This window comes from Carcharhinus amblyrhynchos, chromosome 1, assembly GCF_965287045.1.
Source record: "Carcharhinus amblyrhynchos chromosome 1, sCarAmb.v2.hapA, whole genome shotgun sequence".
Lineage (NCBI taxonomy): Eukaryota > Metazoa > Chordata > Chondrichthyes > Carcharhiniformes > Carcharhinidae > Carcharhinus > Carcharhinus amblyrhynchos.
This window is the reverse complement of record NC_137324.1, coordinates 52,969,708-53,258,065: the sequence shown is the minus strand read 5'-3', so window position 1 is coordinate 53,258,065 and position 288,358 is coordinate 52,969,708. Positions and strand designations below refer to the sequence as shown.

General features: G+C 44.1%; 2 protein-coding genes across 6 annotated transcripts; one reads left to right on the top strand and one right to left on the bottom strand.

Annotated features, from left to right (window-relative positions):
- Positions 1-46,284: 46,284 nt before the first annotated feature.
- rab27b (RAB27B, member RAS oncogene family) lies at positions 46,285-198,515 on the top strand. Of its 4 annotated transcripts, none has more exons than XM_080197869.1 (7): positions 134,585-134,667; positions 154,437-154,538; positions 157,001-157,172; positions 164,989-165,068; positions 176,444-176,547; positions 191,090-191,213; positions 197,654-198,515. In XM_080197869.1, exons 3-7 carry the CDS (start codon positions 157,020-157,022, stop codon positions 197,841-197,843), a joined length of 651 nt encoding a protein of 216 aa, XP_080053995.1. In that variant the 5' UTR covers positions 134,585-134,667; positions 154,437-154,538; positions 157,001-157,019; the 3' UTR covers positions 197,844-198,515. The 4 variants fall into 4 exon arrangements, with proteins under 4 accessions (XP_080053969.1, XP_080053979.1, XP_080053995.1 ...); XM_080197862.1 differs by having other exon boundaries at positions 154,437-154,556; XM_080197843.1 differs by lacking the exons at positions 134,585-134,667; positions 154,437-154,538 and adding an exon at positions 46,285-46,399.
- Positions 198,516-217,691: 19,176 nt separating this feature from the next.
- On the bottom strand, positions 217,692-276,124 carry LOC145338894 (coiled-coil domain-containing protein 68-like). 2 transcript variants are annotated; one of them, XM_080183320.1, is made up of 11 exons: positions 275,872-276,124; positions 264,484-264,622; positions 263,301-263,387; positions 257,895-258,044; positions 244,269-244,394; positions 242,928-243,056; positions 240,490-240,584; positions 224,902-225,007; positions 222,982-223,065; positions 220,981-221,057; positions 217,692-219,803 (listed from the first exon to the last, which is right to left on the bottom strand). In XM_080183320.1, the coding sequence occupies exons 2-11, from the start codon at positions 264,598-264,600 to the stop codon at positions 219,740-219,742; spliced, it is 1,035 nt and encodes a 344-aa protein (XP_080039446.1). In that variant the 5' UTR covers positions 264,601-264,622; positions 275,872-276,124; the 3' UTR covers positions 217,692-219,739. The 2 variants fall into 2 exon arrangements, with proteins under 2 accessions (XP_080039446.1, XP_080039523.1); XM_080183397.1 differs by lacking the exon at positions 275,872-276,124 and having other exon boundaries at positions 263,301-263,389; positions 264,485-264,574.
- Positions 276,125-288,358: the final 12,234 nt, after the last annotated feature.

Below are 288,358 nucleotides of genomic sequence, written 5' to 3'. Positions count from 1 at the left end.
TATATAAATTGTATGCATTAATATTTGACCCTTTTGACATAGTGATCACTTTTGAAGGTCATTATCGAATATTGTCTGTAATCCACACGAGTTGCCTGGGCTTACAAAATCTCACTACCTGTCCTGCCTGGAGACAATACACGTCCCTTTAACCTGTGCTTAACCCTCTCTCCACTCACATTGTCTGTACCTTTAAGACTTGATTACCTGTAAAGACTCGCATTCCAACCATTATTCAGTAAATTGAGTCTGTATCTTTATATGTCCTGTTTGTGATTAGAATTCCCACTCACCTGACAAAGGAGCAGCACTCCAAAAGCTTGTGGCATTTGCTACCAAGTAAACCTGTTGGACTTTAACCTGATGTTGTGAGACTTCTTACTGTGTTTACCCCAGTCCAACACTGGCATCGTCACATCTTTCCTCTGGGTGACCAGGTTTCCTCCCACAGTCTAAAGATGTGTGGGCTATGTTGATTAACCATGATAAATTGCCTGTTAGTGTCAGGGTATTAGAAGAGTTAATATGTGGGGTTATCGTGGTAGGACCTGGATCAGGGGCCTCCTTCTGCACTGTAGATTTTATGATTCTATACTCGTAGAGGACACAATTTTACATGCGCAGATCTCCCTGTTCTTAGCGACAGTCACCTCTCCCTGCTGCATATCACACACCTCCCCTACCCACCACAGGATCGCTGGCTTCACCGGCCAATTGCTCCTCCCCCTCACCTCCATGGATATTGTCCCCCCCACCTACCACCAGTTGATTGTACCCCTTCCCAGCCCAGTCGATCACGCTCCATCCCATCGGCTCAGTCGATTGGCAGTTGCAAAGTGCGCAGCTTCCCCCTATCCACTGCCAATTCCCATTAGAGAGTGTGCAGCTCCCCCCTACGCCCACCTGCCCTTAGTCGCCACTCTTAATCATGTCCCCACCTCTTAGGCCCTGTCCCCACAGGCCCTGCCGTCTTGGCATTCCCCCCTCCCCCTGACCATTCAGGGGGCCTCAATGGCCTCTGGTCCTACCAGCGAGGCCATCACGTCAAGTCTCCTTGCCAGTGAGGACCCGTCACCAGGGAAGCCGCCAAGGCAAGTGAACCTGGGCGATAGCATCCCGGGCTCACTAATAATACTTAAATCCGTATTGAGATCAGCCTCACACCCGGGAAAGGCATGAGACTGATCTTGCTGGATATCGAGGACCAGTAACTTTGTAAGAGGCAAGAAATCCGGCAGAAACCCAATTTTCCACCTCACGCGCGATCGTACCGGTTCACCCTACCCATCGACCAGCAGTAAAGAAGGTAAGATCACCCCCCCGAGACTAAAAAATAGCGAAGGCTCACACAACATCACACTGGTGGGTGGTCTCTGAATGAGCCCAGCCCAAATGGGTATCCCAATGTACAGAAGATAAAAATAGAAAAGAGGAACTCCTCCACACCCCTGACTACCTTGCCCACGCCCCCCAGAGCTACCCCCTGTGCTACCACAGAATCCCAAATGCTCCACCCAAGGAATTCCCCTCCACTAACATGGAATCCACCCCTCCATGGACATGGACCCCTCCTGAACCCCCAGCACCTCCCGCACATACCCGCCACGCTGGCATTGTCCCCCATTATGCATTCATCTAATTTTAAAAGTTATTGGGGATCATAACACAACTCAGAAGAGAAAATTTGTATTTATACAGTATCTACCATCTCCTCTGGGCTCCCTACAATGTTTTACAGCTAACAATATACTAGTAAACAAACTTATTTGTCTAACATAACGCAGGAATGCTTTGCAGGCAGCAAAGTTCCACAAACAGCAATAAGGATGAACAGATGATCCTTTTGAAGGTATAAATGTTCATCAGGACACTAGAAATACTGACTTGGGATTTATGTCATTGAAAGGGGGCAGTTTCTGGTGTGGAGCTCGAAGACGTAACCTTCAACCCCAGGGACAGGAATGCTCAGACACTCCTGAAAGAAGAATAATTTTCAAATTCCTGCCCAGCAGAACAGCCACAGAAACTGGGAGAAAAATGATGTTTTGTTTACAATCATCACTTCTTTGTTCTCATTAACTACTTGGAAGAACTGTTTCCCAGCCAATAAAATACTTACATTTCAACAGACTTAAAAAAAGACCAGACAAATACGTTTGTCTACAATACTAGATTTTAAAGTGGTGCAAACAAAAAAAATGCTTCTCATAAAAGTGGATTCCAGGTGGGCAATAGATAAAGGAAAAAAATCTTTCTTAACAAAGATAATCTCCACAAGACTCAAGCCTCAATAAATGACATGGTACTAATGATTTAATCACCAGCGGTGTTAATGCAAAAGGTAGTACTATACCCTGCACATTCTCTTATTGGATTATTACAAATGATTTTTTTCACTTCCATCTATTATTTAATCCACATAAATAATTTAACAGTTTAAGAATCAGAGTACCATCAAAGCAAGTACTCAACAGGTGAAATCAAAACTGTACATCGACAATTAGTTTACCAGCACAGAAATCTTCGTCAATTTTTTTTTATTACTGTATTAATATTACTCTAGTTTCCCTGCCTTTTGACAGTTGTCATATTAATACTAATTGGTGTCACTTTTCCAGAGATCCAAAGTAATTTAGTTGTTATACATTATCATTAACTGCTACTTTGAAGCTGGAATATCATTATTGGTACAGACTATGTCAATTATCTGGTACTCTTTCAAATGTCTATTCTGCATGTCCCTGATTTGAACAATAAAACTGTGGCTACAACAGCAGATCTGAGCTGTGAATTTTACAGAGAATAACTCAACTCTTGTCTCTCCAAACTCTGTCTACCATCTACAAGGCAGAAGCCGTGAGTGTAATGGAATACTTTCCACTTGCCTGAATGGGTACAGATCCAACAACAGTCAAGAAGCTCAACATCTTCCAGGACAAAGCAGCCCACTTGACAGGCACCCCATCCACCATCTTCAACATTTACTTCCTCCAATACTGACTTCAAAAAACACTCCTGGACGCACCTAGCAAATTCCACACCACCCCCCCTCTCCCCATCCAAGCCCCTGACACTAAGGGAGCTCCAGTCAATATAGGGGAAGTTAAAATCACCCACCACAACAACCCTGTTGTTTTCACATTATTCCATAATCTGTCCACATACTGCTCATCTATCTCTGGCTGGCTGTTGGGATGCCTGTAGTACAGCTCCTCCAAAGGGCTCTACCCCGTATAAACTTGTTGGTACAGCTGTGATATTCTCCCTAATCGGTAATGCAACTCCCCCACCTCTTTTACATCCCTTCCTATCACGCCTGAAATATCTAAATCCCAGAAAGTTATGCTGCGAGACATTTCTATCTCTCATCCAAGTCTCTGTCATAGATACAGCATCATAGTTATTTGCACTAATCCAAACTCGAAGTTTATCTGTCTTAGGTGTCAAACTCCTCATATTTATGGGTGGCACAGTGGCACAGTGGTTAGCACTGTTGCCTCACAGTGTCAGTGGCCCAGTTTCAATACCTGCTTCAGTGTGGGGTCAGCACATTCTCTCCATGTCTGCGTGAGTTTTCTCCAGATACTCCAGTTTACTCCCACAGTCCAAAGATGTGTGGGTTAGGTTGGTTGGCCATGCTAATTTGTCCCTTAGTGTCAGGGTTATTAGCAGAGTAAATAAGTGAGGTTATAGGCATAGGCCCTGGATGGGGTTGTTGTCAGTGCAGGCTCAAAGAGCTGAGTGACCTCCTTCTGCATGTAGGGATTCTATGAAAACAAGTACACTTAAGACTGCCAGTCTTGCAGCATTCAGTAACCTCTCCCTGTCTGTTCTTTCTCGTAGCCTTCCTGGCCTTAATCTCTAATTTCTCCTTGGTCATTCACTTGCTGACTTACTACTCTGCTTCCCACTCTTCCAGCCACATGAACTAGTTTAAACCATCTCGAGTGACACCAGCAAACATTCCTGCCAGGATATTCGTTCTCCAGTTTAGGTGCAACCCTTTCTTCTTGTACAGATCCCACCTGCCCTAGAAGATATCCTAATGATCCACATATCTTAAACCTACCCTCCTACACCAATTCTTTAGCAACGTATTTAACTGTACTACCTTCCTATTCCTAGCCTCACAGGCTCATGGCACGGGGAGTAATCCCAAGTTTACTACCTTAGAGGTCCTACTTTTCAACTTGCTACCCAATTCCCTGAATTACATTTGCAAGATTTTGTCACTCTGCCTGCCTATGTCATTAGTTCCAATGTGTACCACAACCTCTGGCTGTTCGCCCTCCCTTTTGAAATGAAGGGGGCAATGATGCATTTGATGGTCTTGCTACTTTGCATAGTTATAAGCAAAGAGATAGTTTTTTTCCAAATGATGCTTTATGAAAGGTAGTGCCCCTCTAATTTAAAGTTTGGACACAAAGCTGCAATTTCCGAACATAACTACAAGCCTCAAAAATACCTCAATGTCGCAAGATCTTTTTTACAACTAGACAGAAGAAAAGGAATAAAGTATTCAGTGCTCTGTGACCAATGCAGAATGCTAACATCCTGAGTGCTGGTTTTAAAATGAATTAGTGCTCCCCAGCACTAAGGTTAATACAAGGGGAATTAAATTCAGCTCTTGGTATCTCAAAAGAAAATGACTAATATGGCCATACCCGTCCACAGCCACTTATCATATGTTCCATTTCAGGTGCATTAAAATGAAAATGGGACTGTCGCAGTCTTTTGCTGTATATCCTTAGTGTTGCTTAGGTGAAGCTGGCTGCATCCTGAAGAAAACAGATAGAAAGCTGTCTGTTTATTAATTCTGTGAGAATTAGCTGAGATGGGCAGTCTGGGAGGTTTCCAATTACAATTTAATCGATTATATAATAGATAGGCTCTGGGGCTAAAGATTACAAGACATTTCTCTCCACAAATGGGTGATGTAGAATGACCGCTGATTAAATTTCATTCACACTGAGTCACTGAAATGCCGATGCACCATGCTAATATCTTTCCCTATAACACGACAGATAGCAGGAGTGAGAATGTGAGAGTATGCAAAAAGGTAAAAAGTAGAAGGACATAATAGCAGTTGGTTGACCTGAAGAAAGACGGCAACAGGCGAGGATGCTCATTGCATGTTCAGACTGGTGCTTATGCTATATGCATGCAGTCTTCCCCAACCCAATTTTCTCCTTGGTGCCGTGGACAAACAATATGGCACCTTTAAAATAATTGCATTTACAAAGTTCCTTTCAGGACCTCAGGAAGTACCAAAGCACTTTACAGCCAGTACAGTATGGTAACAAGAACAATTTATATCAAAAACAGAAAATGCTGGAAAAGCTCTGCATCTGTGGAGGGAGAATAGAGGCAAAATTTCATATGTACCCCCTTTAATCTGGTCTATTGCAGTCACTGCTCACAATGCAGTCTACTCTACATCGGAGTAAACACCTTCGGTCTGTCCGCAAGCAGAACCCAGACCTTCCTGTCGCTTACAACTTCAACACACCACCCTGCAGTCCTGTCCACATGTCCGTCCTTGGCCTTTTGTGATGTTCAAGTGAAGCAAATGCAGACGCAATGCAAACTGAAGGAACAGCACCTCACCTTCTGACTGGGCAATTTCCAACCTCCCGGTCTGAATATTGAGTTCAACAACTTCAGATCATGAACTCTCCTCTCCACCTTCACCACACTTCCATTTATTTTACTTAATCACTTCAACTCGTTCATCCATTTTTATCACTTTTTATTCTTAGTTTTATTTTTCCACTTCTAATCTTGCTCTCCATCTTATCTCTAAACAAAAAGTCACAAGTAGGCTTACAGCAAACTGACCCATTCCTCAGGCAGTCCCTAACAATCTTTATCTTTTCCATTTACACATTCTGATCACTTAATGGATGCTTTTCGCAAATTTCTCAGCCTTTAAGACCTTTGACCTATAACAGTTGCCCCTCCTCCCCGCCCTCATTATATAAATCTTATCTTTTTTTTGCCTTCAGCTTTGATGAAGGATCATTCAGACTCAAAACATTTGCTCTACTCTTTCTCCACAGATGCTGTCAGACCTGCTGAGTTTCTCCAGCATTTTTGCTCCCATCAGTTTCTATGTTCCCTGAAATTTTCTTCTGATACTTTATTCCCCCTCTTGATCAATCTTTTCTGTTCCCTTTGGCTAAATTATAAAATGCTTCCAATCTTCAGACTTGCTGCTTTTTCTGGCAATTTTATATGTCTCCTCTTTGGATTTAATATTATTCCTAAATTCTTTTGTAAGCCACGGTTGAGCCATTGTTCCTCTTTTAGTTTTGCACCAAACAGGAATGAGTAATTGTCATAATTCATGCACACGTTCTTTAATTGTGAACTTGTGCCTATCCATCGTCAATCCCTTTAGTAAGGTTCCCCAATCTATCCTTGCCAATGTACGACTCATGTCCTCATAGTTCTTTCTATTTAGATTCAGGATCATAGTTTCTGATTTGACTGCTTCACGCTCCATCTTAATGAAGCCAAGTGTGACTCATGCTTTCTTGACGAAGAGGTGTCGTGGCAAAAGAGAAGCCACCTCTTTTCTGATCTTACCTCTGACAAATGTAAAACTATCAGGATCGTTGCATGTCAGGGATAAATTGTTCTCAGCTCAGTCAGTTCAGCCATGGAACACCTACTGATAATTCGCCACATGACAAATTACTGATGCCAGTTTGCGAACCAAACATTGGTCCAGGTGTTGTGAAATGTCTAGCCATTACTGCTAAAGAAAAAGAATAACAAAATTGAACATTTAATGTCTCACTGATTTCTGTAAACAGCAGGCACCCTGTCATATGAGGAATGGTTGAGGACTCTGGGTCTGTGCTCGTTGGAATTTGGAAGGATGGGGGGGGGCGGATCTTACTGAAACTTACAAGATTCTACAAGGCCTGGATAGAGTGGACTTGGAGAGGATGTTTCCACTCATAGGAAAAGCTAGAACCAGAGGGCACAACCTCAGGCTAAAGGGATGATCTTTTAAATAGAGATGAAGAGAAATTTCTTCAGCCAGAGGGAGGTAAATCTATGAAACTCTTTGCCACAGAAGACAGTGGAGGCCAGGTTATTGAGTGTCTTAAAGGCAGAGATAGATAGGTTCTTGATTAATAAGGTGATCAGGGGTTATGGGGAAAAGGCAGAAGAATGGAGGTGAGAAAAATATCAGCCATGATTGAATGGCAGAGCAGACTTGATGGGCCTAGTATTGTTCCTATGTCTTATGGTCTTATGGACACAAAGTATTTTTCAAAATCATTTCCATTTTGATTCAAACAGGCTAGAATGTGTAACACATGGAGCAAATAGGTCCCAAATCATTGTTATACTTTCGACTCTTAATTATTGGCTGGGATAATGAAGTATTTTTTAAACTGTATAATTATCACAAGTAGCAGCAATTTTATTTTATTCATGGGCTGTTGGTATTACTGGCTGGGCCAGCATTCAATGCCCATTTCCAATTGCCTTTGAACTGAGTTGCTGGCTAGGCCATTTCAGAGGGCAGTTAAGAGTCAGCCTGTGAGTCTGGAGTCACATGTAGACCAGACCAGATAAGGACAGATTTCCTTCCTTAAAGGGCATTAGTCCGGGGCAGCATGGTGGTACAGTGGTTAGCCCTGCTGCCTCACAGTGCCAGGGACCCAGGTTTGGGTCACTGTCTGTGCGGAGTCTGCACATTCTCCCTGCGTCTGTGTGGGTTTCCTGCCACAGTCCAAAGATGTGCAGGTTAGGTGAATTGGCCATGCTAAATTCTCCCTCAGTGCACCCGAACAGGCTCCACAATGTGGCGACTAAGGGATTTTCACAGTAACTTCATTGCAGTATGAACGTAGGCCTACTTGTGAAATGAATAAATAAATGAACTGAGTGAACTGGTCAGCTTTTATGACAATCAACTATGGTTTCATGGTTATCATTAGACTCATTAATTCAAGATTTTATAGAATTCAAATTCCATCATCTGCCATTTTGAGATTCAAACTTGGGTGTCTAAAGTGTAACTCTGGGTCTCTGGATTACTGGTCCAGGAACAATACCACTACATTACTGCCTCCCTGATAAACTTAAATTACTAACAATCACCCTGGTTATCTAAAATGATCCCAAGCCTTCATTGATCCCACTCATTTGTTAGTGTTAAGAACTGGGAGAGACGTTCCCGAAAAATGACAAAGTGTCATAACAGAGTGAAAACTGGAGTGAGAGACTGGTGTGGACTAGACCATAATCGTTCCATACTTTTGGGGAGATTGGAGAATTGCGCACCCATTTGGGGAGAGGTGGAATCTAATTACACTGGTGAGCCTGACTGCAAAGCAATCAGAGGTTGTTTTGGAAGAGTGCCCTGATCTCACAGTGCATTGGGGTTTCACCGTCCCTCCCCTGATGGCTATCAGGACACCCTCCCCTCATTGATGGCATGTTTCCCCACCTCCACCCTGACACAGATCACCAGAATCAGGACATTGACCAATGGGTCCTCTTTCGTCACCCCGATATGCCCTCATTTGTGACTACATTCATAGCCCACCCTCTGCATAGGATCTCCTGCATAGCCTTCACTTAAGCTCACCCCTCCTTGGCACTGTCTGTGGGCGGAACTGCCAGGTGGGCACTGCAGATAGGCACTACCCAGCCATCTTCCTGACCACCGGGGGCTTCAGTTGCCCATGAGCCCTCCAGTGTGGCCATCACATCTGGTCTCCACAAAGTGAAGAGCAGTAGTGATTCTTGCTGGACTTGTGCCACCTAAGATTGAAAGATCCTGGGAACTGGAAGAATCTGGCATCAAATGGGCTAAGCATATTTAAATGCTGCTTTAAAATGCTGATCAGCCTCATGCTTTTTCTGGGCAAGATTCAGTTTGTGCCAGTAGCAAGGATCCAAGGCAATTGCAAACTGTTTGGTGCTGGGCGCAAAATCCATTTTTAGGCTCCTACAAAATTTTGATTTGATTTGATTTATTATTGTCACATGCATTAGTGTGCAGTGAAAAGTATTGTTTCTTGCACTTACACAGACAAAGCATACCGTGCATAGAGAAGGAAGGAGAGAGTGCAGAATGTAGTATTACAGTCATAGCCAGAGTAGACAGAAAGATCAACCTAATGTGAGGGCACATTAAACCTTAAAAGCATAATGGCAGCAGAGAAGAGGCTGTTCTTGAATCAGTTGGTATGTGGCCTCAGACTTTTGTATCTTTGTCCCAACAGAAGAAGGTGGAAGAGAGAATGTCCGGGGTGCATGGGATCCTTAATTATGCTGACTGCTTCTCTGAGGCAGCGGGAAGTGTGGACAGAGTCAATTGGTGGGATGCTGGTTTGTGTGATGGATTAGGCTTTGTTCACAACCCTTCATAGTTTCTTCCGGTCTTACATAGAGCAAGAGTCATACCAAGCTGTGATACAACCAGAAGGAATGCTTTCTATGGTGCATTTGCAAATATTGATGAGAGTCATGGCCAAATTTCCTTTGTCTTCTGAGAAAGTAGAGGCATTGGTGAGCTTTCCTAACTATAGTGTCGGCATGGGGAGATCAGAACATAAGAACATAAGAAATAGGAGCAGGAGTAGGCCATCTAGCCCTTTGAACCTGCCCCGCCATTCAACAAGATCATGGCTGATCTGTAATTGGGACACCTAAAAACTTGAAGCTTTCGACCATTTTTCCAGGGTTGACGCAAACTATGCCACTTACGAAGGCTTCGGAAAATTGCCCCCATTGGGAAGCGACTGGTCCATTATCCGTTACTCCCGAAGGAAAGTGCCTTACTGTCCTTGGGACCTTGATTCATCATGAGATTAGTGGGGCCAGAAACTCACGATGTGGAAATTATAGAACATAGAGCAGTACAGGCCCTTCGGCCCTCAATGTTGCGCCGACCAGTGGAACCAATCTAATGACCCTCTAACTAAACTATTCCAATGTTATCCATATGCCTATCCACAGACCATTTGAATGCCCTTAAAGTTGGTGAGTCCACTACTGCTGCAGGCAAGGCATTCCATGCCCTTACTACCCTCTGAGTAAAGAACCTACCTCTGATATCCGTCCTATATTTATCACCCCTCAATTTAAAGCTATGTCCCCTTGTGTTAGCCATCACCATCCGAGGAAAAAGGCTCTACTGTCCACCCTACCTAACCCTCTGATCATCTTGTATGCCTCAATTAAGTCACCTCTTAACCTTCTTCTCTATAATGAAAACAACCTCAAGTCCCTCAGCCTTTCCTCATAAGACCTTCCCACCATACCAGGCAACATCCTGGTAAACCTCCTCTGTACCCTTTCCAATGCTTCCACATCTTATAATGCAGCGACCAGAACTGTATGCAATATTCCAAGTGCGGCCGCACCAGAGTTTTGTACAGCTGCAACATGATCTCACGGCTCCGAAACTCAATCCCTCTACCAATAAAAGCTAATACACCGTATGCCTTCTTAAGAACCCTACCAACCTGGGTGCCAACTTTCTGGGATCTATGCACATGTACGCCAAGATCTCTCTGCTCATCCACACTACCAAGAGTCTTTCCATTAGCCCAATACTCTGCAATCCTGTTACTCCTTCCAAAGTGAATCACCTCACACTTTTCCGCATTAAACTCCATTTGCCACCTCTCAGCCCAGCTCTGCAGCTTATCTATGTCCCTCTGCAAACTGTAACATCCACCCGCACTGTCTACAACGTCTCCGACTTTAGTGTCATCTGCAAGTTCACTAACCGATCCTTCTACACCCTCATCAAGGTCATTTATAAAAATGACAAACAGCAGTGGCCCCAAAAATAGATCCCTGCGGTACACCACTGGTAACTGAACTACACCACTGGTAACTGAACTACTAATAACTGAAATTGGTTATTAAATGTCCAATCTTACCAGACATTCATGCCACGCTTCTGCTGCAGCAAGGTCGGAGAATTCTGGCAGCTAGCCAAATCACCGTTCATTGCAGCAGGATGAGAAAATCCCATTGGCATAGACGGTGACAAAATTCCGGCCAGTGTCTTTAATAACTTGAGGAAGTGCCTGCCAGGCACCTCGTCACCATCTCTTCCCTGATTGGGAAATCTGGCTTCAGAAATTGTTCCATTGCATTCTCCAGAAAGCTCAAATGACTGATTTCCGGCTCCTAATACAATTTTCAAGATCTTGATAAAGCATATTTGTATTAAAACATCAAAGCTACTGAAAAGATTTTTTTTGTTACGGCCAAATATTGGCTGCAAAAGCAGACTTGGTAGAAGGTGCTGTTTGAAATGAGCTATCTCTGTCCAATTTTGAATCTGTTTTATAGGCAAAATACAGGAAGGCGAAGTTTACATTCCTATAATCATTCAAGGCCATATAATTTTATGACGGCAGTAATTTGTGTAAGATTTCATCTCGGCACATAATCCAATGAGATCATATTTCTACTCACTGATGAACAAGTCATGGCACGTTGGATTGGCTCCACCTCATTTATTTTACCTATTGATACTGAATATCAATCCAAGAGCCGGTATTATCCATAAGGATGTATAGAACCATTCTCCTGAAATGAAATAACCATGTTTAACTGATGATTATTTTTACACTTGGCGCACAGGAGTCCTGTGAAATTCAGAATCCAATTTTTGGTATGTTTCCCTTTAATTAATCGACTTAGAAATAGGCTCACACTATTTTTAGTCTGAATGCAGTAATCTGATGGTGCAAACTTTTTCACCTTCTGAAGCAGATGGAAAAACTTGAGCTGTCAACATCTGATTCATCACATCATGGTAGAAGGGAATTGTACATCTTGTAATACATTCTCCATTAATGCCAAACATGGGGCTGCCACTTCCAATTCACAGGAGATATGGGCCCGCTTGTGAAAGCTGCCATTTTGCCATAACTGTCTGTATAAAGTTGGGAAAAAAATCTGAACTGTAACATTCCCATGAAGGTTCTGCCACTCAAATTACACCACAGCTCAGTCCACAATGAATTGACTGAGACATCCAGCTTGCTGCAATATGATTTGGAGCTTGAAGACATGGCCCAGACTTTCAGTATGATTTTTACTTAGGTTGCAGCAGACCTGAGACAGAATGAAATGAAATAGCTTGAAAAAAAAATGGAGTGTTATGCTCATAACTACTTCAAGCTGGATTATCCAGTGTATATTGGTTCAAAAATCCATTTACTTGAAGCATCGCATCTCACTCCACCCCCTAAAACTGATCATTTCCTCAAAGGATGTAAAGGTATGTTTTTGCTGATTGGGTGTTCAACACACTGAACTCCAAATTGTGCACACAGCTATCTAGATCAAATCTTCATGTGTGGAGTTTGCACGTTCTCACTGTATCTGTGTGGGTTTCCTCCGCCTGCTCTAGTTTCCTCCCAAAGTCTGAAAGACGTACTGGTTAGGTGCATTGACCCGAGCAGGTGCTGGAGTGTGGCGATTAGGGGAATTTCACAGTAACTTCATTGCAGTGTTAATATAAACCATACTTGTGAGTAGTACATCAACTTTGCTTCATAAAAATAATTGGTTGTCCTGTTTCTTCAGTTGCAGCGACAACTTGAACAAATGCTCAGTTCAAATTTGCTCAATTCAGTGATTGTGAGATTCAATTGACTATGTTTCATCAATAATTGATTCTGATCAGTAAGATTGCATTGACCCCTGTGATATTTTTACATTCTGCTTTATACTAATACTGTCAAGATAGTGGAGAAAAAAGGAAATTCAAGTCTTGAGTAAAATCAAGATTAAAAATAACATTGGGGCAAAATGAAATAAATAATTGGGTATTACAGATTGGTATAGCTCCTGCTCTCTCCAAGACCAACAAGAAACTACAAAGGGTTGTGAATGTAGCCCAATTCATCACACAAACTAGCCTTCCATCTATTGACTCCGTCTACACATCCCACTATCTCGGAAAAGTAGCCTGCATAATCAAGAACCCCCACATACCCCAGACATTCTCTCTTCCACCTTTGTCCATTGGGAAAAAGATACAAAAGTTTGAGATCACCTGCCAACTGACTCAAAAACAACTTCCTTCCTGCTGCATCAGACGTTTGAGTGGACCTACCTTATATTAACTTGATCTTTCTCTACACCATAACTATGACAGTAACACTACATTCTGCACTTTCTCCTTTCCTTCCCTATGAATGGTATGCTTTGTCTTTATAGCACCCAAGAAAGATATTCTTTCACTGAATCACAAGAAATGTGACAATAATGAAACAAACCAAACCAAATCAAGTGGAACCAATCTGTTGGCGAGTCTTTGAAATGTGAATTAGCTTAGCTGCAGGAAAACAAGTGTTTACCAAAGTGACTTGGGAGATGGGGAGGGCCGGGGGATGGGGGTGTTGGTGGTGAACAATGGTGTATAGAAATAGGTTTTGGAACAGTAAAAGATGCAAATGGAAAAATAATTCACAGCTTTATGCTGGTCCAAGGTGTTATTAAGTTGAATAGCATTAAAGGCAAGAAACAGTTTAACCATAGCAGGGTAATATAGTACAATAGGAGGGAAGAAAGAAAGTTTGGCTAGTAAGCAATAGTCACCACAGCCACACTCAGCTGGAGAGGGCAGTTTGACTCCCAGCAAACAAGTTGGTGTTGAAAGCTGCCCTCAGAGAGAATAAACATGATGATGAACTGGAGAAGTTTTCTCAAACTGGAAGAAAGCTTACGGGTGGTAACTATTATGCTGGATTTAGCTCATAGAATTAAATGATGTTGGATGTTGTTTGGAAAAGGGGCATTTGTCAGAGTTCAGAAATGTAGATTAATGGGACCAGCGGTTATTAACTTCCTGAGATATTCTGTGTATAGCCATTAGTGTACTAAGTGTACTGCTGTAATGGATTGTATTCTTTCTTGTGTGTTTCTTTAAATTAATTTTTTTTATTTATTTATTGCAACAAGACCCACTATTCCTCACTGGTTGAAAATTGAAAATATACACCACCAATTTTCCAAGTTACTCTTCTGGCTTTTGGGATGCCCTTGCATTTAACATCAACCAGATTCTAGCGAAAAACTGCAGCAGGCGACGGTGCAGAGGGACCTCGGGGTCCTTGTGCATGAGTCGCAAAAACCCAGCTTGCAGGTGCAGCAGGTGGTCAGGAAGGTGAATGGGATGCTGGCCTTCATAGCGAGGGGGATTGAATATAAAAGTAGGGAGGTCTTGCTGCAGCTGTATAGGGCATTGGTGAGGTCGCAGCTGGAGTACTATGTGCAGTTTTGGGCGCCGTACTTACGCAAGGATATTTTGGCCTTGGAGGGAGTGCAGAGGAGGTTTACTAGGCTGATGCCGGAGTTGAGGGGGTTGAGCTATGAGGAGAGGCTGAATAAACTAGGCTTGTACTTGTTAGAGTTTAGAAGAATGAGGGGAGATCTCATTGAGACGTATAAGATGAATGGGATGGATAGGATAGAAGTGGAGAGACTCTTCCCGCTCAGAAAGGATAGTAGGACTAGGGGGCACAGCCTCAAGATAAAGGGGGGGGCGGTTTAGAACGGAGTTGAGGAGGAACTTCTTCACTCAAAGGGTGGTGAATCTCTGGAATTCTCTGCCCGTTGAAGTGGTGGAGGCTGCCTCGCTAAATATTTTTAAGACGCGGGTTGATGGGTTTTTGATAAGAGAGGGGATTAAGGGTTATGGGGAGAGGGCGGGAATGTGGAACTGAGCCACGACAGATCAGCCATGATCTTATTGAATGGCGGGGCAGGCTCGAAGGGCTGGATGGCCTACTCCTGCTCCTATTTCTTATGTTCTTATGTTCTTATGAGAATGGGTCATTCTTAAGCAAAAGAGCAATAACAATCTCCAGACACCACAGTAGTATAGCAGCCTGTGTGGGGATGAGGAATGAGATGATCTGACTTTAAGGGCTTCAGCATTCAAGTCAGCAATAGGATAATAATTGCTTCTGTGTGATTATTCTCAGAGCTATCACTGAAAGCCTCAAAATCTCCCCATTGTGTCTGGATTCATGACCTCTGTCATGGGTGGCAGCATTCTGTAGTTCATTAGGCCACAGTGGCACAATTATTAGCACCACTCTCTCACAGTGTCTGGGGCCCAGATTCGATTCCTGGCTTGACCACTATCTGTGTGGAGTTTGCATATTCTCCTCATGTCTGTGCGGGCTCCCCTGAGTGCTCCAGTTTCCTCCCATGGTCCAAAACATGCACTAGTTAGGTGCACTAGTCATGATAAATTCTCCCTCAGTGTACTCGAACAGGTGCCGGAGTGTGGTGACTAGGGGATTTTCACATAACTCCGCCGCTGTACTAATGTAAATCCACTTGTGACACTAATAAACAAACTTTAAAAAACTTGCACTTAACATGGAGTTCTCTATGGTTTTCTCTAGGATTTGCATAATCTTGTGGGCAAAATGCACTGAAAATTGCTGCCAAATTAATGTCTTATCTGAACCTCCTGAATGAAAGGGGTAATGATACGAACTTTGGGAGCTTCTATTTCAGCACCGTGAGTGCAAAAGATCTCTCACACTTAGCAATGCTTTTCAATCAGATGGCCAGTGTTAGGCTTCTTGAGTTTGATTAAGAGGCCATGTTTGTTAAATGGATGAAATGTACTGGGAGAGACCTGCAGACAGCAAGTTTATTGTATGTTGCGCAGGGACATGATTTAAGTTTGATTAAAGGAACAGTCTTCAGCAATAAACCCAGGGAAAGAATCTATTGCAACATTTTAATGTTCCAGTAAACCAAATTTTGCAACTGGTGAGTAAGTATGGGATGGAATTTTCCAAAAAAAGGGACAAATTGTCAAGTTCTAACTGAAAACCAGCACGTTTCTCACTAGAAACACAGCCAGGTTTACTCACCAGATCTTCTGACGCTGTCAAACAAAATTGGAGGCCTCTCCCACCCCCCCACAGCCATGGAGGACATCTCTACAAGCTTCAGAGTTGCCCCCCACCATGGAATTATGGGGGATACTCTCCCTCCTCTTCCCTCCCAGCCCCACACCATCGTTGGCGAAGATCCTCTCTTCCCACCTCCCACCACTCATAAGGAAACCACCCCTCCTTCCCCTGTGGAGAAGGACAACCTCTGGCAGTGTACACCACAGTGCCCACCTCAGTGCTCCTTGTGGCACTGTTCCTGGCACTGCCCAGCCTTGGCCATGAACAGGGCCTCCAGGAAGCTCCACATGCTGGCGGGATCATTACAGCTGGTTTTCATTATCACAAACTAGTAGCCAAGCGTGCCTGTGTGCCATTACGCTTTCAAGGCATGAATCTGATTATGTCGTCGGCAAGAGGGGGGAAACATCTCAAACTGACGCAAATCCCATTATGGCCCTCTTGTGAGACTTAGCAGCCATTACAGGATTTGTGCCTTCAGCGGACGGGCCTGTTAAATCTTGCCCTTTTCTTGAGTGAAAAAGATACATTCTGAGATATTGATTAAAAAGTAAAGGAATCTCTGCTGTGGAAATATATCACTCCAAATATAGACACTCCACAGCAGAGAAAACGGGAAAGTGGAACTGATCCACTTCAGATCAGCCATGATCTTATTGAATGGCGGGGCAGGCTCGAAGGGCTATGTTCTTATGTTCTTAAATGGCCAATATCTACACATTGGGACAGTTTATCACAAAACTTGCAATTAAAATGAAGGAATTTGCTTTGTAAATCTGACGTGTAAAAGGAAACCATATTCAAAGTTCGTCAAGTCACCTCTATTTCCTCACAGATTAAAGTGGAGAGCTGGTTCTGGAAATTTGAGGAACCTTGAGAAATGTTAGAGGGAGGCAAAAGACTGAAAAAAACAATACTTTTCACTGTATATTAATACATGTGACAATAATAAATCAAATCAAATCTCCATTAGCCCTTAAGCAAAATTAGGCACAAAAAGTGAACAGGCATTGGAAGAAGGAATGTTATAAAGCCAAGATTTATGGACTGATACACCAGCAAAAAGGAATATAGCCAACGCTACCATACTGATTTTAAAAGCCATTTTACATAATGCCTGAAAAGATTTATTAAAGTTAAGCACATATCAGCCAAGTGTTGACAATGTAGTCAATAGGCTCCTAATTCATGCTTGTTCACCTAAACAGTCTGACATTGCTAACTCTATCAACGAGCTCAATATTAATTTCCATGTGGAAAGCTGAGTGAGCGATACACTGGAACTGCTTTTGTAATCTCAGATGTTAATTCAGTCAGCCACTATTACTCAGCATCATCTTATTATTCTTGCTGTTCAAGATTAAGATATTACTAATTGTATTATGCCAATTGTATCCTAAGTGTTAATAAAAATATTCTTTATGCTTTAATGGTCTAACTTCACTTTTGATGACTGAAAAGGAAGTTAATATTCATTCAGTGGTTAATAAGTGCTATAATAAGAGATTGATGTTATAATCATTATTAAATCTTAGCTGGCTGATTAAATCGTTCATGCAATTCCAACTCAATAACTGAGTCCTTCCCTGGGCGGCGAGGATGGTAGGGTCTAAATTTCCAGCTGACACAAAAAGTTACGGATTAATTTGTTGCCCCTTAATTAACATCCCTTACAATGTTTATTAAGATCATCACTCTTATAGTGGTAGCTGCAATACATCATTGGAGACAGAAGATCCTTCACCAAAATCCCTTTATTTACAATTCCAACAGCAGTAACTGAATGCGATCAGTCACCTTCAGGAGTGCTGACGAATTGACACTCCCACTTAAATGCAAGGAAAAGACTCCCTGACTGGCCCATCAATTGACTCCTTAATCAGGGAACTTTTTCCCCAACCAAATAAGCTAAATCAAATTAACTTAGGGATTCCTTAATCAGGGAACTCTTTTTTTCTTTTTTAATTAGGGTATTTTTAATACTCCAATAGGCCAGCTTCAATAGCTGTTTCTGAGTCGGAAAGTTGTGGGTTCAAACTCCCCAATAGAGATTTGAACAGAAAATCTCAGCTGAAACTTCAGAGCTGCACAGTTGGATAAAATATCAAACTGTTTGTTTCCTACTTGGGTGGATGTTAACAATCAGTAGAGGTATTCGAAGGAGAGTAGGGAAGCCTGCTTGTGCCCCAACCAATATGTTTAATCAGTCATTTTCCATTGCTGTGGGGCCTTGTTGTGCCCAAACTGCCAGTCATGTTTCCCTGCATTACAAAGGTGCTTACACTTCAAATTCTTTGGAAGGCCTTGCGGACATAAATGGTGCTATATAAAGAACAGGTTCCTTCTTTACTTGGAATTTTATAAAATGGCTGCATGAAACATTGGTGTTTAGTTATCAACTTCTCTTGAAAGGCCTCAATCGGTCCCCAGGCCTGGGCTCAGTATCTGCAGCAGGGCTGTGGGTTACTCTCTGGCCTGTAGATGTTTGCTCTGCTACTGTCACCTCTTCTTACTCCTTCTCATTGACTCTGGTTTAGTCTGCACTCTCCTGCAACTCAATAACTAACTCTCTTTAGTATATCTGTGTTGGGGCAAGTGATTTAGAGGGTTGTAAAATGCTGAGCAGGGTAGCTACTCCCCAGTGCTGCTTAACAATGAGATGAAGAAGATGCTTTAGAGCAATAACATCCCTCAAGTCAGAACCATCTATTCTCACATTATAACATGAGTTCTAGAAAATTCTGTTTGGTATATAACCCCAGAAAGTAATTTGGGCAGCCAGCTTAAACATCTGAATGGATTCATCCCTCTCTTGGTGCCATTCCTCATGTGTAAATAATTCTGTCAGAAATATTGGTTAGTCAATCAGCCTGAGTTGGCTGTTATATTAGCAGTCCTGATCCCAGTGGGCTCTTTTTGGCTGTCATACTTAGGAGCCTGCGTATTTATTTCCCATTGCCTGCATCGGAAAATTCTGTGGTTGATATCAATTACAATCAACTCTTTGTTTTATTTAATAATTCTAGATACCTGTACGAAAGGGTGATATTGATACACAGCTGTCAATTCCAACGTCAAACGCACAGATTGAACACTAATCCGGTCTCCCATCTTCAATCCCCAGTACAGACAGGACTTGTCATAAATATTCAATCACAGTTTCAGGCCTGGTTGAACGTCACCTCGTTTCACTTGCAGCTTCCTACTCAGTTGTTGCTGGGCTATAATGAAGAACACTCCTTTGGTACTGCCTGCCTGCCTGTTGAGAGTACCCTAGATTGGGTCTAACTGTTGTTAATTGATTTTTGAATGTATAGAATACAAACCAAAGAGAAATGGCAGAGCCCCAAGATCACAGTACCAATAAGAGAACAGATGCTGCATATATTTCATGGGAGCATTCATTAAACAATGAGAAGCCAGAAATCCTACCCAGCAATCAATTTTACCATCAATTTAGTCACCCTGGAGACTAGACTGGAATGTTATTCTCAACTGTGTTTGATGCTCACAGGCAACTCTACTCTGCGGCGTTTGAGATCCGGCAATCACCTACTAAATATCTGCCATGAAACGAATGTTTACACTTGCACAGCCTTCATTCCCCTGTTACAAATGGGCTTGGGGCATGATGGATCACTAAAAGAAAAAAGACCTTCTTAAACCAGGTCTCTGGCCCATTTATGGACAAAGCTAATTTCTGTTGACATTTAACATGGCAGCAGCAGCTCCCAACTGAAATAGTTTCTTTAAAATTACAGAATGAGGGGAATAAGGTGCAATTTCATTCTGCCAATATCTTCTGACATTCAAATGTACAAAACTCCAATAGTTAGTATATACAATGTGTGTCAATGGGTGTTAGGGATTTGTGGTCGATGGAAGTTAATTTAAAGGGGATAGTAAGAAGATTGATTTAGCAGAGTGTTTAGGGAGGCGGTGGAGACAGAGAAATTGAAAACTTAAGGAGGATAGCACAGGTATATGTAAGGCATAATGGCTTTGGGACCAGATTAGTTGCAGCCAAATTTCTAATTGTAAACTTCCTTTTATATGATAACAAGATCAACTTATATTTATATTGCATCTTTAATATCACGAAAATTCCCAAGATGTTTTACAGGAGCATTACAAACAAGTACGATAAAGAACCTCATAGGAGATATAGGGTCAGATAACCAAAAACTTGGTTAAAAAGAGATAAATTTTAAGGGATGTCGTATAGAAGGAAGAGTAAAAAGCCTCACAACACCGAATTAAAATTCAACAAGTTTATTTGGAATCACAGACTTTTGGAGCACTGCTTCTTTATCAGGCGAGTGGGGGTAAGTTCACAAACATGGCATATATAGGCAAAGACACAGTTGCAAGATGATTACAGATTGGAATGTGCAGAATGGTTGGAATGGGAGTCTTTGCAGATAATCAAGTCTTTACAGGCACAGACAGTGCGAGTGGAGAGAGGGATAATCCAGGACAGTTAGTAGGACTTTGCAAATCCAGGCAGTGTGGTGGGGGTTACAATGAGTGTGACATGAACCCAAGACCCTGGTTGAGGCTGTCCTCATGCGTGCGGAACTTGACGCTCAGAGATTCTACATTGTCATGTGTCTTGAAAGCCACCTTGAAAGGTGCTTACCTGAAGATTGGAGGCTGAATGCCTTTGACTGCTGAAGTGCTCCTTGACTGGAAGGGAACACTCCTGCCTGGTGGGATCCAAACAAGAGTGAAAAAGATATTTGACATCATCCTCACAAACCTGCCGGCATCTGTCCATGACAGTGTTAGTGGGAGTTTCCACAACACAGCCCTTGTGGAGACGAAGTCTCATCTTCACATTGAGGATACCCTCTAATGTGTCATGTGGCACTATCAGTGTGCTCAATGCGACAGACTTCGAACCAATCCAGCAACTCAACACTGGGCATCCGCGATGTGGTGCGGGCCACCCTAGAGACAGTGATCCAAGGCTGGAATTGAACCCAGGTCCCTGGCGCTGTGAGGCAGCAGTGCTAACCACTATGCCACTGTACCGCCCTAAGTGCAACCGGTATTCTCCCTCCAAACTGACCTGGGCCCTCAAACCCATCACATCACCCTTCCCTACCTCTCTCATCCCACCACCATAACCCCCAGAAACATCCAAACCTGTTAATGGGCCTGGGCTGGCAGTGGTTGTGAGTCTTGATTGAAGGCTGGAGGGTGATGATGACTTGCTGTTGTGCACACTGGGATCCTGCCCTTGGTGACACTCAATTCTGACTCCTACCTGTACTCCAAATGTCTGCTGCCACCCTGGCTCATATAGCTGTAAGGGTTTGGGGGCACATATTTGTTGGCCATTCAGGGGTGGGGGAGGGGCACACTTACACCAAGTGTTGGCGAAGGTAGGATAGGCATTCTGTAACATGTGGCTTAGTCTCACAAGGCACAACAGACAGCACTGCTATGCATAAGAATAGGGACCAGTCAGTTCTGTGGAGAGACTGTGGGGGGTGAATCAGAGACACATTAATCACAGCTGTGAGGTGCAAATAAAAATTTATTGTGCTCTTAACATTATTGATGAATAAACCCTGACTACTGGTGACCTTCACCAGTGCCCACTTAGTCAACTACCATTTTCTAACTTTATGTGGTCTACTGCTTCTTCTCGGTGCTATCCCAGGATGCACATTGCCAATGTGCAGCTGTGATGCATGCCCCATTGCCTGCAATGCTCTCGGTGGACATTCCCTGGGTAGCCGGGACCTGGAGGGCCCCGGCTGACTTGCGGATGGCACTGTTTCGGTGCCACCTATTCATCTAGCTGGCCCTGAGATGCCCTGATGTGAGGAAGAGGATAATTGGAAGGTGTTGGGGTTGGGTGGAAGGCACCAGCATGGCTCGAACCCTTCCTCCTCTCTTGGGGTGCCTAGAGGCCTTGGGGACACTCTATGGGGCACCAGATAGCTGGACTGAGTTCCAGAAGCTCCAGCGTCACCTGGCTCTGCCAGTCCTGGAGGCCCAGGTGCGTCTGCCCCATGATCTGTGATCCCTCAGCCCTGGCCCTCTGAGACCGGGCCAAGCTCTGGAGTTCCTCCGCTACAGCATTCCGTGAGTGAGCCAGGCTCTGGAGCCCTTCAGCAGTAACCCTTTGAGATAGCTGTCAAGGGCCAGCGAGAGTTCCAGCCATGGCCAGCAGTGTCTCCCACATGTCCCCGACACCCATGGCCATGAATGCTGTGCCTTCTGGATGCCAGAGACACACTTCCCATGGCCCATTGTATCTCCAGGGTAGCCTAGCCCTTGTCACCCATGAGGAGAGATGCCTGAGCAGACTTTCCACTGCGGTTGCCACCCTTGCAGTGTTGACCTAGTTCGCACTCTGTATCGACACCACCTCCAGCATCAGCACTCTGTTGGACTCCCCTGAACAGCATTGCAGTCGCAGCATGATTGCTGACAGCCCTTCCACAACTCCCCGGGTCTCCTGATACATCTCCTTGGGGTGAACGAACCCCAAGGCATGGCATTTGGCTTGGTGACAGCTGAATCCTCATCTCTGGCAGGCCTCCATGCGCCTGAGCCCTTAGATGTGGTCAGCTCCACCCAATGTGCATCAGTGTCTGTGATGTGCACATCAGTTTGTGACCCAGAAGCGTCCATACCAAAGGCACCCACCACGGTGATGGTTTCCATCTTGGTGGGTTGTGTGGTAGATGCTGGTGTCACTTCACTGGTGCTGCCCTCAGAGGATTCATCAGTGCCCCCCTCCGAGGTGTCGTCCAGGGGATCGCGAACAATTTTCCCTAGAGCAGCGGGGCGGATTGGAGGCATCAACATCTGAAGGGCCGGATTCCTCTAGTCCAGAGCTGCAATAAGGAACACACATTAGGAGAAGGGAGGTACATCATTCTACAAAGCATCACTCTTATTTCAAGGGGGAATGAGATTGAGGGCTATGCTTATGCTCACTTGCATGCTACACACCAATCTGGCTGTCTGTCACCCTTTGAATGACCCATCATTCTCAGTCAGCTCCATGGCATGCTGTTCAAGGCTGGTCAGCTGCCGCAGGTCAGGCACACCACCACCAGTTTGTGCTGTCTCACACTGGTTATGTATGCTTTTCTCCTGTGGGAACATCATGTGGATAACAAGTGTTAATGTATTGCAGTGCATGGTGTGCAGTGTGGATCTGTGTCTTGGTCGTTGTGCTGGCAGTTTTGGGGAAATGGGTCACTACAAATGGATGAGGGGAAGGGGTTGGCTTGTGTTTTTGGGGAAGGGTCACTTGTCGCATGCCCTTCAGGTATCTAAGCAGAGTTTGAGGTCCGTGCCAAGCATGTGTTGGGTTCCAAGTGGGATGCTCACTCACCCTTGCTTGCTTGAAGAACGTCATACAATTTTTCCAACACTGCTGACCAGAGCAGAGGTGGGGCGACAGCGATGTCTGTACGGGGGAGGCGGGGGCGGGAGGGGGCAGTGGTGTCTGTGTGGGGAAAGAGGAGGCAATGATGTTTGTGTGGAGGGGGCAGCGATGTCTATGTGGTGGAGGGGCAGTGTTGTGGTCAGCGATGTCTGTGTAGGGGAGGGGAGGCAACAATGTCTGTGGCAGCGGGGGTGGGGGGGAGGTGGGGGATGGCAGCGATGTCTGTGGGGAGTGGATGTCAGTGATTTGGATGCTGGAAGGTCTTTTCAGTGATCTCCCAGAGATATGCGCATACGTGGGTTCCCACTTATCCCGCTGATTTCAGGCTCCTTGATGTGAATAGGTCTCGCCCCCGAGCGTTTAATGATATTCACGACCTCTGCAGTGCACAGAGTGGGGAGATTAGGGTCTGAGATTGCACCAAAAAAACAGTTGTGATTTACACCTGTTTTCTCACCAATTCAGCATTTTTGGGAAAATCGCAGCCCCCACCCCACCCTCCCACCTCAAATCCCCCTTCCAGATCTTCGAAAGTTCCCAATGGCCAGACCAACTTACTCCTCACCAGATTACCAGTGCGTCTCTGATAGGAGCGGTACCAGAGAAGGATTCACTTCCTGAGGGGTCTCTAGCTCCAACTGTGATGGTACACTTACCAATCACTGTGCACACACAGTAACTTCCAGCCAGCATGCCAGAACCACGTTGCAGCCTCTCGCCGTTAACAGAAAAACAGAGGTGAGCTTGCTCCTCAATCTTCTGTCCACAGGGATGCTCCTTCTTAGCCTCAGTGAATTTCCTGATGGCCAAACAGAAAAAGAAAGAAAGGTACCACAAAGCAAATGAATACCATTTTCATCCACCCTGCAAGAAACAATCAAGAGTAACAATGACCATGCACTGCTAAACCAGCCAGACATGATTCAATATCAAGCAATGGAAGAGACAGATACCCAAATTTCAGCCCAATCTCCCAGCCACTAACAAGAAGCAGAACCACCAGAGCCTACCACTGTCCCAATAGGATGTGGAAGGGTTGTAAGGTCTCCAGACTCCCTGAACCTCTAATATTAAAGGACTTTAATATGGGGGGAGATGGGGTTAGTGAGAAGGTTGTTAATGTTCCTACTGTAATGACAATAATACTGGAATAGTATTAAGTTTGTAACAATAGGTAAATGCCCAAAATTTATAATAGTGTAAGACTTGAAGTAAACTAAAGTAATTATATGTCCATGGGATAAAGATTTAGGGGTAAAGATTTGGGTCTGGTACATTGTTAATAAGAGTACAGTACTGCCAATACAATGACGTACTTAGGCACGAGTCAGAGCCCAGGGTCAGTCTCGAGATGGACAGAGATGTGTAATGATCTAGGCTGGAGTCAACTCCATGCCTGTACCCTCTACTATATATATATATTTACATAGGTACGAGTTATTAATAAAGAACTATTGTTAATATACTCAAAACTACAAAGCCTGCTTCACTGTGTCTGAAGCAGGATTCATACATATCATTTTAAAAATTACTTAGAAGATAAGAATTGTTTTATTGACATGAACATCAGAAGATTTAGGGTTCAAGTTCCACCCCAGGACTTGAGCACAAAATTCAAAGCTGGTACTCAGTCCAGCACTGAGGGACTGCACTGTCTTTAGGGACCTGAAACTGAGGCCGTGACTGCCCTCTCAGATGGATGTAAAAGGTTTCAGAGTGCTGTTTGAAGATAAGCAGAGCAGTTATCTCCACTGCCCTTAATACAAATGTAAGGACATTGAAAATATAAGCAGGAATAGGCCATTGAGCCCTTTGAGCCTGCTCCACCATTCATCATGATCATGGCTGAACATTAGATTCAATATCCTGATCCTGCCTTCTCCCCATAAGCTTTGATCCCTTTAGACCCAAGAGCTGGGCAGCACTGTGGCACAGTGGTTAGTGCTGCTACCTCACAGTGCCAGGGGCCTGTGTTTGATTCCCAGCTTGCGCCACTGTCTGTGCGGAGTTTGCGTATTCTCCCTATGTCTGTGTGGATTTCCTCCGGGTGCTCTGGTTTCCTCCCACAGTCCTAGGACTTGGTAGTTAGGTGGATTGGTTATGCTAAATTCACCCTCAGTGTACCTGAGCATGTGCCGGAGTCTGGTGACTAGGGAATTTTCACTGTTACTTCATTGCAATGTTAATGTAAGCCTACTTGTGAATAATAAATAAATAAATATTTTTTTTTAAATCACACAATGTTTAGGCCTCAACTACTTTCTGTGATAGCGAATTCCACGCATTCACCACTCTCAGGGTGAAGAAATTTCTCCTCACCTTGATACTGAAAATAATAGAGCAAAAATAATTTACCTCTTACCCTGAAAGTATGGCCCTTAGTTCTCAGCCACCAACGGGAACATTCTTTCTGAATCTGTCCTGTCTAATCACAAAACAGATTATCTGATCAATATCACAATGCTTTTTGTGGGAGCTTGCTGAATTCAAATTGATTGACACACTTCCTATATTAAACCAATGCAAAAATGCTTAATTGAATGTAGAGTGCTTTGAGACATCCAGTAGTCATGAAGGGTGCTATATAAATGGAAGTCTTTCTTTTTGTGAAAATGTAATGGGTTTCAATTGTTTTCGACACCCAATCATCAACACATTAGCAATCAGTGAATGCCTATAAAATGAATCAGACAGGTTGCTGTCTGGCCACCAGCTCCATTACTTTTCAGTCTTAAGTGGCAGAGGCAAGTAAGTTGATGTAAGTGCAAGAAAATTGTGATCATCATTGACTTTAATGGAAAAGAACTTACGTTCTAAATAGCTGAATTGATGATGCGCTAAACCACAACATCATGATTTCCTACTTCTGTCCACCAATTAAAGACCCCTTGTATTGCAAAATCTCAGGACAATCTGGGCCAAAGGCTCTCAATGTCCTTGCTGAATTAGCCTAGCTCAGCTGGAGCGACAGGAAGAGTGCTACAAATGGTTAATATTCCAGCACGGACGAGAGGAAACTTCACTCAATATTCTACTCCAGGGACCAAATTTCTATTTGTGAGCAGAGATCATTCTGCTGTTTGAATGGCCACACATAATTTATTGTGGAGAAAATCCGATTTTCTTCTGCGTTCCTGGCCCTTACCCATTTTCCACTCGCCTTTTTTGTAGGTTGGGAATTGTCTAGTGTGCAAAATACATACCCGGCCCCATTGAAGTAAAGATTTTTAAAAATTCTTTAATGGGATATGGATATACCTGGAAAGGTCAGGTTTGCCCATCACTAATTGCCTTTAGTAAAATAGTAGTGAGTTTGAGCCATTGCAGTCCTTGTGGTGCAGACATACTCACAGCGTTACTAGGTTGGGAATTCCAGGAGGTTGACCAAGTGACAGTGAGGGTATAGAATATAATTACAAGTCAGGATGGTGAATGGGTTGGAAAGGAGCATACAGTTGATGATATCCCCATTTGTCTGCTGCTTTGTCCTAGATCACAAAGTTTACAGGTTTGGATGGTGATGTTGAAGGAACTTTGGTGAGCTGCTCTGGTGTATCTTGCAAAAGTTACACACCACAGCCTCTGTGCACCAGCGATGGAGACCTGGAGCTTCTTCAGTATTGTTGGAGCTGCACTTATCAAGGCAAATGGAGAATATTCCACCACACTTTTGATTTATGCCTTGAAGATTATGGACAGGCTTTGGGGAGTCAGGAGGTGAGTTCGTCATGCTTTGCTCTTCAACACGCAGAATCCTCTTCCTCTCATTGAGGTGGTATTTCTGGGTTGGTGATTGTGAATGAGACATGCAATGATGCCGGTTAACAAGGATTGGGTGATTCTGAGACAGGGACTAGTTTCCATTGTTGATCTTCTGGGCAGGGTCAAAGCAATGGGCAGAAAAGAGGGAAGAGCTCAGCTCTGCAGATAGAAAGATGGTCAGGGGAATACCCAGAGGAATTATATAAGAATTCATTTGCTGTTCCCTCTGCTAACACTGAGGAATGAACAGATGTTTTAAAAAGGTGAAGGCAGCACGGTGGCACAGTAGCACAGTGGTTAACAATGCTGCTTCACAGCGCCACAGACGCAGGTTCGATTCCTGGCTTGGGTCACTGTCTCTGTGGGGTCATAGAATCATAGAGGTTTACAGCATGGAAATAGGGCCTTTAGCCCAACTTGTCCATGCCGCCCCTTTTTTTAACCCCTAAGTTAGTTCCAATTGCCTGCGTTTGGCCCAAATCCCTCAATAGCCATCTGACCCGTGTAATTGTCTAAACACTTTTTAAAAGTCAAAATTGAACCAGCCTCTACTATTACATTGATAGTTTGTTCCAGACACACCTTCTGTGTGGAAAAATTGCCCCTCTGGACACTTTTGTATCTCTCCCCTCTCCCTTAAATCTATGTTTTAGACTCCCCTACCTTTGGAAAAAGATATTGACTATCTAGCTGATCTATGGCCCTTATTATTTTATAGACCTCTATAAGATCACCCCTCAGCCTCCTGTGGTCCAGAGGAAAAAGTCCCAGTATATCCAGCCTCTCTTTATAACTCAAACCAAACTCAGTCCCGGTAGCATCCTAGTAAATTTTTTCTGCCCTCTTTCTAGTTTAATAATATCCTTTCTATAATAGGGTGACCAGAACTGTACACAGTATTCTCAGTATGGCCTTACCAATATCTTGTACAAATTCAACAAGACTCCCAACTCCTGTATTCAATGTTCTGACTGATGAAACCAAGCATGTTGAATGTCTTCTTCACCGGTCTGTCCTCCTGTGACTCTACTTTCAAGGAGCTATGAATGTGTATCCCTAGATCTCTTTGTTCTGTAACTCTCCCCAAAGCCGTATCATTAACTGAGTAAGTCAAACACTGGATCGCTTGACCAAAATGCATCACCTCACATTTATCTAAATTAAACTCCATCTGCCATTTGTCAGCCCACTGGCCAAATCAATTTAGATCCCGTTGCAATCCAAGATAACCTTCTTCACTGTCCACTATGCCACCAATCTTGGTGTCATCTGCATACTTACTAACCATGCCTACTAATTTCTCATCCAAATCATTAATAAAAATGACAAATAAGAGTGGATCCAGCACTGATCCCTGAGTCACACCGCTGGTCACAGACCTCCAGTTTGAAATACAACTCTCTACAACTACTTTCTGTCTCCTGTCATCAAGCCAATTTTGTATCCATTTGGCTACCTCACTCTGGATTCTGTGAGGTTTAACCTTGTGTCTTTAAATGCCTGTGTATCCTGCTTCTCAAAATACCTTCTGAATCTGCTAATATTCATGACTGAATATGATAAGCACAGAATCCCAACAGTGTAGAAGGAGGCCATTTGGCTTATCCAGTCTGTACTGACCGCAATCCCACCCAGGTCTTATTCATGTAACCCCATACATTTAACCCTGCTAATCTTCCTGATACTCCGGTCAATTTAGCATGGCCAATCAACTGTGGGAGGACACGAGAGCACCCAGAGGATACCCACGCAAACAAGTGGAGAATGTGCAGACTCTGCGCAGACAGTAATCCAAGCTGGGGATCGAACCCAGGCCTGTGGCGCTGTGAGGCAGCAATGCTAATGACTATTATGCTGTACTGTGTGTTATGGAAGCATTTCATACCCCTGGGCGGGCTTTGGTACAGGAGCTATAAGTATGAACCTGGTGTGCTGGACCCGAGTGGGGTTAAGAAGGTAAGTGCTCTCCCAGCTGCCTTGCTGCCATTGCCAGGCTGCAGACAGAGGATGGTGGTTGTGGGGTATTGGCTTGTGTAAAGGGGTTGGCCCCAAGAGACTCTCCCAGGATGGCAGTCTCATGACTGGATTGCTCCTTCTAGCCCTGGGAAACCTGAAGGTCACTCTTGGCATGGTGATTTCAGGCAGCTCTCTGATCAAAATCTTTATTCTTGTCTGTGTACTATGTAAAATTAGAAGTGACCTGCATAATGTAATCTATGCCCCTCATTCTTCCTAACCACAATGTGTGACCATGAGACCCCCATCTCTGAAAAGAGTCCCAAGGTTAATGCCTTGCCTCCAGCCCATGCCCCCACAACCCCCAACCACCAAGTCTCATGTGGGACCCTCCTGGAGCCTGGCAGTGGCAGAGGGACACCAGAGCAGAACAGTTAACTCCTTGATCCTCTTGGAATCCATTGCACCAGATCAGGGTGTCAGTGTGGAGCCTGAGGAGACCCTCTATTTGAGTCCTTGTCTGGTGTGGGGGTTCAGTTCAGTCTCATTCCTGTGTGCTGAGGGTGCGATCCATTCTCTTGGTGGTGAAAGGTGGTTTCCCTTCAGTGCTGAAGGGTTAGGCTGCTCTCCTGGTCAGTGGAGGGAAGGGTGCCTTTTCCACTGTGTGCAGGGAAAGGGAGAGAAGAAGGTGGTTGTCTCAGAAAAGCCCTGTTAACCTGAATATAATTGTTTAGCATTTGTACTAGTGTAGTTTCCTGGATAAGCTGTAAAGTATACTCAAGTATTGATTTTAAGAAAAAAATCTATTTTTTTGGGAGACCAGGTGATTACCTGGACCTGGGTCCCAGAGTCCAGCCTTTGTCTCCTTCCTATGCCCCCTGCTCCACTCCGAATTTCCCCACTATGGGATTCACAGCTGCCATCTGGTGGCCTGATGCACCCTGTTTCCCTAGCGTACTGTTTGTGACCTTATGCCTGTTTCAGTGAGAGCTGAGGAAATGGGAACTCCTGATTGACGGAATTCCCCTTCCATTCCCTGAGAGAGCAGTCATCACATCTCATGTTCCAGTGTATCATCCAGTGCATGGGAAGGACCTGATATTTCTCTATCTTCAAGAGATATAGAATCCTACGGGGCAGAATGAGGCCATTTGGCCCATTAAGCCTATACCATGCACAATCCCACTCAAGCCCTATCCCTGTAACCCTATGTATTTGGCCAGGTCATTGAGTGTCTTTAAGACAGAGATAGACAGGTTCTTGATTGATAAGGGGATTGGGGTTATGGAGAAAAGACAGGAGAATGGGGATGAGAAAAAAATCAGCCATGATTGAATGGCAGAGCAGACTTGATGGGCCAAGTGGCCTAATTCTGCTCCAATGTTTTATGGTATTTGCACTAGGTAGTCCCCCTGACATGAAGGAACAATTTAGCATGACCAATCAACATAACTTTTGCATTTTTGGACTGTGGCAGGAAACCAGAGCACCTAGAGGAAACCCATGCAGACATGGGGAGAACATGCAAACTCCACACAGTGACCCTAACTGGGAATCAAACCTGGGCCTCTGGCATTGTGAGGCAGCAGTGCTAACCACTGTGCCATCAGGCCACCACACCCTTCCATGCATTAGAAACAGAAGATGAGTCAGGTTATTCCATGTAATACCTGCTATGCTTGGAGGAGGCACAAGGCATCAATATGAAGTCTAGGGCAGTGTTCCCACATGAAGCAGCAGCTAAGATGCAATCATGGTTGTTATAAATATTCAAGCAGTTCTATTCTCTGGCCACCAGGTAGCTCTGCAGCAATGTTCATGCTTCCAATGAATATCTGAATGTACAATTGGAAAAGCAGGACAATTTCAAATGTAATGATGCAAATAAACCTGTAAGTACAACATTTTAAAACCAGAATGAATAGATTTTAAAACTGCTAGAAAATCAATTCTGGAATACATCTTCACAACATTTATCCTAAAGGCACTTCACACTCTGTGCTTCAACATTCTCGATGTTTTAATTTGATTTGATGTGTTATTGTCACATATATTGAGATGCAGTGAAAAGCATTGTTTCTCGTGTGCTGTACAGACAAAACATACCATTCATAGAGTGCATAGGGGAGAAGGAAAGGAGAGGGTGCAGAATAAAATGTTGCAGTTACAGATAGGGTGAAGAGAAAGATCAGCTTAATATGTGGTAGGATCATTCAAAAGCCCGACGGCCACAGGGAAGAAGCTGTTCTTGTGTTGGTTGATATGTGTCCTTCTTCCCGAAGGAAGAAGGTGCATGAAAGCATGTTTGGGGTATGTGGGATCCTTCATTATGCTGGCTGCTTTTCCCAGGCAGCGGGAAGTGTAGGCGGGGTCAATGGATGAGAGGTTGGCTTGCGCAATGGACTAGGATACGTTCACATCGCTTTGTAATTTCTTGCAGTCTTGGTCAGAGCAGGAGCCATACCAAGCTGTGACACAGGAAAGGATTCTTTCTATGGTGCATCTGTAAAAATTGGTGAGGGTTGTAGTTGGCATGCTGAATTTCCTTAGCTTTCTGAGAAAATAGAGGCACTGAGTAAGCTTTCTTAACTATAGTGTTGGCATGGGGGGACTAGGATTGGTTGTTAGTGATCTAAAGACCTAGAAACTTGAAGCTCTCGACCATCTGCACTTCACTGCTGTTGATGTGGACAGGGACATGCTCCCCACTATGTTTGCTGAAGACTTGACCATTCTACATTTCAATACCAAGATCTGGACTTAGCTGGTTATCTTACAAATTGGACCTGACTGGTCTCTTGAGCTGTTTTGCATCTGATGGCCATGCCACAGACCTCGGATGGTTCCAACCCAATCATTCCTGACCCAACAATAACCCTTGATAGTTCACTACCCTCCATTCCACACTGTTTGAAGCTTTAGCCTCCACAACCTCCCTTCCGGATTGTTACATTTTTCTTCTCTTCAACATAGACATATCAATCATAAATAAGCGTTGGTGAAACAATAATGTGAGTTATTTATTTACAGATAAGACTTTATACAGATAAATTTAACCGGGATATTATTGCATACAAATCCGCCTCCTAGTCCTGCAGCTCTTAAACATGCCTACAGTCATGGGACGAATACATTAAATCAGTTGAATTGTGTAATTGATAGTATTTTACGATACGATGCCACAACAAGGTCCAGCTATTTCTTTATTTGCTCCTTGCTTTATGTTGCATTTGGTAAGGACAACATATGCTCAGCCGCAGACAATCATTGGGGAACTAAATTTATTTACATACAGAGAGGGCAAGAGAAGGGCAATACACCAAAATGTTTAGATCTTACAATATACTACACTCCCCCCCCATTTAAAAATCATCATATAAATTAATACGTGAAATGGTACCTGTGCATTAATTCTCAAGATACAATGTGGTGAAACCAACATCAACAGTAACTGATGGTTGGGTTGCATGTTGCTTTACTACAAATTGCCACAACACATGCATGAGCGATACTGCCAAAGTATTTTACGTGTAATTTTTTTTTCTTGAACATCAGTATACGTTTAATGGAAATATTATGTGACAAATGAAAAAACAAGCAGCTTTTTTCTTCTTCCTACATACCTTCAAATGACATATCTGACTTCTTCCTCTTACTGTCTGAGTATCTCCTTCCAATTCCGTTATCTTGACACTGCTTTCTCAACATTGTCAAATCTCAACTTTGACTTTTGCTACCAAGACCAGACATGTACAGGTTAGGTTGACTGGCTATTGGTAAACTGCTTCTTAGTGTGTCCCAATATATATAGGTTAGGGTAAACACTGAGGGATACATGGTAAGCCTGTGTAGGAGTCAGTGCAGACTTGACGATCCAAAGGCCTCCTTCTGCGCTGTAGGGATTCTATGATTATATGAATTCTTATTAATGGTTGAAAGATGTGACATTGATTGATTAGTCTTAATAAAAGACCCTGACTCATGTTACTCTACTGGTGGCTTCTGTAATATATCAAACTTGAGTTTCTGTTTGACTTTCACTTTCTTTTTGATTTCCATTCTGGGCTGCAAGAGAAATTGGGAAACAAATGATCACCGTGACACTAGTGAAGTCTCTTTCCATTCTTCATCAGATACATGAATGCACCGAATGTGTTTACAACAATCCAATCACACACTCCTGCTTTTCACTTCAGTGGTTTTCCCCATGATCCTCTGACCACCATTAAAACTTCTAGGTTTCATGTCTGGTATTGAATGACTCATCTTCACTTTGTCTTGCTTTTCTTTTACTTTGCTGTTGACATCAAAGTTAAGCAAACTAAATCTCGTCCGAGGCATGTGTTTTAAATAGTAATTCATAAGGTCAGCAACTTGTATTATTGTCTGTGGTGTTATTCTGTAGGAGAACAGAAAATTGTCTAGCCTGTGTCAAGGGAAACATGGAAAATACTGGCTGGCTTGTCATCTGGAGAATACCTGTGTAAAGAATCACAATCTACAGCAGCACTACTTGATACAGTTGTCATCGACTTGGATACAATCAACACAATAGCACCAAGAGTACTCAAACTTACAATCTTTATTACTTGTGACAAGCAGAACACATACAGCAGGACACACTGCTAGCTATTCTCCCGATTCATACAGATGATTTGCACTTATAGTTCATTACAGCAAATGAGGAACATGCAATGTTCTAATCCTTGATTTACATACATAGCCCACCAATCATAGTATATCTTATTGTCCTTAGCATGGCCAATGCACGTAATCAGCATGTCTTTTAGACTGTGAGAGGAAATCAGAGCACCTGAGGGAAATCCACGCAGAAACAGGGAGAACGTGCAAACTCCACACAGACAGTGACCCAAGCCAGAAATTGAACTCAGGCCCCTGGTGTGTGAGGCAACAGTGCCGGAAGATTGGAAAACGGCTAATGTTACGCCGTTGTTTAAGAAGGGTGGCAGGCAAAAGGCGGGGAATTATAGGCCGGTTAGTTTAACGTCTGTGGTAGGTAAAATGTTAGAATCCGTCATTAAGGAGGAAATTGCGAGGCATCTTGAAGGGAATTGCTTGATAGGGCAGACGCAACACGGTTTCATTAAAGGGAAGTCGTGTCTGACAAATTTACTGGAGTTCTATGAGGATGTGTCTAGGGCGGTGGATAGAGGAGAGCCGGTGGATGTGGTCTTTCTGGATTTTCAGAAGGCATTTGACAAGGTACCTCACAAGAGGTTATTGCAGAAGGTCAGGGGACATGGAGTTGGGGGTAGGGTGTTAGCGTGGATAGAGGATTGGTTGTCAAATAGGAGGCAGAGAGTGGGGGTCAATGGGTGCTATTCGGATTGGCGGTTGGTGACTAGTGGGGTGCCCCAGGGGTCAGTGCTGGGGCCTCAGCTATTTACCATTTATATAGATGATCTGGAGGAGGGAACCGAGTGCAGGGTGTCGAAATTTGTTGATGACACCAAGATTGGGGGAAAGGCAAATTGTGCGGAGGGTGTGGAGAGTCTGCAGAAGGATCTAGATAGGCTGGGCGAATGGGCCAGGAAATGGCAAATGGAATTTAATGTTGGCAAGTGTGAGGTGGTCCACTTTGGTAGGAAGAATGGTAGGAAGGACTATTACTTACGTGGCGAAAAACTGCAGCAGGCGACGGTGCAGAGGGACCTCGGGGTCCTTGTGCATGAGTCGCAAAAACCCAGCTTGCAGGTGCAGCAGGTGGTCAGGAAGGCGAATGGGATGCTGGCCTTCATAGCGAGGGGGATTGAATATAAAAGTAGGGAGGTCTTGCTGCAGCTGTATAGGGCATTGGTGAGGCCGCAGCTGGAGTACTGTGTGCATTTTTGGGCGCCGCACCTGCGCAAGGATATTTTGGCCCTGGAGGGAGTGCAGAGGAGGTTTACTAGGCTGATACTGGAGTTGAGGGGATTGAGCTATGAGGAGAGGCTGAATAAACTAGGCTTGTACTCGTTAGAGTTTAGAAGAATGAGGGGAGATCTCATTGAGACGTATAAGATGATGAATAGGATGGATAGGATAGAGGTGGAGAGACTCTTCCCGCTCAAAAAAGACAGTAGGACTAGGGGGCACAGCCTCAAGAAAAAGGGGAGGCGGTTTAGAACGGAGTTGAGGAGGAACTTCTTCACTCAAAGGGTGGTGAATCTCTGGAATTCTCTGCCCGTTGAAGTGATGGAGGCTGCCTCGCTAAATATTTTTAAGAAGCGGGTTGATGGGTTCTTGATAAGAGAGGGGATTAAGGGTTATGGGGAGAGGGCGGGAAAGTGGAACTGAGCCACGACAGATCAGCCATGATCTTATTGAATGGCGGGGCAGGCTCGAAGGGCTAGATGGCCTACTCCTGCTCCTATTTCTTATGTTCTTATGTTCTAACCACTGTGCCACCCTAATGGTTGGGCAGGGTTTCAACTAATAAGACAGGGTGATGGTAACCTATGTAAGGATTCAGAGCAGGGGGAATTACGAACATGAGAAAAAGACAGCAAGAAGATAGACAGAGATATCAAGGGACAGAATCGAATAAGGACACGGTAAACAATAGTAGAATCAGACAAAGGTCCATTTGTGCCAACTCTTTGCTTCCTATCTGCTAACCAATGTTCTATCCATCTCAAGACATTGCCTGCAATCCCATGTGAAAAGAATTGCAAAGTAGTCTGTTATGTGAGACCTTGTTGTAAGCCCTTAAAGTCTCAATAAACCGCATCGCCTTGGTCAACTCTACATGTTACACGCTGAAAGAATTCCAATTAATTCATAAGGCATGCTTTCCCCTTTGTAAATCCATGTTGACTGATAGAAAGATGGTTAGCAGATAAGAGGCAATAATTTGGAATAAATGGGTCTTTTTCCAATTGGCAGGCAGTGACTCGTGGAATACTGCAAAGATCTGTGCGAGGGCCACAACTGTTCACTTTATGTATTAACAATTTAGACAAGGGAACTAAATATATTATCTCCAAATTTGCAGATGACATAAAGTTGGGTGGAAGGATGAGCTGTGAGGAGGATGCAGAGATGCTTCAATGTGATTTTGTCAGGCTGATTGGGCATACGCATGGCAGATGCAGTATAATGTGGATAAATGTGAGGTAATCCACTTTGGTAGCAACAATAGAAAAGTAGATTATTAGTTAAATGGGTGTAAATTGAGGGAAGTAGATATTCAACGAGGCCTTAGTTTCTTTGTGCATCACACTCTGAGAATAAATGTGCAAGTATAGCAGGTAATAAAGAAGGCAAATGGTATGTTTGCCTTCATAGCAGGAGGATTTGAGTATAGGGATAGGGATATTTTATTGCAATTGTACAGGGAATTGGTGAGGCCATACCTGGAATATTGTGCAGAGTTTACATGTTCTTATCTGAAGAAGGATGCTTTTGCTATAGAGGGAGTACACCAAAGGTTTATCAGGTTGATTCCTGGGATGGCAGGTCTGTCATATGAGGAGACACTAAGTCAGTTACTGGAGTTTAGAAGAGTGAGAGAGGATCTCACTGAAACTTATAAAATTCTAACAGGATTAGACAGGGTAGATTTCAGACAGAGTGTTCCCGATGGTGGGGGAGTCCAGAGGTAGGGGTCATAGTTTAAGGATAAGGAGGTGACTGAGGTGAGGAGAAATTACTTCACCCAAAGGGTGGTGAATGTGTGGAATTCATTACCACAGAAAGTAGTTGAAGCTAAAAGGGTTGTGTGATTTCAGGAAGGAATTAAGTATGGCTCTAGGGGCTAAAGGGGTCAAGGGGATGAGGAAGGGGGCATCAGGGTATTGCATCTGATGATCAATCAAGATCATAATGAATGGCAGAGCATGGCTGATCTGTAACCTAAACCCATATACCTGCCTTTGGCCCATATCCCTTAATACAGGGGGAAGGTGGGATCTGTAAAAGCAGGACGGTTTACATCTGAACCAGAGTGGGATTAACATCCTTGCTGGTGGGTTTGCCAGTGCTGTTGGGAAGAGTTTAAACTAGTTTGGCAGGGGGAGAGACCCAGACTGTTATCAGAATAGGGACACAGTATAACACAGAAACACAATCAGATCAGAAGGAATACAGCGTAGTAAGTTTCAAGGGAATAAGACAAGGCTGGACGGCCTCTATTTTAATGGCAGGAGAATTAAAGATAAAATGGATGAGTTAGGGGCGAGGATTGACACATGTAATTATGATACAATAGCCATTACAGAGACATGGCTGAGTCATGAGCAGGATTGGCGGCTCAACGTCCTGGCATGTAGAATCTTCAGGCGAGACAGAGGAGGGGATAAAAGAGGAGGAGGTATTGCATTATTAGTTAAGGAGGTAATTACTGCAGTGAGGAGAAATGATATCTTGGAAGGGGCATCAAATCTGTGGGTAGAGCTTAAGATTAAAAAAGAGACAGCTATATTTATTATAGACCCCCAGATAGTTAGCAGAAAATTGAAAAGCAAATATGTGCACAATTCGCTGTGGGTGTAAAAATAATAAGAGGGTAATTATATTAGGTGATTTTAACTTTCCCATCATGTTAAGGGCTTAAATGGAGTAGAATTCTTAAAATGTATATAGGAAAACTTCTTAGGTCAATATGTAAAGGATCAGACAAGGAAAGGAGCTATGCTGGACCTAATTCTGGAGAATGAAGCTAGACAGGTTGTTGATGTGTTGTTGGGGGAGCATTTTGGTGATAGCGCCCACAACATGGTTCAATTAAAATTAGTTATGGAAAAAGAAATTGACAAGTTGCAGAAAAAAAAATTGGATTGGGGGAAAGTAGATTTTAACAGAATTAAGGCAGGATCTGGCCAAGATAGACTAGAACGAGTTACTTGAGGGGAAATCTACAGAACAGCAGTGAGAGATGTTCAAAGATGAAATGGGGACGGTACAGGCCCAACATGTTCCTTTTAGGGTAATAGGAAGGTGTGACAAACCCAGAGAACCATGGGTGACCAGAGATATTCAGGATACAATGAGAAGGAAAAGAGAGGCTTTTAACAAGTATAAGGGGAGTAAGTCTGAAGAGGCATTGTGAAGTACAGAAAGTGTAAGATGCATCTGAAGAAATCTATTAGGAGAGCAGAGAGGGCTGGTAAAAGTAAGGAAGATCCTAAAATATTGTCTAAGTATATCAACGGGAAGAGGATAACCAGGGAAAGAGTAAGGCCCATTAGGGACCAAGAGGGAAGACTGAGGGTGGAGGCAGAGGACATTCATAGGGTGTGAAATGAATATTTTACAGCAGTCTCCACCCATGAGAATGAGGAGGTAGTTATGGAACTCGGAGGGAGAGACTGTGAGGCTCTAGAGAAAATTATCATAGGGAGTGACAAGGTATTGGAGGTATTAGCAGGCTTAAAAGTGGACAAATTCTCCAGATCCGGATGAATTGTGTCCCAGGTGGCTACGGGAGGCAAGGGAGGAAATTGCAGGGGTTCAGACCCAAATTTTTAATTCTTCTCTGGCCACCTGGGAGGTGCCAGAGGATTGGAGAACAGCTAATGTGGTGCTACTGTTTAAGAAAAGTTCCAGAGACAAGCTAGGGGACTACAGATCAGTGAGTCTCATGTCTATGGTTGATAAACTAATGGAGAAGATTCTGAAGGAGAGAACCTTCTTCTTCTTATTCTTTAACTTTCTCAGTTTTGCCTTGTATTGAGATTCTTCACTTAGATAATAATTTGCCCTAATCAGCTTTATCACATCTCATTTGGAATCCACCTAAAATCTGAGAACAAAGCACCCAGTCTCCTTAATCTATCCTCTCAACTTAAATTCCTTTCATCAGAGAAAAAGTAGATCCTGCTGTTCTAAAATATAAAAATTGTGTCACAATGTAATTTCCTAGACAAGTTTCACATTTCCCTGCTAATGGCTAATGTGGAGGCATAATGGGACAGATTACAGTGCCCTTCCTTTTCTGTTTATATTGCTGGCAAGATTTATAGAGTCCCTAGTTGGAGTAGAATCATGTGTAGAAAGGTTCTATGCCATTCTGCCATTGCTTTTGAAGCAATCTGGCAGTGTTCACATAAGAAAACTTATTCCTGTCTTGCTGCAAGTTGAGATTCTGTAATTAGAGGAAAAGTCCCTATTCAATACGTCAATACTCAAAATGTCATTATGTCAAAAAACCTTCAGGTTATACTCCAATGATGCCCATAGCTAATTCTGATTCTCCCTGCCTGACAAATTCACTTTCATCTTCCACTCCCTGCCACCCCAGCATTGAACAATAGGATGATTAATCTCACAATGTGGCATGAGCACATTTCTGTGCAGAACTTATATTTCAAATGTAACTCCCTCAGTTGCAAGCTTGGTTTCATCTCAGGTATTTATTTCTTTCAACGATTCTTAATTTTGTGTATAGGCCAAATTCATTCAAGGCCCTGTTTAATACACCTGCCATACCTGGCTGAATCATAGAATTCCTACAGTGCAGAAGGAGACCACTTGGCCCACTGAGTCTCACCAACTCACTGACAGAGTATCATGCCCAGGCCTCCTTCCCCGCTCTAACTCCATAACCCCATATGCTTAGCATGGCTAATCATAGAATCATGGAATCCTACAGTGTAGAAGGAGGCCATTCAGCCCATCGAGGCTGCACCATCCACAATCCCACCCAGATCCTATCCCTGTAACCCTATGTATTTACTCTAGGTAATCCCACGACATAATGGGGCAATTTAGCATGCCAATCAACCTAACCCGTACACCTTTCAATTGTGGCAGGAAACCAAAGCATTCGGAGGAAACCCACACAGACATGGGGAGAATGCCAGACAGCGACCCAAGCCAGGAATCGAATCTGGGTCCCTGGCGCTGTAAGGCAGCACTGCTAACCAATGTGCTGCCCCATCTATAATCCATCTAATGTGTACACCCTAGGACACTAAGGGGCAATTTTGCATGGCCAATCCACCTAACTTGCACATCTTTGAATTGTGGGAAAAAACCGGAGCACCCTGAGGAAACTCACACAGACACATGGGGAGAATGTGCAAACTGCATGCAGACAAGTCACCCGAGGCTAAACACAGAATAGATATCTGATCCCACTTCCACATCACATCTTTGTCCATTAAAACCTCTCCTCCTTCTGTTATTTCTACTCTCAGTGAGCCCTCTCTGTTTGCCCATATCTTTTTTTGAAACCTAAAGTGCGATTAGTAGATATTCCCTCTTCTCACACCCTCACTTCGATGAAATCAGATCACATCACACGGTGCTCAGCTCTCTGAGTGGTCAGGAATATTGTGCAACACTTTGCTCCAACCTGGCATCTTCCTGCTTCCACACTCTGGGAATTGGCAAGATATTCTTTTCAGATAGAGGTGGTTCATTAGGTGAGGCAAGTCAGGCACTAACACCTCGAGAACTGTCAGACGTGCTCTGACTGCAGAATGACACAAACATGTGAAATAAATTATTTCAGAATTTTCCGTGTGCAGACCCATGACTTGGAGTGGAAAACCCTTTCGCACAAACTGCATTATTTTCAGGGTGCCAGCCCATTCCACCATGCCTCCCGCACCCCCACACCCCTCCCTCCCCCCCACCCCTTCTCAAGTCGCTGAGTCTCAGTTCCTGCTTTGCAACGTGTGCATCCAAAGACATTGCAAGTGCTTGAAGGGCCTGGTCGCCATGGTGACAAGCTAGCTTGGTGATATAGCGTGTGCCTCACTTACCAAAAAGAACACCAGCCGCTACGGTTTTCTGAATTACTTTATCTCTTATTAATTTCAGTGCCCTGCAGCATGAGTCATGTCCCTTCCCTGCACAGCTTGTATTGCTTGCTCGTTGGAGGCATTTTGTTGCATGACATGTCTGAAGAACATCCTCTCTAAGTGTATAGTTTGAAAGATCTGTCTGATTTATATTAAGAGGGGTTAGCACTGAGGTAACGCTGAGCAATAGGGGTGTGATTGAAATAATAACAGAATTATGTATCGGGATCACATGCATCAGATGATAGCAGTCACTAGTTGGAGGCTGATCAATCTGATACAGTAAATGGATTTACCAGGGAAAGTGTTCATACTTAAAAGAAGAAGTTTAAAAGCTTAACAATAAAATTCTGCAATCCCTGGAAGTGGTCAAATTTCTTCCCAAGAATACCGTATGAGTGATGGCTGCCTTTCTTGATGTGATCCTTCTAAAGTTTAAGTTTTTAAGTTCATTTATTAATGTCACAAACAGGCTTACATTAACACTGCAATGAAGTTACAGCGAAAATCCCTAGTCGCCACACTCCAGCAGCTGTTTGGGTACACCAAGGGAGAATTTAGCATGGCTAATCCATTTAACCAGCACGTCTTTCAGATTGTGGATGAATTGACAATCACCAGGCAAGAGTGTTCTTTTTGGGCGCCGTACTTACGCAAGGATATTTTGGCCCTGGAGGGAGTGCAAAGGAGGTTTACTAGGCTGATACCGGAGTTGAGGGGATTGAGCTATGAGGAGAGGCTGAATAAACTAGGCTTGTACTCGTTAGAGTTTAGAAGAATGAGGGGAGATCTCATTGAGACGTATAAGATGATGAATGGGATGGATAGGATAGAGGTGGAGAGACTCTTCCCGCTCAAAAAAGACAGTAGGACTAGGGGGCACAGCCTCAAGATAAAGGGGAGGCGGTTTAGAACGGAGTTGAGGAGGAACTTCTTCACTCAAAGGGTGGTGAATCTCTGGAATTCTCTGCCCGTTGAAGTGGTGGAGGCTGCCTCGCTAAATATTTTTAAGAAGCGGGTTGATGGGTTCTTGATAAGAGAGGGGATTAAGGGTTATGGGGAGAGGGCGGGAAAGTGGAACTGAGCCACGACAGATCAGCCATGATCTTATTGAATGGCGGGGCAGGCTCGAAGGGCTAGATGGCCTACTCCTGCTCCTATTTCTTATGTTCTTATGTTCTTATGTTCTTATGTTCCAGTCAGGGAACACTTCAAAAGTTACAGGCGTTCGGCCTCTGATCTTTGAGTAGATGTTCTCCAAGGTGGCCTTTACGACACATGACAACACAAAGTCGCTGAGCAGAGACTGATTGCCAAGTTTTGCAGACATGAGGATGGCCTCAATCAGGATCTTGGGTTCATGTCACACTATCTGTAACTCCCACAACTTGCCTGGACTTGCAAAGTCTTGCTAACTGTCCTGTCTGGAGACAATGTACATCTCTTTAACCTGCGCTTAACCCTCTCTCCACTCACATTGTCTTTACCTTTAAGACTTGATTACCGGTAAAGACTCACATTCCAACCATTATTTTGTAAATTGAGTTTGTGTCTTTATATGCCTTGCTTGTGAACTGAACTCCCACTCACCTGATGAAGGAACAGTGGTCCGAAAGCTAGTGGCTTCTGCTACCAAAGAAACCTGTTGGACTTTAACCTGGCATTTTGAAACTTCTTATTGTGTTTACCCCAGTCCAATGCCAGCATCTCCACATCATGTGGTCTAAACACAGAAAGCCCATCGTGCTGCAGCGTCATGTGCTTCAAGGAAATCAGTGCTGTTGTTTGCAACCCTGAAATTCCCTTAGACCAAATGCTGTCACAAAGGAAACACATTCTGAACTTTGACTTCTTCAACTCTGGAAATCACGTGAACTAACATTCATTTGTGTGGTTCTTTTACAGCTGTTGCCCATAGTTGCAAATCTTCCTCTTTTCTATCTCCTGCATAATGTATATGGCTGTGTGAGGTTGCAAACAGTTCTCTGCCCATGGGTATGAATGTGAATAAACTAACCTTCTAGTTAAACATAATGTGAGTTTGCTGCAAGTCATTATTAAACTGGAATCACACAAACAGAGAGTTTGGGAAAACATGCTACAGCCTACTTTAAAAATAACTCAAAAGCACCTCTTAAGGACAGATGGAGAAAGCATAAAGAAGTTTAGTTTCCCCACCTCCTGTCTGTAACATTAGATATCTATGATTTTCATCCAATAATTGGGATACAGTTGTGCTGCAGTTTTCACTATATGAAGCAGACATTCAGCTGAGACTTTGGAGAACATTTAAATGCTCCAGTCAGCTCAGTTCAATAAATGGAATGGTCCTGGGTCTGAAATAAGTTGTTGTTGTTAGATGAGTCAAACCGGAGCATTCAAACAATGGCAAAACTGAAACATGATTGCAACAAATCTAGCGCCAACTGTTCACTCTAATCTCTTCACTGGTATGTTTTGTGCACCATGATGAATCATCCTTGGAGATTTCTCTCAAACCCTTTCATTATTAAAGCAAAAAGTCCAGTGAGACTTGTGAAAGAAGACTTGCATTTTTTAAGTTAAAACAAAGGCATTTGAAAAGAGACAAGAATTGCTGTGAGCTATTTTGATCAAGGTGACAAATAAAATTTAATGGCGTGCCTCTGCATAGATTACATTATAGTCTTGACTATTTTCAGGATTTGCAAGTACTTTTATTTCATAGGGAATGAAACCATCTGCTTGCTTCTTTAATGTAACGCGAGATTCAAAGGCATAAAGATTATAAAAAAGGGATTCATTATTCCACTGGCATCAAATATTTACAGCCATTAATGGAAAAGCATAACTTAGAGGAACAAACATTTTGCAATGAATACTCAGGGATCAACTCAAGCAGTCAGTCAAGAGTTCAATTCATTAACCTCAGCTAATGTTCTGGGGACACGGGCTTGAAACCTGCTGCGGCAGATGGTGGAATTTGAATTCAATAAAAAATATCTGGAATTAGGAACCTATTGATGATCATGAAACCAATGTCGATTGTCAGAAAAACCCATCTGGTTCACTAATGTGGAAGGAAATCTGCTGTCCTTACCTGGTCTGGCCTACATATGACACAGTAAGAAGCCTCACAACACCAGGTTGAAGTCCAACAGGTTTATTTGGTAGCAAAAGCCACTAGCTTTTGGAGCACTGCTCTTTTGTCAGGTAATGTAATAATAAATAATAAATAATAATAATAAATAATAGACTTACCTGATGAAGGAGCAGCTACCAAATAAACCTGTTGGACTTTAACCTGGTGTTGTGAGACTTCTTACTGTGTTTACCCCAGTCCAACGCCGGCATCTTCACATCATGACCACATTTGATTCCAGAGCCACAGCAACGTGGTTGACTCTCAACTGCCCTTGGGCAACTAGGGACAGGCAACAAATGCTGGCCAGCCAGTGGCGCCTATGTCACACAAATGAATGAGAAAAAAAGAATGAAACCAGGACTCGAGGGTTAAGTTACAAGAAGAGATTATCCAAACTAGGATTGCATTCCTTGGAATTGAAAAACCTACGAGTGACTTGATCAAATTTTTCAAGCAATTACAATGAATAAATAGGGTAGAGAGGAAGAAACTATTTCCACTGGTCAGGAACTCCTAGGACTAAAACAAAAGTGTAAAAATAAGAGGCAGACTTTTCAGGATTGGAGTTGGGAAATACTCCTATATGGAAAGGATGGTAGATGTTTGGAACTCGCCTCCATAAAAGGCATTTAATTCTAGATTAACTGTTAATTTGAAAGCTGAGATTGATAGTTTTTAGTTGTCAAGATATTAAGGAACATTTGGCTATGGCAAGCATTTGGAGTTAGGTAGTAAATCAGCCATGCTTCTATATGGTGGCTGTGATGTGGATATGCCGACGTAAGCACAGCCAGAAGTATGATGGACCACGTTCATGGTACTAAAAAGCCTGTTCTTATGCTCCTATTCTAAAAAGCAGCTTGGAGTGAATGTGGTGTTGGTAGTTTGAGGACAGTGTGGTATTGGGATAGAACTGCAGAGCTGTATGCTAGAGTGAGTTATAATGCATTACAGCAACCCTTCAGCCGATCACGTATGCGTCAGCCACCAAAGCACCCATCTGTTCTACTCATTTTCCAGTGATTGATCCATAGACTTATGGTGCTTCATGTGCTCATCTAAGTGCTTCTTAAATGTTGTGCGGGTTCCTGCCTCTACCACTCTTTCAGGTACTGAGTTCCAGATCCCCACCACCCTCTGGATTTCAGGTGATGCAACAGTAAAACTGAAACCGGTTTGATTATGGTGTGAGAGCCATTTGATCACATTGGCTCTTGGTTGAGTGATCACACTTTGAGGGATATTGGTGAAGGGTGATAAGGGTGAATGGACAATATTACACTGTTGACATTATCCAAAAGTCCAATTAGCACATGAATTAAACAGGGTTGCAAGCAAAGCAAAGACAATAATTAGTGCTGAAATTGGTGAGCCTAGACACAGGGCAATCAAACAGAACAGCAGAAGGAGGGAGAAAGATAGAATCCATGATAGAAAGTAAGAGGAACAATGCAGAGAAGGGGCCAAGGGGCTCTATCCAGAGAATTGGGCAATACCTTTTCCCTGATTCCTCTGTGCCATTGCTGAGTGAATTTAGAGACCTTATTTGCCTCATATCCATGAAACCACCGGTCAATAAGGAACCTCCATCCAATTGCATACAAGCTTAGTGCAAAGATTAGATTCTTCAAAGGAAACGTTATTTGCTCTTTGGATGGGCACCTTGGCACAATGGTTAGTACTGCTGTCTCACAATATCAGCGACCCAGGTTCGGTTCCTGGCTTGGGTCAATGTCTGTGCAGAATCTGCATGTTCTCCCAGTGTCTGCTCGGGGCTCCTCTGGTTTCTTCCCACAGTCTGAAAGACGTGCTGTTTAGGTACATTGTCCAGGCTAAATTCTCCCTCAGTGTACCGGAACAGGTGTTGGAGTGTGGCCATTTGAGGATTTTCACAGTACCTTCATTGCAGTGTTAGTGTAAGCCTACTTGTGACATCACTAAATAAACTTTAAAATCATTGCGTTTATTTTTTTGTTGATCTTCCATTTTCCAGTTTGAAGAATTGCTAAAGGGAGATATTTGGGCGGGTGAAGGTTGTTCTGTTGCTGCTGCTGGAAGTGCAGTAGCGTTAGGACCTGAGGGTCCCGGAGTTTGCTCCATCTCCAGGATGGAGGAGCTCAGCACCAGCACTGAGCTGCTGCCGCTGCGATCAGTCCTCAGGACACTGGGAGGAGGAGAAGGAGGGTTTCTGGCAATTGCACAGCAGTCAGCTCGCCCTCTGCCTCTCCTGTTCCGTGTGGAGATTTCCCGAGTGGACTGGACCCGGGCGAACAGATTGTGAAGCCTATCTCCCATCCCCCCTCCCCTGTATCTCTCCCGCTGTCGTAGCAAATCTTGCGAAAACTGGATGAAAATCTCAGTTGTGTGCGATCAGATCTGTGCTGAAGACCAGCAAAGGAATGGACTAGTTATTTGCATTTTTTGTTGTTGAAGAAGGTTAACCTGCCAGCCGTATGAAGTAAGTAGATATCTGTATGCATTATTTTCCTTTATGGGCTTTGCTTTTGGGGCTTTTTTCTAAAAAAAAATCATTTTAGTTCTTTTCCCCACAGACTTTCTTTGCATTTTAGTGTACCAGTAAATAGATTGCTGGACATGCCTTTGCCTCCCAGATTTATTGAGATTCTCCTTCTTCATGTTTTATATCAGGACTCTTTTTTTGCACATTCGAGCCCGCTGTAAGAGAAGGAAGTGTTGTATCTGTCTGTCTAACTGCTGAGCTACAGTCCAATTCTGGGTGCACCCTCTGTAAACTTGTGTTCCCTTGCCTTAATCTTCACGGTTCCAGGCTGCGGTGTGTCACTTTTTAATGAGCTGTCGCAGAGGGAATCAGTGTCATTATCGAGATGCCGAAAGAAGCTAGCGAGGAGAAAGTTCCACACACTGACGGGTAATGAACATCTATCTATCTGTACGCTCACCCTAGTCCAGAGAGGTGAACGAGAAAGCTCACATTTATATAGCGCCTTTCTGGATCCCCTCTGAGCACTTTACAGATTTACATTAAAGTACTTCTGAATTGTAGTCATTGATGTAATTCAGGCAATAATGTTGACAACTGCTAATCATTAAGAATTTTGAGTGTATATATAAGGGTTGCTGAAATTCTTTTACTCCCAGGATGTCACTGGCTAAGTCATCATTTTTCTGCACATTCCCAATTACCTCTGCCCTTCTTGAACCGTTGCAGTCCATATGGTGTAGGTGCACCCACTGTGCTGTTAGTAAGGGAGTTCCAGAGGTTCGATTCAGTGACAGTGGTGATTTAGTTCCAAGTCACAATGATCAGTGGCCCAGCAAGCAGCTTGCAGGCAGTGGTGTTCGCATGTTTCTGCTGTACTTGCCTTTCTAGACGGTAGAGTTTGCAGGTTCTGAAGATCCTGTTGAGGAAATCTTGGTGAGTTGCAGTGTACCTTGTCAAGAGTACACACTGTTGCCACAATGCATTGATGGTGGAAGGTGTAAACGTTGAAGCTGGTGGTTGGCTGCCAATCAAGCGGACTGCTTTGTCTTGGATGGTGTTGAGTTTCTTGAGTGTTGTTGGAGCAGAACTCATCCAGGCAATTGGAGACTATGCCATCACATGCCTGACTTGCGTCTTGTAAATGTTGTTTAGGCTTTGGGAATCAAGAGGTGAGTTACTCACCGCAGAATTCCTAGCCTTTACCCTGCTCTGGCAGCCACAGTATTTATATAACTTGCCCAGTTCAGTTCCTGGTCAATGGTAACCCCAGGGATTTTGATAGTGGGGGATTCAGCAATGGTAATGTCATTGTGTCATTGGGCGATGATGAGATTCTCTCTTGTTGGAGATGGTCATTGCCTGGCACTTGTGTGGCATAAGTGTTACTTGCCACTTATCATCTCAAGCCTGGATATTGTCTAGATTTTGCTGCATATGAGCATGGACTGCTTCAACATCTGTGAATTGTGAATAGCGCTGAACATTGTGCGGTCATCAGCGGACATCCCACTTCTGACATTATGATGGAAGGAAGGGCATTGAGGAAGCAGCTGAAGATGGCTGTGCCTAGGGCATTATTTTGAAATTCCTGTAGCGATGTCCTTGGATTGGGATGATTGACCCCCACCAACCACCACCACTTTCTTGCACTTGGTATGATTCTAACGAGCGGAAAGCTTTATCCTTATTTAGATCGACTTCAATTTTTCTAGGGCTGCTTGATAAAAGAAAGGCCTTCAGTTATATAGTGTTTTTCATGTTCACCGGATCTCTCAAATACATTTACTGCCAATGAACTACTTTATGCAGTGTAGTTTACTGCTGTAAAGTAGGAAACGTGGCTTTCAATCTGCATACCTCTACAAACAGCAATGTGGTAATGAACAAATAATCTGTTTCCTGATGTTGATTGATGGACAGATATTGACCAGGACACCAGGGCTAACTCTCCTACTTTTCTTCAAAATAGTGCCATTGGAATTTTTTATATCCACCCCAAGAGGGCAGTTGGAGCTTCAGTTTAACATTTCACTTGGAACATGGCATCTCCAGCAGTGCAGTGCTCCCTCAGTACTGCACTGGAATGGAATGTCAGCTTTGATTTTTACCCTGAACCCCTGAGGTGGAACTTGAATCTAGAGCCTTGCAAGTCAAAGGTGAGCCACAGCTGGTACTCACTACATCAGGTCAAACTCCGCCATGGTCCCCAGCCCAGTTACTCTCATCCCAACTCTGGAATTCATTTCTATTCTACCAAACTTCCACACAATTTTCTAGTCTCTGCACATTAGCAAAGACCCTCATCTTTGGTATTTATGCTGCCAAATGTTTTTGCATTCCCTGCAAGGCTTTCAAATCATTCCTAAAGAATCATAAAGTTAAGGAAGCCCACTAATGCCTCTACCTTCTCAGGAATCTAAGGAAATTCAGCATGTCCGCCACAACTCTCATGAATTTTTACAGATGCACTATAGAAAGCAAGCTTTCCGGATGTTTCACAGATTGATATGGCTCCAACTCTGACCAAGACTGCAAAAAACTACAAAGAGTTGTGAACATAGCTCTGACCATCATGCAAACTGGCCTCCCATCCATTGGATGGAACTTTATAAGTGTCCAGCTCGTGTGAAAATGGGAGTGTGTTCCTGATCCATTTTTTGGTCAAGCTTTCACACCCAATCTTACAGACTTAGACATTGAAAATACGGGCTAGACCATTTCTAGCAACTGCAGGCAGTGGGCTGGGCTTAATTCACCAGTCACACTGCAGACAGAGCTATGGTGCATGTACAGACCTCAGTTTCGGCAGACACCCCCCCTTCAAATCTGATCACAGGCAGAACACAGCAGCCCTCCCCCTCCCTCCCCAGTTGGGCTGCCATTTCAGGCCCTGCCCCCCTATAAATCCTGCCCTTGGCACTACCCATTGGGCATTGCCAAATGCCAGGCTGACAGTTTGTCCAAGGGGCACCCCTTCCCCCATGTCCTTGGTTCACTGAGGGGCCTCAATGGCCTCTGGCTCCACCAACGAGGGCAACATGACTGTTCCCGTTCATGGGGAGCAGTTGTTTCCTTTGTTGAAGAGATCGTCATCCAGTGAGGCCGCAAAGGCAAGAGAGCCTGAACGATTGGGCACCGGGCTCACTAAATACAAGCAAATGAAGATTAGAATATATTTAAATAATTTATTCATTATTAAGCCTCTCACCCATTTCTGGTGAGAGACTGACCTTGCCGGAAATCCGGCTCTTGTAAGGTTGCGAGATCCGCAAAATAGGCCATGATCCTGACTTCTTGGCTCTCGCGCGATTTTACCAGCTCACTCTGCTCATCGATGGGTGGAGCGAGCCGGTCGAATCCCAGCTTTTGACTGTCTACACTTCCCACTCCTTTGGAAAAGCAGTCAGCATAATCAAGGACCCACGCACCCCGGACATTCTCTCTTCCACCTTTTCCATCAGGTAAAAGATACAAAAGACATACCAACTGACTCAAGAACAGCTTCTTCCCTGCAGCCATCAGACTTTTGGATGGATCTACCCCGCATTGACTGTAACACTATATTCTGCATCCTCTCCTTTCCTTCTTCCCTATGTACTCTATGAATGGTATGCTTTGCCTGTATAGTGCTCAAGAAACATAATTTTTCACTGTATCCCAATACGTGTGACAATAATAAAGCGAATCAAATTGAACACATAACTCTAGCGAGGCCTAACCAACAATGTCCGGATATTAAGCTTAACTTTGCTTTTGTACTCTTCTGTTTATAAAGCCTGTGCCTTTTTGAACAGCCTTTTCAACTTGTTTTGTCATCTTGAAAGATGTTTCTGTAACCACTATAATCTCTTCCCCAGGGCCCCTCTTGTACCATTTAGTTTACCGTTTCATCATGTTTTTTCCTTTCAGAATGTATCACTTCACATTTATGTGCATTACATTTAGTCAGCCATGTGTGTGCCCAGTTCACCAGTCTGTCTATGTCCACTTGTAGTCTGCTACTACCTTCCTCTGTGTTAGGGTATGAATTACTGCCCTTCTTCCAGCAAGGGTATGGTCAGCAGTGTATTCTCAAGGACTTGCCACTGGAAAACCAGAGAGCCCACCTGAGTCAAGTTGCAGGTGCTGTTAAATAGGGCACATTAGGGATAATAGGGATGCTGTGACATATATAGGTGCCCATTTGCTGTTTTAGTATTTATGTAGATGTTTCTTATTGGTGACCAAGCCAACAACAAGCCCAGAAAGTAAAATTTGATTTATTTGCCTGGGACTTGGAAGCACTAGAGTTCTCATCAGTCAGTCTGCAGTTCAACAGCTGACTGGCATCACGCGTGGAATCTTTTCTTCTAAGCATATTTTGGTGTTAGGTCCATTTCTGGGTAAAGATCCCACACAGATCACAGGGATGAGGACACAAGCTATAATCCTGAAGTGGCCAATTGAGAATCTGTCTCTGCCTTCGCTGATGGTGGGTGGGTTTGTTGAGATGGGAGTGTGGATTAACACAGCCCACTCCAATGGAAAATCCCCACTATGGGAGTGCTGCCGAGCACCAGGCTGATGGAACAGCAGAGAGGCATCTAAACCACCATTAGGGTCTGCGGAGCAGCTGAAAAGCTACATACGTAGGTTCATTGGACATCTTTTTTAATGTATGCACTAATCACCAAGCCAGGCAATAGGTTCCGCAATGGCTAAATAGAGCTCTCTGAGCCTTCAGCTGAATGATGCTGGCGGGCATTCTTCAAGGATGTGATTTATTGATTGGGGTGCAGCACAGCTCCAGTTCGGGTTCCCTGCAAGGCCCCACTTGCTCCAATTTGCTGCACAAAGGCCATAGCCAGCGCGGAAATAGTTGTGAAGTGCCCAATCTTGGCATGGCAGGTTGAAGCTGGGTGGGTGGGCTGTGGCATCTGTGGTGAGGAAATGGTTTTTACTGGTGGCAGGTTGGTTCCATTCCTGCTGCCACAGGGCCTTTGCTGTTAGGCTCACTGGTCTTAGCCATTCTGGCTGGCATGATGGGAGACGAGTAGCGGGTGGATTAGTAAGGTCCTTGTGTAATGGCAGGCAGTAACCCTGGGAGAAGTGAGAGAGAGACAGGGAAAAGTGAAAAAAAAGGCAAGAAGACTGGGAGAAGTTATAACAAAGTTCCTGGTAAGGAAAGAAGACAGAGAAAATAGGAGGTGTGCTTCAATATCCTTTTATATAGAGGTGTGTCTTGACATATAAAAGGTTGAGAACCACTGGCCTAGGGATCTGAAGTCAGAACTGATTGCAACCTTCCCTCAAATTCAAGATGTTATTGTTTGCACCCATATCGCCTTGTAGTCTGCTACAGATGATCCAACTGCTTTTGAATGGCAAGGCCTTTCATTTCCTTATAATGGTGTGTGATCAACAGAGCATTCGCAGATCTGCGCCTGTCTTCCTGGTAGCTGCAGGGACTTTGTCTGGAGCTACAATTGAATGAAGACCTTCATCATCATGAGGTAGATGATGCTGATGACATAGAGGGTAAAAAGTCTGACAACACCAGGTTTTAGTCCAACCTATTTATTTGATAATATTATCAAATTAATTTATTTGATAATATTATCAAATTAATATATTATCAAATAAATACGTTGGACTAAAACCTGGTGTTGTCAGACTTTTTACTGTGTTTACGCCAGTCCAACGCCGGCATACCCACAACATGACATAGAGGGTGACAGAGAAGGAGGAGATTCCATCAACTACTTTTGGTCAAAGGTCTTCATTAGGAGCTGATTGAAGAATGATTCTGTGAAACACTCTCTTGAATTCATGGTCATGTCTACCAGTTGTCCTAGTGCTTAGACCCTCCGTAAAATTCCATCCAGTCCAAGGCCAATATTAATATTCACATTACCTGTCATTGCTATTACAGGAATAGCCTGCACACTAAAATCTCAACATAGTTGATCAACTCATTGCATTACAAGAACTGTGCAAGAGAACTTAGTGTGCCCTTCTGTCTATATTGGTGCTGCCAAGATGTACTTCCCCATTGGCTATAGCATTGGAGGTGGGAAGGATATGTGCTTAGTCCACTGCTCTCAGCTGAGGAGGTTGTCTTTCTGATACCACGATGGCCATTGTTTGAAGGGGTGGAGAAGTGTCCAGATACTGTCATCCTGGGAGAGGGCAGATGGTCCACACCATTGTCCACACAACTGCCTCAGCAAATTGTCAAAAGGACATAGATAAAGGAGAGGATGGACAAGGATAACACATACTCATACTGGTAAACCTTGATAGATGAATGGCAGTGCCATGCCACATTGGTTATCTTGTGCGTGTGTGAGAGAAAGTTGAGTGAAAAGAGAAGAGGAAAAGAAAAGTGTATGGCTGTCGGCCTGGCTATCCATAATGTGTATGCTCTCTCTGCAATGGTGATTGGTGTCAGAGTTTGCATTGTGCCAAGATTCTCCTGTTAGGACTATAGAATTGATAGAATCCTTACGATGCAGGAAGAGGCCATTTGGCCCATCATGTTTGCAGTGACTCTCTGAAAAAGCATTCCACTCTGGCCCTCTCCTTCACCCTATCCCTGTAACTCCACGTATTTACCATGGCCAATCTACCTAACCTACACATCTTTGGACTGTGGGAGGAAACTTGTGCACCCGAAAGAAAACCACGCAGGCACAGGGAAAATGCGTACACTCTAAATAGGCAGTCACCCAAGGCTGGAATCGAACCTAGGTCCCTGTTGCTGGGCTAACCACTGTGCCACAGTGTGGTTCCTAAGGTCTTTCTTCAATGTTTGCCAGAAACTTCTGTAAAATGAGTTAAAGTGGATGAATGTGTGGCTGTTTGAAAGACTTTGAAGACATGTAAGACAGCTTAATGTAGTGTGCACGCTGAGAGGAAGAAGAAGAAGCACATGTAGGCAAGTGGAGGAGGTCACTTTGAGGGCAGATATTGAAATGTAGCAGAAGGTTTTTCCAGATCCATCAGGCTGCTGTAAATCAGTTCTTGTAAAATGAGCTTGCCCCAAGGAATAAATTGTATACCTATGGATTTTAGTAAGGCGTTCGATAAGGTTCACCATGGTAGGCTTCTGCAGAAAATGCAGATGTATGGGATTGTGGGTAATCTAGGAAGTTGGATCAGGAATTGGCTATCAGATAGGAGACAGAGGGTGGTGGTGGATGGTAAATATTCATCATGGAGTGCAGTTACGAGTGGTGTGCCTCAGGGATCTGTTTTGGGGCCACTGTTGTTTGTAATTTTTATTAATGATCTGGATGAGGGTATAGTTGGGTGGATTAGTAAATTTGCTGATGACACCAAAGTTGGAGGTGTGGTAGATTGTGAGGAAGGGTGTCATAGTCTGCAGGGAGACTTAGATAGGTTGCAGAGCTGGGCCGAGAGGTGGCGGATGGAATTTAATGCGGAGAAGTGTGAGGTAATTCACTTTGGTAGGAGCAACAGATGTGTCGAGTATAGGGCTAACGGGAGGACTTTGAATAGTGTGGATGAACAGAGGGATCTAGGTGTGTGTGTACATAGATCCCTGAAAGTTGGGAATCAAGTAGATAAGGTTGTCAAGAAGGCGTACGGTGTCTTGGCGTTTATTGGTAGGGGGATTGAATTTAGGAGTCGCAGTGTAATGTTGCAACTGTACACTACTCTAGTGCGGCCGCACTTGGAGTACTGTGTGCAGTTCTGGTCCCCGCATTACAAGAAGGATGTGGAGGCGTTGGAGAGGGTGCAGAGGAGGTTTACTAGGATGTTGCCTGGTATGGTGGGGAGGTCCTATGAGGAGAGACTGAGGGATCTAGGGTTGTTTTCGTTGGGAAGAAGGCGGCTAAGAGGGGATCTTATTGAAACATATAAGATGATTAGGGGTTTAGATAGGGTGGATAGTGATAGCCTTTTTCCTCGGATGGAGAAAGCTAGCACGAGGGGGCATGACTTTAAATTAAGGGGGGGTAGCTACAGGACGGATGTCAGGGGTAGGTTCTTTACCCAGCGGGTGGTGAGGGATTGGAATGCCCTGCCTGCTGCAGTTGTAGATGCGTCTAGTTTGGGGGCGTTTAAGAGATCTCTGGATAGGTTTATGGACGAAAAGGGATTGGTATAGGCTAGTGGGTCATTGTTTTTGTAACTGGTCGGCGCAACATCGTGGGCCGAAGGGCCTGTTCTGCGCTGTAATGTTCTATGTTCTATGTTCTATGTTCTATGTTCTATTTGCATGTACCATAGCTCCAGGATTTGAGCACATAATCTAGATGGGTGAAGCGCATCACTGAGGGAATGTTGCTTTAGTAGAGGTGGTTTCTTTCAATGTAATTTTAAACTGAGACCTTGACTACTCCAGTGACTTACATAGACATTAAGAATCCGTCGATAGGGAGTTCACTCAAGTATTTTGGCTAGCTTTCAGACAACACCATGGAAAAATATCAAATAGTCATTCATCTCACCAGTGGTAGTAAGACTTTTCTGCGTTTAGAATGGCTGCTGTGTTTATCATCGGGGGTACCTGCACTTCAGAGTGATTCATTATATGTAAATTGTGCTGCTGTGTTTAGTAATCCCCAAAACCGGAGCTCAAATCTCTTGGAGATTTCAAAATGTGATATCAGTTTAATAACAGAAATCTGTAATGACATTAGTAAAAAGTCCATAAGCTGCTGGATTGTCATAAAATACAACTGATTCACTAAGTTTCTTAAGCTGAGGAAACCTATTGGCTTTACCTCACCTGGCCTATGTATTACTCCTGTCCTGCTTCAACATGATACAATTTAATTACTGTAATGACATAGCGTGCCATTCAGTGGTATCACTTAAATCCTAGAGGTCTCCAGATAACATTGTGAGTGGAACCTTATAGAAGCAGGTTTGGAGATAGGGATGGAAATTTGGAAATGCTACATTAATCTTTTGGGGCTAACAGGATCAAGGGGTATGGGGAAGACAGGATCAGGATATTGAATTTGATGATCAGCTGTGATCAAAATAAATGGTGGAAGAGGCTCAAAGGGCCGAATGGCCTGCGCCTGCTTCTATTTTCTATGTTTCTATATTAATGCACCACAGCACTAGGGAGAGCTGTTCCTGCATATATGCAGATACAGTCAGTGACATCATAGTGCCATCTGGTTGGTTGGTTCCCAAATTCTTGGAAGAGTAAATGAAAATTAGAAGTGGCACCACTGGGAGAAACACACCCCTGAGACAGATTGGAAGTCTTATAAACAGAAGTAAAAGGCGAAACACATGATATCAGAGAAGACAAAAATGTGAGAAGGAGGAAAAAAATGAAATAAGAGCAAGGAGCAGACCAAAGATTTTATTCATTGAAGGAAGCACATTAATAGATTTCAATCTTAAACATCATCAGCATTCATTGCAAGAAGATTCAAAATCATAAAGATGGCAAACCCCAGTCAGGCAAAGCAAAGGTTCTCAAACTTTCCATCTTTATAATGAAGGGAAGAAAGATGAGCACACGTTGATATTTAACAAATCAAGTTATTAGTTAATCCTTTACAAAAACCCCATGGTTCAATCAAATGTGCAATTACACCAAAGAAGGAATATTAAAAGAAGTTCCTGCACAGAAATCAAATACAAAAAGAAACCTAAACAGTAATTATACTAAGTATTGCTATGGGTGGCAAGGTAATACAGTGGTTAGCACTGCTGTCTCACAGCACTGTGGTCCTGGGTTCACTTCCAGCTTCAGCTGACTGTCTGTGTGGAGATTGCACATTCTCCCCATGTCTGTGTGGGTTTCCTCTCGGTGCTCCAGTTTCCCCCACAGTCCAAGGCTGTGCAGGTTAGGTTGACTGATCATGGTAAATTGCCCCTTAGTGTCAGGGGGAACTAGCAGTGTAAATGTGTGGGGTTCTGGGGATTGTAGGATAGTGGGATTGTGGTCAGTGCAGTCTTGATGAGCCAAATGGCCTCCTTCTGCACTGTAGGGATTCTACTCCCACTCCATCTGTGTTGGATTAAAAGGGATGACTAATTGGAAGAGTTTGATTGGTAATAGTGCTGACGTCTCTGCCCGTGTTGAACTGGAGTGAGTTTGGATTGAGTCTCTGCTGTAGGGATGGATTGCTTTGTTCACTTTTTATCTCACTAAGTGAGATAAGAAATACATCTAGACAAATTCTCTCACATTGCTAATTCCGGTAAAATTATCAATGGATTTGAAAGAAGGCTTTGAACTTCTGACACCATTTTGATGACATTATTGCTTTTTTTTGCACATCACACGCACAATTTTTTCTTTCAAGTAGAGAATTACTGTGGTTTTTTTTGGACAAATCTGTGTTGGACAGCTCCCTAACATGTTGTCAGAGGAGAGTGAAACAGGCATCAGCTACTCGCTCAGCGACCAGGTAATTGTGAACAATTGGGTGTCCACTTGGCTACAAAATGGTGATGCCATCAAGTCATTCCCAGTGGCAGACAGGCATCCCCATTGAGAGCAAATGCCTGGGAATGGCCTCCTGGCAGTAGGTAGGTGAGGGGAAAGCAGTAAAGCTTCTGTTAAATTGCTGCTCCTCCTTTAGGGCCTCAGATGCCAGAGGGCCACAGCCAAGGATGCATGTCATTCAGGTCAATGTGCCCTGGCAGCTGTGATTATTTGAAGATTTTTTTGAAGTTCTCAGTAGGTGCCTCAACCTTCAGGATTGCTTGCATCTCGCAGTGGGGCTGCCAATTGCCCTGAACCTTGGGTGCTCCACTTGGCACTCCTATCTGCGCAGCGCACCAGCCATCGTTAATTAGACAGGGTTCCAAGAACAGCTTGTCAATGGACTGCTCCAGTCAAATCACCCAGGTGGATGGACCTCATAAACCATTGGGACTGGGACGCAGAAATTAACTGTCTCTTATTTTCAAACAAATTCCGCCCTCTGAGAATACTTTCACCACAGTGTTTCCAGGCCCAGCACTGCTTGCTCAGGGCAACTCAAGATGAGCCTTGCCATTAATGCCGACATCCTGAGAATGAATAAAGCAAACAAAAGTGGCCGTATCACTTGCTTCTATTATTTAATCATCACCTTAGGTCAATTTGGAAAATTAGCTAATAATTAGCTAATAATAATTAGCAAGAAAAATAACCACTACACACGATGTCAGACAGGAATCAGTGAAAACTTCTTGTAATTAAATTATAATATGAGGTTTACCAGATTGATACCTAGAATGAGCAGATTTTCTTATGAGGGAAGGTTAGACAGACTGGGCTTGTTTTCACAGGTGTTTAGAAGAGTGAGGGGTGACTGAATTAAAATATATAACACCTTGAATGGTCTTGACATTGTGGATGTTGAGAGGATGTTTCCTCTTGTGAGTGAGTCAAAACTAGGGGACACTGTTTTACAATTAATGTTTGCCCATTTAGGGCAGTGATGAGGAGATATATTTTCCCTCAGAGAATTGTGCAACTTTGGAACTCTCTGTCTCAGAAGGCAGTGGAGGCAGGGCCACTGAATATTTTTAAGGTGCGGGTAGATAGATTCTTAGGCAAAGGGAATAGAAGGTTATTTGGGGTAGATGGGAATGTAGAACTTGAAACAGAAACAGATTAGCCACAATCTTATCAAATGGCGGAGCAGTACAGAGGGGCAGAATGGCCTGTTTTTGCTCCTACATTGTATGTTCCTTTTTTGAGCTTGACCAATCACTGGATTTGACAGCAGAAGTTTTTCTTCAGTGGTTGTACCTTTACATTTAGGAAGGAAAGTAAATCACACTCCAGAAATGTGATCACTTCAGTACAGTACTAAGTGAGTATTGCACTGACTGGAGATGACGGGGCTTTAATCCGAGTATCTGCCTGCCCTCTTGGACAGCTGTAAAATACCCCTTGACACTAATAAATTAAGATGAGTCGGGAAGTCCTCTGGTGCACTGACCTTAATTATTCTTTGATCGATACAGATTATGGGGCTTTGCTGTCTGTAAACTGGCAGCTGCTTATCCTGCATTAAAAGATCAGCTGAAGTCTCAAATTACTTATTTGGCTGTAAAGCTCTTTGAGACATCCTGAGGTAGTAAAAGATTATAAATGCAAGTTGTTTCCTGTCAGTTAACTACATAACTTGGGATTGGCAGAGCGTCCGTACATCATGATGGATAGAGGTGGGAATCAATATTAAAATATTCTCGCAACATCAAAATCTTTCTTGATTTTCCAAAGAAATAAATCAACAGGCACTGGGATAAAGTACAGTGCTGCACATTTCTGTGAAAGCTTATGTACATAGAACATAGAACATTACAGTGCAGTACAGGCCCTTCGGCCCTTGATGTTGCGCCGACCCCCAGTGGAACCAATCTAGTGACCCTCTAACCTAAACTGTTCAATGTTATCCATATGCCTATCCACTGACCATTTGAACACCCTTAAAGTTGGCGAGTCCACAGCTGCTGCAGGCAGGGCATTCCATGCTCTTACTACCCTCTGAGTAAAGAACCTACCTCTGACATCCGTCCTATAATTACCACCCCTTAATTTAAAGCTATGTCCCCTCATGTTAGCCATCAACATCTGAGGAAAAAGACTCTCACTGTCCTCCCTATCCAATCCTTTGATCATCTTGTATGCCTCAATCAGGTCACCCCGTAACCTTCTCTCGAATGAAAATAACCTCAAGTCCCTCAGCCTTTCCTCATAAGACCTTCCCACCATACCAGGCAACATCCTGGTAAACCTCCTCTGCACCCTTTCCAATGCCTCCACATCTTTCTTATAATGTGACCAGAACTGTACGCAATACTCCAAGTGCGGCCGCACCAGAGTTTTGTACAGTTGCAACATGATCTCACGGCTCCGAAATTCAATCCCTCTACCAATAAAAGCTAACACACTGTACGCCTTCTTAACAACCTTATCAACCTGGGTGCCAACTTTCAGGGAGTTATGCACATGTACCCCGAGATCTCTCTGCTTGTCAACACTACTAAGAGTCCTTCCATTAGCCCTATATTCTGTACTCCTGTTACTCTTAAATGTAGATGTGGAAGACATGATCATTGTGACACAAAATGTTGGCTATTTATATTAAACCTTCTAAGGGCCGTTCACACCCCAGTAGCGCTAAGTGAGGACCATCTCGAACAAGGTGTTCACCATTTTTTCTCATTCAATAGTATTACAATCACTGAATCCTTCACCATCAACATCCTGGGGGTTGCCAGTGACCAGATACTGAACTGGATCAGTCATCAAAGAAATCATAGAAACTGTACAGTGCAGAAAATTTTTGATGCATCAAGTCTGCACTGACAACAATCCTACTCAGGCCCAACCCCAAAGTCCTACATATTTACCCTGCTAATCCCTCTAATATACACACCCTGGGACACTAAGGGGCAATTTACCATGGCCAAGCAACCTAATCTGCACACCTTGGGACTGTGGGAGGAAACTGGAGCATCCAGAGGAAACCCATGCAGACACATGGAGAACATGCATCACACAGCGCCTGAGCATGATTCCCTCTGAAAATCAGGGTGTGGGGCCTATTCCCGCCTGGGACGCTGGCAGCAGAGTGCTGAGTGGGCCAGTGCATATGCGTGATTTGTCAGAGTGAAGACCGGTGCACATGCAGTGCCCCCCCCCCCCCCATGCCGGCCTCCCAATCGCTGACCTGTCCATTGTGGGAACCCCATCCTAACATATCATCCCACTCCCCCAATAGGCCCCCCTCTGACCCCACCTCCTTGGAACTGCCCGGTGCCTGCTGAGCAGTGCCAAGGCACCCCTTAAGCATTGCCCCTTGGGCAGTGCCAGGGGTCCAGGCTGGCTTTGCTCAAAGGACACCCACCCAACCCATGACCTCCTGGGGTGGGCCTCAGTGGCCTCTCTTTACTCCAGCAAGGTCGGCCGCCAGCTCCCCATTAGTGGGGAGCAGTAACAAATCCCGTTGGAGTGTATCACTCCTGGAGGTGGCGAGGGGTTAGGTGAGATGCAAGCGGGCCTGGAGACTGCAGTCCCGGGCCTGCTAATGACATTGATTTCCGGCGTGGAGCTGATTACTCTGGAAATCCTCAACTGGGAGACGTGCAGAGGTCTGGCCACCCAGTGGGAAGCCTGCAAAACGGCCTCCGCTGATGTGACCTGGCCCGTCACATTGCTGGAGCTGCGCAGCAGGCTGGGAGAATCATCCCCTTTGCATGCTGCACTCCACATGCAATGGATTGGGTTTGTTCTTTCAATACAGTAGACCAGTTTTTATGATGATCACTTTGTTAGTCCTTGAAAGTGGAGAACATGTTGCAACTCCTTATCATATTTTTGTCTTCCTCCACTTGTGTGAAAACAAGATAAGAACCAGGAATAGATACAAATCTGAAACACAAACAGCCACTCCCAAGGTCTAGCAGTGTGACATGCTGAATAATAATGGATCTCCTGTGCTGCTACGTACGAATTAAAAATAAAAATCGCACTTATGTAACTGTGGTTTAGATTTTCCAAACTGATACTCCTTACATATAACTTGGAAGACAGAATCACTGATCAGAAGGCCAGATGCAGAGGCCACGTTCCTGCATAATTTTCCATCTAAGTGGATGAGAAATCTCCTGTTGTGTGGCTCTAATATTAAAGTGATACACATTGAGATGTATGTGCCCCGTGGCCATGCTGAATGTGCAGATTACTGCTGGTGTGCTGCACTCATGTGGCTTTGTTAAGCGGTGGGAAAGGATGGTGGATCTTAAGTGATTAATGCCCATTATGATTTTATCTCCCTTGCTGTTTTGTTCCTTGTGAGATAATTCCCCACTAGATCTTGTGGCAGTGCCTTACAAGCTCTGAATGTCCTCAAGGGGTTTTCCAAAATGTCCTCAGACATCAGCGGAGCTCTCAGAGAAATAACACAAAAGGCCGAACCTTTGCACCATTTGTCTCAGTTATCCCCCCAGTGGTAGTAGATGTATCATAGGGGAGTAGGGGTGAAACATATTATAAATGCCCCTGCCACCCAGTGGTGCTCACAGTAAGAAATCTCACAACTCTAGGTTAAAATCCAACAAGTTTATTTGCCCTTTCGTCAGGTGAGCGCTCTGAAAGCTAGTGGATTTTGCTACTCAATAAAGCTGTTGGACTTTAACTTGGTGTTGTCAGATTTCTTACTGTGTTTACCCCAGTCCAATGCCAGCATCTCCACATCATGATCCAGTGGTGCTCCCAGGGTGACATGAGAACTCCCCACAGAATTTCAAAACCCTAGGTTTGTGTACCCTCTGTAACTGCTTATATTTTTTATTGTGACAAAAAAAGAACTATGATACTCAGGATATTGGTTGGGGTTTTGAACAACCCCATTGAGGAGGAGGAGAACACAGATTCAATAATAAGACTCAAAAGGAAATTAGTCATAGAGGTTTACAGCTTGGAAACAGGCTCTTTGACAATGCTGCCCTTTTTTTCAACCACAAAGCTAGCCCCAATTGCCTGTGTTTGCGCCATGTCCCTCTATACCCATCTTACCCAAATTAGATATACACTTAAGGAACAAAAGGTTCAGGAATAAGGGGGATGAGCAGGTAACTAATGGGATTACCCTTGGAGAGAACCAATGCAGATTTATTAGGTTGAACGGTGTTTTTCTGGGCTGTATTTTGTATATGTGACTCTAAGGGAAACAAAGTCCTCTGTAACTGTATGGCAGGGAAGTGGCAGTGACTTCAAAAGTAGAACTTCAATAGGAGGTCCTCTACCTCCCAGAATGACATGAGCTAGAGATGCTGCTAAAGTAGTTTAATGAGCTACCCTCACTGTGCAGGTCATAATTATAAACTAGTGAAAAGTACCTTGAGAAGGGGGTTGAAGAAATGAAGGTTCTAATGTGTCTAAATTGATTTTTAGAAAGCACCCGTGTAAACAAAAAATCCAAAGTACCTCACGATGGAGATACAGTTACAGATGCCAAGTCAGGGTGGGAGCACTCAGAGATGCAATCGAAAGCTTCATGGAAAAGTTGAAAAAGTTAGATTTTCAGTAAGGTAGTTAAGGTGGAGGGAGAAGATGAGGAGAAGAGGGATTTTGATAGTGAGTACTAAATAGGAGCTCTAAGACAAATAAAGGCTTCAGAAAATGTGCCAGTATAAAGTAAGGGGGATGCACAAAGTTTATTTATTAGTGTCACAATAGGCTTGCATTAACACTGCAGTGAAGTTACTGTGAAATTTCCCTTGTTATCACACTGTGGCCCCTGTCCGGTTACACTGAGGGAGAATTTAGCAGGGCCAATCCACCTAACCAACACATCTTTCAACTGTGGGAGAAACTAGAACACCCGGAGGAAACCCACGCAGACACAGGGAGACCGTGCAAACTCCGCACAGACTGTAACCCAAGCCAGGAATCGAACCTGGATCCCTGGCGCTGTGAGGCAGCAGTGCCAACCACTGTGCCATCCATGGCACAGTATCAGAGAAACTAATAATGCAGGATAAAATAAGTGAGCATAGCCTTTACATGTCCCTCCATCACAATGCTGGCAGACCAGTATTAAGCCCTTCACCTAGACTTCACCCCATCTCTTCTAGCTAAAAGACATCATGGAGGGTCAGAATGGGTGTTTCTCCTATTCATACATGAATGTGCATGAAGACATAGATCTTTCTCCAGGGTGATGAAAGCCATGTGCAAGAAATCCCATGTGAACACTTTTCCACTTACCTCCATGACCCTCAAAATACGAAAGAGAGACCATTGCCTTGACAGCATAGAAAAATTAACCACGTGAGCCTTTGTCAGCCATGACCATTCACCCAGGAAAATGGAGATTTGGAGTTGTGAATTGGCCGCCCTGTTTGGGCTGTGCCTGTAGAGGGACCCGCCTCCTTCCCTTCCTTCCTTCATGCCTGCCACTGAATGACAGAATGAAAGGCAGCTCCGCAGTTTGCTGAGATATTGAGATTATGATGGTCAGGAACAGACATGCTGCAATGTGGGCTTCACCATAAGGAGAATACAAGAACACAAGTAAGTATGTTTGACATCCAGTTGCCTGAATTATTTGGGCATCCCTTCAGTCGGGCTCTTGTGCTAATCTTCCATTCTACCCGCCCAGAAAGATCCTGCTCACTGGCTGATGAACTGTGTGGTCAAGGGCAACTTGGAAAAAAATGGTGCACAGCATCTTTCAAACATTTTTCGCCACCACCTACCTTCCCTCATCACCCATCAACTATCCCCCATCACCAGAAACTCATCCAATATCGCCATTCTTTTCCTATCTGTTGTCCTTGAACCTCCCCCCATTACCCTGGATCCTATCACGATACAGCTCCACATTCCTTCCCCCTCGCCACCCCTCAGAGCCTTTACCCATTACCATCGCCATGCCCACCCTGACCCTGCCTTCTCCCGTTAACTAAACCATCTGTCTGATTTTGTTTTTCTCGATGTGGATATGCTGGCGTTGGACTGGCGTAAACACAGTAAAAAGTCTGACAACACCAGGTTTTAGTCCAACCTATTTATTTGATAATATGTGAGTATATTATCAAATAAATAGGTTGGACTAAAACCTGGTGTTGTCAGACTTTTTACTTTGTTTTTCTCAGCATGAAGCCAGAGTACCTGCTTGGAAAAATCCAGTCCCGATATGAGAAAAGTGTAGGCACAAGCGCTTGTGTGAGTCTTTCACCCAGTCACCATGGTGTCCAGCCTGATATTCTTCAGGGCTTATTGAGGAATTTACTAAAGCTTTCAGTGTCATTTTGCTGTAGACTTTTCTTTCTTTTGCCTGTTTTACAGGATTGTTACAGCTGTGTGAAAGAAGGAGAGGGTAATGCCAAGCTGGAACAATCTCAGTGGATCACCTGTCCATTCTCATATGTTCAAAGAGCACAGTGCTACATGCTAAGCTTACTTGTCGCCATCTGTTTAATTCAGATTCTTGTGCCGGTTTTGGCAAAGAGACAAAGCCTCTGTGAAGCTGGCTTCTCTTCTGAGGCACTTCAGTGATACATGGCCGTGGAAGGAATGGATTTGATTCCTCCTAGAATCTCTGCAGTACAGAAGTTTAAGTTTCTTCGTTAATGTCACAAATAGGCTTACATTAACATTGCAATGGAGCTACTGCAAAATTCCCCTAATCGCCACACTCTGGCACTTGTTCAAGTACACTGAGAGGGAATTTAGCATGGCCAATATGCCTAACCAGCACATCTTTCCAACTATGGGAGGAAACTGGAGCACCCAGAGGAAACCCACGCAGACATAGGGATGATGTGCAGACTCCGCACAGACAGTGACCCAAGCCGGGAATCGAATCCGGATCCCTGGCGCTGTGAGGCAGCAGTGCTAACCACTGTGCCACCGTGCCACCCACAGGTCAGGGGGATTATCAGGCTAAATAATGGGGATAGGGCCTGGGTGGTGCAGGCTTGATGGATTGATTAGCTTCCTTCAGGGCAACACATTCTCCCTGTGTCAGCATGGATTTCCTCTGGTGTTCCAGTTTCCTCTCACAGTTTGAAAGATATGCTGGCTAGGTGCGTTGGCCATACTAAATTTTCCCTCAGTGTACCTGAACAGGCATGGGAGTGTGGCGACTTGGGGATTTTCAGAGTAACTTCATTGCAATGTTAATGTAAGCCTACTTGTGACATTAATAAAGAAACCCAAACTTCTGTACTGCAGAGATTCTAAGAGGAGGAAGAGAGATGTAGGGTTTACACGCAAGAACCAGGGTAACCAGCAGCACTCAGGAAGCTGCACAGCAGGCAGGATGAAGCAGGCTGCTTGATTTGACATCCCATCCAGCATCCTGAATGTTCAGTCCACTGAGCACCAAGTGGCAGCTATGTGTGTACTATGGGCATAGAGGGATATAGGTCAAAAGCGGGCAATTGGGACTAGCTAAGAGGTTTAAAAAAATAGGGTGGCATGAACAAGTTGGGCTGAAGGTCCTGTTTCCATATTTTAAACCACTACGACTCTGGCTCTATATGAAAGATACACTACTACTAATTCCCAAGGCTATTTTGGCAGCCCTCTCCAGACCTGTAAGCTCCAGTAGCAAGAAGGCCAAAGGCAGCAGAGACCTGGGATCACCAGCATCTGCAAATTACACTCTACTCCCACCCACTCACCTCCACTGCCCCCACAATGGCTGTGCCTTCAGTGTAGCTGGGTCAATAACCCTGTACAGTGACAATGAGGCAGCACCCCAGCACCTTCTGGCTTTTAAGGATGGGTGGCACAGATGCTGGCCTTGCCATTGATGCCTACGTACATCCCAGAACAAATTCAAAAAATGGTGAGATGAGTTCAGCAAATAGAAGGCTCACTTACTTTGGTGGCACTCACCCCTTTCCTGCAATGCGGGTCAGTCCTTCTCTGCACCCCAGTGGCACTGACCACCCAAGCTGCTGCACTATGTCCAGTGAGCCTCTTGCTCCCATCCATGGGAATGTGTACCCAGGTCTCCGACAAGGCATTGCTGAAGTGTGAGGCCAGTGCTGTTGTTTTCTCCAGGCGATCTGGGTGCCCTGACGTGGTGAATCACTGGCTAACCCAATAGTCGGGGCATGACAGCTTCCGAGCCACTCTGCTGTGAGATGCATCATGATCTGTGTGCATGCATAATTAATGAGGTGGGGAGCACATGATTGCGTATAAAGGCCCACCCTGCTCATCACGGAGAGAGGGAGGTGGCTGGGGAGTTTGGAGGGGGGGCGGCGGGAGGCACTTTGGGTTCCCACTCACGGAAATTACAGCAGGATCGGAAAATCATTTTCCTCCTGGACTTTGGAACCATAGGGATGCTGTGAGAATGTTCTACTTCATCATCTCTGATCTTCACATGGTATTGTGGTTCATGAAATTCCACGGACTATGTGGAAGTATAAATGCAGAACAAACTATCGTTTCTGCTGAATCGTGGTTGCTGGGGTGTACATGAGGATGATGGAAATGTAATACAGTGTTGGTAATTCAGTTCTATTGCTTTAATTATTCCTATGGTCTCAAATCCATTAGAGTCAAAGCTACACAGCATCCAGCTCTGTCAGTCATTTCCAACTGCATCTATATTGATACAGCATCCATTATAAAATACTTTGCCTTGCATTTTCTGACAATACATTACATCTTTCACAGTCCCAGCTGTGAGAGGAAAATGGCCCACCTTCCTCACTATGGGAGTGAAGCTCATTGTGGGTAGCTGCATAGAATGGTCAATAATGCATCGGCCTGCCATTCCACACATCACCCTGATTTTCATTGCCATTAAAGCCAGAGATATAGCTTTGCGATTGATATGCATAACGCACCTGAAAAGAAACAAAATGGAAACAGACATGTACATAATCCAAAACTCCAGTTCTCACTGCCCAGTCCCCTTCTCTTGAGGGTGCATGGTGGCACAGTGGTTAGCACTGCTGTCTGACAGTGTCAGGGACCTGGGTTTGATTCCCGGCTTGGTCACTGTCTGTGTGGAGTTTGCACATTCTCCCCAAGTCTGCATGGGTTTCCTCTGGGTGCTCCGGTTTTCTCCCACACTCCAAAGATGTGCTAGTTAGGTGGATTGGCCAAGACCAGTTGTCCATTAGTGTCAGAGGATAAGTACTTGGGGTTACAGGGATAGGGACTGGATGGGTTTGTTTTCAGTGCAGACTTGATGGGCCGAGTGGTCTCTTTCTGCATTGTAGGGATTCTATGATCTAATCTCTCTTTTGAGTAAAAAAGTTGGTGAAAACTCGGGCTCCCCCTTTGACTGCAGTCATACACTATCAATTCAAATAAGCCATATTCAAAATATTTGACGGAGACATGTTTCAGGTTAGCTCAGGATAACTGCACTAATTCAAATAAAATGGATCACCAAACATTCTAACGTTAATTGAAAAATTCTGAGAATTGCAGTTCTCGAGAAGACATTTCAATGGGTAATCAGTGTAAAATGTTGCTTTATTTCTACGCTGCAGACCCTTTATTCTGCACCACCAACAATTCCACACAGGCCCTAGCCCTGTAACCCCATGTAATTACCCTGCTAGTCCCCTGACTAAGGAGCAATTTACCATGGCCAATCAACCCAAACCACTAACTTTGGAGTGTGGGAGGAAACAGGAGCATCCGGAGGAAACCCACTCAGACATGAAGATAATTTACAAACTCCGCACGGTCATCTGAGGCCAGAATTGAAGCCAGGTCCGTGGTGATGTGAGGCAGCAATGCTAACCACTGTGCCATCCTGCCGCTGAATGAATCAGAGGGACACATGTTCAAATCCCACAGCAGTTTAGGAATATTAATTAATTCAGTAATTCTGGAAAATTCTAACATCAGCTATGGGACCACGAAACTAGTGGTTGTTGTAAAAATTCATCTGCTTAACTACTGGTCTTCAGGGAAGCGAATCAGTTGTCCTTATCCAGTCTGACCTACAGCAATGTGGTTAACTCTTAACTGTCCTCTGCAGTATCCTAACAAGATAGTTAGTTGTAGCATACTGCTATAAAGAAGATTAAAATTAAAATTGAACAACCCAACTGCAACCTAAGCACTGGAACCGAGAAAAGCGCACCCAGCCCAAACAAATGTAAAATGCTCACTTATATCTGTGGGCTTGTGCCAAAACTGGAAGTGGTGTGTCACAGACTAGTCAAGCAAGAATGTGACATGGTCATTACTGAATCATACCATTCAAACAATGTCCCAGACTCCCCCATCACTGTCCCTGTGTGTATTGTGACCACTGGCAGGACAGACCAGAGGAGGCAGCACATAGTCAGGAGGGATAAAAGCAAATTACTGCAGATACTGGAATCTGAAATAAAAACAGAAAATGCTGGAAAATCTTAGCTGGTCTGACAGCAAATATGGAGAGAGACCAGAACTAATGCTTTGAATCTGGATGACTCTTTGTCGGTGAGTCAGGAGGGAGTTTGCTGGGGGCTATCAACTTTGACTCAAGTCTCAATTCCTGGGCAAGGAAACTTCCTGTTGATTTCAGTCTTCCTCCCTCCCTCTGCTGATGAATAAAGACCACTCAGGAGAAGGAGAATGTACTTTTTGTAGGGGACTTCAGTGCCCATCACCATGGATGACTTAGTGGCACCATTACTGAGTAAACTGGCCCAGCCCCGAAGGGCATATGTGCCAGACTGGGTGTGGAGCAGGTGTTGAGAGTGCCAAAATGAGATGAAAAGCTAACATCTTCACCAGCCTGCCAGCCGCAGATGCGTTATTCATGATTGTCCTTTTGGAGAGACACAGACTAATGTCTTCCACCAATTCGATTCATTCCACATGGTACGAAGAAATGGCTGAGTGCATTGAATGTAATGAAGGCTATGGATCAAGAAACATCCAGACTATAGGACTGAATATCTATGCTCCAGAACTAGTCAGCCCTCTTGCCAAGCTGTTCCAGTACAGCTTCAAGACTGGCATCCACTTGCCAATGTGGAAAATTGTGCAGCTGCTCCCAGTTATGCCCGCCATGCATACCTGACGTGGGTAAAATCCATGCCAACACTTCAAGTCTGTATGATTCCTCAGAAAAAGCCATACAGGACCAAATTGTTAATTCTGTTTCTCTCCACGGATGTTGCCAGACTGGTTGAGTTTATCCAGCATTTTCTGTATTTCTTTTCAGAGTTCCAGCATCTACTGTATTTTGCTTTCACTCAGATTATATAACTGTGTAACTCACTAACTTCGCCTCTGCACCTCCACCCCTGCCAACTCCAAATAATTTGGAGTGAAATTTGAACCTGAGAGCCAGGTACATTCAAAGTGGTTACATCTTTAGGTGGGACGAGATGTTTGCTTACTGTCTAAATGATCAAAGGGAAATCAAAGGCTGAACTCTGAAACTTTTAATCAGGAAAATTAATTATGTTGCTCTTGTTGCTGATAAAGAAGGCAAATGGCATGTTGGCCTTCACTGCAAGAGGTTCCGCATACAGGAGCAGGAATGTGTTGTTGCAATTATACAGGGTCTTGGTGAAACCACGTCTATACAATTGTGTGCAGTTTCGGTCTCCTTTTCTAAGGAAGGATGTTCTTGCTCTCAAGAGAGTGCAGCGAAGGTTAATCAAACTGATTCCAGGGATGGCAGGACTGATGTATGAGGAGCGATTGACGAGGTTAGGATTGTTTTCGCCAGAGTTTAGACAAATGAGGAGGGATCTCATAAAGACTTACAAAATTCTAACAGGACTAGACAGGGTAGATATAGCGAGGATACTCCAAATGGTGGAGGAGTCGAGAACCAGGGGTCACAGTTACAGGATTCGGGATAGACCATCTAGGACAGGGTGAGGAGACATTTCTTTAGCCAGAGCGGTGAGCCTGTGGAAGTCATTACCACAGGAAGTAGTTGACACCAAAACATTGAATGTATTCATGAATGTATTCAAGCATTTGGGGCAAATGGGATCAAAGGTTATGGGGAAAAAGCAGGATTAGGCTATTGAGTTGGATGATCAGCCATGATCGTAATGAATGGCAATGCAGGCCCAAAGGGCTAGATGGCCTTCTCCTGCTCCTATCTTCTATATTTCTGTTTCTATTCCAGGATGGGAATGATGGGGTTGGACTATGAAGAGAGACTAAATAGACTGGGTCTGTACTCGTTGGAGTTTAGAAGGATGGGGGGGGTCTCTTATAGAGACGTATAAGATAATGAAAGGGATGGATAGGGTAGAGGTAGAGTGATTCTTCCCGCTTAGAAAGGATAACAGGACTAGAGGGCACAGCCTCAAGATAAGTGGGGGGAACAGTTTAGATCAGTTGAGGAGGAACTTCTTCACTCGAAGGGTGGTGAATCTCTGGAATTCTCTGCCTGTTGAAGTGGTGGAGGCTACCTCGCTAAATATATTTAAGTCACAGGTAGACAGGTTTTTGACAGACAAGGGAATTAAGGGTTGTGGGGAGAAAGCGGGAAAGTGGAACTGATCCACTTCAGATCAGCCATGATCTTATTGAATGGCGGGGCAGGCTCGAAGGGCTAGATGGCCCACTCCTGCTCCTATTTCTTATGTTCTTATGTTCTTACTCACCCTTGCTGCCCAAATGAGGTCTTCACTTTCTTCCAGCACTGGCCCCTCTGTGCCAGTGTCAGGGCACGCACTGCTGCTGCCAGCACTTTCATTGCATGTTGCACAAATTTTGAAGGATTGCAATGTGGAGTGCATCGAAAAGATTGGCTGAAAGTGTCAAGAATGGAAGCAAAAAAACCATTTTTCCTATGAGACCCAGCTTTGCTTGTGGACTTCAAAATTGCCAACCTCTGCTGCAAACTCCATCCAGGCCACTTTTGTCAGACAGGAGGGCCCCCACATTACCAACAGTGGGAATCAGGACCTCTCTGCATTTCTGGATGGCCTATGGGAAACCTGTAGGGAGATGTCACCAAACCATGGGGCCATTGTTGTCAGCTCTGAGACATCACTCTAAAATAGCGGATGATAGCAGCAGTTGTAGATAGCTGGGGAAGAGGAAGTTGTAGTTATCTTGGAAGACTCAGCAGACTCAATGTCCAACATATCCTCCCAGTGCAGATTAGCAATCAGCTAAATCAGCACAATAATAATTTATTCAAGGCATGTGCTTTCAATGGGTGGGCCAGCAATTTTTGCCCATCCCTAATAATCAAATGCACAGCTACAAGAACAGAATGCAAGTCACAGTGAGTTGCGGAGTGTCCTGAACAACTGGATGGAGTTGTCCTCTGCCATCACCAAATTTGGTGCCTCGGTGCTGAAACTGAATTTCACCCCCCGTGTAATTTTATTCATATTTAGCAAAGAAGAGTATTACAAAATATCTGAATTTTGTTTAAAGCCTAGTCCGCCATTTGTATGCAATAGGAAGCAGTAATACAGTCGTATTCTTTCTGGAGACCTTCACGCAAATTAATAACTGGATCTCTGTCAGCCAAAAGCGATTCTGAATCAAGTCCAAGACTGCGATTGAATTATGCAAGCTATGCTTCTGGGAAAGCAAGTCAGTGGTGCTCTATTAAATTCTTAATCAACTGTTCATCAAATAAGGGAAGGCAAGGGCACTGTGTAAATATTATTACAACATGGATTCCTCAACAGTTGCTTCTATTTGTATCATGACAGGGAGTTGTTGAGTGGACTCAGTCGCTTCCCCTCAGACAGCAAGAAACACTGGATCCTGCTGATGTATGCTTGCACATATCTTTATTGCCACTTATTCATCAGCAAATGGGCAAATAGACTAAGCTTTTTTTTACTTCAAAACACTGAATTCTGCAATAATTTGTATTCGGTATGTTGTGGGCACAGTGCAAATGGCTTTGCTATAGATTTGCAGAAGACAGGCACTGGTTGGCATTCTCTGCTGTTACCAACTATGCATTTAAAAGTTCACTTGTTAGGCACAAATAAGGCTGACATTAACATTGCAATGAAGTTACTGTGAAATTCCCCTGGTTGCCACAGCCCAGTGCCTGTTCAGATCAGTGAACCTAACCAGCACATCTTTTGGACTGTGCGAGGAAACTCATACAGACACAGGGAGAACTTGCAAACTCCACACAGTCAGTGACCCAAGCTGTGTATTGAACCCAGGTCCCTGGCGTTGTGAAGCAGCAGTGCTAACCACTGTGCTGCATTTAGTTTAGCTTCAGAGGAAATGATTGCCACAGTCATAGGATAACATCCAGGATCAGTGTTATATCATCTATTTCAGAAGACTTAATTGAAAGTGAGGAAACAGTTCTGCAAATAACTGGAAGAGGAAATCTTTTGTGGTTTCATATCAGCTCCATGAAACTTTGTTACACAATCTCCTCGCTCATTCTTCAAAGTCATGCGTTCATTGGAATTTGGCACATTTTACAGAACGCTCATGAAACACTTCCAGGGAGGCACCCAAATAAACTGGGCTGAGCCCTTCTGCATCTCACTGAAATGAAGTAATTTTGAGTCTGATCCCTACACCTATCCATGGAAGGGCTCAGTGGATAGCTCTCCTGTGTCTGAACTGGAAGGCCCTGCATCCAAGCCTCACTCCAGGACACTCAACTCCGAGCTCAACAACTTCAGAGCATTAATTCTCCCCTCCACCTTTACCCCATTTCCATTTATTTACTGCATTTCTTCTTTTCATCCGTTTTTATTACATTCTTATTTTTATTTTTCCACGTCTGAAATCTCACTCTCCATCTTGTCTTCAAAGCTCACCCTGAGCAATCTGTATCTTTATTCTGCCATTCACACATTCTGATCATTTAATGGACACTTTTAGCACTTTCCCAGCTTTATCATCACCATTTACATTCCCTTTGTCCAATGACAGCATCCCTCACCCTCATAATATAAATCTTGTCCGATTTTCTTTGCTTTCAGCTCTGATGAAGGGTCATCCAGACTCGAAACATTGCCTCTATCCTCTCTCCGCAAATGCTGTTAGACCTGCTGAGTTTCTCCAGTATTTTCTGCTTTTGTTTCAGATTCCAACATCCGCACGAGTTAACCTTTATCACTTCAGGATTTGTTGGATTCAAAAGTCATTGGTGCTGGTCCACAGCTCGCATATACAGAGAGGGTTACATAAGAACATAAGAAATAGGAGCAGGAGTAGGCCAACTAGCCCCTCGAGCCTGACCCACCATTCAATAAGATCATAGCTGATCTGAAAGTGGTTCAGCTCCACTTACCTGCCCGTTCCCCATAACCCTCAATTCCCCCATTGATCAGAAATCTATCTACCTGTGACTTAAACACATTTAACGAGATAGATAGATTTCTGATCAATAAGGGAGTTAAGGGTTATGGGGGACAGGCGGGTAAGTGGAACTTACCAGATAGCAACAGGAACAAGTTAGCAACAGGTTGCACATCTGGCTGCACAAGCACCTGCCAGACTGATACAAACGTGATCAGCCAGCAATGTGGTGACTCTGTGTAACATGGGAAAACCTGAATGAGGAACCAACTAACACATAACTTCAACTTCGCCTTTACTTGGAACTAATTAAATCACGGTCATTATTACCTAAACATTCTTACACCTTCATCTAATTATCCTGCTTCATTATCTGGAAGTAAATCTAGCACAACATCATTCTTTGTTAAAGGTGTTTCATGTCACCATCTGTGACTCAGGACAGTATCAAGTTGAAGCAAATGACATACATGGTTGCACAGAATGGCAGCACGGTGGCACAGTAGTGAGAAACGCTGCCTCACAACGCCAAGAACCCGGGTTCGATTCCTGACTGTGCGGAGTCTGCATGTTCTCCCCATGTCTACGTGGGTTTCCTCCAAGTGCTCTGGTTTCCTCCCACAGTCTGTTAGACGGGGTGGTTAGGTGCATTGGCCATGCTAAATTCTCCCTCAGTGTACCCGAACAGGCGTTGGAGTGTAGTGACTACGGGATTTTCACGGTAACATCATTGCAGTGTTAATGTAAGCCTACTTGTGATACTGATGAATAAACTTTAAACTTACAATGCTGCAAAGCTTTATTGCAGAATAAAAGGTTCTGAAACAAACAAACAAAGGATTGCTAAAATAGGAGGAAATATAAAAACAGACATTTGGAGCTTCTGAAGGAGTACAAAAAGCTGAAGAGTAAAGTCAATGTTGGTTGCTGAGAGAATGTGACTGGGGAACTAATAATGGGAACTTAGGAAATGGCAGAGACTTTGAACAAGTATTTTGCTTCTGTCTTCACAGTAACATCCCAAGAATAGTAGGAAATTATGGGATAAAAGAGAAAGTTAAAATAATCACTATCACAAGAGAAAAGGTCCTAGGAAAGCTATTAGCACTAAAAGCTAACAAGTCTCCTGCACCCGATGGCTGGCATCTGAGGGTCATCGAAGTAATTGCTCTAGAGATAGTGAATACACGAGCTGTCTTCTTCCAGAATTCCCTGGATTCGGAAAGATCCCAGTGGACTGAAAAACCACAGACACAGATGGATTTGACAGGACACAATGGGCCCTGCCACTCCTTCTAAAAGGTTGGGGGTGAAATCTGCCCAACAGATGCCCATTAGTAGCCAGGAGTAGGATAAATTGCCTTAAGGTGAACCTTCTTCCCCTCACTTAGGAGGGATTTCCACCTCAGAGAGATGCCAGTCAATCAGATGGTTAGAAGCTCTGTATATTCAGTTGTGCCACAGGAGGACAGTGGCCACAGCTGGGGTTACAAACCATTGCTGAGGAACTCAGGTAGGTCCAGGGTTGTGGATCTTGGCGAGAGGCATGAAGGGGTGGGGGTCTGGGGGAGAGTTAAAGGGGATATGACCTTTTAGAGGCGTGTTTCTGACAAGTCTAGAGAATACTCAAAGGAGGTCTGTTCGCCCTTACAAGGACAGGTAGCTGTGAGGAGGAATTCCTCCATTTCGCCCGACATGGGAATTGTAGCAGGGTGGGGGGGCAGACAGTGGAAAGGTCGGTTGACCTCAGGCACGATTTTTTGGTTTTGGGGCAAGTGCAGCTGTGAAATCCCACTCACAGAGTCTGAGGGGGATCTAGATAAGTTGAGTAAGTGGGCAAAACATTGGCAGATGGAGTGTAATATGGGGAAAAGTGAGGCTGTCCACTTTGGTGGGAAGAATTGAAAAGCAGAATTTTTTTAGAGAAAGAGAATTTGCAGAATGCCGCAGTACAGAGGCAGCTGGGTGCCCTTGTACATGAATCACAAAACGTTAGCAAGTAATTCCGAAGGCTAATGGAATGTTGGCCCTTACTGCAAGGAGGATGCCGAGCGAAATGGAGGAATTCCTCCTCACAACTACCTGTCCTTGTAAGGGCGAACAGACCTCCTTTGAGTATTCTCTGGACTTGTCAGAAACACGCCTGTAAAAGGCCATATCCCTTTTAAGTAGGGAAGTCTTGCTCCAATTGGATTGGGCTTTACAATGTACAGTTTGGTTTATCAGTTTTAAGCAGGGCTTTGCTGGCTTCGGACGTAACTCATAGAAAGTTTATTAGGTTGACGGCTGGGGTGAAGGGAATGTTTGACAAGGAAAGGTTGAGCAGGCTGGATCATACACTCATTGGAATTTAGACACATGAGACGTGATCTGATTGGAATATAGATTCTGATGGGACTTGATAAGGTAGAGGATGTGTGAGAACCTAGAATTGGGAGTACACTTCAAACTAAGGGGTCTCCCATGTGAGAAGGAGATGAGAAGGAATTTCATCTCAGAGAATAATTAATCTTTGGAATCCTCTATTCCAAAGAGCCATGCGGCTGGGTCATTGCATGTATTTAAGGCTGCTAGACTTTTATTCCACAAGATAGTCAAAGTTTAAGGGGACAAGGCAGGAAAGTGGAGTTAATGCCACAATCAAGTTACCTATGATCTAATTCAATGACAGAGCTCAAGGACCTGCTCCTGTTTCTTATGTTCTTAGTCAAGGAAGCAATCCTCAGTACAAATCACTTTATATCCTGACACAAACATTTGCAAATGAATTGTTTGCCTCAGGGTATTTCTATTAGTGGACTCACTCAACCAGCACGATGTATTTTTATTAGTTATTTGTGCGACATGGGCGTTGCTGGCTGGCCAGCAGTTATTGTGCACTTTTGAGAGTCAACCATGTTGCTGTAGCTCTGGAGTCACATGTAAGCAAGATGTAAGGACCGCAGATTTCCTTCCCTAAAGGACATCAGTAAACCAGATGGGTTTTTCCGACAATTGACAATAGTTTCATGGTCATCAGTAGACTCTTAATTCCAGCTATTTTTTATTGAATTCAAATTCCACCACCTGCTGTGATGGGATATGAACCCAGGTCCCCAGAACATTAGCAGAGTTTCTGGATTAATAGTTCAGTGATAATGCCACTAGGCCACCACCTCCCCCTAATAGGATTTTACTCAAACACCTCTGCATATATCAGACAAAAGGACTATGTACCCAAACCAATAGTTAGTAACCAACTTACAACTTTATTCTGAGCAACTCTCTTTCTCATTTAGAAATTCATATATTACCCCAGATCTTTGTAATTCTGTCAGTACATTGATCTCTTAGGTCTGTCTGTCTGTCTCCCTCTGTCTGTCTGGTCTGGAGTCGAGCTGCTGTTGTTGCTGCCGTGTCCTGACATGCTTCTGCGGGAAGCTGGAGAGATTCCAGCTTTTCTCAAACACTGCTAGCATAGTTTCTTGAGAATTGGTCCATCAGTGCTTAGTTCTGGTAAGTTTCATTTCATTATTGATGGGTTTCAAAGGATGTTATGATTTTCAATGGTGGACCTTTTGTGTTTATGTGCCAGGTATCTAGTTTCAGCTTCTAATATGTATTGAATCTTTTGTTTCATTGCTGTATGTCTGTCCTATGTATTTAGTGATTTGTTTCTCAGGAAATGTATAACTGTCATTTTACACATGCTGACGTGTCTTGGTGCATCTTTGGTTTTCAATTGTCTGAGCTTGAATCTTGCAAAGGGCCTGTCTCCAGGCAAACTGTTTTGTATTTAAATAATCCCAGCATACCTTGCTTTTAGGCCACTTTCAGTGTCAATTTTGATGTCATGTTGCTGTGCTTGCATTTCTGGCCAGAAAGCAAAGAGTGGGGGTAAATAGGTGTTTTTCTGGTTGGCGATCAGTGACAAGTGGTGTGTCTCAGGGACCACAATTATTTATAATTTACATGGATGATTTGGAGTTGGGAACCAAGTGTAGTGTGTCAAAATTCGCAGATGACACCAAGATAGTGGCAGAGCAAAGTGTGCAGAGGATACTGAAAGTCTGCAAAGGGATATAGATTGCCTAAGTGAGTGGGTGAGGGTCTGGCAGATGGAGTACAATGTTGATAAGTGCTAGGTCATCCATTTTGATAGGAATAACAGCAAAATGGACTATTATTTAAATAGTAAAAATATTACAGTATGCTGCTGTGCAGAGGGACCTGGGGTGTCCTTGTGCATGAATTGCAAAATGTTGGTTTGCAGGTGCAGCAAATAATTAAGAAGGCAAATGGAATTTTGTCCTTCATTGCTAGAAGGATGGAATTTAAAAACAGGGAGGTTATGCTGCAGCTGTAAAAGTTGCTGGTGAAGCTACACCTGGAGTACTGTGTACAGATTTGTCTCCTTACTTGAGAAAGGATATACTGGCACTGGAGGGGGTACAGAGGAGATTCACTAGGTTGATTCCAGAGTTGAGAGGGTTTGCTAATGAGGTGGGACTGAGTAGACTGGGACTATACACATTGGAATCCAAAAGAATGAGATCTTCTAGAAACATATAAGATTATGAAGGGAATAGATAAAATAGAAACAGGGAGGTTATTTCCACTGGCAGATGAAACTAGAGCGAGGGAGCATGGTCTCAAAATAAGGAGAGCAGATCTGGGACTGAGTTGAGGAGGAACATCTTCACCCAAAGGGTTGTGAGTCTGTGGAACTTTGCTTGAAAACCTCCCGTCCCCCTGCAACTTTCCCTCCCCTTCTTCACTCCACCATAATTATGGGCTAACCACCTTCTGAAAATTATGTTCAGAAACCCTTGTTGTTTGCTTCAAATGGTAAAAAATTGCAGGATGCTGCCATGCAGAGGGACCTAAGTGTCCTTGTGCAGGAATCACAAAAAGTTGGTTTGCAGGTACCACAGGTAGTTAAGAAGGCAAGTGGAATTTTGCCACTGGAAACAACCTCCCTGCTTCTATCTTATCTATTCCCATCATAATTTCTTATGCTACTATAAGATCCATCTAAATTCCAATGAATTTAGTTTAATAACTTTAATTTAATGTAACTTTACCAGATAACCAAAGGAATGTTTACAACTTAATTTGCCCTAATGCATGAGATTCACAAAATCTTTTACATTCAGATAAGTGTTCTGTCAATTCCGTTCCTTCCTATCACAAATATGCCAATAAAAATCCAAGTTACCCATGTGAAAATAAATCAGGAAGTTAATGGCGAATGTGCTATGGCCATGGGGATTCTAGCACTACGGGATCTGCATTATGACTCGGAATCCTAAATGCTGTGCTTCTCAGAAACAATGGGTTGAATTTTAAATGTTTTTACTAGCTTAGAGTAGGAGTGCATCAAAAAACCCTGAAGTCTGAGCAGTAGGGTTCTCAGGGTATTTAACAAAACTACAATATTACCATATTGTCCAACATTAACATCCTCCTGGGCATAGCATAGTGGCACAGTGCTGCCTCACAGCGCCAGGGACCAGGGTTCAATACTGGCCTCGAGTTTGCATGTTCTTCTGTGTCTGCGTGGGTTTCCTCCGGGTGCTGTGGCTTCCACCCACACCCCAAATATGTACGGGTTAGGTTGATTGCCGTGGAAAATTGCCCCTTAGCATCAGTACGACTAGCAGGGTTGATATGTGTGGTTATGAGGATAAGGCCTGGGTGGGATTGTGGTGGTTAGGTGCAGACTCAATGGGCCAGTAAGCCTTCTGTGCTATAGGGATTCTATGATTCCCAACTAATTATATAAGCTGGAAATGGTGACCCATACATAATTATTAAAGTTTAATATTTAAAGGGATCCTGTGAGGATATCCTGTTAATTCGTTCATGGAATGTAGGTGTCGCTGGCTGAGCCAGCATTTATTGCTCAACCCTGAGGGCAGTTAAGAGTCAACCACATTCCTGTGAGTCTAGGATCAGATGGAGACCAGACCAGATAAGGACAACAGATTTTCTTCCCTGTAGGACATTAGTGAAAGAGATCGGTCAAAGTGGAAGCATTTCATTACTGTTAAGGGAAAGACAGCTACTTGAAGATGGGGTGTCATTGAGGAAGGGCAGTCCAAAGCTTCTTAGCTGCATCCTGGGAGGCACCATTCTATGAGATGTAAGGGCCCACAAAGAACTTTCCAGTTGACAGGAGGATGATGCCTGTTTTGAGAGCAAGCATGCGTGCAAACAACAGAAGAGGGGAACAGCAGGTGTGTGGTGCGCCATTTTTAGATAAGGGACCTTATCAAGGCAAGAGCAACAGGATTAACCAATAACATTATAGTGAAGGAGCCCCTCGACCAGTGGTTCCAAATCTTTTCTGTAACTCAGCACACTTGGATGAGAGAAGCAATTTCACAGTACACCACTTTCTTCAGCTGAATTGATTGCTCAGAAACGTCACATTTACTTACATTTACTATACTTATGCTCAGTAGCTGCACAAGGGTGGGAGAGGGTGGGCAAGCAGGGACTGGGAGGAGAGAGTCCGCCAGGCCCAGTCTGGGAGACCAGCCTCTGAGACCCTGCGGGATTGATTGGCATTGAATAAAAGCAGCAGAATAACCCAGATTCTCCCTCAGCTTCCAAATGATTAAACCAATTGATTCAAATGCATGCAAGTGACATAACTCAGGGTGGGATTTTCTGCCCTCCACCCCTGCCTGCTATGATTCCTGTGACAAGCAGGACGGGAAAAGTCCCCCCTTAAGTGTCAAACACATACTGAGACTTGAACGTTACCATGCCAACGGGATTTTCCCACCCCGCTACAGTGAATGGAGATTTGGCTGGCCACCAAATTCCCTGACCTCGCTGCAGCAGGAGCATGACATAAACAGCCAATAAGATCGTACCTAGAGAAAAGTTTGTCTTTACTGGTTTACCGGGTGTTTCTTCACTGGTGATATCTCCCACCCTGGTGCTGCTAGAAACATAGCAACATAGAAGATAGGAGCAGGAGGAGGCCATTTACCCCTTCGAGCCTGCTCTGCCATTTATTATTATCATGATTGATCATCCAACTCAATAGCCTAATCCTTTTCCCAATAATCTTTGATCCCATTTGCCCCCTTCCTGTTGTATGGCTCACCACTGTTTGGGTGAAGAAATGTCTCCTCACCTCCATCCTAAATGGTCTACCCTGAATCCTCAGACTGTGACCTCTGGTTCTGTTTTTCCCACCATTGGGAACATCCTCCCTGCATCTACCCTGTCTACTGTTAGAATTTTATACGTCTCTATGTGATTTCCCCCCCCATTCGCCTGAACTGCAGCAAAAACAATCCTAACCTAGTCAATCTCTCCTCATACATCAGTCCTGCCACCCCCAGAATCAGCCTGGTAAACCCTCGCTGCATTCCCTAGGGAGCAAGAACATTCTTCCTATGACAGTGACAGAGTCACTGTCTGCGTGGAGTTTACACATTCTCCCTATGTCTGTGTGCGTTTCCCCCGGGTGCTCCGGTTTCCTCCCATAGTCCAAAGATGTGCGAGTTAGGTTGATTGGCCACTTTAAATTGCCCCTTAGTGTCCTGGGATGCATAGGTTAGAAGGATTAGTGGGTAAATATGTAGGGATAGAGGGATAGGGTGTGGATGGGATTGTGGTTGGTGCAGACTCGATGGGCCGAATGGCACTGTAGGATTCTACGATTCCTCAGAAAAGAAGACCAAAGCTGCACACAATACTCTAGGTGTGGCCTCGCCAAGGCCCTGTTTAATTGCAACAACACATCCCTGCTCCCGCTCTCAAAACCCCTCTCAAGGAGATCCACGAGTGACTCTAAAGAAAAGCGTTAAAATAAATAACTATTGAAATATTGCACTGCCACAGAAGCTTCAGCCCATGTCTCAGGCTGGCTCTGTTATTCTCACTTTCCAAGTTTGCTGGCCTAATGATCATTGTTCAGCCCTACAATGGCCTTTAGTAACAGGGGCCAGGTCATTTTCCCAGTTGGCGTTTTCTCAGTGGACAGGAGGATACAGGATCCTCTGAGAAGGATTCCATCCCACTCCTTCTCCTATTTTAAACCAAGCTCGCAGAAAGATATCTATTGTACCAGAATTGGATTTTTAGCATCTGGCCCTATTTTCCCTGCTCAGCACATTGATCAACAGGCACGGCAAAGCAGCAGGATCATGCCCCTTGAAATAATATAACTGGAATAACATTGAAAAGTAAAAGTTTATTTATTAGTCATAAGTAGGCTTACATTCACACTGTAATGAAGTTACTGTGAGAATCCCCACATCGCCACACTCCAGTGCTTGTTTGGGTACACCAAGGGAGAATTTAACATGGCCAGTGCACCTAACCTGCACGTCTTTGGGCAGTGGGAGGAAACTGGAGCACCCAGAGGAAACCCACGCAGACACAGTGAGAATGTGCAAACTCTGCACAGACAGTGACCTAAGCTGGGAATCAAACCCAGGTCCCTGACACTGTGAGTTAGCAGTGCTAACCACAATGCCACCATGCCACCCAACTAACTCGCTGTAATTCAACAGTAAAATTGTGCAAAGTGCCTCTAAAGCTAGTTGCACCAAATTGCCCACAGATTGTCTCAAAACAAATGGATGAAGCTCAGATCAAATGTCCACATTCCCCCAGAGGAAGAAACACAGGTGGGAATTGTAGGTTTCAAGGTATCTGATACACTTCACCAGTTGCAATGTATCATTTGGTTGAAATCATGGCCAAATCTGTAAATCATTTTGATGGTTCTTGTTGTTCTTGAAAAGGAAGTTAATACCCATGAAATAAAATGGGCCAGATTTTGCTGTCAAGATAACAGTGAGGCTAATGATTTTTGTGGTTATTTACATGTAAACAGTATAACCATTTCAAACCAGGGTCGATGTGTGGTCAAATGCGGAGTTCCAGTGAATGTGCAAGTCGCATTCCAAGTCACGCCATTCTGCCATCAGCTTTGTGGAAATGGTATGTTGCAGCCTGCCTCACTGTTGACACCCCTTGAGTATCATAAGGTTGCTACAGTTGTGCACAGATTTGAACCAAGGCTGGAATCTTGTCGCAGTGTCAAGTATCCCGATGTTGGGACTGGACGGGTCATCCATCCGTATATAGGATGGTTAGACACACGCAATCACGCAGAAGCTGGCAACTTGGATGAAATGCCCAATCATGTGCAGAGAGCTGGTTACAAGCTGACAGTCCCACTGTCACCTTAGGGGTCAAAGGTCCATTTGCCATATTTAAATGAATCCCCTGCAATCCAACAGTATCAGTCCAGCTGTGTGAGCGGATACCTTGCAGCTACAGTTGCCGCTAGAACCTTCTGATCTTCCACCCCCAACCTGCCCATGGACAACCTCAGCTGTCACTACCATCTGTTCATCGCTCCTCTTCTGCAGCTAACTACAACTGTGGCTATTGCCTCCTACTTTAAAGTGGTGTCTCCGAGCCGACAACAGTGGCTCCATGGCTTGGTGACACCTCTGCAGGTTTTCCATAGGTCAACCAGGAATGGGGAGAGGCCCTGTTTCCCATTGATGGCAGCACACGGCCCTCCTGCCTGATGGAGACAAACTGGGTGGAGGTTGCAGCAGAGATTAGCAGCCAAAAGAGATGCTGGGTCTAGTGAAAAAACGGATCAATGGCCTATTGCAACAGTAATTGGCCTGCTGTAGTTACTGCAAAGTGGCACGCAAAAGGGCATTGAAACAACGTAAATGTGCAAGTGGCGAGGGATACCAGGCAGGAGGTTGGGTTCATGGCACAGTCCCAGATGGAACATGTGGCTTAATGTTGTCAAATTTGCCTGTACGTGGAGCACTTACTGGAGAGGTGATGGTAACTGCTATAGGCCTACATGCTCACTAAGAAGAAAGGGGTCCGTTGAAATGATACTCAATCCTTCTTTCTGCCTGGAGGACTAAGGAGTGCATAACATCAGGAAGAGGTCAAACATATGGGACATTGTCCAACAAATTGGAATACTGATCTCTGTAGAAGTGAAGACTGTGAGACTGGTAGGGAGGACAGCGGTTGATTCTGTTCTAATGGAGAGATTAGTGTTTCAGAGCATCAGAGTGAGAATATATCCAGCCTGGTATTCAGAACTGGTCCTACAGGATATAGTGGTAATATATTGCTGGGAATATGGAAAGTATGTAACTGTCAGCTAATTTCAAGCCTGAACCTCATAGTCCTTAGTTTCCTGCCTCAAAAGTCAGACAATCCTTTCTCGCCTGATCTCCTGACACAGACCAGACGAGGACTGTGCAAGGTAATGTGCTTCTGAGGCCTTCAGGTGAGGCCTGCACTGTCGGAGGCCATGCCCCCTTTTGACAGCACTTGGAGAGGGTTGGAGCAGTGACGGGTGGTGGGGTAGGGATCAGTCGGTAGGGTTCGGGCTGTCAGTGTGTGGTGGTCAGTCTGGGAGGAAGGGGTCGGTTAGGTAGTGGGCGGCTGGTAAGTGGAGGGTGTCAGGGAAGGCTGGGTGGTCACTGGGGGTGGATGTGTCAGATAGCGGTGGGGTCAGTTGGTGGGGTGTGTATCAGGTGGACAGTGGAGGTATTGCTCAGGAGGGCTCTCATTGTCAGTGGGGATGGGGTTCAGATAATTGGAGGGGGGATTGGTCAGGAGAGGTGCAGTTGTGGGAGTGTAGTCAGGAGGTCCCATGTCGGTTCATAGAATCCCTAAAGTGCAGAAAAGGCCATTCAGCCCATCAAATCTGCACTGAGATCTAACCTAGATATCTTGGGGCACTAAAAGGCAATTTAGCCTGGCCAATCCACTTAACCTGCACATCTTTGAACTATGGAAGGGAACCAGGAGAAACCCACGCAGACACAAAGAGAATATGCAAACTCCATAGAGACAGTCACCCAAGGCCACAGTTAAACCAGGATCCCTGGAGCTGTGAGGCAGCAGGGCTAATCACTGTGCCACCGAACTGCCCCTTTGCCACCCGGTGCCACCCGGCTGTTGGGGGCTTGCGGGGTGGTGGGTTAGGGTAGGGGATCAGCGTTGCATATGAGTGTCCCATATGGTATTGGTGGGTGTGGAAGAGGTCCTGCTGGTAGTCTGGCAGGATGTGGAGGTCCTGTGGTGGTATAAGGAGAGTGGTGTCAGTACAATAGTTACCAGGTGTTGGAATCGGTTTTGATTCTTCTAACTGTTTCTGGATAATTGTTGCTGTTGGAACTGTCCAAAGTTTGTGATTTGAATTGAATTTTTGAATGGTTCCCAGTGCAGGATAATTGCCCATTGGAAGTACATCTGGAATAATTGGCCTTGGAATTTACAGAGAGGGATTCCTGAGTGCATTTTTGGAGCACCTCCAGATATGCTGCTCAGAAGCTCAGAGGTTATGGGTCTTTGCTTTCTCTGCTGCAGGTACTCACTGTCATCACAGACAATGAAAACAGTTCGCAGAAGCCCCAATGTCCACCTCTGAGGAAAATAAAAGGAACCAGTTAGAGGATGCACTTACATTATTCCCTGCACTCTCAACCAATATGGCTCAGAATCTGATGAGCAGATACATCCTCAGAGCTGACAGAGGGTGTGAGACTCAAGGTCTGATGCAGATGCAGAGGCAGATTGGGAACAATAGCCAGAGACTTGAGTGAAAGGTGGAAGGGGTCTGTTCAAGCTCCGACTTCTGCCGTAGCTCCATCATGTGACATCTTCCATGGAAAGGTTGGCTACCACCATGAGAGCCAGGCCCAACATAGAGAGACATGGGGAGAATGTGCAAACTCCACACTGTTTGTGTTGGTATGCACAACAATGGACAAATTCCCGCCCACCCCGCCATACGATTAGCTCCTCACTGATGTATAATTGCTGACCTGAAAAGCAGATCAGGTATGAAAACCCAATGCCTGCCAGGGACTCTGTGGGAAATGCAAAATTGAAAATTCTAACTGACAAGTTGCTCACTTTTAACAAATATTCTGGAAGTATATGTTTTTCCTTTGCTGCAGAGTTAATTGTGAAGGTCTGGTTTAATGTGGTGAAATGGTGGTTTAATGAGAGTGCCTGACATGCGAATGTATTAAAACTAGGTTCCAGCTGCTTGCTATCGGGGAGCTTGAACCATCTTCAATTGACTGCAACATTAATATTCTTCTTTTATCCTGCTGATGGGGTGCTGACATTTCTTCTACAATTAAGTGCCTGTCTCATTTCCTGCTGCCAATGGCAGAACAGGATTCTGGCCTAAACTTACCTCCCATTATTTAGGGTGAGTAAGCACAAATGTACAAACTCTTTTAATGAGGAATTGCTCAATGACTGACAATCAAAGCCTTTGGCACTGAAAATGAACAATGTGAATTTGGAGTCTTATTTCTTCAGTTGCAATTTGTATTCTGAGGTTTTTATAATGACAAATTTATTAAGAAATGTCTTACCTTTCCTATCTTTTTTTTTCTATTCAACCCCAATCTTTCATTATTTCTCTTTCTCTAACTTTTTACGGAATGTGGACATCACTGGAAAAGGTCAGCATTTATTGCTCATAAACCCCAAGGGTTATGGTAAGCCTTAAATGCTGTCACAGTACCATTATGGGGTGCGGCACTGTGGCACAGTGGTTAGCACTGCTACCTCATAATGCTAGAGACCTGGGTTCGATTCCTGGTTTGGGTCACTGTCTGTGCAGAGTCTGCACATTCTGTCCGTGTCTGCATGGGGTTGCTTTAGTTTCCTCCCACAGTCTGAAAGATGTGTTGGTTAGGTGCAATGGTTGTGCTAAATTTTCACTCAGTGTACCTGAACAGGCGCCAGAATGTGGTGATGAGGGGATTTTCACAGTAACTTCATTGCACTGTTAATGTAAGCCTATTGTGAGACTAATAATTATGTAGGAAATTTCAGAGTTTTGGCCCAGTGTTGAACCAAGAGTGACACATTTCCAGTGCAGACTGGTGCATGATATGAGGGAAACTGTTCCTATGTGTCTTCCTATTTAGTGGATGTCAAAGGCTTGGAAAATGTTGTTGAGAAGCTTTGGTGAGTTCTGAAGCGCATTTTTGTCTAGCTGAAGGGAATGAATGTTTAAGATGGCGAATGTGGTGCTGACCAAGCAGGCTGCTTTGTTCTGGGTGGTTGTTAAGTTTCTTTGGAATTGTTGGAACTGTGCTCGTCCAGGAAAAGTTGAGATTATTCCATCACATTCCTGACTTGTGTCTTGTGGATGGTGGCAAAGGTGCAGGGATTCAAGAGGTGAGTCACTTGCGGCCGGTAATCCAGCCTCTAATCTGCCTGATGAGCTACTGGCTATGAAATGCCAGACACATCTGCAGCTGACCCCACAACAGCTGGATTCTTTGGATCTATGGAAACAAAGAGATGGTATTAACGAGTATTAGAACATAGAACATAGAACATAGAACATTACAGCGCAGAACAGGCCCTTCGGCCCACGATGTTGCGCCGACCAGTTACAAAAACAATGACCCACTAGCCTATACCAATCCCTTTTCGTCCATAAACCTATCCACAGATCTCTTAAACGCCCCCAAACTAGGCGCATTTACAACTGCAGCAGGCAGGGCATTCCAATCCCTCACCACCCGCTGGGTAAAGAACCTACCCCTGACATCCGTCCTGTAGCTACCCCCCCTTAATTTAAAGCCATGCCCCCTCGTGCTAGATTTCTCCATCAGAGGAAAAAGGCTATCACTATCCACCCTATCTAAACCTCTAATCATCTTATATGTTTCAATAAGATCCCCTCTTAGCCTCCTTCTTTCCAGTGAAAACAACCCCAAATCCCTCAGCCTCTCCTCATAGGACCTCCCCTCCATACCAGGCAACATCCTGGTAAACCTCCTCTGCACCCTCTCCAAAGCCTCCATGTCCTTCCTGTAATGTGGGGACCAGAACTGCACACAGTACTCCAAGTGCGGCCGCACCAGAGTTGTGTACAGTTGCAACATGACGCTGCGACTCCTAAATTCAGTCCCCCTACCAATAAACGCCAAGACACCGTACGCCTTCTTAACAACCTTATCTACTTGATTCCCAACTTTCAGGGATCTATGTACACATACACCTAGATCCCTCTGCTCCTCCACACTATTCAAAGTCCTCCCGTTAGCCCTATACTCAACACATCTGTTACTCCTACCAAAATGAATTACCTCACACTTCTCCACATTAAACTCCATCCGCCACCTCGCGGCCCAGCTCTGCAACCTGTCTAAGTCACCCTGCAAACTATGACACCCTTCCTCACAATCTACCACACCTCCGACTTTGGTGTCATCAGCAAACTTACTAATCCACCCAACTATACCCTCATCCAGATCATTAATAAAAATTACAAACAGCAGTGGCCCCAAAACAGATCCGTGAGGCACACCACTCGTAACCGAACTCCATGATGAATATTCACCAAAAACCACCACCCTCTGTCTCCTATCTGCTAGCCAATTCCTGATCCAAGTACCTAGATTACTCCCAATCCCATACATCTGCATTTTCTGCAGAAGCCTACCATGGTGAACCTTATCAAACGCCTTACTAAAATCCATATATACCACGTCAACTGCCTTACCCCTATCCACCTCTTTGGTCACTTTCTCAAAGAACTCAATAAGGTTAGTAAGGCACGACCTACCTGCTACAAAACCATGCTGACTGTCTCTAATCAATTCATTACTCTCCAAATAACTTGGGTTTTCAGAAAGATTTGAGTAGGTATTTACATTATTGGAACAGAACCAGAGAATTCCTACATTGCAGAAGGAGGCCATTTGGCCCGTTGAGCCTGCGACAGAGCATCCCACCCAGGCAACCCCCCCCTCCCTCCCCACCTTACCTCCCCGTAATACTGCGCATTTACACAGAAAATCCACCTAACCTACACATCTTGGACACATGGCCATTCCATCTTACCTGCACCTCTTTGGATTGTGGGAGGAAACCGGGGCACCCAGAGAAACTCATGCAGACATGAGGGGAATGTGCAAACTCCACATCGAGAGTCATCCAAAGTTGGAGTCAAAACCAGGCCCCTGGCGCTGTGAGATAGCACTGTGTTGTTTCCTGTCTGTTAAAGGACTTTTCAACCTCACTACCATATTTCCCCATCACATAATCCAAAATTTTGGAATGACTTCTGTGAAGCATCTCATCAGACATCCTCTGAAAGTCCAAATCTCAAATCTACTGTCTTCTCTTTATTTATCCAATTGAACACTTCTTCACCACATCCTATTCAAGCTGTCAGCTGTGACTTTGCTTTAAGAAATCTAACACACAGATTTTTAAACATCAGTAAACATTTTCGTGAATTACATATTCGAATGGTTAACCTGCAACTGATGTGAGATTACTGGTCTCTAAACAACCAAGTTATCAATCCCGACTTTCTGGAAAAATGTGATATCAGCATACTGACAGTGTCTTAGTTTACTGTTCAATTCCCTAATACAATTTACATATCTATGGAGGATTGATTTTTTTTTGACCAGAGCCTTTCCTATCCAATGTCTTTAACAGCCTTGTGTGGATAGCTCCAATACCAGAATAACTATTCCCAGGGTGGCAGGACAGCACGGTGGTTAGCACTGCTGCCTCACAGCACCAAGGACCTGGGTTTGTTTCCTGGCTTAGGTCATTGTGTGGAGTTTGCACATTCTCCCTGTGTCTGCATGAATTACCTCCAGGTGTTCTGGTTTCCTCCCACAGTCCAAGTATGTGCAGGTTAGGTGAATTGGCCATTCCAAATTCTCTCTCAGTGTATCCGAACAGGCACTGGAGTGTAGTAACTAGGGGATTTTCACAGTAACTTCATTCAGTGTGAATGTAAACCTACTTATGACTAATAAATAAATAAATAAGACCACTCCATCTCAGGGTCTATTTTCTTTTTAAGAACAAATTCTTTTGGTGCAGTTATCTCTGAAGTTGCCACAAACTCTCATTTCATACTCCTCTGTACTAATCCCTTTCATCATTTGTTAAACTTGATACAAAATATTGAATAAATGTATTGATTCCTCACAACTGGACTCCCTGCTTCATGCCTGAGCATCCTGCAGGCCAAACATTGTGCCATGTGTTCTATTCAGATACTTACTCTCTTTTTGTAATCTTTTCACTTCCTTCTTTCTTTAAGAGGCCATTTTTAAGGTTGGAATATGATTCTGTAAACACAGCTAACCAGATAATACATTGGCTCAAATGGCCAGTGTTCTTGTCTGATCAAGAATGATCTAAAATCTATTCAAATGATTAGACTGCTGCTGTATCTTTACAAAAAAAGTGTCATATCCACCATTGGCATCTAGAAGAACTTGCACATGAACTTCCATGATCTGTTCATTTGCATGGTACTATGGCCATGGGAATTGGAGGAGCGAGGGGTAGACAATGGGAAGGTCCATTCAGCCCAAGCAAGTCTCGGGACAAACAAGGACTTAAAATCCCAATACATCACACTGCAAATCTCTCACTTTTATTTCTTGCTCACCCTGGTACCAGTGCACTCTCTTAAAGTAACACTTATTCAGTTAACCCTTCATTATGCTCCTTGGTTTACAGGGGCACTAACTTGGCATCAGCACTATGGATTCACAGCTCTCCACACAGCAATTACATGTATAATCCAAACACCTCTTCATCTAGTTTCAGAGTCCATTACTTAATATCTTTTACTTTCCTTGTCTCACATTATTTGGCACACACTCTTGAACTGCTAGACTTACTGTCGTTCACCGTGTTTTCATGTAAAACATACTGGCGTGCACTTCCAGACATTGTCAGGTCCAGGAAATCTATTTAAATCCCTTATTGTGCTTTGAGGAGAAGGCCACTTGTCTCATGAAAAGGCCCTCAGCTCTTGCTGTGGATTAAAGTGTGGTTGATGGTATCTTCCCAACACAAAGTACTGGCTCAGCATCTACTTGCCCTGGCATACCAGCGAAGCACAATAGAGACAATGGCCGGAAGTCTACCACCTCGCCCGTCACAGAATCAATGTGGGCGAGGGTCCAACAACAGAATTTTCCACTGACCTCGGATGGGGATTTTCAGTCTTGCCTGAGCGAGGCTGTAAAATCCTGCCTGAACTTCCACCTCCTCCCAAGGATTAATGTTCACCCGTTCTTACCTTCCATCCTCCCGTCCTGTAGGTCCAGCAAAGCGAGAGACAACAGGGAGATAGTGAAGAAGGTGTTAAAGACCAATCCACCAAAGAGTGACAGTTACTTGATAATGCCATCCCTCAGTACAGCAGCATATGACAGGCCTCCGCTGCACCAGTATAATGTGGAAGGCCAAGCAGCAAGCTGACGTGAGAGAAGGGTCACCTCGGCTTCCAGAGAATTTTGCAAAACATAAGAAGCCAATAACCCCCTGTGAGTCTGGTCCTCGAGTCGCAGCTATGTGACGATGCTGTACCTTTAAGAAATGTATTTTAATCATGCTTCTGCAGGTTTTTCAAACAGGTCCTGGTATTTAAGGGGTGGCACAGTTGCACAGAGGCGACATGGTGGCGTGGTGGTTAGCACTGTTGCCTCACAATGCCAGGGACCTGGGTTCAGTTCCTGGCTCGGCTCACTGTCTGTGTGGAGTTTGCATGTTCTCCCCGTGTCTGCATGGGTTTCCTCTGGGTGCTCTGGTTTCCTCCCACAGTCCAAAATACGTGCTGGTAACGTGCATTGGCCGTGCCAGATCTTCCCTCAGTGTACCCGAACAGGCGCCAGAGTGTGGCGACTCGGGGATTTTCACAGTAACTTCATTACAGTGTTAATGTAAGCCTCCTTGTGGTGCTAATAAATAAACTTTAACAAATTGTGAAAATGAGAAGAAATTACTGCTTTTGGAACAGATGAAGTAGAAAAGTTTGAAGTTTATTTGTTAGTGTCACAAGTCTTTATCAGAAGCAATGGGGATTTTGTTTTGCAACCTTTCCAGATGGACAACCACAGAGATGTAGTGGCAAGCAGCTGTTTTGTATGTCAGCAGCAAAGTGGCACCCCACATGAACAGGGATGATTAAGAAGCACCACTCCAAAACAGTATGCCTTGTAAAGGTCAACTGCTGAAGTTATGTCAATGCAGTCAAAATCTGGAATTCACTGTGGTCAGGTTAAAATGAAATGAAATTTTTATGCTAGTGTTAGGTTATCATTGCACACTCAGGCTAACTGGTTTCCTGTGAATACAGTTAGAATGATAATAGCAGGTTCACTGTCCTATAACCATGTTGTTGCTGTTTCCCTAGTGGAGCACAAGGTGGCTTTTCATCAATCCTCACAGTGAGTTGTAGTGGAACAACCTGTCACCAGGGAGTTTATACTTAAGGGGCACCACTTCTCGTCAAGCATGGTTGCCTTGCTCCCACCACCTGCCATTGGTGTGTGATTTAGCAGGTTGATATTCAACCTGATTGGCTGTGTTATGAATGCACCTTCCTTAGTCATCAAGTCCTGGGGTGGGGTCGAACCCAGAACTTCAGGCTCAGAGGCAGAGACACTACCCACTGCACCACAAAACCTCCACTCTATAACAATGACTTTCATCACTGAATCATAACATCCCTGCAGTGCAGAAAGAGGCCATTCGGCCCATCATGTCTGCAATGACAACAATCCTCCTCAAGCCCTATCCCTGTAACCCCCACACACTTACCCCACTAATCCCTCTAACCTACACATCCCAGGGCAGTAAGGGACAATTTAGCATGACCAATCCACCTAACCCACACATCTTTGCATTTGACTTTCTATTTGCTATTCATTTGAAGGCTGCAAATTGAGGGAGACAACTGCATGTTAAATAATTCAGGGAAGGTGATGGCCAAGTGGTATTATTTCTGGACTATTAATCCAGAAACTCAACTAATGTTCTGGGGACCAGGGTTTGAATCCTGCCACAGCAACTGGTGGATTTTGAATTCAGTGAAAAAAAAATCTGGAATTAAGAATCTACTGATGACCATGAAACATTGTCAATTGTTGGGAAGACCCATCTGGTTCACTAATGTGGAAGAACAAAGAAAAGTACAGCGCTGGAACAGGCCCTTCGGCCCTCCTAGCCCATGCCGATTATGGTGTCTTAATTAAACTAAAAAAAGCCTTCTGCCCTTACTTGGTCTATGTCCTTCTATTTCCTTCCTATTTGCAGTAGGAGGTCCCACAACACCAGGTTAAAGTTCAACAGGTTTATTTGGTAGCACGAGCTTTCAGAGCGCTGCCCCTTCATCGGGTAAGAGGTCTGATGAAGGGGCAGCGCTCCAAAGCTTGTGCTACCAAATAAACCTGTTGGACTTTAACCTGATGCTGTGAGACTACTTACTGTGCCTACCCCAGTCCAATGCCAGCATCTCCACATCATGGCTTCCTATTCATGTACCTATCCAGGTGCCTGTTTAATGTTGCTAATGTTCCTGCTTCCACCACCTCATCTGACAGTGCGTTCCAGGCACCCACCACTGTCTGCATGAAAAAATTCCCCATCACATCTCCCTTAAACTTTCCCCCTCTCACCTTGAAGTGTGTCTCCTTGTAATTGGCACACTTCCACCCTGGGAAAAAGCCTCTGACTATCCACCCTGTCTATGCCTTTCAATTTTGTCGACCTCTAACAGGTCTCCCCTCAGCCTCCATCTTTCCATTGAAAACAATCCTAGTTTATTCAACCACTACTCATAGCCAACACTATCGAGACCAGGCAACATCCTGGTAAATCTTCTTTGCACTCTCTCCGAAGCTTTGAGCGATCTTGAAGGGATCTTGCAGTGAAGTATTGTGGGTGGAGCTCAGGAATAGGAAGGGTAAAATTACAATGTTGGAAGTGTACTATAGATCCCCCCAATCCCCCCAACAGCCTGCAGGAGACGGAGGAGCAGTTGTGTAGTCAGATACTGGAAAGATGTGAAAAAAGCAGATTAGTTGTGGTGGGTGACTTTAACTTCAAAGAGTTCAAAGAACAACACAGCACGGGAAACAGGCCCTTCGGCCCAACGAGCCCGCGCCGCCGTCCTACTATCTCAGTGACCTATTCATGATTTTAGTCTACGCCTAACGTGCGAGGATCAGGGAGGTCCAATTTAGGGACAATTTTAGTGCCCAATCAATCAGCCTAAAAGCACATCTTTGGGGGATGTGGGAGGAAACCGGAGCACCCGGAGGAAACCCACGCAACCACGGGGAGAACGTGCAAACTCCCACAGACACAGGCCCAAATCCATGTGTCCGCACAGCAACAGAGATAGTCTCTGAGCTGTCATGTTGCCCTCGAGATGGTCCAGTTTAAGCACACTAACGACATGAAGCAATAGGCAACTCCCGAAGCAACATCCAAGAGCAGCCCACTACAACCTGCCGCCTGCATGCCCCTTGCTGGACTTAAATGCCTGTGGAGACAAAAATTCATTATTAAACAGGCAAAGACTAACATTCCTGAGGCAAAACGTATTCCCAAGCCTACAATGTTCAGTAAGGCCTACTATATCCCCCTATATGTAGCCCGCTCATATGGCTGTCTAAGTGACTCTTAAACAACCCTAGCGTGCCTGCTTCCACCACCTTACTCGGCAGTGCATTCCACACCCCCACTACCCTTTGCGTGAAAAACTGCCCTCTAATATTTGTCTTATACCTAGCCCCCCTCACCCTAAGCCCGTGACCCCTCGTTCTATCCATTTCTTGTAGCGGAAAAAGCTTACCACCATTTACTCTATCTATCCCCTTCATAATCTTATAAACCTCTATTAGATCCCCCCTCAGCCGACGTCTCTCAAGGGAAAACAGCCCAAGTTCATCCAATCTTTCCTCGTAAGACAGCCCTTCCATACCAGGCAACATCCTGGTAAATCTCCTCTGCACTCTCTCCAGGATCTCTACATCCTTCCGGTAGTACGGCGACCAGAACTGGACGCAGTACTCCAAGTGAGGCCTAACCAACGTTCTATACAACTGCAACATCAGACCCCTACTCTTATATTCTATACCTCTTCCTATGAAGGCTAACATACCATACGCTTTCCTCATCACATTCTGCACCTGTACCGACACCTTCAGGGACTTATGCACTTGCACCCCCAGGTCTCTCTGCGTATCTATACTCCGGATAGTTCTACCTTTTATCGTATAACTCCCCTCCACATTATTCCGGCCAAAGTGCATCACCTCGCATTTCTCCGGATTAAATTCCATTTGCCATCTATCTGCCCAATCTACCAGCCTGTCTATGTCCTGTTGCATTGCCAGGCACTGCTCCTCAGTACCCGCCAATCCAACCATCTTGGTGTCATCAGCAAATTTGCTGATCACACCACCTACCCCCTCTTCCAAGTCATTAATATATACCACAAATAGAAGGGGTCCAAGTACCGAGCCCTGCGGCACACCACTGGTGACAGGCCTCCAATTGGAAAAGGAGCCTTCCACTACTACTCGCTGTCTCCTCCTCCCAAGCCAATTCTCCACCCATCTACATACCTGGCCTTGTATCCCATGAGCCTTCACCTTTTCTATCAGCCTACCATGAGGGACCTTGTCAAACGCCTTACTGAAATCCATATAGACAACATCAACGGCTTGTCCTTCGTCAACCGTTTTTGTCACCTCTTCAAAAAATTCCACTAGATTCGTAAGGCATGACCTCCCTGTAACGAAGCCATGCTGCGTATCCCTGATCAGATTGCAGCGCTCCAGATGTTCATACATCCTATCCTTGAGGATCCTCTCCATTAGCTTGCCTATAACTGAAGTCAAGCTCACCGGCCTATAATTCCCTGGGTTATCCCTCTGACCCTTCTTAAACAACGGTACTACATTTGCAATGCGCCAATCCTCTGGGACCTCACCTGTGTCCAAAGAAGAGACAAAGATTTGCGTCAGAGGCCCAGCAATTTCATCCCTCACCTCCCTTAACAGCCTGGGATAGATGCCATCAGGCCCCGGAGATTTATCCGTCTTTATACTGTCTAAAAGTCCCAACACCTCTTCCCTCGTGATGACTATATCCCTCAACGGATCCTCAAACTCCTCAAGCACAGCACCAGACATCAGGCCCCTCTCCTGCGTGAATACCGACGCAAAGTATTCATTCAGGATCTCCCCCATTCCCCCAGGCTCCAAGCATAGTTCCCCTCCTCTGTCCCTGAGAGGACCAATCTTCCCTCTAACCATCCTTTTATTTCTAACATAGGAGTAAAATGCCTTAGAATTTTCTTTAATCCTACCCGCCAAAGCCATTTCATGGCCCCTTTTTGCCTTTCTGATGCCCCTTTTAAGTTCTCTCCTACATTCTCTGTATTGACTGGGAATCCCTTATAGCCAGGGGCTTGGAGGGAGAGAAACTTGTTAGATGTATCCAGGAGGGCTTTTTGATACAGTATGTTGACAATCCAACCAGAGAGGCAGCCATACTGGACTTATTATTGTGGAATGAGCCGGGCCAGGTGATCGATGTTTCAGTAGGGGAGCATTTTGAGCTTAGTGACCATCATTCCATTAGATTTCAGGCAGTCATGGATAAGGACAAAAGTGACCCATGGGTGAGGGTGCTTAATTGGACGTGGGCCAAATTCATCCAAATTATACAGGAACTACGGAATGTGGATTGAGAGTGGCTATTTGAGGGCAAATCCAAGGCTGGCATTTTTTTTATTCATTCATGGCACATAGAAATCGCTGGCTGGCTAGCATTTGTTACCTATCCCTAGGTGCCCAAGGGCAGTTGAGAGTCAACCACATTGTAGTGGCCCTGGAGTCACATGGAGGCCAGACCAGGTGAGGATGGCAGATTTCCTTCTCTAAAGAACATTAGAGAATTTTTTTCTGACAATTGGCAATGGTTTTATGGTCATCGGTAGATTCTAGATATTTTTTATTAAATTCAGATGCCACCATCTGCCATAGTGGGATTCGAACCTGGGTCCCTAGTAAATGAGCTGAGTTGCTGGATTAATAGTCTAGCAATAACACCACTAGGCCATTGCCTCCCCAGCTGGAGGCTTTGATGTCCTTCTGGGAAGGAAATAATGTCCCATGAATGAATAAGTAAAATTTCAGATGAAATTTGACAGATTTCATCTGACAAATGTGACAGAATACCCATGTCAGATATTGACAGAACCTGAGAGATTCAAGAACTGATTCCTGCTTGGCCATAGCACCATAAGGAAGAAGAGAGAGAGAGTAACCATAGCACTGATGTTCAAAAAGAATTTCACTTTAACTGATACTCCACTAACATTAAAGGTGGCATGGTGGCCTCACAGCACCAGGGACCCAGGTTCAATTCCCAGCTTTGGCTGTCTGTGTGGAGTTTGCATGTTCTGTCCGTGTCTGTGTGGGTTTTCTCTGGGTGCTCCAGTTTCCACCCACTGTCCAAAGATGTACAGGTTAGCTGAATTGGCCACGATAAATTTTCCCTCAGCATACCCAAACTAGGGCTGGAGTGTGGCGACTAGGGAATTGTCACACTAACTTTGTTGCAGTGTGAATGTAAGCCTATTTGTGATGAATAAATAAACTTCAACACTTCCAGTTCGGAGCTCAGATGCTAATGCTGCACATACCTTGGAGGATAATAGGGAGTTGAAATCAGCATGTGCTGAGACACCTTGGCATGTGCAAACTGCAGCCAGATCAAAGATACAGGATTGCTTATTTGCCAGTTCACCAGAAGGTGAGGTTGCAGAGTTTTCAGATAAAGGCTTCAATGGGGTGGAGTACAGGAGAGCATCCATGAGCATGCACTCAGATATACTGGCCTGCCAACCAGCCTCCTGTTACTGTCAAAGCTACAAGTCAGTGAAGGACATCACACTTGCACCATCCATGGCCTCTGCTTCACCTCCATGTCTTATTAATATCGACTAACCAAATGCCTGCAGTTCAGAAATGTTTTAAATCTGGTATATGGCAATTATGTGCTGTGGCTGCAACGAGCCCTAACCTCAGCATGCACCTCTTCAAGACTTCTTTGACTGCGCTTCCCAAATCTACAAATTCCACGACTAAAAAGACATGGGCGGAAACTGTATGGAAATACCACTTCTTTCACGTTCTCATTCAAGTCAGTCATCCAATTTGGAATAGGCCTTTCTATATTCTCACTGTGTCAAAATCCTGGAACTCCTTACCTAACAGCATTTTGTGTGCATCGACACCACATGGACTGCAGTGGAAGAAAAGAAAGGCAGGTCACTACCACATTCTCAAGGACAACTAAGATGGGCAAAAAGAGATGGTTAGATCCCGCAGTTCACTAAAATTATCATTACGAAGGATATTATTTGATTCTCACTTACAGATTGGTGGAAGTGATACTTAAGATGGAAACAGTTTGTGTTTGGGTGTTTTCACCTCAAATGAGAAGCTGTTATTTGATGATTATATATCTGCATTTCCAGTTGTGGTAAAACATTCCAAAATCTTGGAATCAGGACATCTCTTTGAAGCTCAAATGTAAATGCAGTAAATTGCCTTATTTAGTGTTGTTCTGCTTTAACATTGCGGGTATCATGGGACCAGTATGCATATTTATTGCCAGGACATCTGCTTTAGGGGCATCTCACACCAGGGCCTGTGTAGCAGCAACTGATCCAATTGGTGTTATTTTGGATTGAGTGCGAGGAGAGATGTTTGTTTGCATTCAGAACAACAGTGATTATTTTCTTAAAACTCTGCAGTACAGTGTTATATGAAGAATAGTTATGTCAACAGTATCCACAATGAGGCTCATGCTCCTGTTTCCTATGGCCTGCTCTCTGACACTCTGCGGCCAAGAATTTCCCATCCCTCCCACCATGGGAGTCGTGGCGAGTGAAACAGAATATTCGATGCACCATTTAAAAGTCTGTTGATATTGTGCAGGAAAATCCAGACTTCGAGTGCCTGCGGCTGGAAAATCCTGCCAACCATCTCTCCACCTCTCCCTCTAGTGGCTTTGCCCTTAACCCTCCTGATCACAGTTTCTCCCATTTGTTGGTCCTTCCACTTGCGATCCCCCAACCATTGATCCTGCCAATTGTGAACCCTCCTATTTGTTAACCCTCACTCATCGACTCTCCCACTCGTATGCCCGGCCACACATTGCTCCTGTCACTTGGTGACCTGGTCGCTCTTTGACACTCCTACTCAACATCTCTCCCTCTTCCTGCCTCTCTTCTGCTCAATGATCTTCCTGCTTTTGTCTCTCCCACTCATCACTTCCATCCCTGAGCATTCTACTCCAGTTCTTGTTGCTCTCTTGTTTACTTCCCCGCTCTAGCCAGCCCCTCCCGAATCCTCACTCACAACAAGTGATCGAGAGGGGGAAGCAACAAGATACAGGGAAGTTTGAAGAGAGAAGTGATAAGTGGGCGAGGCAGTGAGTGGGCAGTCAGGGAGCAGGTGGGCCAGGAAGAGGGAGGATTGGGGATTTGGAGGGTCCAGGAATTGGAGGGTCAGTGAGTGGAGGGTCAGTGAGCAGGAGGTTTTGTGGAATGGGAGGGTCCAGGAATGGGAGGGTCCAGGAATGGGAGGGTCAGTGAACAGGAGGTTTGGAGAACGGGAGGGTCCAGTAGTGGGAGAATATGGGAGTGGGAGGGTCAGTGAGAATGAGGGTCAGGAAACAGGAAGGTTGGGAAGAGGGAGGGTCAGGGGTTGGGAGGGTGAGTGAGTAGGAGGGTACGAGAGCAGGAGAGTCAGTGAAAGGGAGGGTTGGGGAGTGGGAGGGTTGATGAGTAGATAGATTGGTGAGGGGAGGAGGTGTCAGGGATTCACAGTATACAGTAATAAATAGTACTTTGACTTACAGGGTGTAATGTTTGAATGTCTTGTTTCCTGACGATAACGGTCCTACAGAACCTAGTTACAGCTTTTACTTTGGTCACGATGGGAAAATCATATCCGCTTGATGTTGTTTTCTTTAAAGTTGATCTTCTCAGGAATGCGGTGACAGTGTTTGGCAAGGAATAACTGCATTGACAACCGTATCTTATCAGAGGAATTGGGGATGAGAGAAGGAGAGAAATCAGGAATGATGGAATGGCGGAAGAAAGGTCTATTCTCAGTTCTCTAATAGCGAACCTTATTTTGTCTACTTTAGCACTACTAAACCCAAAGAAATGATACATTCTTGATAAAATGTTGCACTTCGTAATTTCATAAGCTCTTGAGGCCCAGAAACAGAACCAAACAAAGTTTCTGATAAGATCTCTTGTGACAAACTGGAGTTTCCTGCGTGAGTGCTGATCTGATGAAGTGGTTGCAATGTAGCGAGATGGAAATCTAAAACGATATGTGTGAGGGAAGGAAGTGTGGCATTTATTTCTTCCAGAATGATCAATATTGCATTCATTTCAGCCGAGTAATCAACATCACTCTGGTTTGCCTCAGTAAAGAGCAGTCGGTCGGTGACAGTCCATTGTGTATCTCATACTGTAAGTAACATTAAGACTTGAAGTGTTTGTTTTTGTATGAGGGATATTTGCAGATACCAAGTGATGAAACACCTTCTGTGCTGCAGTCAAACGTTTCTTGCAACTGTTTTTTACAGTTGCAGACAACTGCAAAAGTTTTTGGGTGTAAAATGTGGCTTTGTAATCATTCATTTTGTACATTACTTTTCAAGTGATGTGGGCATTGTTGGCCAGCATTTGCTGTCCATTCCTAACTGGCCTTGAGCAAGGGAATTTTGAACCGCGGCAATCCATGTGGTGTATGTATATTCACAGTACTGTTAGGAAGGGAGTTCAAGGATTTTGACACAGCACAGTGAAGGAACAGCGATAAAATTGCAAGACGGGATGGTGAGTGACTTGGAGTGGAACTAGGTGTTGTTCCCGTTCATCTGTTGCACTTGTCCTTCTCAGTGGAAGAGCTTGCAGGTTTGGATGGCTCTGTCAAAGGAAGCTGGACCAATTGCTGCAGTGCATCTTATCAATGGTACACACTGCTGCTACAGTTATTTGGTGGTTGAGGGAGTGAATGTTTGTGAAAGGGTTGCCAGTCAAGTTGGCTGCTTTGTCCTGGATGGTGCCGAGCTTCTTGAATGTTGTCGGTGCTGTTCTCACCCAGGCAAGTGGAAAATATTCCTTCACACTCCTGACTTGTGCCTTGTAGATGCTGGACAGGCTTTGTGGAGTCTTTGGTGTTAGCTTTGGTGATGCAGCTGCTGTTTTAATTGAAAATTGATGTTGTGCCACTCCCACTAATACTGTGCTGAATGTTGCTGGGAGTGTTAGCACAGGCATTACATGTGTGCACAGGAAGAGTGCAAGTTGGCCCACTATGCCCACCTTATCATTTTTGACTACATTGTTCTCATTAATGCCCTCCTTTAACCACACACAAGGACATGCCCACTATCCCGGCAGCAGTCATGATTGGCTCATCCTGTGCCAGTGTCAAACGAGAGAATATCTGCTCAGTGACAGAGGCAATGGCTTTGCATCTGAGTACACCAGTCACATTGAATTGTGGAGAAGACTCAATAGGCCGAATGGCCTATTCCTATGTTTTATGGTCTTATGGACTGATAACGCTGCTTCTCCATCTGACCATACTTGGTCAGTTCTTATGGAACAGACCATCAGAGTGCTAAAGCTATGGTCCCTGCTACCTTGGTCAACAGCTTTGGACTCTAGTTCTGGGAATTAGAATCCATCAGAGGTGCTGTTTTGATTCATGGTAGCTCATCCCACAACCTGCCCATCAACATTTGTCACCAAGTGTTTAGCCACCAACTTGGGGTAGGAGGAAGTCAACACTAGGAGCGGCACAGTGGCACGGTGATTAGCACTGTTGTCTTACAGCACCAGGGACACAGGTTCAATTCTGGTCTTGGGTGAGTGCCTGCGTACAGTTTGCTCAAGGTGCCCTGGTTTCCTACCACAATCCAAAGATGTGCATGTTAGGTGGATTGGCTGTGCTAAATTGTCCTTTAGGGGGAGAGGGCCTAGGTAAGATACTCTATCAGGCAGTCGGTGCAGACCTGAAAGGCTGAATGGCCTCCTTCTGTGCTGTAGGGATTCTATGACTCTACATCCACTTTTCAGATGGGTTCTCTACCAGCACAATACCAAACTCAGTTAACCTGACTGAAATCCCAGAATCCTATTACAACATTCCATTTCTTACTATTCCTCTGTGATGTGTTAGGGTATAAAATCCCATAGAATGCCTACAGTGCGGAAGGAGATCATCCAGCCCATCGCGTCTGCACTGACAACAGTCCCACCCAGGCCCCACCCCCAAGCCCCTCATATTTACCCCACCAATCCCTCCAACTTACACATCCCGGGACTGTAAGGGACAATTTAGCATGGCCAATCAACCTAACCTACACATCTTTGGAGTGTGGAAGGAAAGTGGAGCACCCAGAGGAAAACCACGCAGACACGGGGAGAACGTGCAAACTCTGCACGGACAGCAACCAAAGCTGGGAATTGAACTCAGATTCCTGGAGCTGTGAGGCAGCAGTGCGAACCACTGTGCCATGTGGTACTAGGGTACTGGAGCAGGAATCCCAAAGTATAGTGTAAAGCCCAACTAGACCACAACAGTTTGTCTATTTGGTATTAGTATGAGGATGTTTCACTCCAGGTGTAATTCTATTGGCACACTAGGAAGCTTTTATTAAAACAAACTTTAGTTAACAATACATTTAACTATAACAAATGAATTAGCTTAACTTTTACCAATTAAAATTCTTAAACACAATAAGTTACAATGTCTTAACTGCTAATTCTTCACTATTAGTTCCAATTCAAGCAATATTTCTCCTATAGACCTAAACTCCTCTTCAAAATCAGTTAGCAATACTCAAGCTTACATGTTGCAGTGTAGGTTGCCAGTCCTTGAGCCCCAGAACACCTTTGAACAGTGTGAGACAGAGAGAGAGAGAGAGAGACCTGTTTCTCCTGGCAAGTCCCAAATAGCAGCCTCCAGAGAGAGAGAGAGACAGAGAGAGAGACAGAAAGAGAGAGAGAAATTTGTTTCTTTCAAAACAAGACAGAAACTGCTCTTAATTTTTCACTGTTAGCCTAGCTCTACCCATTAAGACATGACTGTCTCTGTCAATTAGCCTAATCAAAACCTTACTCTAAAACTCAGGGGAAAAATCAAAAATGAACAAACTAAGTTAACTCAGATGAAAACAAACACCTCATTATTTAAAGCCAATTATTCTCCTGCATTCTCAGCATGGAGCTGCCTGGTTCAAACAAATCGGCACTGTGTAAATCAGAGCTGCATTTTAAACATCACCTCACAAGAAATGTGATATAAATACATTTCTTAAAGGCACAGTATCACCACAGATGGATTATCACTGTATCCACTTGGCCACAATCCTAAAACAAAAAAACACCATGAATGACCATTCCATTAAAACTTTATTTAGCAACACATACAATACTCCAGGCAATCCATATTTTACAAGCATTCGCTTGGTACCTGTCTTATGGTGCCTTAGCCTCTCCTACTGCTCCTATGCTGTGCCACTCCAGAAACAGTGAAATGACCACTGCTACATTTCAAGGAGAAATTAGATGTTGCTCTTGGGGCTAAAGGGATCTAGGGATATGGGGGAAAGGTGGGATCAGGATATTGAATTTGATGATTAGCCATGATCATAATGAATGGCAGAGCAGGCTCAAAGGGCTGAATGGCCTTCTCCTACTTCTAGTTTCTATGTCTCAATGTTTCTATGGTTATTAGGAAGATGCTGAATTTCAATGGGGAGACTGCAGGATGATCCCTTGCAGCTCTAACCCAAGCAAATCTGGCTGTGGACTGCACTATCCAGGCAAAAGTTTGGGTTGCCAGCTTATGGGCAACAGCTGGGAAATAAACAGTGACTGTGAAATAGTTTCAGGAAGCATGAATCTGACTTTCAACCAATATACTTGGACCACAAACACAAGCTAGTCATTCTCAAACAGATCCCTTTGTGAGAAACTGAAGACTAATTGAATGAGATCTGCTTTCAAACTGTGTCACCTTTATGAGAAACAGATACAGACAGCAGTAACTGGTAAAGAGTTTTCAATGAAGTCTCACCCCATGTTCCAAACGTATCTGATATGAGAAGCTTTGTTGTAACCTTCATTTTCACTCCTAAAATAGCTGAATTCCTGGTCAGAATGCTTGCACATGAAGAATCGCTGAGATCACTGATCAGATTCTCAATATTGATGTATTGTCATAGAATCATAGAATCCCCACAGTGCAGAAAGAGGCCATTTGGCCCATTGAGCCTGCACCGACCACAATCCCACCCAGGCCCTACCCCCATATCCCTACATATTTACCCACCAATCCCTCTGACCTACACATCTTAGGACACTAAAGGCAATTTTTTAGCATGGCCAATTAATCTAACCTGCACATCTTTGGATGTTGTGTTCAGTTGAGCATTTTCCTAATGCACTTATGGCATGTTGATTGGAAGATAATATTGAGGACAACATGACCTTGGAGCCAGGATGTAATGACGCTGCGGTGCGCCCTTTAATACGAACCAAACCTCATATTTAGGACTCCATATTGTAATTGCTGTATCGAGGTCACAAGGGCTGGGCCAGGCCTGTCTCAGCTGGCCTGTACAATCATGCTTTCCCAGTGGTTCCTGCAGATGATACATCTGCTGAAGGAAGGCTCAACATCAGCGAATTCAGTCATCATCGTCACTATATATGCTAATGGCCCACTAAGACATGGAAACTAGAAGCAGGAGTAGGCCATTCGACCCCTTGAACCTGCTCCACCATTCACTTTGATCATGACTAATCATCGAATTCAATATCCTGATCCAGCCTTCCTCCCATATCCCTTGATCCCTTTAGCCCCAAGAGCTATATGCAATTTCTTTTTGAAATCAAACAATATTTTAGACTCAACCATTTTCTTTGGTAGTGAATTCTATATATTCACCACCCTCTGGGCGAAGGAATTTCTCTTCACCTCGGTCCTAAAAGGTTTACCCTTATCCTCAAGCTATGATCTCTAGTTCTGGACTCCCCCACCGTTGGCAATATTCTCTCTGAATCTGCCATGTCTAACCCTGTTAGAGTTTTATAAGTTTCTATGAGAGCTATGCCTGTATGAGATCATAGCTTGAGGATAAGGGTAAACCTTCTGGAACCGAGGTGAAGAGAAATTTCTTCTCCCAGAGGGTGGTGAATGTGTAGAATTCACTACCAAAGAAAATGATTGAGGTTAAACCATTGCTTGATTTCAAAAAGAAATTGCATATAGCTCTTGGGACTAAAGGGATCAAGGAATATGGGAGGAAGGCTGGATCAGGATATTGAATTTCATGATTAGTCATGATCAAAATGAATGGTGGAGCAGGTTCAATGGTGTCGAATGGCCTGTTCCATGTCTTAGTGAGCCATTAGCATGTATAGCGATGATGATGATTGAATTCATTGATGTTGAGCCTTCCTGCAGCAGATGCATGGTGGATATCTGTTCTGGAGCTGCAGTGGCTGGGACAGCTCACTTTCTGATGTGAGGAGCCCGTGAACTCTCTTATACCCCCGGATACACATACAAGATCCCTGTCTGACCAGGAGTGGAGGAATGACTCAGCCGCTGGCCTTCCAACTCGAGAGGACCACTTTTATTCTTTGTGAGGACCGGCACATTTCTTGGATTCCCCAACGGTTTGGTGACACTCCCTTTATTGTGACTTGTCTCCTCCTGACAGAGAACACTATATAGCCTCATTAGTGTTCCATTTTGCTTAAAGTCCAATTCAGATGCCCCCTACTCCTATACATGCATTTAGTGGGGCATTTCTCTGTGGTTCACCTCCTCCTCCAGTGCACTGCAGCCTATTGTGCTGAGAGTCCAGCCTTGGCAGTGCAGGCTTCATGCCAGTTAACGCACTCACTCCCTGAACTTGCAGGGAAATGGAGACCTGGCTACACTTCGATGCACAGGTCCGTGCCATCTCTGCAATTACCCTTGCTGACTGCAGAAGATCGTTGAACCTTTTAAGATACTGAAGCCAGGTGCAACGCACAATGTCATGTCGACTGACCTGAGTGGTGACCTCTGACCAGGCCTGCTTTGTCAGGGGGGGCAGCCTTTTCTTGCCGTTCCTGGGCATGACGATGTGCCACCTAGCAGTGACCTCCTGCATCAGAACACCCAGGCACTCGCTGACGAAACGGGAGTATTTAGCCCCCTGATGTCCCCATCCACCTCCCATTACCCTGTGATGCCATTACTATTCACGGAAGTCCTGGCAATTGTTGGATTAAGCTCCCTCAGCCTCTCGCACAACTCCTGGCAGCCTTCAGGGAACTGGCTCCTCCAGTTTTAAACCTTCCCGCCGGGGCCTCGTTAGCCCCAGCACCCAACATATTCCCTTCACAACTCAGTGTGAGCCCAACCAACAGTTGCATTACATGTTGCCAGCTCTTATTTGGCCCCCCAGGGTGCTAGTACATTAACTGTGTGACCTTGGATAGGAGTGGGTATCACATCTGCGTCTGCCCATGCTAATCTCGGGACCACCCCAAAGGTACAATTCAGGCTCTGCTGAATTTTGTAACTCACACAAGTTCACCAAGCCTTTTAGATGATAAATTGTGCTTAAAAAATGAAAGAGGTGTGTCTGAACATGCTCACGGTTTAGAATATAAAGCAAGCTCAGCAACTAATGTGTTGGCTGACAATTGAAATCTGACACATTAAAGGGCCAATTTATTTCCCTGAAATATATTTCTATTAAACATTCCAGAATGAGGAGGGAGATGCTATGGTACTTCACAATGACTTTAGCCCAAGTAATGTTGCCTGACTTGTTTGTTGACAACATGAAACCAAACAATACCTACTTTTAATAACAAAAGCTGTACGTAACTTGAGCTTAATTCTCAACTGACTTGTTTAAACCTATTCAAATATTTCAATTAAAATGTGATAATAGTAAATTGCATTGCACTTTTGAGGGAAAACGGTGGTGCAGTGGCAATGTCACTGGACTAGTAATCCAAGACTGTTTCCCTGGGGACATGGGCAGCTGGTGAAACTAATAAAGTTGGAATATAAAGCCATTCTTAATAATGGTGACCGTGACAACTTTCACCAATTGTCATAAAAACCCACTTGATTCACTGATTTTAAGTTTAAATTTATTTGTTAGTGTCACAAGTAGGCTTACATTAACACTGCAATGAAGTTACTGTGAAAATCCTCCGGTCGCCACACTCCGATGCCTGTTTGGGTACATTGAGGGAGAATTTAGCACGGCCAATATGTCTAACCAACATGTGGACTGTAGGAGGAAACCCATGCAGATACGGGGAGAGTGTGAGACTCCATACAGACAGTTATCCAAGCTAGGAATTGCACCAGGATCCCTGGTGCTGTGAGGCAGCAGTGCTAACCACTGTGCCACTGTACCGCTTAGGGAAGGAAATCTGCCATCCTTACACAGTCTGGCCTGCACGTGACTAGGGTGACACAGTGGTTGGCACTGTTACATCATAGTGCCAGGGACTCAGGTTTGATTCCTGGCTTGGGTCCCTGTCTGTGTGAAGACTGCACCTTTTTGCCGTGTCTGCTAGGGTTTCCTCTGGTGCTTTAATTTCCTCCCACAGTCTGAAAGACGTGCTGGTAGGTGAATTGGCCATGCTGAACTCTCTCTCAGTGTACCTGAACAGGCACCAGAGTGTGATGACTAGAAGATTTTCACAGTAACTTCACTGAAACACTCATAAATAAACTTAGACTCACAACAACATGCTTGACTCTTCAAATGCCCTTCGAGGAGGCCTAGCAAACCGTTCAGTTCAAGAGCACTCAGGGATGGGCAACGAATGCTGATGGCCAATGATATCCATGCTCCATGCGAGAATAAAAAAAAGCGAGGACAAACATCAGCCCTGGTGTTCATCTCTGGAAAGCACTTGCTGAGGAAAACACAGTACTTCATGCAGGATAAAAAAATTATTTTAATCCAGTAGGTTTATCTTCGGGGGTGTGTTTTTGTTCTGAAATTACTTGCCTTTTGAATCAGAACCACCTGGTGGTGCAGATTACAAAATGCTATTGTGTAAGTGTGGAATGATCTAAACTTGCACAAAAGCCGTTTGACACTTGTCCTCACTTACGGGAACTGTCAAGCTGTTAGCATTCATATCTTGAGTTCAGAAGTTGCATATTCAGATTCTTTTTGAGATTTAAGTTTAAATCCAATATTGCCACTATTCTAAAACTATTTCTGTACCAGTTTGAACCTAAGGTGTGAACTTCCATTGTGGGCACAATCTTGTGTCCCCTCCTGTGGCAAGTTTGGTGCCAGGGTTGTTTACTAAGGTGAGGGGTGGAAACCCCATACCTTCTCCCATTCCAATTAAGTCCATGGCTGGGTGAGACCCCACCCTATTATCCATTGAGGCCGTAAGTGGGCAGTCAATGTCCAATTAAGGGATTCACCCGTTGTCACTGATATTAACCCAGTGGTGGGCATTTGACTCACCATGTTGCCTGATGAGGAAACCTGCCACTTCTGCTTACTGGATCTTGAAGAAGGCACATACATGTTCAAAGTACCTAATCGAGGGACCCAGCATCAGGAAGGTGGTGTGTGCCACTGAGAGCCATGCCCTTGCCCTTGCTGCCAACTCCCCTGCATACCCCTCTCCCAGGACCCCCACCCTATAAACCCCTCTCACCATCACTTGCATGAGCCTGGATTCTGGGCCTTAGGTGGGTGTCACTCTGGCAGCAACCACCATCTTCCAGGTGGCGCTGTTAGTCAAAATAACTGCTGGCCTCTGATTGGCCAGCACCTTTCAATGGGTGGGAATTCCCACCCTTGCATTCCTGATTGTGGGGGAAAGGCCCACTGATGGCCAGTCAAGTGTCTGATTGGCAGGTAATGTCAGCAGGCCTTCACAGAAAGAGCCAAGGCCACAGCTGCAGGCATGAGGCTCCGGATGTCTGTTAGGATGCACAAAACCATTCACAATGTGTGCACTTTCATTGACCCAAGCCAGGAATCGAACCCGTGTCCCCGGCACTATGAGGCAGCAATGTTAACCACTGTGCCACAGTGCCGCCCCAGAAGAGCTAACTTTGAAGAGAGACTTGAGGGATTGTCATCAACTGCATATTTACTGGGAAACAGCTGGTTGCTGTTCAGAGATGATAATAGTTAAAGTGCTAGTCATCATCATGCAGTCTCTTTAATGAGTTATAATTGACATCTTAAGTAGAAATCAACTGTTAACTACTCTTTTGTTGGCCATTTTGAGCCCTGGCTTTGACCCTTTTAGCAAGCTGATGTCTTGTGACAACCCCTAATTTGACTCACTCTTCATCTTAGCGCGGAAAGTATTGAGTGAAAATTATATCACCCCAGCAGCCTTTTTCAGTTAAATCTGAAATGGTTAATGTGGCACCTGATTGACAACCTCATGTTTTTCAAGATATATGATACCATTAATCATACAAATTGCAATAGATAATTTCTGCCATTCAGCAAGACAGCAATGAATAAATAGCCACACTGTTATAACAACTACAGAGATTAGTTGGCGGGGTTCGGTGAAATGTCTTTACACAAGTGAATCGAATATGGAATTCGGATTTTCCGGCTGCGCTCACCCCAAGACTGGGAAATCACTCCCGAGGTTAACGGATCTTTGCATGGTCCTGTACCGCCCGCTGAGATTCCCGTGGCAGGCGTGACCGGAAAATTCCGCCCATTCTCACAGAATTTTGTTGATGCAAGTTCCATAAATACTGTTACAATGGAATTAAGTTGTTCATTTTTCAAGAAAAGGTGGAATAAGGAGTCAATGGAATAAGCTGAAGAGTGGGATGGAGAATAATTGGTTCATTCGGAGAGAAAACAGAATCCATTAGGCTAGGCAGTCTATTTCTGTGCTGGAACATTCCATGATCCCAACCTGAAGACAGAAAATCCAGCCAGTTTGGAAAAAGAACCCATTACCCATCCAAATGCGTTTGCTGTCTCCCCTCATATCTCTTGCTCTCCCCAAGCGAGAGAGAGGCCATGGCCTAGTGGTATTATCGGCAGACTATTAATCCAGAAACTCAGCTAATGTTCTGGGGGACCGGGGTTCAAATCCCCCCAGGGCAGCTGGTGGAATTTGAATTCAATAAAAAATATCTGGAATTAAGAATCTACTGATGACCATGAAACCATTGTCGATTGTCAGGAAAAACCCATCTGGTTCACTCATGTCCTTTAGGGAAGGAAATCTGCCATCCTTACGCGGTATGGCCTACATGTGACTCCAGAGCCACAGCAATGAGGTTGATTCTCAACTACCCTCCAAGAGCAACTAGTGTTGGGCAATAAATGCTGGACAGCCAGCGACACCCATGTACCACAGATGAATTAAAAAAAGCAGAAGCTACAGTTGCAAGCTGATTAAGCTGTGCTGATAAAATATCCCCAGATGAAGAAAATGATGCTATTTGTGAGCAGGGGATCTGCAAAGATAGTCACTCATGGCTGGCTTTTGTGACTTGTTCCATTGAGGCAGTGTTTCCATTTTCTCAGTTCTGAAGCTGATACATTTTATGCAAATTCAGTGGCGCCTGACAGGAGCAATTTTTTCAAAGACAACATTCCATCAATCAATCTGACAACATGGAACCTCATATAATGAAACAGTGTACCAGGAGGCCATTCAGCCCAATGAGTCTGCACCAACCACAATCCCACCCAGGCCCTAATCCCATAACCCCATGCATTTACCCCATTAATCACCCTGACAGTAAGTGTCAATTTAGCATGATCAATGCACCTAACCTACACATCTTTGGTCTATGGGAGGAAACCGGAGCACTCGGAGGAAAGCAGGGAGAATGTGCAAACTCCACACACACACACAGTGACCCAAGCTGGGAATCAAACACATGTCCCTAGCACCGTGAGGCAGCAGTGCTAACCACTGTGCCATCGTGCTGCCCCATCGAAGAAACTTACAAAACATGCATTGGTAAAATTTACATGGGTGCAGAGAATAGGTGAAACAACGATTATTTGAAACATCTGAAAAGTTGAGAACCACAACTGACACAATTTCACCTCAAATTCAATTGCTGTATTGCTGAATACCTAAACTTGAAATCAGCACAGTGATTTAAAACATGCAGTCACTCCCTAGTTAGTCAGACTAGCTTGAGTGCAGGCCAAAGAGAGGTAGCTTCTTTGAAATAGTTCTCGCTGCTGAGAATCAGGTAAAGTGATTGTGACGATCGGCAAAAATTGTAGTCTTGTGCCATTAACACAAGCTTGGGTGAGCCTTGTGTCAACTCTGCCTTGAACTGGAGGGAAAGAGAATTCAACATGTAGCTGGTGTGTGAGACAGTGATCTTGCAGATCAGTACTCTGTATCCTGGCAGAAGCCATGTCTCCTTTATTCTGCGGCAGTCTGTGGGTACATTTAGGGATCGGCAATAAATACTGGTCTAGCCAGGGAATCCCAAGTCCTATGAATGCATGAATAAAGAAGAGTCAAAAGTGAACAAAGGCAAGTTGACAGGATAGTTGAATTTTATAAAAAGCAAAATACATCAGGCGCTGGAAATCTGAAATGAAAACAAGGGACTGGATCTTCTGGCCTCACCTGCAGCGGGAATTCTCCAGTTCCTCTGCAGTGAATGGAGACTTTGCTGGGTGCCAAATTCCCCTTTCTCGCTGGTAGTGGTGGTGGGAGCGTGAGCGGCTGGAGAATTTCGATCAGAAAATGCTGGATAAACTGAACAGGTCTGGCAGCATCTGTGGAGAGAAATGGAGTTAATAGCTTAAATTCTCCATCTCATACACTACGTCACCACTGCCAGTGAGAACGGAGAATTTGGCACTCAGCCAAATCTCCATTCACCGCAGCGGGACCGGAGAATCCCTGCCGCGGGTGAGGTCAGAGGATCCCGGCCAACGGCGACACAGTGGTAAGCACTGTTGCCTCACAGTGCCACTGACCTGAGATGGATTCCTGATTTGGGTCACTGTCTGTGTGGAGTTTGCACATCCTCCCCGTGTCTGTGTGGGTTTCTTCTGGTTTCCTCCCACCATCCAAAGATGTGCAGGTTAGATGAATTGGCCATGCCAAATTTTCCCTCAGTCCCTAACAGGCGCCGGAGTGTGGCAACTAGTGAATTTTCACAATAACTTCATTGCAGTGTTAATGTAAGACTAATTGTGACCAATAAATAAATTAATTAACTTTAAAGGTCATCCAACATTTTCTGTTAGGTGGGTTGAAGTGAGCAATGTTACAGAGATTCATTGGGTGGAATTTTACGAGATTTTTTCTGACTATTCAGCAAGCATGAAAACGGGAGAGTTCCTGATCCGTTTTTCGGGTGAGTTTCCACACCCAATCATATGCACTCAGTCTTTGAAAATATGGGCTAGACTGTTTCCAGCTGCCAGAAGCAGTGGGTGGGGCCTAATTTGCCAGCAGCTTAGATTGGAGCCACAAACTGTGCATGCTTAGGAAAAGCGGGCAAAAAAGCAGCTCTGCTGACAGAACACTCCTGGGCCAGATACAGCCTTCCCCTTCCCCCACCATAGATGTCGAGACCTCCTCCAACATTACTGACCTCCTTACATCCCTGCTCCCCTGAGCCTCCCTCACCACCTGCCCCCCCACCAGCCCTGAGGCTTGACTGACATGACTGCCTCACTCCCCTGCCCCCTGCTCATCACAGAGGCACAAATTCCACTCCCTTCTCCCCTCCAAGAGCACACCTGCTAGTGCTGACTTGGCTTCACCTCCATGGTAAGAAGGCAAACTACATTAAACTCACTGGAATGCTCTAATGGGCATGTCACTCACCCAAACTGCCTGCAACTGAGCTGCCTTAAGAAGGGAAAACTCCATAAAAATCCCAAGGATGGACAGACAGGCAGGCAGTGCAGGAAGAAATGGCCTCCAGGAAGATAGCTCCCAGTTTGATTCCTGGTTTGGGTCATTGTCTGTGTGGAGTTTGCATGTACTCCCCATGTCTTCATGGGTTTCCTCTTGGTGCTCCGCTTTCCTCCAACAGTCCAAAAGGATGTGCTAGTTAGGTGCATTGACTATGCTAAATTCTCCCTCAGTGTACCCGAACAGGCACCGGAGTTTCACAGTAACTTCACTGCAGTGTGAATGTAAGTCCACTTATGACATTAATAAATAAACAAATAAATAAGGTGAGGAGGTGTGGGAAAAAGTTCATATTGAGCATAAATGTTGACATAGATGAATTGAGTTGAATGGCTAGTTTCACCGCTGTAAGTCACTCTGTAACATTCCACTCAGTCAGCATGGTAAGAGTTTGAATTATATGGAAGGTTTTTTTTCCCTTTCGAAACTTCTGAGGAACGCCTTAAGCTTGCTTTCTTGTTTGAATCAAATTGTTATAAATAATCTCCCTGCAAACAAAAAAATTATCTGAATAACTTTTTTGCATTCCTTTGACAGTGAGTCATGGGAACCACCCTTTACATGGTCATGCCTTGCTTGCTGATTTTGTGCCAGATGTACTCTTTATTTAAATGCACTGCTGGGAAAAGAAGTTATTTTCTGTCACTGTCTTTCCAATTTTTAATCGTTCTCATGCTTTTAGCTTAAACGTTGCAATTATATAAAGGTTGGTCTATAGATTACAGATAGATAGGTCATACGTTGCAATTATATAAAGATTGGTCTATATATCAGATTATAGATAGATAGGTCATACATTGCAATTATGTAAGGATTATGTAAAGATCACAGCAAAACTCCATTTAGATAAAGCATTAGATTCAGTTCTGGTAAATGCCTCTTATATAAACCCAGCCATGGGATTCAGAGTGGGCTGGCTAGATGGAAACAGAACTGGCTTGGTTATAGAAGATAGAGACCAGCATTGGAAGGGTGTTTTTCAGAATGGAGATCTGTAGCTAGTGGTGTTCCGCAGGGATCAGTGCTGGGACCTCTGTTCTTTGTAATGTATATAAGTGACCTGGAGGAAAATGTGGGTGGTCTGATTAGTAAGCTTGTGGATGACACAAACATTGGCAGACTTGCTGATAGTGCCGGGAACTATCAGAAGCTACAACAGGATATACAGAGATTGGAGACTTGGGCACAGAGACGGCAGATGTTGTTTAATCCAGACAAATGTGAGGTGATGCATTTTGGAGGATCAAATTTAAGTATGAGTTGTACTGTAAATTGTAGAACCCTGAGGAACATTAACATATAGAGGGATCTGGGGTGTAGGTCCACAGTTCGCTAAAAGTTGCAACACAGGTGGTCAAGGTGATTCAGAAGGCATATGGCATACTTGCCTTCATTATCTAGGACATTGAGTACAAGTCATGTTGCAGCTTTATAAAACCTTGGTTAAGCCACATTTGGAGTTTTGTGTGCAGCTCTGGTCACCCACTCTCTCGGAGGGATGTGGAAGCTTTGCGGAAAGAAGGTTCCCCAGGATGTCACCTGGTCTCGAGGATGATGGTAAGAGGAAAGGTTGAATAAACTAGGATTGTTTTCACTGGAAAGACAGAGGCTGAGAGGAGACCTGATAGAGGTTTACAAAATTATGAGAGACATAGACAGAGTGGATAGACAGAGGCTTTTACCAAGGATGGAAGTGTCAATTACAAGGGAGCACAAGTCAAGGTGAGAAGGGGGAGTTTAAGGGAGATGTGTGGGAAGGTTTTTCACACAGAGAGTGGTGGGTGCCTGAAATGCGCTGCCAGAGGAGGTGGTGGAAGCAGGTACATTAGCAACATTTAAGAGGCATCTGGATGGGTGCATGAATAGGGAGGGAATAGATGGATGTGGACAGAATTAGGGCAGAAGGTCTTTTTTTCAGTTAGGGCATCATGATCAGCACAGGCTCGGAAGACCAAAGGGCCTGTTCCTGTGCTGTACCTTTCTCTGTTCTTTGTTCTCTTCTGTGTGTGAGAAAGGATCATCCTCAACAAAACGGGTGCTGGTGATGTTCACCTTTGCTCTTCTCCTTTACATGCTGCTGCTCCTCATAGGGAGGAGGCTGGTTTTACTGGTAACAAGCTCGTTCTACTTCACTAACTTCACTGCTGTCTTACAGTGCAAGGGACTTGGGTTCAATTCCTGGCTTGAGTCACTGTCTGTGCGGAGTCTGCACATTATTCCCATGTCTGTGTGGGTTTCCTCTGGGTGCTCAGTGTACCCGAACAGGTGCCGGAATGTGGCAACTAGGGTATTTTCATTGCGGTGTTAATGCAAGCCTACTTGTGACACTAATAAATAAACTTTAAATCTTTTAAACTTTAGAATCCATGATCATGACAGTCCTTTTTAACTTTGTACTTATCTATCATCAAGTCATGGCTGAGAGTGATTAACACTGGCAGGATTAATTTCTCGTCTGCTTCCTGTCAAAAACGCTACAACCCCTACACAGAATTCTATCGCCTTACCTGGAGATAAGCTGCTGCTTATTCAGTGTGCTTTTTGACTCTGAGTCGAGAACTGATCTACTGCCAAGGAGGCCGCTTTCCCTGTGTAACCTGACCTCCTTTCACCACTATCTTACCTGTCTGTTGCAGCAACCTTTATCTACACACTTGCCAACTTCAACCGTGTCTATTCCAACATGCCTCACCGGCCTGATAACTCCATCTCACATAAACTGCAACTCATTGAAAAAAAACAGATGGCATTATACTGAAGCTTCAGCTTTGATTGTGCCAACATCATAGGCCATCATCCATATTCTGCCAACATTTATTAACCTGGCCAGCACCAACTGAGCCGGGCAAGACCTGTTGATATAGTATTCACAGTTGTGAAAAACTCATAAATGCAGATAATTTATTGTTTCGATCTTCCACAAACTCAATTAGAACTCCATCAAGATACAAAAGTCGGAGGTCATGTACCAACTGACTCAAGAACAGCTTCTTCCCTGCTGCCATCAGACTTTTGAATGGACCTACCTTGCATTAAGTTGATCTTTCTCTACATCCCAGCTATGACTGTAACACTACATTCTGCACTCTCTCGTTTCCTTCTCTATGAATGCCATTCTCTGTCTGTATAGCGTGCAAGAAACAATACTTTTCACTGTATGCTAATACGTAACAATAATAAATTAAATCAAATCAAATCAAAAAATTCCAAGAGTTGCCGTTTTCTCAGCAAATAAACCTATTGAGTCATAATCCTTGTTGTCATCTGTATGTCTCTCCATAACTGTTTTCTTCTTACCTCCTCCAGCTCTATGTGCTTGCATGAATTATTTGCTATTCTGAATCTGTTCTCCTTCCTCTGTTCCACCGTCAATCTTGAAGCCTTCAACCATTGTAACCCCTCTCTGAAATTCCCACTTGCTTCATTCCTTCTTTTGTTGCACAGCTATTGAAATGTATCTGCTTTGAGCACCCCTTCAGCCTCTTTTCCTCGACATTCCCTCTTCACCCCTTGATGTCTTGTATCAGTTCCGAGAAATGTTTGGCAAAGTTCAAATGCATCAGAGTACTATGGAGAACATTTAATTGCATTAGTTATACAACGGCAGTGCTATAGTTGAGGTCTTCATGAACTGAGAAAGGCTACTCATTAATCTCAAAAACTGTTCAGATATCTGCAGCTGCCTTATCTTGTTTGACAAGATTGACATGGAGTCAGTGACGAAGGGAAAGGTCAGCATGATTAGTCACTGCTTATCTCGCAACATGATAAACTGCCAAATGAAGACAAAAAACATTCCCAGCAAGAGAATTACTTCTGACATATTTAACCTGAGTCATTGCTGGTATCCAGAGTTCAGACCTCATGTTACCCTGCGTTTAAAATGATTCATAAAACTATAGGGAGAAAAAGAGTTGTAGTTTTCTCAGCAAATAAAGCTGTAAAGACTTGAATCACTTTAGTCTGATGGACGATTGTCCACGTCACGGACAGTGATGGGCTCAGCACCCAATCACAGATCTAGGCAGGGACATCATAGCACTGAGGGGTTAACAGGGCCACACAACTGAAGGTCCCCTGCTCTCTCAATCTTTCTTTATTTATTATGGCAGACTCTAGAAAGTTAAAATCATGAGTTAGAATACAGACACACATTTCCATTTAAAAGTTTTTGAAGTTAAAGTTGATTAGTCACAAGTAAGTCTTGCATTAATACTGCAATGAAGTTACTATGAAATTCCTCTAGTCGCCACACTCTAGCAGCTGTTCAGGTCAATGCACCTAACAGCACATCTTTCATACTGTGGAAGGAAACTGGAGCACCCGGAGGAAATCCACGCAGACACAGGAAGAACATGCAAACTCCACACAGACAGTGACCCAAGCCGCGAATCGAACACGGGTCCCTGGAGATGTGAGGCAGCAATGCTAACCACCGAGGCACACCATGCCACACTTTTCAGCAGCAGAATCTTAGTAATTGAGACTTCTGAGACACTGAAGTAGTTTGTGCTTGCATCCAACAAGACCTTGCCAATGTTCAGCTTTGGACTGATAAGTAACAAGTAGCATTTGCGCTAGGCAATGAGCAATTCCAACAATGTCTCCTTTGATTGCATCTTCCAAACTAATAATTGCTACCACCTGGACTGTCAAATAAATGGGAATACCACCACCCAGAAGATCTCCAAGTGGCATGTTTTCTTGACTTGAATTATACTACCACTCCTTTGCTGCTGCTGGGTCCGAATTCTGGAACCCCCTGCACACAAGGGCTACAGAGGCTAAAAAATGTGACTCACCACCACCTTTTCAATAACAATTAGGGAAGGACAATACTGGCCTAGCCAGCGATGCCCACATCTCAAGAGTGATTAATTAAAAAAAATCTTAACTTTTACCAGTTCTACTGAAAGATCTGAGCTGAAAAATTTGTCCCGATATTTATACGACTGGAATTTCCAGAAGCGGTGTATAGTGGTGGAGTATCAGTTGTGTCCGGGTTTCCCTGAATGCTGTGGAAGGTTGACCATTGATTATGCAGCAGACAAGCTGTTCAAACATGGGTGCTTTGTCTGATCACAGGGTGAAAAGGTGCCAATCAAGGGGAAGAAAGCGGGGCAGCTCACAGTGCAGGGGGAAGCACTCCTACTCCACCTTGCCAATGTTTCTGATCGACGACCTTTCATCAGAATTTAACTCATTAAGTATAGCAATTTTACATTTATTCCCTCAGTGAAAAATTTAGGGATGGAGCATTCCATTAATCAGACCTATTGATCAACATGAACGCTGAAAGAAGCAAGGGTCTTTGGATCGATATCTATATTAAAATTAAAGGTCAACACAGCTAAAGGACATGAGATTAGCGATACACATGTTAGACAAAGTTTGGGAATCCAATTCATTTAACAGGAAACCTTTCAGTCAGCTAGTGTGTCTGAAAGCCAATGAATTTTGCATGAATTAAGTAAAGCAGCAGAATTCAGTAACAAAACACCTGGTGTTATACAAGTATGCAAACCAGCTATTTTGCGAAGTTGCTATTTTGACTTATGCTATTCTTAGTAAGGCATGATACAACATTGTTTAACTGTAGTTCTTCTCTGTGTTTAGCAAAAATAGATCATTAACTGTGAAATTCCCCAAGTTGCCACACTCCGGCACCTGTTCGGGTCAATGCCCCTAACCAGCACGTCTTTCAAACTGTGGTGAGAAACTGGAGCACCCGGAGGAAACCCACGCAGACATGGGGAGAACGTGCAAACTCCAAACAGACAGTGACCCAAGCCGGGAATTGAACGTGGGTCCTGGTGCTGTGAGGCAGCAGTACTAACCACTGTATCGCTGTGCTTCCCCTAATTTAATCAATGTGGAAGTGTTTTGCCATGGCTATCGCTATTGCTTTTACAGTGTCTGTTGTACATAGCTGGAAAGCCATCAAGTCTAGAATACAAGAGCAAGGATGCACTTCTGAGGCTGTAAAAGGCTCTGGTCAAATCCCATTTGGAGTATTGTTAGCAGTTTTGGGCCCCATATCTAAGGAAAGATGTGCTGATCTTGGAAAGAGTCCATAGGAGGTTCACAAGAATGATCCTTGGAATAAAGAGCTTGCCGTATGCGGAACGGTTGAGGACTCTGGGTCTGTACTTGTTGGAGTTTAGAAGGATGAGGGAGGATCTTATTGAAACTTTTGGGATACTGCGAGGCCTGGATAGAGTGGACGTAGAGAGGATGTTTCCACTAGTAGGAAAAACTAGAACCGGAAGGCACAACCTCAGGCTGAAGGGACGATCCTTTAAAACAGAGATGAAGAGAAATTTCTGCAGCCAGAGAGTAGTGAATCTGTGGAACTCTTTGCCGCAGAAGGCTGTGGAGGCCAGGTCATTGAGACAGAGATAGATAGGTTCTTGATTAATAAGGGGATCAGGGGTTATGAGGAAAAGGCAGGACAATGGGGATGAGAAAAATATCAGCCAGGATTGAATGGCGGAGTAGACTTAATGGGCCAAGTGGCCTAATTCTGCTGCTATGTCTTGTGGTCTTAAGGTTTGTTATTAAAATATCATTGGTTCAACAATATCATGATCATAAATATAAACATAAATATTGGAAGTACTCAGCAAGCCGGGCAGCATCTATGGAGAGAGAAAGTGAGTCAGCATTTCAAGCCTGTGAAATTTCATCAGAGCTGGGAAATGGAAAAAATAGAAAAGGAATGGGTTTTGAGCAAGTGAAGGTGGTGTTGGGGGGGTGGGGGGTAAGAGTGGTGGGAAGAAGAACAAATGGGAGTTAATTGATAGGGTGGAGAGCAGGAGAGAGTAAATGACAAGGGCAAGCCTAGAGGGACAAGAACATATTCAAATGTTACAATTAGAAAAGGTATGAATGCGGGATAACAACAATGCAAAGAGAAGAAATTTTAAAAAACCTTTCACAGTATGTGAACATTTCTAGCTAGGCCAGCATTTTTACTGCCCTCTCTAATTGCCCTAGAGAAGGTGGCGGAGTTTGTTTAATTCATTTGTATGAAATATCGGCGTTGCTGGCTGGACAGCATTTATTGTCCATCCCTAGTTGCTCTTGAGAAAGTGCTGGTGAGCTGCATTCCTCAACCATTGTAGTCCCAAGGTTTTCTCACAGTGCTATTAGAGGGGGGAGTTCCAAGATTTTGACTCAGCAACAGTGAAGGAACAGCGATGTATTTCCATATCAGAATTGTGAGTGACTTGGAAGGGAAGCTGCAGGGTGGTGGTGTTCCCAGATATCTGCTGCTCTTGTCCTCAATGGCAGTGTTTGTGGGTTTGCAAAGTGCTGCCGAAGGAATCTTGGTGACTTCTTGCAGTGCATCTTGTAGATAGTACACACTGCTGCCGTTGCTAGTGGAGGAATTGAATGTTTGTGGAAGGGATTGCAATCAAGTGGGCTGCTTTATGAATTGTATCAAGCTTCTTGAGTGTTATTTAAACTTATCCAAACATGTAGAGAGTATTTCATTACACACCTCACTTGTGCTTGTAGATGGTGGACAAGCTTTGGGAAGTCAGGAGGTGGGTCACTCACTGCAGGATTCCTAGCCCTTGACCTGCCCTGGTAGCCACAGTGTTTATATTGCTAGTCCAGTTCAGTTTCTGGTCAGTGATAAACCTCAGGATGTTAACAGTGGGGGATTCAGCAATGGAGTGCCATGGAATATCAGAAGGGTGATGGTTAGATTCTCTCTTGTTGAACCTAAGAAGTAGGCAATTCAGTCTCTTGACACTGCTCTGCCATCCGATATGATCATAGCTGATCTCATCTCAGCTGCAATTCCATTTTCCTGTTTATTCTCCATAACCCTTAACCCATTACTAATTAAAAATCTGCCTATCCCTTCCTTAAATTTACACAATATCCCAGCATCCACGACAAGGAACAAAGAATAAAGAAAATTACAGCACATGAAGAGGCCCTTCGGCCCTCCAAGCTTGCACTGACCATGCTGCCTCACTTAACTAAAACCCCCTACCCTTCCATGGACCATATCCCTCTATTCCCATCCTATTCATGTATTTGAGAAGATGCTCCTTAAAACTCACTACCGTATCCGCTTCCACTACCTCCCCCGGCAACGAATTCTAGACACCCACCACTCTTTGTGTAAAATATCTGCCTCACATATATCCTTTAAAACTTGCCCCTCGCACCTTAAACCTGTGCCCCCTAGTAATTGATTCTTCCACTCTGGGAAAAAGCTTTTAGCTATCCATTCTGTCCATGCCTCTTATAATCTTGTAGACTTCTATCAGGTTGCCCTGAACCTCCGTCGTTCCAGTGAGAACAAACCAAGTTTCTCCACCCTCTCTTCATAGCTAATGCCCTCCATACCAGGCAACATCCTGGTAAATCTTTTCTGTACCTTCTCCAAAGCCTGCACATCCTTTTGGTAGTGTGGCGACCAGAATTGAACAGTATATTCCAAGTGCGGCCTAACTAAGGTTCTATAAAGCTGCAAGATGGCTTGCCAATTTTTAAACTCAGTGCCCTGGCCAATGAAGGCAAGCATGCCATATGCCTTCTTGGCTATCTTCTCCACCTGCATTGCCACTTTCAGTGACCTGTGTACCTGTGCACCCAAATCCCTTTGCCTATCAATATTCCTAAGGGTTCTGCCATTTACTGTATATTTCCTATCTGTGTTAGACCTTCCAAAATGCATTACTTCACATTTGTCCAAATTAAACTCCATCTGCCATCTCTCCACCTAAGACTCCAACTGATCTATATCTTGCTGTATCCTCTGATGGTCCTCATTGCTTTCTGCAAATCCACCAACCTTTGTGTTGTCCGCAAACTAAATAATCAATCCAGTTACATTTTTCTCCAAATCATTTATATCTATTTCAAATAGCAAAGGTCCCAGCACTGATCCCTGAGGAACACCACTTGTCACAGCCCTCCATTCAGAAACATACCCTTCCACTGCTACCCTCTGTCTTCTTTGACCGAGCCAGTTTTGTATCCACCTTGCCAGCTCACCTCTGATTCCATGCGACTTCATCTTCTGCACTAATCTGCTATGAGGGATCTTGTCAAAGGCCTTACTGAAGTCCATGTAGACAATATCCACTGCCCTACCCTCATCAATCATCTTCGTCACTTCCTCGAAAAACTCGATCAAGTTCGTGAGACACAACCTCCCTGTCACAAAACCCTGTTGCCTCTCACTAATTTCCAAGTGGGAATAAATCCTGTCTTGAAGAATCCTCTCCAATAATTTCCCTACCACTGACGTAAGGCTCACCGGCCTGTAATTACCTGGATTATTCTCGCCAACCTTCGTAAATAAAGGAACAACATTGGCTATTCTCCAATCCTCTGAGACCTCCCCTGTAGCCAGTGAGGATACAAAGATTTCTCTCAAGGTGCCAGCAATTTCCTCCCTTGCCTTTCATGACCACTCTGGAGACATGCATTCCACAGACTCACGATCGTTCAAGATGTACCATAGCAAGCATTCTTTCTGGTTGTATCATGGCTTGGTATGGCTCCTGCTCTGTCCAAGATTGTAAGGAACTACGAAGGGTCATGAATGAAGCCCAGAACAGTCTATCATAGAACCCAACTTCCTATCCATTGACCCTGTCTGCACTTCCGGCTGCTTTGGAAAAGCAGCCAGCATAATTAAGACCACACACACCCCAGACATACTCTTTTCCTCCTTCTTCCATCACAAAAGAGATACAAAAGTCTGAGGTCATGTATCGGCTGACTCAAGAACAGTTTCTTCCCTGCTGTTTTTGAGTGGACTTACATCGCGCTAAGTTGATCTTTCTCTACACCCTAGCTATGACTATAACACTACATTTTGCACTCTCTTGTTTCCTTCTCTATGAATGGTATGCTCTGTCTGTATTGTGTGCAAGAAACAATACTTTTCACTGTATGCTAACACATGTGACAATAATAAATCAAACCAAATCAAATCAAAAAGACAGTTTGGAATGTGCTACCTGGGAGAATGGTAGAGGTGAGTTGCCTCACATCCTTTGAAAAGTACCTGGATGAGCACTTGGCACATCATAACATTCATGGCTGTGGGCCAATGCTGATAAATGGGATTAATTGGAAGGTCAGGTGTTTCTCAAGTGTCAGTGCAGATTTGATGGGCTGAAAGGCCTCTTCTATTCTGTACAATCCCCCCCCCACTGAGTGACAGAAATCTAACCCTCACCTCGTTCGGCCCACTTGGAACATGTAGTCGCTGTGAGGCAGCCTTTTTTAAAAGTCAGTTGGTTTGGAATTGACTTTTCTTCTGGGAGGGAGGAGGTGAGTACTCTGCCCCCATGACCCCAGCCCCACCCCTTAGCATATAGCCCACAGACAGGGGAAGGATAGGGGATAAGCAGATATGAAGGAAGCTAAAAAGAACTGACAAAATGGAGCTTGCACCAGCACCTTAGGTGTCTGCTTTAAAGAAAATGAAATTTTTGTTTCTTGACTTCAAAGGGTTTGCCATCATTTGCTGGGCTGTGCGGAAGTTTGAACTGCTAAGTGTTGCCAATCTGTTATTAAACATTCAATACCATGCCAGGGCATGGGAGATCATAACTGGGGAGATGATGGCCGAGTGGTATTATTGCTCGATTATTATTCCAGAAACTCAGCTAATGTTCTGGGGACCTGGGTTCGAATTCCGCTATGGCTGATGATGGAACTTGAATTCAATAAAAAATATCTGGAATGAAAAATCGATTGATGACCATGAAACCATTACTGATTGTTGGAACGACCCCTCTGGTTCACTAATATCCTTTAGGGAAGGAAATCTGCCATCTTGATGTGGTCTGGCCTACCTGTGACTCTAGAGCCACAGCAATGTGGTTGACTCTCAGCTACTCTCCAGGAGTAACTAGGAATGAGCAATAAATTCTGGCCAGCCAGCGACGTCGATGTCCCATGAACGAAAATGAAAGAGGCAATCTTTGAATTCTATCTCTCTGCCCGCCACAGAAATGGAACAGGCGAGGGGTGGACAATGGAAATGTTGTCAGGCGGGAATGTCTGGACTCGCTCAAGTGAGTCCCTATATTCCCACCCAATCTCACTTGTTCATCCCTTAAAGCTCCAGTCCATGGAATCTGGACCAACAACAATCCCACCCAAACCCTATATCTGTAACCGCACATATTTACCCCGTAAATCTCTCTAACCTACGCAGGAGACTAAGGGGAAAAACAGCGTGGCCAGCGAACCTAAACCACACATCTTTGGACTGTGGGAAGAAGCCAGAGCACCCAGAGGAAACCCATGTAGACAGGGGAAGAACATGTAAATTCCATACAGATGGAAATCGACGCTGGGTCCCTGGAGCTGAGAGGAACCACCGTTTATCATCGAATGAAGCATTCTTTCCCATGCAAATCTTGGGAAAACATTCTTGACCAGATTAGGAAGATGGCCCATCCTTGACAACATTTTTTTTAAGTGCAGTGAGTGACTAATGAACAGGATGATCTGGGATGTTCAATGAAAGAATAAACTGTATCTGACGGGTAAATAGATTCAGAAATATTTCCAATCATTTTGTGACTGATTGCAGAACTTAAGTCTTGGAAGTAATTTCAGTTTTGCCATTTTATCTTGGTAATTCTTTTATTTGGTAGCTACAAGCTGAATTTTTTTTTGAGGATATGAGTCAACTTTCTCCTGGTAAGCCTCTGGCTGCTACTTTAATGCTGATTTTAAATAACAGACAGGAAAAGGAGTTAAGCATTTGCTCCCTTACAAAATTATTTTTAGGCTACAGTCTCAAAAGAAGGATGATACAAATTTAAGACTGCAATTTTGTTCTGGAGCTTATCAACTTAGCTTACCACTAGCCTCATGAAAAAATTGAGTTAGGTTTTGCTTTCCATAATTTCATGAATTCTTTTCATTATCTTTGCATTTCAGAAATTGTCTTTATGTCAGTTTCACTTCAGAAAGTTACTAAAACACAGAGAAATTGGAGACTGGGATTTGAATAGAAAACAAAGATCAGATTTGTTTGCTGAGGTTTCTAACATCTATTGCAGATGTACATTACTGATCACTATTGTTTTAGTTTGAATTTTAAGGACTTTTTATCTCTGGCTCCTTATTTGAAACTTGACTGTTGTCTCTCTTTCCTGCATTAAATATTTTGCCCCCAGTTTGATGCAGTGATAAAATATGCAACCGTTTTATTCAAAGACACCTGTATGGCAGACATGACTCAGACAGCAGCAATCTTGTCTCTGAGTTGTCAAGATTCAGGGACAGCACAGTGGCACAGTGGTTAGCACTGCTGCCTCACAGTGCCAGGGACTTCGCTTCAATTCCCGGCTTGAATCACTGTCTGTGTGGAGTCAGCATGTTCTCCCCGTGTCTGCGTGGGTTTCCTCCAGGTGCTTTGGTTTCCTCCTACAGTCCAAAAGAGGTGCTGGTTGGGTGCATTGGCCATGCTAAATTCTCTATCTGTGTGCCCGAGCAGGCACCAGAGTGTAGCGACAAGGTTCACAGTAACTTCACTGCAGTGTTAATGTAAGCTTTCTTGTGACACAAATAAATAAACAATTTCTACTGCAATGCTTGACTGTGAAAATCCATACTTGTCTCTCTGGTGCCATAGTGTTGGAGGTGTTGACTTTTGGGTCAGACATTAACTGCTTGCTTATGTCAATGTGTAAGATTCTGTGGAAAAGTGTAGGAGAGCTATCCTTGGTGCCCTGGCTAATATTTATCCTTTAGTTAACATCGTCAACCTCCTACTCAGGTACCTCCTGAAGTAGTTCTCCAATGCTGTGGTGATTAAAGTTACTGTTCATTGTTCTTTGTGGGAATTTGCTGTGCACAATTTACTTCCCATGTTTCTCATATTGCAACAACATTCAAAAAAGTACTGAATTGGCTGTAAAGTGGGTTGAGACATCTGGTATTTATGAAAAAGTCTATATAAATGCAAGTCTTTCTTGTATGAAAAAACTTTTTGGTTACTAATTGGAATAATAGAAAACACAGCAGATGACATTTGATTTTATTTGATTTGATGTATTGTTGTCACGTGTATTGGGATACAGTGAAAAGTATTGTTTCTTGCGTGCTTTACAGACAAAGCATACCGTACATAGAGAAGGAAATGAGGGAGTGCAGAATGTAGTGTTACAGTCATGGGTAGAGTGTAGAGAAAGACCAACTTAATACAAGGTAAATTCATTCAAAAGTCTGACAGCAGCAGGGAAGAAGCTGTTCTTGAGTCAGTTGGTACGTGACCTCAGACTTCTGCATATCTTTCGCAACAGAGGAGGGTGGAAGAGAATATGTCCGGTGAGTGTGGAGTCCTTAATTATGATGGTTGCTTTTCCAAAACAGCGGGATGTGTAGACAGAGTCAGTGGATAGGAGGCTGGTTTGAGTGGACAGGGCTTCGTTCATGACCGTTTGTAATTTTTACAGTCTTGGACAGGCAGAAGCCATACCAAGCTTTGATACAACCAGAAAGAAGGCCTTCTATAATCCATCTGTAAAAGCTGGTGAAAGTCATAGCAGACATACCAAATATCTGAATGAGAGTAGATTTCAAAAAGCTATGAAAATGAATCATTTTATAGTACACAACTGTTTTCTTACAATTAGAAAGCATTTCACTTCAAAGATTTTGCAACACAGGGCATTGTTGTGTACTTATAATGATATAAAAGCATCAATCACTCATTCGGGATTGGCACTGCCCCTGCCAATGGCCTTTCCTGTCACTTGCCTTGCAGGATTGATGGAAAGCTGGGCATTTCCTTGGTGTAAGTTTATTTCTTAGTGTCACATATGGACTTACATTAACACTGCAATGAAGTTACTGTGAAAATCCCTTAGCAGCTACACTCTGGCGCTTGTTCGGGTACACTGAGGGAGAATTTAGCATGACTAATTTACTAACCAGCACTTCTTCTGGACTGTGGGAGGAAACTGAGCATCTGGATGAAACCCATGCAGATATAGGGAGAACATACAGATTCCAGAAAGACAATGACCTAAAGCGGGAATCGAACTGGATCCTTACACTGTGTGGCAGCAGTGCTAACCACTGTGTTACTGTGCTGCCCGTGGTGGATGCAGAAGGTCAGATCTTTCACATGTCTTCTGTTCCAGCGAGTGTATCAACAATTGGGGTTGTGCTTGAGGTTGGCAGTCAGTGGCTATGGGGTTCTGGAGGGATCTGTGCTGGGACCCCAACTGTTCACATTATATATTAATGATTTGGAAGAGGGAACTGAATGTATTATCTCCAAATTTGCAAGCGATCAAAGTTGGGTGGGAGGGTGAGCTGCGGGGAGGATGCAGAGATGCTTCAGCATGATTTGGACAGGCTGAGTGTGTGGTGATTTGCATGGCAGATACAGCATAATGTGGATAAATATGAGGTTATCCACTTTGGTAGCAATAATAAGAATACAGATTATTATTTGAATGAGTGTAAATTAAGAGAGGTGAATACTCAACAAGACCTTGGAGTCCTTGTGCACCAATCGCTGAAAGCAAGGCAGGGAAGAAGGCAAATGTTATGTTGGTTTTCATTAGGAGAGGATTTGAGTATAGGGATAGGGATATTTTGCTGTGATTGTACAGGGCGTTGGTGAGACTACATCTGGAGTATTGTGTGCAGTTTTGGTGTGCTTATCTGAGGAAGGATGTTCTTGCTATAGAGAGACTACAACAAAGGATTACCAGGTTGATTCCTGGGATAGCAGGTCTGTTATGAGGAAAGGCTAAGTCAGTTAGGATTACATTCACTGGAATTTAGAAGAGTGAGAGGGGATCTCATAGAGAACTATAAAATTCTAACAGGGTTAGCCAATATTCAGAAAGAATGTTCCCAATGGTGGGGGAGTCCAGAAATAGGGGTCAAAGTTTGAGGATAAGGGGTAAACCTTTTAGAACTGAGATGAGGAGAAATTTCTTCACCCAGAGGGTGGTGAAGGTGTGGAATTCACTACTACAGAATGTAGTTGAGGCCAAAACGTTGTCTGATTTCAAGAAGAAATTAGATATAGCTCTTGGGGCTAAAGCAATCAAGAAATAAGGGAGAAATCAAGGGAAGGGGGGAATCAAGGGAAGTGGAAATCAGGATATTGAATTCAATGATCAATCATGATCAAAATGGTATCACTCACCTGATGAAGGGGCAGCGCTCTGAAAGCTGGTGCTACCAAATAAACCTGTTGGACTTTAACACAGTGTTGTGAGACTTCTTACTGTGTCTACCCCAGTCCAACTCTGGCATCTCATATCATGATCAAAATGAATGGTATGGCAGGCTTACATGACATGGCCTACTCCTGCTTCTAGTTTCTATGTTACTATGTTACTTAGGACTTGTAAGCTTCATCAACCTGCAAGGATCACTTCCTACTTACATGTCTCCTTAAATAGTTCTACAGTAGTTCTTATCACTTGAAGGGCCAAGCTCACTGAGTAAGAGTCACAAGGTCTGAACAACCAATATACACTTGATGCAGGGAATCTCTCTAAGGGCAGGTTGTTTCTGAGTTAGATTGGGTGTATAATAGGCTAGCTCGAAGGAGTTGATGAAGCAACCTTTTCAATGATCTTGTTTGTCCAACTCAAGATGCCTCTAGGAGTAAATCTTCACAGACAGTAAAGGTTTTGGGCTTGTCTAGTAGATCTTGCTGGATCGCTGCCAGTGGAGTGGATGCAACCACCAACTCAACAATTCTGTCCACAGCTCTGCAACTCTGCAGGTGCTGATGAAGTGATCGTTAAACTGTTATTTAGATGACATGATCTCTAATCAATAGATGCAGAAGCTAAGCTGTTTCTGAATCATTCATCCAACCTAATCCATATCCTTAGGGGATGCTTTAGCTCTTCTGTTGTTAATCCTGATGTGGTCAGCCTGTGTAGAGCTTCATTCCCAATTCCTAGGTGAATTTTTGTGGCTTGCTTGCCTGGTTCAGACACGCCTGAATCAAGAAACAATGGCTCTTACATTGCTTGAGTATTTTGAGCACGATCTTACAACCTTGTCCTGCCCAAATTTTAGCAAACTGAGGGAGTAAGATTGGAAAAGTCCAGTTTGCACCTGGTTTCTCACCTCCACCGAGCATACCGGTACTGTGCCGATTTAAATATTAATGACGTGCTTTGCACCATAGTTCAAACTTTGAAATTTGTGGCATTCTGATAATATTCTTTTGTTTTTCCTTCTTCTGTCATGCTTGTGATGAGTGTCATTGCAGCCATTTTTGTGTGCTTTTCTGAAGACTCAATCATTATAATCACAACCATCTGGGAACTGATTTTTAAAAACTTCTCTGGGCTTTTTTTGCTTGCCTCTCCCTCACTCGCTATTAGTCTGTCCCGTACCCTGGACACTCTGTTTCTGACTGAGCTAACCCAGTTCTGGTTCTCTCAACATACTGCCTCACTCACTGGATTAACTGGTCTTTCGATCCCAGTTGAGGTCCTAACTGGATGGGAAGATCCCAGAACGGAACCCTGGCTTAAAACACCATAACTTTTTAATAAATCAAACCTGGGGGAAGAATCAGAGTTTCACTAATTCATTTCAACAATGAGAAATAAAACAAAAACATTTATTAAACATGAAAAAATAGATTATAATACAATACCTTTATTTCCCCCTTAGATTAACAAATACACAAAGATACATTTGAAGTTACAAAGTTCGAATTAACACCGAAAATCGCTTTGACACACACATAATGACTGTGGTCAAATATACACACCTCTTTGAACACAAGTTAATACGTCTGGGTTTTTCCTCAGAATCCTCCCAGATGAATGTCACATGGGAATTTCCAAATTCCAATCCCAAAACATGCTTTAACCCGTTCCCTTATAGGAATATGTTTCCTTAAACTTTAGTGGTTTGCATTCCAAAACTCACTCCATGTTTTCCAAACAACACTTTTGAACAGAGCTTCCGCTCCACTTCTACCAGTTAATCCACTCCTGGTTTTACACCAACAACTTTTAGGATTTTTTTGATTCGTCTGCTTTACACACCGAAATTCCAATATCCAGGCACTGATTGCTCCATGATTATTTCAATATCTCCCAAACTATAAGAAGAAATCATGAGCCTTAGAACCACTTCAGATATCTTTCTGACTTAGAAACATAGAAACTAGAAGCAGGAATAGGCAATTTGGCCTTATGAGCCTGCTCCGCCATTCATTATGAACGTGGCTGATTGTCAAATTCAATATCCTGATCCTGTCTTATCCCCCTATCCCTTGATCCCTTTAGCCAAAAGAGCTATATGTAATTTCTTCTTGAAATCACACAACATTTTAGCCTCAAATACTTTCCGTGGTAGTGAATTCCACACATTCACCACTCTGGATGAAGAAATTTCTCCTCACCTCAGTCCTAAAAGGTTATCTCTTACCCTCAAACTATGACCCCTAGTTCTGGACTCTCCACCATAGGGAGCCTGAGCAAAACTGGCATCATTAGGTATCAGGGGCAAACTCTCTGCTGGTTGGAGTCATGCTTAGTACATGGGAAGATGGTTTTGATTGTGGAGGATCAGTCATCTCAGCTCCAGGACATCTCTGCAGGAATTCCTTGGGGTAGTGTCCTCAGCCCAACAATCTTCAGCTGCTTCATCAATGACCTTCCCTCCATCATAAGGTCTGAAATAGGGATGTTTGCTAATGGTTGCACAAAGTTCAGCACCAATTGTGACTCCTCAGACACTGAAGCAGTCCTCGTTCAAATGCAACAAGATCTGGACAATATCCAAGCTTGGGCTGACAAATGGCAAGTAGCACTTAGGCCACACAAATGCCATGCAATGACCATCACCAATAAGGGACACTCTAACCACCACAGTTTGGCATTCAGTGGTGTAGCCATCACTGAATCCCACACTGTCAACGTCCTTGGGGTTACCATTGACCAGAAACTCAACTGGACTCACCACATAAACACAGTGGCTACAAGAACAGGTCAGAGACTAGGAATACTGTGGCAAGTAATTCACCTCCTAACTCGCAAAAGCTTATCCATTATCTACAAGGCACAAGTCAGGAGTGTATGGAATACTCCCCAATTGCCTTGACGGGTACAGCTCCAACAACACTCGAGAAGCTTGACACCACTCAAGACAGCTTGATTGGCACCATGTCCACAAACATCCACTCCCTCCATCACCAACGCTTAATAGCAGCAGTGTGTACTATCTACAAAATACATTGCAGCAATTCACCATAGATCCTTAGATAGCACCTTCCAAACCCACGACTACTTCCATCTTGAAGGACAAGGGCGGCAGATAAATGGGAACGTCGCCACCTGCAAGTTCTCCTCCAAGCCACTCACCATCCTGACTTGGAAATATATCACCGTTCATTCACAGTCGCTAGGTCAAAATCCTGGAATTCCCTCCCTAATACTTTTGTGGGTCATCCCACAGAACATGGACTGCAGCAATTCAAGAAGGCACTCACTAACATTTTCTCAAGGACAACTTGGGATGGGCAATAAACGCTGGCCAGCCAGAGATGCCCATGATTAAAAAACTTTTAAACAAGCCAACACCCTGAATAATTGTGGCAAAACATCGCTATTTCTATACTCAAATTCTCTTGTTGTGAAAGCCAACATACGATTTGCCTTCTTTACTGCCTGTTGTTCCTATGTTCTTTCAGCAACTGATGCATGAGAACACCAAGGTCTTGCTTTATATCAAACTCTCTCAATTTAAACCAATTAAATAATAATCTCCCTTCCAATTATTGCTACTGAAATGGATAACCTCACAATTATCCACATTACACTGCATCAGCTATGCATGTGCTCACTTATTCAGTGTGTCCAAATCATGCCAAAGCATCATTTGCATTCTCCTCACTGTTTATACTCCCAACCAACTTTGTACCATCTGCTTGCCAATTGGTAAAAGTCTCGTTCATGCCAACTCTTTGCCTACTGTTTGCTAATCAGCTCTCAGTCCAAGTCAAGACATTATCCACAATTCCATGTGCTTTAACTTTACAAAAGTCTACTGTGTGAGAGCTTGTCAAAAGAGTTCTGAAAGTCTAAATTAATCACATCCGCCGGTTCTCTTTAGTTAACTTTACTAGTTACATCATCAAAGAATTTCAATTGATTTGTCAAGCATTATTTCCCTATTGTAAATCCATTCTGAATTTGTCTGATTATAGCACTATACCACTGTCTTCCAAATGCTGTGTTACGAAATTCTTGATAATGGACTGTAGCAACTTCCACTGGAAGTTAGGCTCACTGGTCCTTTTTGTTTCTCCCTCCCTTTTTGAATAGCAAGTTTGACAAGGTGCCTCACAAGAGGTTATTGCAGAAGGTCAGGGGGCATGGAGTTGGGGTTAGGATGTTAGCGTGGATAGAGGATTGGCTGTCAAATAGGAGGCAGAGAGTGGGGGTCAATGGGTGCTATTTGAATTGGCGTTTGGTGACTAGTGGAGTGCCCCAAGGGTCGGTGCTGGGGCCTCAGCTATTCACCATTATATAGATGATCTGGAGGAGGGAACTGAGTGTATGGTGTCGAAATTTGCTGATGACACCAAGATTGGTGGAACGGCAAATTGTGCGGAGGGTGTGGAGAGTCTGCAGAAGGATCTAGATAGCTGGGCGAATGGGCCAGGAACTGGCAAATGGAATTTAATGTTGGCAAGTGCGAGGTGATCCACTTTGGTAGGAATAATGGTAGGAAGGACTATTACTTACGTGGCGAAAAACTGCAGCGTGCGACGGTACAGAGGGACCTCGGGGTCCTTGTGCATGAGTTGCAAAAACCCAGCCAGCAGGTGCAGCAGGTGGTCAGGAAGGCTAATGGGATGCTGGCCTTCATAGCGAGGGGGACTGAATATAAAAGTAGGGAGGTCTTGCTGCAGCTGTACAGGGCGCTGGTGAGGCCGCAGCTGGAGTACTGTGTGCAGTTTTGGTCGCCGCACTTACGCAAGGATATTTTGGCCTTGGAGGGAGTGCAGAGGAGGTTCACTAGGCTGATACCGGAGTTGAGGGGGTTGAGCTATGAGGAGAGGCTGAATAAACTGGGCTTGTACTCGTTAGAGTTTAGAAGAATGAGGGGAGATCTCATTGAGACATATAAGATGATGAATGGGATGGATAGGATAGAGGTGGAGAGGCTCTTCCTGCTCAGAAAGGACAGTAGGACTAGAGGGCACAGCCTCAGGATAAAGGGGGGGCGGTTTAGAACGGAGTTGAGGAGGAACTTCTTCACTCAAAGGGTGGTGAATCTCTGGAATTCTCTGCCCGTTGAAGTGGTGGAGGCTGCCTCGCTCAATATTTTTAAGACGCGGGTTGATAGGTTTTTGATAGGCAAGGGGATTAAGGGTTATGGGGAGAGGGCGGGAATGTGGAACTGAGCCACGACAGATCAGCCATGATCTTATTGAATGGCGGGGCAGGCTCGAGGGGCTAGATGGCCTACTCCTGCTCCTATTTCTTATGTTCTTATGTTCTTATATTAGCCACCCTGCAATCTATAAGAACCATTCCAGAGTCCAAAGAATTTTGGAAAATGACACGAATGGATCTATTATTTCCAGGGGCACTTCATTAAGAATTCTGGAGTGCAGATTATCACACCCTGCAGATTTATCCACCTTCAAACCCATCAATTTGCCCGAAACCATTTCTCTACTAATACTGATTTCCTTCAGCTCCTCACTAAAACTCGTTTACATCAGAATTTCTGGTGCATTATTCATGTCTTCCTTTGTGAAGACAGAAGCAAAATACAAATTTAGCTCCTCAGCCATTTCTTTGTTCTCCGTTATGAATTCTCCTGTTTCTGATAATAAAGGGCTTACATACATTTTTGTCAATCCTTTTCTCTTTACATACCTATAGAAACTTTACAGTCAGTTTTTATGCTCCCTTAATCACCTTAATGTCATACTGTATTTTCCCCTTCTTAATCAATTCCTTGGTCTTTCTTTGCTGAATTTTAAAGTGCTTCCAACACCGCCCCCCCCCCCCCCCCCATCAGCTCTTCACTTGAGCACGATCCTGACATTGTGTCTTCACAGTCGTTCTACTTCCTCAGCAGACCGTGGTTTAGCACTCTCTAGTGCTGCGACTTTGTTGTGCTTTTATCAAAATGCCGAGGATATCACATGCCAGGTAGCATGATCTAAGACTGTTCACTATGTCTGTGTGCAGAATAGAATCCCTACAGTGCAGAATGAGGCCAATCAGCCCATCTAGTCTCACCATCAATAATCTCATCCCGGCCCTTTCCCCATAACCCCACGTATTAACCCCACTAAGGCTGACACTAAGAGGCAATTTAGCATAGTCAATCAACCTAACCTACAGATTTTTATGGGCGGAAACTGGACCAGTTGGACGAAACCCACGCAGACATGGGGAGAATGTGCAAACTGCACACATTCACGCAAGGCCGCAATTGAACCCAGGTCCATGGCACTGTGAGGCAGCAGTGCTAACCACTGTGCTATGATGCCACTCATCATACCTGTAGTTAATCTTGCTGCCAGACTGAGCAGCAGCACGTCATTTAGAAGGAAGCACTGCCTCACACCATGTTGTGCTTTTATAAAGATACAAATCACCAATCACTCATACAGGATTGGGCAAAGACATTGCAGGTTCATTTATAAAAGTTAAGTAAAGTTTATTTATTAGTCACAGGTAAGGCTTACATTAACACTGCAATGAAGTTACTGTGAAATTCCCCTGTTCACCACAGTCTGGTTCAATGCACCTAACCAGCATGTCTTTCAGAATTTGGGAGAAAACTGGAGCACCCGGAGGAAACCCACACAGACATGTGGAAAACATGCAAACTCGACACAGACAGTGACCCAAGCCAGGAATCGAACCTGGATCCCTGGCACTGTAAGGCAGCATGCTAACTACTGTGCAATTGTGCCAGTGGCATATTAAACTAATTTATATGGGAAAAATATACATGGATAGAAAGCTTGAAAACATCAAAACTGTCTATGTGTGCTCTATTTCATAGCAAAAGTGACACAGTTTCCTGTGATGTCTTGCCGCTATCCATTGACAGCGTATTAGAGCAGCAGTCGTACAGATCTGTAATGCCTTGCATTAATCCTCACCTTAACTGCACATGCAATTCACTGTCATTATACGATTGAAGCAAAAGCCTCAAAATGGTGCAGGCCTCGACCCAGGAACTTTGGCTGGGTGGTACATGCACTTCTCCCATTGTTATAACGCTCATAGTCCTGTAATAACTTTGAAAAAAAGATGAGAGTAATAAATAAAAGGTATTTGCCTCTCCCAAGCAATGTCATGTGAAATCCCCACGTTTGTATCAAAAGTTCCAATTTGTTTCTTAAAGGTCCCTTTGATAAAACTTGTAAGCACATTTTCCAAGCACCTAGTTAGGGTCTGAGTTTATTTTTGGGGTGCTGAAGTGACAGGATTGGCCATGTTACTGAAATACCTTAGAAATGTTAATTTGGGACCTGACTTCCTCCATGCAGATAAACCTGTCGTGTGTGTCCATGTACACATTATAGAAGCAATTGGCCTGAGGTGTGTTTCTCAAATTGCTGCTGAAAGCCACACCTCCCTGCTCTGTGCAAAGGCGGATATTGTTCACTGCACAGTCAGAGGTGGAGCCTTCACGGACACCTCTCTTACCTGCAGAACCTACAGGAGAAAAGCTAGAGTGTTCCTGGGCACAGTAAGTCTTTTGTCTAAAATATCCTTAAAAACATTGATACCTCTGGCCGGCTGTGTGGTATCGTGTCGCACTGGTTCCCGGTTGGACCGTTAAAGTGAACTTGCCTCATTAACTAATGTTTTTAATAATCTAACATTTATATTTCAGTTGTTTAGTGAGCATTAAGTCTACGTCTGCTAATTTGGAAATGCATGCGTTCCTCTTTTCATATGATTGACTGACTGTCGTGTAATTAGTTTGTGCCTTCACTCACCATTTTGCACCCAAAAGAAAGCAGAAAGTGATGATCTTCCTCGAGTAAGAGAAATCAATTGAGATTATTTTTAAAAGATTGGGTAAAATCTGAATGCCAGGCAAAGGACTTTAAATTCTGACAAGTCCTAACTTGTATTTAGCTTGCTGAATGAAAAAAGTACAGGATTCGTTCAGGAGCAGGCTGTCCTGTGCTGGAGCGGTCACACATGTACAGATTGTTCCTGGAGTTTTCTACAGTGTAGTTATTTTTCCCCTTCCAAATTCTGTTTATTTTTATCTGTCTGTTGTCTGATTTTCCAGTAGACGCTGTGCTGTGTAAGTGCTTCCTGATCCGGAATACTTGGTTGAAATTTGGGGAGCCCGCCCTCTACAGGAAGGTGGATCCTGTAGGATCCCTGGAAGAGTGCTGATATTCTAACATGCAAATTGCCCTATTTTCGTCTGAATTTTATATTTGCATGTAAAATGAAAAGGAAAAGAACCATACGTGCCAGAAATCTGAAATAAAAGCTGAAAATCATGAAATATATAGGAGACCAGTCAGCATAACAGGTTATTGGCATGTTAGCTGCATATTTTAATTCATTCTTGAGATGTGGGCATTTTTTATTGCCCATTTCCAGTTGCGCTGTGCAGGTGATGGTGAGTCCCATTCTTCAACTGCTGATACCCAGTGTTGTTGCTTGATGTAGCTAAGTGACCTAACTAGATCATTTCCGAGACAGAAGTCAACTGCATTGACTGGGGCTGGGGTTACGTATTGGCTGAATGAGGTGAGGACAGTAGGTTTCCTTTCCTAGAGAACATTAGTGGATCAGTTAATCTCAATTTTGACTGGCTCATTGTCACTTTTGCTAATCCCAGCCTTGTTTTCGAAATGCTATTCAAATGCAGTAAAATTATAACTCATTTCGCAGATTCTCCTAAATACTTTCCCAGTAACCACCACAACCAGAGAAAGTGGCTGAGGCAGATATAATAGCAGCATTTTAAAAAGCATTTGGATAAGTACAAGGATGGGAAAGGACTGGAGGGATATGGGTCACACGAGGGCAATTGGGGTTAGCCAGGAAGGCACCATGATCGGCTGGACTGGTTGAGCCAAAGGGCCTGTTTCCATGCCCTATGACTCTATGGTGGGATTTTGCTGTAATGCCCCAAAACTGGAAAATTCTGCCCCGGGTCAACAGACCTTTGCATGCTTTCCCCTGCCCGTTACAATTCCTGTTGGGGGGTGCAGGATGGGAAGATTCCTCCCTATGACTTGATAATACCATTGTGACCCATAGAAAATAAATATGCAATAACATTTGCTGACCTATGTATTTTCACATTTTAGAAATCCATACTTTTATGGACATAACCACAATTCATAAAGTTGTAGTGGCTACATTTTAAAATTAAATTCAATTTGAAATTAGCTTTCCCCTAAGCCTAAATCTCTAAATCAGATTTGGGGTCTTACAGAACTGATTGATTTGTGCAATGAAGCACGGCTCTAGAGAAGTTGCCTAGTATTTACCAGCGAAGTATTAACCCTAGTTAATGATGAACCTAGCTGGTATGGATGACTGCTAGGGTCATGCAAATTATTGGAACAGTTGATCTGGGAACATGCCGTATTACAATCTGCTGCCATGTCGGTGCAGCGTCACAATGGCTGAATCTGAAGTATGGGAAATGTGCGTATTGTTAGTGCAGGCCATATGGGAGAGTGAGGTGTGAAATGCAGAGGTTATTCTTGGATGCTAAGCAATGTGAAGAACGCTTGTGTTGAAAGGGATGGTACATGCCTTACGTTTCATGGCAACAATCCAGATCTCACACACTTTGTTACGCCCTTTGTTCTATAAATCAACAATGCACTGTTAACCTTATTTTCTGAAGAGTTCCCACTACAGCACAGTGGTACAGTGCTTAGCATTGCCACCTCACAGTACCAGAAATCTGGGTTCAATTCTGGTCTTGGGTGACTGTCTGCGTGGAGTTTGCACATCCTTCCTGTGTCTGTGTGGGTTTCCTCTGGGTGTTCCAGTTTCCTCCTGCAGTCCAAAGATGCATGGGTTAGGTGCATTGGCCATGTTAATTTGCTCCTTAGTGTTAGGAGGATTAACAGGGTAAATATGTGGGTTTACAGTGATAGGGTTGGGTGAGGTTGTTGTTGGGCCAAATGGCCTCCTTTTTCAGTGTAGGGATTCTATGACACTGCAACTTTAATGTGCTGTAGGCTTTTGTTTTCTCTTTAACAAATGGTAAGAAAATATTTAGTAATACAATTTATGTTATGACAAGCCCATTAACAACTATTTGAGCTGTATATACTTTTTTTCCTGATCTTTTATCTTTGGGAAGTCCCATGGTCCGCAGAATGTGGGTGGCACGGTGGTGCATAGATGACATGGTAGCACAATGGTTAGCACTGCTGCCTCACAACACCAGAAACCTAGGTTCGATTCACGGGCTTAGGTCATTGTCTGTATGGAGTTTGCATGATCTCCCCATCTCCCCGTGTCTGCATGGGTTTCCTCCAGGTGCTCTGGTTTCCTCCCACAGTCTGAAAGACATGCTGGTTAGGTGCATTGACCTGAACAGGCACCAGACTGTGACTACTTGGGTAACTTCACAGTAACTTGATTGCAGGGTTATTGTAAGGCTTACTTGTGACTAATAAATAAATAAACTTCTTAAAAATGTTCAGCATGCCTCCTCGTTTTCATGTAAGGCTTATGTTACACTGCTTTTGAAGTCCACATTTTTGAAGCCAAGAAAAAACCCATCTGCTTCATTCCTCAGCCTTTTCTGTCTAAAATAGGAACACATTTTGGAACTGAGCCAGACCCTCAAAATGATCAGTCACAGTCATAATGAAGGGTGGAGTGACTCCATAGAATCCCTACAGTGCAGAAGGAGGCTGTTCAGCCTACTGAGTCTGCACCGACCACAATCCCACCCAGACCCTAATCCCGTAACTCCACGTTACATGCATGCATGGCCAACCAACCTAACTTTGGACTGAGGGAGGAAACTGGAACACCGGGAGGAAACCCACGCAGACGTAGGGAGAACGTGCAAACTCCACGCAGACAGTGACCCAAGCCAGGGATCGAACCCAGGTCCCTGGCGCTGTGAGGCAGCAGTGCTAACCATTGTGCTATCCTGATGCCAGGTTTGATGGGCTGAAAGGCCTACTCCTGCTCCTATTTTCTAAGTTTCAATGGCAATATACTGGGAGAGGATCCAACCTTATTTTAAAATATTGGATAGATGGTTCTGGGGGGAAACCATAACAATACTGCTTGGGTAATGCAGCACAAGGGAAAACCAAGGAAGAACAGGAGTATGTGCATCAGGACTGTGTGCATCAGGAGTGTGTGCATGGTCCAGTATTTTAAAACATGCTGGGAAAATGCTTGATTCTCAAACAGAAGAGTTTGATAGTTAAGATAGTTAGGGCAGAACAGTTCTACGTGGGGTGATCTGATAATGGAATTGCTCATTATTCATGTTGCAGTATTACATTGTTAAATATCCATAACGTCATTATAATAATTCAAGCCCGATATTAAAGATCAACAGCCATGATTTTGTCAGTTACATTACATCAAGAAAAGTGGTTATGGTCAGCCTGAAGATGCTTGTAAACAATAAAACTCTAATGCAATTTATGTCAGTAATGTTATCTTCTGGTAATGATCCATGAAATATAATTCGCTCGCAAGAAAGCCAGCAGCCTTCAGCATACTTCTTACAGTTTAACCCATCAAACCTCATGGGTCAGCAGAAACAGCAGGCAGTAAGGCAGGCAAACGGTATGTTGGCCTTCATAGTGGGAGGATTTGAGTGTAGAAATAGAGATGTTTTGATGCAGTTGTATAGGGTGTTGGTGAAGCCACAGCTGGAGTATTATGTGCAGTTTTGGTGTCCTTATCGGAGGAAGGACGTCCTTGCTATAGAGGGAGTGCAGCAGAACTCAGGCTGATTCCTGGGATGGCAGGACTCTCTGGAGTTTAGAATTTAGAGTGAGAGGGGATGTCATAGAAACTTATAAATTTCTATCAGGATTATGCAGGGTGGGCTCAGAAAGAATATTCCTGACGGTGGTTGGGTCCAGAACTAGGGGTCATAGTTTGAGGGTAAGGAGTCAACTTTTTGGGACTGAATGAGGAGAAATGTCTTCAGCTAGAGAGTGGAATTCACTACCACAGAAAGTAATTGAGGTCAAAACGTGGTGTGATTTCAAGACAAAATTAGATATACTTCTTGGGGCTAAAGGAATCAAGGGATATGGAGGGAAGGTGGGATCAGGATATTGAATTTGATAATCAGCCATGATCATCAAGGATGGCAGAGCAGAACTGAAGGGTCACAGAGCCTACTCCTGCTTCTATTTGCTATGATGTCTCTATGTATGAATCATTGTATGTCCTTTTGCAACATTAAGCCTTCTGGCCCATGCTCCGCTCTAGCAAAGCAACTGCTGCCTCATTATTTAAGTAGTCTTTGCAATTTTGAATTTATGCAAGATTTTTGACTTGCTTTTTTCACTTTGCTCTTGGAATGTGAGCTTTGCTGGCAAGGCAAGCATTTCTTGCCCTTCCTTAATTGCCCTTGAGATGTTGGCGGTGAGCTGTGTCCTTGAACCACAGTGCTGTTAGGAAGGAAGTTTCAGAATTTTAATCAGGTGGCAGCAAAGAAATGGGGAAAAAATTCTAAGTCAGAAAAGTGTATGGCTTGGAGGAAAACTTGCAGGAAGTCAAAAAAACACTTTTCTTCAAATCAATTATCAGCAGATTGTACCATTTTGGATAGATATTGAGTATAAAAAGATTGTGAGTGAGAGCAAATTGTTAGTCCTTTATGATTCTGAGAATTAAAATAAAAATATATTCATTAGTCACAAGTAAGGCTCACGTTAACACTGCAATGAAATTACTGTGAAATTCCCCTAGTCCCTACACTCTGGCACCTGTCCGGGCCAATGCATCTAACCAGCACGTCTTTCAGACTGCGGGAGGAACATGGAACACCCAGAGGAAACCCACACAGACATGGGGAGAATGTGCAAACTCCACACAGACAGTGACCCAAGTTGGGAATTGAACCCAGATCCCTGTCACTGTGAGGCAGCAGTGCTAACCACAATGCCACCATGTTGCCCATTGGACAAAGTGCACATAGACAGTGACCCGAAGATGGAATTGAACCTGGGTCCCTGGAGCTGCGAGGTAGCAGTGCTAATTATTGTGTCACCCTTAGACCGAGACCACCCTTAGGCCACCCTTAGAATGGAACTAGACACTTAGAATTAGCCCAAGTTGTAGACACACAGCCTAGTGAAATAAAATGTTTTGCACGAGGTGTGAAAGGAGGATTTTGGAGAATGAGCTGGGAGAGACAATGGCCTAAATTTTGCCGCCTCATCTGCTCCAGAATCAGGGTGGGCGAGGCTCACTGAACCGAATTCTCCATTGGCCTCGGGTAGAATTTTATGAGCCTTGCCTGAGCAAGTTCACAAAATAGTGGTAAATATGACTAATACTGAAATAATTTTCAATTTTTGCACAGAGTGCTGAATGAAGCAAGGAAACTGACATGCAGCTCTCCAGTGACACAGCTGAGTTTTCTCTCCAAATGTTCCAGCACTATAAATCTGAAGGTTTGGCCTTCACCATCATGAAGTGGGGTGGGGCTTGCTGAAACTAGCAACAACACCAGCTCCTCAGAGATCATGGCACTATTTTTAAAGGGCTCTCTGATCTGTGCAAAACAAATTTGCCATGTCCTCCCTTCCCCCCAGGATACGGGGAACCCCCACTCCCCTACCAAATGGATAAGTGGATCACTTTCCCCTCAGCCACAAGCAATGGGGCAACCTCTCCCCATACATAAAGAGAACAGCCCCAAATGGAGCTCCTCCCTGGCCTGGCAGTGCCAGTGTGGCAGAGCCAGTGCACTGCCCAGGTACGTCCCTCTTTCATCCCTGTGGTCTATACTTACCTAGGCACCCAACAGGTTACACTCGAACAGCTTCATGTTTTTAATAAGCAGCAAGTGAGGGGAATCTAAGTGTGGGAGAGCATTTGGCAGAGAAGCTCACTAATTATATTAAAATTTGTTGAAGTAAGTTAAAGTAAAGTTTGTTTATTAGTCACAAGTAAGGCTTTCATTAATACTGCATTGAAATTATTGTGAAATTCCCATAGTCGTCACACTCTGGCACCTGTTCGGGTCAATGCACCTAAACAGCATGTTTTTCAGACTGTGAGAGGAAACCGGAGCACCCAGAGGAAACCCACGCAGACATGGGGAATTAAAATATATTAGGGGAAGATCAGAATCTTGTTTTCTGAGTCTTGTGAGATTTTGAGTCCACATAACTGTTTGCGCTCATAGTTAAAAAAGGCACAGAGTGGCCCCAATGTGTACAATAACAAAGGTGTTCAGTGACTAGATTGTGATGGCCATTACGCCTATTATATAGCTGAAGAGAATAACAGTTTGCATCTATGTGGCATATTTAACATACTTAAATGTCCCAGGGCATTTAACAGGAACAAAGTCAGACTAAACAGTTTGCCATTTCACGAAACAACTGAATGAGTCTCAGCAGAAAACGAGAGCTTGGAGGGTTCAAACTTCTGTCAGGAAATTCTTGAATGGAATAGTGAAAGCAGGGAGATAAGTGCAGAGCCTGGTATGAAGGCAATGGAGCAGACTTCTGGTGGTTTTCATGACAAGTCAGGTTATAATGTCTGACAACCATGTATCCATAGCATCCAAACAGAGAACGTCAATTCTCTTATGTACAACTCCATATGCAAGTGTTTCAGTTCACATTACAGGCAAAAAAAAATGGCCTGCACCAGCTTTCTCACATATCAACCAGAAATTAAAAAAAAGTTTAATATTGCAAGCTGAATGTTTGATATTCTAGCTCATCCATAATCTCTCTGCACACAAATAGCTACTTCAAATGAATAGTTATTAAAATGGATAATTTATAACATACGCCTCAGTATAACCCACCTCAATCAGGCAAGAGGAGGCTAGAGTATAAGTTAAAGAAGAAAACATGCAAAGCTCAATTTAATGTATATGTGAGTGTCAAAATATTTACAGTAGCAGGTAGCACAGTCTTTGACTGCCCTATCTTGGTGAAAAGTCTGACAACACCAGGTTTTAGTCCAAACGATTTATTTGATAATAGACTCACAAGCTTTCGAGGTTTCCCTCTTCGTCAGGTGAATGGAGAGTTCTGGCCTCAGACAGAGCATATAAAGCACAGACAGTTTAGAGATTACTGATTAGAATGCGAATCCTTACACCTAACCTGCTGTTCAAGACCTGAAGTGGCTGACAGTGTGAGTGGAAGGAGCACTGATCACAGGTTACAGAGATGTGTATTGTCTCCAGACAGTACAGTAAGTGAGGTTTTGCAAACCCAGGCAAGTCACGGGGGTTACAGATAGTGTGACATGAACCCAAGATCCCTGTTGAGATCTTGGGTTCATCAACAGGGATCTTGGGTTCATGTCGCACTATCTGGGTTCATGTCGCACTATCTGTAACCCCCATGACTTGCCTGGGTTTGAAAAACCTCACGTACTGTACTGTCTGGAGACAATACACATCTCTGTAACCTGTGATCAGTGCTCCTTCCACTCACATTGTCAGCCACTTCAGGTCTTGAACAGCAGGTTAGGTGTAAGGATTCGCATTCTAATCAGTAATCTCGAAACTGTCTGTGCTTTATATGCTCTGTCTGAGGCCAGAACTCTCCATTCACCTGACGAAGAGGGAAACCTCGAAAGCTTGTGAGTCTATTATCAAATAAATCGTTTGGACTAAAACCTGGTGTTGTCAGACTTTTTACTGTTTACGCCAGTCCAACGCCAGCATACCCACATCATGACTATCTTGGTGAGACAGAGCACAGTGAAATATTCAAGTTAGGTTTCCATGCTGCAATTAGAAATATGTTTTAAATTTAATGGCTGGAATTTTCCAGCTGTTCTCGCCAGTAGGGTCATCTGGTTCTGCTGAAGGCGAACTCCAGCCACAGCTTTCCCAGCGGCAGGGAATGCATTAACCAGGAAACTCCGTTAACAACAATGGGATCAGAAAACTGTCACTGCAGGGTGTGGAAACCCTGCACACTGGTTGCCACTCTTGTTTCCTAGGTTCAGAAAGTCGGGCAGTGAAAGGAAGCCAAGAGCCAACTGCTCCAGAAGACCTCATGCAACACTCCTTCTGGGTCAGGAGGAACAAGAATATTTTGCCCGGTCACTCAAGGACACCTTCCAGGTCGATATGTTTCAAATCATAGCCACCTTCTAGCCCCTGTCAAAATCACGGACCAATTCCCCACCCCCACAAAATTAGCTCTGACCTGCAACCTGACCCCTTCCCCTGACCAAAATCGATGTCGATCTTTCCCCAGCAAGTCCCAATCTATTGTCTACCCACCTCCCAATTGCTGGAAAGCTCCTTGTCTTATGAAGGAATGTGAAATTCATAAACGCTATTTAAAGGGATCCTCATTTTCCATTTATGGATCTAGCTAGAGGAAAATCAAGCAACAAGAACTTATATTTGTATACTTCCTTTAACATAATCAACCATCCCAAAGCACTTCACAGGAGCATTATATATCAAAGCATAACACTGGCCAGAATTTTCCAGCTGTTCATTCCAGCAGGATTCTCTGGTCCTGCTGCAGTGAACAGGGATTTGGCTGAGCACCATATTCTCCGTCCTGGCTTGCAGCAATGTTGGCAGCGTGTGAATCCGAGTCACATCAAAGGTTTTAGTTAGCTGACCAAAAGTATGATCAATTATGTAGAATTTAAGGTGTGCCTTAAAGGAGCAAAGGAAGATAGCGAGATGGAGAGGTGTAGGAAGGGTATTCCCAAGATTGGGGCTTTGGCAGCAGAAGGGATGGCCACCAATGGTAGAGCAATTCAAATCTGGATGCTAAAGAGACCTGAAATATATAAGCACAGATACCACAGAGGTTTGTAGGCCAGGAGACAGAGGGACAACAGATCGAGAGAATGAAACCAATGAGAGCTTGGAAAACAAGATTGGCAATCTTAACATCAAGGTATTGTGAGAGGAACTGTAAGTCACGGGATGATAGATGAGCAGAATTCGGTGCAGGTTAGATAAGCAGCATTTTGGATTACCTGAGGTTTACATAGAGTAGAATATGAGAGACCAAAGTTTAAAGTTTATTTATTAGTGTCACAAGTAGGCTGACATTTACACTGCAATGAAGTCACTGTGAAAATCCACCCTTCGGTGCCTGTTCGGGTCAATCTACCTAACCAGCATGTGTTTCAGACTGTAGGAGGAAACTGGAGCTTCCGGAGGAAACCCACGCAGATACAGAGAGAACATACGGACACCGCATAAACAATGACCCAAGGCAGGAACTGAACCCTGGTGCTCGGAGGCAGCACCACTACCTATTGTGCCACCATGCTGCCCCACTGCCACCAGCAGGAGGACATTGAAATAATCATGTTTGGAGATAATAATGGCATAAATGAGAGTTTCTGCAGCAGATGAGTAATGGGTGGGACAAAGTCACAGGTGGAAATAGATGGCCTTGATGCAATCCCTTGCCTTAAACTTTATTTCTGTTCAGTTGCCTGAACTGAGAGGCTTAACTAATATAAGTTGCAACTAGTGTTATATGTTATTTAGGAGAGCTTAAGTTATATGATCTGTAACTTAATGTTATTAAAGTAACATGATTAAGCCCTCGTTTCGATGTTCTGTCTGTTTTGTTGATAGTGATCATAATGATTGCAGTAGAGTTTTGAGTTCCTGGTTTCAATTTCATAAAGACCAGATTGTATTTTTGATCAAAAAGCAGGCCATTTGCTTGATTTATATCAGCATAGTTCCTTTGACCATTTAAAATTGGTTTGTCCTGTTGTGAAGATGTATTTGTTGCAGGTAGGACAATATTTCTTGGCAATCTGATTAGTCACAAGATTTTTTAATGTGAAACATCTGCTATCCTCTAGTCGTGCAATACCGAAGAGGCTTTTTAGCCCATCGAGTCTGCACTGACAAAACCACACTAAATCTACGCTAGTCCCACTTTCCAGCATTTGGCCCGTTACTTTGAATATGATGACATTTCAAGTGCTCATGCACATACTTTTGTAAAGGGTGTAATGTTTCCCGCCTCTACTGTCCTCCCAGGCAATGCATTCCAGACTCCCATCATCTTTAATGGATGCTCCAACAAATCTGCACTAAAAATAAACTTTTCTCCAACCCCCATGCAAACAGTGGACCTCCCCACAAGCACCGATGCATTCACCCCCCGCCAAGCAAGTACTGGGGCATTCCCCTCACAGGCATCACCTTCCCCTTGCTCTCAAGTATTGCCCCCCTGCCTCCCAAGCATAGCGGCATGATCCTCTGCTCAATGCATTAGGGGAATCCTCACCGTCCCCCCCCCCCCCCGTCCATTGGGACTGCCAGGGGACCTGCCCTTGTCAGTGTCAACCTGGCAATGCTGTCATGTGGGCATTGCTGCCAGGATGGCACTGCCCAGTCATGTCCCTCACCATCTGGTGGGTGCCTGTACCCAGCATGTTTTTCGTAACTCATTTTCTCATTTGAAAGCCATCACACCAAATGGGTGTGATGATACGATGAGACCGTAAGCTTTGTAAGTTAATTTAAATTTATTTCAAAATAAATCAGACTCATACCCTTCCTGGGCATGAACCTTATCGCATTACTGGAGGGGGTGGGGAAGATTCCAAACCAAAATCTCATTGCTGCAAATCCCGTTTTGGACCTCTCAAAAGATCTAGTTGCCATTATGGATTTGCATGCACAGCTAGTGTGGCCTCCAGATTGGTTGAGAAGTCAGCTCTGATTGATCAAGATGTTGCCATGTAAAATGCACTATTTTTTACCTAGCTTTTGTTTCATTTAAAAAGATGCAGTGCCTAATCATAAACCTTTTGGCTGTACCAGTGAAGGCCATGCATCTGAATAAATGTAGCTTCTGGCAAGTATAAGTGAACCACACTGCAGGTGTTGTTTGTCCTATTGTGGAGATGTATTTGCAGGTGGGATGATATTTCTTTGCAAGCTGGTTACTCATAAATTATTAAATTATCATTTAATAATATTAAATGTGTTGGTAATGTAATTCTTAGCACACTCAAGATTATTTAGCAAATAATCTCTAAGGTAGGGACATGTTCAGCACAACTTTGTGGGCCGAAGGGCCTGTATTGTGCTGTAGTTTTTCTATATTTCTGTGTTTCTAAGTGCAGTTCAATCATAAAATCACATCTAATGTTAGTCATTATGTTCTGAGTTTTGAAAATATACTCTAATAATTGCAGTTCCAGTGACTGCTAAAGACTTATCTAAACTAATATTCTAATATATCCTTTACTTCTTAATAGGCTAGAATTTGTTAAGAAAAGCTAAATAAATCGAGACTCATTGTATTTCAGTAGTTGCAATATTGTAGTAGTAATAGAATGCAATAGTTGGATTGTTTACAACCACAATCTGTAACCTCATGACCCAGTGTATCCCTTGTTCTACCATTGTCATCAACTCTGATTCAAGAAAGAGTGCAGGGGGGCATGCCAGGAGCAGCATAAGGCATAAATGAGGTGCCAACCTGGTGACGCTACAACACAGGACTATTTGCATGTCAAAGCAAAAGTAGCGAATAATAGAGCTAAGCAATCCCACAACCAGAAAATTTGATTTAAGCTCTGCAGTCTAACAGCATCCAGTAGTGAATGGTGGTTGACAATTAAACAACTCAGTGGAGTAAGAGGTCCAATCACTATCCCCCTCCTTAATGATGGAGGAACCCAGCACATTGGTGTAAAAGATATGGCTGATGCATTTGCAATCATCCTTAGCTCAAAATGTTGAGTCGATAACCCACTTCAGCCTCTCCTGCAAATCACCAGCATCACACATGTCACTCTTCAACCAATTCAATTCACATCACATAATATCAAGAAATGGCTGAAGGCACTGGATACTGCAAAGTCTATGGGCCCTGACAATATTCTAGACTTGTGCCCCACAACTCACCGAGACTTAACTAAGCTGTTCCGGTACAGCTACAACACTGGCATCTACCGGCAATGTGGAAAATTGCCCATGCATGTCCTGTAAACAAAAAGCAGGACAAATCCAAGCTAGCCAGTTACTATCCCATGAGTCTACTCTCGATCATCAGTAAAGTGATGGACGGGGTCATTGACAATGCTATCGAATGGCATTTACTCAGCAATGAACTGCTCACAGATGCTCAATTTGGGTTCCACCAAGGTTACTCAGTTCCTGGCCTCATTACAGCCTTGGGTCAAACATGAATAAAGGGGCTGAATTCCAGAAGTGAGGTGCCAGTGACTGCTCTTAATATCAAGGCCGCCTTTGACTAAGTGTGACATCAAGAAGTCCTAGTAAAACTTGAAACAATGGGAAAAAGGAGGAAAACCTAAGGAAAATAGTTGGAGGTCAATCATCTCAGTCACAGGACATTGCTGCAGTAATTCCTCAGGGTAGTGTCCTAGGCCCAACCATCTTCAGTTGCTTCATCAATGACCTTCCTCCCATCTTAAAGTCAGGAGTGGAGATGTTCACTGCTGATTGCACAATGTTTAGCACGATTCACAATTATCAGATATTGAAGCAGTCTGTGCCCATATGCAGAAAGACCTGTACAACATTGAGGCTTTGGCTACCAAGTGGCAAGTATATTACTCTACACACGTGCCAGGCAATGACCATCTCAACAAGAGAGAATTCAACCATCTTCCTTGGATATTCAATGGCATTATCATTGTTGATGCCTCCATCTGAGGGATCACCATCGACCAAAAATAAAACTGAACCACCCTTATAAACACAATGCTTACAAGAACAGGCTGGGGATTCTGAGGTGAATAACTTACTTTCTGACTACCCAAAGCGTGCCTGCCACCCACAAGGCACATGTCAGGAGTGTGATGGACTAATCTCCACTTATCTCGATGAACGTAGCTCCAAAAATGTAGCTCCTGATGGTGTTGAGTAGCTTGACACCATCAGGACTAAGCAGTCCTCTTGTTTGGCACCCCATCCACCATCTGCAACATTCATTCCCTCAACCACCAACACAAAGTGGCAGCAGTGTATTTATACACAAGAAGCATTGCAGCAACTCAACAAGGCTCTCTCAACAACACTTTTCAAGCTTGTAGCCCCTGCCTCAGAGAAGGAAAAGGGCAAGAGGTGCATGCAAATTGCTCTCCAAGATGTTGTTCGTCCGTCGTCATCAATGAGGACCTCGACACCATTCGTCATTTTGAGGCTGGCTGCAGTGTGTCCGAAGATGACTGATCAGGCCAATTTGGACACAGAATGTCCTGGCACATATTGGACAAACTTGTGTAGACGCTGTAGTTGTTGCGCTGGTGGCTGTGGACTTGCGCAGCTTGTGCTTAAGCTGTGCTTCAGCAATATACCTTGCTTCGTAAGCTTGACAGCCGTTGTGAATGAGGCAGCGCCAGGTAGGGTGGTTTTGTGCCAGCGTTTCCCAGGTGGTTGTGTCAGTGTCAGGTGACTTCAGGGAGGCTTTGAGTGTGTCTTTGAAACATTTCTTCTGCCCTCCATGCAAGCGTTTTCCAGCAGAGAGTTCCCCAAAAAGGAGCTGCTTGGGTATGCGCTCATCTGACATACGGATGACGTGACCTGCTCACCAGGCCGAAACTGTCATCAGCAGTGTGTGGACTGATGGTAGACTTGCTCTAGAGAGAACTTCAGTGTCTGGTACTTTGTCTTGTCATCTGATGCATAATACTCTGCGAAGACAAGTCATGTGGAGATGATTGCGCTGTCTTGCATGCCTTCGATACACAGTCCACGTTTCACAGGCATACAGGAGGACATGTACCACGGCGCTGTAGACCTTCAGGTTTGTTGCTGGGCTGATTCCTCGCTGTTCCCATACAGTGGAGCGCGGTCTACCAAAAGCAGAACTTGCCTTTGCTATTCTGCATAAGAACATAAGAAATAGGAGCAGGAGTAGGCTATCTAGCCCTTCGAGACTGCTCCACCATTCAATAAGATCATGGTTGGTCTGAAGTGGATCAGTTCCACTTTCCCGCTTTCTCCCCATAACCCTTAATTCCCCTGTCTATCAGAAACCTAACTACCTGTGACTTAAATATATTTAGCAAGGTATCCTCCACCACTTCAACGGGCAGAGAATTCCAGAGATTCACCACCCTTTGAGTGAAGAAGTTCCTCCTCAACTCCGTTCTAAACTGTCCCCCCCTTATCTTGAGGCTGTGCCCTCTAGTCCTGCTATCCTTTCTAAGCGGGAAGAATCTCTCTACCTCTACCCTATCCATCCCTATACGTCTCTATAAGACCCCCCCTCCCTTCTAAACTCCAACGAGTACAGACCCAGTCTATTTTGTCTCTCTTCATAGGCCAACCCTCTCATCTCCGGTATCAGCCTAGTGAAGCTCCTCTGTGCTCCCTCCAAGGCCAATATATCCTTCTGCAAGTGCGGTGACCAAAACTGCACACAGTACTCCAGCTGCGGCCTCACCAATACCCTGTACAGTTGCACCAAGTTAACTTCTGCATCAGTAGTCACTGCTTGGGAGAGGGTGCTGCCAAGATAAGTGAGCAGGTCCACTGCCTGTAGCTTTTGCCCTTTGATTGTGATTATGGGTTCTTCGAGAAGGAAAAGGGCAAATTGCGCTCCAAGATGCACAGCTTTTAGGGGGCCCTATTTTAACATTTCGATTCTCAGTGCTGGGCGGACTTGAAACTGGGTGTTTCAGGTTTGACTTTTAGACCTTCTTTTAGACCTTTTAGACCCGTTCTCAGGCACCCCCATATGCACTCTGCCTGAAAAAATATCTGCAATTCTGAATCGCACTGCACAAGCTGTGGGCGGAGCTTAACACGCCTGAAATCCTGCAGCTTCAATCAGTGTCTCCAAATGAACATGTGCAGAAAAATAAATGGTAGAATGGTCCTCTGCCACATCCCTCCCAGGGCGGCTAATGCCTACCCCTGACCCCCGCATCATTTCCCCACCCCCAACATTACTGACCCTCTTAGCTCCCCACCCCCCAAACCAATTGCAGGGCCCTCTCCCCTTAATCCCCCAACGATCTTAAGCAGAGTGGCACCAGACCCCCCCTTTCCCCTCTACTGATCTCAGGCAAAGTGCAAGCGGACCCCCACCCATCCCCACTGATCTCAGGCAGAGAGACGTCGGACACTAGGCACCTACCTCCTCATTAAGTGCATCAGACCTCCTTGATCATCCTTCAGCCCCCTCCAACCTCCAGTAGAAGTATCAGCTCAGCTGTGGCCTTGTGTGACAGGCTGTCGGCATGAACAGACAGCCAGACTCTGATGGGACATCTACCAACAAAAATTTAAGGTGTCTTCCTAGAAAACACACACATTCGGGTCTTCCATCCCTCATGTCACAACCCAAACCCTTCCAACATGCAATACAATCAAAAAAGTAAGATCATCTTTGAATGAAGTTTATTTATTTATTTATTGTCACAAGTAGGTTTACATTAACACTGCAGTGAAGTTACTGTGAAAATCTCCTAATCACTTGCTCGGTACACTGAGGGAGAATTTAGCATGGCTGATGCACCTAACCAGCACATCTTTCGGACTGTGGGAGGAAACCAGAGCACCCAGAGAAACCCACACAGACACGAGAACGAGCAGACTCTGCACAGACAGTGATCCAAGCTTCATTAAAGGGAAGTCGTGTCTGACAAATTTACTGGAGTTCTATGAGGATGTGTCTAGGGCGGTGGATAGAGGAGAGCCGGTGGATGTGGTCTTTCTAGATTTTCAGAAGGCGTTTGACAAAGTACCTCACAAGAGGTTATTGCAGAAGGTCGAGGGACATGGAGTTGGGGGTAGGGTGTTAGCGTGGATAGAGGATTGGTTGTCAAATAGGAGGCAGAGAGTGGGGGTCAGCGGGTGCTATTCGGATTGGCGGATGGTGACTAGTGGAGTGCCCCAGGGGTCGGTGCTGGGGCCTCAGCTTTTTACCATTTATATAGATGATCTGGAGGAGGGAACCGAGTGTATGGTGTCGAAATTTGCTGATGACACCAAGATTGGGGGAACGGCAAATTGTGCGGAGGGTGTGGAGAGTCTGCAGAAGGATCTAGATAGGCTGGGCGAATGGGCCAGGAAATGGCAAATGGAATTTAATGTTGGCAAGTGTGAGGTGGTCCACTTTGGTAGGAAGAGTGGTAGGAAGGACTATTACTTACGTGGCGAAAAACTGCAGCAGGCGACGGTGCAGAGGGACCTCGGGGTCCTTGTGCATGAGTCGCAAAAACCCAGCTTGCAGGTGCAGCAGGTGGTCAGGAAGGCGAATGGGATGCTGGCCTTCATCGCGAGGGGGATTGAATATAAAAGTAGGGAGGTCTTGCTGCAGCTGTATAGGGCATTGGTGAGGCCGCAGCTGGAGTACTGTGTGCAGTTTTGGGCGCCGCACCTGCACAAAGATATTTTGGCCTTGGAGGGAGTGCAGAGGAGGTTTACTAGGCTGATACCGGAGTTGAGGGGGTTGAGCTATGAGGAGAGGCTGAATAAACTGGGCTTGTACTCGTTAGAGTTTAGAAGAATGAGGGGAGATCTCATTGAGACGTATAAGATGATGAATGGGATGGATAGGATTGAGGTGGAGAGACTCTTCCCGCTCAAAAAAGACAGTAGGACTAGGGGGCACAGCCTCAAGATAAAGGGGAGGCAGTTTAGAACGGAGTTGAGGAGGAACTTCTTCACTCAAAGGGTGGTGAATCTCTGGAATTCTCTGCCCGTTGAAGTGGTGGAGGCTGCCTCGCTAAATATTTTTGAGACGCGGGTTGATGGGTTTTTGATAAGAGAGGGGATTAAGGGTTATGGGGAGAGGGCGGGAAAGTGGAACTGAGCCGCGACAGATCAGCCATGATCTTATTGAATGGCGGGGCAGGCTCGAAGGGCTAGATGGCCTACTCCTGCTCCTATTTCTTATGTTCTTATGTTCTTATGAGTCGAACCCAGGTTCCTGGCACTGTGAGGCAGCAGTGCTAACCACTGTGCCATCGTGCAAGGATTAGGTTGATAGGCCTTTTGATATTAAAATTTTCCTTGGTTAAAATGCATTTTCTGATGACAGATTACTCACTTAACATATTCAGCACACCACTTTTTCAAGGATTAATTTTCCACACACCTTAGCAACAATGATAAATGTTGGCATGCCACCACATTCCTTTTCATGGATTTCCAGTGACAGGAATTATTCACCAATTGCCTGTGGTTAATTTTTAAACCACATTACTGTTTTACAATGTTAATGATTTGCTCTAGATCAAGGGATCTAGCACTGTAGTGTGTTTCCCAACCGGAAACCATGGATGAAAAGGAATATCCACTGCTTGTTGAAGTCTAGGTCTGAGACATTCAAGTCAGTTGACCCTGATTTGCACAAGAAAGCCAGATATGACCTACGGAGATCCATCAAAGATGTCGAAAGACAGTACCGGACCAAGCTAGAGTCCCAGGCTAGCCACACCGGCCACCGCTGACTATGGCAAGGTCTGCAAGACATAGCAAGTTACAAGATGAAGGCATATAAAATTGCCAGCTCCAACACACCCTTCCCTGGTGATCTCAATGCATTTAATGCCTATTTTGAGCACGAGGTCAGTAAGAGCATGCCCTCCACCCTTAAAGCCCTGGATGAACCTGTATCTGAGGTCACCATGGCAGATGTCAGAGCAGCTTTCTCAAAAGTCAACCCATGGAAAGCAACTCTATGGGGTGTGGAGTCACATGTAGGCCAGACTAGGTAAGGATGGCAAATTTCCTTCCCTTAAAGACATTAGTGAATCAGATGGGTTTTTATGACAAACAGTGATAGTTTATTAGTAACCATTGCTGAGACTTGCTTTGTATTCCAGACTTTAATAATTAAATTTAAATTCCACCAGCTGCCATGGTGGGATTTGAATCCTGGGCATTCGCCTGGGTTCATGGATTACCAGTCTAGTGACATTACCACTATGCCAACGTCTCCCACTATATGGATGGTTTTCCTCCATTTCCCTTCCTTTGTTCAGCTTCATTGCCACATAGTTTCACTCCCATCTGTCTGAAAGTCGTAAGCATTTCTACTGTAGTGGTTTCTTTTCACATCCCCTGCACTATTCCCTCAACCACAGGACAGCTTCTGTACGTATGTTACTGACATCCAACCAAGTCTGCACCACTGCGTTCAATTCTCCAAATGCCTTTTCTCTGAATTGATCTTGAGATGTGGGCAATGCTCACAAGGACACACTTATTGCCCAGCAGTAATTGCCCCTGTAAAGGTTGTAGTGGGTCTGATGACAGTGGTGCTCCTGTGATTGGATTTGGTGGGAAATTCCAGGATATTGTCCCATTCATGTGGAAGGTAAGATAAGGATTCTCTGGCTGTGCTCACCTGAAAACTGGACATTCCCACTCAATTACAATGGGTATGGTCCATCCCTCACCCACTAGAAAACCAGTGGCTGATGGGATGGGAGAATTCGGACCAATATATATCCAAATAGGCAGGGTGTGTGGAGGGACACTTGGAAGTGCTGTTGTTCCCACAACATTGTTGTTTTTGCCTTTTTAAGTGGTAGAGGTTGCAGAGGGGGAAGATGTTTTGAAGTAACCTTGGCAACATAGTGCAATGTATGCTCCGAATTATACATACAGAAATCACAGTGATGTGACAGTGGAAATAGGGGATGCAGAGTCCAATTCTAATCAGGCAAGCTGCTCTGCCTTGGATAGTGTGTTTTTTTTGGTGTTGTCATGGCTGCATCTATTCAGGGAAGTAGATAGTATTCCATCACATTCCTGACCTGATCTTTGTAGACAGAGGAGAGGCTTTGCGATGTCAGGGAGTGAGATACCTGCCACATAATATGCAGCTCCCTATTTGCTTCTAAAGCTGCAGTGTTGATATAACTGGTACCAATTCATTTGTGGCCTAGCATTGACCCTGAGGATATTCATAAGAAGGGGTTAATGATGGGCAGGCTGCTAAACATCAGGCACAGATGGTTGGATCATCTCTTATTCAAGATTGTAACCACCTGGCACTTAAATGAAGTAAATGTTAAATGTTGCTGATGAATCTTTGAATAGAACATTGGAAACACGGAAACCAGCACTAATGCTATTACTGTCTAAGAAGGGTATGGAGGCATTGGAGACGATGAAGATTAGCTGGAATGATACCAGAACTGAGGGGTTAAACCTATCAGGAAAGATTAAACAGACTGTTTGCTCAAGAAAAGAGAAGATGACAAAGGGGTGACAGCATCGGTGGAGACAGAATAAAATCAAGTTTCAAGTTTGTCTTGTCAAAGTGAGTCGAAATGTTAGCTCTATTCTCTCCACAGACAGCTGAGGTTTTCCATCATTTTCTGTTTTTGTTTCAGATTCCAGCGCCTGCAGTATTTTACCTTTATGACAAAGGGGTGACTGACAGAGGTCTTCAAGATAAAGAGTTTTTGATGGAGTAAACAGATTTCCACATGCAGGCAAGAACAGAATTAGGGGTATGAATACACCAGAAATGAATTCATTAGAACATTCAGGAGAAATATTATTATGCAGAGAGAAGTTGGACTCTGAGGCTTGTTAAAGCAAGGGAGAAAAGGATTGTAAAATATGTTGCTGTGGCTAAATGAAGTGGCATTTGAGAAGGCTTATGTGGAGTATTAGCACAGCTTGAACCTGTTTGGCCAAACTACCTGCTTCTGTGGTGATTCCAGCTTTTTCATTCATACTTTGAGTATAATTACAAAGGGTGCCATTGCCATTGTATGTTTCTACCATTGGGGTAAGATTGCAAACCCTCTTCTTGCAAAGGAACTCACCATCCCATGTATGGTATCATCTTATCACCTTCACTGCTGCATGTGTGATCTTTATTGTTTTAAGAATAAATTAAGATCGGTGTATTTTATTGGAATTTATGAAATGAAATGTGCCTTTTCACTGTTTGTTGCACAATCTGCCTGCAAAGGAACTCAGATTTTTTAGTTCAACAGCAGTACCTCTTTGGACAATGGAACATCAATTAATGTTTAGAATCATAGAAGGCATAATGGACAGTTAAGAAGGTTATCTAGAATTGCAACAAGATCTTGATCAATTGGGCCAGTGGGCTGATGAATGGCAATTGAAGTTTAATTTAGTTAAATTCAAGGTGATGTATTTTGGTAGATCAAACCAGAACAGGACTTACTCAGTTAATGGTAGGGCACTGGGAAGAGTTATATAGAACAAAGAGATCTAGAGGTATAGGTTCATAGCTCCGTGAATATGGAGTCACAGGTGTTTAGGGTGGTGAAGAAGGCAATCAGCCTGCTTGGTTTCATTGTTCAGAACACTGAATTCAAAAGTTGGTACATGTTATTGCGGTTGTAGAAGGCATTGGTAAGGCCGCGCTTGGAATACTGTGTATAGTTCTGGTCACCCTATTATAGAAAGGATATTATTCAAATAGAAGAGTGCAGAAAAGATTTACTACAATGCTACCGGGACTTCATGGTTTGAATTAGTTTAGTTTATTTATTAGTATCACAAGTAGGCTTGCATTAACACTGCAATGAAGTCACTGTGAAAATCCCCTAGTCGCCACACTCCAGCACATGTTCAGGTACACTGAGGGAGAATTTAACATGATCAGTGCATTTAACCAACATGACTTTTGGACTGTGGGAGGAAACCGGAGCACTCGAAGGAAATCCACACAGACATGGAGAGACGTGCAGACTCCACACAGACAGTGACAGGGAACCGAACCAGGTACCTGGCGCTGTGAGACAGCAGGGCTAACTATGTGCCACTGTACCGTTATAAGGAGAGGCTGGATAGACTGGGACTTCTTTCCTGGAGTGTAGGAGGCTGAGGGGTGATCTTATAGAGGTCTATAAAATAGAGAGCGTAAATATGGTAGATAGTCAACGTCTTTTCCCAATGGTAGGAGAGCCTAAAACTAGCGGGCATAAGTTTAAGGTGAGAGGAGAGAGACAACAAAAGAGTCTAAAGGGGCAATTTGTTCACGCAGGATGGTGTGTGTCTGGAATGAGCTGCCAGTGGTAGTAGTAGAGGCTGATACAATTTTGTCTTTTTAAAAGCAATTAGGTAGTTACATGGGTCGGATTGGTATAGAGGTATATGGGCCAAATGTGGGCAATTGGGACTAATTTAATCATTAAAAAAAGAGCAGCATGGACAAGTTGGGCCGAAGGGCCTGTTTCCATGCTGTAAACCTCTACGACTCTATGACTCCATAATTCTTTGAATGTGAAGGTGAGAATTCATCATGGAAAGTTGAAGTTTATTTATTAGGCACAAATAGGCTTACATTCACACCATAATGAAGTTACTGTAAAAATCTCCCAGTCACCACTCTCTGGTGCCTGTTTGGGTACACTGAGGAAGAATTTAGCATGGCCAATGTATCTAATTAGCATATCTTTGGACTGTGGGAGAAAACCAGAGTACCCGGAGGAAACCCATGGAGACACAGAGAGAATGATCAAACTCCACACAGACAGTGACCCAAACCAGGAGTTGAACCTGGGTACTTGTCGCTGTGAGGCAGCAGTGCTAATAACCACTGTGCACCGTGCCGCCCCGGAAAAAGTAGAGGAAGTGCTTCAGCCCTAATATTTGAAATATGTTACACAATAGTTAAAATTACAGCCTTGTGCTTAAAGTGCACTCCTAATTTAAATGATTAAAAGGATTAAGAATGCTAAGGCACTTTTGATTGATACCTACTGTGCAATATGCACGTATGCAAATACATTCTTTGATTAAAACTCACTGCTCAGGTGAGGAACATTTTGTGATTCTGCAGCTTTGGGGCCATTTGAAACTTGAGTTTTTTTTATCAACAGCTGTACAGATAGGACATAAAGAGTGAAGGTGGTCCCTTTCACTGTGGGATTTTGGTTCTCATAGATTGCTCTTTCTGACTTTTTTACAGCACCAGTGTGGATAGCACTATGACTGATGGGGACTATGATTATCTGATCAAGCTCCTGGCTCTCGGAGACTCAGGAGTTGGAAAGACCACGTTTCTGTACAGGTACACAGAGAATAAATTCAACCCCAAGTTTGTCACCACAGTGGGAATTGACTTTCGAGAAAAAAGACTGGTGAGTGCTGATAGTTTGAACCATTCTAGCTGTAGTCTAACATCATTAATGATTTCCAAACAGGGATTATAGAAAGAAAATACTACAAAATAATTTAAACCAGCCTTAAAATATTTCATTTTTACTTGTCAATTATTTGAATGTGGTGTGGGGAAAAGTCTGGGTATTCAAGCAGTGGGTAGTCATCTTCAGATACCATTGGTTTCTTCTGCCTGCAATGTCCATTCTGGATTAGTGGATTTTTTTGTAGTGAGGTGAATTATAAATCATGGAACCATAGATCCTACAGTGCACAGGAGGCCATTTGGTCCATCGAGTCTTCACTGACTCTCCAACAGAACATCTTACGCAGGCTCAATCCTTGTAACCTCAGCACTGCTGCCTCACAGCACCAGGGACCCAGGTTCAATTATGGCCCCAGGTCAATTGATGAGGCTTGCACGTCCTCATTGTCTGTGGGTATCCTCTGGGTGCTCCGGTTTCCTCCCACATTCCAAAGTATTTATTGAACCTCATTCAGCCAATACATAGACTGCGAAATACAGTATATAGTTAAAGAATGAAAAGAAATTTATTTGCTAATGCATGCACTAGGAGAGAGACACAGTCAATGAGGGTTGACTGCCCTTTTTGAGCTGATATTGCAAGGTAAAATTATTATATTATTCTGAACATTTCAATATTCCACCCAGTCTTATCAATCAGACTGTAGGGCCCAGTCACAACGTTCATTATTACCTTAGCCAATAACATTCCATCTGAGATTATTAGCTTATTGCCCATGTAGGTTCCTTCCCCTTTATCTCAGAAACCTAACCCAGTAACCAAGATCATAGTTAACATCTGTGATTTTTAATTGGTGAAAGAAGTCACTTTTTCACTGGAACCAGGGCCTCCTTTATCAGCTTGAGAGACTGCTCCAGCCTCACTACCCATGAACAAATTTACTCCCTTAAATAGCAGGCTTATTAAACTTGCCTTTCGCATCTCCAAAAACAGATAACAGAAGCTGCCTTTCTGTGCTCCATTATATTATAAGAATTTGGCCTGTCTACCACTGTTTCCCATCATGCTAGATTTAGAACAAAGTTGGCCAAGGCTCACAATACACATATCTTGAAAATACAGTTTAAGCTTATAATACTTAGTTAATTTGTGGTTATACAGTTTTTAATAACTTGGCAGTTCATAATACCTTGTATATTTTGTTCCAGGCGCATTGTGAATTCTCACTATATATACAAGGCACTTTACCTTAACTTAGTCTATTTATTATAGTAAAACTAAAATGAAGGGCCTCATACTAAGAGGCTTATACTACCCCCATCACTAAGGTTGAGGACAAAGGCATTCCTTTTAGGGTGATGGGCCAGGCCAGTAAAAGTAGGGAACCCTGGATGACTCAGGATATTGAGCCCCTGATCAAGTGGATGAAGGAGACAAATGACATGCATAGGCACCTGGTATCGAGTGAATCTTAATGGTAACTAATTAATGGTTAAAAGCTGGGTGGTATGGACAAGTTGGGCCAAAAAGCCTGTTTCCGTGCTGTAAACCTCTATGACTCTATAACTTAGAAGAATGGAGATCTGTGAATGTAGAACTTCAAAGGACATAGACAAGTTGGTGGAATGGGCAGACAAGTGACAAAATGATGTTCAATGGGAAGATTATGAGTGACATGGACAAAGTAGATAAGGAGCAGCTGTTCCCCTTCATTGAAGGGTCAGTCACCAGGGGACATATGTTCATGGTGAGGGGCAGGAGGTTTAGGGGGTGTGTGAGGAGATATTTTTTAACCCAGAAGGTAGTGACGGTCTGGAATGCGCTGCCAGGGAAGGTTTTAGAAGTGGGTCATATCACAACCTTTAAAATGCATCTGGATGAGCACTTGGCACGCCGTAGCATTCAGACAATGGACCAAGTGGCAGAGGGGATTAGATGGGATATGATTCTTGCTTAGGAAGTCGCATCAGAATTCGGGAGGTCCCTCGTTCAAATCCCTGACAAGCCCAGGACATTTTTGGGGTGGCATGGTGACACAGTGGTTAGCACTGCCGCCTCACAGCGGTAGGGACCCAGGTTCAATTCCCAGCTTCAGTCACTGTCTGTGTGGAGTTTGCATGTTCTCCCCGTGTCTGCGTGGGTTTCCTCCAGGTGCACTAGTTTCCTCCCACAGTCTGAAAAACATGCCGGTTAGATGCATTGACCCGAACAGGGACTGGAATGTGGCGAAAAGGGGAGTTTCACAATAACTTCATTGCAATGTTAATGTAAGCCTTACTTGTGACCAATAAATAAACTTCTTTTAAAAAGATGTTTCTAATGTGTTGATGCAAACTCGATGGGCCAAAGGGCCTCTCCTGTGCTGTGTGATTCTGATTCTATGAAGTGAGAAGTGATTCACTTTGGTAGGAAGAACATGGAGAGACAACATAAAAATAACCCTAAATTGGGCGTAGGAGCAGCGGCACCAGGGTGCTTTTGTGCATAAATCAATGAAGGTGACAGGATAAGTTGAGAGCGTAATTAATAAAGTACACAATATTCCATGCTTTATTAACAATGGCATTGAGTACAAAAGCAAGGAGGTTATGTTGAGCTTTTATAAGTCACTAGTTTGGCTTCATCTGGGGTGTTGCATCCAGTTGCGGGCGTCACACTTTAGAAATGTTGTGAAGGAATTAGAGAGGGTACAGAAAAGATTCAGGAGAATAATTCCAGAGATGAAGGATTTTAGCTATGACGATAGGTCGGAGAAGAAAACCAAGGGGAGATCTGACAGAAGTTTTCAAAATCAAGAGGAACTAGAAGAGAGTACATCAGGAGAAATTGTTCCCATTCATAAAAGGATTAAGCATGAGAGGGCACAGATTTAAAATAATCAATGGAAGAAGCAAAAGTGAGATGAGGAAATTCTTTTTCACACAGTGAGGGTTGAGGTCCAGAATGCACTCTCTGATAGTGAAGTGGACGCAGGTTCACTGAAGGCATTCGAAAGGGAATTAGACTATTATCTAAAAAGAAGAATGTGCACGGGTACTGTGTGAAAGGGGAATAATGGTACTAAGTGAATTTCTTGTTTATTGAGCTAGTGTAGGCATGATGGGCTGAGTGGCCTTCTGCCCTCTAACAATTCTATGATTTATTTAGAGGAGATTGTGAGCTACTGAACTGAAATCTCACACTACTTAAACGCCTAGACTCATACAGCACAGAAAGAGACCATGAAGCCCAATGTGTCTGTACTGACAGTTTGACCAGGCTATCTCATCAATATCACAACTCTGCTCTTTTCCCAAGGACTAACTTCATTTCCTTTTCAAGCAGTTATCCAATTTCTTTTTATCCTGAGAATCCTAATGTGAGGAGACAATGCAGGCTCCGCACAGACAGTGACCCAAGCTGGGAACTGAGCCTGGGTCCCTGATGCTGTGAGGCAGCAGTGCTAACCACTGCACCACTGTGCCGCTGTGGGCGATGAGTAGCCTTTTGATACTGCCCATGACAAACCTCCCAATGGTGCAGATGGTGCCTTAGTACACCAGGTCTAACTCAGCACTGAATTTTCTTAAAGCATTGATTTTCACAAAGGAAATTGAGGAAAGGTGTCTTGCCCAGAAATAATATGCAGGTTGGACCAGCATTCTTATTTCCCTGATTTACTGGTGGTCCTTTATAAAGCGTACAAGACCAACTCACAGCAGTATTCTTACTGCCCCATTTCACTGCTTTATTTCCCTTCTGGTTGGGCAGTATTTCCTGGAGAAAGTGCCTCTTCTCTCTGTTCAAATAATATAAAATTCAGAGTTTAAACACAAACATCCAACACCTGGTTGGAGATGGTTTTATTTTGGACATTTTTGAAGATTTTCCAGCCTTGAGTTTCTTTTCTGCTGGAGAGTTGATAAACTGAGATGAGTTCTGGGATTGCAACGAAGCAACTCCCTGGGGAATCTCGTGCAGCAGCAACTGGAACTGGATCTAGTGAATATTAGAATTTCTAAATTGGCAGACCTCCAACTGCCATTGACTTTCTGTGTGACACCTCATCAGCATTCCTGTCAGTGCAGAGTGTCGATGTATAATATTTTGCATGTGACAGTTCACCAATTCACCAGTGGATGGACAACAACAACAGGTCTCCATGATATCATAAAGAAACCTGAGAATAACCCTGATAAAATATTACATTTTAAACATTTAACATCAAATAAAAGCAGGGGAGTGGTTGTGGGGGGATCGGAGGGGAGGATGGGCAGGGGGAGAGAAGAATATTTTGTAATGAAAGTATTGCTTCTCTTGTCTTATAATACTGGAGATATGGGGCAGAATTTTATTACTTTTTGACACTGCATCTTTTCAGGTGAGTAAAGGTGTGTGCAGCACTTCAGCTCCACTGCCTGTTTTTCCAGCCATAGTTTTGATACTTCATCAAAAAATATCAGAGCCTGACCCGCCACCAATCTCAGCTTTGAAGAGATCGGCCCTGATGAGGATGATGCCCTTGATTTATTAAAAATTTAAATTTGAAATAGATCCCTCAGCAATCCCCTCTCCACGGATGCAGGATTCCCCATCCCCACCCATGGACGCAGGATTCCGTCCCGCCGAAGGACCTCTCCGAAGGATACCACACCTCTGCCCCCACCCTAGGGAATACCCTCCATGTATGGGGGATCTCCCCCAGTAAAAAGTCTGACAACACCAGGTTTTAGTCCAACCTATTTATTTGATAATATACTCACAAGCTTTCGAGGGACACCCTCTTCGTCAGGTGAATGGAGAGTTCTGGCCTCAGACAGAGCATATAAAGCACAGACAGTTTAGAGATTACTGATTAGAATGCGAATCTTTACACCTAACCTGCTGTTCAAGACCTGAAGTGGCTGATAATGTGAGTGGAAGGAGCACTGATCACAGTTTAAAGAGATGTGTATCTCCGGAGTCTTCAACATATCATTGATGAAGACGAACATCTCGCCAGGGCTATCCCCACACCCCCACTTCTTGCTTTCAGACAACCACACAACCTCAAACAGACCATTGTTCGCAGCAAACTACCCAGCCTTCAGGAGAACAGTGACCACAATACCACACAACCCTGCCACAGCAACCTCTGCAAGACATGCTGGATCATTGACATGGATACCATCATCACACGTGAGAATACCGTCCACCAGGTACATGGTAAATACTCTTGCAACTCAGCCAACATTGTCTACCTGATACGTTGCAAGAAAGGATGTCCCGAAGCATGGTACATTGGGGAGACCATGCAGACGCTACGACAACGGATGAATGAACATCGCTCGACAGTCACCAGGCAAGACTGTTCCCTTCCTGTTGGCGAGCACTTCAGTGGTCACGGGCATTCAGCCTCTGACCTTCGGGTAAGCATTCTCCAAGGCGGCCTTCATGACACACGACAGCGCAGAGTCGCTGAACAGAGACTGATAGCCAAGTTCCGCACACATAAGGACGGTCTCAACAGGGATCTTGGGTTCATGTCGCACTATCTGTAACCCCCGTGACTTGCCTGGGTTTGCAAAACCTCACTTACTGTACTGTCTGGAGACAATACACATCTCTTTAAACTGTGATCAGTGCTCCTTCCACTCACATTATCAGCCACTTCAGGTCTTGAACAGCAGGTTAGGTGTAAAGATTCGCATTCTAATCAGTAATCTCTAAACTGTCTGTGCTTTATATGCTCTGTCTGAGGCCAGAACTCTCCATTCACCTGACGAAGAGGGTGTCCCTTGAAAGCTTGTGAGTATATTATCAAATAAATAGGTTGGACTAAAACCTGGTGTTGTCAGACTTTTTACTGTGTTTACGCCAGTCCAACGCCGGCATACCCACATCAGGATCTCCCCCATCCATGGACACGGGTCTCCCCTACGACCTATGCACCTTCCAACAGACACAAAACCCCACCCCAAGGTACTCCTTCCCCCGCTCCCCCTTCCCCATGCATACAGACATAGGAAACCCTCCTACATGGACATGGGAACCCCCACTCCCCATAAAGCTCCTAAGCGGATTCTCCCCTCCTCCAACAGTGCCCACTTGACAGTGACCCCTGGCTGTGCCAAAGCATCGTCCCTAGCATTGCCCATTGCCAGGGAATTCCCAGAATTGAGTCTCTCTCTCCCCCCCCCCCGCAACTCAGGACTTTACCTACCTGTGCATCTCTGGTGGGGACCATTCAGCAGGTCCCTGTAGGTCAAACGCCATCGTAAACCCTAGGGGGGAGAATTCTAATGTGGGAAGACAATGCAGCAGGGAAGTCCGCTAGTGATATGTAAATGTATGGTAATGGGGCTCCCGAATTTTCATGGTCAGAATCCTGTTAAGTCATTGGCGGGGTGAGGGGCAATGGGAATGGGAAATCCCTATTGGATTGTCTGCCACCATCAGCTTTCCAGCCTGCTGTAGGCAGGGAGAATTCTAGCCTTAGTTCAAGGTTGCCATGATTTTCCCAATGATAAATCTGCTTTCTTGAAATTCTTTGTCTTATTAATTCATGGGCTGTTGGTGTTGCTGGCTATGCCATAATGTATTGCCCATCTCTAATTGCTCTTGAGAAGATGATGGTGAGTTGCCTTCTTGAATCGCTGCAGTCCATGTGATGTTTGGTAGAGGTTCTATGATTTTAACCAAGTGCCAGTTAAGGAACGGCATATTGTTCCAAGTCACTATTGTAGCTGGGAGAGAACTTGCAGGTGGTGGAGTTCCCCATGCTGCTGCTGCCATTGTCCTTCGAGGTCGGGGATGTTGAGGGTTTGAAAGATGCTGTTGAAGGGTCTTAAGTGAGTTGCTGTAGTATATCTTGTAATGGTACACACTATGTGTTGAATGAATGTTTAAGTTGGTGGATGGGGTGCCAATCTGCTTTCTCCTGGATGGTGTTGAGCCATTAAAAAACATAGAGAAATTTATAATTTTCTGATTTAATTCCTGATTTATAGCCTGTCAGATTTCATATGAATCATAGAATAGAATTATGAAATCATAGAAACCCGACAGCGCAGAGGTAGGCTGTTAAGTTTCCATCGATAATATCCCACCCAGGTCCTGTAACCCCTATAGTGATTCTGCTAATTCCTCTGACACTAAACAGCAATTTAGCATGGCCTATCCACCTAACCTACACACCTTTGGAGTGTGGCAGAAACCGAGCATCCAAAGGAAACCCACACAAACATGGGGAGAATGTGCAAACTTTAATATAATTACAAGGTCTAGATCTGGAACAATACATAATTTATAATATCTGAAAGAGAGGTAGAGGTCCTCCAAATCTCTAAATAAAATGGCTTATGGATTAGAAACTAATGGGCTGATTCTGATTTGTTGCTGTAATCTGATGGAGGGTGTTATGACTCTGTCATGAATCCCATCATTGCAGCCACATTTTATTAGGCTGTATGCTGCATGTGCCCACGGGACACCCTGAACAACTTGCTGATCGGGTAGGATAAAAATGAGCCAAGTTGGCCAGCCTGGTGCAGAGGTAGGGTCATTCTCAAAGATGTGGGCTGTGTTGGTGCGTTACAGGGTCTGCAGTGGCACAAAAGATTTCTCTGGATCCATGGTGTTGATGACCCTGGTTATCCTGTTGGAGCAAACAGCCAGAAGATACCTGCCCATGGTGCCACTGCCTTGTTACAGCAAAATCCGAGATCTACTGTGTGTAATTAATGGATTTAATTAAGTTATTAATAAAGCCCAAAGGCTTTAATACTTACTTTCCAGCAACGAGCAGCCTTTGACAGGCAAATTTGTTAATGTGATTTTATTCATGTTTTAGGTGCATCATGCCGCAGGCGCAAATGGTAAAAACCCTTTTAAAATTCATCTCCAACTATGGGACACAGCTGGCCAGGAAAGGTAATGTTATTTATGTACTATCAATGAGCATATTGTTATATATGAACTATTAATGAGCATAATGTTAAATATGTACTATTAATGAGCATGATGTTATATATGAACTGTTAATGAATATAATGTTATATATGCACTGTTAATGAACAGTTAATGTGAGTTAATGCAATTTTCTTTGTATGCTACAGAATAGTTTACTTAATTTTCTCCTGCTGGTCTCATTATATTCTACTTAAAGAGGCACTGGCTTTTTGAAAGTAATTTTTTATTTAAAGAGAGGAGAAATTATGAGGGGAATTTTGACTGCCAGCAGGCTTTCGATGAAATTCTTGATTTTAATTCTCTATCTATCTGCCCAGGGCAATGTATGGCCACAGTGAATTAAACTCCCACATTTAGTATCAGAACAAAGAACAAAGAAAAATACAGCACAGGAACAGGCCCTTTGGCCCTCCAAGTCTGCGCCGATCATGATGCCCGAACTAAACTAAAAAGAACTTTCTGCCCTTACTCAGTCCATATCCCTCTATTTCCTCCCTATTCATGTACCCATCTAGATGCCTCTTAAAAATTGCTAATGTGCCTGCTTCCACCACCTTCTCTGGCACCGCATTCCAGACACCCACCATTCCCTGTGTGAAAAACTTCCCCTGCACATCTGCCTTAAAGTTTCCCCTTCTCACCTTGAACCTGTGCCCCCTTGTAATTGACACTTCCGCCTTGGGAAAAAGCCTCTGACTAACCACCCTGTCCATGTCTCTCATAATTTTCTAGACCTCTATCAGGTCTCCCCTCAGTCTCTGTCTTTCCAATGAAAACAATCCTAGTTTATTCAACTTCTCCTCCCTTGAGACCAGGCAACATCCTGGTGAACCTTCTTTGCACTCTCTCCAAAGCTTCCATGTCCTTCTGGTAGTGTGATTGTTGGCAGATTTTATATGAATCATAAAATAGAATTATGAAATCATAGAATCCTTACAGTGCAGAAGCAGGCCATTGACCCTGCACCGACAATAGTCCCTCCCAGGCCCTGTAACCCCGATAGTGACCTGCTCGTCCCCCTGATGCTAACGAGCAATTTAGCATGGCCTATCCACCTAACCTGCACATCTTTGGAGTGTGGGTGAAAACCGGGGCACCCGAAGGAAACCCACACAGACATGGGAAGAACGTGCAAACTCTAATATGATTGCAAGATCTAGATCTGGAACAATACATAACTTACAAAGACATTTTATTAGTCTGGAAATACTCAGCAGGTCTGATGAAAGGTCATTGACCTGAAATGTTGGGCAGTGTTTTCTGGCCACGTTGCTCCGCGCAGATCATGTTGGGTCAGCATTGGATCGGGGAATCGCAGGGGAGGGGACTAGCATGGTTGGTACTGGCAAAGAAGCCACTTTGGGATTCTCCCAGCTCCCGGGCTCAGTTCCATGGGTTAGTGCCCAGGAGATAGGACCTGATTGGGGTGGAACCTGAGGGAGGGACGGGAGCATGAAGGGGCAGAGCATGAAAGGGGGACATGAAAGAGGACCAATTGGGAGAGCCACAATTCAGGTGATCTGTGTTTCGGATGGTGGGAGATCAGGTTGGCAATTCATGTTGGGGTGAAGGGGGAAACATGCCTACAATCTGGGGGGCAGGGGGGAGGCCAGTTGCCTGTGGAAAGGGGTAGGGAGGGGGGTCTTCAATTTCATTTAGAGATCGGGACACTGTTTAAAAATGGTGTCCGATCACTGTGGAGCTGGGCTTGTCCACATGTTTAGATTCCACCCCTGTTAGAACTAGTGTAATACTTGCTCCTTTTCCAAAAAATGTCTAAGGGCAGAAAGATCATGATCAGATTCGTGTCGGACGTGCTCCAGTTTCCTTCCCTGAAATGGCACTCAGGCTGACATTCTCCGACCTCGTCCAGCTGCTGTGAATGAGTCATAGAGGTTTACAGCATGGAAAAGGCCCTTCAGCCCAACTTGTTCATGCCGCCCCTTTTTTAACTCCTAAGCTAGTCCCAATTGCTCACATTTGGCCCATATCCCTCTATACCCATCTTATCCATGTAACTATTTAAATGCTTTTTAAAAGACAAAATTGTACCTGCCTCTATTACAACCTCTGGCAGCTTGTTCCAGACTCTCACCACCCTCTGTGTGAAACAATTGCCCCTCTGGACACTTTTGTATTTCTCGTCTCTCATCTTAAACCTATGCCCTCTAGTTTTAGACTCCCCTACCTTAGGGAAGAGAGATTGACAATCTAGCTGATCTATGTCCCTCATTATTTTATAGATTTCTATAAGGTCACTCCTCAGCCTGCTATGCTCCAGAGAAAAACGTCCCAGTCTATCCAGCCTCTCCTTATAAGTCAAACCATCAAGTCCCAGTAGCATCCTAGTAAATCTTCTCTGCGCTTTTTCCAGTTTAAGGAACTATGAACCTGTACACCTCTCTTTGTCTTATAACTCTCCCCAATGCCCTACCATGAACAAAGTCCTGCCCTGGTTTGATTGACCAAAATGCATCACCTCGCATTTATCTAAATTAAACTCCATCTGCCATTTATCAGCCCACTGGCCCAATTTGATCAAGGTCCTGTTGCAATCCGAGATTATCTTCTTCACCGTCCACTATGCCACCAATCTTGATGTAATCTGCAAACTTACTAACCATGCTCCTAAATTCTCATCTAAATCATTAATATAAACGACAAATAACGATGGACCCAGCACCGATCCCTGAGACACACCATTGGTCCAGTTTGAAAAATAACTCTCGACAACTGTCCTCTCTCTTCTGTCATCAAGCCAATTTTGTATCCATTTTGCTACCTCACCCTGGATCCTGTGAGATTTAACCGTATGCAACAACCTACCATGTGGTACCTTGTCAAAGGCCTTGCTAAAGTCCATGTAGACAACATCAACTGCACTGCCCTCATCTATCCTCTTGGTTACCCCTTCAAAAACTCAATCAAATTGGTGAGATATGATTTTCCACTCAGAAAGCCATGCTGACTGTCCCCAATCAGTTTCTAAATGCATGTAGACCCTGTCTCTCAAAATACCTTCTGACAACTTACCCAATACTGATGTGAGACTCGCCGGCCTGTAGTTCCCAGGCTTTTCTCCTGCAGCCTTTCTTAAACAAAGGCACAACATTTGCTGCCCTCCAATCTTCAGGCACCTCACCTATGGCTATCAATAATTCAAATATCTCTGCTGGGGGACCGCAATTTTCTCCCTAGCCTCCCACAATGTCCTGGGATATGCTTCATCAGGTTCCAGGGATTTATCTACCTTGATGCACTTTAAGACTTACAGCACATTTTTCTCTGTAATATGTACACTCCTCAAGACATCACTGTTTATTTCTCCAAGTTCCATAACATCCATGCTTTTCTCAACAGTGAATACTGATGAGAAATATTCATTTAGGATCTCACCCATCTCTTGTGGATCCATACATAGATGATCTTGTTGATCCTTAAGAGACCCTACTCTCTCCCTTGTTACTCTTTTGCCCTTTATGTATTGTAGAAGCTCTTTGGATTCTCCGTTGCCTTTTCTGCCAAAACAATCTTTTGTCCCCTTTTATGCCCTCCTGATTTCTCTCTTAACTCAACACCTAAACTCTCTATACTCTTCAAGGGATCCACTTGATCCCAGCTGCCTATACCTGTCATGTTCCTCCTTCTTCTTCTTGACCAGGATGTCAATATTTCGAGTCATCCAGTGTTCCCTATTTCTATCAACCTTGCCCTTCACTCTAAGAGGAAGTGCTTACTCTGAATCCTGAAAGCCTCCCACTTACCAGACGTCCTTTTGCCTTCCCACAGATTCCCCCAATTAACTGTTGGAACTTCCTGCCTGATACTATCAAAAATGGCCTTGCTCCAATTTACAATTTTAACTTTTGGGCCAGACCTTTCATTCTCCATAGTAATCTTAAAACTAGTGGAATTATGGTCACTTGTCCGAAAGTGATCCCTCACTAACACTTCTGTCACCTGCCCTTATTTCCCAAGAGGAAGTCAAGTTTTGCCCCCTCGCTCATCCACATACCGAATGAGAATTTCCTCCTGAATACACTCAACAAATTTCTCTCCATCCAACCCTTTAATACTATGGCTGTCCCAGTCAATGTTGGGAAAGTTAAAATCCCATACTATCACCATCCTATTTTTCTTGGAGCTATCTGTAAATTCCTTATATATTTACTCAATTTCCCACTGACTATTTGGGGGCCTATAGTACAACCCTATCAAAGTGATTTCCCCCTCCTTATTTCTCAGTTCTACCCATACAGACTCAGTGGGTGAACCCTCAGATAGATCCCCTCTTAGTACTATGATGATGTTTTCCTTCATCAAAAATACAACTCCCCCTCCTCTCTTCCTCCTGTTCTATCTTTCCTATAGCATCTGTACCCTGGAACATTGAGCTGCCAGTCCTATCCTTTTCTTAGCCATGGTTCAGTAATTACTACAATATCCAAGTCCCACCTACCCATCTATGCCCTGAGTTCATCTTCGTTGCCCATCAGGCCTTTTGCATTGAAATAAATGCAGTTTAATCTGAATGTCCCTTGCTCTCTGCCTTCCTTCTGCCTGATCTGTCTAGTACTAGGATTACTGACACTGCCTTTACTATTTAATGTGCTCTCTTTAACTTCTGTGTTGTCCTCAGCCTTCTCTGCCAAACTAGTTTAAACCCTCCCAAATGAAGATTTGGCTGGGCTGCAAATTCTTCACCCTTCCTGCAGTAGTGGTGGGGTGAACGAGCTCAGAAAACTTGGCCTCAGCCTGCCCTTTACCTCTGTTTCTCTCCATAAACACTGCATCGAATTCTAGCATTTAGTATTTCCATTTCAAGTTTTTAGCATCCATTGTATTTTGCTTTTGTACGTGTTTATGCATTCATTAAGTGAGCATGGGTAGTTTTCAAATGTGTTTCATTGGTTTGTAAGTATGTATTAACATTCAGCATCACATTCCCATCCCCTCTTCTACCGAGTGTTTTGAAATTATCTGTATGGAAATGTGCTATACAGCTCAATAGGAATGCTTGAGCCAATGCTTTCAGTGCTACCATGTGAAGTCTTTGCCCTCAGCACAAGAACATTTTCAAAATATTCATCAGTCTTAAATTATTCATTTATTCGAAACAAGATCTAAATATATAAGAACATAAGAACATAAGAAACAGGAGCAGGAGTAGGCCATCCAGCCCTTCGAGCCTGCCCCGCCATTCAATAAGATCATGGCTGATCTGTCGTGGCTCAGTTCCACATTCCCGCCCTCTCCCCATAACGCTTAATCCCCTCGCTCATCAAAAACCCATCAACCCGCGTCTTAAAAATATTTAGCTAGGCAGCCTCCACCACCTCAACAGGCAGAGAATTCCAGAGATTCACCACCCTCTGAGTGAAGAAGTTCCTCCTCAACTCCATTCTAAACCGCCCCCCCTTTATCTTGAGGCTGTGCCCCCTAGTCCTACTGTCATTTCTGAGCAGGAAGAGTCTCTCCACCTCTATCCTATCCATCCCATTCATCATCTTATATGTCTCAATGAGATCTCCCCTCATCCTTCTAAACTCTAACGAGTACAAGCCTAGTTTATTCAGCCTCTCCTCATAGCTCAACCCCCTCAACTCCGGTATCAGCCTAGTAAACCTCCTCTGCACTCCCTCCAAGGCCAAAATATCCTTGCGTAAGTGCGGCGACCAAAACTGCACACAGTACTCCAGCTGCAGCCTCACCAATGCCCTATACAGCCGCAGCAAGACCTCCCTACTTTTATATTCAATCCCCCTCGCTATGAAGGCCAGCATCCCATTCGCCTTCCTGACCACCTGCTGCACCTGCAAGCTGGGTTTTTGCGACTCATGCACAAGGACCCCGAGGTCCCTCTGCACCGTCGCCTGCTGCAGTTTTTCACCACGTAAGTAATAGTCCTTCCTACCATTATGCCTACCAAAGTGGGCCACCTCGCACTTGCCAACATTAAATTCCATATATTTAGGCAATTTCTTTTTGATTGACAAAAAAAATTTATTTTGGTGATATTTATCACCATTTACATTCCCTTTGTCTTTTCGCCTATGCCATTCCGATTACTTACAGCCCCTCCAACCCCCTCCCCAACCCACCCTCAGTATAAATCTTGTCCAATTTTCCTTGTCTTCAGCTCTGACGAAGAGTCATCCTGACTGAAAAGGTTAGCCCCGTTCTCTCTCCACAGATGCTGTCAGACCTGCTGAGTTTTTCCAGCACTTTCTGTTTTTGTTTCAGATTCCAGCATCCGCAATATTTTGCCTTTAAGGTAAATTAATGTCGTATAGCTGTTTCATCATTTAAAATTTCACTTCAATGTGCAAAATTCTGTTCTTTCTCTTTCATGTCTTTTTATTTGTGCCTGAGACAAGGGGCGGGATTTTCTGCTATGCTCACTCCAAGACCTATCTCAAGGTCAACTGACCTTTACATGGTCCGTGTCCCGCCTGTCACGATTCCTGTGTTGGGTGGTACGGGAAAATTGCACCCAAGGTCTCTGCCCAAACATTGACATCCTCCTCCTACTGGAAGGTGGTTAGCCCTGAAGGAAAATGGGGCTTTAAGTGCAAAGACATTTGCCTAAATTTTCAACACAGATGGAGAGGCTCTCCGTCTGGCCCGAAGAGGTCCAGAATCTAAACCTAGACTCCACCACCTACATTATAGGCAGGGGGTGAGGGGGGCGATGGTGAGGAATGGGGGCAGATTCTAAATTGCACATCCATGGTTTCTGGAGGCAGCTGCCCATGTTGAATCACTCCTGTGTGATTTTGGTGAATGTGCAGATTAGACAAGTAAGAGCAGGGCTGAAGCTTGTGCATTTGTTTGGATAACTGGGGTTCACTTTTGGGAGGGAAGATGCCCCCTTTGTGAGAGGTAAAGCAGCGAGGCACCCTTAAGAAGAGGTAGGGTACCTTTCGGTTCAGGTCAAGTGCCCTTTGGGATAGTTAAATGTAGACACAATCATGCATTAAATGTGCGTAAGCTTGTTGGAATTGTTCAAGATGTCACAGAATCATAGAACTGTTACAGCACCAAATGAGGTCATTCAGTCCATCATGTCTGCACTATGAAAGACCTTTCAAGCTGTCAAGGAATGATCAAAGCTGTGAAATAATTATCATGCTGCCCACAAACTGCCATGCTGTCAAAGAACTGTCTAAGCTATCAAAGATTTGTTGTAGCTGTCAAAGAACTGTCAAAGCTCATTGGCATTTTCAAAGCTCTTTGGACTTGTCAAAGCCATCTAAGAATAGCCAAGACCCATTGGAACTGGTAAAGCTGTCGAGGGATTTAAGTCTGCTGGCCTTTAAATTTGAGAAAAAATGTGTGCAGTTAAAAGAAAATCAGTGCTTGATATTTACTTCTGGTAACATAGCCTATGGGATATCATGATGGGATTTGTGCTGCATGCCTGATTTAAAACTAACATTATCACATTGGGATGCCTATTAAATGAATGGTTTGACAACACCAGGTAGTGATGGAATAAAAATTTTTATTTTCTCCCTGTTTTCCCGCTGGGGACAACTGTTAGGGGGAGATGCATCAACCTCGTTAGGCAATCAGCGGGAAACCTAATGCCCCACTGAATGGGACATTGGCCAAAAATCAGGATTCCTGCTGGGCATGATGGCTATTGGTATTCACCTATCTTGCCCTACTGGCCTCACTGAGTTCCTGCTCAAGTGATACTTAGAATCACAGAATTCTACAGTGCAGAAGAGGCCATTTGGCCGATCGAGTCTGCACCGACCACAATCACACCCAGGCCCTATCCCATAGCCTTGAATGCAGGGTATGCAAAAGCGGGAGTGAAACCACTTGTTCCCTTTGAACAGGATGGCAGAACCTAGCTGAACCAGCTGGGGTGGCACAGTGGTTAGCACTGCTGCCTCATAGCGCCAGGGACCCGGGTTTGATTCCCACTTGACCCACTGTCTGTATGGAGTTTGCACATTTCGTCCAGATGCTCAGTTTTCCTCCTACAGTCTGAAAGATGTGCTGGTTAGGTGCCTTGACCCACACAGGTACCGGAATGTGGTGACGAGGGGAATTTCACAGTAACTTCATTGCAATGTTAATGTAAGCTTTACTTGTGACTAATAATAAATAAACTTTAAGCTGCACTGAGATTGGGGCACCTCAATCAGAACAGCAGTACACCTTCCTCCCCAGCCTACATCCCCACATTCCCTCCCCATCAGAGCAACTCTGACCCCGACAATCATCGGCCCCTATGTCCCTTCCTCCGTGATCATTCACCCGATCCCAACCCTCCACATCAGCCGCTTCCCACTCCCAAGCAATCAATGGCCCTTTCCCCCAACCCCAATTATCAGCCCCTTCCCCCAGCCCCCACCCACAGTCAAAGCTGGCACCCACCTCCACTCTCCCCTAGCCCTTGCAGCTGCAAACAGCCATTGCCAGCGTCCCCACCTCCCCTGTACGCTCTGACCCATCACCTACATAGAAATAAATTTCACCCCCCAATCCCCCCCTTGCCCATGAGATTCCTACTTGGATCGACATTTTGGCATGGATTGGCAGTCCCATGGATAGCAGGTGTGGGATGAAGATCACCTCCAAAGTTTTGGCCTGAACTTCATTCTGTAGTGATGAATTCCACAGGCTCACCACTCTCCAGTGAAGAAATTTCTCCTCAGCTCTGTCCCAACAGGTCTACCTTATATCCTCAGATTGTGGCCCCTGGTTCTAGGCACTTCCAAGATTGAGAACATTCCTTTGTTTAATCCTCTTAGAATTTTATAGGTTTCTGTGAGATCCCTTCTCATTCTTATAAGCTCCAGTGAATACAATCCTAACCAACACAACCTCTCCTCATATGTCAATCCTGCCATCCTAGGAATCAGTCTGATTAACTCCCTCTATAGCCAGAACATCCTTCCTAAGGAGACCAAAACTGCACGCAGTAGTCCAAGTGTGGCCTCACCAAGACCCTATATAATTTAAGCAAGACATCTCTGTTCCTGTACGCGAATCCTGTCGCTATAAAGGCCAACATACCATTTGCCTTTTTTACTGCCTGCTGCACCTGCTTACCTTCAGTGACTGGTGTACGAGGACACCTAGGTCTTGTTGCACATTCCCTTCTCTTAATTTCTCCTCATAAAGATAATAACCTCTCTTCCTAGCTTTTGCTATCAAAGTAGATAACTTCACATTCATCCACATTATACTGCGTCTGACATAAGAACATAAGAACATAAGAAATAGGAGCAGGAGTAGGCCATCTAGCCCTTCGAGCCTGCCCCGCCATTCAATAAGATCATGGCTGATCTGTCGCTGCTCAGTTCCACTTTCCCGCTTTCTCCCCATAACCCTTAATCCCCTCTCTTATCAAAAACCCATCAACCCGCGTCTTAAAAATATTTAGCGAGGCAGCCTCCACCACTTCAACGGGCAGAGAATTCCAGAGATTCACCACCCTTTGAGTGAAGAAGTTCCTCCTCAACTCCGTTCTAAACCGCCCCCCTTTTATCTTGAGGCTGTGCCCCCTAGTCCTACTGTCTTTTTTGAGCGGGAAGAGTCTCTCCACCTCTATCCTATCCATCCCATTCATCATCTTATACATCTCAATGAGATCTCCCCTCATTCTTCTAAACTCTAACGAGTACAAGCCCAGTTTATTCAGCCTCTCCTCATAGCTCAACCCCCTCAACTCCGGTATCAGCCTAGTAAACCTCCTCTGCACTCCCTCCAAGGCCAAAATATCTTTGCGCAGGTGCAGCGCCCAAAACTGCACACAGTACTCCAGCTGCGGCCTCACCAATGCCCTATACAGCTGCAGCAAGACCTCCCTACTTGCCCACTCACTCACCTTCTCAAAATCTCACTGAAGTATCTCTGCATTCTCCTCACAGCTTACCCTCCCACCCAGCTTTTTGTCAGCTGCAAATTTGGGGATATTATATTTAGTTCCGTCATTGAAATCATTAATATATATTGTGAGTAGCTGAGCCCGCCTAATCTCCAGGATCCTTGGGGGACCCTTCCTCTGTAGCCTGACAGTAGCAGAGGGCACATGGCACTGGACTTACCTCCATGGACCACTCAGGGCCTGAGGCGCAAATTCAGGGGGATAGTTCACCATTGGCACTACCTAGGCGCGAGGCCTGAAATTGGGTCTTTAGGGGTCTAAGGGGTAGAATGGGGTTTCGTAGGGGAGAGGATATTTTTGTGCTAGTTGTTGTATTAGAATAACACTTAGTCCTATTCCCCAGCCGTTTCCATGGCCCCTTCCTAGTTCTTCACTTGTGTGGCCAGGTACTTGCCCACAATTAAAAAGGAGTCACTCAGTCACATGCACCCATGCTCTTTCTGAGCACCTTGATCCAAATAGGCTTGGAAACATGCTGCGAATCCCCTTCACCCACAGACAGTGGGGGGAATCTTCCATTTTTTTCCCAAGTGCTGGACCAAATGAGAAAGCTGGTTTGCAGCTTGCCAGTTGCACAGCTGGCTTTTTGTTCCATGTTTTCCAGCGCTTACTAAAGGCAAAAGCTGGAGGTGTGTCTCACTCTGTCCCGCTGGTGGGACACAGCCTGACAGAGCCAGCAGCGTCAGCTCTCCAGAGATCTCAAAAGGGCACTCTGATCATAATTAAATAAAAAATAGATACCCCAGAGGGATAGTGATCCAACATACAAACCCCTTCCCTCCACCCCCCCACCTAGGAACCCCTCTTCCTCCCCCCACCCCCACCCCTCCTGCACCTCCAGGGACCATCCTATCACATGGCCCCATGACACAAGGATCCTCCTCCCCCCCCATCACCACCACAGGAGAATGCCACATCCAGAACTCCCCAGCTGAAACCCTCTTCCCAGGACTGGCCCCCTGGCACTTTCCTGGGCAGGAACCTCATTGTGTCACTGGTGTGGTGGGCGGGGGAGTTGGGTGGGAGGGAGGGGAGGTGGAGGACAAACAGATTTCATGGAATTTTGTGCCCGTATTGCCATTTGCAATGAATGAGGGCAAAATTCCTTCCCGATGTTTTGAACTAGAGAGCCTCCAGAAAATATAAAGGAAACAAAAAACTTTGAGCTCACCCTTAAAAGGAAGAGATAATTTACCTCACAAGCAGCAAAAAAAGCTTCATCGTTGAGGAAAGTTATTTCATGCGCTGAATGTCGAGGTGATACCCAAAATATTGTATTACGCAATATTAAATTATTGAATTGCAAAACAGAAATTCCTCTTGAGACATTCCACTATGGCAGGATATAATGATAATTGGAAGGAGGCTGACTACTTGATTTATGCTTTTTGAATTGGATCATAGCATTGCTTTCATTTTATCCCTGTAGGTTTCGGAGCCTCACCACAGCCTTTTTCAGAGATGCTATGGGATTTTTATTGATCTTTGATCTAACGAGTCAACAGAGTTTTCTGAATGTGAGAAGCTGGATAAGTAAGTCATAATAATAATTCAGCTCTAATTGAAGCATTCTTCTGAGAGGTGGAGGTTTTACTGAGAACTTAACGTGAATAAACTTGTTTTTCTGCATTGGAGAGTTTCTAAAAAAAAGGCATGCGAACTCAGCAATGTTGCGTTTACAGAAGGCTTTCGGGCAATCAAAAATTTGTGACACTTTTATGAGTGTTTATTTATGATTGTCACAAGTAGCCTTGACACTACAATGAAGTTACTGTGAAAATCCCTGCGTCGTCACACTCCGGGTAAACTGAGAAAAAATTTAGCATGGCTAATGCACCTAACCAGCATGTCTTTCAGACTGTGGGAGGAAACTGGAGCACCTGGAAGAAACCCACACAGACACAGGGAGAGTGTGCAGACCCTGCACAGATAATGATCCACATCAGGGATTGAAATTGGATCCCTGGTACTGTGAGGCAGCTTTGCTAACCACTGTGCCACCGTGCTGCCCCTAATACTAATACTGTTCTAATACTTGTACTACCTTGGTTCATTGACTCATAATGTTTGGCCCCTGAATGGTAGCACAGTGGAGGGGTGGCACGGTAGCATAGTGGTTAACACTGCTGCTTCACAGCTCCAGGGACCCTGGTTCAATTCCCAGCTTGGGTCACTGTCTGTATGGAGTTTACACATTCTCCTCAGGTTTGCATGGGCTTCCTCCCACAGTCCAAAGATGTGCGGGTTAGGTTGATTGGCCATGGTAAAATTGCCCCTTAGTGAACTAGGATGCTTAGGTTAGAGGGATTAGCGGGTTAAATATGTGGGGGTAGGGCCCGGGTGGGATTGTGGTCGGTTCAGACTCAATGGGTCAAAGGGCCTCTTTCTGCACTGTGGGGTTCTATGATTCTGAACAATGATTTTCTTTTGTAGGAAAATGGACATGACTCTTATTAGTCATAGAATTATAGAATCATGCCGAGCAGAAGAGGCCCTTCGACCTATCGAGTCTGCACGGACACATTAGAAACACCTGAACTCCCATCTGGATAGGATAGAGGTGGAGAGACTCTTCCCGCTCAAAAAAGACAGTAGGACTAGGGGGCACAGCCTCAAGATAAAGGGGAGGCGGTTTAGAACGGAGTTGAGGAGGAACTTCTTCACTCAAAGGGTGGTGAATCTCTGGAATTCTCTGCCCGTTGAAGTGGTGGAGGCTGCCTCGCTAAATATTTTTAAGACGCGGGTTGATGGGTTCTTGATAAGAGAGGGGATTAAGGGTTATGGGGAGAGGGCGGGAAAGTGGAACTGAGCCACAACAGATCAGCCATGATCTTATTGAATGGCGGGGCAGGCTCGAAGGGCTAGATGGCCTACTCCTGCTCCTATTTCTTATGTTCTTATGTTCTTATGTAATCCCATCTGTCAGCACTTCACCCATAGTTCTGAATGTTATGCTGTGCCAAGCGTTCATCCAGATACTTTTTAAATGATGTGAGGCAACTGCCTCTACCACCCTCCCAGGCAGTGCATTCTAGACTGTCACCCAAAACAAAAATAAAGTTAAAGCTTATTTATTAATCTTAGACTTATATTAACGCTGCAATAAAGTTACTGTGACATTCCCCAATCGCCATCTGTTTGGGTCAATGCATCTAACCAGCATGTCTTTCAGAATGTGGGAGGAAACTGGAGCACTCAGAGGAAACCCATGCGGAAATGAGGAGAATGTGCAAACTCCACCCAGACAGTGACCCAAACTAGGACTCGAATCCAGGTCCCTAGTGCTGGGAAGCAGCAGTACTGACCGCTGTGCCACCATGCCACCCTCTTCCCTAAACCTCCTGCCGCTCACCCTGAACTTTTGTCCCCTCATGACTAACCCTTCAGCTAAGGGGAACAGCTGCTCTTTATCCATTGTCATCTGAATAAGGCTGCCAGTATTCAAATTAACAAAATGACATGCACAGACAAGTTGGTTAGTCACAAGGTTAGGTCCTGCCCTTGGATTGAAACTCATGCTACATTTGTCACATATCGCCAGCATTTCCTTGAGTTCTTACTTTCAACTGAAGATTTCCACTGTTGCTCTGAATGGTGTGGCAATCTTTAATCCGGAGAAAGACAAATAATTAAAATGGCTGTTAGCTACTGTTTAGAATGTAGTAACACTGACAAAAGGCAGTAGTTATTGCCCATCCCTAGTCTCCCTGAGGGTATTGAGTCAAGATGCCAGCGTTGGACTGGGGTAAACACAATAAGAAGTCTCACATCACAGTGAGACTTCTTACGGTATTGAGTTAAACGATATTAAACAGGAGTCATATCTAAGCCAGCCCAGGTAACTGGGGCAGCACCCTCCCCTGAAGGAGATTAAAAACCTGTTGGATTTGTCCAACCTTTTAAAATAAATTCCTTCCTGGTTATGGATGCCACCAGCAAGACTTTTTCGTTATTTATTGGCCATTCCTAGTCAGCTTTATGAAAGAGGTTGTTGGTTTTCTTTGAACGTCACAGCCATGTGGTGAAGGACAGTGCTGTTCAATAGGGAGTTCCAGGATTTTGGCCCAATGATGATTAAGGAATGGTCTATGATTTGGTGCGGAATACAAAGCACAGTAATTAGATAGAGAACCTGGTGAACTGGTGGGGCGTCAATAATCTCTTCCCCCAATGTCAACAAAATGAACAAGATGGTCATCGATTCCAGGAAGTGTAGAGGAGAACATGCCCCTGTCTACATCAATGGTGATGAAGTAGAAAGGATCGAGAGCTTCAAGATCCCCCCAATGCCAACACTATTGTTAAGAAAGCCCACCAACGCCTCTACTTTCTCAGAAGAATAAGGAAATTTGGCATGTCAGCTATGACTCTCATCAACCTTTACAGATGCACCATAAAAAGCATTCTTTCTGGTTGTATCACAGCTTGGTATGGCTCCTGCTCTGCAAGGAACTACAAAAGGTCATGAATGTAGCCCAATGCATCATGCAAACCAGCCTCCCATCCATTGACTCCGTCTATACTTCCAGCAGCTTCGGAGAAGGGGAGAAGGAAAGAAGAGGGTGCAGAATGTAGGGGTGATTCTCCCAAAAAAGTTCCAAGCGCTGAATTCGCAGAAAAAATGGTGTAAATCGCGATTGTTTTTTCAGTGGGAGTTCAAACTCGAATCTCCCACACTGTGTGCAATGCAGAGATCACAATCGTGAATATTATTAAAAGCTCAGGGGGCAAGGCCTATTTACACCAGGAACTCTGTGCATGCGCAGTGGCCCCGAACTGCCAGCCTGCATATTTCAGGCCAGCTCAATTGCTGGCCAACCCGGGAGCCCCCCCAGTGCTGCCCCATCAGCTCCCACCCTAACACCGTTCCCGGGCCAGCCCAGCTCTCCCCCTCCCACAGAAGCCCTGATCACCAGCCCCTCCAGCAATGATGATCCCCCAACTCCCAACCCAACAGACCATCCCCCCAACAGGAGGAAGACCCCCCCCCACCCCCAACAGTCCTCATTGATCCCTCATCTGCTTCCACCCCCGAACTGATCCCAATGTAGAGTGGCAGTGGGACCCCCAACCCCCACCGATTACTCCTTCGGTCCCACCTCCAGCTGGCCAGGCCCCTTGGCTCCACCGCTAGGCCACCCCACACATGGCTCTGCCACCTTGGCCCCATCCCCTTAGTACTGCCCTTATCCCTTGGACTACCCCCACCACTGCCCGATGCCCAGTTGGCTGTGCCAAGGTGCCCCCTGAGCTTGGGCACTTTTCCCCTCGGGCAGTGCCAGGGGGCACAGGCTGGCACTGCCAGGGTGCCCCTGCCCATGGGGCACCATCTCTCTGCTGCCCAATCTCTTGGGGGGGGTCCTGATTGCTCCCCCCTCATTCCAGCAGGGTTTCCCGCTCAGTCCCCGAAAGTGGGGAGCTAGTCTGAATGAAATTGCACTGGCGGGGTGGGAAATGCTATCAGGCCCAGAGAATTCAGTCCTGGGCCCGATAATCACATTTAAATCATATTAAAAATAGAATAAAATTACTTAGCTGGTTTCCTGCATGGTTCCGCCCGCACTGGATATCAGGCAGTGGGAGGCGCACGTGCATTGGAATGCGAATCAACACACGGGCACATCTCCTGAACCGGCCACCAAAAGGATTAGCAGGCCGGAATGGGAATATCACTCCCATCGTGTTTCGGTCACAGATACAGTGAAGAGAAAGATCAGCTTAATATATGGTAGACCATGCAAAAGACTGACAGCAGCAGGGAAGGAACTGTTCTTGAGTTGGTTGGTACGTGACCTCAGGCTTTTGTATCTTTTTCCCAATGGAAGATGGTGGAAGAGAGTAGATGGTCATTGCCTGACATTTGTTTAACACAAGTGTTTGTTGCCACTTAACCACCAATCCAAGATGTTGTCCAGGTCTTGCTGCATGCAACATTAACGGCTTTATTATCTGAGGAATTGCCATTGGAGATGAACGCTGCAATCGTTGGAGAACGTTTCTGCATTTGACCTTTGATGGAGGAAAATCTATTGGTGAAGCAATTGACAAAAGTTGAGCCTGGGCGACTATCCTAAGGAACTTCTGCAGTGATACCATTGGGCTGGGATGATTGCTTTGAACAAGGTACGACTGAAGCCAGTGGAAACTTTCTCAATGATGCCCACTGACTTCACTTCAGTGGAAGTTTTTGTTGCCTTGGTGGCAAGGGCACTCGTCAGAGGGGCCACTGAAATTTTCCAGTCAATTTGCAGACGCCCCGTGGCATTGGGAGCTCAGCAGATGCTTGGAGGCGACCACCAAGCAGCAGGCCAGTGGACCTCCACTTTCCAGGTTCATTTTGAGACCCCACTGCAGCCTCCATGCTTAGCCCGCCACAGCTACAGCTGCAGGGTGACCTGTGTGAGGGAACCCCTCCAGAATGGTGATCTGACAGCAGTGACATAGAATCATCGCATCTCTACAGTGCAGAAGGAGGCCATTCGGCCCATCAGACGTGCACTGACCCTGACAGAGCATCGCACCTGGGCCCTGTCCCCTTAACCCCATGTATTTTTCCCAGTAATCTCCCAACCTAAATATCTCAGGACACTAAGGGGCAATTTAGCATGGCCAGTCCACCTAACCTACATATCTTTGGACTGTGGGAACAAAGCTGAGCACCCGGAGGAAAGCCACACAGACACTGGGAGAATGTGTAAACTCCACTCAGTCATTGATGGCTGGAGTTGAACCTGGGTCCCTGGTGGGATGAGGCAGCAGTACTGACCACTGTGCTACCATGGCCAGGATTTTTCCATCCCATGACCCACCTTTTACTGGTCCATCAAATTCTCTGTCTCGCCCACCACAATTCCCACGGAATCAGAAAATCCTGGCCTGTGTACTTGCAAAAAGCTGCTGAGTGGGTGCCTCCCTTGTCCACCTGACTTTCAGGCTGCAGCTCCTTCGTCACTTTAGGACCTCCTGTTCATCCTCCAGTTTCCAGAGACCAACACTATCCTTAATTGTCTCTGGCTATTATTTAGCCAATCCTTACAAAGTCGTATCAGGGTTGGATTTTTGTCCTGAGGTGGGAGTTCTAATCCCCAGTGTAAATTTCTGTCCTTTGCACAGCATATTTTCTTAATTGGTTCTTTGAGTCACAGCTCTGTGGTATGGATAAGGTACAGCACCGTCAGACCCAACACCTTTTGATGTGAGATTGGTATAATTATATCTTTGGAAAACTTACAGCTCAACCTATCTTCAAATAGCTGAGTTAGGAGGAACTTATACTTTGCACCCAGGCTGCGTTCCTGTTGTCTGGTATGAATTGTTCTCCGATTGACTGGTGCTTCAACTGTTGACGTATCTGTGAGCTTAAACCTGACCATGTACTGAATAGCGATGTGTTTGTTCTGCCAGCAATTTTTTTCTCCCTGTGTGCGTTTATATTTGCATGAGTCAATCTGTATGGGGGCTTTTTGTTTTAACCAAAATCATTGACAGGAAATAGATTGGATTGACTGTCAGTTTTATATGCGACTGATTTCACTTTCTAATGAAATTAGAGGAATAAAAATCAGCTGTAATGTGAACCAAGCGGTTAATCCCATCACATCAATTTCCAGACACATGGGTTACATTAAAACGATCCCCATTTCTCACGGACTCCGTCTTTATTTACACCCTATTTGCCTTTGACTCAGAAGGTTGGACGTTCAAGTCTAATTTTAGAAATCCAGTACCGAACATTAAAGTGTTATTTACTGCTGGTGGAATATGCATCACTACAGGCACCAAGGTTCTAATAGCCAGTCAAACCACAGCCCCTTGCAATTCTGGTGACCGTTAATGATTCCTTAGAACTAGTCAGAGGAGAGTAGAATGTTGCTTGATGTCCCTGCTATCATTTATCCCTCAGTCAACACCATGGTATCCCCATTGTCTCATCATTCTCATCTTGGCTGCCTCACAGCACAAGGGAGCTGGGTTGAATCCTGGCCTTGGGTCACTATCTATGTGGAGTTTTCACATTCACCCGTGTCTGCGTGCTTTTCTCTGGATGCCCCAGTTTCCTCCCACAGCTCAAAAGTGTGTAGGTTAGATAGATTGTCAACACTAAATTGCTCCTTCGTGTCAGAAGATATATAGTTAGGGGGGAGGTTAGTGGGGTAAATACATGGGATAATGGGGTAAGCCTGGGTAAGAGTTGGTGCAGACGCAATGAGCGAATGGCCTCCTTCTACATGGTAGGGATTCTATGATGCTGTAGAAAGGGCACAGAGATAGGCCCTTTGGCCCATGCCGAACAAAATGGTCATCCAAGCTAACCCCATTTGCCTGCATTTGGCCCATATCCCTTTAAACCTTTCCTATCCATGTACATGTCCAAATGCCTTTTAAATGTTGTCAATGTCCTGCCTCAACCACTTCCTCTAGCAACTCATTCCACATATATATCACCCTCTGTGTAAAATTGTTGCTCCTCAGATTCATAAGAACATAAGAACATAAGAAACAGGAGCAGGAGTAGGCCATCTAGCCCTTCGAGCCTGCCCCGCCATTCAATAAGATCATGGCTGATCTGTCGTGGCTCAGTTCCACTTTCCCGCCCTCTCCCCATAACCCTTAATCCCCTCACTTATCAAGAACCCATCAACCCGCTTCTTAAAAATATTTAGCGAGGCAGCCTCCACCACTTCAACGGGCAGAGAATTCCAGAGATTCACCACCCTTTGAGTGAAGAAGTTCCACCTCAACTCCGTTCTAAACCGCCCCCCCTTTATCTTGAGGCTGTGCCCCCTAGTCCTACTGTCTTTTTTGAGCGGGAAGAGTCTCTCCACCTCTATCCTATCCATCCCATTCATCATCTTATACGTCTCAATGAGATCTCCCCTCATTCTTCTAAACTCTAACGAGTACAAGCCTAGTTTATTCAGCCTCTCCTCATAGCTCAATCCCCTCAACTCCGGTATCAGCCTAGTAAACCTCCTCTGCACTCCCTCCAGGGCCAAAATATCCTTGTGCAGATGCGGCGCCCAAAACTGCACACACTACTCCAGCTGCGGCCTCACCAATGCCCTATACAGCTGCAGCAAGACCTCCCTACTTTTATATTCAATCCCCCTCGCTATGAAGGCCAGCATCCCATTCGCCTTCCTGACCACCTGCTGCACCTGCAAGCTGGGTTTTTGCGACTCATGCACAAGGACCCCGAGGTTCCTCTGCACCGTCGCCTGCTGCAGTTTTTCGCCACGTAAGTAATAGTCCTTCCTACCATTCTTCCTACCAAAGTGGACCACCTCACACTTGCCAACATTAAATTCCATTTGCCATTTCCTGGCCCATTCGCCCAGCCTATCTAGATCCTTCTGCAGACTCTCCACACCCTCCGCACAATTTGCCTTTCCCCCAATCTTGGTGTCATCAGCAAATTTCGACACCCTACACTCGGTTCCCTCCTCCAGATCATCTATATAAATGGTAAATAGCTGAGGCCCCAGCACCGACCCCTGGGGCACCCCACTAGTCACCAACCGCCAATCCGAATAGCACCCATTGACCCCCACTCTCTGCCTCCTATTTGACAACCAATCCTCTATCCACGCTAACACCCTACCCCCAACTCCATGTCCCCTGACCTTCTGCAATAACCTCTTGTGAGGTACCTTGTCAAACGCCTTCTGAAAATCCAGAAAGACCACATCCACCGGCTCTCCTCTATCCACTGCCCTAGACACATCCTCATAGAACTCCAGTAAATTTGTCAGACACGACTTCCCTTTAATGAAACCGTGTTGCGTCTGCCCTATCAAGCAATTCCCTTCAAGATGCCTCGCAATTTCCTCCTTAATGACGGATTCTAACATTTTACCTACCACAGACGTTAAACTAACCGGCCTATAATTCCCCGCCTTTTGCCTGGCACCCTTCTTAAACAACGGCGTAACATTAGCCGTTTTCCAATCTTCCGGCACTTCCCCGGAATCCAGCGACGTCTGGAAAATAACCACCAAGGCATCCACTATCACCTCCGCCATTTCTTTCAGAACCCTTGGATGCATTCCATCCGGTCCTGGGGACTTGTCCACAATCAGCCCCTCCAGTCTGTCGAGCACCACCTCTCTAGTAACAGTAATGTCATTAAGACCCTCCAGTCCTACCACCTTTCCATCGCTAACGCCCGGCAAATTATTCACGTCCTCCTCCGTGAAGACAGAAACAAAAAAGTTATTCAAGACCTTAGCCATATCCCCATCCCCTACCACTAGCTCCCCTTAATTCCCATTAATTTTTTCCGCTCTTAACTTAAACCTATGCCCTCTAGTTCTTAATTCCCCAATCCTGGGAAAAAGACTAAGCACATTCACTCTATCTATGCTCTCATGATCTCACACACCTCTATAAGATCACCTCTCACTCTTCTACGCTCCAAAGAGAAAAGCCTGTCCAATCTCTCCCTGTAACTCAGTCCCTTGAGTCCTGGTAACATCCTTGTTTGTCTCTCCTGCATTCTCTCCAGATTAAAAACATCTTTCCTATGGCAAGGCGACCAAAACTGAGCACAATGTGCCAGGTGCAGCCTCACCAATGTCCTGTACAACTGCAATATAACTTCCCAACTTCTATGCTCAATGCCCTGACTGATGAAGGCCAACATGCCGAAAGCCGTATTCACTGCCCTATCTAGCTGTGACTGTACCTTAAGAGGACCATGCACTCCAAGATCTCTCTGTTCCACAATATTCCTTAAGGTCCTACCATTCTTCGCGGAAGTCCTGCCTTGATTTAAGTTTCCAAAATGCAACACCTCACACTTATCTGTATTGAACTCCATTTGCTACTTCTCGGCCCATTTATGTTAACATTTGTGAGATCTTGCTATGTTCTAATGTACTGTTGTATTTACCCAAGAAACAACACAACTGGAAATGACAATTTATTGTATACAAGGACATTCCTGACCGATATAGTAAGGCAGTATTGAAATGCAGAAACATCTCTTAGTTGACTATCCCAACATATTAAATATTCTAAGGAACACCACCGGAGTGGCCATTCATCTATTGGTTATTTGATCTGGCATTTGATCTGATCTGGCATCTAGTTCCACCTTGACCTATCTCCTCTAGGTCCCAAGGACTTCTGAAGACTCAGAACTCTTGCAATACAAACTCCATGTCCCCTTTCTCTTTACCAATGGTCTGATTGGAACAAGCAATGGCTTAACTCCCAAGCTCCCGATCCAGAATCTCTGACATAAGATTGGCAACCAATCTACCTCCTAAAGTTACAATGGGACTGAATTGGAAGGATCATGGGACCCCAACTCTAATGCTTTTTCCTTTGTGCTGCTTTTTTATTTTGATTTGATTTATTATAGTCTGGGATGCAGTGAAAAGTATTGCTTCTTGGGTGCTCTACAGACAAAACATATCATTCATAGAGTATATAGAGGTGAAAGAAAGGAGACAGTGCAAAACGTAGTGTTGCAGTTGCAGGTTGGATGAAAAGAAAGATCAGCTCATATATGGTAGGTTCATTCAAAAGCCTGATGGCTGCAAGGAAGAAGCAGCCCTTTAGTCGGTTGGTACATGTTCTCAGAACTTTGCACGTTTTTCCTGGTGGAAGAAGGTGGAAGAGAGTATGTCTGGGGTGCGTAGGGTCCTTGATTATGCTGGCTGCTTTTCCAAGGCAGCAGGAAGTGTAGGTGGACTCAATGGGTGGGAAGCTGGTTTGCGTGCTGGATTGGGCTCTGTCCATGACTTTTTCTAGTTTCTAGCAGTCTTGATCAGAGAGCAGGAGCCAAACCAAGCTGTGATAGATCCAGAAAGGATGCTTTCTATGGTGCATCAAAAATTGACGTGAACTTTATGTAGAATGAGGAAATCTCATGACAGGAAATATGAGCTAATTGTTGGCTTAGGGGCTGCTTTTCCTCATGGTTTCCTCATGAGTATGCCTAATGTACATGAATGTTTACCTTGGAGGTATTTGATAGAAACATCTGCTAGAATTTCCTTACTGAAAAGGTCCTGAATGCTGGGACCATTGCCAAGCCGTGTTACAGGTGTGACAAGCAATGGCCATGTCATTGATGCAGCATCCAGTGTGACTTTATGGAAGCAGCCAGTTAGCAGGGTATCTCCACATTTACTGTCCAATTAGGGAGAGCAGATGGATATTACATGCAAGAGAGCCTATCAGAGCAAACAGCAACCCTAGTAAGAATGGCAAAGCTGAAGTGAATGGAGGTGCCATAAGGTGGAGGCACGCGGCTAGCCCTGAAACTGGCAGACATATCCTCACAGCCAAATCTGTCAGGTGGGTCCACCTGCAAGGAAACACTACTACTTGAAAGCTGTTGACCACAGATGTGCTGAATGAAACCTAAATGCTGATTTAAAGAGAACACTACAGATTCATCTCATGCCGTTCTGACCTCCTGCTGTGCTCTTGTCTCATAGTAACATAGAAACTAGAAGCAGGAATAGGCCATTTGGTCCTTTAGCCTGCAAAACCATTCATTTTGATCATGGCTGATCATCGAATTCAATATCCTGAATTCTCCCCTTCCTCGCCCTCCTCCCATATCCCTTGACCTCTTTAGCCCCAAAAGCTATACCCAATTTCTTCTTGAAACCTGACAATGTTTTGGCCTCAACTACATTCTGTGGTAGTAAATTCCACACATTCACCACCCTCTCCTCACCTCAGTTCTAAAGGGTTTTCTGAGTTCCATGAACCTCCAGCAAATTGCCATTGTCCAAGGAAGATGCTGGTGCTGTAATGGCCCTAATTGGCTTCCAGCCACTGAGTGCATTGCTATTCAGTCGTGCAGCACAGGCGTGGGAAAGGTGTTTGAATGTGGGGAGATATCGGGAAGCCAGCCTGATGTATTCTTCACCTCCCCCACACCCCACCCACCCCACCCCCCACCAGCTTTGCACCCTCCAAATTCATCTCCAAGGGAAAATTTCCCTCACTAATTTTGAGACCTATGCCCCGTGACTGGTGGAGAATTGTAAGGAAAAATGACAGTGGGCACACGACTCAATAGCCACATCTGGATCCATAATTAAAAACGAGGGCACTTGAGGCTGGAGGGACACAGCCAGCTGTGACTTGTGCTCTTTCACTGAGCATTATTATTATGTTGTTTCCCTGTAATGGACAATTTGGCTCTAATACTCTTAAAAAAGTCCTTTGAAGATGTATTTTGGAACAGCAATTTTATCATTTCACCAAAATAACTTCAATCAGTAAATAAGGTAATGGTGCACTTTAACAATTATGTAACTGTCTAAATATGAGAGAATTTTCAGCAATTGCTTTTCTTCCACCCTTTAGGGGCTGGGAGTTTTCTTTTACCCTCTGCTGAAATACCATTCACTGCAGTCAGAGTGGGGAATCCCAGCCATAGAAGAGGCCAGAGAATTCAGCCTATATTTTCTAAATTGAATCTGAGGACACGTTAGCACAGCAAAGTTACCAATTTGCAAATTATAAGTTGCTCTATGTGGTGAGGCTAAATTTGAACAATTATGTTTTAACAGTTGCATATAAGCATAACAAATGCAAAACAAGTGTTCATACGATTGCCACAGATTAAGCAAATACAGAGACCATGGGGCAATCTTATAAAAAGAATTCTAAGTACAAAAGGAATGTGAGAACAGGAGAATTTTGGATCTGTTTTTTTGGCGAATCCAAATCTCACATTTTATGCACTACTGCATAAAAGATCCTAAAATCTGTTTCCCGCCTGTAGGGGAAGTGGGTGGGGCTTAACTTGCAAGAAAGCTGACTGATAACAGCAGAGGGTGCAATTATGCATGCCTCTGCTGTGAGAGCAGCAGGAACCTGTCACAGAGTCTCTGCGGCTCTCAGCTGGCCTCCATAGCCCAGCACACCCACTCTCCCTGTACTACCACGGGGCCCCACAGCTGATTACGAGCCTTTCAGGCCAGGCCAATAGACCTACACCCTGCACACCCTATCTCAGCCAAACCGTTCAATCTTCCACCCCCACCCCAACAGACACTGTGCAGAGCGGCAGCAGTGGCCCCCCCACACACACAGATAGCACCTGCAGAGTGCGCAGTGGTTCCTCCCTCCCCACTGTTGACTGCCCTGCCCCCAGTCTGGTCCAGCTTCCCCCTCTGCCCATGCCTTTTTGGCACTGCCCAGTGCATTACAATAAATCAGCACTACAATTAATATAAATAATTTGTTCAGTCTTTCACCAGAAATTGGCATGATTGTGCTGAATATCCAGTGCCGGTAACATTGTGAGAGGCAAAAAATCAGGCATGATTTCTTGACTCTCTTGCGATCTTACCCGCTTGCCCCACCCATCAGCCAGCAAGGCATGACATTAAGACTGCCCCTTCCATGGGCAGGATTCTCCAGTCTTGTTCCCACTGCTGCTGCCAGTAAGAACTGAAAATTTGCCTCTCAGCCAAACTCTCTTCACTGCTGGAGACTGGAGAATCCAGTTATGAACGAGGTTGGAGAATTCCAGCTCATTTATGCAAAACAATACTCTTCAAGAAGGTCAGATTTTTGTATTGCTATCTATGTGACCTACTAGTCAACTCTGAAATAATTGTAACAGATTTTTCAGTACAATGTGCTGTAGGAATAGCTTGATCTTTAATGGTAGCTTCATATTTTCTTGCAGATGCCCTGCTTTTCCTCCATATGGAAAATACTGACTGTTTTTCATTCTTGGGATGAGGGTTGCCTATCCATAATTGCCTTTAAAAAGATAGTGATGAGCTGCCTTCTTGAACTGCTTGCACTCCATGTGGTGTAGGTACATCCACAGTGCTGCTGGGAAGGGAATTCCAGGATTTTGACCCTACAACAGTAAAGGGATGACGATATAGTTCCAACTGAGGATGGCACATGGCATGGAAGGGAATGTGTAGTTAGTGATACTACCTTGCATCTGCTGCCCTTATCCTTGTAAATGGTAGAGGTCACTGGTTTGGAAGGAGTTGTCGAAGGAGCTTTGGTGAGTTGCTGCAATGCATCTTATGGATGGTACACACTGCTACCACAGTGCGTCGGTGCTGAAGAATGTGAATGTTTAAGTTGATGGATGGGGCGTCAATCAAGGGAGCTGCATTGTCCTGGATGGTGTCAAGCTTTTTCAGTGTTGTTGGAGTTTCTCTCATCTACATAAATGGAAAAGTTTCCATCACATTGCTGATTTAAGCCAATGGTGGAGAGGAATGTTGGTGGGTGGGTGTGAGGGTGGAGGGTGGGGTGGGAGCGGAGGGAGAGACTAGTTGTTCAGGAGGTGAGTTACTCACTGCAGAATTCCCAGTCTCTGGCCTGCTTTTGTGGCCATATTATTTATATAGGTGGTCCAGTTCAGTTTTCTTGTCAATGATACGGAAATTCTTTTAGAAATCAGTTTTAAGGCAGGAGTCACGGTTTTTGATAAGTCAATTCTAACCAAATCTTAAATGTTACTAAATGTTCTACATGTTCTACATCATGTGCCCTTCAATCCATGTTGTAGCAATAGCAGTGCTGTACTACTGTGTTTTAGTTAATAATAACAATAATAGAAATGTTCTGGCTATTTCTCTCTAGTGCATTGGTTATTACTTGGACATTTAGCAGACGCCATTATTCCAACCAGCTTTACACTATGTAATGCTCTACCTCATTTATTCATGAGACATATTCCAACAGGGGAGGTTAAAAATTGGGATAGTTGTGGATGAACTGGGATGAAGATTCTTCTGGGAACATTGTTCTCCTGGGGACACAATACCATGCCTGGGGACTGACTCCAAAAGGACATGTGCTCAATGTATAATTTGGTATATTTATAAGTGGAGGTACAAATAATGTGGAAGAATGCTTGATGCCTCACGTTCTGGTCCAGCGATTCCTCATTCTCTGAATTTAGCTCACCCCCACATACAAGGCTCCACTTGCTGACTCTTGGCTTCTCTGTGTCCAGGTTTGATTTGTAGATTTGATTCCCTTGTTAGCTTGAAATTCCTGGATTGTTTGCTGCCACCTCCAGTCTGTTTGACTTTCTATTCATTTTTCAACTATTTGTTTCCTTCAGGTCAGCTTCAAGCAAATGCATATTGTGAAAATCCTGATGTGGTTTTAATTGGAAACAAAGTGGACTTGGCTGACCAGAGAGAAGTACAGGAGCATCAAGCCAAAGAACTGGCAGACAAATACGGGTAAATGTTTAGTCACATAACTTATACCACTTCTATCAATAAAATGTTTACTCACAAAAGAGTTTTAAATATCTATCTTCTGTAATTGCCCAGCCAGAGTGGTTTTTGTGAATCAGTAATTTAGGACTTTAACTCTGGGTGGGTTTTTAGGCTAACAAAGTGAATTAAAAACGTAACCGCTGTTGCAGAAAGAAGGCTTGAGCTATCTTCACTCCCGGGCCATATTTAAATTCTATTGGCGGACTTACCACTTTTAAAGTTTATTAGCCACAAGTAAGGCTTAACACTGCAATGAAGTTAATGTGAAATTCCCTGAGTCGACACAGTCCAGCACCTGTTCAGGTCAATACACCTAACCAGTATGTCTTTCAGAATGTGGGAACAAACCGGAACACACAGAGGAAATCCAAGCAGACGAGGGGAGAACATGCAAACTCCATATGAACAGTGACCCAAGCCAGAAATCGAACTCGGATCCCTGGCACTGTGAAGCAGCTGTGCTAACCAGTGTGCTACTATGCCACCCCACTTATTCCAGTGGGGATGGGAAACAGCCGAAAATTGCATGCAGTGTAATGTTGGCACAATATGCAAGGTGGCTGGATTGGGTCGTGGTGCTTGTGTCTGGGTCTTGTGTTCTGGAAAGTGGAGGTGGAAGATGGAATCAGAGTGGAGAAAGCCTAAGCTTGCATTGTGGAGCACTTGTGTTCCTTCTAGCTCTGTAAGGAGGGCATGAAAAATGTAGCTGTTTTGATTCTCTTTTGGCCCTGACCCTCTGAACCCCTGTCTTAACCCAGCAGGTTTCTCCAGCAGTTTCCATTGGGGAAATATTGTGTGACTGGTTTTTGGAGGCTTAAAAGCAGAACACCTGGCTTCAAAATTAGAGAAGGCGCATGGAGCTGGTGCAGAGGGAGAGGGGATAGGGCAGCAAGGGGACATTTCAGATGGATAAACAAGGGGCTAAACCAAATTTTAAAAGAATGAAAATCCTAATGTGGTGCATATAATGTTCCCTATAAAATGTAGATTTTCTGCTCAGTCTAATGAAGTATGTGCAACTGCACAGATGTATTATTTATCATAGCAATATTTGCATGCTCCCATATAGGCTTGCTGCACATTCACATACCTGCACCGCTTTGTGGGTGCATTCGATGTACATGATTTCTAACAATGGGGATTATAGAAACATAGAAGATAGGAGCAGAAAGAGGCCATTTGATCCTTCGGGCCTGCTCCGCCATTCATTACGATCATGGCTGATCATCCAACTCAAGAGTCTAATCCTGCTTTTCCCCCATAACCTTTGACCCCATTCTCCCCAAGTGCTATATCCAGCCACCTCTTGAATACATTCAGTGTTTTGGCATCAACTACTTGCTGTGATAATGAATTCCACAGGCTCACCAGTCTTTGGATGAAGAAATGTCTCTTCACCTCCGTCCTCACAATATGACCCCTGGTCTTGGACTCCCCCACCATTGGGAATATCCTCCCTGCATCTACCCTGTCTAGTCCTGTTAGAATTTTATACGTCTGTATGAGATTCCCTCCTCATTCCTCTGAACTCCAGTGAAAACAATCCTAACCTAGTCAATCTCTCCTCATACATCAGTCTTGCCATCCCTGGAATCAGCCTGATAAACCTTCGCTGCATTCCCTCGGGACATCCTTCTTCAGAAAAGGAGACCAAAACTGCACACAATACTCTAGTGCGGCTTCACCAGGGCCATGTATAATTACAACAACACATCCCTGCCCTGGACTCGAAACCTCTTGCAATGAAGGCCAACATGCCATTTGCCTTCTTTTCTGCTGCACCTGCATGCTTACATTCAGTGACTCATGCACGTGCACACCCAGATCCTTCTGCACTCTCCCCTCTCCCAATTTACAGCCGTTCAGGTAGTAATCTGCCTTCCTTTTTTGCTTCCAAAGTGAATAACCGCACACTTATCCAAATTATACTGCATCTGCCATTGATTAGCCCACTCACCCAACCTGTCCAGATCGTTCTGAAGGACCTCTGCATCCTCGTCACAGTTCACCCTCCCACCCAACTTGGTACATCTGCAAACTTTGAGATGTTGAAGTTTGTTCCCTTATCCAAATCATTAATATATATTGTGAATAGCTGGGGTTCCAGCACTGATCTCTGTGGCACTCCCCTAGTTACTGTTTGCCAATTTGAAAAGCATCCATTAATTCATACTTTTTGTTTCCTCTCTGCCACCCAGTTTTCTATTCATCTCAATCCCATGCGCTTTAATCTTGCACGATAATCTCTTGTGCGGGACTTTGTCAAACGCTTTCTGCAAGTCCAAATATACCACATCGATTGGTTCCCTCTTGTCAACTCTACTAGTTACATCTTCAAAGAATTCCAACAGATTTGTCAAGCGTGATTTCCTCTTCATAAATCCATGCTGACTCTGTCTGATCCTGCCACTGCTTTCTAAATGCCCTGCTATAAAGTCCTTGGTAATGGATTTGAGAATTTTCCCCACTGCAAATGTTACTGGACTATAATTCCCTGTTTTCTCTCTACCTTCCTTTTTGAATATTGGAGTGATATTCGCTACTCTCCAATCTGAAGGACTGTTCCAGAATCTATAGAATTCTGGAAGATGACCACTTATGCATCTACTATTACTAGAGCTACTTTCTTAAAAACCCTGGGATGTAGATTATCAGGCCCTGGGGATTTATCTGCCTTCAATCCCATCAATTTTCCCAGCACCCTTTCTCTACTAATATTGATCTCCCTCAGTTCTTCCCTCTCACTAAATCTTGTATCCTCCAATATTTCTGTTATCTGATTTGTGTCCTCTTTTGTGAAGACAGAACCAAAGTATGTATTCAGTTGCTCAGCCATTTCTTTGTCCTCTATTATACATTCTCCCTATTCTGTCTGTAGGGGACCTACATTTGTCTTCACCAACCTCTTTCTCTTCACATATCTGTATAAACTCTTAGTGTCAGTCTTTATATTTCCTGCAAGCTTACTGTTGTATGGTATTTTCCCCTTCTTAATCAATCCCTTGGTTCTTCTTTGCTGAATAGTAAACTGCTCCCAATCCTGAGGCTATTGTTTTTCTTGGCCAATTTGTGTGCTTCTTCCTTAGACCGGATACTCTCTCTAATTTCCTTTGTAAGCCATGGATTGGCCTTCTTTCCCATTTTGCTTTTGTGCCAGTCAGGAATATACAGTTGCTGCAGTTCCCCCATGCATTCCTTGAATGTTTGCCATTGCTTATCCACTGTCATTCCTTTAAGTAACTCTCCCCAGTCTATCAAGACCAACTCACATCTCATATCCTCATAGTTTCCTTTATTAAGATTCAGCACTCTAGTCTCTGAATCAATCACTTCACTCTCCATCCTGATAAAAAATTCTACATGTTATGGTTGCTCATCCCCAAGGGATCTGACCCAGCACGTTTAGAAGAATGAGGGGAGATCTCATTGAGACTTATAAGATGATGAATGGGATGGATAGGATAGAGGTGGAGAGACTCTTCCCGCTCAAAAAAGACAGTAGGACTAGGGGGCACAGCCTCAAGATAAAAGGGGGGCGGTTTAGAACGGAGTTGAGGAGGAACTTCTTCACTCAAAGGGTGGTGAATCTCTGGAATTCTCTGCCCGTTGAAGTGGTGGAGGCTGCCTCGCTAAATATTTTTAAGACGCGGGTTGATGGGTTTTTGATAAGAGAGGGGATTAAGGGTTATGGGGAGAAAGCGGGAAAGTGGAACTGAGCAGCGACAGATCAGCCATGATCTTATTGAATGGCGGGGCAGGCTCGAAGGGCTAGATGGCCTACTCCTGCTCCTATTTCTTATGTTCTTATGTTCTTATGTAATGATTCCCTTCTCTTTGCAAAGTACCCAGTCTAAGATGCTGCTTTCTAGTTAATTCCTCCACATGTTGGTCAAGAAAACCATCCCGTATACACTCCAGGGATTCCTCCTCTACGGCATTTTGGCTAATTTGATTTGCCCAATCTATATGCAGATTAAAATCACCGATGATCAACGATATTTCCTTATCACACGCATCTCTAATTTCATGTTTAATGCCAATCCCAACATCACCACTGTAGTTTGGGAGTCTGTATATGACACTTGCTAATACTTTTGCCCCTTGGTTTTCTCAACTCCACCCAGACAGACTCCACATTGTCAGAGCTGATATCTCACTATTGTGTTAATTTTCTCTTTAACCAGCAGTGCCACTCCACCACCTTTTCCTTTATGCCTGTCCTTCCTAAATGCTGAATACCCTGTAACATTCAATTCCCACCCCTGGTCACCCTGCAGCCATGTCTCAGTAATCCCAATTATTTTGTACCTGTTTACATCTATCTGCGCAATTAGTTCATCCACTTTATTGAAAATGTTCCATGCTTTAAGGCACTGAGCATTTAAATTTGTATTTTTAACATTGTTTGCCTTGCTGCCAATATTTTTCTCTATAGCCCTGTTTGAACTTTTGTCCTTGGTTTCTCTGCCTATCACTTTTCTGTCTTTTGTTTTTGTCCTTGTTCCCTCCTTCTCTGACTCCTTACATAGGTTCCCATCCCCCTGGCATATTAGTTTAAACCCTCCCTAACTGCTCTAGCAAACAGTCCCTCTAGGATATCCGTTCCAGTCCTGCCCAGGTGTAACCCATCCAATTTGTACAGGTCCCACCTCCCCCCGAATCAGTCCCAATGCCCCAGGAATTGGAAACCATCCCCCTGACACCATCTCTTCAGCCACATATTTATCCAATATATCCTGTCATCTCTATTCTGACTAGTACGTCGCACCAGTAGTAATTCTGAGATCACTACCTTTGAGGTCCGATTTCTTAACTTTCTTCCCAGCTCCCTGTATTTTGCTTTTAGGACTTCACCCTTTTTTTTAACCTATGTCATTTGTACCGATGCATATTATGACCACTGGCTGTTCGCCCTCCCCCTCCAGAATGTCCTGCAGCCGCTCCAAGACATCCTTGATCCCAGCACCAGGGAGGCAATTTACCATCTTGGAGTCTCGTTTGCGGCCACAGAGACACCTGTCTATTCACCTTACAATTAAATGCCCTATAACTATTGCACTGGCACAATTTGCACCCCTCCCATCTGCATCAGAACCAACTGTGATGCAATGAATTTGGCTGCTGCTGCTTTCCCCAGAGAGGTCATTCCCCTCAACAGTATCCAAAGCGGTATATCTGTTTTGCAGGGCAATGGCCACAGGAGATTTCTGCACTACCTGCCTATCTCTCTTGCTCTGTCTGGTGGTCACCCATTCCCTTCCTGCCTGCAGAGTCTGAGCCTGCGGTGTGACCACCTCTCTCTATACATGCTATCCACGATACTCTCTGACTCGCGGATACTCCAGCTGCTGCTCCAGCTCTGAAACTCAAGCTTCCAGGAGCTGTAGTTGGAGGCACTTCCTGCAGACATGGTGACCCCAGGGGACTGGAACTGTCCCCAGCCTGCCACATGGAGCAAGAGGAGCAAACCATGGGTTGGAGCTTTCCTATCCTGTATTATTTCCTATCCTTTAAATTAGACTTTTGAAAAATGTTTTGTTTCTGATAATATCCAATTCTCTCGGGCTGTTCTTTTCCTCTCCTCGTTACTGCCGAGCATAATCCTTACAAACTATAACCACAGAAATTACACAGAAACACTATTGTAGAGTACAACAACAACAACAGCCACAATGCTAAGAGAAAAAAGAAAAGAGAAAACTCTTACCAGTCACCAGCCAATCACTTTTCGGCTGGCTGTGATGGCACGATTCAATTTCTTTCTTGCTCTCACTTGCCCTCGAGTCTCCCTCGCAGATCCACCTCTCCCAAAGATGAGCACCTCTTTCCCCTCGGCGCTGAATTCCCACTCATCTCCAAATTCCTGATGCCCGCAGTCTGGCTGAAACTTGCTCCAACTGTAGCCTACCTCCCATTGGCGTGCGCAGGCTCATTGATTATAACAAACATTATTCATCATCTGCACCATAGAATCCCTACAGTACAGAAGGAGGTCATTCAGCCCATTGAATCTGTACCAACAACTATCCCAAACAGGCCCTATTTTTACCCTGCTAATCTCCTTGAAACTAAGGGGCAATTTAGCATGGCCAATCCACCTAACCCACACATCTTTGGACTGTGTGAGGAAACCAGAGCACTTGGAGGAAATCCACACAGATGCAGGGAGAACGTGCAAACTCCATATTGTCACCCAAGATCGGAATTGAACCCAGACCCCTGGCCCTGTGAGGCAGCAGTGATAACCACTGTGCCATCATGCCGCCCTTCCAGAGGCCCCCGGTTCCATCTTTAGGTGATAAATACTGCTGGATGGAGAAATAACAAGAACCATTCACATTGGACTGAGTGCATTTAGTTTCATAGAAAACAAAAAACCATCTCCTGTTCTTTCCTTGTAGGATTCCATACTTTGAAACGAGTGCGGCCACTGGTGACAGCATTGATGAAGCTATACTTGCATTGCTGGACTTAATAATGAAACGCATGGAGCAGTCTGTCGACAAGAGTCAAATACCTGATTCAATCAATGGAGGATCAGCCCAAAAACTTGAAGCTGCTGACCCAAAGGAGAAAAAGTGTGCCTGCTAGAAAATCCATTCGCCAGAGATAAAGAGTTTTTTTTGCATGTGTAAATGCTTTCTCCAGAAAGTTTATTTTCCTATTTCATTGGGGTTTTTTTGTCGTTTTTTTTTTCTTGGCCACCTTTAGTTGTAACTGCAGGATATTATTGTGGATGGGACTGTTTGAGTGTTGCAGAAAGTGCCTCCAAGATGAAAGGTTCCATTTGGAAAGTTTGACTTGTGGAAGTATACCTCAGTACAGCAGCTTATTTGCACCAGCCAAATTAACAGCATTAAGCTGCTTCCAGCCAAATATTGATGCTGCCTCATGGTTACACGACAAGTGAAAGAAATTTGATTTCTCTCAAGAGAAGAATAGGTCATCCACTATAAAGGTAAAAGTAACATTTACACTTAAATGAAGTGTTTGAGAAAGTATCCATAAAAAAGCATTGGCAATCTTAATTGAATTAATAATCTTAATTGCCTCTCTTTCAAGAGATATTTTTTAATATAATACTTTCTTTTGAAGTATAATCTTAGTTGTTTTTTATCCCCCCAATAAACTTTTGCTGATCTTAGGCTTCAATTTCCCCCAGAGCTTTGAAGATGGTAAAAATGATTTTAGTCTAATTTATAATCTTACACCTCATTGTCTATGTATTACTAATACAACAAAGAAAATATTTCAAAGTGTTTCCATTCAATGTGGTGTTAATTTATAAATCTGCATCTGTGAGACTTCTATCTAAAGAGCAAGGCATGACAACCATTGTACACACAGTATAGTAAATAGCCAGTTTCATCCTGTGATCGGTTTTCAACATTCAACTGCATGTGCTGGCTGCTTGTCTTAGAGAATTTACAACACGTCGTTAACTGAAAGCAGCCATGTTTCTAAAAGTAAAACATCATTTCAATATTCTGAATGTAAACTGCACAACGCATTGACACCCAAACTGGGTGGAACTCATTAGAAGTACTAGGTGGATTTCTGAAGCCAGTGAAGCCGGAGGAGGGGAGACATGGGGGAGGTAGGGGGTGATGTGTTAGGTTGGGAGGGGGTGGGGAATGTGTTGGGGTGGGGGATGTAGGAGTGGTTTGGGTTGGGGGGTGCGGTGTGTAGGGGTGGTGTGGAGGGGTGTGTTGGGTTGGGGATATGTGGGAGTATGGGTGGTGTATTAGGTTGAGGTGTAATGGGTTGGGGGAATGGGGAGTGGAAGGGGATGTGGAGGGTGGTAGGGGGTGTCTTGGGTTGGGGCAGTGGAGGGGGGGGTTGGGGGAATGTTGAGTTGGGAGGGTGATGGGGGTATTGGGTTGGGGGTGAGGGGAGGTGTAGCGGAGATGGGAGGTGAGTTGGGCTGGGGGAGATGTGGGGTGGGATGTAGGCGGTTGTGTTGGTTTGGGGTGGAGGAGTGAAATTGCTGAAAATGGTGTCAGGCCAAGATGCTGATATGATTCCTCCCCCTCCTGGCTTTCCAAAGGTTAGGGGAACAGTGGGGAAACCCTGTGGCTGAAGCAGGAAACCAATTAAATCATAGAGTGTCTACAGTGCAGAAGGAGGCCATTCGGCCCATCAAGTCTGCACTGACCACAATCCCACCCAGACCCTATCCCCATGACCCCATGCATTTACCCTAGCTAGACCTCCCCCCTCCGACATTAAGGGGCAATTTAGCATGGCCAATCCAACTGACACGTATATCTTTGGACTGTGGGAAGAAACCGGAGCACCCAAATGAAACCCACACAGACTCGGGGAATCGAACCTGGGCCTCTGGCGCTGTGAGGCAGCAGTTCTAACCACTGCGCCACCATGTTGTCTCCACTATATCACCGTGCTTAAGAACTTATGAAGGACAATGAGATCCATTTGGCATATGGATTCCCTCTTTCCCAAAAGCTGAACTATACCATGTTGTGTCTCCAATCAGACAGGTTGGACAAAGCAGGAGCACAATGGGAAGTTCACAAGGCCTTGATGTGCTACTCTGGAGCTGCAGATATGGGCAAGTGAGAGACTGCTATTCAAAGCACCCCTTCTCTCAGAGTGCACCCATCATTCTTGATGGATGAGTGCCAACTTCTTGGAAGGCATGTTAGCTGTCTAGCATGTCAGCAGCACTGCTCCCAGCTTTCAGCATGGCATGGGAGCAGCGCCTGTCATTGTATCATCCATCTCTGCTGAGTGGCAGGCATAGAAACCATACTGTCCTCAACTGTAGCAGCACCGGAAGCACAAACACCAGCATTGGGAGGCAGTGGCAGAATGGAATTATCACTGCACTAGCAATCCAAAGACCCAAGGTAAGACTCTGGGGACCCGGGTTCGAATCCCACCATGGCAGATAGTGAAATTTGACTTCAATAAAAATCTGGAATTAAACGTCCAATGTTGACCATGAAACCATCGCCGATTGTTTGGAAAAACCCTTCTGATTCACCAATGTCCTTTAGGGAAGGAAATATGCCACGTGGCCTACCAGGAATGGAGGACAGCTGGCGATGGGCAATAAATGTGAATGAAAAAAAGCAGCACTAGCTGACTTTTCCTCAGTAATATCCACCTTCACAGGGTAGAGGGGGTGGATGCAGAGATCCAGCTGGAAAGAGGTGAGATCCGCCACTCCCACTCCCACTCCCCAACACAGGCTTTATAGGTGTATGGATCAGTTCTCTCACCAGCCACTCAGGCTCTCATGGCAGTCACAGCTGACATTAACATCTTTGGGGGACAAGCCCTTCCTCCCAGCGGACCAGGTGTGTGCCTGCATTGTCATTGGCTGACAAGGTGTCTGTCACTGGAGACCCCTGCTCTCCCGCCCACACTGTCACTCTGACCCTCACCAGAAATCAGAGAGAGGTGTGTTTCAGAATGGCTTGTGAGGAGGTGTGTCGAAGGTCACTGTGAGAATGGACACAGATGTGAATGTTGGTTGTTCAGATGGGCATGTGAGGAGGTGCCTGCAGGAGGAGAAATGATTGGACCTTTAAAATGTGTGGATCTGAGACACACTGTGCAGGACATTGCTGGGCAAGTCAGAGTGTGGGCCTTGGCACTTGGAAGTGTTTCTGCCACTAACCTGCCGTTTCACCTGAGACCCTGGATCCTCTTAGTGTGTTGCCTCAATGCTGGAGGCTAGATTTTTTTTATTCATTTATGGGACATGGGCATTGTGGGCTGACCAGCATTTATTGCCCATCCCTAGTTGACCTTGAGAAGGTGGTGGTGAGCTGCTTTCTTGAATCACTGCAGTCCATGTTCTGTCGGTTGAGCCACAATGCCGTTAGGGAGGGAATTCCAGGATTTTGACCCAGTGACTGTGAAGGAACAGCAATATAATTCCAAGTCAGGATGGTGAGTGGCTTGGAGGGGAACTTGTAGGTGGTGGTGATCCCATTTATCTGCAGGCCTTGCCCTTCTAGATGGAGGTGGTCATGGGTTTGGAAGGTGCTGTCTAAGGATCTTTGGTGAATTGCTGCAGTGCATCTTGTAGATAGTATACACTGCTGCTACTGAGTATCAGTGGTGGAGGAAATGGATGTTCGTGGATGTTGTGGCTGTTTTGTCCTGGATCGCTGTTGATTTCCATAGCCAATTGCATCTATGTCAGCTTGGCCAGAGAGGTTGTCCTCTTCCTTCTGTCTTTGTGAGTGTTCACCTCACTGTAGCCCTCAGACCCCACAGCAGGACCTGCCAGTCAGAACAAAGCCTGGTGACGGGAGTGGGGGGGGGCGGCGGTGCGCGGTAGGTGGAGCAGCCTTTCTTGGATTCCTCTCCATTCCGCTGGCTGTTGCAGTCTGAAAATCCAGGTGTTGCTGAGCTTTTCTGAAACATGGCATTTCCCTATCAAGCAGGAAAAACTGGATATGTCAGTTTGTTTTCCAATAACAGCATTCCTTTCATAATTCTGACAGCTCCTAATACTCCCATGTACTTCTGTGTAGAGTTGAATGAAAACCCAGGACAGGTGAATGAATCACATAAATAGGCTGTAGGGCAGATGACAAGAGATGATATGGAAAGCACATGTTTTGTTAGTTCAGTCCCTCGGCTGTCTTTCGAAAGAGAAAATCTCAAGTTAGTTCAAAATTTCGCCATTTTGATTTTAGTCTTCCCTTTTGATCTTTATGCACTTGGGGAAGTAACTTGTGGGAGTTGCTGAGAGCAATAATGTGTGAACTTTGAATAGATGAATATACACCAAGCGCCATGAGAGCATATCTGAAGTATCCTGGGTCAAAGACTGCACCTTCTCAAATATTCAACTTACTATGTTGCAGGGCTGAATACCTCCTCCAACCCAATTCTCTTCCTAATATTTATTTTTTGTATTCATTATGGAATCTAATATTCAGAAGGATGTTAGAACTAAACTGAATTTTATCATCTTTTTCACTGCTTGAGTACCCTTCTAAAAGTTCCAATGAATTAGAATCATAGAATCCCTACAATGCAGAAGGAGGCCATTTGGCCCATTGAGTCTGTACGAACCACAATCCCACCCAGGTCCTATTCCCGTAACCCCACACATCTACCCTACTAATCCTCCTGACAGTAGGGTCGATTTAGCATGGCCAATCAACCTAACCCGGACTGTGGGAAGAAGCCAGAGCACCCGGAGGAAACACACACAGACACAAGGAGAATGTGCAAACTCCACACAGACAGTGACCAAGGGCAGAATGGAACCTGGGTCCCTGATGCTGTGAGGCAGCAGTGTATACCGTTGTGCCACTGGATTGCCCTCTGTAACCCAGCAGACTGTTGTCAGTTGTGCTTCTCTTGCTAATATTGAATTAGGTGATGTTTTCAAAGTGTTGATTCCAATCAAAACTCTTAGAATCTCTTGGTGGGTTCAGTGTGAGCTTTCTAAGAAAAAAGATATATGATTTTGAAAGAACTTCACTATGTCTCGAGTGGTTGAGTGCGACTTTTTCAATTTAACATTTGAGGTTAAATTTAGAACTCCAAAATGGGATCTGCATTCAAAGAGCTTGGTTCAACAATGGTTTTCAATGCTCTGTAGCATCAACTTTCCTTATCAGTATCAGTATTGGTGGCTGTTGGTAATACATGAGAGTTGAATTTACCCTGTAATTTAATCTTGTGCCCTAGCATTCTGATGCAGAGCTCAGTTTAGTAAGTGCCATGTATGTGAAATCATATTGGAACATACTGTGCACAAATTATGAATCATACCTTCATAGCAGTCATCTTCTATTATACGCACATAGGCTCTCGCCAGTGAAATATAACTGCAGTTAAGGTTTTTTTCTCTATCTAATCTGTTGCTGGGTCTTAACAAAAGGGTGTTTTTTGACTTGTGACAGTTTGATTTCTTCAGCTCAAGTACATTGCTTCACCTTCAGTGCTGCTTACAGATCTGTGTCTATGACATTATTCCTGTATTCACACAGTACAAAACCACAGATTTACCATTGCCCAAACACATTGGTTTTGTCATGTGATGTAATGTGGGTGCTCTGTATTAAAGGGGCATTAAAGTAAACATACTGGCCACTAATTTAATCTGAGTCACAGTATCAAGGCTATGCCCCATTTTGCTGGAGCACACTGCACTGCCAAACACCTCTGGGATAGCCTGTCTGATGCGACTATTTGGAGAAGGATACCCATGGCCATTGCCAGTGTGTATCAAGTGCCTGTGAAGGAGTGTTATCTTGGTGTCACACTGCCCAAACAGTTGATACTACACCAGGATATCTCATTTGGGCTATGCAGATCCAGTCCATTAACTCGTGCATCGCTCCGCAAACAGTAAGCACTGATGTGCAACAGGGGCCCAGAACAAATGTCATTTAAAGGACCCAACTTCCAAAACATTGCAGGGTACAAGGTGCACGGAGGTGTTGTGGTGAGTTTCTAAATCTGCCAGAAAGTGTTGCAGCATTTTCACAGGGAGAGAACACTTCCCCAGATAAAGGCTACAACAGCTTTGGGGATGCAGTTCTGGTACCTCTGGGTCTGCAGTGGAACAGGAAGACGGGGCAGGAGCTGCAGGGAGGGCAACTTTTGCACAATGCCCTCTGACAGCTTGGAGCCTGACGTCTTCATGCCCCTCGACAGTGTCAGGAGTGTGTATGGCAGGCCGGCCAATGGTCACAACACCAACAGCTTGCTCATCATGCCAGATCGTGGAGTGAGTGTATGCTGGGAGTTACAAAAGTGCACAAGGTAGAAACATCTCAATGTTTTGGGGATGCTGAATGACATGCACTCAATGGCAACCTCCACGAAACTGAAGGCCACCTCTTCTATAAGGTACCCAGTTCTGCTTTACCATGTGCCACTTTGTCCTGCAAGAGAAAGGGCGGAATGTTAATGCTTGTGTTGCTCTTGGTTAGAGTAATGTGCAAGCGATAGGAGGGAGGAGTGAGGGGGGGATATGAAGCTGGCGGCTTTGGTGGACGTGTGAGGGTGAGGTGGAGTTTCTGGATGGTACAAGTGAGTTCTAAATACCAGGGCTGCTGTGAAATATATTGAGGGGGAAGATAGTGCACTGAGCAGCGCAAGAGGTTGGTGATATGAGGGATCGGAGATGTCATGTGGCAATGCACTTACTGACCTTATCTGCTTGTGCGAGGCCCAACATAACCAAGCTAACAGCCTGCAAGAACAACTCAGCTTGTATCACTCCCCTGTATTATCTGCACAGACCTGCAAACCTTTGCAGGTAATTGTCCAATAGGATTATCCTGTGACACTGTGCAAGGTGATAGGTGCTAGAGTCTGGCCACCTGTTCCTTCTGCAGGAAGCCCTTAAGGGTCAACTGGCTCCTCACAGAAACCCGGCACCTCCTTTCCTACTAGCCTCCGGCACTGCCTGTGACCTCCCCCCAGCAACGTTATTCAGTGCAACTTCCTTTTAAGAGGGACCGGCAGTCTTTAGGAAAACCAGCCTGGCTGTATCACACACTCCCAGCTGGGTGCACAGCAGCCGGCAGCACCAAAATGAAATCATTGGCGAGGAACCTGCTTGGTCCTACACAGCAATCATGAAACTGAGGAGGGAGCGTCACGTTCAGGAATCATCACTGCCATTACCCAAAGATTTGGACTTTCTGAATTTTTAGCTCAGTTTCTTTTGACAGTGTGTTATCTAATAATGTTTATAGTGTTTAATCATGCTATCTAAAATTTCTGCATGACTTAGCCCATTGATGCAGACTGAGTCGATTCGCTTCGCAGAAGCAGTTTATTCATAATTTGATTTCTGCATGGCAGCGTATGTTGGTGAGTTGTCCCCTGCTTCTCCTGACAGCTGGAAACCTCTTCCTTCAACAAGTATTAAAGCAGGCCTTACTGATAGGCCTCAGAATGTGGTGGGACATGGCATTGCTGTTCGAATGAAAGAATCAAAGGGAATGTTTGAGAGGAAATACATCCAATTAACTTTTCTGTGGTTAAAAAAAGAAATTCAATAATGAATGAAATGATTTGCATATTCTACGTTATAGACGTGACCTACAAATCTCAGGTTTGCTTTGACTGACAGGGCCATGTGTGTACGTTAACATTATTTAAAATAACATTCCCTCCCCACCCCCTCCACTTCCCCAGAATGATGATATTCTGTCAGCTGAGTTACATTAGGTAGTGGAGTGAAGAAAATTTTAACCTACCATTCAGCATTCCTATTATCCGATAAGATACTTCTGTACTATCAATGACATATATATATATACACCAACAGACATTTATTGGTCCAAATTTTCATTGTGTTGGAATGACTTGGGAGTCCTATAATAGATGCATTCAGTACTCCTGGCCTCCCATTGCCATTCTGTCTGATTTTCATGACTGCCTTTAAAGGCTGGTTCCTATCAAAAGCTCCCACCCGACACTCCTGATCAGCTCCCTATGCTAGTGAGAATCACATCCTGCCACTTTTTTTGCACAGAGTGCCTTAAGTTTGTGACTCACGATTCTCTCCTGTTTTCTTGCTTGTTTGGCATTTAGAATTCTTTTTGCAAGAACGCAGTCTATGAAATTGGCGCAGAGAAAAGAGGCCAAGAACTGTTAATCAAATAATGTTTTTGCTGGGGTGCAGCTGTTTCTGTAAGAGTCATAGATGTCTGGCTTTCAGCCAAGTATAAAAATGAAACTTTTCTGTGAGCCCCAATGGCCATGGAAATGCTAAAGCTTGACATGGGAACATGAGGGGACGAGGAGAGATTGGTGGAATGCCATAGCTTGGCATGGGGGGCATGCAGTTACCTGGATGGAGTGTCTGATTGATGGAGTTTGAGGGTAAGGGCTGGAAGGCCTTTGTGTCTTTATTTTGAGTGGAGTGAAGTCCCACAGCATTGAAGCAGGTCTTTGGAGCTCAGTCACCATATGCCAAGAAGATTGCAACTGGTTTCTGGCAGGTTGTCTGTCACCCAGGTTCAGGTGGGCAGGAGAGGCAGATAAATCTCCTGGACAATTCTAACTGCTTCCTCACCAAGTTTTGGCCAGGCAATAAAGTTACAATCATCCCTACAGAGCCAGTGTTGCCGCTTGATGCTGAATAATTGTCAGGTTGAAGATTTTTTATTAAGTAGCTAGTTTTCTTTTAATAAACTTGTTGGAAGGTACAGAACCTTTGTGGATCAGTAAAAATGTCACACGCATTGAAGAAAAGCCTTTGGACTTGAATGTACAGGACTAGATACAATATAACTGTCAAATGTATGAGTTATAAATGCCTGATCTGTGCTTCAGAGAGTCAGTTTAAATGGGAGATTCAAGTTTGGCAGTGCACTTGGCTTCCGACTATTGAAATTGTACCCAGAGCTGATTTTAAGATGTCCATCTAGAGCAATGTCTTTGTTATATTATTCTATTATTCTGTATTATTTGAGAGCCACCTGACATATATATATATATAATACAGATGAGAAAATATAATTTATTTTCATTGCTACCTGGAGTTAGAGGGTTTTCTTACGAGGAGATATTAGACGTGATTTTCCAATTGTTCCCAACCATAGCAACTCCCCACCACAGATGCCCCAGTGGCAGAGGGTGTGAGCACCAGGAAACTCCAATGATAGCGGCGGGACTGGAAGATCCTGCCAGCAGCCAATGGCAGAGCTGCCTTTGCCAATGCACCACATGCTGTGAGTGGAGAGGGGGGTGGGGAAGAAATGCAGCCCAATTAGAACGTATTTATATTCTCTGAAGTCTAAAAGAATGAAAGGCAATCTCATCGGAATACATCAAATTCTTTGAGAGTTCGATGATTTTATATTTTTATCCATTCATCCAGTATTCGTAATTTTCAAATATCTTATTTCTCTTGAGAAGGTGGTGGTGACACACTTCCTTAAACTGCTGAAGCCAATGTGGCGCTGGCACAATCACATTGCTATGAGAAAGGGAGTTACTGGATTTTGACCCTGTCAGAGGGAAGGAATGATGATAGAGGCTGAAATCCTCCCGTCGCCTGTCGTGGGAATTGTACCGGGCGAGACAAAAAATCCAGTGAACCATTGAAGGTCCGTTGAACTGAGGCAGGAATTTCCAGTTCAGGTACGCACGCAGCCAGAGAATCCCACCCATTGTTCCAAGTCAGGATGGTGTGTGACTTGCGTTGCAGCCTGCCGTGATTCACCATCTAAAATCACACGCGGAGAAATGCCATTTGGGTGAGTGAACAAATGGTGCCTGCTATCTGTAGAACCACTTTGCAGCTGATACAAAGCTGAATGGAAGGATGAGTTGTGAGGGGAATGCAGAGATGCTTCAGTGTGATTTGCATAGGCTGAGTATTTGGGCATATGCATGGCAGATGCTGTATAATGAGGAGCAATGTGAGGTTATCCACTTTGGTAGCAATAATAGGAAGACAGATTATTACTTGAATGGGTGTAAATTGTGAGAGGTGGACACTCAGTGAGACCTTGGTGTCCGCGTGCATCATTCGCTGAAAGTAAGCACGCAGGTACAGCAGGCAATATAGAAGGTAAATATTATGTTGGCCTTCATGGCAGGAGGATTTGAGCATAGGAATAGGAATATTTTTCTGCAATTGTACAGGGCATTGGTGAGGCCACATCTGGAGTACTGTTTGCAGTTTTGGTGTGCCTATCTGAGGAGGGATCTCCTTGCTTTAGGGGGAGTGCAGTGAAGGTTTATTAGGCTGATTCCTGGGATGGCAGGTCTGCCAAATAAGGAGAGACTAAGTCAGTTAGGAAGAGATCTTCTCAAAGTTTATAAAATTCTAACAGGATTAGACAGGGCAGATTCAGAAAGAATGTCCCCAGTGGTGGGGGAGTGCAGAACTAGGGGTCATAGTTTGGGGATAAGGGGTAAACCTTTTAGAACTGAGGTGAGGAGAAATTTCTTTACCCAGAGAATGATGAATCTATGGAATTCATTACCACAGAAAGTAGTTGAGTTCAAAACATTGTGTGATTTCAAGAAGAAATTAAATGTAGCTCTGGGGGTTAGAGGAATCAAACGGTAAGAGGGAAAGGTGGGATCAGGATATTGAATTTGATGATCAGCCATGATCGAAATAAATGGTGGAGCAGGTTTGGATGGTCCGAATGGCCTACTCCTGCTTCTGGTTTCAATGTTTCTATACCCCAAGCCAGAAATCAATACCTTCAAAAGAAGAATGGAGAACATTGGAACGGAAAGGAATGTCTCTGGAAGCGTTGTTTATACTCATTTACAGATGAGATTTGAAGAAATTAATTGTTGTTGATCGAGAATGGAGAACATGTGAATCAACAAAGGTATTTAAACATATGCCAGAGAAACTAGATGTGATTTCATTGGCTAGAACGCCAATGTTAACGCCGGCAGAATTGTCTGGTGCCGGTGGTGGCACAACCCTGCCGTGATTTTCCTGGGGAGGATTCAAGATAAATTCCCATTGACATCAGCAGGACCAAAGGATCCCACCTCCAGCAAATGGCGCACCACCTCCCATTGCTGAAGATAACATCGAAGGAAGGGAGGAGAATCCCACCCATTCCCTCTTCCCTCCCACAGCTCACAGTCCATACTACAAAACAATCCTGTTCTTTTATACATATTGTAGAATTTACCCTCTGATATATCTGTCCAAATAAAATATACCGTAAACAGCAAAACACTGCAATACTGAAGGTCTGATATAAAAACAGAAAGTGCTCAGTAGATCTAGCAGCACCTATAGGGAGAGGAATCTGAGACAATGGCCAGAATTTTACAGCCTTCCAGGGCAGGCGAGGCTTGAAGAACGGAATACACCATTGGCCTCAGGCACCATTTTACAAGCCTCGCCCAAGCAAGGTCGTAAAATCCCAGCAAATGTTTAGAGTTCAAAAGAACTACTTCAGAACTGAGGAACCAAGACATTTAAAGTTTATGTATTAGTGCCACAAATAGGCTTACATTAACATTGCAATGAAGTTACTGTGAAAATCCCCTAGTTGCCATGCCCTGCCACCTGTTTAGGTACACTGAGGGAGAATTTAGCATAGCCAATGTGCCTAACCAGCGCATCTTTCAGACTGTGGGAGGAAACCAGAGCACCCGGAGGAAATACACACAGATAAGGGGAGAAAATGCAGACTCCCCACAGACAATTACCCAACTGGGAATTGAACCCAGGTTCGCATTGAGCCAGGATTTGATTCCTGGCTTGAGTCACTGTCTGTATGGAGTTTGCACATTCTTCCCATGCCTGCGAGGGTTTCCTCCGGGTGCTCCAGTTTCCTCCTACAGTCTGAAGGACATGCAGGTTGGGTGCGTTGACCTGAACATGCACCATAATGTGGCGACTAGGGGAATTTCACAGTAACTTCATTGCAGTGTTAATGTAAGCCTTACTTGTGACTGATAAATAAACTTTCAAACTCAGCAGTTCTGGCAGTATCTGTGGAGAGAGAAACAGAGGTAATGTTTTGGACCTAAATGATCCTTCTAAAGAACTCAGACCATTTAGATCCAAAATGTTGGATGGGATTCTCCCTAAAAGAATACTTAGTGTCTAATTCGCGTAAAAACTGGAGTAAATCCCACTGGTATTTTCAGCAGGAGTTAAAAAAGAATCTCCCATACTCTGTGCACTGCTGAGTGCACTATGTAAATCATGTTAAAATTCAGTGGGCGGAGAGGCCAGCAGCATAGTGCTGAGTGGGCCATTGCGCATGTGCTGATCTGTCAGTGTGAGATCGATGCAGGTACAGTGGCCCCCATCTGCCGGTCTCCTAGTTAGCTCGATTTCTGGCCAGCCCTGTGACCCCTGCTGGCCGTGTGACACCCCTATGGCCAATTGCTGCCACCGCGCCCCCCCCCCCCCCGCCCCCCCCCGGATAAGTCCGTGTCAGCCTCCGTGATCTCCTACTACCCCACCCTCGGCAGCCCAGACCCCCGCCTCCACAGTCCTGATGCCCAACCCCCCCAGCTCCGACCCTCCAGCCAGCTCCTTCCCCCCAACACCAATCACTGGCCTCCCTCCTCCCCCACCGATTTTGACTGCAGGATGGCAGCACAATCCCTCCCCCACCTCATTAGGCAGAATCAGTGCGGAGCCGATGGCGCCACATTTCCGGCATTGGGAGACACCTCAGGTTCGAATGGCCAGCATGGATCGCGCAAATTAGCCACAGCTCGAGTTTCCTGGCCCGCTGCGCTAAAAATCAACACGGCATGATGGGAGATATGCCCCCATTCTGTTTCTCTGCTGCCAAACTTCCTGAGTGTATCCAGCATTTATCGTTTTTATTCCAGTGACCACAACATTTTGCTTTTATTTGAATGAATGTCCACATCTCCCTGTGAGAAATATTTTTCAAATTTTAGTTTAAGAGCTTCCTGAGTTGGTAAGTAGCCTACTTGGCAGTTACAGACAGCAGGGTTCCTGCTTTTGGTGAAGAGATAGCGGCTGCCTAGGAAATGTGCCTGTACACACATGCTTGTTGAGTGAGAACAGGAACAAGCTAAGCTTTGAGGCTCTTCGCAATCTCCTGTTGCCTAAGCTCACACAGAAAGGATGAAGCCTTGGGTAAAACACTCAGATGATGTCATTTGTCAGAATAAGCCAATATTTTAAAATTAAATGGAAGAATACTGGGAGGCGGGGTGAGGGGGGGCAAAGGAGGGTGATACTTAACAGAGGATGGAATCTTGTCCTCCAGGTGGAGAGCTGGTGAGAGACTTACATCGCCTCCTTTGGGAAAGGATTGTCAATGAGACACTGGACAGTATTAGACATCTCCCGAGATTAAGGACCCTGGGGGTGGAAATCTTGCCCCTGGGAGTTGCTGGCCAATCAGAGGCTGATAGCTGCGCAACACAACCAGGGAGGCAATGACTGCAACCAGTAATGCACTCACCCGAGGCCCAGGGTGGCTGAGGAACCCAGGCTGTAGATGAGTGCTGCCGGGGAGGGGGATACGGGAGGAGGACGCCGGAGGGTGTTAACAGCAAGGGCAGGAGCCCACAGTGGGACCTCTTCCTGATACTAGATCCCTTGATTAGGCATTGAATGCCTTTGAATGAGAAACCCCCTTAGAGCTCGTAAGCAACTCCAATAGGGTTTGCATTTCAGACCTCCATCATGGCAAATGCTCTGCCCACTGCTGGGTGAACATCTGCAGTATTGGCATGAGTCCCTGAAGTGAGCAGCAATTATCCATTGTAAGGGATTCAATTGTCGGGGGAGTGGGAGGGCCATCTACAAGCCTTCCTGCTTCAGATTTAATCAGGGCAGAAGCAGGAAGGTGATGAGATCCCTATCTGTCACCCTCTCATCCAATTAAATGCCCAAACTCACCTGGATGACAGCATTACATTCCACCCAGTGATTATTTAAAATCCGTGTTGGTTATCTTACCTCAAGACGTTGTACTAAAGTATGACATTTAGGCGGAAAGGTTTTATAATGTTATAAACATTATAAACATTATAAAATCTTTCTGCCTAAATGTTGCATTTTAGTGAAAAGTCTTGAGGTATGCAAAAGAACATAAACATTACATCAACACACAAAATTTGGTAGAGGCATTGATTCATTTACAGAGCTCCTGCATTAGAGGGAAAACTTGAGTAAATTTCATCTTGGAAACGCTTCCAGCATTTCGGTTAAAAATTGTAAATACAGCCTAATTTCCAGGTGCCATACTTAACCATGTAGCCTGTAACCGTTCCTGTTCTTAAATACTCAGATCATGACCCGAACAAAAACTCCAGATCCATAAAGTCTCTGTCACCTTGTTCCAATCTATAGCCATCTGATATTGAACAATAATCATGGTAAACTTTCTTCAAAGATTAAATGGTTTGTTTGTCATAAATTTGTTTGATCTGTCTTAAGTATTACATTGTGCGAGAACAATGCCGTGAAATGAATGAAATTTGCACAAGATGTTGTTGTTTCACCCTACAAGTAGCCATTTGTCTTAATTGTTTGGGGTTTATAATGTATGGGGAATGCCACAGAGAAAATGTAATTTTGTGCTTTTAAATGTGCTCATTTTTCAAATTAAAAATTCATTTAGCAAAGATTGGTGTGGAATTCTGATTTCTATGAATTTTTTCAAAAAGTAGGGGTGGAATTGTCCCTTTCTTGCACAGAGAGAGTGGCATTAAAGCCAAATGGTGGCTTTCTTTGCCCTATTGTAAGAGAAATTGACAAAAATGCCAAAGAGCGGGTTGCAGAACATCATAACCCACCAGACCGCAATCAGTAAGGATAGGTAAAGACACATCCTCTAAGATTATCCTCAGCCCCTCAGTATATTCCTTATATGACTGTGTAGCCAAATTCCTGTCTAACTTGATTTTCAAGTTTACTAATGATACCACCGTAGTGGGTTGGGTCTCAAACAATGATGTGACAGAGTACAGGAAGGAAATAAAGAATCTGGTGGAGGGGCATTGAAGTTGTCATGGGGACTGGAGCTGCCAGGGACATGGGGACGCTGTTGTTGGGACAGCTGGGGGTGGAACGAGAGATTGGGGTTGGCCTCTTGCCCACAGAGGTTCAGGAGGCCAGCAATCAGGGGAAGGGGGGCATTGTTAGGCCAGCATTGGGGTACTGTGGGGATGGCCAGCAGTTGCGTGGTGGGGCGAATTGGAAGGCCAACGATGGGGGTGGTTGCAGGGCTGGCAGTGGTCGGGTGTGGGGGGATCAGGAGGCCAATGATGGAGGGGGTCGCAAGGCTGACCAATGATCAGGTGTGGAGGGGATCGGAAGGCCAGTGATGGGGGCGGGGGGGTGGGGGGGGGGTGTTGTGGGGCTGGCCAGTAATGGGTGTAGAGGGGATTGGAAGGCCAATGATGGTGGGGGGTTGTGGGGCTGGCCAGTGATCAGGTGGTGGGGGGGGGGAGGGAATTGGAAGATCAGCGATGGGTGTGTTATGGGGCTGGCCAGCGATTGGGCTGACAGATCAGCGCATGCGCAGTAGCCCACACACTGCTGTGCTGCTGGCTCTTGGGCAGGAATAGGTCCTGCACATTGACTGTCAGGGGAAATCATGCTAGAGCACAGGGGAGTGCTTAGAGTGCCAGAGATTCAATCTGAAAATCATGCAAAAAAAAACCCAGTAGGAGTTATTCCAGTTTCCATGTGAATTGGACTGAGAATATTTTTGGGAGAATCTCGGCGGGCTGGGGGGCAGTGAAGCAATTCTCCAAAAAAGTTTCAAAGTGTCGAATTTGCATGAAAACTGGAGGAACCCCCGCTGGTGTTTTTAGCAGGATTTTCAGAATGAACGCCTGACACTCTTAGCACTCGTGGGATTTGCTTTGAAAATCCGTGGGTGGAGTCGATTCTTGCTGGAGGCCAGCAGCATAGCGCTGAGCAGGCCACTGTGCATGAGCCAGTCTGTCAAAGCAGAGATCAGCACTGCGCAGTAGCTCCGTATTACCGGCCTCCTGAATGCTGGCCAGCCCCATGACCCTTTATCACTGCTCATTTGACCCTGCCCCACTCCCCTGATCACTTCCTCTACACCCATCATAGCTAGGGTGTAGAGAAAGATCAATTTAATGCATGGTAGGTCAATTCAAAAGTCTGATGGCAGCGTGGATGAAGCTGTTCTTGAGTCAGTTGGTACGTGACCTCAGATTTTTATATCTTTCCCCCGATGGAAGAAAGTGGAGGGTACGTGGTGTCCTTTATTATGCTGGCTGCTTTGTCAAGGCAGTGGGAAGTGTAGGCAGATTTAATGGATGGGAGGCTGGTTTGCATGATGGATTGGGCTACATTCACGCCCTTTTGTAGCTTCTTGCGGTCTTGGACAGAGCTGGAGTCATACCAAGCTGTGATACAACCAGAAAGAATGCTTTCTATGGTACATCTGTAAAAGTTGGTGACAGTCACAGTGGACATGCCAAATTTGCTTAGTGTTCTGGGAAAATAGAGGCGTTTGTGGGTTTTCTTAACTATATTGTCGGCATGGGGATCCAGGACAGATTGTTGGTGATCTCGATCTTTCCAGTTCATCCCCATTGATGTAGACAGGGGCATGTTCTCCTTTATGCTTCCTGAAGTCGAAAACTATCTCCTTCGTTTTGTTGACATTGAGGAAAAGATTATTGTTGCCGCACCAGTTCACCAGATTCTCTATCTCATTCCTGTACTCTGTCTCATCACTGTTTGAGGTCTGACCCACGATGGTGGTTCATCAGCAAACTTGAAAATCGAGTTGGAGGGGAATTTGGCCACACAGTCTTAGGTGTATACAGAGTATGGTAGGGGGCTGAGAACGCAACCTTGTGGGGCACCGGTGTTGAGGATGATCGTAGAGGAGGTGTTGTTACCTGTCCTTACTGATTGTGGTCTGTGAGTTAGGAAGTTCAGGATTCAATTGCACAGGGAAGTGCCACGGCCCAGGTCACAGAATTTTTTACATGAGTTTCGTGGGAATAATGTTATTGAAGGCTGAGCTGTAGTCAATAAATAGGAGTCTGACATAGATGTCCTTGTTATCTAGGTATTCCAGGGTTGAGTGCATAGCCAGGGAGATCAATGCAGGATCTGAGCGCTCATCTGGGTACCCCATCCGGGCCAGTCGCTTTTTGTGGGTTGACCTTCGAGAAAGCTGCTCCGACATCTGCAATAGTGACCCCAGATACAGGTTCATCCAGGGCTTTCAGGGTGGAGGGCATGCTCAAAACTGGGTAGAATACATTGAGCTCATCAGGGAGGGCTGCGCTGGAGCTGGCGATTTTACACACTTTCATTTTATAACTTGTTATGTCTTGCAGACCTTGCCATAGTTGGTGGGGGTCAATGTGGCTAGCCTGGGACTCTAGCTTGGTCTGGTACTGTCTGACAGGCTTAATTTGAAGTGTGCTTTTTGCTTCTAATTTTTAAGGTCAATTCACTATTCAGTTTCAGCTGCAGACTGGCAGAGAGTTCAAGGGAATCACAGAATTGTTACAGCACAAAAGAAGGCTATTCCACCCATTGTGTCTGCCCCAGCCCTCAGTAGGAGCAACTTACCTCATCTCATTCCTCTGCTTTCTCCCCATAGCCTTGCACATTCAGCCTTTTCCAATAACCATCCTATTTCCCTTTTGAATGCCTTGACTGAACCCACCTTCACCATGCTCCCAGGCAAGTGCATTGCAGATCTGACCCACTCGCCGTGTGAAAAAGGTTTTGCTCATGTTGGCTTTGCGTCTTTTGAAAAGACATGAAGAGAGGAAACGATAAACAGCATGGAAGTGAAGCTTCAAAGAATTGGAACAAATCAATAATAGATCAAATCAAATCAAATCAAATCAATTATTGTAGTGTTTGAATAAGGTGACAAATTCTAATAATCTTTGGAAACAGTCAAAAGACATCTGAAGCCATAAGTAACCAACAGAAGGGGGAGAAGACTAAAAAGCGCCAGACAAAATAAATTAAGTGAAAGGAAACCCAAAGCCCAGGAATGGGTCTGCAGTTAAATATCAGAGGAGTGTCATAGAATCCCTACAGTGAAGCAGGAGGCCATTCAGTCCATCTGGTCTGCACAAACACTCCTACAGAGCATCTTATCCAGATTCACCCCCCACTGTACACATTTTCACCGCTAATGTCCTAACCTACACATCTTTGGAGTGTGGGAGGAAACACCCAGAGGAAACACACACAGATATGGGAAGAACATATAGATTCCACACAGACAGTGATCCAAGCCAGGAATCAAACCTGGGTCGCTGGCACTGTGGGGCAGCAGTGCTAACCGCTCACTGTAACACTGTGCCACATGAGGAGCTCATGCTCAATACTGTGTTTGATAATCACAATGAAGAGCAGGTGTTGCTGCAAGGTATGGTTGTGAGTAGTGCATTCCTTTTGTACGACCCCATTACACCATCCCCATCCACTATGTATGAGTGGATAAGACAGATCTGCACCTGACTATTTACTGACCAAGCCTCATGGAGACATTTCCCCAAACATCCAGACATAGCTGGTAGCATCATAGTTGCTCCAATCAACCAGGTTGGACTATCTGCCTACTTTTTATGCAATATCACCAATATCATGACAAGCTGTAATAAGTGTGCTTCCAAAAAGGTATCCCAAATGTTCACTTGCCCTTGAATGGAGTGGTGTTCCATACCATTTCAGAAGAGCAATTTAAGAGTTAACCACACTGCTGTGGATCTGGAGTCACATTTAGGGCAGACCGGTTAAGGATGACTAATTTCATTGTCTGATTCATTAGTGAATCAGATGGGTTTTTAAACAATTGACAATGGTTTCATTGTCATTACTAGACTTGTAATTCAAGATTTTACTGAATTCAGATTTCACCATTTGCCATGGAGGAATTCGAACCTGGGTCCCTAGAGTAGTACCCTGGATTTCTGAGTTACTAGTCCAGTGACAATGCTACTACAGCACCATCTTCCTGAACACCACCAAATATGTGAATAGCGTGAGAGAATCAGATTAGATTTAGTTATGCTGTTTATTTTGATACTTGCAGAGGACCAAAAGAAGTATTGTACTTACTATTCATGCATACACGTTGACAATAGCCACATAGATCGCGTACGCTCATTGAAGCACAATGGGAAGGGGAAGCAAAGGGGAAAAGCAATTGATTTCCCGTTCTGCTTTCATCTTTCTCTACAGTATCCTCAATGCTCTTCAGTCAGTGAATTAAAAGTTTGTACATCAGCCTACATTGTCTCTAAAAGCTGCATGGTGACACAGGGGTGACATGGTGTAATTATTGTAGATCCCCTAACTATAATCTCCCGAAGTTCTCTTGATTAGGGGCGGTGCTGGGACACAATTGTTAGCACAGTGGCAGAGACCCGGGTTTGATTTGGACCACTGTCTGTGCAGACTGCACGTTCTCCCCGTGTCTGTGTGGGTTTTCTCCGGGTGTTCTGGTTTCCTCCCATAGTCCAAAACGTGTTGGTTAGGTGAATTTTCCATGATAAATTCTCGCTCAGTGTACCCAAACAGGTGCCAGAGTGTGGCGACAAAGGGATTTTCACAGTAACTTCATTGCAGTGTTAATTCAAGCCTACTTATGACACTAATAAATAAACTTATAAAAAAACTACATTGACCAAATGTTGCTAGCAGAAGAAGAACACCCTGACCTTAAAATTTCAGTTGGTGTTATATCTCCTCCGAGCTTGTCCATCAGCTGATCTTGTCTGTGACGGCTCCCTTCTATATGCCCACAAAATCCAGCGCCACACTTTACAAACTCATCCTAAAAGTCTCTCATCTTTATCTGGGATTAGTTCCAATTGCAGCCATGTAATTGGAACTAATGGTAATACCAATGGTGACATACTGCACAACTGTTATTATAACACTCTGGTTTTTTAGGCCTACATTCTGGTTCAGTCTCTGGGAACATAATACATTAATAAGTCTGACAACACCAGGTTTTAGTCCAACCGATTTATTTGATAGTAAACTCACAAGCTTTCGAGGGGACTCCCTCTTCGTCAGGTGAATGGAGAGTTCTGGCCTCGGACAGAGCATATAAAGCACAGACAGTTTAGAGATTACTGATTAGAATGCGAATCTTTACACCTAACCTGCTGTTCAAGTCCTAAAGTGGCTGACAATGTGTCCAACGCCGGCACATCCACATCAGAACGTAATACATGACAGATATATTCACTCAAACTTTGTTCAAATAACGAATGCCGCCAACCCAATATTGTGGGTGAGTGAAATTTCTTTATGCACTGTCACCATCAGCAGCAGAGCCTGACATCTTATTCCCCATGGATGTTACCCTTCAGGTGAAAGTAAATCATTCGACTTTCTTTCTGCATTTATCCTGTGTATTCTTTTATTTGTACTCTTGTCATAGATAATAATTTTGCTGAACGAAAACATTTGTCCAAAGAAACAAAGAAAATTATCCTACATTGGCTGTTTGGTTCCTGTATTTGCTTTGCTGCTTTATATTGGTGTGAGGAACAAGCCATTCAGCCCTTCAGATCTGCACCAATTCTCTGACAGGCCTTCTTCCCCCACCCTATCCCTGTAACCCCACACATTCACCACAGCTAATTCCATCTAACCAGCTTATCTTTGGACTTATGGGCGGCATGGTGACACAATGGTTAGCGCTGCTGCTTCACAGCACCAGGGATCTGGGTTTGATTCCCAACTTAGGTCACTGTCTGTGTGGAGTTTCCACGTTCTCCCCATGTTTCCATGAGTTTGTTCCAGGTGCTCCGGTTTCCTCCCACAGTCTGAAAGATGTGTTGGTTAGGTGCATTGGTCATGCTAAATTCTCCCTCAATATTCCCAAACAGGTGCCGGAGTGTAACAACTAGGGGATTTTTCATAGTAACTTCATTGCAGTGTTAATATAAACCTACTTGTGACAAATAAATACATAAAGTTTTAACTTTTTAAGGGGCAATTTAACATGTTCAATCCACCTAGCCCGCAAATATTTGGGGGTAATCACATAAACTTTCAGGTGGTTTTTGTGTGCTTTGAGAATTTAAATAATACTGCCTTTATGTTTTCATGGCAAAACATGTTAAACAACAGATGCCCTGAAACAAATCTGGCAAAAGGAAAGGTGTGGGGCCCCCTGGTGGCTCAGTGGGTAAATTCACTGCCAAGTCTGAACCCATTTGAACTCAGAAAGATCTTCCGTTACCTCCTTGGTCTGACAGTGAGGGAAATACTGCTTAATTGATCTCAGTAGATATGTTAGCTGATTCATTGAGAAGGGATGACACCTTAGTCAACCTCAGTGCCCTTACATGGATGAAGAATGCATGTGTGTGTATGTGTGTGCGAGCACATACAGACAGCGAGGGATGATGGAGTGAGATGACTCTCATCCATTCCCTTCCCCGATACTCAAAATCAATGATCTCGTAGAACTACACTGCATGCCAAATCCAGCATTTAAAAGTGTGATTGCTGAAAATTAAAGCAACTGAATAAAAGATGTACCTGGGACAAGCATGGCCCTGTACATGTTTAATCCTGAACATGCTCCCTCAATTAAAAATTAAAATGGGCATGCAGCACTGTTTAAAATTGCATGCTGCAGGCACTGTATGGTACTGAGTTCTGTAAACCAGTAAATGATATGATATGCTTAGACATTTCAAATAATCCAGTACAGAGAAATCTTGTTTTCAGAACTACAATTTTATAAATATTATATAAAAATATTGTATTATCCCAATCCTCTGGGCCCTAGAAGACTTTCACTTAATTTCCTCAACATTTTTTTTCATCTGCAGCACTTAACTCGAAATGTATTTTAAAGACCAATAATGACTCAGTAGCTATGAAACCTTTCTGGCCATGTCTAACTTCAGACAAACTTGATTTCAGTCTTTATCCTCTAGTCATTTCTGGTGTGGATCATCCCAGGGCAGGTTTCACGTGCAGAGACATTAGGCTCCCTTCTTTTGCTGGTCTTCTGTGATAAACACTCTGCTGTACAGAGCCAGCTGATCTAGGGTCAGGCACTTTTTTTCCACTTCATTAGCATTTGATATGGAGTCTTGCTCCTAGCAGGTTCATAGCTACGAAGTTTGGAGGTGAAGAGAGAGAGAGAGCAATACAGATAAATAGAGAAGAAATAACTAACATCCTTCATTATATAACATATTGCATTTAATAATACAATAATCTGCTTTTCTCCATCAGTTGAATGTCATCCAGATTTGAAACATTGGCTGGGAATTTACGACCTCGCTCGGGCAAGAATTCTGTTCTGTGAGCCCTGGAATAAGGCAGGTGTGCCAGTAAAAATCCAGTCATTGACTCTGTTCTCTCTCCATAGATACTGTCAGACCTGCTGAGATTTTTGTTCCAGATTCTGGCATCCGCAGTGTTTTGCCTTAATTTGTTTTTCTTATTCATTTAAAAAAAATCATTAATGGGACATGGGCATCGCTGGGTGGCTAGCATTTGTTGCCTATCCCTGAGGGCAGTTAAGAGTCAACCACATTGCTGTGGTTCTGGAGCCACATGTAGGCCATACCAGGTAAGGACGGCAGGTTTCCTTCCTTAAAGGGCGTTCATGAACCAAATAGGTTTTACCGACAATCAGCAATGGTTTCATGGTCATCAGTAGATTCTTAATTCCAGGTTAGTTTATTGAATTCAAATTCCACCACCTGCCATGGTGGGATTCAAACCCAGGTTCCCAGGGCTGAGTTTCTGGATTAATAGTCCAGCAATAAAACCACTAGGCCATTGCCTCCCAGTACTGCTAGTCACAATGTGCCTTCAGATCAGGGTTTCTTTTCATTACTCTTAATATAATACATGATTAATTTATGCCTCTGGGCTTATACTTGGTTAGCTTTTTAATAAGGATTTTTGATTTGTAAACTTGTTTAGTAAATTCTATTTATTTAACTTCATGGGATTATTTTTGAAGGTTAAATTCCTTCTTATCTGTTTTGGTGAATTTGCTAACTTTTCTGTCATTGTACAGTAGCCAGTTCTTAAACAGTAGGGAAAATACAAAGAAATAACAATTCTTCCAATGTATATCACTTTATGGGTGGGATTTTCCGGCCCCACTCGCCCCAAGACCAGAAGACCCTGCCTGAGGTCAATGGATCTTTGCATGATCAGTGTCCCACCCGCTACAATTCCTGTGGCTGGAGGAACGGGAACATCCCACCCTATGTGCCTCCTGTCAAAGTTGCTTTACTGACATAATGTGAAAGGGAGCTCACAAAATTTTACCTGGTTAAGAATGCTGGAGAATCTCGCTTCTTTGGCTTGTCAGCATGAACTTCTGTTTTATACTTCAGTTCTTTGTTCTGTTTGCAAATAAAGTGAGCTATTTAGTAATATGTTATATTCTTCCACTTAATTAAATGTGTGTCAATGGTTATGGATTCCTCAATTTGTTACATTTAGTTCTTTGGAGCTTCAGGATTATAAATAAAATTGGCAACATTAATGTTGAAAATTGTCCATGATGAAAGGTTGAAATTTGTGTTGAAAATTAGAAACTTACAAATAAGAAGGGCAGATAAAACTTTTATTGCCAGAGAGTAATAGAATTGTGGAAGACATTATCAGAACAGTTACCTACATGGGCAGCATAAATATGCTCAAGACAGTGCAACAAATAAGGGATTAGGATTATTGATGTAAAGAACTGTGTGTTCATTATATCAAATAAACCGAAAATGCTTTCTTTTTTCATTATTTATAAAACTCATCAATAAAGCTATTACACCATAATGTCAGTTTCTCCAAAATACAATTACCATTCCCTTTGATGGGTATATGCGCAATGTCAAAAACCCCTTTTCATCTAACACCACTTAGCACATTCTCTGCAACCATTGTAATGAAGAAAAGCTGCAAAACTGTTTGATTTTCTCCATTTGGCATGGCAAAAGTAAGTTAATTCCCATCCACCCACCACCAGCGATGAAACTTCTTTCAGAAAAAGCCAAAGGTTATCATTCCTACAAATCTAAATAGTCACCAGATAGAGGTTAAAAGGTTAACACATGAAGAATGTTTGCAGTTAATCTAACAAAAAAAGGAAATACTACATACATGGGAAACAGGCCTCATTCAGACTTACATGTCAATGCCGGTGTTTCCTCTCATCTGAATCTATCTTCATAACCATCTTTTCTTTCCTGCGCTTATCTGGTTTCCCTTAAATACATCCATGCTATTTGCTCAAATTATTCAATATCCTCACCACTCTTTGGATAAATAATTTTCTTCTGAATTCCCTACAGCATTTCTTGGTGCCTGTTTTATATTGATGGCCTCTGGTTATGTTTTTCCTCACAAGACAAAATATTCTCTCTGCATCCACTTTATCAAAAATTCCACCATTATTAATGCATATATTAGGTTAACCATTCACCTTCTCTAGGGGCAATCTTGCCAAAGAGGTTCTAAGCGCCGAACGAGTGTGAAAACGGGGGAGAATCATGCTCATTTTTTTGGTGAGAGAAAGAAAGAAATCTTATGCCACTTAGAGAAAAAAATAGACATAATGTGATTCTTGCCAGTAGTGGGAGTGGACAGAGTCTATTCACACTAGGAAGCCAGCTACTGAATGCTAGAGGGCACGATTACGCATGTGTCTGATCTCTCAATGCACTGTCTTGCCCTCTACGATTCCTGTGGTGGGCAGGACAGGAAATTTTGGTCCCTCACCATCTCCCTGGTAAATCCAAAGTAAAATCATTATTTAATATTTCTGCCTATTGTTACTTGTGGGATTTTAATAATTTTAATCCTTCAATAATTCTATTCCCATCACAACCTTCCTTTTTATTGATGTGAAATATTTTACCTTTTGGTTTTTATGTTTCAAGATAATTTAATTTCGTAGGTCCTCTTTGCCTTCCTAATTATTTTTTTAAAACCTCTCTCCTATCCCCTTTATATCCTCTCTTATTACACTCTCCTCTGCTGCCTATGGACTTCATGCAACCCTCAAAGCCTTAAAAATTCTTTATGGTTTTATTTATTTAAGAAGTTTCACCAGTGTTTAGTTTGTTCTTTTCTTTTAGTTGTTGCTTTACAGAGTCCCATCATGTGCATTAAAAACCTGAACAAACCTGCTGGCTTTGTTTCAGATCAGAAGAGTTGTGAACCCATTTAATTTGCCTTTTGCTTTCCTGATGGTTGCATAATACAATTCAAATGCATTTGAATCAATGTTTTAGTTGTGTGTGCATCTAATTTACAAAGCTGAATAAGCACCTCTGCTTCAAGTTGGCCAACTTGTTCCCTCAGTGAGAGTATGATTTGATCCTGTTTTGCCAAATTCATTTTTAAGTTTTCAATCTGTGAAGAGAAAAAAAATGTGTTACTTAAAGGACAGTGACACAAGACATTGCAGATTCCCCCTTCAAAGGTGAAGAAGGTTCTTATAGTTTGCAGCTACTCCATACGCTTCAAACAGAAACAACAAACACATAGTGGCCTTCATAGCAGGAGGATTTGAGTACAGGAGTAGGGATGTCTTGCTGCATATATGCTGGGCTACACCATAGATCCGTAGCCCATTGAGTCCTGACAATGCAGTAGGAGGACATTTGGCCCATCGAGTTTGCATTGATTATCCAGAAGAGCGTTATAACTATGTGCACAACTTTCACCCCCCCACCCCCGGCATTATCCCCAATATCTAATGGTCATTTCTAACATGCAGAACATGTTAGTGGATATCTGCTTAACCCAAATGCTCCTTTTAATATAGTACCTTTGGGACAGGTGTAAATCATTCAACCCATTGGGCTTCCGCCACCATTCAGTTAGATCATGGTTGATCTGCCTTCAACTCTGTTTATCTGCTTTAGTTCCTTTTTTCATTCATTCAGGAGGTGTGGGCATTTCTGGCTGGGCAAGAATTTATTGCCCTCCCCTAATAGCCCTTGAACTAAAATGCTCTCTGAAATGGCCTAGTAAGCCTTTAAGAGTCAACTACATTGTTATGGATCTGGACTCATATATCAAAACATAGAAAATAAGAGCAGGAGGAGGCCATTTGATTCTTCAACCACACGCTGCCATTCATTATGATCATGGCTGATCTCTCACTCAATAGTCTGATCCTACTTTCCCCCCAGATGCTCTGATCCCCTTCACCCCAAGAACTATATCTAACTCCTTCATGAAAACACACAATGTTTTGGCTTCAACTGCTTTCTGTGGAAGCGAATGCCATAGATTTGCCACTCTCCTTACCTCAATCCTAAAAGGTTCAATCCATTTCCTTAGACTATGACCGCTGGTTCTGGATATCCAGGAACACCCATCCTGCTTCTACCTTGTCTAGTCCTGTTTGAATTTTACAGGTTTCCAAATATCCCAACTCATTCTTTTAAACTGCAGCAAATATAATCCTTATTGACTCAATCTCTCCTCATATGTCAATCCCGCCATCCAGGGATCAGCCTGGTAAACCTTCACTGCGTTTCCTCTATAACAAGAACATCCTTCCTCAGACCAAAACTACACACAATACTCCAGGTGTTTGCTTCCCCAAGTCTGTGAGGGTTTCCTCCAGGTGGCCCGGTTTCCTGCCATCGTCCAAAGATGTACAGATTAGGTGGATTGGCTGTGATAAATAGCCCTTTAATTTCTAAAGATGTGTCGGTTGGGTGGATTAGCTGTGGTAAATGTGTGGGGTTACAAGGATAATGCTGAGGGGTGGAGGCTGGTGGGGGGGTGGGCGGGGGGGGGATGTGGTTGAAAGTGGTGCACATGGTTAAAACATTCTTCTGAATAGTTGGTGCAGACTCTATGGGCTGAATGTGCCCTGTAGGGACTCAATGGGCCTACACATCTATGGTGTGGCCCAGCATAAATACAGTAAGACATCCCTGCTCCTATACTCGAACCCTCTCACTATGAAGGCCAACATACTATTTGCCTACTTTACTGCCTGCTGCACCTGCGTGCTTACTTTCAGCACAGATGTATGAGGACACCAAGGTCTCATTGCATATTCACCCTTTTTAATTTATAGCCATTCAGATAATAATCTGTCTTTCTGTTTTGGCTACCAAAATGGATAACCGCACATTTCTTCAGATTACACTGCATTTGCCATGTATTGCTTTGCTGTACTATGAAATATAATGGCATTCTACATTATCATCATGTTCTGCACCTCACCGTGTCTATTATGCTGTGTAGATTTCGATGTTGGTGGGTGGCAACATTCTCCAGGTGAAGGATCTTTTCTTGTAGTGTGGAAATCTCCAGCTGAAGATCCTGAACACTGTAAACAAATACTTTTGGGTTAATGTGATTAAATAACAACTTTTTGAAGTTTCCCCATTGCATGTCCTTTTACCCTTGGGATTACCAAAAGGATAAAAATCAAGACAGTGTGACAGTGATACATGAACATTTAACAAATATAATTAACTTGTGGATGAATCCTGTGAACCTTCCCTAACATTTATCATGTAGCCCATTAAAGCTGTCTTAAAGCTTCACAGTAAGTTAAAGATGGTTGAGATCTCTGCACTTTAATGAACTTTAATTAATTACTTTAATTTAAGGCAAAATAGAGTAATGAAGGGAGTCAGGTAATCTGCTATGAGTTCTGCCCAGCGACAAACCTTTATGGTTTGTCACCATGGAGAAAAAAGGGCCAGTTCAGATGCTAGAGAAATGTAATCACTGTGTCTAACACCTGAAAACAAATGTAGATGTTACAAAAACATAAAATGTTGGAAAATCTTAGCAGGTCTGACAGCATCCATGGAGAGAGAACTTTTCAAGTCTGGATGTCATCCAACTCAACTGATGGTGGGGTGATCTTCCTGTCACAATCAAAGTGGAGGCAGGAAGGTGGCAGGGTCCCCACTTGTCAAAAATTAAATGCTCACCCCACCACCAAACCCATCATGGAGGCTGATGCAAAATTCCTTCCAGAGATGTTGAACAGGAATAGAAAGGCAGAAAGAATGAGATACAGCAGCAGTCACAATGAGTTCCAGAGAGGTTGTTTTCTCTGTTAGCTGCTGGGCAGAATGCTGGGGAAAGCTTGCCTACTGATCAAAGAGAAGGAATGTGATGTTATTTTAAAGACAATGGAAAATTCTCCCTGGCAAGAATGGGAGAAGTCATCTCTGCAGTGGGACTTACTGCTGGAAATCGGTTTGGAAATTCTCAGATGGAGAGGACCTGTGATGGTTGTTGGACATCATGACTCGGCAAATTGGGAGATTTAAAACAATTGGAAGTGACTTTAGACAGTTTATTGAAAAGACGGCAAATATATGGAAAATGTTCCATAGAGTATAAATACAACATGGAGATATTTGTCACATTAAGACATTAACAGATGTTATCTTTCTGGAGTTTAGAGTGTTAGTTGCTTACTGGGTAATGTTTAGTTGGTGTTGCTTTTATTTTTTGTTGCATTAAAAGTCTTAAAGCTCAAAATCATGTTGTGAAATTCCTTCAGGTCAGCCATTAGGAAGTCAAACATTTTTTAAATGTTATCAATCTCTCTGAGGATTATAACAAAAGAGCAAGTTATTATAGATAAAAAGAACTGGAGTGCACTATAATGAAACGAGTGGTACGAGTAAACGACTAATCATGATCATGCCTAAACAAAGTACAGGGTAAAAATGAAATGTACTATCAACAAGTTGCTACATTTGACCAGTGGATTGTTGGATTTGATGTTTACCTGGTAAGAAGAGTGAAGAAGGAAGAGACACATGAAGAGAATGACACAGGAAGTGTGGCAAATTAGGTCTTGAATCCACATGTGCTGAATCAATTAAATCCTTTACTCTGGTGGAATTTGAGGGGTTGGTTTGAAGATTACAACAACAACTTCTTCACATTCACATAGCACTCTTGATTTAGGTAAACAAAATCACAATGCAAAACTAAATGTCACACCAAAGAAGGAGAAAGTAGAAGAGCCAATTAAAAGCTTTAATTAGTGAGATAGGCGGGTTAAAGGAAACAGGAGGATCAGCAGACATAAGGATGAGTATAGCCCCTTGTAGTATCGCAGTATGTAGATGTCGGGGGTGGTGGGGGCGGGGTTTGGCATTGAAAATAGAGACATATTTGTAGTGGGAAACTCAATAATCAGAGCTCATTATAGTAAGATTTTGTTTACTTTTTCAGTATTTTAATGTTTAGTGCAAGTTGCTGTCTAAGAACAAAAGAAGAACTTAAAATTGATGGAAGGTAATTTCCTAGACATAGTGAGGACCAAAGATAAAGAACAGAGGTCAAAACCAGCTTTTAAATTCAGCTGGGATAAACAAGACCAGTGACACCATCGACCAGAAGGTTAGTTATGAATTAATATACTTCTTGCATTCTAGATAAGAAAAGTGGTGTAAATTAGCAATTCGGATTCTATAACTAATATCTTAATAAGTTAATAATTTAAGCTACTTACATATTTTAAATAAACTAAAACTAATCTAGGTGAATTAATGACATAAAACTTTAATTAAAGCATGAAAGGGCCAACAAGTGTGAAGAGATTGAGGGGAATGGGCCTATATTTTTCTAGAGTTTAAAAGAATAAATAACTTTATTGAAAGAAATAAAATTATCATAGGGCTTTACAGGGTGGATGCTGATTCTCAGGCTACAGAACCTTGTTGTAGAATATGGATTCAGCTACTTAGAATGTAAAAGAGGAGAAAAACCACAAGACCATAAGACATAGGAGCAGAATTAGGCCACTCGGCTCATCGAGTCTGCTCCGTCATTCAATCATAGCTAATACTTTTTTCATCCCCATTCTCCCATAACCCTTTTCCCATAACCCCTGACAGCCTTATTAATCAAGAACCTATCTATCTCAGTCTGAGAGACAATCAATGACCTGGCCTCCACAGTCTTCTGTGGCAAAGAGTTCCACAGATTCACCACTCTCCGGCTGAAAAAATTCCTCTTCATCTCTGTTTTAAAGGATCGTCCCTTCAGCCTGAGGTTGTGCCCTCCGGTTTTAGTTTTCTGACTAGTGGAAGCATCCTCTCCATGTCCACTCGATCTAGGCCTCGTAGTATCCTGTAAATTTCAATAAGATCTCCCCTCATTCTTCTAAACTCCAACAAGTACAGACTCAGAGTCCTCAATTTTTCCTCATATGACAAGCTCTTCGTTCCAGAAATCATTCTTGTGAACCTCCTTTGGACTCTTTCCAAGGCCAGCACATCTTTCCTTAGATATGGGGCCCAAAACTGTTCAAAAACTGGTTTGACCAGAGCGTTATACAGCCTCAGAAGTACATCCCTGCTCTTGTACTGTAGTTCTCTCGACATGAATGCTAACATTGCATTTGCCTTCCTAACTGCCGACTAAACCTTAGTTTTAACCTTAGAAGAATCTTGAACAATGACTCCCAAGTCCCTTTGTGCTTCTGATTTCCAAAACATTTTTGCATTCAGAAAATAGTCTATGCCACCAATCCTCCTTCCCAAGTGCATAACCTCACACTTTTCCACATTGTATTCCATCTCCCACTTCTTTCCCACTCTCCTAACTTGTCCAAGTCCCTCTGCAGCCCCCCTGTTTCCTCAATACTACCTGTCCCTCTACATATCTTTGTATCATCTGCCAACTTAGCAACAGTGCCTTTAGTTCCTTCCTCCAAATCGTTAATATGCGTTGTGAAAAGTTGTGGTCCCAGCACTGACCCCTGAGGCACACCATTAGTCACCGGCTGCATCCTGAAAAAGACCTGTTTATCCCCATTCTCTGTCTTCTGCCAATTAGCCAATCTTCTATCCATGCCAGGATCTTACCCTTAATACCATGGTACTTAACTTATTTAACAGTTTCCCATGTGATACCTTGTCAAAGGCCTTCTGGAAATCTAAATAAATCATGTCAACTGGTTCTCCTTTATCTAACTTCCTTGTTACCTCCTCAAAGAAATTTCTTCACCTAAAGGTCTGTGAATCTTTGAAATTCTCTAGATGAGAAAGCTGTGGAGCTGAATAATACTAGGACTGTGGAGTGCATCAGCAACCCCCTACCAAACCCAGGAAGAAACGTCTGCATGGAGCCAATATGCTCCACATCGACCAGCCCTGCAGCCATAACGGACTACTGAGTGGGACTTTCACCCCTCCTTGCGGTGTGCAAGGCCCAATTCCTGACCTGATGGCAGCTCCATTGGCTCTGGCAATGGCAGGAAGGTGTTGAGGTTGCTGCTGGGACTGCGAAGGAAGAAGGCGACCAAGACCCATGGATCCTCCGGTAAGGCTGATGACTTGGGCCAAGAGTGTTCGAGTAAGTTAGGAGGTTAAGGAGAACGGGGGGGGGGGGGGGGGGGGGGCAGGCGGGGGGGGGGGGGGAGGGGGGTGCGGAAGAGGTGGATTAAGGGAGAGAGCTGGAAGGAAAGTAAAGCGGTTCGATCTAATGATGAGCCAGTGCAATCGGCAAAGGGCAGCTCTGAAGAACACCATCCCTCTCCTTTCTATCCTTTAAACATTTGAGTGAAATGTTCTGTCCTCCCGCTCCTGCCTAGCTGCCCACTCTAAATGTTTTACGGCATCAGCAGTGTATTATCAGGGTTACTTAGGTTGATAACAAGTCACATCGATATCAGTTGATCATTTAAATATGGAGGATGGGTTGACAATTTCATTACCCTCTGCACCCCCTGTTCCCCCCATATTAGCTAGGGGTGGGAGGGAAGTGTGAGTTGACGGGTGGGTGGGAATGTTGTATAATGGATATCTGACTGATTTCAAATGAGGCCCACCACAGGAATCACATCCACAGGGGTCATGTAAGATTTAGCACATTGATCTTCAGTTTTGTATATATGGAGATAATGTAAAAATCCAGCCTTTGATCTGACTGAATGCTGAAGCTGCCTAGAGGGGTTTTGCAGTTACTCCTACTCCTACATATTATAGACAGATATCTTGTGGATGTGAATTAAGGTCCAAACAATGATAGCTGCCCAATACCAAGGTGAAAAACATTGGGGCTCATGCTTTGAAACTCTTGGGAAGATTGGGAGGGCAGCTAAATTGTGAAGTGTATATTGACTTTGGTAGTATTGAGGAAAAGGTTTTGCAAAAGAATATAATGGTTCATGAGAAAGTTAAAAAGACTGCTATACCAGTATTCATGCAACATTTATATTTAAATATAGAAAGTATTAGAAGTTGGGAAATTAGAGGCACTAATTAGTGTGTGAGCCGAGGGTGGTAGTTGGGTGGGGGTGGGGGGGGGTGCGGTGATGGCAGTACTGATTGATTTAATGCAACTGAAAATAGATTTCTTTCATCCCAGAACAAAGAAGAATGCAGTGGCAAAGATAAAGGAGGTACCCATCATCATTTTCTAACAGTCTATAGAAGTTGGAATTGTGCCAAAGATGTAATGGCTGGCAAATCTTACACTCCGTCTACATAGAACATGGAGCATCAAACAGTACAGCACAGGAACAGGCCCTTCAGCCCATGATCTTGTGCTAAACATGATGCCAAATTAAATGAATCCCTTCTGCCTGCTCTTGATCTATATCCCTCTATCCCTTGCATATCCCCGTGCTTATCTGAAAGCCCCTTAAACGTTCCTATCATACTGCCTCCACCACTACCCCTAGCAGCACCTTCCAGACACCTGCCACTCTCTGTAAAACATTTCTACTCACATCTCCTTTGAACCTTACCCCTCTCACCTTAAGTGCATGCCCACTAGTATTTGACATTTCAACTCAGGGAAAAAGATTCTGAATGTCAATCCTATCTATGCCTCTCATAATTTTATAGACTTCTTTCAGCCTCTAGAGAAAACAACCCTCGTTTGTCCAGCCTCTCCTTATAGCTCATGTAGCCTCTAATCCAGGCAGCATCCTAATAAACCTCCTCTGCACCCTCTCCATAGCCTCCACATCCTTCCTGTAATGTGGCAACCAGAATTGAATGTAATACCGATAAATACGCAAAACTACAATATTGAACACAAGTCAATAAGTGCGGCCTAACCAACGTTTTATAAAGATGCAACATGACATCATGACTCTTCTACTCAATGTCCAACCAATAAAAACGACTATGCCACATGCCTTCTTTCCCACCCTATCTACTTGTGTGGCTCTTTCAGGGAGAAATGGACTTGAACCCTGAGATCTCTCTGTATACATCAATGCAGTTCAGGGTCCTTAACACTTGATCTCCCAAAGTGCAGCACCTCACACATGCACAGATTAAACTCCATCTACCATTTCTCCACCCATATCTGCAGCTGATCTTTATCGCGCTGTGTCCTTTGATAACCTTCTGTACTGTCCACAACTCCACCTAACTTTGTGTTGTCTGCAAACTTACTAACCCACCCATCTACATTTTCATCCAAGTAATATACATATATATCACAAACAGCAAAGAGCCCAGTACGATCCCAGCGGAACATCACTAGTCACCGACCTCCAGCCAGAAAAATACCCTTCCACCTCTAATCTCTGAGTTCTATGGCAAGCCAAGTCTGAATCCAAGCAGCCAAGTTACTGTTGATCTTATGCATCTTAATCTTCTGGTTGAGCCACCATGAAGAACCTTGTCGAAAGCCTTACTAAAATTCTTATAGACAACATCCACTGCTCTATCCCCATTAATCACCTTCATCACCTCCTCGAAAAAATCAATCAAGTTACTAAGACATGACCTGCTCCACACAAAGCCATGCTGACTTTCCCAAATCAGTCCATGCTTTTCCAAATGTGTGTAAATCCCATCCCAATGAATCCTTTCCGATCGTTTCCTAATAATTTATGTTAGATTCATGGGTCTATAATTTCCTGGATTATCCCTACTTTCTTTCTGGAACAAAGGAACAGCATTAGCTCCTTGTCAGTCTTCCAGGAACGTCTCCAGTGGCTGGTGAGAATACAAAGATCTTTTAATAAAGAGAAAGAAAAAAGCGTACCTGATACATGAATCACAAAAAGTTAGCATGCAGGTACAGCTAGTGATTAGGAAGACAAAGGAACACTGGCATATATTACAAGAGGAGTGGAATATAAAAGAGCAGAGTTTTTACAGCAACTGTACAGGGCATTGATGAGACCGCATCTGGAATAATGCATATAGTTTTGGTCTCCTGATTTGAATAAGATATAACTGCATTAGAAACAATACAGAGACGGATCATTCAACTCATTCCTGGGATGAAGGGCTTGTTTTATGAAGACAGTTGAACAAGTTTGGGCTGTACCCATTAGAAGAATGAGAGATTATTTTGTTGAAAATTATAGGTCCTGAGGGGATCTGACAGGGTAGATACCAAACAAGAGGACACAGTTTAAGAATAAGAGGACTCCCTTTTAAAACTGCAATGAAAAGGTTTAGCTAATGGTTAATAGTGTGTGAAATTATTTTCCCCAGAAAACAATGGAGACTGGGCCACTGAATTTATACAAAGCAGAGTTAGACAGACTTTTCATCAACAAGAGAGTCAAAGATTATGAGGTGGAGGGAGAGGGGGTGGGAGTGGGGGGTGGAGGATGCAGTAGACAGGGAAGTGGAGTTGAAGCCACAATCAAATCAGTCATGGTCTTGTTGAATGGCAGAGCAGGCTCGATAGACCAAATGACCCACTCCTCTCCGTGTCTTATGTTCCTCAAAGATTATTTTTAGTTTATTTATTATTAGTCACAAGTAAGGGTTACATTAACACTGCAATGAAGTTACTGTGAAATGCCCCTAGTTGCCACACTCCAGCGCCTGTTTAGGTCAATGCACCTTACCAGCACGGCTTTCAGAATGTGGGATGAAACCGGAGCACTGTAAGAAATGTATGCAGACACAGGGAGAACGTGAAAGCTCCACACAGACAGTGACCCAAGCCGGGAATTGAACCCGGGTCCTTGGCACTGTGAGGCAACAGTGCTAACCACTGTGCTATCATGCCGCTTTATGACTTAGTTACCCTTACTCCAAAAGGTATTTCCATTTTGGCACTGCCGGTTGGAGCTTTGATCGCTGACAATGGAGTTAAGAAATTTGGGTGCACGATTCAGTTTCCTGTAAGCACAAGGGGCAGGAAAGGATCTCTACCATCAGTACAACATCAGAAAGCTGCCTCTCTGGAGTCCACAATATAGGGTGAAATTAATGTACACTTATAAGAATTGCAGAAAAAATGTGACATGCTGTCAAAGCTTTTCATCTTGCACTCATCAGGACTGTCAGAAAAACTCTTTGGCAGCATATCTCTTTCTTTCAGTAATATTCAAGTTCTGGACTCTGAAGCAACTGCTTAGAAAGAGGTGAAGTACTGTAATTGTCATTGGGAAAATGTTCAAGTCCATTATAAAGGATGTAATAGCAAAGTACGTAGAAATGCATAATATATCAAGCAGAGTCAACAGGGCTTCATGAAGGGAAAATCATGCCCGATAAATTTAGTAGAATTCTTTGAGGTAGTAATAAGCAGGATAGATAAAGGGGAACAAGTAGATGTAATATACTTGGATTTCCACAAGGCATTCAGTAAGGTACTTCATAAAAGGTTATTTAATAGCATAAGAGTCCACAATGTTGGGGGTAGTATATTAGCATGGATAAAGAATTGGCTAACTGAAAGAAGTCAGAGAGTTGAGACAAGAGGGGCATTTCCAGGATGGCAGCCTATAGCGAGAGGAGTTCCACAGGGATGAGTGCTGGACCACAATTATTTACAATATATATTAATGACTTGAGTGAGGGAAATGAATGTATCATTGCCAAGTTTGTGGATGACACAAAGATAGGTGGGAAGGCAAGTGGTGAGAATGACACAAAGAGGAATGTAAACAGTTAAGTGAGTGGGCAAAAACTTGGCAGATGGAATATAATGTAGGAAAATGTGAAGTTGTGTACTTCGGTGGAGAGAATAAAGGAATTGAATATTATCTAAATGAAAAAAAACTGCAGAAAGACAGGAATTTGGGGTTCGTGCGTAAATCACAAAAAATTTAGCATGCAAATTGAGCAGGTTAATGGGAAGGCAAATAAAATGCTAGCCTTCATTTCAAAGGGAATGAAATTTAAAAAATAGCGAAGTGGTGCTAAAGCTATGTAGGGTATTAGTCAGACCATACCTCAAATATTGTGAATAGTTTTGGCCCCCTTATCTAAGGAAAGATATATTGACATTGGAGGCAGTAAAGAGAAGGTTCACTAAGTTGATCCTGAGTATGGAGGGGCTTTCTTATGAGGGGAGGTTAACTGGGTTGGGTTTGTACTCATTGGAGAATAGGAGAATGAGAGGTGACCTGCCTGACATACATAGGATTCTAAGGAGGCTTGATGCTAGATGTTGAGAGGTTGTTTCCCCTTGAGGGAGAGTCTAGGACCAGAGGGTATAAGCTCAGAGTAAGGTGTCATCCATTTAAAGCAGAGATGAGGGGGAATGTTTTCTCTCAGACAGTAGTGAATATCGGAATCACAGATTACTGCAGTGCACAAGAGGCCCTTCAGCCCATCAATTCTGCACCGACGCATGAAATGCCCTGACCTGCCCACATGCCAGCACTTGGCCCATGGCCTTGAGTGTTATGACATGCCAAGTACTCAACCAGGTACTTTTTAAAAGATGTGAAGCATCCTGCCTCCAGCACCCTCCCAGGCAGTGCATTCCAAACCATTACCATCCTCTGGGTAAAATGTTTTTTCCTCAAATCCCCTCTAAATCTCCCACCCCTCACTTTTAACATGTGTCTCTTCATCACTGATCCTTCAACTAAAGGGAACAGCAGCTCCTTATCCACTTTGTCCATGCCCCTCATAATCTTGAACACTTCAATCAGGTCACCCCCTCAGCCTTCTCTGCTCCAACAAAAACAACGCAAGCCCATGCAATCTCATAACTTAAATGTTCCATCTCCGGCAGCATTCTGGTGAATCTTCTCTGCACCCCCTCCAGTGAGTTCATTTCCTTCCTATAATGTGATGAACAGAACTGCACACAGTACTCCAGCTGTGGCCTCACCAAAGTTCTATACAATGCCATCATGACCTCTCTGCTTTTGTAATCTATATTCTGATTGATAAAGGCAAGTGTGCCATATGCCTTTTTTTACCTACCCAATTAACCTGCCTTTCCGCGTTCAGAAATCTATGGACAAACACACCAAGGTTCCTTTATTCTTCAGAACTTCTCAGTGTCAGACCTTTCATAGTATACTTCCTTGTCAAATTACTCTTTCCAAAGTGCATCACCTCACACATTTCAGGGTTAAGTTCCAACTGCCATTTTTCCATCCATTTGACCATCTCATCTATAGCTTCCTATAACCCAAGACACTCAACCTCACTGTTGACTACTAGGCCAGTCTTTGTGTTATTGGCAAACTTACTGATCCTACCCCCCACATAGTCATCTATGTCATTTATATAAATAACAAACAATAGGGGCCCCGCACGGATCCCTGTGATATGCCATTGGTCACTGGCCTCCAGTCACTAAAACGGCCATCTGTCATTATCGTCTGTCTCCATCTGCTAAGCCAATTATGAATCCACCTTGTCAGATCACTCCGTATCCCATGTGCGTTAGCCTTCTTAATAAATCTCCTATGTGGGACTTTGGCAAAAGCTTTGCTGAAATCAGTGTAAACTACGTCAACTGCACTACACTCATCCACACACTTGGTTACATGCTCAAAAAATTCAATCAAATTTGTTAGGCATGACCTCTCTCTGACAAAACCATGCTACCTGTCTCTGATCTATATGTTGCCTTTCCAAATGGAGATGGTAGTTTCCCAACCACAGACTCGATGGTCTGTAGTTCCCTGGCTTGTCTCTACAACCTTTCTTAAATATGGGACCACATTAGCTGTTCGCCAGTCTTCATGCCAGGGAGGAATTAAAAATTTGGGTCAGAGCATCTGCAATTTCTTTCCTTGCTTCCCACAGCACCTGGGACACAATTCATCTAGACCTGGAGATTTGTCCACTTTTAAACTCACGATTATCTCCAATACCTTGTCACTCCTTATGATAATTTTCTCTAGAACCTCACAGATTCTCCCCCCAAGTTCCATTACTACCTCCTCATTCTCATGGATGAAGACAGATGTGAAATGTTCATTTAACACCCTATCATGTCCTCTGTCTCTACCCATAGATTTCCCCCTTGGTCCCTAATGGCCTTACTCTTTCCCTGGTTATCCTCTTCCCATTGATATATTTATTGAATATCTTAGGACTTTCCCTACTTTTACCATCCAGAGCTTTTTCATATCCCCTCTTTGCTCTCCTAATTGATATCTTAAGCTCCATCCTGCACTCCACTAATACCTCCACAAATTTACTCCCCTTATACTTATTAAAAGCCTCTCTTTTCCTTTTGTATCCTGAATGTTTCTGGTCATCCATGATTCTCTGGGTTTGTTACACCTTCCTATTACCCTAGAGGGAACATGTTGGGCCTGTACCCTCCCAGGACCCCCACTGCTCTGCCATAGATTTCCCAACAAGTAACTTGTTGCAGTCTACCTTGGTCAAATGCTGCCTAATTTTGTTAAGATCTACTCTTCCCAATTCAAAACCTTTTTCTGTAACTTGTCAATTTCTTTGTCCATAACAAATTTGATTTGAACCATGTTGTGGTTGCTATCGCCAAAATGCTCCCCCACCAACACATCAACCACCTGTTCAGCTTCATTCCCCAGAATTAGGTTCAGCATAGCTGTTTGCAGGAAAACTTCTTAGTTCAATATGTAGAGGATCCAACAAAAGAGGGAGCAGTGCTGGACCTAATACTGGGGAATGAAGCCAGATATGTGGGTGATGTGCTGGTGGGGGAGATTTTGGTGATAGTGACAACAATTTGGTGCAATTCAAATTTGTTGTGGACAAAGAACTTTACTCCATTTAAGCCCTTAACATGATGGCTATCCCAATTAATGTCAGGAAAGTTGAAATCACCTAATATATTTACTGCCTTATTATTTTTACATCCCTCTGCGAATTGCGCTTTTCAATTTCCTGCTGACTATCTGGGGGTCTATAATAAACACCTAGTAATTCTGTGTGCAGAAAAACTGTGTGCAGTTTTGGGCGCCGCACCTGCGCAAAGATATTTTGGCCTTGGAGGGAGTGCAGAGGAGGTTTACTAGGCTGATACCGGAGTTGAGGGGGTTGAGCTATGAGGAGAGGCTGAATAAACTAGGCTTGTACTCGTTGGAGTTTAGAAGAATGAGGGGAGATCTCATTGAGACGTATAAGATGATGAATGGGATGGATAGGATAGAGGTGGAGAGACTCTTCCCGCTCAAAAAAGACACTAGGACTAGGGGGCACAGCCTCAAGATAAAGGGGGAGCATTTTAGAACGGAGTTGAGGAGGAACTTCTTCACTCAAAGGGTGGTGAATCTCTGGAATTCTCTACCCGTTGAAGTGGTGGAGGCTGCCTCGCTAAATATTTTCAAGAAGCGGGTTGATGGGTTTTTGATAAGAGAGGGGATTAAGGGTTATGGGGAGAGGGCCGGAAAGTGGAACTGAGCCACGACAGATCAGCCATGATCTTATTGAATGGCGGGGCAGGCTCGAAGGGCCAGATGGCCTACTCCTGCTCCTATTTCTTATGTTCTTATGTTCTAACGTAGCTGTCCCTTTTTTTATTCCTAAGCTCCATCCACAAAGCTTTATTTGATGCCCCTTCCAAGATATCATCTCTCCTCACTGCAGTAATTGCCTCCTTAGCTAATAATGCAACACCTCCTCCTCTTTTACCCCCTCTTCTCTCTCTTGCCTGAAGATTTAATATCCCAGGACGTTGAACTGCCAATTCTGCCCCTCAGACAACTACGTCTCTGTGATGGCTAATACATCATAATTACAGATGTCAATCCTCGCCCTTAACTCATCCATTTTACCTTTAATTCTCCTGGCATTAAAGTAGAGGCCCACCAGCCTTGCCTTACTCCCTTGAAACTTACTACCACTGTATTTCTTCTGACCTGATTGCTTTTCTATGTTATGTATTCTATTCTGCTCACAGTCTGGCTTCCTTTCCCCGTCAAACTAGTTTAAACTCTTCCCAATACCATAAGCAAATCCACCAGCAAGGATCTTAGTCCCACTCTGGTTCAGATGTAGACTGTCCCGCTTTTAAGATCGCACCTGCCCCACAAATGGTCCGAGTGTTCCAAGAACCTAAAACCCTCCCTCTTGCACCAACTCTTAAGCCAACATTCATCTGTGCTATTCTCCTATTTTTATGCCCATTAGCTCGTGGCACTGGGAGTAATCTAGAGATTACAACCCAAGAGGGCTTGCTGCTTAGTCTATTGCCTAACTCCTTGAATTCTTGGTGCATTAGTATCAACATGTACCATGACCTCTGCCTTATCACCTTCCCCCTTCAAGACATCCGGACACTGGCACCAGGGAGGCAACACACCATCCTTCAGTCTCTTTCACAACCACAGAAGTGCCTATCTGTGCCCCTGACTATAGAATTCCCTATGACTATTGCTCTTCTGCACTTTGATCGTCCCTCCCTTCAGAGCCAGCCGTGCTGCCACTGCACCTGCCGCCTGCTGCAGCTGTTTTCCCCTGATAGGTCATCCCTCCCAACAGCATCCAAAATAGTATACCTGTTAGAATATGTGGAATTCTTTAGCACAGAGAGCTGAGGAGACTAGGTCATTAAATATGTTCAAGGCTGAGATAAATAGATTTTTAAAAGTAAGAAAATCAAGGGTTGTGGGGATAAGGTGGGAAATTGGAGCTGGGGATTATCACATCCTTATCACATCAAATCACATTATCACATCACATGGTGCAACAAAAATAATCTCATTGGCAACAAAACGAAGGAGATGGTCATCGACTTCGGGAAGCATAGTTGAGAACATGTCCCTGTCCACGTCAATGGATCAAAGAGGAAATGGTCAAGAACTTCAAGTTTCTAGGTGTTCAGATCACCAACAACCTGTACTGGTTCCTCCATGCCAATGCCATAGTTAAGAAAGTCTACCAATGTTTCTACTTTCTCAAAAGACTAAGGAAATATAACATATCGACTATGACTCTCACCAACTTTTACAATTCACCACAGAAAGCATTCTTTCTGGTTGTATTACAGGTTGATATGGCTCCTGCTCTGTCCAGGACAGCAAAAAACAACAAAGGTTCATGAACGAAGCTCAGTCCATCACGCAAACCAGCCTCCCATCTATCGACTCTGTCTACACTTCCCACTGCCTCAGAAAAGCAGCCAACATAATCAAGGACCCTACACACTATGGACATATTCTCTTACACCTTCTTCCGTGGGGAAAAAGTTGCAGAGGTTTGAGGATATGTATCAACTGACTCAAAAACAGCTTCTTCCCTGCTGTCATCAGACTTTTGAATGGACCTATCTTGTATTAAGTTGATCTTTTTCTACACCCTAGCTATGACTGTAACACTGCATTCTGCACTCTCTCCTTTCCTTCTCTAAGTACAGTATGCTTTGTCTGTACTATGCACTAAAACTGTACTTTTCACTGTATGCTAATACATGTGACAATAATAAATTAAATTTAATCAGACCAGTCAAGGTCTCATTAAACAGAGGCACAGACTTGATGGGGTAAATGGCCTATTCTGCTCCTATGTCTTATGGTAATTACCATTTGTATTTTTATGGCACTTCTGGCATGAATAATCCTAGGGGTTAGTCTGTGACAATGTAATAGATAATAAAGACAACTATACCTGACTAATTTATTTGTTTTTCTTTCAAGTAATGAAGCACTTTTCAATCTCACCATTTCCGGCATGCCTCATTCAGTTTTTCCCTGATTTCTTTTCAAAGTGAGATGGATGAATTGCTAACCGTGGTTGACATCACAATATATGAGATAAATCTTCTGCTCACTGCCATCTCTTGTGATTCCTCCTTTGAGATCAAAGAGATATTTCGTTGAATTCTTTTTCCATAATTAGCCAGGTTTTTTTTCTGTTCTTTCCTCTCACCCAGGAGTTTGTATTACAGGCTTGTGGAGAAGTAGGGGTAGTGTCATAAATTGCAGCCTGACAGTAGAGAATTATTCAATGAACTATTTATGGCCCTTTAGTGTGTTGTGTTCATATGCAACTATGCTACAAATATTCATAAATATACCTGCATGCAGCAAGCTATTTAGTTGCTGAAGCATACGTCCTTACTAAATTTATTCCTTTAAAGACACGAACTGATGATAGTGTAAGAAACAGTAAGGTGATTAACCATTGTACACAAAGTACCATAGCTACCTCTCTCTCCATAAGAGGGAGAGTTGGTTGTGTACACGTTGAAGGGCATGACACTGTAAGCAAGGTGAGAAGAGGGTTTCCATGTGCTGTTGCCGTAATGTTGTATCATACTCTGACCATCTAAGCTGACCAACTCCTACAGTAAGAAACAAGCCATCAAAAAAGTAGAGAAAGTGTATCCAGTAGACAATGGAGAACCATATAGAAAAAAAGTCACAGATATTCTGCAAAAAGATCCAGAATGATATTGAGATGGTAAGACTGAGAAAAGCAAAGAGAAAAACAAGATGGACTATGTTTACTATCATTGTTTGAGCAGTGACCTGATAGAGCAACCCATGTGCTCATTATAGAACCAAGCCAATTTCAATGGATGTGAAAATTGGGCAGGATCCATAGACACTCAAGTGGTGTGGGTAAAAATGAGCCCCGTAGACAGAAGATGGAAGGCATTAAACAATGGTAGACAAGCTGAAATATTGATGGCAATCTGTTATTATCATAAAATTCCAACCTCATTGAGTTATCTGGAACATTTGTAGAAGTAGACATCTTCCATTCCATCTCTTTTTCCACAGACTGTTTCCTTTCTATCAAATCTTTCTTCTCCTACACAAAATATTTGAATGCAGAATGTTTAAAAGAATATAGAGCTAACATTAGTTTTCATACAGACGTACAAATATAAGACATTACGAGTGAGAAAGCACCATCCAATTTATCGTCTTTGCTCCTTTGTTTAGGCCTTTTCTCAAGATCTGAGGGGATTTTAATTTCCTCTGATAGTGCAGCAGTTAATATATTCCTTTAAGCTTCCTTTGCAATATATTTTAATGCTGATGGTAATGCATAAAACATTAGAAATTAAAACAGAATTAGAAATTAAATTAGAACACAAAAGGATTGTATGTGAATATACTAACTAGAGCAATGCCAGAGGAAATTAAACCTTAAAAGTGCCCTCATTTTGTTTGTTTCTTAGTCTTTAACGCATCTTCAATAATACAATATTAGATTTCAAATATGGAATTTTATCATTGGTATTTCTGTAGAGAGTGAGATTTTTGAACGTCAGGAGTGAAAGGGTGAAAGACATGCAGGAATGCAAGCATAGAAGACTTTCCTATTATTGTTTCTGAGTAAATTGGATAACCTGGGTACAGCAAATGGAGAAAAGGGTGTATGGGTGGAAAATTGGCATGCTTTGCTACAACATTCCTCGTTGCATTCCGTGTGGGCATCCCAATGAGACTGGTGGTAAAGATTTCCTATTTGGAGCAATGCAGCAAGTTCCTTTGATTAGCTGCATGCTTAATGCAGGTTGAAACCCATGACCATGTTTAAGAGTTTTGTGCCTCAGCTTCTGATCCACAGATGGTTTCCTGTTTGCACAATTTCTCCCCATGGGCCCCAATTCATAGAGTGAAGATGCACTTGTAAATATCCCATTACTTGCTCTGGCAAAGGCATCTGTATCCATAGGGGAATGAACTCTTTAGGTATCTGGAGTCAAAATGGAAAAGTCCCAAGCATTGCTGACAGGTCTAATGACTGGTTAATCTATTGGTTAGGGACATGCCTAACTATTGGTTAGATGCACCATGGTGCCACAGGCCACCATGGTGGCACAGTGGTTAGCGCTGCTGCCTCACAGCACCAGGGTTCAATTCCTGGTTTAGGTCACTGTCTGTGCAGAGTCTGCATGTTCTCCCCATTTCTGTGTGGGTTTCCTCCAAGTGCTCTGGTTTCTTCCCACAGTCTGAAAGACATGCTGGTTAGATGCACTGGCCATGAGAAAAGTTCCTTCAGTGAACCCGAACAGGTGCCAGAATGTGACAACTCCGGGATTTTTCACAGTAACTTAATTGCAGTCTTAATGTAAGCTTACTTGTGGCACTAATAAATAAACTTAAACTTAATCACCGTCTGGCCTGGAGTGCTGTGAGATTACTTGCATCAGGTCTTACTGAAGAGTAATCTCAACCCCAAAACAACCACTTTGACCTCTGCTTACTGGAGAGGATAGTTATGAAACTACCCTCAAACATTGAAAGCAAAAGAAAAAACGCTGGAAAATCTCAGCAGGTCTGGCAGCATCTGTAAGGAGAGAAAAGAGCTGATGCTTTGAGTCCAGATGACCCTTTGTCGAAGCTAAAAGGCATAGAAAGTGGGAGGTATTAATGCTGCAGGGAGAGGGGATGAAAGATGTGTCATAGCCACAAATACAAGGGGAAAGGTTGCTAATGGCAGTCCATAGCGAGTCCACAGACAGCATGGGAAGCCCAACCCAAAATGTAAACTCCTGCCCCATGAAACAATATTGAAACAGAAGAATACTCAGGATAGCCCCACACCGTCTGATATACACTGAGAATATTTATTCTCAGGGTCAGGTGTGCCCAGAAACATTTAGAATTCCATGGATGTCCGCCAGAAATATTTCAACTTGTCTCACTCTTGAATTTCAAATAGGGTCAGTAATGTTGACGTTTGCAAGTGGAATTTATGCTCCAGTCCTCATCAGCACATGGAATCATAGAATCCCTACAGTGCAGAAGGAGGCCATTCAGCCCATCAAGTCTGCACTGACAGCAATCCCAACCAGGTCCTTTCCCTATAACATCCACATATTTACCCTGCGAATCTCCCTGATACTAAGAGGCAATTTTAGCATGGCCAATCAACCTAACCCGCACATCTTTTGGATTGTGGGAGGAAACCCACGCTGACACAGGAAGAACCTACAAACTCCACGTCGTCACTTGAGGCTGGAATTGAACCCGGGTCCCTGGCACTGTGAGGTACGAGTGCTAGTCACTGTGCCACCGTGCTGCCCTGAAGGTCTCCCCAGGAAATTCAGGGCCCCATTTCTAGTAAACTTGAAGGCAGACATATTGTGGATTCACGTCCACAGCTACACAGAATTTCTTCCTTCAGTTTCACTCCATTTACCTTTTCCATCCTTCCTATTAGCTTTTCCAGTTCCATGGCTCTGTTCTGTTTCTGCTGAAGATTCAATGCCAGATTATTGTAATTTTCCACACTTCTCTCCAAATTTCTCTCCTGCTCCTCAGCAAAAGTCTGGAAAAAAAAGGGAGACATTTTGGGGAGTCAATGCTCAAACCGTAGTTGATTCATAGTTGTTTTATTGTATCTGGGAGAACTGATCCGACTTTTTAAACAAGAGTTTAGCCTACAGTCTATAGGAGTACAATCTCAATCTGGTTTGAGGCATCGACTCTGGTAATGTCCCTATAGTTTTAGTTCACCTTGCAACATGGACAATGCCACAAATGTCAGGCCTGCCATCTACTCCCAGGCCTCTATTTGATCCTTTATTCTGTCATGGGAAGTGGATGTTGCTAACAAGGCCAGCATTTGTTACCCATCCCTAATTGTCCTTAAACTGAGTGCTTTGCTAAGCCATCTCAAAGAATAGTTAATAGTTAGCCACATTACTGTGCTTCTAGAATCATACATAGGTGAGTTCGGGTAAGGATGGCAGATTTCGTTCCCTAAAGAACATTAATGAATCAATCATTGTTTGCAACAATCAATAATAGTTTCATCATCACTATTACTGGACGAGAATTATATTCTAGACTTTTTTTTATTAACTGAATTTAAGATTCGCCAGCTGCCATGGCAAGAGCTGAACCCATTTCCCCAGAGTGTTAACCTGGGACTTTGGATGGATAATATCAAGGCTACTGTTGAAGAAGGCCAATATGATATTATCCAGCTTTTACATGGGTAGTGTCTGGTTCCCTTCCCTGACAGTTTGACAAAGAATAGAAATGTATCAAAGTTTGTTTTAATCATAGAATCCTACAGTGCAGGAAGGCCATTCAGCCCATCGAGTCTACACCAAACACAATCCCACGCAGGCCCTATCCCCATAACCCCAAGCATATACCCTAGCCCTGACACTAAGGGGCAATTTAGCATGGCCAATCCACCGAACCTGCACATCTCTGGACTGTGGGAGGAAACCAAAGCGTCCGGAGGAATCCCACACAGACACGGGGAGAATATGCAAGCTCCACACAGACAGTGACCCAAGCTGGGAATCGAACCCAGGTCCCTGGCCCCGTGAGGCAGCAGCGCTAACCACTGTGCTACCGTGCTATCCATTTATGGGATGTGAATGTCACTGCCTGGGCCAACATTTATTGGAGATTACTATCAATATGTTGTCCTTTAGAGACATGTTATTCTGGCAGAGGTTTGTCTTATCCATTCTGTCTATGCCCTTTAATTTATAACATTTAGATTGACGCTTATTGCACTGACCTGTAGTTTGTGCTTCTCTTTTTCATGCTGTTGTCTTAGTTCATCCATCTGCTTTTGATAATGTTGGAAGAGTTTCTGGGAGGCGCTCCGAATTGCTGCGGCTCCTGCTTCTTCACTGGCCTCCAACTAAAACCATGAAGCAATTAAACATCAGAACCACAACAAATAAACTGTCTACCCATCGTCTCACAATGTCCTTCAACCCATACTAGCTGACAGATTTTAATGCTGGGAAATGGAATATTTTAAATTTTCAGCACTTTGCTAGCATCATCTGTTCTTGAGTTAGATGAAGGCTGTACTTCTCCCTACTGTGTTGTAGCCATGTTTCAGTTCCTTTGACACATCTGTGACGTTCTCCATTTCTCACAATGGCTACCCTCTCTAGCTGAGATTGCAATTAAGCGTAAATTGACATTGAGTCAGGTGCTGTTCTGTACATATGTTCATAAGCAACTTAGGATGACACGGCCAAACTTCATTCCATGTTGGAATCATAGAACTCCTTCAGTGTAAGAGGAGGCCAATTGGCCTATTGAGTCTGTGCCGGGTCTCTAACAGAGCATCTCACCCAGGCCCCATTCCCATAACCCCACACATTTACCCCATTAATTCCCCTAACCTATCCATCTTGGGACACTAAGGAGCAGCATGGTGGCACAATTGTTAGCACCGCTGCCCCACAACGCCAGAGACCTGCGTTTGATTCCCAGCTTGGGTCACTGTCTGTGTGGAGTTTGCACATTCCCCCCATGTCTGCGTGGGTTTCCTCCAGGTGCTCTGGTTTCCTCCCATAGTCCAAAAGACGTGCTGGTTAGGTGCATTGACCTGAACAGGTGCCAGAGGGTGGCGACTAGGGGAATTTCACAGTAACTTCATTGCAATGTAAGTAAGCTTTACTTGTTACTAATAAATAAACTTTACTTTAAGGGATAATTTAATAAGGCTAATCAATCTAACCCACAATTCTTTGGACTGTGGGAGGAAGCTGGAGCACCTGGTGAAATCCGACACAAACAGGGAGAGAACGTGCAGACACCACACAGGCATTCACCCAAAGAATTGAACCCGGGTCCCTGGCACTGTGACGCAGCAGCGCTAACCACTGTGCCACCATGTCACTCATACAGTTGACAGACAAGAAAATGTTATTTTTTTTAACCAGGCCTACTTCATGCCAGCTTTTGTGATTTCTTGTCATCTCCTTCTCCATGATTGGGGCCAATGAGTTAGCGCTCAAGCAAAAGAAAAATTTGCAAATTATTTGCACTGATTTGAGTATTCTTTTAATCAACATATTGTCAAGAATCTAAGAGAAAAGCCGCAGAGATTTATTCATGGTGTTAGAAAATCACTTTTTTTAAATGCAGATCATGAATCTGCGTCGAGAATTGTGGGTGGAATGCTCCGATGATTCACAATGAGTCAGAGAATAATTTTGTCTCTGAGAGCTGAGCTTGAAACTCACAATTGGTTATGATGAACATCAGGACTTCAAAGTGGATGTACTTAAGTAAAAATGCACACCTGGGGTAAAGAGGAAATTCTGATTATAGCAGGAGTGATGGAAAGCTAAACCTGCATATTAGCTTTTTCACTGTGACCGACTACCATCCCACTGTGCAACCATTATTTAATTATTTGCATTTTGTTCTGGAAGATTATGGAAACCAATATCGTCTCTTTTTTAAAATGTTGTTTTCCTCTGCAGATATCAATGATGTCCAAAAGTGAGCTCAGGTCAGTGAAAAGTTTGCAGTGATATACAATACACTATCAATGCCAATCTCTATAGGCTTGCTATATTTTTTATATTAGTGTCACAAGTTGGCTTACATTAACAGTATAATGAAGTTACTGTGAAAATTCCCTAGTAGCCACACTTGCTTATAAATCTGGTTCATCTTATATTCATGGGTATAAATTAATTAAAGAGGGAGGAAAATGAGTTAAAATGAAATTAGTGGAAAGATTCATAATTCTTGCCTTCCTTTTGTCACTTACATTTTTTACTGCTATAATTATAATTTCACACTTTCTGGGAACTCAGATAATTTCTGAACTTGTTCCTGGCTATTTGATTTGACATGTTAGACATAAGCCCATTGTTGTATCTTTCCAAAACAGCGAAATACATTGAACAGGGTATTCCAGTCCTGTCCGTGGCTTGGACAGCGGCCAAAAGTCCATTGACTTTGGACTGACGGGATCAGAAAATCCCACCCATTATCTACACAAAGGCAGCGATTCATCTGAATGGAGACAAATGCCCACATCAGCTGGTGCTGGTAGCGTATGTCAGGTGGGATTCACCCACCTGAAAGATGCAAATGAGAAAATCACAAGAAACCAATTGGCCAGACCTGCTGATTTCTGATGTTGGAGACAGGACTCCCTCCCCACAAAAACAGAAATGTGACCCACTGCTGACTAGGGGATTACCACCAACCCCTCAGCAAAGGTGGGGCATCCTCCTCGGTCCCTGGCAGGTCAGGCCATGTGTGCCTTGGCAGGGTGAACAGTGCACTGCCCCGGCACTCTAATTACTGACAGCCTCTTCTGGTGCTTTGGGCTTCAAGGGGGTTCAAGGAGGTAAAATCAGTGTGCATGTGTCCTCTGCCACTGCCAAGCTACAGGGCAAGGGTTGGTAAAGGGTTCTGGGGTTTGGGAGTCTTGGGGTTGGGGCAAGTGGTTGACTTTGCCACTTTCCCCCAGGATGGGGGTCTTGTGGGACTTGTGGATCTTCAGATCTGTCAGCCCTGACAGATCTGAAGATCAGCACTGTGATTAATTTCTTCATTCCTGCCTGTCAGCTGTAAATATTTGAAGTGGCCAGGTCACTTTAATCTCCATGCCTCCTCCCATCTGCCAACCCCTCCCAACTCCCCCTACCCCCCAATCACCTTTTATATACAGCAGTACTCCATTCTGTAGCAGAAACTTCATTTTCTCCCTTCAGAAGCTGCAGGTGTGAGCAACCACCAATGAAGTTGGCTGATGGAGAGAAGATGCCAATTTCACTGGGGGAGGGGGAGGTGTTCCCTTCTCCACAGTGTGCAGTCAGCCCCAGTATATCCACATAGTTTTAATTTGAAGTCTCTGAGCCTTCCTAGCAAGCTGAAACATTTGAAACTCTTTCTATTCCATTGAAAACCTTTGATCCCTGCCAATGTCATTGTGCAGTGCTTTGAAACAGGTTTCCGTTGTTTTAAACTGAGAATGAATCTTGGTCTGCATCATGAAGAAAACAGAACTAGTCACAGTAAGGTCTAACCAATGTCTTGTACAAGGACAAAATGGTATGTTTTAGTTTGCAACATTGATCATGAAACTATAGAGATTTAACACATACCTTTTTCTTTCACCAGTATATTCTGTTCCTGAAGGGCATTTGTATAACTAACCTTCCGACATGTATACATTTCTCTTAGTGCAACATCACCTTCCAAGCATGAGCCATTTCCCCAACTCATCCATATCTACAATAAGTAGTTGAGCATTCTCTTCAATGCTAACTCTCACATACAACTTGGTATTGTCCACACATGTGTTTATCATTCTCCCAATGCCGATTGCTAAATCAATAATGAAGAGTAAATGTCCAAGTAATGATCTTCGGGGAATGCCACTGGCAACAGATCTCTCAGAGGATCTCAATCTGTGACAATAATTTTCTGCCTTCAGTTATTCAGCTAATTCTCAATTCAACAAATATGAACATACAAACATACGAAGCAGCAGCTGAAGTAGACCATTCAGCCCATTAAATCTGTTCTGCCATTTAATAAGATCATTGCTGATCTGTTTGTGTTTCGAGTTCTACGTTCTCATTTACCCCCTTCTTTCAAGAATATATCTACCTCCACCTTAAGAATGCTCAGTGACTCTGCGTCACTGTCTTCTAAGACAGAGTTCCAAAGTCACACAACCCTCTGAGAGAAAAAAACTATCCTCAGCCCTTGTCTTAAAAGGGTAACTCTTAATTTCAAAACAGCGTTCTCTAGTTCTGTACTCACCCACAAGAGGAAACATCTTTTCATGGTCAACTTGTCATAGAATCCTACAATGCAGAAGGAAGCCATTTGGCCCACTGAGTCTGTACTGATCACAATCTCACTCAGGCCCTATCTAATAAACCCATGTATTTACCCTAGCTAATGGCCCTAACATTAAAGGGCAATTTAGCATTGCCAATGCACCTAACCTCATCTTTGGACTGTGGGAGGAAACTGGAGCACCCAGAGGAAATCCATGCAGACACAGAGAGAACGTGCAGGCTCCACTCAGACAGTGACCCAAGCTGAGAATCAAACCCAGGTCCCTGGCGCTGTGAGACAGCAGTGCTAATCACTGTGCCACCATGCTGTCCTGAGATCATTCAGGATCCTATATCGCCAAGATCATTCTGGATCCTATAGCATCAATCCTATATAATCCTATATATTCAGAATCCTATATATTCCAATCAAGTCACCCTTCACCTTTTGAAGCTTCAGTGCAAACAAGTCTGTGTAACCTTTCCCCATAAGACAACCAACTCATTCCAGATAGCAATCTAATAAACCTCCTCTGAACCATGTCCGATGCATTTACATTCTTTCTTAAATCAGGAGATCAAAACTGCACACAGTATTTGAGATGAGTTCTCACCGATACCTTGTATAAATGAAGCACAACATCCTTACTTTTACATTCAATTCTTCTCATAATAAAGGATAGCATTCAATTAGCCTCCTTACTACTTGCTGTACCTGAATACTAACTTTTTGTGACTTGTACTGGAACATCTCAATCCCTTTGTACCTTGGAATTTAGTAGCCATTCTCCGTTTAAGTAATACTCTTTTTTTTCACTCTTCCTGCCAAAGTGAACAATTACACATTTTCCCACATTACATTCCCTCTGCGAGATTTTTGCCTGCTCATTCAACCTATCTATATTCATCTGCAAACTCCAGATGTCCTCTTTACAACATAATTTTCTAGTTATCTTTGTGTCATCTGCAAATTTAGCATTTACCAACTAATTCTGCAAGAACACATATCTTGTACAAAGCTTGTCGTTTTTGGCAGCTTATTATAAGTTTTCTGAAAACCCAGGCAGGCGATATCCCTCTTCCTCTAACCTCCTGACCGTCTCAAAAAAGATCTGTCACATTTGTTTGGCTTTCCAGAAGTTAGCTGTCTCTGAAATTGCATTGCCTCTCAAGTTGTCTCTAAACAATAAGCATCTTATCACCTCCTAAAATCAAGCCAATGGCCTGATACTTTCCTTGTTCTGTGTCATCTTCCTTTTTAAGAATTGTAACTATATTGGTAACCTTCAAGCCTGAGGGAATAGCTGATAATGTAACCAGGCAGCTTGCAAAGCACCTCCCATTTCCGAACCTGGATGATTCTCTCAAAATAACCCCAAGTGTCAAATTTGAGTAGTATCTCTGTGCACCTGCATGATTCATGCAAAAAAACAGTGGGCAGTGCCTATTCCCGCTGAAGAGGCCGGCAGCATAGGGCAGAACAGGCCATTGTGCATGAGCCAATCTGTCAGAACTGAGACCGGCGCATGCATGGGAGCCCCACACTGCCAGCCTCCTGATCACTGGCCAGCTCGATTGCTGGTCAGCCTCATGGCCCCACAACATTGCCCCTTCAGCCCCCCCATTCCCACCCACACCACCCCGCCCCCCCCGCCGCGATCGCTGGTCCCCCAAATATGTCCAGGCCATCCTTGACCCCAACTTGTCCCTGGCTTGCTTCGATTGCCTGCACCGCACCCCACCCCCCCAACAGCTCCAAGCTCCTAATTTCCCTCCCCCAATTGACAGTCCCGATCCTCCGCCACCGGCAGACCCAACACCCACACCTCCACCCCACACCTCCCCCCCCACTCCCCCCCTGCCCCGATTCCCCCCAGCAGGCTGACCATTTTGATTCCCAGCCCCGATTGTTGGCCTCCCTCCCTCTGTCACTGATCGCAGTGCAGAGTGGCAGCAGTACCCTGGCCCCCACAATCTCTCCCCCATAGGTTATGCAGAACTTGGCACTGCGCAATGCCTGGTGGGCAGTGCCAAGGTATTCCCTAGGCATTGGCATTTTGCCCCTTGGGCAGTGCTGATGTCTTTTAAAATTTTTTACTCTGGAGTCAGACTAGCTGAAGGCTGAAGACTATACAATACCTGGTTCCATTCACAACTTTGTTTTAAATAGATCCACAAGACGTTTCCTCAGTACAATTATTTGCATATCTAATAATATGAGCAGCTGAACAGCAGGAGACAGCTATGCAACAATTTAATTGCACCTCAAGATATACTAGTCAGCATGTGGGAGAAGCATAATCCAAGAATACTGTTTGGCTTCTTCACTTCTCTCAAATTACTTTACAGAATACCTTGCCAAATTTTAAAAATTATTTTTGGATTGAATTAGGGATATTCAAAAGCTACCCATGCCCAAAGGATAGCAGGACATGGCACCCAATTAGAAAACAAATAACCTGGTTCAAGCCACCAAGCCCTCCTTGAGTTTGGGTGAAGCGGGTTGGGTAATAAATATACAATGAACATATTCCTAAGTGTGGACACCACCATGTCATCTAGAAATATCACCCAGCAGGGAAATGATATTGAGAGATGGTATTGAGAGATGGCATTGAGAGATGGTTTGGGAGGTGGCATTGGGAGGTGGCATGGGGAGGTGATTAGTGAGATGGTATTGGGAAGTGGTATTGGGAGATAGCATTCGGAGATGGCATTGGGAAATTGTTTGCAAGATGGTTTGTGAGATGGCATTGCATAGTGGTATTGGGAGATGGCATTGGGAGATAGCATCAACTTCTCAGAACTCCAGAATAGTGCCATAAGAGGTTTTGTACCCTCAGCAGGGCAAGCAAATTAACACACTGCTCACCTCTTTCCTGTCTTGTTTGTCTACTTTGGGGACCAGCACAGGCTTTGTAATTTTAAAGTAATATTTCCTGGTTAAAGGTACTTCCAACTCCTTATTCTGCATTATGTTACATAGCTCCCTCAGTGCACAAAACTGCATTATACAAACCCAAAGCCTCTCCACCCATGATTCAACAAGCTCATGTCCTCAAACCTCTCACTTCACTTCTCACGTTCCATTTGGCACACACCCTTTATCTGCCAGCCATTACTGCTTTATATATCTGCCATGGGGGGAAAAAAACATTGTACACTGCACACTGAGTATTGGCCACTGAGGGGCTGTCCCCAGCTTTAAAGTCCTCATCACCTTTGAAGACAGAGGGCAGAATTCTCCAAAGCTCCTGCTGGCGTGTTTGATGGTGGGCATGGGAGCAAGAATATTGTGGGAGACCCAGAAATCGTTTTCACACTGGTATGAATTTGCAGCAGGATCTTCTGCTGTTGCCTGCCGCAGCAGAAAGAAAATCTGCCAGAGGCTGGCGTGGACCTTATTTGCATCCTGTTAATGGGATGCAAACGAAGAGCATGTCCCAATACTGAATGTGACATAAAATACTCAAGTGCATAACCATTGAGCTTGGGGCCAGATGAACTGGTGTGTTTTCCCACCGCAGTGGGAAACACTCCAAGTTCCTGCCCCAACCACATCACTTAGTCTCAAAATGGGAGTATTCTGCCCAATTTTTGAAGGTGTTCAGCTTTCACCATGAAGGAGGATGAGGGCACCAGAACCTTGCCTGTGCCGGTTAGAACAAGGAACAACACAGCACAGGAAACAGGGCCTTTTGGCCCTACAAGCCTGCACTGCCCATTTTAACACTCAGTGAGTACCTCATTCCAATCCTTCTTCTGCCTACGACTTTTGTCGACCTCTCTTGGACTCCACAATAAAGGGGTGCAAATTTAGAGAATTATATGTGCGCCAGATTAAGGGAGGTCCAATTTAGGGACAATTTATTAACACCAATCAGCCTAAAAGCATGTTTTTGGGGTGTGGGAGGAAACCAGAGCACCTGGAGAAAACCCACGCAAGCATGGGGAGAATGTGCAAACTCCCACAGACACCAACCCAAGTCGGAGATCCAACCCAGGTCCCTGTATCTGCACAGCAAACAGTGCTAGTCACTGAGCTGTCGTGTTGCCCGTCAATTGGTCCAGTTTAAGCGTACACTAACGACGTGAAGCACGAGGCAACTCTTGAAGCAACATCCAAGAGCAGCCCTCGCACGACCCACTGTGTGTATGCCCCTTGTTGGCCAACAAGGCGGACCAAATCACCTGTGAATGTAAAAAAAAGACATCAATAAACATACACAGCCTATACAGACATTCATGGAAGATCCCCAGTAGCTCCAACGTAAGAGACAGGTGAGCCATAAAATATGTTGGACGGCCCATAGGAATCTATTGATTCCCAGGAACGTCCTGAGGCTCTTGATCCTTAACTAGAACATTCTTTTGTATCCCTCCATCTCTAGTCTGCTCATGTGCCTATCTAGATAAGCCTTAAACAACTCTAGCGTGCCTGCCTCCACCACCCTACTTGGCAGTGCAAATGAGGTCTTGCACTTCTCCCTTGGCAACCTTCTGAAGAAATACAGAAACATAACATTCCACAAACCCACTTTATTCCATATATATATAGGGACAGAGTGGGTGTGTGGAATGTTTTATATATATATTGCCAAGTCTGTAAATGCAGGGGAATACTACTATCTACAATTTCCCCTCCAAGCCACACACTGTCCTGGTAGATCTTCCACAAAAGGCGTTGAGAGATTCCCCACTAAGTTTGTTCTAAGGCTACAGGAGCAATTTTCAGTTGTGAGCAGATAGTAGACAAGCTTCCCAAAATTGCCACATACTTGGAAAGTTGTCACCCCATTTTTAGCCTGCCTTAAGAATATGATGATGTGGAGATGCCGGCATTGGACTGGGGTAAACAGAGTAAGAAGTCTCACACCAGGTTAAAGCCCACCAGGTTTATTTGGTAGCACAAGTCACTAACTTTCGGAGTGCTGCCCCTGCATCAGGTGAGTGGGAGTTCTGTTCACAAACAGGGCATATAAAGACACAAACTCAATTTACAAGATAGTGTTTGGAATGCGAATCTTTACGGAAAATCAAGTTTTAAAGGTACAGACAATGTGAGTGGAGAGAGGGTTAAGCACAGGCTAAAGAGACGTGTATTGCCTCCAGCCAGGACAGTTAGTGAGATTTTGCAAGCTCTAGGCAAGTCGTGGAGGTTACAGATAATGTGACATGAACCCAAGATCCCGGTTGAGGCCGTCCTCATGTGTGTGGAATGTGACTATTAGTCTCTGCTCAGTGACACTGCGCTGTTGTGTGTCGTGAAGCCCGCTTCGGAAAATGCTTACCCGAAGATCAGAGGCTGAATGCCCATAACCATTGATGTGTTCCCCAGCAGGAAGAGAACACTCTTGCCTGTGATTGTCGAGCGGTGTTCATTTATCTGTTGTCATAGTGTCTGCATGGTCTCCTCAATCTATCATGCCTCAGGACATCCTTTCCTGCAACGTATCAGGTAGACAATGTTGGCTGAGTTGCAAGTGTATGTACCGTGAACCTGGTGGATGGTGTTCTCACTTGAGATGACGGCATCCGTGTCGATGATCCGGCACGTCTTGCAGAGGTTGGTGTGGCAGGGTTGTGTGGTGTCGTGGTCACCGTTCTCCTGAAGGCTGGGTAGTTTGCTGCGGACAATGGTCTGTTTGAGGTTGTGCGGTTGTTTGAGGGCAAGAAGTGGGGGTGTGAGGATGATCTTGGCAAGATATTCATCTTCATCAATAGCATGTTGAAGCATGTGTATTGAGGTGTGAATTTGGTCCCCATGGCTGTTCTGTGTGTCTGGATGAAGAACGGATTGTTGAAGGTGAAGACATTGTGGTCCAGGATGAAGCGGATGAGTTGCAAAATTGCATCTGCAGACTGGCAGTTTTTGGCGTTGAATACTGAGGCAGTTGCAGAAATGCCATCGTCGTGGGCAATGTTGGTGTAGAGTGCCGAGACATCCACTGTGAGTGCTCCTGGTTCAACTGCTCCATGTGTGCTGAGTTTCTGTAGGAAATCCGTAGTGTCGCGACAAAAGCTGGGGGTTCTTCGTACAGTGGGTTTCAGGGTGCCCTCGACTTAGCCGGAGAGGTTCTCACACAGGGTCCATTGCCCAATACGATGGGACGGCTAGATTTGTTTCCCTTGTGTATCTTCGGGAGGCAGTAGAGATCTCCAATGCGTGGAGTACATGGGATGAGAGCATGGACGATGCTCTGAAGGTCTGGATCAAAGGTCTTGATCAGCCTGTTTAGTTGATGGGTGTATTCTTTGGTAGGATCTGCGGGTGACTGTCTGTAGTGTTCCTTGTTGTTCAGTTGTCAGCACACTTCGTTGCAGTAATCCGTTCTGTTCAGTATGACAATGGCCCCTCCTTTATCTGCTGGTTTAATGACAATGTTCGCGGCTGTCCTGTGAGTGCGGCTGATAAAACTGGCATTGACACACCTTCTGATGGCTTGGGCATACATGTCAAGTCAACAGCAGCAGCTTCTGGAAGAATCCAATTCAACTCTAGCCTCTTCGGTTGCTGCACAGCGGATCTCTCTGTCAACTGTTCCGGTTCATTGGCTGTCTCATTGTGTTCGCTGTTGGCCTCTTGGGGTTTATGGAAAAACTACCGCAGCCTCATTCACCTGATGAATTCCTTTGTCTCTGTTGTGAGACTGATGGGGTCCATTTTGGTGGCGGGGCAGCAATTGAGCCCTTGGCTGAGAACTTCAATTTCATCTGGTTGAAGTGCATAGTCTGACAAGTTGACAATGGACTTCCCTGCAGTGGTATGTTTTCTACTATGGCACCGGGGAAGGCTTGGTTGCTGCTGCTGGTGATGCCGAGTTTCTCAAGTTTCCTGTTCTTGGCGTAGGTGTAGATGGCGTAGTTCCTTTGTATCATCTGCTTGGCAGAGTTTCGCAGCTGGTCTGCATCCTGAACACAAGTTGAGAATATGAATTCTATCTTGGTTTCCAGGATGCGGCGTTTGCTGTAGAGCTGGTGTATAAGGTGGTTGACGGGTGTGAGAGAGGCGCAATGGCAAAGTCTCTCAGTATCATCTGTGTTATAGGTTGACCTGAGTGGATTCATGAGCTGTAGTCCTTTTGATATCTTGCCTGCTTTCTTCCATCTTTGTAGAAACTTGATGTCTGTGTCAATATGCATGATCTTCTTGGAGACTCCTTCATCGTCCAATACTTTCCCGGAGTGGAGAAGCTATGACATCTTGTCCAGAGCCTTCAACATGTTATTGATGAAGATGAACATCTTGCCAAGGCCCACACCCCAACTTCTTGCCTCAAACAACTGCACAACCTTGAACAGACCATTGCCGCAGCAAATTACCCAGCCTTCAGGAGAACAGTGACCACAACACCACACAGCAACCTCTGCAAGATGTGGCATCATCTGACGTGAGAACACCATCCACCAGGTTCATGGTACATATACTTGCAACTCAGCCAACATTGTCTACCTGATATGCTGCAGGAAAGGATGTCCCGAGGCATGGTACATTGGGGAGACCGTGCAGACGCTACGACAATGGATGAATGAACACTGCTCAACAATCACAGGCAAGACTTTTCCCTTCCTGTTGGGAAACGCTTCAGCAGTCACGGGCATTCAGCCTCTGATCTTCAGGTAAACGTTCTCCAAGGCAGCCTTCACTACACACAACAGCGTAGAGTCACTGAGCAGAGACTAATAGCCAAGTTCCGCACACATGAGGACAGTCTCAACTGGGATCTTGTGTTTATGTTAAACTATCTGTAACCTCTACGACTTGAAAGCTAGTGGCTTGTGCTATCAAATAAACCCATGAAAAATATGAAACCAGTGAGAGGTCTAACGCTCTCATATTTGGTGTTAGGTTCATTCATTCGTTTGAAGAGACAAGTGGGCAGCACTTGGTACGAGTTTTAAAATGGTTTTCTTTCATTGAACAAAACTTAATAAAAATTAACATGACAGAAACAAAATTAAGCTAACTTGGAGACCAGCTTCTAAGCCAGTCCCTCTAATCTAAGAACTGAGCTGAACTGAACTTGGACTAAACTCAAAACTGAAATTGAACACTCTAAAAGCAAATTAAAATTCAACCCTTAACTTGTTATTGGAAATTTGTTTTGTATGCTATCTCTGTCTAGAGAAACAATCCTTGCAGCTGATGTTATGTGACTGTTGATTGCCTGCATTGTGTACTCTTCAGGAATGCAGTCAATTTTTAGCTAACCCATTATGCCTCCTGATTCTACATGCAGTCAAGCCAGCTACGATTGTTCAGCTTAGCAGAGTTAGTTATCCCCTATAGTCTAGCATTTAAATGTAATTTTGCACAGGCAGAAATACCTTAAAATGAAGCCTTTGCATAGAATGAAATAAACAATGCTAAGCATACGTAGGATCCCTCATTTGGATATAGATTATGACAGCTAAATTTACAAATATTTTGCAATAACTGATATTGACACTCATAAATATGCATAGTATCACAGATCATAAAATCCCTACAGTGCAGAAGAAGGTGATTGAACTTGCATCGACAACAATTTCAACCAGCCCCTATCCTCTTAACCTGACATATTTTCTCTGCTAGACCCCGTGACACTAAGGGTCAATTTAATATGGCCAAACAACCTAACCTGCACATATTTGAATATTTACCCATTCTTTAAGTGCAGACCGATTACAATTTGGTGCATTCGGTTTGCACCAACCATTCATGTCCTGCCACCACTGCCAGCAAGGATGGAGAATTTGCCACTCAACCAAATCTCCATTCAAAGCTGTGGGACGGGAGAATCCTGGCTACAAGCATGGTTGGAAAATCTGGCCCCGACACTGAATGACCTAAGAGAGGAAAACAAAAAATGCACTGTATCTCCATAAGTCTCAGAAAGAGAATGGTTTTTACTCTTGCAGCTGCTAAATGACCTGCTGTGTGTTTTCAGCAAATGCTGTTTCTATTCCAGATTTAAAAGTGTGTATGGTTTTTGGTTTACCCCAAGGCTGGAAATTTGAAGGAAAATGACTGGTCAGTTTGCAATAAGTCCAAAAGATTTAATGTCATAATTTTGGAATAGAGCTGCATTACATATAATGGAGTGCATTGACTTCCAAAGGCACAATGCAAACTGGAATAAGTTTGTAGTGCGAATAGTAATTATTAAAAAAGCCTCGCGAGTTTTGCAGAGTAGCAGAATTGCGGAACAATAATATCATTGTTCAATAATAGTGAGGAATACATACTTATTTGGCACATTATCATATCTTAGAAAAGTGTCACATACAATAACTTACTCAAAAGTATGCTGAGGCATAGCAGACATGCACTTATTTTTCATAAGATTCTTCTAACAAGTAATGAAGTGAACAGTTCGTCTGATATTTTTTGATGATGTTGGTGAGGGGGACTATGACAGTACAGGAACCACGTATCTTTAACTCCCAAATAAGCAGGCAGACAAGACCACTGTTTAATTGCCATCCAACAATACAGCACGCCTTTTATATTGCACTAATCACTCAATTTAGTGTGTGTGTCCCAGGCCTGTAGTGTCTTGGTTTCCACATTGCAGCAAATTTGTGCCACAACGATTAATATTCCATACCTTTGTTAATAGTTCCTTGTTTTCCCATTGAATAGCACGGAGCTGGGCATCTTTTTCTTTGATCTGATCCAGGATCTGCCGATACTTGGAACAGAGCTCGGCCACACATGACTCAGATTCGCTACCTTCAGGTGATTCCATTATTGGCCTCTGTAAAGCAATAACTTATATTTAAATAGAGCCTTTAAAGTGATGAAATGTCTCAAGGTACTACCTGAGAGCATTATAAAATAAAGTATAACACTGAGCCCCATAATGAGATGTTAGATCAGATCACCAACAAGGCTTTAATAAGTGTCTTGAAGAAATAGAGAGAGGCAGAGAGTTGCATGGAAGGAATTCCAGATCCTGGGAGCAAGGCAACTAAAGACACAGCCACCGACGATGAAGTAATTAAGATTGGGATAGCACAAGAGACCACTATCTACCCTGGCTCAAAAGCAGAAAATTCTGGAAAATCTCAGCCGGTCTGACAGCATCTATGGAAAGAGAATAGAGTGAACATTTCAAATCTGGATGACTCTGCGTCTGAACTGAAGACAATAGATTGTAGGGTAATATTTATGCTGGATAGGGACAGCACAATGGCTCACAGCTGCCTCACAGTACCAGGAATCCGGGTTTGATTCCGGCTTTGGGTCACCATCTGTGTGGAGTCTTTCCCACCATCCCTGGAATCAGTCTGGTAAACCTTTGCTGCACTCCCTCGAGAGCATCTTAAGAAAACAAAACATAAGAACATAAGAAATAGGAGCAGGAGTAGGCCATCTAGCCCCTCGAGCCTGCCCCGCCATTCAATAAGATCATGGCTGACCTGTCGTGGCTCAGTTCCACATTCCCGCCCTCTCCCCATAACCCTTAATCCCCTTGCCTATCAAAAACCCATCAACCCGCGTCTTAAAAATATTGAGCGAGGTAGCCTCCACCACTTCAACGGGCAGAGAATTCCAGAGATTCACCACCCTTTGAGTGAAGAAGTTCCTCCTCAACTCTGTTCTAAACCGCACCCCCCCTTTATCCTGGGGCTGTGCCCTCTAGTCCTAACAGTTTTGTCTCCTTTTCCTTAGAAAAGGAGACAAAACTGCACACAATACTCTAGGTGTGGCATCACCAAGGCCCTGTATAATTGCAACAACACATCTCTGCTCCTGTACTTGAAACCTCTCGCAATGAAGGCCAACATGCCATTTGCCTTCTTCACCACCTGCTGCACCTGCATGCTTACCTTCAGTGACTGGTGTACAAGGAAACCAGGTCCCGTTGCACACTCCCAATTTCCAGCTATTCAGGTAGTAATCTGCCTTCTTGTTTTTGCTTCCAAAGTGCATTATAGTGCACCTGCCATTGATCTGCCCACTCACCCAACCGGTCCAGGTAATTCTGAAGGACCTCTGCATCTCATCACAGTTCACCCTCCTATCCAACTGGTGCCATCTGCGAACTTTGAGATGTTACATTTTGTTCTCTCATCAAAATCATTACTATACATTGTGAATAGCTGGGGTCTCAGTGCTGATCCCTGTGGCACACACCACTTGTTATGCCTGCCGATTTGAAAAGCACCCATTAATTCATACTCTTCATTTCCTCTCTGCCAACCAGTTTTCTATCCATTTCTATACACTTCCTCCAATCCCATGCACTTTCATCTTGCATGATAATCTGTTAGGCGGGACTTGTCAAGCGCTTTCTTAAATTCCAAATATACCACATCGATTGGCTCCCCGGTGTCAACTCTACTAGTTAAATCTCCAAAGAATTCCAACAGATTTGTCAAGCATGATTTCCCTTTCATAAATCCATGCTGACTCTGTCCACTGCTTTTCACTGCCTGCCACTGCTGCTGTACAAGTCTTCTTCTTCTAACCCTATCACACAACCATTTTTTTCTTTTGTGCATTTTTAAACTTCCCTTAAGTGTATTAATGATAATCGCTTCAACTACCCTTTGTGATGGCAAATTCCACTTTTTTGCACTCTGGTTAAAGAATTGAGCTTCTCCAAAATTTACTGTTGTATTTATTCCTGACAATCTTATACTTTTGACCCCTAGTTCTAATCTTATAATCACAAATTCCTACAGTGCAGAAGGAGGCCATTTGTTGTGTCAACTCATCATCTTACCCAGACCTAACCCCCTAATTCACACAACTAGTCACTCTAATTTACACATCCTGGGACACTAAGGGGCAATTTAGCATGGCCAATTCACCTAACCTGCACATATTTGGACTGTTGGAGGAAACCAAAGCACTCAGAGGAAACCCACACAGCCATGGAGAGAACATGCAAACTCCACACAGACAGCCACCCAAGGCCAGAATTGAACCTGGGTCCCTGGCACTTGAGGCAGTAATGCTAACCACTGGGCCACTGAGCCATCATGGAAATATTTTCACTAGATCTACTCTATCAAAACCCTTCCATAATTTTAAAGACCTCTTTAGGTCTAAAGGAAAGACACCCAACATATTCAAGCTTCTTGAAAGGTATAAACTCTCAGTTCTACTATCATTCCTGCAAAGATATTCTGCACCTTCCTCATTGTTGTCTGGATTGTCTTTTGAAAAGGAGACCAGAACTGTTCACGTGACTGCAACTTTAATTTCTATGGTGCTTCCTCAGGAACAGAGATATTTCCGAACACCTTATAATGTTGATGAATAGCTTAGACACAGAGGAGAGCTGAAAGATTGGGAAATAACAAAGCCCAGGTTTGACTGCAGGTTAAGCAATAGGTTTTGAGGTTTTTGAATGTAAGGAGGGAGGTGTCAAGGAGAAAATTTGATGATAGCAATACAGTGGTTGAAAAGGTTGGAGTAGCGGGAGTGAAGAGCAGGATGTAGAATCCTGTCAGATCAGAGAGTACCTAAAAGATCATCATAGAAGGATGAAGAGATCAAATAAGCAATTTTGTTTTGTATCCATAGGCCAGGATCTTTAACAGCAATCACAATGCTTCACAGTCAATAGCCAAAGGTCAGGCCCACAGCGAATGACCTCTCAGGTTTCAAATTGATCATTTCAAAGATTCAACCCAAACCACTTCTCAGTGTAACTAGTCTGGCTGCAGGAATCAAACTTGTCCTTTCCCTGACCAGCTCTTGACAAAGGGGGAGTAAGATCATCCACACACCAAATCTTCTCCCTTTCCTACCTGATGATGCTTAATTAGCTGGCAGCATTCCTCACATTGTGAAAGGCTATATTGATGCAAGTTATTTCTTTTATCCTTTACTAAGTGATTATTCTTTATCCAAAGGTTTGACATACATGAATTTGTTCAAGCCTAATTAATATCAACCTGAATGTCCTCATTTAAAGTCTACATGCAAACATCCACTTTCCAACAGAGGTCACTGAACGGTGATCAGCTGGATCTCGGTTGATTTTTCCTTCCTCTATCCCAGGGATGTGTGGTCAACAATAACCCACTTATTGCTGCTTTGACTGAAACCATCTAACTCTGTAAAGTCTTGTGGTCCAAACATGGAATGTGAGGAATTTTTTTTCTGCCTACATTAGCACAGTAGTGTATCAGCAAGGAGTGGAAAGTTGGATGGAGATTCATTATGCTGGATGTCTGCCTGTTTGGCATATGTTGCATTTCCCTCTGGAAGCGATGCCTTTGAAAACACATTCAAATAAGTTAATAAATACCAGAATGGGATCATTCATCACAATTTCTGTCTATACCGCTTTGAGGTGATGATGGATGTTACTTCCACTAATGAGAATTGAATGGCAGACTACACTCCTGTGAAAACAGTTGATAGCACGGTGGGACAGTGGTTAGCACTGATGTCTCACAATGCCAAGGACTCGGGTTCAATTCTGGCCTTGGGTGACTGCCTGTGTGGAATTTACAAATTCTCCCCGTGTCTGTGTGGGTTTCCTCTGGGTGCTTCAGTTTCCACCCGTACTCCTAAACTGCAGGTTAGGTGGATTGGCCATGCTAAATTGCCTCTTGGGGTCCAATTTTATCATCGCGTTGTGCCAGTTTTCGGGTGTGAAAACTTGGTGAAGTTGGGTGTGAGGCGAATAGTGTGATCTGTGCCCGCTTCCATGCCAGTTTCCCCTTTACCAAAGCCCAAAAATAGCCACAATCGCGATCGCACCTGAATTAGGTGCAACAGCCATTTAAATGTATTTGAGAGCATTTAAATTGGCATAATGGGCTGTATGCCCAACCTTATTGGCACTTCCCCTTTTACCACTGCCTTTGCCCATCAAGAAATGGCACGAATGCTTCACAGAAATCCAACTTGAGTGCTCCAGTTAGTGAGGAGGTAGGTATCTAACACCCGACGGCTCTCTGCTTGAGATCAGTAGAGGGGAAGGGGCTCCACTGCCACTCCACTTGTGATTGGTGGGGAGGAAGGGGGAGGGACCCATGAACTGTCTGGGTGGTGATGGGTGTGGGTGGATAAGGGGGTCAGTGATGTTGTGGGAGTGGGGCAATGTCTGGGGGCCAGGGGAAGTCATTATATGACCCGGGAGGCATGTGACAGGGGAGCAGCATTCTAACACTTCCTGTGCATGTGCAGTTGGAGCTGTCAATTGGAGCTGCAGGGTTTCAGGAGCATTTAGCCCCACAGATTTCTGCAGCACCATCCAGACTCGCTAATTTGCAGGCAGAGTGCGTATGGGGGTGCCTGAAACGGGTCTAAAAGTCGGGTCTGAAACATTCCCACTTTCAAGTCTGCCCAGCACTTCGAATCAAAATGGTAAAATAATACCCTTAGTGTCCAAAGGTGTGTAAATTAAAGGGATTAGCCATGTTAAATGCATGAGGTTATGGGAATGGGGAGAGGGGTGGCTGATGCTGTGGGCTTGGGTAGGATGCTCTTTTGGAAAGTCAGTGCAGACTCAACAGGCTGAATAGCCTCCTTCTGCACTGTAGGGGCTATATGATTCCGGATGCCTTAAATAATGTTTTTCTGGCATCCATTCTTTGCTAGAACTGAGAGAAGAGGTTTAAATATATTCAATTGCAGAGCCAGGCCGACTCTCCTCCGTGTGCAGTTTTGGCCGATCAGTTTCACATCTCCGCACTTGGGTGACAGCTGACTCAAACCTGTTCCTGTAACTATTATTTAATATGGCACCATCCAGCGTACAGGTGGAACAGTCACTGGGGACATGTCACAATTATTTGCAAATGGCTGGGAAGGTGGCTACAAATCCTACCAACCATACATCAGCAAAGGAGGGAATCCCAATCTGCCGAGCAAGTGTTAAAAAGCTCAATTACCTACTTGACTGTCCGGGTAGCTTGATAGAAAAAAGATTTTTGTATGAACAAGAAACCTCCCAGTAATAGTTTACAGTTGATAGTGCTCACTCTAGAGATCCTCCCTTAGCAACATTTAAATCAGCAAATGTAAATAATGTAGCTCAAAATACCTTCATTTCATGAGTTTGCTGGCCATCAGTCACCACGTCCTGATTCCCAAATAATTGTTGTCGCATTTTCTGCAATGTAATTCGCATCTAGATAGAAAGATTAAAAGTCTGAACAACTGATACTTTTAAACTCAACTTGCTCCTAAATTGAGCTCCAGGTTTTTCTGGGGGCCTTTGCCTTGACCAGGTCTCAGGCCTTCATTTTAAATATTTCAGTCACAACAAGCAGACCCCCTGAGTTTATACATTATTTCCTAATGTAGGGGTACTGAACCATGTTTTGAACAATATTTTATTTTGTAATAAGTTGTTGCTAAGATAGCCTTTCCTTTCAAGGCAAGAAAATCTAATTGCTGTAACACCTTGAGGTTATTCAGCTCTTGCTTGGTCAGAACACATAGCTGAATGGAAGGTGCTTATCAATTCAATATTGCAGCAGTGTACCTCCAGAAACATAAGGTATGCCCCTAGAAAATGGAACCTTCCACACCCATTATTTTGGGTGAAAGGCAGGTACACTTGGCTTGGGATGGGAGAGCACTATATTCCAAATCCATTAAGATGCCCACTCAAAACTATTATTAGGCTCATTACCTATAAATCATGGAACCATAGAATGGTTACAGCACAGAAGGAGGCAATTCAGCCCATTGTGTCTGCATTGGCCCTCCCAGGGAGCAGTTCACCTGGTGCATTTTTCCCCACAACCCTCCATTTATTTCCCTTTCCAGATAGTGATCCAGTGCTCTTTTGAAAGCCTCTGCTGACCCTACATCCGTTGCACCTTCAGGCAATGGGGCACCAGAGGCCCATTTCAGGCCCTTCCAGATAGTAGATCGAGACTGACTGCACCTTGCAGTATCCATATTGCAGTAAGTTTTCCCTTGCTGCTTTGCTGATCCCCTGACTCCCCTGCTTACAAATCTCCACATTGCTCCCCAACTTACAACAGCCAACTTTCATATTGACTATGTTTGTCATTGCCCAGATAGCACAAAAGGACCAATTTTGCATGATCATCTTATGCATTAGTTTCATTGTGGTGGGCAATGTTGATGTTCCATGAATTAACCAAATGATTAATCATGGGAGTTTCAAGTGGCCGTTTTAACAGACAATAATAAAACATTGGTCAGCAAATCTGCACAAAGTAGTTTATGAATCATCAGGATTATTATTTCACCTTTTTTATGTATTCTGTCTCTTCCTGAATTTGAGCTGTGGTGGAACTGTAGTACAGCTTTTTTCCTCCTGGTTCATGGCTGTTGTTTTCCAACACTCTGGGCTCGGTGCAGTACATGGTAGTGCAGTTATTATGTAACCTTTTTAGGTGACAAAGAAAGGAAAAATTATATCATTATATTATGTGATCCCTTAATTCATTTTATTGTTTTATAAACCTAAATAGTGCTTGTGTTTATTCAGATTAATATGAATTATCTTCTCTCATACAGAAAATGTTTAGTTCAAGTCTTTTTTATTCCATTTCTGGAAAACCTTGAAGCTGTTATGACTATCTTACACTTGCCTGGACAAATGCAGCTGTAACGACACAAGAAGCGCAACACAAGCCAGGATGAAGCAGCCCACTTGATCTGCAATCCAACTATTCCTTAAACATCTATTCCCACCCCCACTGGTGCACATGGATTGCAGCGTGTACCAACTGTAAGATGCACTGTGACAATTCACCAAGGCACCTTTGACAGCACCTTCTAAAACTACAATCTCTACCACCCAGAAGAACAAGGTCAGCAGACCACCTGCAGGTCACACACTGTCCTGATTAGGGAATATTTCAATGTTGCTGTATCATCATTGAGTCAACATCTTGGACCTTTCTCACTAATGGCATAGCGGGTGAAACTTCATCACAAAGACTGCAGTGCTTATCGTCATCTCAAGACCATCTGGGGAAGGACAATAAACGCAGACTTTGCAAGTGATGCTCATATTCCTGGAATAAATTAAAAATATGAAGGCCATCAGAGGAAGTGACACAGTGGTATTATTGCTGGTCTTGTGATCCACAGTCCTGAGTATGAATCACACCATGGCAGATGGGTGAAACCTGAATCCAATTTCTTTTAATCTGGAATTTTAAAAAAAAGTTTAATGATGATCATGGAACGATTGCTGTTTGTTGTAAAAACCCATCTGACTCATTGATGTCCTTTAGGGGAGGAAATTTGTTGGTCTTACCTTGTTTACAGGTGACTACAGATCCACAGCAATGTGATTGACTCTTAAATGTCCTCAGGAATGGATAATAAATGTTGGCTCAGCTAGCGATGCCCACATCCCATAAATTGGATTTTTAAAAAAGTCTTGAAAAGACCAGGAAAGAAGAAGTACGCTGTTTATCTAGCTGCATCGTTCAACAAGTTGCATCATTAATCTAACAGAGGAACATAGAAATTAGGAGTAGAAGTAGGTAAATTCAGCCCTTTGAGCATACTCCGCCATTCAATGAGATCATGGCTGATTTCGCCCTGGTTTCGTATCCACCTTCCCAACTATTCCCCATATCTCCTCATCCTTTTTTTTATTAGAAATATATCTATCTCCTTCTTGAAATGATTCACACTCCACCGCGCAATGGGGCAGTGTGTTCCACAAGTTCACCATCCTCTGCAAGAAGTAGTTCTTCCTTATCTCAGTTTTAAATCTACTACCTCTCAACCTATATCCTTGACCTCTTGTACTAGATTGCCCCATAGAAGGAAACATTTGGTCTTCATTTACTTTATCAATCCCTTTTAAAATTTTATATACCTCAATCAGATCCCCTCTCATCCTTCTGAACGCCAGCAAGTACAAGCCTCAGTCTCTCCTCATACGTCAACCCTTTCATCCCTGGAATCAATCTGGCGAACCTTCTCTGAACAGCCTCCAATGCCACCACATCCTTCCTCAAATAAGGAGACTGAAACTGGACGCAATATTCCAGATATGGCTTCACCAACACCTTATATAATTGCAACACTTCTTTATTTTTATACTCCAGTCCTTTTGCAATAAGTGCCAACATCCTAATTGCCTTATTTTAATCACATGCTGCACTGCATATCAGTCTAAAGTTTAATTTACTCACCAAAATACTAATTATTTACCTTCACTGATACGCAGAATAAAAGAGACTTTAACCAGACTTCTTTCAATAAACTCAGAATATTGGATACATTATGAAATTTAAGTTCTTTTTGAAAACAATTTGCAGGAACTGGTATACACACAATTGTATCCTGGAATCATAACTATCCTTGTTTTAAAACATATCCCAGTACACACACACACACACACACACACACACACACACACACACATATACACACACACACACAAGCAAACAAACAAAAGACAAACAGATAGGATCTCTGCAGAGATGGGCCCCACAGGATAGGCTTTATAAAATAAAAGATAAAGTTCACAGGGTTTTTATGCTGTTGATCTGGAACTCCCTCATGTGAAGCCAGGCCACTGGTCCCAGTAGTTGTACAGAGTCTCACCAACAGAATCTCAGAGGGGAGGTAAAAATAGAGACGGATCAATCTCCTTATCTCAGCTTTTAAGATTTCCAATTGAAGACAAGTTACACCGAGATGAGGATTCTCTGGTTGCAGGTTGATGAACCACACATTGCATTTCAGGCAAGATAGGGAGAAGGAGAGTTGGGGCAGCCTTCTTTCTCAGCTTATTCCCCAGAACAAACTGATTATGAAAGCAACAGATCCAAAACTCAAACCTTGTCTTTGTCATGTGATTGCTAGTAAACCACTAGCCTTAGTCAAAGAACTAAAAAAAGAACAAAACAGCCCGGGAAACAGGCCCTTTGGCCCAACGAGCCTGTGCCGCCATTTTAACATTACCAGTCCCCCCCTTCACCCATCAACTAAATATTGCTGTGCAAATAAGCACATAGCTCCTTCCCCCTCAAATACGTACCTGGTCAAGTGATATCTTAGAAAAAGGCAAACTTGCTCCCAGTCCAAGGTGAATTGGTGACCTTTACAATAAAAATTCAAGGGCAGGATTTTCTGATTTTTTTCAGTTAAGTGTCAATTCAAGCCAGAAAAGCGGTGAGTAGCTTGCTGGCTACACGGCTGGATTTTTCCACCATACTTTTTGACACAGGAGGTGGGCAGGTCCCATGACGTCACGATGGTGGGGTAGCTCTGAATGGGCATGTCTTGTCAGCAACTTGACTGCTCACCCTGTATGCACCCCCCCTCACCACCAGAACCGGGTGCCCCCAGGGACATGGAAGGCCCCCTCCACGGACATGGAATCTCTCAGTCCATGGAACACAACCTGCGGCATCTCCCTGCAGAACCATCCTGGCACTGCCCCCTGGACTAAGCGTCAGAGGGCAGAGCCAGGCCAGCAATAGAGGAGAATTTCTGGGTAGTGTTGGGGTACTTCCCAGGTGTGACCTCGCCCTCCCACTGCCCCCGCCTCCCCAGATGCCGTACTTACCTTATACCTTTGGTGGGTTCTGTTCACCAGCTACCATGATGGGGGCCTCTCATGATTCATGTTGATCTGAGGGCATGTCGATATGAATGGACAGCCCAATGTAGGGAGGCAACCAGGTGTAAATGCCTGATTTGCAGTGCAAACAAGATGCAAATTGAAAGCCCGACTGTCATGTCATCAGAAATCCCACCAGTGTAGAAGTGCTTTTGGATTTCCTGCTCAATTCTTAACACCCTCTGCCATACCTGCTTAATTCTACCATGTTATGGCTACTTCTTCCTAGGTGATTTTGTACTCTGAAATTGTTTACTAAATCTGCCTGATTACATATTACCACATCCAAAATACTTTGATCTGTGGTTAGATCCACAACCCATTGTTCTCAGAAACTGTTCCGAATGCACTCTGTGAATTCTTCCTCATGGCTACCTCTGCCAATTTATTTTCCCAATCCACCTGAAGATTAAAGTCACCTCGTATTAAAGTACTGCCGCTTCTACATGCCCTCGGTAACTCCTGATTTATTCTCCATCCTACAGTACAGCTACTGTTAGGGAGCCTGCTTATTACCCCTACCACTGTCTTCCTTCACTCATATGGATTCTACATCTTCAGATTCAAAATCATTTTTGCTGTAGTACTTGTTCCAGCTTTCAGAACCCCCCAAAGCTTTACCCTTCCTTATTTTATTTATTATTGTCACACATAGGCTTACATTAACACTGCAATGAAGTTACTGTGAAAATCCTCTATCTGCCACAATCTGGCACCTGTTCGGGTCAATGCACCTAATCAGTACGTCTTTCGAACAGTGGGAGGAAATCAGAGCTCCTGGAGGAAACTCATGCAGACACGGGGAGAACATGTAGAGTCAAACCAGGAATCAAACCCAGGACTCTGGCGCTGTGAGGCAGAAGTGCTAATCATTGTGCCACCGTGCTACCTATGAACAGGCTTCCTGCCTGGCCCTACAAAAAGTCACATATCACTTATGAGTTCCCAGCTTTGATCTCCTTGTAACTATGTTTCTGTAATGGAGATAAGATCACATCTATTAATCTGATTCCTGCTGTTAAATTATTTATTTTGTGCCGAATACATTGTGCATTTAAGTAAAGAGCCATTCATTTTGCCTTTTGATCATTTTATCTCATTTGACGCTATTTGCTGCTTTTCAAAATATTTGCACACTCTGGATAGCGTTATCTAAATAACTGCCTTGCAATGTCACCACACAATTTTGCTTTGTAAACGTGCGTATCCCCTCCCCAGAATCTCATTGCATAACCCACCCCACCACCCCAGTCAGTTTAAAGTTCTTCCTACTTCCCTGGTTATGCAGTTTGCAAGAACTCTGGTCCCAGCTCAGTTCACATGTAGGCCGTCCAAATGGTATAGCACCCAATTTCCCCAGTATTGATGCCAGCGTCCTGCAAACTGATACCCACTTGAACCATACAAGTCTTTGTGCCACATGTTCATCTCTCTAATTTTATGTGCCCCTGTCTGAGATGAACGACAATTGGTTAATCCACTGGATTCCACCCAAGCTGTCCTAGAACTGACAGTTACAAGATGCAGTTCATAGGATCCCTGCAGTGCTGAAAGAGGCCATTCAGCCTACCAAGTCAGCACCAACTCTATGAAACAGGCCCACCTGGGCCCACCCATCCCCACCCTTTCCCTGTAACCCCACTCATTTGCTGTGGCTAATTGAACTAATCTATGCATCTTTGGATACTTAGGGCCCAATTTTACCATTGCATTGCACCTGGGCACGAAAACTTGGTAAAGTCAAGTGTGAGGTGAGTAGCGCGATCCACGCCTGACTCTGCACTGGTTCCCCCTTTACCAAGGCTGGAAAATGGATGCGATCAGGACCACACCCAAAACACGCGTGATGGCCATGCAAATGCATTGGGCTACATGCCCAACTTTACTGACACTTTCCCTTTTACCACCACGTACGCCAATCTGGAATCAGCGCAAAACAGACATGCTCCATATAAGTCTGATTCTGGCACTCTATCAGTCAGGGTTGGTGAGGAGGTAGGTGCATAACATCCGATGGCTCTCTGCTATTCACATGTGTCCTCTTGTTGCGCCCATTTTCTTTCTTGGCTTGGTGGCAACTCTGCCAGTGTGTGGGAGTGGGAGGCTGTTGCTGAGCAGGGTCGTGCACCCCCCTCTCGGAGGCTGTCAAATTGACGGCTGCTCTGAACTTTTATGTGACTGGCTCCTTCCAGACCCCTGACAAAGATGTCTCTGCACCTCCCAATCAGCCATGCATATCTGTGTCAAGTAGATCGCAGAGACCCTGTATGCCCAGGCAGGGCAGTACATCAAATTTAACCAGGCCCATCAGGAAGCTTGGGCTGCAGGGCTCGCAGCCATTGCAGGGATGCCTAACGTACAGGGGGCCATCAACTGCACACACGCCGCCCTTAAAGCCCCCTGACAGAAACCACAGAGATTTGTCAACAGATAGGGATTCCACTCCCTGAATGTTCAACTCGTGTGTGACCATAACATGAATATTATTTGTTTGTGCAAGACATCCAGGCAGTGCGTATGACAGCTTCATTGTCAGGAGCTAGGGCATCCCTGAGGCATTTGAGGAGGAGCCCGAGCTGCGGGGTTGGGTGATGTGGGTTACCCACTGAGGACATGGCTGATGAGGCCTGTGCGGAGGCCTGTATCTGCGGCAGGGACCCGCTATAATGAGACCATTGTGGCCACCCATGTGATAGTGGAGAGGTGCATTGGGCTTCCCAAAATGCGATTTCGAAGCCTGGACTGATCTAGCGGGGGTCTCCAATACAGCCCTCTGATCTTTCCCACGTAGTGGTCGTCTGCTGTGCCTTGCACAATCTGGCTCGACAGAGAGGTGACATACTGGGGGCTGACCAGCCGAGTGTCAACTGGGAGGATGACTAGCAGGAGGAGGAGGAGGGAGAGGAGGAGGAGGAAGATGACAAAGAGCATGCCAAGGAACACCAATCAGACACTGGAGGGCTGGCAGCCAAACTGCGAGGGCAGCAAGGGAGGCCCTGATCACCAGGCGGTTCACTAGCTAGGGGTTTGTGTCTGTGCTTCCATTCCATCCCTCCTCCCCCCAAGTTCCTTCTACATCCTGCAACATTGTCACACCAGAGCGGTGGGCCTGTGTTAGAGTTTTTTGGCAGGCAGGAGAGTGATGACAGCTCGCTAAGCACTATTATGATGATGCCCTGGTGCAAACTAGTCTGACTCCTACCTGAGCTCTGCATGCACGCTGGCACCTGGGCCCACATCTGGGTAGTGGGTAAGGGATCTGAAACCCCCAAACAGAGGCCCGGGGCAGGTGGAATTGCTCGTGGGGTCTGCAGAAGCAATGACTTCCTTTTCTCAGTGACACAGCATTGAGGGACCTCCCCAACTGACATCAACATGAAGCATCCCTCTGGCGATCATCAATGGAAGAGGATTTAGTCACAGATGGATGGTGAAAAAACATTTAATTGCAATAAAGGTGTTTAAATAAGACATCCTAACATTAAGCCTTGTGAACAGAAAATGTTAAGGTGCTTAAATATCTTCCCAAATAGTGCAGCCCTTCACCTGTGGCATCTCAGTGCAACTACAATTTTTTAACATACCACTATGTCTCAGTGACTCCCCAGAATGTACATCGGAGGTGGAGGGGACCAGCTGCCTATCATGCCTCACGGCCTGTGATGCCCATGGCGAGAATCCTCTGGAGGCCCTGCACCTTGAGGGCCCTGGATGGCTTCCAGGTATCTGAGATGTTTCCACGACACCCTTTCCATCCCGCTGCTCCTGAGATGCCCCGTGTCAGAAAGGTGGGGGGGGAGTCAGAAGGTGTAGCCACAGCCACGGTCTCCTGGCTGGAAGGCCCTGGCACACGCTCGAGCCTTTCCACCTCCCTTGGGGTTCCTGTGGACCCCGGGGTCACTCCATGTGATGGCGGTGCTTCTGCAGTGAGCTCCAGAAGCTCCAGCATCACCTGGCACTGCCAGCCCTGGACGACATCCTGTGTCCTACTCATGGTGGTTGAGCTCCCTGCCCTGGCCACCTGAGTCGAGGCCACCTCTCAATGGCCGTAGCAAGTGCTCTCTGAGACTGGGCCACACTTTGCAAGTCCTTAGTCGTGGCCCTCTGTGACTGGGCTGTAGCCATAGCCCATTGTATCTCAACACTGTCCTGCTGGGTTTCCTGCAAACTCTCGAGCCTCTCAGCCATGGGCTGCAGAAACTCGAGAAGCCTATTCAGTCCCTCAACTGTGGCCTGCTGTGACTCTGCTATCAGTTGGAGCCTGCCACTCATGGTCAGGATCCCCTGCCCTAGGCTTTCCACCATAGACACCACCCTTGCAGTGTTGGCCTGGGAACCGTGCAAGACAGGCTGGTCCACCTTAAAGCTTTGGGACACCTCCCAACGGCCTCGCAGTTTGTCAGTGTGGCTGTCAGCCCCTCCTGCATTCCCTGGCCCCGTTGCTATATCTCCGGCAGCTGAGGGAGAAGTGATCTCAGAGGCCTAGCATGTAGCCTGGGGCCAGCTGAGCCCTCGGCTCCAGCAGGCCCCCGCATGCCAGAGATCTTGAACATTCCTTTCTCCACCCAAAGTACATCGGCAGAAGTGTTGTGCTCACCAGAGAGTGACCCAGAAGCCTTACCACTAACTGGACCCACCAATGTGTCAGTATCTGGGATGATGAGTTGTGATGTGGAAGTTGATGCCAAAACTGTGCCACCCTCAGGTGAAGGGACGTCTAAGTCCCTTCACCTGAGGACTCGTCCAAGCTATCTGGACCAGGATGGACGGGAGCAGCAGTAGGGGCCTGGAGTCTAGATGGCCCTGGGGTGCCCAGATCTGTCTCTGCAACACAAGACACAAGGTTAAGCACAAGGGAGGGAGAGGAACCTGGGATGCCAAACGCGTGATTCACATTTCTCCACTGAACATAGAACAAAGCACCAAAAAAGTAATATTCAGCCTTCCAAGCCTGTAGCAACCAGGCTACCCATCGGATTAGTAGCACCCTACCTTTCCAGGAACCATATGCCACTATTCCCACCGCATTCACATTGCAGTAGACACACCCCTTAAATATCACTATCCTATCTGCATCCATGAATTCCCCCTGGGAGCCAGTTCCAGCCACTCACTACCCTTTTTGTGCAAATAAACATGCCTCGTGCGTTTCCTTGCCCCTCGCACCTGAAAGCAGAGCTCTCGGGAAGTTGCTCAAAGTGAGTGGAGGAAAAACAGGTGCATCTCCCTTCCCTTGACAGCTCCAGTGCCTGTTCATCAAACAGGGTGAGGACCCGGAAGTCTGGTTTACTACCCCCTGTCTTTGCCCTGTCATGGGAGTTATGGTTAGTCTTCTCCTGTAGAGATAGAACGAGCCATGAAAGAGATGATGGTGTGATTCCTGCAGAGTATCAGGTGGTGGCCTCAGAGTATCAGAGAGCATGTGCAGTGGGCCCCTTGGGGGGGTGCAGGAAGGAGGTGCTTGGGGGTCAGGAACTGAAAGCATGCAGGGTGCTGGGGATGGGAGGATCTGGGGGAAATTCGAGGTAAGATGCAAAATGAGGTTCAGCACTCACCTTTGCTGCACAGATGAGGTCATTGACTTTTTTCCAGCACTGCTTCATGGTTCGGGTGGCCAGTGCCCTGGCACTGACCGAGGCAGAGACTTCCTCCCAGGCCGCATTTCCATCAGCTCCCTTGGGTCAGCATCCTCCTGGGGGGAAAAGGGTGTCCCACCTCGCCTCTGTTGCATCCAGTAGCCCCCCCAGGTCACCTTCAGAAAATCAGAGGGGGGGGGGGGGGCGGTGTTGGGGAGTGGGGGCTGATCGTGCGCACATTTTGTGCAGGAATGCCTGCCTGCCTATCCATTCTTGAGTTTTTAATGGATCTGCCCTCAGGGCAGATCCACTGCAGGCAATTTGAGAGAGAATTCCAGCAAGTTCCATGCAATTTGCATGTTAGCATTGAGGTGAAGGCAAGTGGGAACTTCCAGGTGTGCTGATGGGGAGGTGGGGGGTGGGGAGGGGGTTGGGGGAGTACGGTGGCGGAGTGAATCAGCGCCTCAACGATTGGGAATTTCTGCATTTCTGTTCCTGTCGAAGGAACAGCGTTTCCAAAAGCTTGTGGGTTTACTACCAAATAAACTGGTTGGACTTTAACCTGATGTTCTGAGACTTCTGACTGTGTTTACCACAGTCCAATGCCAACATCTCTACATCAATGATTGGGGACAGGGGAGAGAGAGGAAGGTGTCACACAGCCATTGGAGTCCGGAGGAGATGGGGGCCTTGTGAAGGAGGGTCCAGGTGGTGAGGAGATGGATCATTCTACCTGATATCTGTAGGGTGGAGGGTTGCGGTGGATCTCTCTTCCTGAGATCGATGAGGTGAAAAGGAGGTTTGCTGCCACTGTGCCTGAGATCAGTGAAGGGGAAGGGGGGTTCTGCTGCCACTCTGTCTGAGATCATTGGGGTGGGGAAGTGGGGTCTGCTGCCACTGTGCCTGAGATCGATGGGTTGCAAAAACTTGCAAATCATAATTTAAGAGCTAAAGAGTCCAGCAACATGTCGTGAACTGGACTTCCAAATAGCAAAACAAGACTGAAAGAAACTTCTTCCACAATCTGGCAATATAATTTGGTGGGTGTGTTTGGTAACTTGATAAACCATCTGAGCTTCGCTCTTTCACACAAACTACATCATCCAGGCTCTTGCGTAATAAAGAAAAGCAAGTCAAATTAGATTGGAGAACAGTTCGTGTGGTTTAACAGAACACACTGCTGCCTCAGTAAATCTAAAACAAAATAAACTCTGCTGAATTGTATTGTATGCTCGACAAACCACATCTTGAACATTGTATTTGGTTCAGGTAACAGAGCAAAAAATAAGAATGCTTCTCTGACCTTGCTGGCTGAAGAAGACATTAAAAATTGTTACTTTTTTTCTCCATAGGTGAAACAACAGCTGACAATTGGATATAGTCAATCAATCTGGGATTGATTACCATGTCTTTGCAACATTTTTGACTCCTTTCCAAAGTTCAGTATGGAACCAATCAGAAAGCATAGCAATTCCTGGGACATATTTGCTGGGAAACCTCCCTAGGTAACCAATACGTAAGGCCAGATACGTCAATAAATTGCTGCCAGGTTGTGAAAGGGGGTAGCAGGTGGATAACTTGGTGGACTGTACATTGCAACTTTGGTGGCTGAACAAATGGGACAGACCCAGGGTGCGGCCCTGAACTCCTGCCATTCCCATAAACCATCCAGGTGAGTTGATCCCTCTCCCAGCCCACAGAGCCAGAAAATATTAAATAGAGAAGGGAAGGTGAACTTACTTCAAAACACTACAAGGCCATATTAAATTGAGGGAAAAATATGTTTCGGATAACGGATAGGAAGAAATCCTTAAAGAGTGTGTACAATTTTGTGGTCTTCTTTGATTCTCCGCACTAGACTTCTGTTTCCTGCCATAAGAAATCCCTCCACTGCTAAAACAAAACTGGACAGCCGAGTGCTAAGAACATACCCGATCTGACTTAACTCTATTTCAAATAGAAGTCCACCAAAAAGTGTAATCCAACCTGATCTGAATTTCAGTCTAATCTAGTTTCATGATCTGTTTTGCATGCCCTAGCAAAAGATACAATACAACACGGATCATAGCTCAAAGTATAATCAACCAGACCTTACTTAATGGATGTATAGAAGCTTAATTAAATGGCATGTAAGAGAAGACCCAAAACTGGATCCCAGCAGTTGAATTACATACACTCAAGACCCAATTTACAATGATTTGGTTTGCAGATATTCGGAGGGCAGATACTTTATATCCTACTGTGCATTGGGATAAATGAATCACAATTCAGAAATGCCTGCTGAGTAAAAAAAAAGATTGTGACTATTTTATGACAGGAATTAAAATTACAATTAATAGCTTCCTTATTTAATGTTTCATTTTAGTCGCAAAACACAAAGCATAGTCTTTAGGGAAAGAATTTGTGAATGTGCAATCGCTGTTGCCTTTTATAAAAGAAAGTGTTTAAAAGGATGTCTCACTCACCTTTCAGAGGTGGAACAAAAGCTTTGAAAACCGGATATGCTTGTAATTCAGCACCTGGCAGTGAGGTGCTACTAGTATAAAACCTTTGATGGCAGATTATCCAAATCAGGCAGCATGGTCATATTTATCTATGCAGTTAGTTGAAGTACTTTGCAGTTGACGATTTGTAGAAACCCATTTGTCCCGGTCCAGACAGTACAGCCTGTTAATTGTCCCTGAAACTCAAAGTTGTACTTTTGTACTTCCTTATTGGCACTCTGCCCATTACTGTGACAACATTATTTAAAGGTGGACTGTCATGCAGGCAGCTGCTAGCAGCATTGTAAACACATAAAAATACACTTTCTCCAAGAGTTAGATTGAATGGATCAAATTTTACTACCACTGACTGATATCTTCGAGAAAATAATATGACCATGTCAAAGGTATGCAAATTCAACTCTGAAGGTCATGGTTTAAGACATCCCAGGTCAGTTTAACTACTGTATCCTAGTTAGTATTAGCATAATTGCATGCGATGTTTTAACATTACAGTCATGATCCGTACAGAGTGGCCACATCAAAAAAAAACTGGCCATTTAAGTGAAGGTTAAATAAATAAAGAAAATTCTCTGTGCTAATTGTATTTAAATTTATGTTCACGTGGCAGCAACTTTTGTACTTGTGTCAGCTGAGTTTAAACAATGTCCCATTGACTCCTCCCTCCTCTTCAAACAATCTTATGGTAATTTAAAAGAAAATTTAACTCCATCCTTAAAGTTACAAAGCCAATGCTTAGAATAGACTGAGCAGATCCCAATTCCATTCCTTGCTTGCTCCAAAAACCAAATTCAAAACCTATTTGAATCCAATTCATGGCCCCCGTAAGAGAGAAAAAAGATCCAAGGTGACAAGATAAAACATTGTACCCCACCTTCCGTGTGATATGACGTTTGATCTGAGCCAAAGGGGCAATCCTACAGACACAGAATAAAAATATCAGAGCAACTTCATTCCAGTGTTATTGTGCTCCAGGATGCTGCTATCAAACAAACCCATTTTGGTAGGACCCACTGTACTGGACCTTAGGAAAATGAAATGAAAATCAGATCTGATCTGGGCACAGTGATCAGTCCCCGAAACCCAAAGCCACCCGACAGGCCTGACATGATTTTGTGGCAATAAAAAAAGCCAACCATGACTCAAACAAACTACCTCGTTAGTGAGTTACAAGGGTCAGGTATTCAGCTATTTATTTATTTAATGAATTATATTAATGATAGTGATTATTACATTTGCAACAGAACACATTTTCTTTTGCATGTTTACCCATTCAACTTGCTTTATTCCCTCATGGAATTATTACCAACAGTGAAGAGATCTGCTGCCAAGATATTACCAGCAATTGCTGAAAGCACCTCTTAGAATCATGGAATCGTAAAATCATGGAATCCCTACAATGTAGATAGAGGCCATTCGGCCCATCGAGCCAACACCAGCAACAATCCTAATTAGCTGCCTCCACCATGCAATGAAGCTTAGCTGGCAGTCAAGTGCAGAGGGATTCACAATACAAGGGACACTCCTTTCTACATAGTGTGGTGGGTGCCTGGAACTCATTGCCGGGGGAGGTAATGGAAGCAGATACGATAGTGACTTTTAAGGGGAGTCTTGACAAAGACATGAATAGGATGGGAATAGAGGGATATGGACCCCAGAAAGGTAATGGTTTTTAGTTCAGTTATGCAGCATGGTCGGTGCAGGCTTGGAGGGCCAAAGGATCTGTTCTTGTGCTGTAATTTTCTTTGTTCTTAATTTCTAGACAGAGACAATTGAGTGCTGCAAGAGAGGGAGATTTTCAGGGGCAGGGGCTGGGGGGTGTAAGTGGTGTTGCTTCAAATGGAAGTGCTCATGAAGACCTCTTCTGTGATGAGAAGATGATAAAGTACTGTAAGAGGCCCCAGAATGGTGGGTTGACTCCTCCAGAGGATGTGACGTCAATTTGGGTGGAAATGACACATACTAAAGGAAGACAGGTAGTGGTAGGTGTATTGTATAGGCCGCTCAAAAGCAGCCACACAGTAGGAAAGAGTTTAAATCAACAAACAACAAATGCATGTAACAAGAGCATTAATCATGGACAACTTTAATTTTTATATAGATTGGGCTAATCAAATTGGAAATGGAAGCCAAGAGAATGAATTAATCGTGTGCATCTGAGATGGTTTCTTGGAGAAGTTAGTTATAAAGCCAACTAAGGATCAGATTCTTTTGGATCTGATAATGTGTAATGTGTAAATGCTCTCAAGCCTAAGGATTCCCTAGGAAGTAGTGATCACAGTATGATAGAATTTGGCATTCAGCATGAGCAAAAGAAAATTAAGACTGAAATATCAATGTTAAATTTAAAGAAGGGGAATTATGAGGATGAAATTGACCAAAGCGAACTGGTCATACCAATTAGTAGGTAAGACAATGAATGAGCAGCAGCAGACATTTGGGAAAATAATTCATGACTCCCAGTAAAAGTCCCTATGAGAAGGAAAAACTCTAAGGAGGTGAATAACCTATCATGGATAACCAAGGAAGTTAAGGGGGGTACTAAGTTGAAAGCGGAAACATAAAAAAGGGCAAAAATTAGTGGTAGACGAGAAGAGTAGGATAGATTCAGAGTGCAACAAAGATGGCCAAAATAAATTTGGAAGGGAAAATAAACAATGACAGTGAGCTAACAAGAAACATTAAAACAACAATAAGAGCTGTTTTAAGTACATTAAATGAAGAGAGAAGTAAAAGAAAACATTGGCCCCTTAGAGAATGAAATAAAGGAAGTAACTATGGGGGACAAAGAAATGGCATTGATCTTTACTGTAGACTATACTACAAGCATCCCTGAAGTAGCAGAAATTACAGTGGGGGTGGGGTGGAGGTTGTTTTGGAGATCAGTTAACTTAGCTCCAGTTATTGGAAAATACTAGAATCAATTATCAAGGAAAAAATAGGAAAGTCATAATCTGACCAAGCAGAGTCAGCATGGCTACATGAAGAAGATATCATGTTTGACAAATCTACTAAAGTTCTTGAGTTCTTGAGTACGAGAGTACCTGGATTTTTTTACTTGGCACGCCATAACATTCAGGGCTACAAGCCAAGTGCTGGCAGGTGGGATTAGGTGGGCAGGTCAGGACCTTTCATGCATTGGTACAGACTCAATGGGCTGAAGGGCCTCTTCTGCACTGTAGTATCCTGAGATTTTCTGATTCTCTGTGCAGGTATCAGCCTGAGTTGATAGAGGAGAACTAGTAGATGTTGTATATTTGAATTTTCAGAAGACAGTTAATAAGATGGCACACAAAAAATTCCTATGCAAGGTAGGAATTCATGATGTTGGAGATAATATTCTGGCATGCATAGAGATTGGCTAACTAACAGGAAGCAGTGAGTACCAATAAGTGGGTCTTCAACCAGGTTGGAGGATAGTAACCAGTGGAATTCCACAAGGATCAGTGCTCGGACTGCAGCTCTTCACAATATACGTTATTGAGAAAGGAACAGAGTGTACTGTGGACAAATCTATGGATGATACAAAGGTGGGAGGGAAGGCAGATTGTAAGGAGGATATAAATAGTTTACAGAGAAATATTGACAGGTTAAATAAGTGGGCAGCAAATTGGCAAATGATCCTCAACGTGGGAAAATGTGAGATTGTTCATTTTGGAATAAAGAATGGTGAGGCGGCTTATTATTCAATCGGAGAGAGACTACAGAAAGCTGTAGCACAAAGAGACTCAGGGATCTTTGTTCATGAAACCCAAAAGCTCGCATACAAAGTGCAGAAGGTAGTAGGGAAGGCAAATGGAATGTTGGCTTTTATTTCAATGGGACTGGAATATAAAAATAAAGAGATGTTATTGCAACTGTATAAGGTACTAGTGAAGCCACATTTAGAGTGCTGTGATGGGGGGTTATCCTGACTTGAAACGTTAGCTCTACTCTCTCCTCAGATGCTGTGAGACCTGCTGAGATTTTCCAATTTTTATTGTTTTTGTTTCTGTTTTTGTTTAGATTACTGTGCATAGTTTCACTCCCTTTAGTTAAGGGAAGATATATAATTGGAGACAGTACCAGAGTGGTTTACTAGGATGACTGTGACTGTCAGAATAGAAAAGGTCGCACAGGTTGGGTCTGTACCCTTTGGAGGTCAGAAGAATGAGAGGGGACATGATTAAAACAAATAAGATTTATGTGTTAGACAGGGAAAATGTTGGCAGGATGTTTCCACTCATTGGACAACATAGGACCTGAGGGCATAGTCTCTCAGTAGGGGATACACATTTCAGATAGATTTGAGGAAGAATGTCTTCCCTCAAAGAGTGGTGAATAGTTGGAATTTTTTACCCCAAGAATCTGTGGAGTCCTTAAATATTTTCAAGACTGTGATCAATAAGTTTTCAATCAGTAGGGAAATTAAGGGTTACAGAGAGAAGGCAGCAAAGTGGACATGGAGACTTTTAGATCAGCCAAGATATTACTAAATAATGGAGAAGGTGTGAAGGGCTGAAAGACCTACTCCTGTTCCTATTTCTTATGGGCTTACAGAAGAATACCTGCAGCTGTTTCTGGACCTCTGTGAGCATTTTAGACTGCCATGTTGCCCACGACTATGCTCGTGAGAGCCCACTTCTTGGGGAAAATGGCTCTTGATTGGACCATCATTGGCTTCATTACCCACCTGCTTTAATGGGGCTGGCTGCCAATTCCCATGGCCGCCCACACCTGGGATGGTCACCCTGGAGGCCATCACGATGGAGTGTCCCACCACTTTCCTGATCCTCCCACCTCCAAACACGTTTCCATGGAACTGGGAAAATTGATTTGACTTATTATTGTCACATGTATTAGTATACAGTGAAAGGAACTGTTTCTTGCGCACTATACGAACAAAGCCATTCATAGAGGGCATAGGGAAGAAGGAAAGGAGAGGGTGTAGAATGTATCTTTCCCTTTGTAAATAGGTGTAGAGAAAGATCAGTGTAGTATAAGGTAGGTCCATTCAAAAGTCTGATGGCAGCAGGGAAGAAGCTGTCCCTGGGTCAGTCGGTACATGTTCTCAGACTTTTGTATCTTTATCCCAACGGAAAAAGGTGGAAGCGAATATGTCCAGGATGCATGGGATTATGTTGGCTGCTGTTCTGAGGCAGTGGGAAATCAGCCCTTCGTGAACACTCCTGCCCCTCCTGGCTTCACTTTGAAGTAAGGTTTAAAAAGAGGAACTCCAGGCTCCTGGCTGAACAAAAACAAGCTGCTGAAAGCCTGGCATAGACTCAACTCAATGCTGACAAATTGCTTTAAATTGCTTAAATGAGGCATTTCAACGTTATTGTTAAGGGGCCTTACGCCTACTTAAGGTAGCAGTCCGTGAGGCCTGAATGAGTCTCAGGATGCTGAATCTAGTCTTGAGAAATTCTCTGCTTTCCATGTGTAAAATGGGTTCAACAAGGCACAATTTCTATTCCTGCAAATTTCCATCTAATTCCCCTGGAGATGTCATGACAATCTTGCCTTTAACAGTCAGTGCAGCTTTTAGGTTTGAGTCCTGGAGGTTAACTTCCACTGAATGATTGCTAAGAATGTTGACTCACCCAGCTGGACATTTCAGACACATCCCTGCACTCCATCCAGAGCTTACTGCTTCTCCTATGCTGTGAAATGGTGACTGTGTTGGACATGCTCAGTATTGGATGGATTTGTTTCTGAATGATGGCCTGGCGGGGATATACTAATTGATTAAGCTGTCCCCTGTGATGTCTCCCTTCTCTGTATAATGGTGTTTTTAGGGTACTGAAACCAATTACACACTATTTTAACAGATAAGCTGAAGCCAAAAAAGTAATGCATTCAGGATGATAAAAAAAAGACGTTCTCTGTTTTTCATCTTACTAACAAACACACAGAATAACATGTGAATTTGTGTATTGAGATTGCATGCAGTGCTTACTATGCACCTTTTATTTACTAATCTAAAATTTGATGGTTTGAGTTATAAGGAGAGGCTGGATAGACTGGGACTTTTTTCCCCTGGAACGTAGAAGACGTTGGAATGATCTTATAGAGGTTCATAAAATAATGAGGGGGATTGATAAGATAGATAGTCCACATCTTTCCACAAAGGTAGGGGAATATAAAACTAGAGGGGAGAGATACAAAAGGGCTCCGAAGGGTAATTTTTTCACACAGAGGGTAGTGAGTCTCTGGAATGAGTTGCCAGAAGTAGTAGTAGAGGTGGGTACAATTTGTCTTTTAAAAAGCATTTGGACAGTTATGTGAGTAAGATGAGTGCAGAAGAATATGGGCCAAATGTGCCCAATTCGGACTAGCTTAATAATAAAAACTAGGCAGCATGGATAATTTGGGCCAAGGAGCCTATTTCCATGCTGTAATCCTCTGTGACTTTATGAGTCTATAACTAACTATACCTAGATTCACAATTCATCACATAGAAACACAGAAAGTAGAAGCAGGAGGAGGCCATTTGGCCCTTCGAGCCTGCTCCACCATTCTTCACAATCATGGCAGATCATCCAACTCAATAGTCTAATACTGCTTTCTCCCCATAACCTTTGATCCTGTTCACCCCCCAGTGCTATATCCAGCTGCCTCTTGAATACATTCAATGTTTTGGCATCAATTACTTCCTGTGGTAATGAATTCCACAGGCTCACCACTCTTTGGGAGAAGAAATGTCTCCTCATCTCCATCCTAAACGGTCTACCCTGAATCCTCAGACTGTGATCCCTGGTTCTGGACTCCCCCACAATCGGGAACGTCCTCCCGGCATCTATTTTGTCCAGTCCTGTTAGAATTTTATAAGTCTCTATGTAATCCCCCCTCATTCATCTGAACTCCAGCCAAAACAATCCTAATCAAGTCAATTTCTCCTCATATATCAGCCCAGCCATCCCTGGAATCAGCCTGGTAAACCTTCGCTGCACTCCCTCAAGAGCAAGAACATCCCTCCTCAGAAATGGAGACCAAAAACTGCGCACAATACTCCAGATGTGGCCTCACCAAGGTCCTGTATAATTGCAACAACACGTCTCTGCTCCTGTATTCAAAACCTCTTACAATGAAGGCCAACATACTATTTGTCTTCTTTACCGCCTGCTGCACCTGCATGCTTACCTTCACTGACTGGTGCACAAAGACACCAGGTCCCGTTGCATGCTCCCCTCTCCCAATTTACATCAGGTAATAATCTGCCTTCTTGTTTGTGCTTCCAAAATGATGTCACATGTGATTTATGGCCTTCGTACTGATTTATTGTGTTTTTATATTTATGCATTTTAGATTTATTGTTGGCAGGTGTGCTGCCAATCTGTGCCTGATACCGCTCGAGTGTGCAATGACATTGAGATGCGGGCCCAACGTCATTGCCCTTCATTTCATAGTCTTTTGGGTTAGGCGTGTGCCCTCTCACTCACCATTAATTTCTGCCCAAACTTTCTTCCCATCACATGATTGACCAGGAATCTTTCCTGGACTTAGCGCCTGCCATTGGTGTGTATCGGAAAGATTTGATGGTTGATAATCAACCCTCTCGGGAATCTAAAACAAGGGGTCATAATCTCAGGATACAGGGTCAACCATTGAGTCCTTCACTTAATGTCAACGAAACGAAGGAGGTTGTCATCGATTTTAGGAAATGTCCCCCTGTCTACATCAACAGGGACGAAGTAGAAAGGGTCGAGAGCTTCAAGTTTTTAGGTGTCCAGATCACCAACAACCTGTCCTGGTCCCCTTATGCTGACACTATAGTTAAGAAAGCCCACCGTCTAAGGAAATTTGGCATGTCAGCTACAACTCTCACCAATTTTCACTGAGGCACCATAGAAAACATTCTTTCTGGTTGTATCACAGCTTGGTATGGCTCCTGCTGTAGTCAAGACCACAAGGAACTACAAAAGGTCATGAATGTAGCCCAATCCATCACACAAATCGGCCTCCCATCCATTGACATGTTTTAGCATACAGTGAAGAACATTGTTTCTTGCGCACTCTACAGACAAAGCATACCGTTCATAGAGAAGGAAAGGAGACAGTGCAGAATGTAGTGTTACAGTCATAGGGTGTAGAGAAAAATTAACTTAATGCGAGGTAGGTCTATTCAAAAGTCTGGTGACAGCAGGGAAGAAGCTGTTCTTGAGGCGGTTGGTACATGACCTTAGACTTTTATACCTTTTTGCAATGGAAGAAGGTGGAAGAGAGAATGTCCGGAGTATGTCAGGTCCTTATTTATGCTGACTGCTTTGCCGAGGTAGTGGGAAGTGTAGTCGGAGTTAATGGATGGGAAGCTGGTTTATGTGATGGATTGGGCTACATTTAAAACCTTCTGTAATTTTTTGTGGTCTTGGGCAGAGCAGGAGCCATACCAAGCTGTGATAAAACCAGAAAGAATGCTTTCTATGGTGCATCTGTAAAAATTGGTGAGAGTCGTAGCTGACATACCAAATTTCCTTAGTCTTCTGAGAAGACAATGCTAGGGAAGGACATCACCTTCACAACAAGTAGGGTCTGGGGTGCCAGAGCCAGTGGGGCAGGTCCCAATGATACAGTTGGCAGATGGTGATGGGCTAGGGTGTTATCAGTGAAGGCAGTCAGTGCTGTTGCCTGAGGGCAATCATTATTCCTGAGTGACAAAAGGGTGCCTGAATAGAAGATTCTCAGTCCCACTGTCTACCCCACAGCTGAGCCACCAGAGCTTACCTGGCAGTGTTCCTACATGGAGGAGGGCCCATTCACAACTATTATTGTAAAATACTGATGGTGGGAAAGGCCCTTAATTGGTCAGTTAAGTGGTACAATTGGCTTCTGGGTAGAAGGGTTGTTTTCCACCTTCATCGCCACTGGCAAAAGGGCATGAAAGTAGGAGGATGATAGGCATCCCACCCCACTTTCTCTCACCTTTTTATGGGGTACATCCTCTCTGGTTGCCCCCAAAAGTCTGTTTCTCTCTCCATGGGCGAGACATTTTCTTCATATAAGGTTGCTGTTTAAACTAATGATTCACTTTGCCATTGTCATCACACTGAACTCTAACTGAATGATTCACTGGGTGCAGAGGAGATCAACTGGAATAGCGCCAGGAATGTGAAACTTCTGTTATATAGAGAGGCTACAGAAATTGGGATTATCCTCCTTGGAGTTGAGAAGGTTAAAGATGGATTTAATAAAAGTGTTCAAGAAGATTTTTGTTAAAGTCATAAAAGTGAAAATCAATTTCCAGTGTAGAAGGTTCAATAACCAAAGGACAAACATTAGGCACTGATAGATCAGTGCACATGCAGCAACTCACTCAGCACTATGCTACTGGCCTGTCCAGTGGGAGTAGGCCCCACTCCCAGCTTTTTAATCATATTCACACTGTAGCACCATGCAGTGCAGAGAGTGTGGGATTCAATTTGAAAATCCCACTGAAAAAAAAGTAAGATTTACTCCAGTTTTAATACAAATTCAACACTTAGAATTTTTTTGGGGAGAATTGCCCTCCCCCCCTTTGATTTTCACAATCATTGCAGTAAATCGAGGGTGACTCAATGAGGCTAAAGATCACAAGCTTTATTTCCAATGAACAAGTAACTATATTTACAACAGGGTTAGACAGAATAACTATGCGACTGTATACTACTCCTTCCTGGCTTCAACGGTTGATCCTCCCATGGCCCGGGCCAAGCACACTCACATTCGATGGGCTCAGCTTCCTGCCTTGATATTCCATGGTTTGACCTGAGCACATGCTCCCTTAAAGGTGCAGCACTACCACACTCATGCTCCACAGCAACCAATCAGATTGCCAGACCAAAAACAACTACTGTAGGTACTGGAATGACGATGCTGGAAGGAGTGTCACATAATTTAAACACCATTTTCTCAAAACCAGATTGCAAGTCTCGACAGGGTGGATAAACATTGCCTGAAGTTCTGTGTGTGTGTACTCCTAATGAATACTGGCAGTGCCCTAAATTGAGGCTGCTAACTGCATTTAGATATACTCCTGAAGGTTTCATCACATGACTTTCCCCAGACTCCAATTATTAGTCGGCCATCACATCTATCCATATGATGCTCTGCCTTCCTACGTCAATTGGAAAGACGTATTACCCAATTGGTTGAAGCTTGCCTGTTGGCCAAATAGTTCTTATTTTCCATTTACAATACACTCGATAGAGAGGAATATTCAAAGATAATGAAAATAAACTTTTCATATCCCTATAGTATTTCTCCAGGATTGCACATGGCAGTATCCTGGAGATTGATCTTCAATCCCTGGAGACTCCAGGCCAATCCCGGACGACTGGTAATCTGATCTTGACCTCATTGTTATTTCTATTGATGGTCAGTTGTTTCCATCAGGTTGCTTGTTATAATGTAACCAGTGATAACATTGAAATCTGTAATAATATAACCAATGGTAATTTAGTGTGAGGATCAGCTGATCAGCTGACCCGGTAGGTAATGTAACCAATGGCAAAATGATGTGGCTCTCTGCTGGCCTGGTATAAATAGAAAGCAGATGGGATTAGTGGGGAGCTTGTGTGGCCTGAGTGTATGTGTAATAAGTTTTCTTTATTAAACTTTTTTCTTTGATTTACTTCGTGAAGTTATTTCTTTTATTGCTTGCAATTGAAGTTTCCTTACTGCTGGATGAACATTGTTTTAAAGTTTGTTTATTTGTGTGACTGGTAGGCTTACATTAACACTACAATGAAGTTACTGTGAAAATCTCCCACTCCGGCGTCTGTTCAGATACACTGAGGGAGAATTTAGCATGGCCAATGCGCCTAACCAGCATGTCTTTTGGACTGTGGGAGGAAACCAGGGCACCTGGAGGAAATCCACACAGACGTAAGGAGAACGTGCAGACTCCGTACAGACAGGAACTGAGCTGGGAATTGAACGCAGATCCCTGGCACTATGAGGCAGCAGTGCCAACCATTGTGCCACTGTGCTGCCTGTGTGGAGAAGTGGGGTGGGGGGGGCGGGGGCAGTATCAGGGCAAGGGGCTCAAAAGGGAATGTTTTCCATCAACATCCTTTATCTTTCTGCTGACAGCTCAAGGAAAGATACCAGTTTCTTTCTGGTACTTTGAGAACCAAAGTTTGAGACTGGTAGATTTACTGGATGGAATGTCACCACTATATTTAAAGAGGCGGTTAACGCTGCAAAGTTTATTTTAAAGAATGAGAGCAATGATTGACTTGCAGACTCTTTTGTTTCACTTCTGGCACTGAGATAGAGCAGACTGTATGGAATTAAACTGTCAGTGCACACCCTCAAATCATGCTGATCTCAGCCATCTTATCATAGTCTAGGTAAAATAATTCATCATTGTTGCAAATAATTCACTCACTGACATCACCTACTTACTTAAACAAAATTATTCAAAATAGCCACAGAAGTGAATGCAAACAAAGAATTATTGAGATAATTGTGAACGAAAGCCATTCAGTATAAAATTCCCTCCCTCACCTAATGTACTTTATTTAGAAAGGAAATGGTGAGAATGCCTTTGTGCTCTATATTACATAGTACTAATGAGCTTTTCCGACACAAACAGGCCATTTGGCTCAACAGTTCCATACATGTACTGTCACTGATAGAGAAGGAAAGATCAATTGAAAGCTCCAATTCCCTGCTCTTAATAGCATTGTTGCTTTGGAAAGGTAGATGTTTGTGTTTCTTAGCTCCATTTAGCAGGTGGTTAACTTAAAGGACAAGCAGCAGGATTTTGTGGGTTTAAAAATAATGAAGATTATTTATTCACGTACTCACTCTGAGTCTAAATGCTACATCGATCACTCAGCACCCATGTGTGCGCCAACACCTACTCATCAAAAATACAGGCAGGGAGAATAGAGCATGTTTATTCATTGTGAACAAAAGAATGGTTCATAATTCATATGGCTAGTTCATTTTCAGAAAATAATCTTTGCGGTTCGATTAAAAAGGAAGTCTTTTCCACTCTTGAAATATAGTTCAAATGACTGGAGTCAGATATTAGGTTATTGTAGGAGTCCCTCAAAGAGATGAATGTGCAGCAGTTTATGAAGCTAGCAGTGGTGTCTTTTGTATCAGGAGGTCCAATTTCTTTTCTGGTGGACTTGGATTTAGGAGCCTTACTTTACAGTTCCAGTGTTTAAAAGGAAAAGACGATAGTGCCTTTTCTGCAGCTGCTGTCTCTGGTTGGATTCCAATGACATGAGAAAAGCCCCGACGCTATATATATACAAAACTTCATTCTTACTGCTGGTTTAAAATTTGGATTTCCTGCTGAACTAATAAGATGGCTGCTACAAATCACCTGACCACAGGTTGACCCTTTGTCTGAAAGCTATCCCCGGAAGCTACAAGAGCAAAAGAAGCCTTTGGTCAGCTTCTGACGTCTTGCACCCCATTGTAGAAACCCCTTGCAATCACAAAAAACCAGGAGACTAGCTCATCAGCAGTTGTT

Bases quoted from the DNA above. Each gene is read 5' to 3' on its own strand.
- rab27b (XM_080197843.1), top strand. The intron at 157,173-164,988 runs GTGAGTGCTGAT...TTCATGTTTTAG, and splicing joins ACTTTCGAGAAAAAAGACTG to GTGCATCATGCCGCAGGCGC. The intron at 176,548-191,089 runs GTAAGTCATAAT...TGTTTCCTTCAG, and splicing joins GAATGTGAGAAGCTGGATAA to GTCAGCTTCAAGCAAATGCA.
- LOC145338894 (XM_080183320.1), bottom strand. From the start codon at position 264,600: ATGTACTGCACCGAGCCCAGAGTGTTGGAAAACAACAGCCATGAACCA. The intron at 225,008-240,489 runs GTTGGAATTTTA...ATTTGTTTACAG, and splicing joins GTTCCAGATAACTCAATGAG to TGTTCAGGATCTTCAGCTGG. The intron at 221,058-222,981 runs GTGCTTATTCAG...ATTTGCAAACAG, and splicing joins TTGGCCAACTTGAAGCAGAG to AACAAAGAACTGAAGTATAA.